This window comes from Hypanus sabinus, chromosome 2 (assembly GCF_030144855.1).
Source record: "Hypanus sabinus isolate sHypSab1 chromosome 2, sHypSab1.hap1, whole genome shotgun sequence".
NCBI classification, from domain to species: Eukaryota; Metazoa; Chordata; class Chondrichthyes; order Myliobatiformes; family Dasyatidae; genus Hypanus; species Hypanus sabinus.
In genome coordinates, this window is record NC_082707.1 from 143,750,193 (window position 1) to 144,025,219 (window position 275,027).

The following is a 275,027-nucleotide window of genomic DNA, read 5'->3' on the forward strand; positions in this document are numbered from 1 at the left end:
CACTCCCCAGCCTTCTCCCCATAACCTTTGATGCCATGTTCAATCAAGAACCTATCAAGCTCTGCCTTAAATGCACTCAATGACCTGGTCTCCACAACTGCCAGTGGTAATAAATTCCACAAATTCACCACCCTCTGGTTAAGAAATTTCTCTGCATCTGTTTTAAATAGACATCCCTCTATCCTGAAGCTGTGCTCTCATGACCGAGACACCCCCCACCATAGAAAACATCCTTTCCACATCTATTCTGTATAGGCCTTCCAACATTAGAAAGGTTTCAATCAGATTTCCCCCTCATTCTTCTAAATTCTAGTGAGTACAGACCCAGAGTTGATAAACGTTCCTTGTATGATAACCCTTTCCATTTCTGGAATCATCCTTAAGAACCTCCTCTGGACCCTCTCCAATGCTAGCACACCTTTTCTTAGATGAGGAGCCTAAAACTGTTCACAATACTCAAGGTGAGGCCTCACCAGTGCATTATAAAGCTTCAAAATCATATCCATGCTCTTTTGTTCTAGATCTCTTAAAATGAATACTAACATTACATTTGCCTTCCTCACTACTGGCTCGACCTGCAAGTTATTCTTTAGGGTGTTCTGCACAAGGACTCCCAAGTCCCTTAGCAACTGACTTTTGGATTTTCTCTCTGTTTAGAAAATAGTCTGTACATTTATTTCTATGACTAAAGTGCATGACCATGGATGTTTCAACATTGTATTTCATTTGCCACCATCTTGCCCATTCTCCTAATCTGTCTAAATCCTTCTGCATCCTACATGTTTCCTCAACACTACCTGCCCCTCCACCAATCTTCATATCATCTGCAAACTAGGCAACAAAGCCACCTATTCCATCATATAAATCATTGATATATAACATAAAAAGAAGTGGTTCCAACACCGACCCAGCGGACCACTAGTCACTGACAGCAAACCAGAAAAGGACTCTTTTATTCCCACTCGCTGCCTCTTACCAGTCAGCCAATGCTCTAACCATGCCAGTAACTTTCCTGTAATACCATGGACTCAATTTGGTAAGCAGCCTCATGTGTGGCACCTTGTCAAAGGCCTTCTGAAAGTCCAAATACACAACATCCATTGCATCCCCTTTATCTATCATACATGTAATCTCCTCAAAGAATTCCAACAGATTCATCAGCCAAGATTTTCCCTTAAGGAAACCATGCTGATTTTATTCTATCTTGTCCTGTGACACCAAGTGCTTCAACACCTCATCCTTAACAATTGACTCCAACATCTTCCCAACCACTGAGGTCAGGCTAACTGGTCTATAATTTCCTTTCTGCTACCTTCCTCCTTTCTTAAAGAGTGGAGTGACATTTACAATTTTCCAGTCCACCATGCCAGAGTCCAATAGTATTTTGAAAGATCATTGCTAATGCCTCTACAATCTCTACCACTACCTCTTTCAGAACCCGAGGGTGCAGTTCATCTGGTCTAGGTGACTTATATACACTTAGGTCTTTCAGCTTTTTGAGCACCTTCTCCCTTGTAATAGTAACTGCAGTCACTTCTCTTCCCTCACACCCTTCAACATCTGGTATACTGCTAGTATCTTCCACAGTGAAGACTGACGCAAAACACTCATTTAGTTCATTGTCATCTCCAAGGTCCTTGTTATTCTTTCTCCGGCCTCATTTTCTAGTGGTCCTGTACCCACTCTCATCCTTATTTTAAACATACTTTAAAAAGCTTTTACTATCCACTTTGATATTGTTTGCTAGCTTGCTTTTACATTTCATCTTTTCGCTCCTAATAATTCTTTTAATGGCTCTCTGTAGGGTTTTAAAAGGTTCTCTGTCTTCCCACGAATTTTTGCTTTGTTGTTTGCGCTCTCTTTTGCTTTTACATTAGCTTTGACTTCCCTTGTCAGCCGCAATTGTACTATTTTGTCATTTGAGTACTTCTTCATTTTTGGAATACATCTTCCTCATTTTCCCCAGAAACTCACGCCTTTGCTGCTCTACTATCATCCCTACCAGCATCTCCTTCCAGTTTACTTTGGCCAACTCCTCTCTCATAACACTGTAATTTTATTTACTCCACTGAAATACTGTTACATCAGACTTTACTTTCTCCCTATCAAATTTCAAGTTGAACATAATCATATTGTGATCTCTGCTACCTAAACCTAAGGATTCCTTTACCTTAAGCTCCCTAGTCACCTTCAGTTCATTACATAACACCTAATCTCGCATAGCTGATTCCTTAGTAGGCTCAATGACAACCTGCCCTAAAAAGCTATCTCTTAGGCATTCAACAAACTCATTCTCTTGAGGTCCATTTCCAACCTGAATTTACCAATCAACCTGCATGCTGAAATTTCCCATGACTAAGATAACACTGCCCTTTTGACATGCCTTTTCTATTTCCTGTTGTAATCTGTGATCCACATCCCTGATGTTGGGAGGCCTGTATATAACTGCCATCAGGGTCGTTTTACCTTTGCAGTTTCTTAACTCAATCCACAAGGATTTAACATCTTCTGATCCTATGTCACATCTTTCTGCTGATTTGATGCCACTTTTTACCAGCAGAGCAATGCCACCCCCTCTACCTACCTTTCTATCCCTCCGATACAATATGTAACCTTGGATATTTAGCTCCCAACTACAACCATCCTTTAGCTACGATTCAATGATGGCCACAACATCATACCTGACAATCTGTAACAATGCAACAAGATCATCCATCTTACTTCTTATACTCCATGCATTGAGATATAACACTGAGTACAGATGTCCCCCCTCCCTTTACAAAGGTAGAGTGTTACTATGAAACCTTTCTTAAGCAGAAATGTTGTAAAGCAAAGAACCATTAATTTATATGGGAAAAATTTTCTTAAAAGCGAAAATCCTCTTTGTCATGTAAAAAAAAAGTTACCAATGTAGGTCTTTTGTGACAGCAAAGTGGTGTAAAGCGAACATTCGTTAAGTGCGGGACAACTGTACTGCATTTGCTACTCTCTTTGATTCTGCATCCTTAATGCACTGATACTCACCCTGCTGGCTACAATTTTGTCCTATCATCTGCCTGCCCTTCCTGACAGTCTGACTGCACACTATCTTTACTTTTTTTACCATCCATCCTATCTTGAGTCTTTTCACTCTGGTTTCCAGCCCCCTATGAAATTAGCTTAAACCCTCTCTAACAGCTTTAACAAACCTGCCCACAAGAATACCGTATTGGTTCCCCTTGGGTTCAGGTGCAACCCGTCACTTTTAAACAGGTCATACCTCCCACAGAAGAGATCCCAATTATCCAAGAACCTGAAGGCCTGCGCCCTGCACCAGCTTCTCAGCCACACATTAATCTGCCAAATAATCCTGTTTCTACCCTCACTGACACGTGGCACAAAAAGCAATCCAGAAATTACTACCTGGGAGATCCTGCTTCTCAGCTTTCTACCTAGCTCCCTAAATTCTCTTTCTAGGACTTCTTTGCTTTTCCTTCCTATGCCATTGAAACCAATATGTACCAAGACATTGAGCTGCTTTCCCTCCCTCTCCAAAATGTTGTGGACATGATCCGAGGCATCCCTGACCCTGGCATCTGGGAGGTAACATACCACCCGGGTGTCCTGTTCACAGAATTTCCTGTCTGTTCCCCTGACTATTGAGTCCCCTCTCACTACTACTCTCTTTCCCTCCTGCACCAGAACTCATCTTCTTTGAGGAGCCTTCTTGGAAATCCTCTTTCTAGACTTAAGTAATGCATCCCCTGTACTAACAGTTCAATGCTGCCTCCTCCCTTACATCCATCTTACCTGACAACTCTGTACCCTGGGATATTCAGTTGACAGTCCTGCTCAGCTTTCAACTAGGTCTCAGTAATGGCAACAATACTGTGGTTGCATATTAATGAAAGCTTTGAGATCATTTGCCACACCAGTTAAAATTATTAAAACAGATGCAATTCAGTTCTATATTCTACTCATGTATGTTACCCTCTTGCTCAAACTGGACTTACTTCTTCTCTTCTAGGTGACTGTACCTCTCCTCCTGAACAAATATTGAGCCTCACTCCTCTGCCAACTCAGTCTAGGCCTTCCCCAACCGTACTGTCAAACCTCCCCGCCACGATGCAAGTAATATTACAAGCTCTGTCAAATAAAACAATCTCAGATCAGATCAGATTTACTTAGTTATCATATCTGCATCAAACCTTACAGCAGAAATCAACACAACCTAAGGATGTGCTGGGGTTAGCTCACAAGTGATGCCACACATTCTGAAGCCAACAAACATGTCCCACAATGTTCCGCAGAACAATACAAGCAACAATAACACTAGTACAACAAAATAACAAAAGCAGAACAACAAAAGAGAAGCACTCTTTCCCACCCACCCACCCACTCACACATACAGACTGCCCAGGATAGACCAGCTATGGGCCCTCCGACCAACAGTACTTGGCTCCGTACTCTCTGACTCATTAGCATTGAACTGCTAAACATCCAGTCCCTGGACCAGACACACGGACCCGGGGCTTCGACATTTGATCTCTGGACTTGACCTCTGAGTATTGACTTCAGGACTTGCCAACCACGGGACCTTGACAATAGACAGTAGGTGCAGGAGTACTCCATTCGGCCCTTCGAGCCAGCACCGCCATTCACTGTGATCATGGCTGATCATACACAATCAGTACCCCATTCCTGCCCTCTCCCCATATCCCTTGACCCCACTATCTATAAGAACTCTATCTCTCTCTTGAATGCATCCAGAGACTTGGCCTCCACTGCCTTCTGGGGCAGAGCATTCCACATATCCACCACTCTCTGGGTGAAAATGTTTTTCCGCATCTCTGTTCTAAATAGCCTACCCCTTATTCTTAAACTGTGGCCTCTAGTTCTGGACTCACCCATCAGCGGGAACATGCTTCCTGCCTCCAGCGTGTCCAATCCCTTAATAATCTTATATGTTTCAATCAGATCCCCTCTCATCCTTCTAAATTCCAGTGTATACAAGCCCAGTCGCTCCAATCTTTCAACATATGACAGTCCCGCCATTCCAGGAATTAACCTTGTGAACCTATGCTGCACTCCCTCAATAGCAAGAATGCCCTTCCTCAAATTTGGAGACCAAAACTGCACACAATACTCCAGGTGGGGTCTCACCAGGGCCCTGTATAGCTGCAGAAGGACCCCTTTACTCCTATACTCAATTCCTCTTGTTATAAAGGCCAGCATGCCATTAGCTTTCTTCACTGCCTGCCGTACCTGCATGCTTGCTTTCATTGACTGATGTACAAGCACACCTAGATCTCGTTGTACTTCTCTTTTTCCTAACGACTCCATTTAGATAGTAATCTGCCTTCCTGTTCTTGCCACCAAAGTGGATAACCTCACATTTATCCATATTAAACTGCATCTGCCATACATTTGCCCACTCACACAACCTGTCCAAGTCACCCTGCATTCTCATAACATCCTCCTGACATTTCACACTGCCACCCAGCTTTGTGTCATCAGCAAATTTGCTAATGTTACTTTTAATCCCTTCATCTAAATCATGAATGTATATTGTAAAAAGCTGCAGTCCCAGCACCGAACCTTGCGGTACCCCACTGGTCACAGCCTGTCATTCCAAAAGTGACCCGTTAATCACTACTCTTTGTTTCCTGTCGGCCAACCAATTTTCAATCCATGTCAGTACTCTGCCCCCAATACCATGTGCCCTAATTTTGCCCACTAATCTCCCATGTGAGACTTTATCAAAAGCTTTCCGGAAGTCCAGGTACACTACATTCCATTTTCCTTAATAGAATGTCCATTTCTTGTCAAGGAATTCCATTCCTTGTCCATTTTCATAGTTACATCCTCAAAAAAACTCCAGAAGATTAGTCAAGCATGATTTTCCCTTCATAAATCCATGCTGACTTGGACTGATCCTTCTACTGCTATCCAAATGTGTCGTAATTTCCTCTTTTATAATTGACTCCAGCATCTTTCCCACCACTGATGTCAGGCTAACCGGTCTATAATTCCCTATTTTCTCTCTCCCTCCTTTCTTGAAAAGTGGGACAACATTAGCCACCCTCTAATCAGCAGGAACTGTTCCTGAATCTATAGAAGATTCGAAAATGATTACCAATGCTTCTACGATTTCTAGAGCCACCTCTTTAAGTACCCTGGGATGCAGACCATCAAATCCCGGGGACTTATCAGCCTTCAGACTCAACAGTCTATACAACACCGTTTCTTGCCTAATATAAATTTCCTTCAGTTCATCCTTTACCCTAGTTCCTTTGACCACTATTACATCTGGGAGATTGTCTGTGTCTTCCCTAGTGAAGACGGATCCAAAGTACCTGTTCAACTCATCTGCCATTTCCTTGTTCCCTATAATAAATTCACCCATTTCTGTCTTCAATGGCCCAATTTTGGTCTTAACTATTTTTTTGCTATTCACATACCTAAAGAAGCTTTTACTATTCTCCTTTATATTCCTGGATAGTTTACCTTCGTACCTCAGTTTTTCTTGGTGTATTGACTTTTTTGTTATTTTCTGTTGCTCTTTAGAAGCTTCCCAGTCCTCCGGTTTGCTATGTCCTCATCTTTGTTATGTTATACTTCTTCTCTTTTATTTTTGTACTGCCCTTTACTTCCCTCGTCAGCCACGGCCACCCCTTACTCCCCTTAGGATCTTTCTTCCTCTTTGGAATGAACCGTTCCTGCACCTTCTGCATTATTCCCAGAAATACCTGCCATTTTTGTTCCACTGTCTTTCCTGCTGGGGTATTGTTCCATTGAACTTTGGCCAGCTCCTCCCTCATAGCTCCATAGTTCCTTTTGTTCAACTGTAATACTGACACATCCAATTTTCCGTTCTCCTTCTCAAATTGTAGGTTAAAACATATCATATTATGGTCACTATCTCCTAATGGTTCCTTTACCTCGTGGTCCCTGATCAAATCCAGTTCATTGCACAACACTAAATCTAGAATTGCCTTCTCCCTGGTAGGCTCCAGTACAAGCTGTTCTAAGAATCCATCTTGGAGGCACTCCACAAACTCCCTTTCTTGGGGACCAGTACCATCCTGATTCTCCCAGTCTACCTGCATGTTGAAGTCCCCCATGACAACTATATCATTACCTTTGCGACATGCCAATTTTAACTCTTCATTCAACTTACACCCTACATCCAGACTGCTGTTTGAGGGCCTGTAGATAACTCCCATTAGGGTCTTTCTACCCTTAGAATTTCTCAGTTCTATCCATACTGACTCTACATCCCCTGATTCTATGTCCCCCCCTCGCAAGGGACTGAATATCATTCCTCACCAACACAGCCACCCCACCCCCTCTGCCAGTCAGTCTGTCCTTTCAATAAGATGTATATCCTTGAATATTCATTTCCCAGGCCCTGTCCGCTTGAAGCCATGTCTCAGTTATTCCCTCAACATCGTACTTGCCAATTTCCAACTGAGCCTCAAGCTCATCTACTTTATTCCTTATACTTTGTGCATTCATATATAATACTTTTAATTCAGTACTCCCCTCTCCTTTCATATCAATTCCTATTTCACTTGGCCATACTGCATGATCTCTTCTCGAGCTTTCTACTCCATTGATTCTGTTGTCCTTTTTAACTTTTCTTATTTTCACTTTCCCTTTAACTCCATCTTTACATTTCCAGTTCATCCCCTCCCCCCCCCCCCACTACTTAGTTTAAACACATTCGTGTTGCAGTGGCAAACCTGTCTGCCAGAATGCTGGTCCCCCGCCTATTAAGGTGCAACCCGTCCCTTTTGTACAATTCATCCCTACCCCAAAACAGATCCCAGTGGTCCAAGAATGTAAATCATTGATTCCTGCACCAGTTCCTCAGCCACACATTCAGATCCGTTATCTCCCTGTTCCTGCCCTCTCTAGCATGAGGAAGCAAACCGGAGATAACCACCCTGGAAGTCCTGCTTTTCAGCCTTCTTCCGAGTTCTCTGAAGTCCCACTGCAGAATGTCCTTCCTCTTCTTCCCAATGTCATTTGTGCCAACATGCACTACCACTTCCACCCTTGAGGATTCCCTGCAATCGGTCCGTGATGTCCTGGATCCCAGCACCAGGGAGGCAACACACCATCCTTAAATCTCACCTGTTGCCACAGAAACCCCTTTCTGTACCTCTCACTATGGAGTCCCCTACTACCACAGTTCTTCCTGATGTTTGACTCCTCGGCTCGCATACCTGTCCGCCTCTCAGACTGGCAGTATCTTCTGTCCTGACAGCTTCCAAAAAGTTGAACCTGTTTACGAGAGGTACATCCCCTGGGGTCTCCTGTACTTCAAGCATCCTTTCCTTCCTCATCATCACCCCCTTTCTCTCTTCCGGTATCCTCGGTGTAACGTTACTGTAGGTCCTGTCCAGAAAACCCTCGTTTTCGCAGATAAACCTGAGGTCATCCAGTTCTTTCTTCAGTGCTGCAACATGCTCCTTCAGAAGCTGAATCTGGACACACTTTCCACAGCTGTAGCAGCCAGGGGCACCATCAGTGTCCTTGACCTCCCACATCATGCAAGTAGCACACTGAATCAGTTTAGCGGTCATGTCTTCACTCTCTTCAATTGTGCCTGGTGTAGTCTCCTCGCCAAAGACTCTCTCGAAGACCACTGGACACTCTGACCAACAACTCCTGTCCCTGACCTTTAAGTACTCTTCATCCCCATCCCTAGATCCTAACCTGTCCCACAACTCCCTGATTTGCCCCAAAAACCATCCCTACAATCCTAAAAACAATCCTACAATCCTGAGCCACGACTCAATGGGCATGACAGCTTAGCGCCATCTTGATAGTAAGTCACGAGCACCTGGAAAACCCCAATGCAGAACATTATTGGCTGATATTCAAAAAAAAGTGAGTGAGTACTGCCAAAAGTATCAGCATACACCTCTTGGGATCAAAGTACTTTCAAGGTTATTTGAGATGTTGTAATATGACTTTTCCAATCACTTTCATGTGTATGCTCCTTCTCGTCCTGTTCAGCCTTTTATATTTATGAAAAATACAGGAAAAAAGGTTCTTACTGTGCAGAAGTAATTACGCTTAAAATCCCTGTTTTTTTCCAGGTCTGTCATTCAGCATTATTCTGATGTACATCTTGTGCATAAATACAAAATTAAAAATTAAAATTAAAATATGGGGCTTTCATAATGGATTAATAATAGTAATTGACTTGGCACGATTGCAGTGCCTGAGAAACTAATTTTAAAAATACAAGAAAACAGGAGCAGGAATAGGTCGCTCAGCTCCTCACATTTTCCTACCACCCGATTGGATCATGCTGAACCTACGCTGAACACCACTCCTCTTCGGTGCCAGGTCTCCATAATCCCAATTTCTCAATCTTTCAAATACTTCTCCATCTCCACCCTAAGTGTATTGAATGATCTATTCTCCACCACTATTGGGGTGGGGGTGGGGTCAGAGAATTTGGGAGGCTCACCACCTAGGAGAAGAAATTTATATGCATCTCAGTTTTTAAAGAAGAGACCCCTTATTTTGCAGATTTTAACTCTTGTTTGTGGCTCTTCCCCTATCATAACATGCACACTGCAAAAAACCTGAATGATCTCTGTTTCAATAGGGTCTTTCCTCATTCTTCTAAACTGTAAGGCATACTGACCGAATATATCATGCAGCTTCAGACAGTTGGCCATTCGATGCATGTATTAAATTTGGGAAAAAACAGACACTGATTCCCACTTTATCATTATTTACCAACCCTTTCAGGGAATTACTTGCATGGAGTTCAGCAAGGTTACAAACTGATTTGTTAAATGAAATGTAATAGCCTACTATTCATGGCTGGTTTCAGTCATGAAGGACACAATCGAGCAGCCTACCAGCCATGGAACTGCTAGGAGGTGTAGCTCAAAGGGCTGGAAAGGCCTCTTCCACGCTGTAACAATCAATAATCTACACAATTCAAATACTGATCATTAATAAACTGATGCCCATTTGGACAATTCAGAGCTTTCTTCAGTTCTTCTCTTCCATTTAGAACAAGGTTAAGCACCACCTTAACACACTCAAAACTCATTTGGGGAGTTTTCTTAAATTCAGTATTTTCTAATTGGACTACTCACAAGCCTAAAAAACATTTCAAATATTTGGAAGACTCGCAGCAAAAATCTTTTTCTTTTAAACTTTGAAAGAAAAAGGGATTTTTCTTTTAAAGTGTTGAGCAGAAAAATCAATATTGCTTCTAAGGTCAGGAAACAAAAAAAAAGAGAGCTTAATTATCATCCTGCAAAGAATTCCCACGGACTACATTTAGCCCACGAAGTGGTTTATGACAAAGTAAAATAATAATGCAAAGGTTAAGAGTCATAGACTTGATCTCTGGACTGTACTGTCTACTGATAAACCTAGGACAACACTGGGTATATAATTTGAATGTTCTCCTGGGACAGAAGGTGAAAAAATACACATTAGTCTTATGTTTAATTATTAGCTGGTAACATCTGCTGTAATTTCATGAAAACACCTGGTACAAGTGTTAAACTCACTTCCATGGATCCTGTGGGAAAACTGTCTGCTAAAATTTAGCTTCAGACAGAATGAGAGGCTACCAACACTCACAGAATTGCATATTATATTTTTAAATCTTCAAGCAGGAGGATGCAAACACAGAAACTGTCAGAGGAAATGAACAGACATGGAAGTCATTGACCATTTTCACTTGGGAATGCAGAGAGGGTCAGGAACTTTAAATTCCTTGGTGTTATCATTTAAGAGCACTCGTTCTAGGCCTAGCATGCAAGTGCAATTACAAAAAAAGCACAGCTGCGCCTCTACGTTCTTCAAAGTTTGAGAAGATTTGGCATGACATCTAATACATCTAAACGTGTAGTGGAGTGTATATTGACTAGTTGCATCACAGCCTGGTACACAAACACCAATGCCCTTGAATGGAAAATCCTACAAAAAAATAGGGGAATATGGCCCTATCCATCATGGGTAAAGATCCCACCACTGGTCAGGTCATGCTTTCTTCTTGCTGATGCTACCAGGAAGGAGGTACAGGAGCCTCAAATCTCACACTACCAGGTTCAGGAAGAGTTATTACCCCTCAACCATCAGGCTCTTGAACCAATGAAGTTAACTTCATTCAGCTTCACTTACCCATCACTGAACTGTTCCCACAACCTATGAACTCGCTTGCAAGGACTCTTCATCTCACGTTCTTGATGTTTAATGCTTGCTTATTTCCTTTGTAGTTGAAATTTGTCTCGGTTGCTTGTCTGTTATGGTTCTTGGATTTACTGAGTACGCCCGCAGGAAAAGTGAATCTCAGAGCTGTATATGGTGGCATATATGTACTTTAATAATAAACTTACTTTGAACTTTTGAACTTTGATTAAAAGGAAAACTAACCTCGTGGGAAGAAAAAGTTATGAAAGATAACAGACAATGTGAAGAAATTAGATTTATTTAAGTAAAAATACAAAAGTAGTAATAACGCATATGTTGCAATTCTATATAATTTACAGTTGTGTTATATACATAACCTGCAAGTCATCTATTAATACAGTACATTAGAACTTCAGAAAGCCCAAGCAAAATAAAAATAGCTATTAAACAGATTGGTTTCTGCAAGAATAGCCTGTGAAATTAGTCCATTGGTAGAAAGATTGTGACATTAGAAATACCACACACTTTACAGTGCAATATCATTTTTACTGGCAAAAATGAAAGCAATTGAGTGCCATCAACAGCCACACTCGTGGTTAGAGATTTATTAAAGCTGAGTTTTTTTAAATATAGTTGAGATTCTTCTTAGACAAAGCACTGGACAACTTAATAATCTTGTTTGTTTAAAATAATACCATTGTAGTGCAATTGTAGTTCATATAAGTTAGCTGGTTATAAATTTACATGTTATAAATTGCACTAATAACAGTGCCTATATAAGGTTATTCTATAAATTTCTGGCAATAGGAGAGCAGCCTTTTAATGACAAATGTGGTTGCATAAAATTCCTTTCAACATCACTTCTCTATCAAGTTGGAGATCAAGTCTAAGTTAACAGGTTATACCAAGTTGTTCGTCCATTTTCACAAATGTGTGCACAACAGCAGTGTTAAGACTTCATTTGGGTGAATTAAGAATTAATGTGACAGCAGTAAATGTTAGAAATGTATAGATGCTTTCTAAAAAAATTAAATGCTTGTTTTTAAAAATGGGATGTTCAAGTTTTAAAACGTTAAGCTATACACACACTGTTCTAGAATATTTGTCCTCATTCAATATAAAACAGTTGTTAAATTATGCCATTAGACTTCTTCAATATTAACATTAAGTTACCTTCACTTGGTCTACTTTGGTTGCTACTATCATGAGTAGTCTTCAAACTATTTCACAGCTCTTAGAAATTAGAAAAATCAGTCTTGAGTTGAATGCTGAGAGATTTTTTCCCAGAACATTTTGACTGTCCAGCTGCTTTCTTTGCTTTGATACTCTCTTGATTACCTTTAACAGCTCCTTCAAGTCTAGCTTTCATCGCTGGAGACATACCCACCAATTTTTGAAAAACAGCTGGATACTGCGGACCTAGTCGCATCAAGTTCTGGAGGGCAAACTCATGTAAACTCTTTGCTGGGTTTCGTGCAGATGTTAAAGCATTTTCATCCAAAAGAAAGGATATCAGAATTGGTAGAAGCAATGCCACCAAATAAATGCCTAGAACACAAGGAACAACGGAAACAAACTAACATTAAAACAAGTCTGTACAAATAAAAGTAATCAAACTGTATCATAAGAGAATGGAATAGCTATTAAAAATAAGAAAGATAATTTGGTGCAGTAAGGCAGTTATTTAAACAACTCATTATAGATCTGAAAGAGTTAACGTATGAGCACCACAGTAGCAGACAGTTAGTGCAACACCGCTACAGCTCAGGATGTCGGAGCTCGGAATTCCATTCTAATGTCATCTGTACGAAGTTTATTCACCCTCCCCGTGAATGCGTGCTTTCTCCAGGTGCTCTCTCCAATCTAAGCAACATCATTGTAAATCTCCTCTGCACTCTCTCTATAGTATCCACATCCTTCCTCTAATGAGGTGACCAGAACTGAATACAGTACTCCAAGTGGGGTCTAACCTAGGTCTTATATAGCTGTAGCATTATCTCACAGCTCTTGAATTCAATCCCATGGTTGATGAAGGCCAACACATCATACGCCTTCAACCTAAGCAACAGCTTTGTGTGTCCTATGGACTTGGACCCCAAGATCTTGCTGATCCTCCACACTGTCAAGAGCCTTAACATTAATATTATATTCTGTCTTCAAATTTGACCTACTGAAATGAACCACTTCACACTTATCTGGGCTGAACTCCATCTACCAATTCTCAGCCCAGTTCTGCATCCTTTTGGTGTCGTGCTGTAACCTGACACCCCTCCAGACTATCCACAACACCCCCAACTTTTGTGTCATCAGCAAACTTACTAACCCGCCCTTCTACTTCTTTATTGAGATCATTTATAAAAATACCACAGAGGAGGGTTCCCAGAACGGATCCCTGTGGAACACCACTGGTCACTGGCCTCCATGCAAAACACGAATCATCTACAACCACCCTTTGCCTTCTGTGGGCAAGCCAATTCTGGATCCACAAAGCAAGGTCTCCTTGGATCCCATGCCTCATTATTTTCTGAATGAGCCTCACATGGGGAAACTTAACAAATGCTTTACTGAAATCCATATACACTACATCCACTGCTCTGCCTTCATCAATGTGTTTTGTTACATCCTCAAATAATTCAGTCAGGCTCATAAAGCACGACCTGCCCTTGACGAAGCCATGCTAACTATCCCTAATCAGATTATGTCTCTCCAAATGCTCATAAATCCTGCCTCTCAGGATCTTCTCCAACAACTTGCCCACCAGTGAAGTAAGACTCAAATGTCATGTCAAGCTGACGTTCTAGGTTTCCTCAAAGACAGGTTAAGAAAGTGCAACAGAGGACTCAAACATTCCCCACTTCAAAAGAATAATAATTAGCCACAGAAATTGTTTCTGTAACAAAATTTTTTGACCAGTCAGTGTTATTAGCACTGAGCAGGACCCCTGAACCTGGAGGACCAGTGGACCACTCCTAGTCTGTTCTCTACCCTTTGACCTGTTCAGCATGGGTGACCCTACACCTTGACTCTAGCTAACATAGCTCTAGGGGTCATTGAGGTACACAAGCCCCCAAGCCCTACAACAGGATTGTGGTCCTCTTGGAGGATCCACAGAAATAACGTCATCATAAAAGCAAGTTTCAGGTTTCTCATAAAAAACCAAAGATTTTCATGTGTTTATCAAAATCCAAAGATAAATACATTGGAAACTCACGGTTTTGTTCATCAGCTAAATTGACCAAAACCTCCAGCGTCTTTACCCCTTCTAGCACGGCCTGCAATTCGGCACCTGTGCTTGGTTTCTCTTTTTCCACCTTGCGCAACCCATCCACAACCAAAATGGTCAGAGAGTGGATGTAAGGTGTAGACACAGCTTTATTAGGATGCTGAAATACTGACTGCAGCAATCTGTAGCCATGTGTCCGTATCTGAATAGAAATAGAATACTTTCTTAGAAAGGAAGCAAACATATGATAATGGAAAGTTTATTCAGATGTTCAAATTTTAAAATATTGCTAACAGGTATAATCATTAAAAGTTAACTGATAATAGAATCTCTGAGTGTCCTTGATCAATTTATGACATTCCTGGATTATGGGTTATATTTTAAAAAAGGTTGATAATAAAGATCACGGTGACAGTGAGCTGAAACAAAAATCAGATTCCCGCCTTCTAAAAGCTATCCACTGACCCCTGCTGTTTGAACTTGTAAACATCAATTAAGTAAAGGTCAAAAAAGCAAATAACTGCAAAGGCTAGAAACTTGAAATACTTGGAGGCCATAAACATCTAAACAGATGCTCCCTCAATTCTTGCTCTCTGGTTTTAGCTTTTGGCTTCCTACCAGATATTTCTTTGATCATTTTCCACCTTCCCTACCCTCTCTGCAACTTGCAACCACTTGTTTTTTCAGCTTCCTGATCCCGAGGAAGGGTCCTTGATCCAAAAAAGTATCTGTATGTTTTCCTTTCCACAGATGCTGCCTAAGCCATTGTGTGTTTCCTTTGTACATTTCTAGCATATGCAGCTTCTTGATTTTTTGTGTTTGACTTATTTTATGTTTGGCTCAACACAAAGCAGTCAGTTAACTCAGTCCTGAGCAGAAATGAATCTTTATTCTTCTTTATATGCATTAATAAATCTGGTAATGCATAGATAAATTAACCATTACGTGTTTGATTAATTCAACTTGACAAATAATGATATTTGACAGAAAACATGAGAAGTCTAAAACAGGTTTAATTCAGGTTTTACTCACACAGGCCTGTGACCTGCTCTACATTATCTCTTAAGTTGCCCAGGTGAATGTGGAAGACTGATCTCTCTGGCTCGAAACAATTCCAGAGCCAAGCAACAAGACCATGAATGACAACGGAGAAACGTGGGCAGATCAAAATAAGCCCTTTTCACAAAACTTTGCCTAAAATCCACTTGTTCACATTAACATTAAAAGTTAAAAATATTGAAATGATATCGTAACAAAATAAAGTTTTAATTAAGAAAGTCACAAAAATCAGACAGAACAAATACTTCTGCAAAGAAAAATAATTATAAAAATGTTATCTTACCTTTCCGTGCAGTTCTACAATCCCAATCAAATGAATGGGTATGTAGAACTAGCACAGAGTAAGCCTGGACTTGAGGGGCATAACCAGCAGATCTGAGGAGATGCTGGTATCTTTCAGCACACATGTGATAACAAACTCGGTCTCCCAAATCATCTTTTTGCACTATTCTGACGTATTCCAACCGCCTCCCCCAGACAAATGCTGGACCAAGAGAAGTAATGTAGCAGTCTTACAAACTCCTAAGCTCTAGATCCAGCCTTACCAAGTGTCAATGAACTACAATGCTCTGAAAAGCTGACTTGCCAATTTGCTCAGTAGCAGAGTGCAGTCAGTAAGTAGCTGATGGTACTTATCCACCCAGCTTGTGACTTACATATTTTAAATGATTCACAAAATCTACAGATACTTGTGATCAGAAATTTCATCAGTATCAAGCTAAAATGCTGACAAGGCTTAGCATAATTCAGGATTAGATAGATTTGATGCAATACTAGCTCAGAGCCATACCCTCTCAACTCTAGTGAACTGAAGTAAATGTGCTGCAATACTTACCACAGGATTTTTAGAACCAAGAATTATCTTAAACCGGTTAAAACATTCTTTTTCAAGACATTCCACACATGTGACCTCTTGATTTGCTGACATCAAGAAAATACTGATGGCAGTTAGCATGCTCACTTCATCCAAATCTGAGTGATTCAGCTCTACAAAAAACAAGCACACACACAAAACTTAAATAAGAAACCAAGCAGGTTAAATCCTTTTTGTTTATGTAAATTGTGGTTAAGGAGGCATGGAGCAGGGAATAGTGTGTACAGATATGGAAAGGTACTTTCAATCATCAGAACAACCAAGGCCTTTCACCGATGCATATACAGACTGATTATTCATGCTCACGAGAAAAGTACCAATCAAGTTCAGCAAATATATCCTGCCTCACATTGCGAATCAAAATAAATATTGTACATTGAAGTATATTGTCTAAACATAGTTCAAAAACTACCATCTGTGCATAAAACCCACACTATACTTCAATCAATACAGACAAATAGATCACAGTGTTCTCCAGGCCATTTTCTTTTTCTTCAACACAAAGATAACAACCAATTTTGCTGACTATATTCCCTACCCCTCATTTTGCATTATGCTGATAATCTTAAAGTTCTTGATTTATTTCTTAATTCCTTTTTGATCTTATGCTTTCCTATATTCATATATTTTCAGCAAACTAAGATGGTCTCTGAAAATCAATAGAATTATACATGCTGGAAATCTAACATCAAACAGAAAATGATGGAAATATGAAATTCAAACCTGATCTATGGGAAGAGAAAGAGTTAGCGTTTCAGGTTGGAGACACATTTAATGAGAACTGAGAAGGAGACAAAAACAACACATTATGTTGCAGATTGAGTGGGGGAAGGAGAAAAGGGTAAAACAAGACTGAGCATGGGGATAAGCTGGAAACAAAGTTACCTACTGAATGAGTGAATGGAAACAGTTAGAGGATGAGAATACAGATGCAAGGACACAGGAGCTGTGAAATGAGGAACAAGAAAACATGCTATGACTAGACATTTCTCTACTCCCAGAGATGAACAAGGGAGAAAAAGAAAAACTAAAAAATACAAACTTGTTGAGCCAATATTAAAAACTTTTACTTAAATTGCTCAATTCAATATAAAGTTCAAAAGGCTGCAATATGCCCGGACAGATTAGGTGTTACTCAAGCTTGCATTGGACCTCGTTATAACAACGCAGGAGATCACAGACCAGTAGTAAAGGAGCAAGTAATAGAGAGCCTAGGGTCGCCCCTGCAGACAGAATGCAAATTAGTCACCTAATCTGCATTATATTTCTCCAAGATACAGGATACTACATTACAAGCCACAAATGTGATATGCCAGACTGGAAGTAGCACAAGTGAACCACTGTGATTGTTTAGCACTCTGGACAGTAGAAAAGAAAACACTGAAAGGACAAGTGCTGCATTACCTGCAGGTGCAAGGAAAAGTGCTGTAAGAAGAGATGTGGTCGGTGAGAACAGAATGGTGGACCAGGGAGACACGAAGGGAATTGACCCTGCAAAATGCTGAGATATGCCTTAGATCAACTATGGCATATTAATTGATGGGACAGTCTAGAGGGCCAAATGGCTACTTCCCACTTCAATTTTCTGATGTTCTTGCTCTAGCAGAGTTGATCACAAGATCTACCAGATTTCTAGCCTGCAACTAGATAATTTCTCCTAACTCTGTGACTTCTACAGATTAAACAGCCATTTTCTTAAATAATCCAAGCCAGCCTCCCTTCTTTCAACTATTAAGCTGTAAGTCATCTCACATTCTATTGCCATATTCTAAGTCTTAGCGAGACTTAAATGCTGTGCTCACTAACCTACTAACCTAATCTGTCCAGGCATATTGCAGCCCTCTGAACTTTATATTGAATTAAGCAACTTAAGTAACTATTTTTAACCTTGGGTAACCAAGGGATCAGTTTTTTAATTCTCACACTTGTTTTCAAAAACTGGTCCCCTCCCCTCACTCTAGTAACTTTACAAAATCTTTCTCTGAGCACCTTTGCTTTTCCAGTATTGGGCATGCCTTACTTTTCTCCATCCTTTGGATATTCTTAACTTTGAATACAGTCTCAACTCTAGAGGAGAACTGGAATCTCTATTACCTGGATTCCAAAATTCCAGAATTGTTGCAAGAGCACTGCGGAGAAGCATGGTCCAAGCAGTATGGCTCTTCTCTGCCCTAGCCATGGGAGAGGAGACAATGGCCTTCAGTGCCTGCAGTGCTGCATTGACTGTTGAAGATATACAACCATCAAACCTCCTTACTGCAGTTTCCTTCAGGACTCCAGTGATTAGGTAAAGGACAGTAGGAAGAATAGAAACACTCCCTGGAAAACAAAGGAAGAATCAAATATTTCTAAGGAACTGAAAAGTTAGCATAAATAAACAAACAAGCAAAATGATAATGCTACTCTGCGCTTTTGTTAACAATACTTCCTTAGTAATGTTTCCTTTTCTCTTCATTTAGGTTTGGCTCCAAGATTCAAACAATGATTACATACTGAATATCATGTCCATTATAACTCTTAATGGACAGAATAGACAGGTAACAAAAACTTGGTGTATAGTTAACACTATTTAACAATTTACATGCAGTATCACGAGAGGAATGTCAGTATACAGCCAATTTACATCAGCCTACTTCACATTATTAAGTAGCTAAGAGCACTGGATACAGAAAAGACTTTGGGTTTGATAAAATTCAAAATAATTTTTTCACTAACATCAATTACCTCACGTTAAGCTACTTTGGTGCAACCATTATATGGGCATCTAATCAACAAAAATTAGACCATAAGACATATAGGCAGAGTTAGGTCATTCAACCCATCGAGTCTGCTCCTCCATTTGATAATGACCTTCAAACCTCATTCGCCTGCATCTTCCCTGTAATCTTTGATGCCCTTACTAATCAAGAACCTATCAGTCTCCACTTTTAATATAGCCAATGACTTGGCCTCCACAGCCATCTGTGGAAATCATTTCAACAGATTTGCTATACTCTATCTAAAGAAATTCCTTATCTCTATTCTGAAGGAACTTCCTTTTATTCTGAGGCTGTGCCCTCAAGTCTTGCATCTTCCCAAGATCACAGACATCCTCTCCATGTCCACTCTATCCAGGCTGTTCAATACTCAGTAGGTTTCTATGAGACTCCTTCCCCACACCCATCACAGCACAATTCTTCTAAAATCCAACAAGTAGAATCTCAGACCCATCAAGTCCTTCTCATTTGCTAACCCTTTCATTCCTGAGATGATTCTTCTCCTCTAGGCCCTCTCCAATTCCAGTACATCCTTCCATAGAGATGAGGATCAAAACCACTCACAATACTTCAAACGTCCTATGAACAAAACCTTACATTACATCCTTACTTTTACGTTCTAATCCTCTCAAAATGAATGCTAATATTGCATTTGCCTTCCTTACTACCGACTCAATCTGCAAGTTAAACTTTAAGGAATTCTACAATAGGATTCGCAAATCCCTTGGTAGCGCTGATTTCTGAATTCACTCATGGTTTAGAAAATCATCTACTCCTTTATTCCTTCTACCAAAGTGCATGACTACACTGTATTCCATCTGCCATTCCTTTCTGCAGGCTCCCTGCTTCCTCAACTCTACCTGCTCCTCCACATACCTTTGCAGCACCCACAAACCTGGCCACAAAGCTATCAATTCCATCATCCAGATCATTAACATATGACATGAAAAGTAGTGGACCCAACATTGACCCCTGCAGAACACCACCGGTCACCATCATCCATCCAGAAAAGGTCCACCTTATTCCCACTCTTTGACTTCTGTCTGCCAGTCAATCTTCCACCCAGATTAATCAGAAATAAAAACAATTTTAAAAAAAGACTTTTTTTGGAACCACTATCCTTGGACAACAACGTCCCCTACCAGTTGCACACTGCAGTTTTGTAATAAGAGTAATTAACCACAAAGATGATACATAATGCAGCTGCAGTGCAGCAAGTAAATATAAAAGCTCCTCTAATTTCTTAGATGATAAACATTGTGGGATTGAGCAGCTAAGCCATGGAATATTAGTTTTGCACTACCAATAACTTTGATTTAACAATAATTACCATGCAATAAAATATTATAAATATGGGATTCCCTGAAAAACTTTTTCCAACTGTAGTGAAACAATATATTACAATGAAAGCTTTTCTAGCACTGTTTGATGTTGCTTAGAATCAGTTCAAATAACAAACACAAGAAGATCAAGATCAGAAACACCACTAGACGTTTGAACTTGTGGCCAGGGATTTGCAGCCATTTACAAAATCAAAAGGACTTCTATGATTCCAAAAACTCAAGAGCTGAATTTACTTCTCTTAAACTGTGGAATGATTCATGTTTTAACCTCTTTTGCACCATCTCCAATTTCTTCTTCTAATGGGTGACCAGAACTGCACATAATATTTTTAGTACACAATACTAGTCCTGTCTGACTGAAGTTTTATATATTAGTATAAGACACAGTCAAAGTTCTGCAGCACAAAGACATTCACCTCTCCACTAAACTCAAGGTTTACAATGCTGTTGTGGTCTCATCACTTCTATATGGCTGTGAAACCTGGACATTGCATCGTAGACATGTCAAACTGCGAGAACAATTCCACAATCGCGCACTGCAATCAATTATGCAAATCCGCTGGCAAGACCGTATCTCCAACCTGACAGTCCTGGACCGAGCCAATTCTACAAGCATTGAAGCCAAGGTTTTGAAGGCTCAGCTCAGATGGACCGGCCATGTGATCCGCATGGATGAGTCCAAAATGCCGCGTCAGTTGTTCTACAGAGAACTGGAGCAGGGCAACTGTGCCCAAGGTCGCCCAAGGAAGAGGTACAAGGACCTCAAGTCAAACCTTAAGTGGGCCAAACTCCAGCCCCGCGATCTCGAACACACTGCTGCTGATGGGTCCAAGTGGCACAATTTATGCTCCAAGGCAGCAAGCAACTTCCAAGCCAACTGGCGCATGCAGCGCCTCAAGGTGAGTCAAGAAAGACACAGGAAGGGGTCCGCTCCTGCCCCAACGGGCAGTGCTCCTTGCCCCATCTGCGACCGTATCTGCGCTTTGGACCGGCCTCAGAAGTCATATGCGTGCCCACAGACGTTGACTGCGCAACACATTCGTCTTCCTCGGACTTCGAGAGACTACTACTATAAGACACTGTATAATTCAGAAGAAATGAAAACAAAAAGAAACTCTTAGCTTTTGTTCCGATATAATTATTTGCTTTAGTATTTCTGCCTGGTTAGTTAGTTATGAAGCTGGCCTTCCTTTCTCAGAAATTGCCTAACTGGGTTTTGGATACTGGCAAATGGAGATACGTACTGCAACATCTTTCATCTTTGTTGAAATTCATGTTATCTGATAACAAACTTCACTTTTCATGCATCTGTACAGGAAGTTAATGTGAAGTGAATAATTATGGAGATGGAAGGAACTGGAACGTGCTGAAAACAACAGTCTCCTATGAGAACATGGCAGAAATTTTGCCTCAAGGCCATTTTCCAATACTAAGCCCACACTACTTGATTCCAAAAGTCTAATGTATTCATTTTGAATACACTAAGCAAAGAAGCTTCCATACCCTCCTGGTAGAGAGTGCTAAAGAATGGCTTATCTCAACCATGAATGGCCGACTCCTTATTTTTAAATCATGATCCTTGCTTCTAAACCTCAAGAACACAACACTAGTGTGTTGACTTCACTAGTCCTCCTTCAAGCATGTCAGATATCCTTCAATCATAAGCAAACATGGTATTATTTAAAACAAACAGAGCAGCTAGGTTTGGGGGTATACCCCAGTGTGGAATGAGAACTGGCAAGCAGACAGCAAACAGTAGGAATGAACTAGTCATTTTTGGGTTGGGAGGCTGTGACTTGTAAGCTGCCACAGGAATGAGTGTTGACTCCCAGCTGTTCAGTATGTACTTGAAATATTTAGATGGGTGTATTAAGTTTAACACATTCTTATCTGCAAATGATACAAAATTGGATGTCAATGTGGTCTGTGAGAGGGATACTGAGGTTCTTCAGGAAGAAAAAAGATATGTAAAATGAATGGCAAAGGTATGACAGATGAAAGATAATGTAGAAAAATTTAAAATTGTTAAATAAAAAGCATTTTAAACAGTGATAAATTGAAGGGTACTGATGTGCAAAGGGTCTGGTTTGCCTATGTCAGTGAAATACAAACATGTAGACACAGCCAGTCACGAGAAAGGCATCTTCACTATCTTCACTACAAGTTGATAAAGAGGATAAGAATAGAGGCATTTTGCTTCCATTGTATAGAAACATGGTAAGACCACATCTGGAATCCAAGTAGAGGCACTAGGCCTGTACACAAGGAAGGATATACTTGGGATTCAGTGAGTGTAGAGAAAGTTATCCAGATTGATTCCTAGATGGCAGGTATGTCAATGCCAAACAGATAAGCATGTCATTCAAATGGATAAGCAAATTAGGCCTAAACTTTCAATAAGGTGATCTTGTTGAAACATACCAAATTCTTACAGGACTCGTCAGGTGAAATTTCCCTTTGAGTGTATGGAACTGGAATGATCATCACAAATTCAGTGTTTAATTCTGTGCTATTCAGAACAGAACTAAGAAGAATCACCTTAATCCAAAGTGTTTAGCAAGGTGGCTGTGGAGGTGCATTTGTTGGGTACATTCAGGAAAGGGATTGATAGAATTCGAGATATTAAGTAAATCAGGGATATGGTGTTAAACCAGGGAAGTGATATCAAAATAAAACATTAGTCTCAATCTTATTCAATGACAAACCAGACTCAAGAGGTCAAACTGCCTAATTCTGCTTCTATTAATGATTTTACCTTCAGTGCAAGTCCAGACCAATTAATCTCTCCTCATTTACAATCCATCCCATCCCAGAAATCAACCCGGTGAACATCTGTAGCACTCCTTCAATCACAAGCATATTGCCAGTTAGAGAGGGAATCCAGGTCTATACATAAAGTTCCAGGGACAGTTTTAACAGGGCCCAGAACATGCTGCAAAATATCTTCACTCATGTACCTAAAACAATGGGCTTATCAAGAGCATCCTCTTTTGGATTGCAGGGAGGGAGTAGAAATAGGCTATAAATGGTTGGGGGACCATGAGGATGGAGCTATATAATGACTACTTCTTTTACCAAATGTATTTATCCTTAGACCATTCTGTCACACAGATCTTCCACACAATCAAAGACCATGCTGCTATTCTCTCCTCTCCTCCCTGCACATCACATCAGTTATCAGCTTCTCTATAAACTTCTAACTTTTTTCATATCTGATGCAAGGTGTGTGACCTGATATTTTAACTGTTCCTTTTCATACAAGTGCTGATTAACAGAACTTTGTTTTCATTTGTTGGAGGTGTTCATGGCATAAAATATACATTATAAAATATGCTTACAACACTCTAATAATACAGACATTTAAAAAAAAGCTTCAAAGAAACAAAATTACTGTAATTCAATGGCAGATTAAATTAATTTCCTGAAATATGCCTAACTTACCTGTAGGAGAGCAAACTGAAATGAGTTCAGAGAGAATTCGCAGGGCAGCGATTACTAATTTACTTCCGTCCTCAGACAACAACTGAGGATTCCCGGAACTGCTTTTTGGAGAATCCACTAGCTTAGGGTTTAATTGGGGAAGTTGACGAACCAGGATGGAGAGTGTCAACTCCAGTGTTGCGAAGACTAGGGACTTTCCTGGTACCAGTCCACCTGTATCACTGCCCTCTCCAAATTCCGGAAGAGTCTCTTTCTCAGCAGCACCATCATCAACTGTAAAGAAAATTAGACAAGGTAAATCCTCCCCAAAAATTGACACAGTCCTTCAGAAATTATAACAAACAAGAAAAAGCAAAGCTTCTCCTGATTGCTGAATTGGCAGGTGGCAGTAATTGTTTATATTTATAATACCTTAGTTCTGTGGTCAGTGCCCAGCAAGGTCAAGAATAAGGATGAATTTGAGCTTCCATAGCAAAAACAGAAGCTGCTGGAGATCAGGTAGCATCAGAGGAGAGCTATAGCAAGTTAATGCATGGGTTGATGATTCCTTCAGAATTTCAGGAATTCCGATGAGAAGTCATCAACTTTCAGTGTTAAAACTTTTTCTCGATCCAGATATGCTATGTGATCGGTTGTTTACTATATATTTTTTAAAAATCTTATTTCATGCTTCTAGAAGTTCCAATATTTCACTTTATTGTTTTCATAAGCAACATTTATATGTGCAATCTGGGGAACAATGTGGGGAAAAGAAAACAATCTAGCTTGAAATGTCAGACTCCAGACAGAAGGATTGAGTTGTCCATTCTTCTTTCTCCGTCTGCTACAAGATCTACAATCACAATGGGAATAACAAGTTACTAGTCCGTACTTGACTCACTACTTTCAGAAAGCAGAAGCAATCTGAGTGAATGTGGAAAAGAGGACCAACTTCTTCTGTCTGAACCACACCATTAAGAGGAGATTTGTACTTTGACCAATTTGGTACTCTCCAAACACAATAAAATTAAGTGCTTAAATAAAGTACATGCATAAGTAACTTTCCTCTTTTTTCTCACCTAAATAGTTTTAAATCAATGATAAGTAATCAAACAAGAATCATTTATCACTTAATGACATCAATGTAAGAATCACACAACAATGCAGCTTCTTGTTGAAGAAATTTCAATTTAAAGATAAATGAAGTTGTAATTTTCATAAAATATCACACAATATTTGTGTGTGTGATAGTTTATGAAAGTTACAATTATTTATTCAAGAACTATTTATTATGATCTAATTCAAATACCATAGAAATGGGCAGATAAGATGCCCCTATTCTTGTATCCTTGAACCTACTATGCAACATATCACTAGAAAGTGTGCATCACTACCCTGTCATGACAATCCACAGGTATTTTCTGTTTTTGGAAACATAAAAGAATGCAGAAGCAGGAATCTGAAGCAAATAATAAACTAAGGGATGAACTCAGCAGGTCAAGCAGCACCTGTAGAGACAAAGGGATGGTCAACATTTCAGGTTGGAGCCCTGTATCTGGACTAAGAGTGTAGAGAAACGCCTAGTATATAAGGGAGGGATGTGATTGAGGCTGGTAACATATAATGGGCAAAGAGAACCAGATGGGGGAGAGTGAAGAGTCCAGGTGAAGCAGGGGGAGGAAGGGAGAGAGAAATAGAGAAGTTGAACAAAGAGAGAGAGAGACCTTGGGAGGGCTGGTGAAAGTGGGAAAGGAACTCGGGGAGTGGGTTACATCTGCTCATCATCACTCCATCTATCAGCCTCTGACTCAGTGCTCCCATCTCCCCCTCCCCACAGCTCCATCATCCTTCCTCCCCAATCTGGGTTCACTCAATATCTACCAGTCTCCGTCTCAACCCTCCCACTCACTGGCTATCTTCCCTCCAACCTCTCAGTCTTGACACAGGGTCAAAACCTGAAATATTGATCATCCATTTGCCTCAGAAGATGCTGCTTGACCTGGCGACTTCTTCCAGAGTTTTTTTTATTTTCTTCTTTTGGTTTGTAGCAAATGACTTCTTTAATCATTTTTATGAATTCTAAGAAGTTATGCTTGAAGTTCAACACCTACAGTACTCTAATAACTATCAATAATTACACAATTTTTCCACCAGTTCCATGAATACCCACCTTCTGCACTTCTCCTCTTCTCCTTTACATGCTCTTGGGCGGCTCTTATAATTTGTTCCACAACATCAACTGCAGCCAGCTGGATTAATGGGGACTCACGTGTTACAATCAAACGATGCAAAACATTCAATAATTCTACTCCAAGTTCCTACAACAAAGCATAAAAAAGAATCTCAAATTAAGAAATAGATGGCAACAGAAAAGTGCCATCTTCATTCTATTGGAAGGATGATTTAAATCAAAGCTTTCACATGTATTCAAACTGTAAACATATTGATGTGAAACAGTGAAATCTTTTGCTTCAGAATATCCTAAAAACATTACCAGGATCACGATACTTTTTCACACCAAGGCTTATTTTATACAATTAACAAGATAAGTAAAGTGAGCCAAGAATCGAATTTTCATTTCAAACAAACCCAATCACTCATCCCAAGATAAGTATAAGTGCTGAAGTCTTTATTAGGAAATGTAAAATGATGACATTTTTAATCAATTTCAACTTTTCTAATCTCACAGGAATTCGAAAAAATAAGTTCAGAATGCTTAAATCTACTAAGGTGAACCTTAACAAATGAGATTCTCCTCTGCAGTTAAATTTTACTAAATAACACAGGCTTGTGCAAAATTCCACCCAGCTATCCCAGATGTATTTACATGAGCTGAAGAAAGATCCAAGCTTAGTTTGGTGATGAGAGGTAGAAATTTATAGTGGGCCAATAGTACTAACAACAGTAAACATATGCAATAGTTTGTCTTTCACTGCAGACCTTTTGTGACTCTTCTATCAGTTTTGAGAAATCAGATACAAATTAGATTATCTAAATGAATTGGAGCAATATCATATCAAATGGAAAAATAAAGTCAGTAATTCCCTATATAGTCAAGCTAAAAAAAATCGATTACAATGTTACAATGTGGTAACTGAAAACTTAGTAAAACGTTATAATGCATTACCTGATCACTTCCTATTTTACAACGTGGCCAAAGTACATCCAGTAAGGAATGTAATGCACGTAAGCAGGCTACGATGCTTTCCATTGGTGCATCTGGTCGCAGAGAACACAGAAACTCTACACTGATTCCTGTAATGATAACAGAACAGTTTATTTTCTTTCATTCTGATCACATCTCAGCCTCCTTCCACCAACAGACATACCCAAATGAAGTTAATAAATGGCTCAACTTTGGTCACAAAACAATTCCATGAAACCCTCCATTTTTTGGGATCAACCATGGAAGTTGTGTCCCAGTTGTCTATGATACGTAAGCAGTACATATTAGAGAGCCAGCTGTTGCCCATGTAGCAGACTCCCCCTTTCCGTTCAGCTGATGAATCCAAAGGAACAGCTGAGGCGAATATAGTTTGGCACAAGTGGCATCGCAGAAGTTGCCAGTCTGCGTTGAACTCAAAGTAGGACTGCCTTAGGGTCTCTAGCTCCGGATTTTTCCCCAGGTCTTCCCCATTAGTGGGTACAGCTGCAAGGCAGCGGATACTTGAGATCAGAGTTTTCCTTCTCCTAGATGAGCTGCCAACCATTGCTGACGAGCCCCAAATGCTTAAAGCTACTGATTTGCAAGGCACCAGTAACCTGCTTTGCCCCTTTTGTCAGTAGAAATGGTTCCACCAGGCTTAGTGCTAAGCCATCTCTTACTATCATTTTAGCAAATACAAATGTGGCTCTTACTCTCAACTAAAATCTGTAGCTCTTGTTGGAGGATAGGTTCATTATCGCCTACCATAATAACAAAAATTTATTTGAAGAACCTGAACAACATTGGCAAGGGAAACACCTAACACCCTTCCCTTTTGAAGTAGTGAGGGTGAGCTGATTTCTTGGAATCTTCATGAATAGGGTATCTCCACCTATTTGCGAGGTTGGCAAATCCAGGTTTTGACCAACAATGAGCAATCAACCACGAACTTAACAGATCATCCATTTGGTAGCATTTCCACGCAGATCACACACTGAGCCTCTAAATGGTAGAGATGTAAAGCAATTTATTCCACAGATTCAACAGCTGATATTTTTGAAAACAAGTAGATTTTGAAATTGGTGATTATTTATAATAATAAGTATTATTTTGTTGATGTCAGATTCAGGACCAACGTTTTACTAAGTTTTCAGTTACCACATTGTAACATTGTGATTGGTTTTTTTTAGCTTGACTATATAGGGAATTACTTACTTTATTTTTCCATTTGATATGGTATTGCTCCAAATCATTTAGATAATTTAATTTGTATCTGATTTTTCAAAACTGATAGAGGAGTCACAAAAGGTCTTCTTTTCAAAGGGACTAATAACATTCTTTCAAAATAATATTTTTTATTACTATATGTTTGCCGCTGTACCTTTATTCAACCTATATTTTTGAGTCAGTTCTCATCCCCAGTATTCACAATTACAAAAGCACAACTACAGTGCTTTTGCTGACAAGGCAAAAGATCTGCATTCTTAGACCAGAGCCACCCAAACTGTAACCTAACACAGAACAAGCCAATTCGAAACTGACCATGTCAATTTTCACTGGGCATCCCTTTACTTTGTCAACGCAACTGGATTCCTTTCATACCTCCCCCCCCTTCAGCCTCAACACATATAGCAGCTTTGAGTTATAGACTTCATCCCCCCAGGATAAAAACAAAACTCATGTTTCTCCTGCCTCAGCAAGGACCTGGATCCACTTCAATCTGCCTATCGCCACAATAGGTCTTTGGCAGAACCAATCTAAATGGCTCTTCACATGGCCTTAGATCAGCTGGACAATGCAAACACCCATGTCAGGATGCTGTTCGTTGATTATAGCTCAGCGTTTAACAACATCATTCCCACAGTCCTGCTTGGTAAGCTACATAACCTCGGCCTCTGTACCTCCCTCTGCAATTGGATCCTCGACTTCCTAACCAGATTGGTGATAACTTTTCCTGGCTGATTGGTGCACCTCAGGGGGTGTGTGCTTAGCCCACTACTCTAGTCCCTCTATACCCATGACTGTGTGGCAAAGTACCATCTATAAATTTATTGATGATACAACCATTGTTGGTAGAATCTCAGATGGTGATGAGACGGCATACAGGAGCGAGATATACCAGCTAGTTGAGTGGTGTTGCAGCAACACCCTGGCACTCAACATCAGTAAGACGAAAGAGTTGATTGTGGTCTTCAGGAAGGGCAAGATGAAGGAACACATACCAATCCTCATAGAGGAATCAGAAGTGGAGAGAGTGAGCAGCTTTAAGATCCTGGATCTCTGAGGATTTAACCTGATCCCAAGATATCAATGTTGCTATAAAGAGGCAAGACAGTGGCTTTATTTCATTAGAAGTTTGAAGAGATCTGGTTCGTCACCGAAAACTTCTATAGATGTACCATGGGGAGCATTCTAGAAGGCTGCATCACTATCTGGTATGGGGGCATGGCAGTAGGGGTGGTACAGGGGAAGCTACTGCACAGGACAGAAAGAAGCTACAGAAAGTGGTAAAATTAGTCAGCTCCATCTTGAGTATAAGCCGCCATAGTATCCAAGACATCTTCAAGGAATGGTGTCTCAGAAAGCCGAAGTCCATTATTAAGGAACCCTATCTGCCATGTCCTCTTCTCATCACTACCATCATGAAAGAGGTACAGAAGCCTGAAGGCACACACTCAGAGCTATTTTTGCATTATTTATTTTAATTTAACTATTTAATATACATAAACATACTTTCTATATTATCATGAACTGCATTGTACTGCTGCTGCTAAGTTAACAGATTTCACACACATGTTGGTGATAATAAACCTGATACTGATTATTTTCCTCGATCCTCAGATGTTACACTTCCCTTGCTAGTTTTCTCCCCCTCAAGCTTGGATCTACACATCTCTTATCTCTTTTCTAAAAGATCCCTCTGCTGCTTGCAATACTCCATTCTTAACATATTCCCTAAGTGTATATCCCTATGAAGACTCATCCACTCAGTGCACATTTTGCCGACCTTATATCCTCCATTCTGAAAATCATCCATGCCCCATCTTCCTCAATGATCAATGTTGGTTTATGATTTCCAATATTCCCAACTGAAATCTGTGCTTTATGGCTGGGTTGAGTTGTTCTCCGATTTTGGCAACTTACTTGCAAACATTTCGTCACCAATCAAGCTTTAGACAAGACCAATGTGTTCTACAAAATCCAGTGCAGGGACTTCAGCAAATATTACGTTGGCAAAATTGGGAAAAAGCTACCAACAAGGATCCATGAACATCAACTGAACGTAAAGCATCATGACCAATTCTCCCTAGTCTCCACCCATGAAGATTGAGGGGGGCACAAATTTTACCGATCATCAGTGAAAGCCATAGCTTGGCATACAAAAGAATTCCCATAAGCATGCTCTGTGAACAATTCTGTAAACTAACACACAGACCTCCATCCTATTTATGAGCTGTTGTGGGCAAAACTACAAATTACAATGCATAAAGTTCACCACACAGCCAATCAGCAACAAGATTTCCTCCCCACTCCACAATTGAGTTTCCAAAAATGATGTCCAATCAGTTGATTGAAAAGTATATAAAGGTCAAGCATCCAGAGCACACACCACATTCAAGGGCACACTGACGATGCTTCCTCACATGGTGACAAAATGTTTGCAAGTAAATTGCCAATACTGGAGAGCAACTGAACCCAACAATACTGGAGAGCAACTGAACCCAACCATCAACCACCTGAGTAAAACATCTTCTGAAAATTTTCCATCTGTGTTTTATTTGTGAATTACTCTGTGGCCTCCTCCTTGTAGTTTTTGATTCCCACCTTTTTACTTCTATCCTCCTCTAAAAGAGTATTTATTCTTCCCTGAACCCATCTCATAGACACCATCCCAATTTCTCCTTGATTCCCTTTGACCAATTTTCTTATACCTCTGGTATAACAATTTTAAAGCAAGAAAGCATACTATGTCATAGATATCTAAATACACAAACCCCTAAACAACCATTAAATGTTGCATTTTTACTGGATTTTTTCCATATTGTTTTGTAGAAATTTTGCCCAAAAGCTTCTCAAACATCAAGAACATAGAACATAGAATAGTACAGCACATTACAGGCCCTTCGGCCCACAATGTTGTGCCGACCCTCAAACCCTGCCTCCCATATAACACACCTCCCCCAACTTAAATTCCTCCATATACCCGTCTAGTAAGGATGGACTGTATCAATGGACTGGAAATGGCAACTTATCTGCTCTAATATAATCCAGTATTTAAGTAACATACTTACCAAAACTCTATGCGCTGGAGTTCCCTGAATGAAATTTATTTGCAATGGAGCCTTTTCCCCCTCAAAATATGTACATGCATATTTTATACGTAGAAGTCTATTAAGAAAGAGAAGTATCTCTAGTAAGAAAAGTAGCTGCTTTACTCACCTAAAATTAGATGGAATCTATCAGTGTTTACATCTTCTGGAGACTTCACTGCACTTGTCAAGTTGGATTCATTACCCAACATTGTTGGAGTTACAGGTCTAGACAGAGAAGCAGAGCCTTCATCTGGGTCAATCAGTACGAAGTCTGTGCTATTCAGCCACAATGCTGTGGCATGAAGGATAGGAGCCCATGAATTACAGTAATGAGGCCTTGCACTCTCAATTGTTTCTGAGGTATAGAAGGCACCACCTAGTCATAGAAGATGGAATAAATTAATGTTTGGTTAATATTTTGATGAGAGATTCTCAGCATTAGTAGGTTAAGTGGAAAATGAATAGAAGCGATATCTGATTAGATAAATTCCAATTCATTATTCAGACAAGAATTTCATAACTTACCAGAATTAGTGCTCCTAAATATAAAATTTAACTTTTGTGATGATTCAATCATTCTGTTCAACACAAAGCACCACTATCAGACTAGACAGATTAGTGTATTGAGTGAACACATAGTGAGACAAAAGTTCATTGAGCTTCAGCTTCAGTAACACTACACAAGCCAGACAGAAAATTAAATAATTAAACACTGATGCAACCAGTAAATGAACAAAATAAATTCCCAGAGCTAGTTCTGAATTTCACTTTTCAGTTTAGAGGATCTTAGTTGCTATCATATCTGTCTTTGTTTTTTTCTCTTTATTCCCAACTTCTTTATCAAACTACTTTCAAGTAAGCCAATCATAAGCTTAAATGACAGAGAACACTTACATAGCAGTTAAATACAACTAATACTCATCATTCCAGAAAAATGTGACTTGTGTTCTGATACAAATGGTTAATTTTCTTTACATTGGATTGACCAAAATGTTCAAAGTCAATTTATTATCGAAGTACATACACATCATCATTAACCACCATGATTCAGGCACACTCAGTAAATCCAAGAACCACAATAGAATCAATGAGAAACCGCACCCAACAGGGTGGACAAATAACCAAAGTGCAAAAAAAACCCAACAAACTGCGCAAATACAAAGGAAAATAAATAAATAAACAAGCAAGCAATACACACAGAATGTTGGAGGAACTCAGCAGGTCAGGTGGCATCTATAGAAATGAATAAACAGCTATTGTTTCAGGCCAAATCCCCTCTTCAGGACTGGAAATGTAGGGGGAAGATGCCTCAGTAAAAAGTTGGGGGGGAGGGGGAAGGGGAAAGGGGCTAGCTTAACGGTGATAGATGAAGCCAGGTGGGTGGGAAAGGTCAAAAGCAGAAGAAGAATCCAACAGGAGAGGAGAGTGGACAATAGGAGAAAGGGAAGAAGTAATAGGCAGGTGAGAAGAAGTGAAAGGTCTGAGTGGGGAGCAAAGTGGGGGGGGGGGGGGAATATCCCTGCACCATCCACCACAAGTGCAACTTCCTGGTGGCCAAAAATTTTAATTCTGATGTGTCCATTCACAGCTTCCTCTTGTGCCAAGATGAGGGCACCCTCAGGGTGCAGAAGCAACAATATATATTCCGTCTGGGTACTCTCCAGTCCGATGGCATGAATATCGATTTCTCCTTCTGGTGAACATACCTCCCCTCACCCTCCCCATCCCTTCCTGTTTTTCCCACTCTGACCTTTTACTTCTTCTCACCTGCCTAATACTACCCCCAGGTTCCCTTTTCCTTCCCTTTCTCCTATTGTCCACTCTCCTATTGGATTCTTTCTTCTCCTGCCCTTGACGTTTCCCACTCACCTGGCATCACCTATTGCCATCCAGCTAGCCTCTTTCCACTCCCCTCCCCCACCTTTATATTCAGGCATCTTCCCCCTTCCTTTCCAGTCCTCATGAAGGGACTCAGTCTGAAACATCGGCATCTACTCATTTCCACAGACGCTGCCTGACCTCCTGAGTTCCTCCAGCATTCTGTGTGTGCTGCTTTGGATTTCCAGCATCTGTAGACTCTCTCGTGCTCGTAACAAATAAACAATAAATATCGACGACATGAGATGAAAAGCTCTTGAAAGTGAATCTGTAGGTTGCGGGAACAGTTCAATGATGGAGCAAATGGAGTTATCCCCACTGGTTCATGAACATTGGTATTTCCATATCAGATGCAACCAGTCAATAAGCTCTCCACCACACATCTACAGAAGTTGGTCAAACTTTTAGATGTCATGCCGAATCTTCCCAAACGTCCAAGGAAATTGAGCCAGTGCCGTGCACTCACAGTAAGCTTCATCACGTATCTATTGGAAAACTCCATGTGCTTCTGTTTATCTCCTCTTCAAGATAGGGGGTAAATAACAATGGACTCTTAAAATTTCTATAAGCATATTGAATGCCCTCCCTTCTTTTGGAAACTTTCTGAAACCTCCACTACTCTTGTTCCGGCAAACCATAACAGTGTTGGCTTCTATTTAATGTCAATCATGATTCCTACTCTTAACAGAGTAGGATTTTCCAAAAGTCTTCTGTATAGGAATAAGTAAATAGAATTAAGGCAGACAAACCCAATTCAGGGTGCTCGAGTCAACTCTGATTAACAAACCTAGAAAATAAAGGAATCAGAAGAAGTTCTTTGGATTTTATATCTTAGTACAGAACATTTGTCCACTGGGGTAAAATTTAAGAATACTAAAGTTCCCTGCTGCAATAAGAGGGAACATGTCTGTGATATTGAGAGCTCGAGGAAGGTTCTGAGATATGATTTCAGCAACTGTAAGCAGATCTTATGACTTGATAAAAATAGAAATATTAGATTGCCTGAATGCTTCTGAAGCAATCACAGCAAAGTGAGTTGTAGTTCATGTCTCAGGAAGACATTGGGAATCTTTGGATCAGGATTGGATTTCACCAGCTTGCACTTACAGTCAGGTAGAATGCATCTTTCAAAAGACTGATACCTACACCAAAGATTAACTGACAGTACTTTTAGGTGACAAGAAGATTTGATAAGGTAATCAACTGCAAGGGCAAGTCAAAGTAAGTTTAAATTGTGGCTAAAGGACATAGCAAAGAACTGAATAATTCTTAAATAACATAATTGTAAATATTTAAAATAAGATTAGTACAGATAAAGTAAAAATAAAGAGGTGTTACAGAAGTATTTCACCAACGCATCAGTTTCTGGCATTTTACAATAGCAAGACAAGGCATTTCAGCTGCACCTGGCTCACTTTACTCTTCATAATTAAATTGCCAGGTGGTTCAACAAAGCACTGAGAAAAGGACATGCACTTCTGTCAAGTGCTTTCTCGCAATTTTTTTTGCAGTCAGTATCAAAATAACATTAGCATATCTCAAAAAACCCTTATTAATTTTAGCTTGGTATGGTGAAGAAAAACAACACAACTCTCACAAGAACAGCTTTGTATTAAAGACACTGAATTGTTCATAATATTCCATCTTAAAAACAGCAAAACCTCAAATAAAAAAAATAAAGTGAAAAATCTGTTTTAAAGTTTTTCAACATTTTGTTAGAATACTTATGACAATTCCACTAATAAATTGCATGGCTGAAACCCTAACTACTAAAACAGTAACTCCATGTTACACAAACAGTTAATAGTTTAAAAACCAAATCAGGACAGTCTCGATTAAAATTGTGATTTGAATCGTTAAATTCTAATTCATAGCGGTTTTTCTTCAGGGACATTATCAACTGAATTTATACAATAAGCAAAAATTATGAATATCAACATTTTTACCTCCAGCTGGAAGCTGAATTGTGTATTCTGGAGACAAGGTGAGAAGGGCATAATCATGCAGTACAGCCAGCCAAAGTTTACTCAGTGTTCCCAATTCTGCCTGCACCAAACCGAGAAGACCATCCCCAGTAGAAACTGCATCCCGGGAGTCATCAGCTGCAGAGCTTTCAATCTTTAGGAATTGCTTTTGTCTTGATGTACACATTTTTTGCCTTTCAACTGTGACAATGTAAACCTGGGAAGAAATATATGAATATTAAGTCGGCCAACAGAAATAGGTTTGATGGGAAATAAATCTTCTTGAAAATGTAGTTAAAATGCTCTAAGTCTCAGATGTTCCATTACAGAATAAACTACTTTTAGAATGCTCAGTTCAAAGATATTCAAGGCTAAATTGTTTGCTTTTCAATCTTTAACAGAACAAAATTTCAAAAATAATGCCACTGTTTCTGACCATAACAAATGACATGAATCACTGCCTTAAAAAGAGATCCTGGTATGGAACTACAGCCAAACATAATAAATAGGTCTGATATATTATCACTCACTACTCTTTCCACACTATAGGTTAATTAATATAACTTGAAACAATTCAGTCTTTGGTTTAGATCTCTATAGATCTGTCCAATTGAAGTCAATTCCTTTCCCACTGAGATTCTTCCCCATCAATATTTGCTTCTATTGAATTCATCATTCTCCCTTTGGATACCAATTTCCATTCAAGTCTATTCCTTGGCATATATATTTAGCACAAAATCTTTTCCACTAATCTTATGTGTAGTCGATTCACCCCATATCACACCAATACACTAATCAAAAATGTGATTTCAACAATATTTACATTGTTCTGAAGATAATTACTTTCAGATGCAAAATGGCCTCAAAGTATATTTGCCTATTATAACTTCATTCTCAACAGTACTATGATAGGGTTCATCATCCATCTTTATGATTGTTCATAATGTCCAAACAAAATTATATCCAACTCCTGAACATCTCCAAAAGTAATCAATACAAAGTTATGATTCCAGTGTCATTTTACTATGACTTACATTACTTTATAATCTACCTTTATTATTTATAGCAACTCATTATGCAAAACTGATGATTCATTCCCAACTAAATAATGGTTCACTGAAAATATCTGCCCAATTCCCAAGCGATTTCTACACCACTAACCAAATCAGTATAACACCATGACACTGAAATGATGTCTTTTCACTTCTTTGTCAATTCCATCATTTTATCTATCTTCCAAAGCTTATGGGTAACAAAATTAAAGATCCCTTATTTGATCTCCATCTTTAAAAACACGTTAACAACTGAAGCACCACTTGTGGAAATCAAATTGCACAAATTTCATTAGTTTAAACCACTGCTTAAGTATTAGCTTTCTTTTAATACATTTAAACGAAGTTCATCTGTCTTTGTAATGAAAATTTACATCAAGTAGGCAGTATTAACCACATGCAACAATAACCAACCACAGCAGGACACCCCTCCTCCAGTTAGTTAGGTAAGCCTATCACCCCTATTGGACAGCAGCTCACCAGAGCCCTGTCCTGGGCCAGTCTTTCAAGTTGTCCCCAAGTGTACTCCATCTTCTTGGTGTCAGTTTCAAGGTTGCAACCAGAACAGAGCACATTTGGTAATATCTCTTTTTTTTTGGGCCAGGGTCTAAAAATGTATTGTATTGCACAAGGATTTCCACACCATGGAAAATAATATCATAATTGGGGTAGCTAAGTGTTTTAAAAAATTGATCACCAACTTGAGACCAACATCAAACACAAATTAATCAATTTTAATAACATTTAAAGACAGGACACTACAGAGTTGCAGATTTAGAATTTAATGAAACATTAATTATGTTTTAAATGTTAAAGAATTTCAGATTCATTACTTTTTGAAATAGATTTTTAAAATGTTCTTCAATGCTTCTAATCTTAGAGACATTCAAACACATTGCTTTGGATGATACAGATCAACTAAACAAAGTGTAACTTCCACAAGATAGCAAAGTGATTTTCCACTAATTTTATGAGTGGATTTGTTTTGCAGCCTGCCCACACACCCCACTCAACTTCATTCCCTTTCCACTCCTTTATTTTCCTTATGTGATGGAACTGACACCAGAAGAACCTCAATCAGGAAGGTTTAAAATGGGTTTTAGAAGTTGGTTCCCACTAGGGCATTCAGAGTTTTGGTGGCTCATCCTGACCAGTAAATGGGGGCTATTATCTACAATTTTTGGTAACAAACATAATTAATAGATTCTCAGGCTAAACTCAAGAAATTGTAACAAGTGCCACATACTTCTGCCCATGCTTTCAGAACAGCTACATTCTCCATAGTTGAGGTACTTTCATTGTACAGCTGATTCTGTGTTTCTTTCCCAGCTTGCACTTTGGTCAAGGATGTTGCCAGTAGCTGATGAACTCTTCGAAGATCATTTAAATCACTCACAACTCCACTTCCAATCCAGGCACTGCAAACCTAATGGAGAATTGATGAGAAGTCTTCAGTTCAAACAAACCGCCTGATTCCTTCAAATGCACTTAGAATATACATTGAATGCTGAGTTGTCAGTCAATCATGGGTTTAGAAGTTTACTTAACAGAAAAGAAGATCAGACCACAACTTAATTCAAAACATCTTACATTTACAGGTACAACAGAAAAGAATTCCTATAAAGTACTGAAGAACTGAGGCTCTGCATGTCAGTTAGATAAAGTTGTAGTCAAAAACCATTATGATGATCAAAAACAAGAGATTATCACACAGCTTTTATTCAGTTCTCAGCACCATATTTTCTACTAACCAAGTCATCAAATAAAGCATGTTAATGTGCTCAGTCCAACATTATTATTTTTTTTCCTCTTTGCATGTGAATAAATATGCTTTGGATGGATTTCGATAAGGGTCTAGTTGGCATGGCTAATAAGTTTGCACAACAGCAAACTTTGTGGTATAGTGGACACTGAAGAGGGTTAAGCAAGATTACAACAGAAACCATATCAACTGGGAAAATGGGCCAAGGACAGACTATAATATGAAGTGTTGCATTCTGGGAAATTAAGCCAGGCCAGAACCTGTACAGCAAATGCAGGGCCCTGGAGCTTGCTGTAGAACATAGAGACCTGGTATACAAGTGCAAAGTTCCCTGAAAGTGACAACACAGTGTGGTCCTATCAATATCCAGCACAGTTGTAACATGATGTCCCAACTCTTCTACTCAGTGCACTAAATGATGAAGGCAAGTATGCCAAATGCCATCTTTACAGACAAGAGGGTTTAAGTCATATAAAGAGAGACTAGATGGGCTGGGCCATTTTCCCTTGGAGTGTAGTAGTCTGAAGAGCGACATTTTACAAAGGTGTATAAAATCAAGAGGGGCATAGAAAAAGTGAATAGTTACACTTTTCCAGAGTAAAAAACTGGAGGACACTGATTTGATAGGAAGGAGAAGGATTTAAAGGGGACCTAAAGGGGAATTTTTTTGCCCCACACAGGCTTTGGTGGGTATACAGAATCAGCTGCTAGAGGAAGTGTTTGAGGCAGGTACAATTACAGCATTTAAAGAACATCTGGGTATATACTGTAAAGGATTAGATGGATATTGGTCAAATGCAATAAACAGGACTAATTCAGGTGCCTATTTGTTCAGTGTGGATGTTTAGTTGATAGGCCTATTTGCATGCTGTCAACTCTATGACTAGGTTCCTTGAGGTTGCTATATCTAGGGTTGTTAATGGGGACAAGCTCCCACTATCTATTAAATGCACCCAATGATGTGTGCCTCAGATAGCCTCTGATAACTAAGTCCTGCTCCTGGCCTTCACATGTGCCTTTGCAACTAAGCCCGGCAGAAACATTCTGTTATACAATCAATTGCTTCAGGCAGATGGGGCTCATCAGCTGTGGCTGATGGATCATCTAGGAAAGGAAAACTCTGATCTCAAACCTCCACTACCTTGCAGTTATACCCACTCATGGGGAAGGTACCAGGAGTAAATCCCAAGAGAAAAATCTGGAGCTGGAGTCCCTAAGGCAGTCTTATGTTGAGTTCATGCTGAGTGACAACTCCTGCAACACTGCTGGTGCCAAACTATAATGCTCTCTGACGTTCCTCTGGGTTGATCAGATGCATGGAGAGGGGGTGCTTGCTATATGGGCAACAACTCACTCTCCATTTTGTACTGCTCAAGCTTGCGTATCTAGTCAACTAAGACCCAACATCCATGGTCGACTCTGACTGATGGAGGCCTCCCAGAACTCTGACTAGATAATAATTAGTTCTCTAGGTAATAGAGCATGTGTTTTGTTGGGACTATGCTCAATTTATCTGCATTGAGGCATTAAACAGTAAGGTTCTAAGGTCAGCAATTGAGCAGTGCTCTGGAGCTACTTCTTGATGACCTACAGCCTAAGAGGGAAAGTGAGCAAGAGATAGATAGGAGCTACAAGGAGTTAGTCACCCTGAGGCTGCAGGAGTCAGATAAGTGTGTGACTGTCAGGGAAAGGATGGGAAGAGCTGAGATAGTAGACAGCAGCCCTGTAGACATCCCCCCTCAGTAATTGTTATCTCATTTTGGATGCTGTTGAGTGGGGTGATCTGGCAGAGAACGACCACAGCAGTCTGGTCTCTGGCACTGAGCCTGGTTCTGTGGTGCAGAAGGGAGAGAAGAGGATGAGGAATGCAGTAGACATAGGGGATTCCATAGGGAGGGGAAAAGGCAGGAGGTTCTGTCAGCCTGATAGAGATACCTGCATGGTGTGTTGCCTCCCAGGTGCCAGTGTACAGGATGTCTCGGATCAGGTGTAGCGTATTCTGAAGGGAGAGGGTGAACAACCAGAAGTCTTGGTACACGTTGGTACCAAGAACATAGGTAGAAAAAGGGAGGAGGTCCTGAAGGGAGAATTCAGGGAGTTGGGTAGGAAGCTGAAAAGCAGGACCTCCAGGGTAGCAATCTCAGGATTGCTGCCTGTGCCACATGCTAACGAGCGCAAGAAGAGCATGATCAGGCATATTAATACATGGCTGAGAGACTGGTGTAGGGAGCAGGGCTTCGGGTTCCTGGATCAATGGCGCCTCTTCTGGGGCGGGGGGGAGTACAACCTGTACAGAAAGGACGGGTTACACAAGAACCCAAAGGAGTCCAATATCTTAGAAGGCAGGTTTAATAGAGCTGTTCAGGAGGGTTTAAATTAATTTGCAGGGGGTGGGTGGTGGGAACCAGCTGAGGAAGGGGAAAACAGAAATAAAGATAGCGTGCAGAAGAGATGATAGAAAGAACAGGCAAAAGATGAGGCATAATCACAGCCAGTGGGATGAGTTACAGGGCAATAGAAGCATGGTGCAATTAAAACAGAAAGCAACAAATACTGGACTGAAAATGGTATATTCGAATGTACACAGCATAAAAAATAAAATGGATGATCTTGAAATTCAGCTACAGATTGTCAAGCATGATATTCTGAAACTTTGCTAAAGGATGGCTGCCACTGGAATATACGGTGTATTGGAAAGATAGGTTAGTAGGCAGAGGGGGTGGTGTGGCCCTGCGTATAAAAAATAATATTAAATCATTAGAAAGGGATGACATAGGATTGGAAGGTGTAGAGCTTCTGTGGGTTGAGTTAAGAAATGACAAGGGTAAAAGGACCTTAATGGCAGTTGCATACAGGCCTCCAAACAGCAGCCGGGATGTGGATTACAAATTACAGCAGGAGATAGAAAAGGCCTGCCAGAAGGGCAATGTCACGATAATTGTTAGGGATTTTAACATGACAGTGGATTGGGAAAACTAGGCCAGTACTGGACTTCAAGAGAGAGAATTTGTAGAATGCTTAGGGGATGGCATTTTAGAACAGCTTTTTGTTGAGCCCACTAGGGGATTGGCTGTGCTGGATTGGGTGTTGTGCAATGATCCAGAGGTCATAAGAGATAAGGTTAAAGAACTCTTAGGGAACAGTGTTCACAATATGATGGAGTTCACTTTGAAATTTGAGAAGGAGAAACTAAATTCCAAAGTGTCAGAATTTTAGTGGAATAAAGGAAATTACAATGACACGAGAGGGGAACTGGGCAAGTTGACTGGAAAGAGACATAGCAGGAAGGACAGCAGAGTAGCAGTGGCTGGAGTTTCTGCGAAAAATGAAGGAAATGCAAGACAGATACATTCCAAGTAAGAAGACATTTTTGAATGGAAGGAGGACGCTACCATGGCTGAAAAGTGAACTCAGAGCCAAAGTAAAAGCAAAAGAGAGAGCATACAAGGAAGCCAAAGCTAGTGGGAAAACAGAGGATTCAGAAGCTTTTAAAAACTTGCAGAAGGAAACTAAGAAGGTCATTAAAAGGAAAAGATGAAATGTGGAAGGAAGCTGGTGACTCATATTAAAGAAGATACTAAAAGCTTTTTAAAGTATATAAAAGGTAAAATACAGTCAAGGGTAGATATAGGACCAATACAAAATGATGCTGGAGATATTGTAATGAGAGATGCAAAGATGGCAGAGGAACTGAATGCGTATTTTGCATCAGTCTTCACAGTGGAAGACATCTGCAGTATACCAGACATTCAAGAGTGTCAGGGAAGTGAACTATGTGCAGTGAAAATTACAACCTAGAGGATGCTCAGGAAGCTTAACGTTCTGAGGGTGGATACATTTCCTGGACCTGACAGAATGCACCCTTGGGTTCAGAATGATGCAGCTGGGGAGATCACAGAGGCTTTAACAATGATCTTTCAAGAATCCATAGATTCTGGCATTGTACCGGATGACTGGAAAATTGCAAATGTTACTCTACTATTTAAGAAGGGTGGGAGGCAGCAGAAAGGAAATTATAGATCCGTTAGCCTGACATCGGTGGTTGGGAAGTTGCTGGAATCGATTGTTAGGAACGAATGCCAACATTGCATTTGCCTTCTTCACCACCAACTCAACCTGGACTCACCAACTTGTAGGGTATCCTGCACAAGGACTCCCTGACACATGACGAGATAGGCCAAAGCCAGCATGGTTTCCTGAAAGAAAAATCCTGCCTGATTAACCTACTGAAAATTTTTGAGGAAATTACAAGGGTAGACAAAGGAGATGCAGCAGATGTGTGTGTACTTGGATTTTTTGAAAGCCTTTGACAAGGTGCTGCACATGAGACACCTTAGCAAGATAAGAGCCCATGGAATTACAGGGGAGTTACTAGCTTGACTGGAGCATTGGCTAATCGGCAGAAAACTGAAAGTGGGAATAAAGGGATCCTATTCTGGCTGGCTGCCGGTTATCAGTGGAGTTCCAGAAGGGTCGGTGTTGGGACTGCATGTAAGTCAATGATTTGGACTATGGGATTAATGGATTTGCGGCGAAATTTGCCAATGATACAAAGATAAGTGGAGGAGCGGGTTGTGTTGAGGGAACAGAGAGACTTAGATAGTTTAGGGGAATGGGCAAAGAAGTGGCAAATGAAATACACTGCTGGGAAGTGTATGGTCATGATTTCTGGTGGAAGAAATAAACGGGCAGATGGGGGGAGAATTCAAAATGCAGAGATGCAAAGGGACTAGGGAGTCCTTGTGCAGGACACCCTAAAAGTTGGTGAGTCCAGGTTGAGTTGATGGTAAAGGCGGCAATGCAAATTCACTTCTAGAGATACAGAATATAAGAGCAGGGATGTGATGTTGAGGCTCTATAAAGTAGTCAGGAGACCACATTTGGAGAATTGTGTGCAGTTTTGGGCTTTAGAAAGGATATACTGACATTGGAGAGGGTTCAGAGAAGATTCATAAGAATGATTCCAGGAATCACAAGGTTACCATATGAGGAACGTCTAGCAGCTCTTGGAGTGTATTCCCTGGAGTTCAGGAGAATGAGGTGGAGATCTCATAGAAACATTCTGAATGTTAAAAGGCCTGAACAGATTAGATATGGCAAAGTTATTTCCAATGGTAGGGGAGTCCAGGACAAGAGGGCATGAGTTCAAGATTGAAGGGCATCTATTTAGAACAGAGATGCAGAGTAATTACTTTAGTCAGAGGGTGATAAAACTGTTGAATTTGTTGCCTGTGGAGGCCAAATCATTAGGTGCATCTAAGGCAGAGATAGATAGGTTCTTGATTAGCTAGGGCATCAAAGGGTATGGGGAGAAGGCAGGGGAGTGGGGATGACTGGAAGAATTGGATCAGTCAATGATTGATTGGCTGAGCAGACTCAATGGGCCGAATAGCCTACTTCTGCTCCTATATCTTATGGTCTTGTAATGTTCTAATCCAAAGTGCAATGCAGCCAAATGAAAATTCTGCTTAGTATCAGAAAGCACAGAACAAATCTGGAAGAAATTTAAATATATGCAGGTTTTAAAATTGAACTTTTGCAAGACACATCTCAAATTAAATTTGGATGCAATCCTTTTAAAAACAAATGAATAATTCATAGAAACAACAATTCATGCCCTGTTGAAATGCTTATCACAGCAAAAAGAAAATTATGCAGTACATAACGGTGGTTAAGATTACATGATGCACTAAGATCAGGTTTTCTCCAGCACTATATTAAGATTGTTGAAAGATCATTTGATACCACCATTACAAATCTCAACTGATGAAAACAGTCAAGCCATAGCACAGAGAATGAGAAGTAGTTTAAGAGTACTTAGAACAAATTAATGAGGCACATACTTGACATGCCTTGGCAGTAACATCAGGTGGGGTGTCAATGGAGAAAGCTGGTCTCAGTGCTGCTCCAACCTGAAAACCAAATCAGAATGGTTTAATAATGTTTCCTTCTCATAAGCAGTGATACAGTTCAGTAACATACAAATGATATTGCTTCACTATTCAAAAAAGGGTAAAAAAAATCACTACTACAGAGCTATGACATTCAAAGGATGAGTGCCACATGATGTTATTATGGTCTCATCTCCAGACTACCACAAAAACCTTTGATATGGTGCAAACATGGGGGTAGAATCATGCTTTCTTTCTAAGTTTGTAAAAATTGTCTTTTTTGTATAAAAATGAGTACAAATATCCTATCATGGTGTCTGATATGCCTCTGCTCCAAAATAAAACATTTTTCTACACAGGAAATAATTTGATATTTCCCTCTGTGATGGAGAGCACTTGGTGAAGGCACTCCTTTTATATAAATATACATACATATACACACACACAGCCTTGTCATTCTGCTGTCATTGTATTGAGCGTAGGCACTTCAATGTCTTCCCCCATATGATACGCTCAGGTTGGCTTTATGGTAGCTCTCCCGCCATACAAGCAAAGAGTTCCATTTCTTTAGTAAAGTGGACGTATAAATGTGTATATTGTTTGTATACTGTACTTAAGGCAGATACTTCTGTACATTTTGTAATATGATTGTAACTATACTGTGGGGTACATATTCTAATTCATAAGCAGTCTTAAGTTAATTTTGATGGTAATTAAAAGATGGTGTGTCCTAGTGCTGAATAAGAAGGAGCTCTTCACCCTCAGCTGAGGAGAGACAGGGGTTGGCAGGAGTTCACACTAGACAAGAATAGTACAGAGCTATTACGGATATATTTTTGTAATTATTAGCAATTTTCTTTTCACTATTTTTGCTGTTTTTTGTAAGTTTGATTTTTGATGCACCAAATAAACACCATTGGACTAAATTTCTAAGCAACACCAAGCATTTTTTTGTTTGGTCATAACCCAAGTATCTAAAAACCTCCACATCGTTATTATTGTTATTGAGTGAACACTGTGTCATCACAACACAGTATTTTTATCTTCAAGTTTGCTTTCACCCTATATGCCCCCCATTCCTCATCAGCTTTGCTCCCATGTGTGTCAGATGCCAGTGACTACATTGTACTACAAGAAGAAGCCAATCTTTAACATTGAGAACCTGCAAGATCTTACGTGCACTTGTGGTGGTAGAAGTTGCTGTTGATCAGCTGTGGTGTCTACTTTTGTCCCAATAATAACCTAAGGACTTTGTATTGTCGCAAACATGCTTTTTTATTCCAGGATATTAAAAAAAATCTCAAAATCACATTTGAATCAGGTGGAGATTGAAAGGGAGATCAAGGAGCTTCGCTTAAATTGAGCAGAAAAGGAACAAAGCAGACATGAGTTGGAAGAATATACTAAAATGTGAGATTGAATGGCTGGCTGATTATAAACTTTTACAAGATGGTATAATTTTCAAGGACTTAAATACTTTCAAGCGGTACTGAAATGATGAAGAATCAGTTCTCAAACTGGAGCATAAGAATATTTAACCCATATTCCTCATTCTCCATTGCTTTTTGCAAGATGCTGCTGCAGGCAAATTCATCGGTGATTACATTTAGAATAAATGTTGTTATCTATTAAATAATACAGGGACACAAAAGTAGCAACTTAAACTGAAATCTTTGTCACTTACATTTGCTTGGTATTGTTCAAGGATTACATGACCAGGAAACTCTGGTTCAGGGATATTTGCAAACATCCTGATGATGACGAGTAACATCTCAAGACCAGATAAACGCAGTGCGTTACTGTGATCTGTGGCAGCCATGAAAGCCATGCGAATTAAATCTGCGAGATGCATCACCAAGAAATCACCTGGAAAATATAAAAACTGTGTATACCTTATAAGATAATTTCCAGATGAAAGCCATCCAGTTCATACTAAAATCTGGTAAAACATCTCAGAGTAAACTTTTGCAACCACCACAAACACTTAATCTTTCAGGTCCCTCAAAGCCACTTACTTTGAGGGTGCTTCAATTTTTTCTCCTGAGCCAAAGTCATATCAAAATGAGCAGCATCTATCTTCTCACACTGGGTAATAATTTGGCACACACATTCTGCTGCAAATACCCTGGTTGACCAGCGTGGTGCAATCATTGGTCGTAACTGGTCATCTTTATTGGAGGTGAATATTGTTTCATCATCAGCCCTTTCATCCTCATCTTCCTGAGTAGTGTCTACTGGAGCAGTGGAGGTGAAATCTGGGGTGGAGGTGATTAGAATTTAGAAAGTTTGTAAGAGAGGTAATAACATGAATTAACAAATGAAAATAAACATTTCAGCAAATAAAATACAAAATTCACAATTTTTACATGTTGTCATTTGTAATGTTGTGCATAAACCTGGCTTACACATGGAGTTCTCAAATTTAAGACATGCCAGAGTTAGAAGTCTTGATTAAATTTTTACCCTCAGGAGAGCAAACTTTGGAAGATTGCTCATGCTTTATCTACATCATCTTAATAATTTGGCAGCAAATCTGCATGGGAAAGGCATTGAGAGGTCCTCTCAAGTGTACAATCAAACAGCTGGATAGGCCCAATACAAACTTGATGCAAGCCCAAATATTTAGTTACATTTCTCCAGACTTGTTAAGACTATCACTGAAAATATAACAAATTTAAACACAGAACAAATATTGGAAATATTAAGTAAATCATCCTGATGTGGATAAAGTAACGAGTTTGTCTGGCCTGAAACCAGGTGTTTGGTAATACATGCATCCTAACCAATTCCTACAGGCACAGCTCTGCCCTGCCAAGCTCGGGTTGGGCATTCTGGCTTTAATGCACAGTGACATCAACTGAGCACAAGGGAAAACAAAATACTCCTTTGAAGTCAAAGTAAAATTAACCAAACGTTCCATTTTTGATAGTAAACAGAAGTTTCACATACTTAAAAGCTGAACTTACCAGCTGAGGCAGATAAAACATCTTTGCATAACTTTAACCAATGACTAAGCTTTTCAACTGCCATGGATGATAGGATGCAACTCAAAGTTTCACGAATATCTTGACAAAGTTGTTGGTCCGATTCTCTGTCCAGTAAACTAAAGAGGGCTCCTTCCAGGCCAGTTTGACTGATATTAACATCTGAAAATAAATTTAGATTTTAGTTTTACAAGGTTAAAATGTGGACCTTGCTAGCACCTTATTTTTGTACCTGTCTTGCTAAAATATCAAAACATTTACAAGGCATACCAGGTTCTTACGATTAATGTAACAATAAAATGGAATTTCATTTTCATGATAACCGAACAAAATACTAGAATCAATCCTGATGACTAGTCCTTGCCAAATTTTATAAACAACTGTGGCTGTCTAATAAACAATTTTCGACACAACCAGGACAGCATGTGCTACGACTGAAGTACCACAGCACAGAAGAAATTTAGATAGTAAGTAAAATGGAAGAAAAGACTGATATATTATAATGACCTCAATGATACTTTACATTTCAAATTCTTGGCCTTATTATCAATTTCTTATGTTAACTACTCAAAACAATCATCTTGCTTTTTCAACAGAATGCAAACTTTACCAATTTCAACATTCAATGTTGTTATCTCTGACTCTCCAAGGTAAGTACATTACACAAAAGATTTTGATTGATACAATTTTCTTAAAATGATAAAACATTAATTGAAAGTTAGTCTAAGTGTGTAACATGTACTGATCCCCAATCAGATATCTTACCAAGTTTACAGCTTCCTTTATTGGATTCCTTGGCAAGAGTCATGGCATAGTCAAGCACTTCAGCAGCTTCCTTCTGTGTAAGCTGGTGCAGGCATGCAATCACAGCCCGTCTCAACAACAGGTGTGAACTACAAAGGTTTACCTAAAAAACGAAAAGATCCTTTGTGATATGAACTGTTCGACTTGGGCACAGATAAATGCATTTTCTCTCCTCTCACTCAAAAATAAAATGCAGCACAAAACTTAAACAATTTTTCCAGATTCATCATGATTAATGTCACAAATATAACCACCTTTAATCTGCTATTCACACAAGTAATAACTAAGTCTATGATAATGGATCTATTACACTTAAAAATAATAAGCTGAGTTTATTCATTATTCAAACACACAAAAAACATTTTTCCTGTGTTAAACTTAACACACAAGTTTTACCACTATGATAACATTTTCAGTAAGACGGTGGTGTGCTGGGATGCAGCAGCTTCATATGAATTGTCTTTCTTAAATTATTGTCTTTCTTAAACAAATTGTTTATGATCACAAAACCAGGCTAGACATTTACTTAAAGTACTGCATGTCTATTCCATCAGCAAGTTGCTCTTTGGTGGAGAAATTGAAAGATCTGGGCTAGGTGTGGACCGTTACACTGACCGAGGCATTGGTGCATGAAGGAGGGTGCAGTCCCCCTCCCCTGCAGTAATCACTCAGCAGAAGACAAGCTGCACTGTGTTCTGCTGCTGCAACATTCATGGACCATCTTTCTTTTGGGTGACTGTACTTTACTGCTCTCTTGTATGTGCTATATGTGCCTTGTGCTGTATATGACTGCTGGCACTGTATTTTGCACCATGGCCCTGGAGTAACACTGTTTCAATTGACTGTATTTATGCATGGATGAATGACAATTAAATTTGGACTTTGATTAAAATTCACAAAAAAAAATCCTAGGTAAGGCAGGGCTCTTTCATAGCTTAAACTTGAAATTATTCAACTTGAAAATTTACTAATTTCAAAGCAGTTCTAAAAGTAGTTTTCTTCAGCTATCAGAAGAGATTCTGAGATAAATTAAAACAGAGAATTTATTTATTGGGCGAGTCCTTTGTACACATTCAATAAAGGAGTTAGATGGAGTTGTGCATGTTTAAAATTAGGCACTATAAGCACATGTAAAACTTAACGCATTTTCACTCAGCCTATCTTGTTACATGGTTTCTACCCTTCCCTATGAGATTCCCCCTTCTCCAGCCCTCATCTCTTTCACCTAGCAACTTCCCTGTTCTTTACTTCACCACTCTCCCACTCCCTCTCCCAGTTTCACCGATCATCAACCATCTTGCACTTCTTCCTGTCTCCCCCACCTTCTTGCTCTGACTTCAATTTTTGTTTCCAGTCCTGATGAAGGGTCTCAGCCCGAAACATCGACCATTTACTCTTTTCCATAGATGCTGCCTGGCCTGCTGAGCTCCTCCAGCATTCTGTGTGTTTTGCTATCTCGTTAATGCTACCTAACCATAAGCATCAATTCACACAGCAAGCTTCTTTAATCATTCACTTTTATGTTGCTGCAGAGCTTTATAAACTCTACCACTTGCTCAAAACATGGACCAATGTATCATGCTTCTATTTTTTTGAGGATATTCATCCCAAACATACAAATGTCTGTACATGTACTGTATGAATGAATTTGGAAAAAAAAGTAGGATTTTTTTAAAAAAATGCCAGACAATTGTGGAACTGCATCCCGGAAACAACTGAGAGTCTATCCTAAATGTGAAGTTATCCACTTTGGAAGCTGGAACAAGAGGGCAGAGTATTGTCTGAACGGTGTCGAGTTAGGTAAGGGAGAAATGCAAAGAGACCTAGGAGTCCTAGTTCACCAGTCAATGAAGGTGAATGAGCAAGTGCAACAGGCAGTGAAGAGGGCAAATGGAATGTTGGCCTTTGTTACAAGGGGAATTGAATACAAGAGCAAGGATGTTCTTTTGCATTTGTACAGGGCCCTGGTGAGACCACACCTGGAATATTGTGTACAGTTTTGGTCTCCAGGTTTAAGGAAGGACATTCTGGCAATTGAGGAAGTGCAGCGTAGATTCACTAGGTTGATTCCTGGGATGGCAGGGCTGTCTTACGCAGAGAGATTGGAGAGATTGGGCTTGTACACGCTGGAATTGAGGAGATTGAGAGGGGATCTGATTGAAACGTTTAAGATAATTAAAGGATTTGATAGGATTGAGGCAGGAAATATGTTCCAGATGTTGGGAGAGTCCAGTACCAGAGGGCATGGATTGAGAATAAGAAGTCAGTTATTTAAAACAGAGTTGAGGAAGAGCTTCTTCTCCCAGAGAGTTGTGGAGGTGTGGAATGCACTGCCTCGGAAGAAGGTGGAGGCCAATTCTCTGGATGCTTTCAAGAAGGAGCTGGATAGATATCTGATGGATAGGGGAATCATGGGATATGGGGACAAGGCAGGGACTGGGTATTGATAGTGAATGATCAGCCATGATCTCAGAATGGCGGTGCAGACTCGAGGGGCCGAATGGTCTACTTCTGCACCTATTGTCTATTGTCTATAATAACTGACAGTGGCTAACTGCTTCTCTCTGATTCTGCAGCCCTGGATCAGTTGGTGAGATGTTCCAAAGTACAACTCCATTTCTAGTGAATCGAATTGCTCTATAACACTGTTGAATTCTGTAGCATTGTTAAAGAGTGGCTAAGGACAGAAAATGAAAGCACCCCAAGATATCCTCTAACCTAAATAAACAAAATGAATAACATTTAATCTTTCCCAATCACTTCCTCATCAAATAGGTATGAGAATGAGCTGGAAGAACACCTCTCATTTTTGACTTCTGTAACTATATTATGGGATTTAGAGTTTAAATTTGGCAGAAGTTGATTTGCAAAATTAAGCTGAAGGATTAACAGCTGGATGAAAAAGAGCAAAAATTGGTCAAGAGAAAAGGCATAAGTTTCTCAGGATTTTTCACCTAACAAGGACAAAGATGAAGAATCTCAAATATAAATAGATACCTGGTGGAGATGAACACCACCACTTCACCATGCTCAGTGCTCAATTGCTCACATCTATAGTTGCCAACTTCACTTTCCCGCTTTCACGTTCACTAAAATTAGGCTAAAACACACTGAAACCCGGCAGAAACAAAATTAACAGGAAATGTAAATAGTTAGCATGTCAGGCAGCATAGGTGAACTGAGAAACAATTATGTTTCAGGCCAATGGACAGTCATCAGAACTGGTAAGAGAAAACAAGTGTCAAGGTGGAGAGCCTGTTTGCATTGGGAGATGGCATGGTGCTGGAAGGTTTTACAAGGTTTGAATCAATTACTGTACTTACCATTGTTAAAGATTACTCTCATTTATCTGAGAATGCACAAAATGCCACCATCTGAGTGATCCACAAGTAATTCAGTCCTGCAACTAATTGTGAATGAGCATTGCCATGAAAGTACAAACCCCATTTCCAGAAAAGTTGGGATATTTTCCAAAATGTAATAAAAACAAAAATATCTGATATGTTAATTCACGTGAACCCTTATTTAACCGACAGAAGTACAAAGAAAAGATTTTCAATAGTTTTACTGACCAACTTAATTGTATTTTGCAAATATACACAAATTTAGAATTTGATGGCTACAACACACTCAACAAAAGTTGGGACAGAGTTAAAATAAGATTGAAAAGTGCACAGAATATTCAAGTAACACCGGTTTGGAAGACTCCACATTAAGCAGACTAATTGGTAGCAGGTGAGGTATCATGACTGGGTATAAAAGTATCATCCATCAAAGGCTCAGTCGTTGCAAGCAAGGATGGGTTGTGGCTCACCCCTTTGTGCCAAAGTTCATGAGAGAATTTAGTCAGTTCAAAAGGAACATTTCCCAACACAATATTGCAGAGAATTTAGGTCTTTCAACATCTACAGTACATAATATTGTGAAAAGATTCAGAGAATTCAGAGACATCTCAGTGCGTAAAGGGCAAGGTCGGAAACCACTGTTGAATGTGCGTGATCTTCAAGCCCTCAGGCGGCACTGCCTAAGAAACTGTCATGCTACTGTGACAATTATAGCCACCTGGGCTCGGGAGTACTTCGGTAAACCATTGTCACTTAACACAGTCCGTCGCTGCATCCAGAAATGCAACTTGAAACTGTATTACGCAAGGAGGAAGCCATACATCAACTCTATGCAGAAACCCCAGCGAGTTCTCTGGGCCTGAGCTCATCTCAGATGGACCGAAAGACTGTGGAACCGTGTGCTGTGGTCAGATGAGTCCACATTTCAGCTAGTTTTCGGAAAAAACAGGCGTCAAGTTCTCCGTGCCAAAGATGAAAACAACAATCCTGATTGTTATCAGCGAAAGGTGCAAAAGCCAGCATCTGTGATGGTATGGGGGTGCATCAGTGCCCACGGCATGAGTGAGTTGCATGTATGTGAAGGTACCATTGACTCTGAGGCATATATTAGGATTTTAGAGAGACATATGTTGGCATCAAGGCGATGTCTCTTCCCGGGACGTCCATGCTTATTTCAGCAGGACAATGCCAGACCACATTCTGCAAGCCACATTCAGCGTGGCTTTGTAGACACAGAGTGCGTGTGCTTGACTGGCCTGCTGCCAGTCCAGATCTATCTCCTATTGAAAATGTATGGTGCATCATGAAGAGGAGAATTAGACAACGGAGACCGCGGACTGTGGAGCAGCTGAAGTCTTATATCAAGCAAGAATGGACAAAATTTCCAATTGCAAATCTACTACAATTAGTATCCTCAATTCCAAAACGATTAAAAAATGTTATTAAAAGGAAAGGTGATGTAACACAATGGTAAATGTGCCTCTGTCCCAACTTTTGTTGAGTGTGTTGCAGCCATCAAATTCTAAATTTATGTATATTTACAAAATACAATTAAGTTGGTCAGTAAAACTATTGAAAATCTTTTCTTTGTACTTTTGTCAGTTAAATAAAGGTTCACGTGAATTAACATATCACAGATTTTTGTTTTTATTGCACTTTGGAAAATATCCCAACTTTTCTGGAAATGGGGTTTGTAGTTCAAATGATATGCTAGAAATTAAAACTTTCATTTAAAACAACATTCAAGGTAATTTTGAGATTGTTTGTGATAATGTTGTAAAGTCTTACAACAGCCAGATTAAAATCAGACTTTGACAACTAATTATACATCCAAGTTTAACTCTGTACTTACCTACATTTACAAAGAAATGCTGTTAACGACCAAGCACAAACAAAGAGGCAAATGCTAACAGAGGTAATTGAAGGTACATTATCATCCATTACTTCTGGCCTGCCTAACTACTGTATTACCCACTGCAAGCCCGGCTATGAAAAGCAACAGTCTAAGTTTCATAGGAGCGTATCTAAACCAATGATAACAGTGTCTTGAGGAAAACTTGCAAAAAGCTATCAAAACGTATTCTCTTTGTCATCACAAATATAAGCTCTTGAGGAACTTTTTGCACAATCAAGCAAATAATATAAAAAAGCCAAACCATTTGCAGTATTAACCTGCAGTGGTTATTGCCACCATTCTGCAGTCTGCAGGTGCAAATAACTAGTCAAAAGGAAGTACATTAGAGAAGTCAAATATAGCAAGAGCCAAGGGTTTCAAATAGTAAGGAGGTTATGTCACACAGTGCAGTTGTATTGGGTTCGCATGCCAGCCAAGTTATTGTTAGATTAATTAATAAAGGCAGAGCTTACAAAAAAATAAACATTATTAACAAATATTCAAACACATCAAATCAACTTGTGGGATTGGTGAAGGGACATGGCGAGTGGGTGGAATGAGGGAGGCAACCTACCCAAACAGAATTATCCAATAAGATTTCCTGCACAAAAGAAATGACATACCAGTCACAATGACACTCCGGTTGTGTGACATTTGTTAAAAAAAAATAGAAACAGTGATACCAATCATTGTAACTCTAGCAATATATTAACACTGCACGAAGCATTCTCAACTCCAATTCACAAATTATGTCATGAACTGGAGCAGACACTGCATATTATCATGATGAAGAACATCTATGCAGAGGTAAACGAAGTTATGCTCAGAATTATTTGTAATTCTTGAAACTCAATCCATTTAAACTCAAACTAGTGTTTTCTTTAAATTCATTTTACAGAACATTAAATAAACACCCATCTCAAGAGAAACTGGTGATGAACCTCCTTCTTGAACTGCTGGTAATGTTAATTCCACAATGCTATTGGAACACAGTACCAATGAAAGAAGGGCAATACGCCTCCAAGTTAGGTTAATGTGCAAGGTCAAGGTGAATCTACATGTCTTGGTGTTCCAACATACAAGAGATCATGGGTTTGTGAGGTTGGAGTGGTCTCAGCAAGCAACTGACGCAAGCTACTTTATTGCTACGTTATCGCTCACTTTGCTAATTGTCAAGGTAGTGAATGCTTTGAGGGGTGCAACAAATTCCAATGAAATAGGGACTGCACTTATGCTCATTCAGTTGTTATGGAATCATTATGTACACCTAGTGTACTTTTAAAATAAAAAAAATTAAGGGCCAATCATGCAGCTGTTATGTTAAAACAAATAGTCTATGTATACTTGTCTCCCTTGGCCTGACAGCAGTGGTCGAGCAAGAAATATACTTTGCCATGGGAATTTAGATTACAATTTAAACAAAATTTCTGCAGCTGCTGGTAATGGTGGATATTCAGTTTTGTTCTGAATATAATCATCATGGTGATGCAACCAGCATTATAGACTATTCTTGTCGTAAAGATGAGACTTCCTACTTGGATTGCCCATGTGCACAATGGTAAAATGCACAACTAACTATTAATATGCTTACAAAGTATTAACACATTAAGGTTGAAATAAATATCAATGCTTATGACAGAATTTTATCAGGGGCCCTATATATTAAACTTGTCACACCAATTTTGTGCATTTTTTTTTATAACAAGGTATTTAAACATAAATCATGAAAGCTCCGATCATGAAAGTAAGTTGATTTAGAGTTTGCACTAGAGTTTGCACATTTTCAAAAACTGTAACTTGTAATCACCTAAATTCACATGCAAGTGCACATCAACATGGCTTACTTACACACAGACTGGGGACAAGACTGGAAAGATTGACGTAACGGGGTGCAAACATGTGCAACTGCTGGAGGCAGGAGATGGCTTGAGTCTGTACAAGACAATCAGGATTATCCTGCATCGCTGCACAGCCAACTAGACAGGAAGTTCTTAACAAGGGGACAGACTTGCTGTTTCCTGCGAATTAAATACACATTCATTTTAAATTCAATCTACCCTTTTCTTCAGTAGTTAATGCAATAAAGAGCACTAAATATGGTAGCTTACAATGTAATTATTTTCAGTATTGACACAAGAAAAAGGAAACTAGTTCCAGCAAGTTACCAATGGGATGCATACAAGAAAATTGCTAATGCTTTGGAAAAAGTAAAATAGCATACTTATATAAAAATGACATTAATTCTTTTGTTAAAATAAACACATTATATGAACTCAAGACTTAAAAGAAGTTATTTTACTGATTTCAGAATATAAAACATAAGTTGTACCTTGAAATAATTTCTTGTAGCAGTCTCTAATGCTAAAAATCATCTTCCAACAACAATGGCCCAGAAATGAACATAAAATTAATAAAAAGCAGCAAAAGTTAAAGTGCAAAGAGGCAGAAGTATTGGGAGGGACTCCAATGCTCTTTCAACAGACAGCTGGCTCCACACCGAAAGAATTCTTCCCATATCGCACAGCTATCCCTGGTTTCACCACAGGTTCTCTTGTCTGCAAGTACTGCTTGATTCCTATGCCACCAAAAACTGTTCTTCTAACATCCAGATGAGGATAAGCAGCAACCCTCTTCAGTTAAAAATTGACTTATTGTACATATCCATCAGAAGCTTCACCACTGACTTGAGACCTTACTTGGATACTGGCATAACCTTGGCACTTATTTTCCAAAGCCTCATGCTACTTATATCCATTTCCTCTTTACAAATGAACCTTTTTGGCTAAACCTTGGACAATCTCTAAGCTTTGGAGAATCTTGGACTCTCTTTGTGACTTGGTGTCAGATTCTTTCAAATTCTGTGTTTGATAACCAACTTTGGAAGCTTCAATTAGAGTAGTTAGTAAAAGTATGTTATCGTTAATTAGCCAACAGATCAATATATTTGTGTTTCTTTTTTACAGGACTTGAGGCAAAAGGCCTTTAAGGTTAAGTAGAACTTATCAACACTTTTGAAAATGCCAACTTGTGGCTGTATACTATACATCACACTCATTTCAGCACCTCACACACCTTTGCTAAATGCTAATAAAAATCCATCATGACTATTTTTTTGTCAAATCAACTTACCCTTGGCCTCTTTCTATGCAGTCTTCAAACCTGATCTCCAGTAGACACTACAATCTCAATCAATAGTCTAAATTAAACTAATACGTTCTAATTGTCTACCAACATTATACTTCAACTAAAATACACCTCTTCATAGGCAAGAATACAAAAGAAAACATTTAATAAAAACACAAAACTAATATTCTAAATCATGCAAATCTTAAACATTTAACATCCAATGAGTTGTAATTTTCCAATATACTATAAGCAAGCTGATTACAATAGAAACACATTACCTTGCAATTCTGGCCCCAATGTGGTAATCAGTGCATTCAAACAGCGACCCAAACTTTGATGAACCTCAACATGTGCTGGAGGTACACTCAGCAACAACAATGAGACAAGAGACAGACTTGATTGCACATGGGCATTATACATTGGGCCACTGGAATCGATTAACAATGATAAGGAGTGCAACGCCCAGGTCTACAAAAGAAGAGACAAGCATTTATAACTCTCTACATTGTTTCTTTGAATATTACTTTTTAACAAAACAGCTGCATGATCAGTAATACTAATTTTGCTGATAAGCTTCCTTTATAAACCTATAGTTACGTGGCCCAAGAAAGCAAAGCAATGAATGGATGAATTTCTTGCATTTGACTGAGAAACCAATTTATCTTCTCTAAAATATGTACCATCTTACCCTCCTATCTACTTCCCAGTCCATTTCAGCTAATTCTTGTCCTCATGCTATTGTAACGGTCTTAATTTAAGTTTCCCGATTCAGAAACAATTTCTCACCCTCAAACTTGAAATTCTATCATGCTATGATCACTTTCCAAATCTATGGCTTTTGAACTTCATCATTGATAAATATGTCTTGTGCCACAATATCAAATTGATTGATTTTTCAATACAATGGTCCAAGAAACAGTGAAAGGCACTGCTAGAAAATAGCTGAAGAGGCCACTTGTCCTCTCAACCTTCTCACCATTCAACATGATCAAGGCTGTTCTGGCCCTAGGCCTCACCTTCTTTTTTGTGCCAGGTTCCCATAGCTTTCAGCACCTTGATCTTCTGAAAGCTTATCTACTTCATCCTTATATACCCACAATGATCCAGCCTCCACAAAACTCTGGGGAAGAGACTACCAAACATTTTGCACCTTCTCCAAGAAGATCCTCCTATGCACCTCAGTTTTAAAAGACTTTTCCTTATAACTATGTCTCTTGATTCAAGATTCCTCCATATGTGGAAATACAGGAAGTGCCAGTTAATTGGATCATTGGTTAATTGGGGCAGCCACTTATTGGGAACAACTCTTAAAGAACAAAACCTCATCGAGAAAATTGCTGGGATTCCCTTCATTTATTTGAGACACTATGCTGCTTAATTGGGGCAGAACACGGTTGTCTAACAATTTCTAACAAGCGTCAGACACGCGTAATTGTGTGGCTGTTAGACACTACGCGATGTTTAGAGAGAATAATTTTTAAATAGTGTCAGTTGTGCTTTTGTTCAAAAATTGCAAAGAAATAGGCAGTAAGACAATTCAGAACTGTTTTGCTCACTGCAGTTTCAAGCAATCAGTCTTGGAGATGCCAGAAACAGCTGGGAGTGAAAATGAAAGAATATCACTACTTCAGCAAGTTAGGAACTACGAAGAATCTGAAGGCATTGACAATCATCTTGAAGGTTATAATGAAAATGATGATTTGGAGGATGCAATCAATAGATTTGCATGAAGTCAGTCCATTATCTACATGAGGTGTCTATGCTGGCTTACTTTACTCATTTACAGTCAATCAAAAGAATGTGGCATCATACGCTGAATTCCTCCATTGATAACTATTAGGAACCAATACACAGTTTTACAGTACTGTAGTAGCATTGACAGTGTTCTAATTTGTTCTGTATTTCATTTAAATACATAAATTGTACTTAGTTCCTCTTTTTTTTATACCTCTATACCTTTTTAAATGTTTCCATGAAAATTTGACCAATTGGGCCAAAATGTACTTGTCCTGATGGGTTATAATGAGCTGGAATCCACTGAATTTCAGTATCTACAATGTCATGTCCCCTTATAATCTTACATGTTTCACTAAGGCACCTTTTATTCCTTTTAACACCAAGTATACATCAAATTTAACTTACGACAGGACAACCCACACCTTGGAATTAAGCGTAAGAATCTCTTCTGATTACATCCAATACCAGTACATCTTTCCATTAACAAGGAAATCAGGTATGGCCTTGACGGCATCCTCTGCAATTGTAAACTGCAACTCCCCTTGTAATAAAGGCCAATACTGCACTTTGCTTCCTAACCACTTGATGCACCTGACTGCTTAACTTGCTTTGTGATTAATAGAGGATCACTGAGATATCCATGTCCTTTCCACAGTTTTCAAAGTTACATTCTATACTCTCTTGCAAGCAATTAATGGAATTTAGAAATAACTGGTTCTTCTAGCACACGACTAGTAACATCCTTCTAGCCTGAAAAAAGGCCTTCAGTAAAGCAGCTGCTGGAGAAAGGCCTTTTAAGTATTTTCAGCAGTGACTTCTTACACATACTATTTCTCATCTCCATTAAAAAACGATCCAGCATCTGCGATTTCTGAGCCAATGTTATTCCTCTCCACTGCTGTGATTTCACCCTTGATTAGCAGAGCTACCTCATTTCAAATTTTCTTTTGGCCATCCTTTCAAAATATCAAGCACTCCTAAATATTAAGTTCCCAGTATGGGTCACCTCACAAGCTTCCCCAATGACCATATGCAGTGTCATTAGCTCATCAATCTCCTGTGAATGCAGCATATTTTCAGATAAAAGGTCTTGAATCCTATCCCTTTTATTACTGCAAGTTTTAGTTTGTGTACTACTATGCTTGTGCACTCTCCTTCCACCACACCGGTTATCCTCACTGCCGTCATCAGCCTGCGATATAAGCATTTCTTCTTGCTTTAACTTCTGAGATACCCCTTCACCTAAAACTTCTAATCCTGCTTGCTTTCTCCCCTTCTGTTTCTGCCCTCTAGTTCCCTTACCAAGCTGGTTTCAATCCTCCTCATCAGCACGAACTAACTCTCCCTGCAAAGATACAGATCCTGTGCTATTGAGCTGCAATCTAGCCGGTATGTAGAGTTCCCATCTCACCCAGAAAGTGGCCCAGTTCCTCAGGTATCTTGCTCTTTCTCCTTTTCTGTTAAAAGTAGCTTAAATAAAATACACTATTTTTTTCATCTTGTTTATGGAGGGTGAGTGGCATAACCAGGTTTACTGGGATTAGACTAATACCTAATAGCATAATGGATTGCAATTACATCTCACTTAAATCATGCTAACTTTAACATTTAAGACCTTTTACTTTCAAAACTGCAATACCATGTACTGTGAAAGACTATTCACCGCCTCAAACATGGTAGTGCTACATCCCAACTAAATTTGCCAGTTTGGGATAAAACTTGGTAAGCATCTGAATAAAGCATCAATAAAGAAAGTTGTGTTTCTGGCAAGCACATATCAAGGAAAAATCTGTCCAGCGTTCATGTGCAAGTAGAATCTAGCATCCTCCTTGCTGGATGTTATTTTGAATCCAATGTTATTCAATTGAATGAATCATTCAATTTCAAGCAGTTCAAAGTAAAAGTTAAAAATAAAGAAATAAATTTAAATTGGTTCATTGTGTGCTCCACACAACATGAAGAGGTAAAATCGATGTATTAGGACTTAAGTCAAATTGCCTAATGCAGGTATATTTGATGTGCATTATATTTGACACGATAGACAAATATGGTCACTTACTTCATGACTTGAAATCAACCAAACAAAAATATTTAACATTATTGGACACAATTTCACAAGATTGTGAAACAGTTTGGAATAATATTCCAATGTGTTTGCAACATTAATTAAATACACAGTAAACTTCCAACAATCTGAGCAACTTTTAACAACTTTACTGCTGAATGTTTATGGCAAATATTTACATATTGTTACTCTTTCAAATTCTCAACTACAACAGTTCAGAAGAGACAATTTATAGCAACTTGAAACATGTAAAATGCTGAATTGGCAAAATGATCTTCTACATTATAGAAGAACCTGTATATAAATAACTTGCAAATCTCTCAAGACATAGCAGGCAGTTCAGAATAGATTCACCTAATTAGATGAATCACTGGTAAGACTTTAAATAAAGCACCAGTCAAATATTGGAGTCATAAAGAGGATTTATAAACATAATGTTCATGCTTCTGATTCCATATGCAAAAAAAAAATTACCTGAACTTCAGGGGAGGTATTATCTTGAGACAAAGTATGAAGGATGCTGACACAGGCATTTAAATGCTGGTGTGAACCAATTCCTCCCAGGTACCTGTAAAGGGAACCAAGGGCCATGGAATGCCCCGTGCGAGAAATCACATCCCTTGCAGATTTCAACCTGAAGTTAAAAGAAAAATAAAGATTTTTTTTGTCCACAGGACCCCCCAAAAAATTACATTTGCTTTAACCTGCAAGTTAACTGCCAACTAAAACAAGTACACAAAAAGCAGATCACATCCTGGTTATTAAGTCAGTAACTGGACTGAACAACAAACTGATAGTGTATAGGCCATCCATGTATTTTCATTAAGCAATTGCCTTCAAGATTCAAGATGGTTTAATGCCATTTCCTGTACAAAAGTGTATAATTGTTACTCCAGATCCATTGCAGTAGAAGAACAAAACACTGAGATAAAGAACACAATAATAAAAAAAAACAATGAAACTAAATACATAAGATAGCTTATTTCATCAAGATAAATTGATTGATTTATGAATGATAGATTCTTAGCTTAAGCAGGTGTTTCAACTGAAGAGAAGATGGTTTAGTTAACTTTGTACTGTTAGACCTTTTATTGAAAATGTTTTTTAAAATCCTGATTTCTTAAGCATGTGGCCACATGGTGATTGAAGGAAATCATGCCAAACATTTATTGAGGATGTAACAAGCAGGATAAGTTAAGAGTTAGTGAACATAAAACAATTGCATTTTCACAGAAATCACAGAATAGTTACAGAAAGTAATTCTCGTAATTACAGTCCAATGAGGAGCAATCCAGTTCATCCCACTCCCCCATCCTTTCCTGGAAATCCCACAGCTCATTTTCCTGGAACCACTTCTATCAATTTTGAGTCCAGCCAGAATCTCAGTTTAAATTGCCATTGTTGAGTCCCATCATAAGTAACATCTCTATTTTAAAGTATTTTATTGTTCAATAACATTCTTTCTTGTCAAACTTTAAATTCACATTTACACATTTCAAGTCAATGTTCATTCCATTGAAATTGGGGTCTTATGCTCAATGTCTAAATTATTGATATAATTTTCTATTACAGGACAAAACCTTATTTTACTATTATCACTGTTCCATGCATGTTTCCAGAATCACACAAAGAAATCCCATTTTCCTGATGAGCCAAAATCGTATTACTCAAGAAATTTTTCCCTATGTTAGTTAAACATGATTTGTGTTTAACTAATCCAGGTTGGCTTTCTTTAATCAACCAAGAGTTGTCTAAGTGACTGCCAATTCTGACTGACAAATGTCATCCACCCAACCTCCAACCAAAGATAAACTGACTGTCTGAAAATCTTCTAGCCAGGAATATATTTGCCAAATTAATGAACTAGTTGAACAGAAGACAACATGGATAGAAGGATAAGTTTTATATTGGCAAATTAAAGGATCAATTCCAAAACCTCAGTTATTTTAAATCTATCCAGATCACTTAGAAGAGGCTATGAGTATAGCATCCAAGTTTGCTGGAATACAAATTATAAATATGCAATAGGTTGAGAGGACAAAAGACATGCAAAGTGATAAGGACAAGAGAATGGTAAAAGAAGGAGGGCAGAAGGAATATACGAGGGAAATTTGCAATGTTATATACTTTGCTATTGAAAAAAGAAAAACAGTCAATTAAACATCAAGAAATTATGTGACAATATGGACATTTGCATTTATATTCATTCATAGAGTTATGGTGTCACAGATAAGGCCAACATTGATTATCTACCTCAAAAAGCCCTTACATCAATATTGAGAAAGGAGAGAGTGATTTTGAGTAACCACTTCATTGAGAATGATGAGAGAAATTTCTTCACTGATGGGGATAGTTCTGTTTAACAAGTGCCAATTATTTCAGCTTCAGGTATTGGTGCAGGAGTCCCTCAGTGGTATCCTAGTCCCTCTATCTTTAGCTTCCACCCTCTATGATTCAGTTAGGAGTTGGAATGTTTATTGATGACTGCATAATGTTCAATTATATTCACAACTTTTCAGTGAAGAGGACTCTCTTTCTCCCAAAAGGCCAATACAAAGATGAGCTAAAAATCAACAGCTAATATTTATGCCACACAAGTACCAGGAAAAGACCATCAGCAACACAAGTCTAGGACCTCAGCAATGCTATTACTTGGTAGCACTATTCCTGCCCAGTGGACCTCCATGAGGCAATGAGGTGGTTGCATGTCATCACCACCACTGAGCTGATACTCAAATGGACAACCAACCTAAATATCGCAAAAACTGGCAACTTAAAGAAAGTTGATTTCCTTCCTGATTCAGGGTTATTCAGTAACGCACAGATAGTATTCAAATTCACATACATCTGTCACTAGAGAAATGACTGGGGTGGCAAGTTACATACAACTTTCAATTGTCTTGGCAATGCAACCAACACAGAACAATTTACCCATGCTTTTGATGAACTTTTTTTTAGCTGAGTTAACTCTCACTTTTTAAATTTTCAGTACAAAGATAAAACTAAAAAAACTAATATTGAGATGGAAATGGTAAAATAATAGCATCAAATTACCTGACTGAAGTTTGATCACAAATTATAGAAAATTTGTCATGCCCAACACATTTACTTTATAAATCCTCCACTGTTATCATTATTATCATTATGACTACCTTGGGGGGCGGGGGTGTCATCAATCATCCCAAATATAACTGAACAAGCACACAAAACATGATGATCAAAAGATCAGGCCAGAAGCCAAATATCTTGCAACAAACCAGAAGATTAATTGACTTCAATTTACTCACTTTTCAAAGCTCATCTGCGACAATCTAGCAGTGAAGGCACTGTCGGCAACCACTTGTGCCAGTCTGGCCAGAGTCTCTGCTGCAGCACATCTTAAAAGAATATTTGAACTTTCCAAGGAATGCATTACCAGAGTCAGAGCAGGTCTCCTCACCTCTTCTGGGCCCAAGATTCCTTTCATATGTGCTAACCTCTGGAAAATAAAATCAGAAAATAACATATGGCATTTAAGCACATTTACAATTTTTTTTTTGTTGTCAACATTTGATTTGAACAATAAACAAGGATTTTACAACCAATGAATGTACCAACCACTTTAAAGTCAAAGAAGTTCTCATGAACAGTTACTTTTGCAAGAATAGAAATAGCACAGCCTAATTGTGCACAAGTTCATATAGGTAGCCATGCAATTATGGCCACTTCTATTAAATTTGATGACTCATGTGTAATAGAGACATGCAGTGATAGAGGAATACAGCAACGATACAGACCCTTTGGCACAGTGAGTCCAGAATGCCTACCAACTAGTCCCAATTTCCAGCATTCGGCCCATATCCCTCAGCCTTGTCCCTCCACGTACCTACCTAAGTGCTTCTTAAATGATACCACTGTACCTGACTCAACCACTTCATCTGGCAGCTTGTTCAACATACTTCCCTCTCACTGTGCAGAAACATTTTCCTCAAGGTCCCTTTTAAATCATTCCCCTCTCACCCCAAATGTATGTTGCTGTTGTTCCTTTCCACACCTTGTGGCGTATCAGGTGGCAACCTTGCAGTTTCTTTTGCATTTTTGTCTGTTTTTTTTACAAGGTGAAGTTGCTAGCTCGATGCTCAACTCAGCACCGATGGAAAGTGTGCCAGAGTTGAACCTGGGACCACTTGCCTTGAAGTCGGTGCGGATGCCACTACACCACTGGCTGTACCCCAAATATATGCCCCTTGTTTCAACTCCTATAAACTGGGGAAAAGACAACATCAGCTATATCTATTCCTCCCAATATTATAAAACACATGTAATGTCATCTCTCATTCTCCTATATTCCAAGGTATAAAGGCCTTGGCCTGGCCAACTTTACCCTTTAAATTAGGACTTCTGGTTCTAGTAACATACTTGTAAATCTTTTCTGCACTCTTCGCAGTTTAACCACATCTTCCCTGTAATAGGAAGATAAAAACTACACACGGTACTGCAAGTTTAGCCTCAGCAATGAGTTATGCATCTATGATTCCTAAACCCAATGCCCTGATTAATGAAGGTCAGCAAGCTAAATGCCCTTTTCTCCATCCTGCCCACTTAGGATGTCAACTTTCAACAAATTATGCACTTGTACTCTTAAATCCTTCTGTTCTGTTAAATTTCCTAGTTGTCAATTATTCATTGTACAAGTCCCATGCTGATTCATCTTTCCAAAAATGAATCACCTCCTTCTTATCTGTATTGAAATCTATCTGCCATTCCTTGAGCACTTTCCTAACTAATCAAGATCCCCTTGTAATCCATGATAACCTTATTCACCATCAATAACTCTTCCTGAGTTGTATCATCTGCAAATTTACTGATCAAACATTGTGCATTCATATCTGAATCATTTATATAAATTGCAAATAAAGGTCCCAACAACAAACCAAGTGGCACACCTCAAGTCACCAGCCTCCATTCTGAGAAATAATCTTCAATTACCTCCATCTGCTTCCTACCTTAGAGCAATTTTGAATCCACAGAACTAGATCTCCTTTACAAAATCCTTAGTAAAGTCCAAACAGATAATATCCATTGTCCTACCCTCATCAAGCCTTTTGATTATCTCTTCAAACAATTCAATGGTTTGTCAAGCATGACTACCCCTCCTGATTAGACCTTGTCCCTCAGGATTTCCTCCTGTAACTGCCCCACTACGAATGTCAAGCTGACTGACCTGCATTCCCTGGCTTGTTCTTATTGCTCTTCTTAAAGAAAAGAGTATTAGTCATTTTCCAGTTTTCAGGAACTTTGGTGTCTAACATTGATGCAAATATCTCTGCAGAGGCATCCACAATCTCCCATCTAGCCACCCATAACGCCTGAGGGTGCACATGGTCAGGCCTGAAGGATTAATCCACCTTAATGCACTGTAAGGCTGTAAATGCCTTCTCACAAAACACTGGGGAGAAATATTTATTAAAATACCACCTATCTGCTGTAGCTCAAGACATAGAATGCTCTGCTGATCTCTGAGTGGACCTACTCGTTCTCTATCCACATTTTCATTCTCAATATAGCTATAGAACCTCTTGGGACTTTCCTTCTCCCTAACTGTTATATCTAAATCATACACTGTTTTTATTCTCCTGATTTCCCTCTTTAGAATATTCTAGATCTTTTCTATAGTCATCAAGGGATTCACTTAATCCTGACCTGCTAAAACCAAAGTACACCTCCTTCTTGAACTGATCCTCAACTAAGGTCCCCTAATGTCAGGTTTACCCTTTACCTTGCTGCTCCTGAACACTTGTGATCACATTCTGAAAAGCCTCCCAAATACTATCCATTCCTGTTCTTTTAAACAAGCCCACCTAATCAACTTCAGTGAGATCCTGACTAACTCCCTTAAAATAAGTCCTTTGCCAGTTTATGGTCCTAACCTGTGGACCTGACCTGTCTCTTTCGATCTTCATCTTAAAATTAATAGCATTATGGCCACTAAGGCAAAAATGCTTTCTGATGCAATTTCAGCTACTTGTGCCACCTTATTTCTTAAGAGAAGGTCCGGTAACGTACCCTCCCTCTACATTTTGACTCATGAAACTTCCCTGGACACTTTTTACAGATTCTGCCCCTGGATTCCAGATGACCCAGTCAACAGTGGGGAAACTAAAATCTTCTATTAATGCAATCCTATCAGCCCTACAACCATGAGAAATTTCTCTACACACCTGGTCCTCAAGTACCCAATGACTGTTGATTGGGGGGTGGCTATAATGTAGCTAATCTAGAGTGACCCTGATCCTTCCCTTGCTGATATGACCCCACTGGACAAATCCCTCAAGAATGCAATCTCTAAGTATGCTGTTGTGTTCTCCCTTATCAAAAAACCACACCTACTCCTTGCTTATCTGTACCTCTTGCTGACATGGACTGTTTACTTGTAGCATTTGTATTCTGGAATATTGAGTTGCCAGTTGTGTTTCTTACAGCCATGTTTCCATTATAGCTATGGCATCTCAGTCCTCAGAGCCAACCTATGCTCTGAGTTTGTTTGTCTTGACTGTTACATCTTCAGCATTAAATCAAATGCAGTTTAACTGAATATTGTTTTCCCTGTCGTTACTATGCTCTGAGCTATCCTGATTAGTACACTTGCTTTTGCTGACTACTGCTTTATTCTACAACTTCTAAGTTCAAAGTAAATTTATTATCAAAGTACATATATGTCACAATATAAAACCCTGAGATATGTTTTCTTGTGGGCATACACACTAAATCCAAGAAACACAATAGAATCAATGAAAGGCCACACCCAACAGGATGGACAAATATCCATGTCACTCATCCATCTGAAGCCTGTACTTTAGGTATTCTTAAATATGAATTCTTAAATATTTTATAAGCATAGATCTGATAGAAAGGCCAGTACAATAGAGTATATAACTGAAAAACAATTGTAAATTGTAATCTTGGGAGAGTACCATTACTTGAAAGAAAAGTGAATGCTTTATCTTAAAGAGTTGTTTTCTGAAAGCAGTGACAATTGAGCTGACAGAGAAACCATAGACAAGAAATGAGAGGCTCATTTTGCAAACTCTAAAGCACAACATTCCTTCTAAATCAGTATCAACTGCACACTTTTGTTCTGTCTCACTACGACAGAGCTATGGAACAAACACTTTTTCAACATCTCAGGTGAGTGCCAACATGTGTAACAGAGATTTAATACCTCGTTTTACACAAATTCAAATAGAAATGCATGTAACATCTAACAGCTTAATACTCTTTCTTAATTACATACCAAGAATAATAATCCTTTCTGAAGATAGAGCTTAGAGCTTGTTGCACATTGGTAGTTATATATTGGCAATGACCATAAAACAGAAGGAACATTTTTTCCCCATAGCTAGAATTTGATTCAGCCCAAATGGCCATCATTACACATTAGTCAACAATTCCAGCTGTTCTTTACCTTAAGCAATTATTATTGAAACTGTCAATCTACCTTCAATCCACAGCAGAATGCAGCAAAAACATTTATCTGCACTGTTTGTTGCTTTGCTCCTTTAGCGTGCTTTACGGACTCTATAAATTGCTCGAGTATCTGTGCCCTTAAGGGAAAAGAAGTTGTCAAAGTTTTAATGCAATTACACACTGTTACCTGTGGATTATAGAAAAGATAAAACAAACCAAAACGCAAGTTTTAAAACAAATGCACAAATGAGAACACTGTGTTTACAATCTGCTTTTCTATTCTCTCAAAATCTGTACACTATTGACAAACACAATCCTGCAATACTGCAAAAGGCTATAATATTCACTACAATGCATTTGCCATTAAATGCCAACAGATTCAAAGTTAAAAGAACAATGACTGACAACTCATTTGCAAACAGGTGTTCAGCAGTGTAATTAAAGAAATACTAATACAAGTTAATGGCTTACCAGGACTATTGAGATTTGATTTGAGCCCAAGCATGCAACACACAGAGCCAAGAAATAAAAGCTAGAAATCATCACCTGTGATTAATATCCAGATAAGGGAATATCACTCCAAAAAGTTCTACTGCAGCTCTGACCACTGACAATACTGGAGGAAGAGGAGCTGGTATAAGTTCTCCATCTGCTAGTCTTTCATAGATCATAAAAGGATCATGTTCAAGGCTTCCACCTCCCAAAACACCGCCCAGCTTTAACTGTTAAGGCAATAATAGACAATTTTAGTCAAATCTGAAGAACACAACATACATAACTAAATACATATGTAACTTAAGCATTTGTTTTTACTATTGACAGGATATTGAAAATTCACATCAATTTAAAATACAGCTTATATAGGACTACGGTGCACCAAAGTTGTTACTGTTACAGTTGTTGGATGATGAGTGATGATGAGTTAACGTATTGGAGCAAGATAGATCACTTTGAGTGGTGCTGCAAAAATAAACTCTCACTCAACTTAGAGCCGATTGTAGATTTCAGGAAGGAGGAGGGTGAATACGCTTCAATATATAGTGGAGGAATCAACAGTGGTAAATGTCAACACCTTTAAGTTCATATGCATCAACATAGCAGATTATGCAGCCTGGATGCAATCATAAAGAAAGTGCAACACCATTTTTACTTTCTAAGACGATTAAGAAGGCTCGGCTATCAGCGAACACTAACAAGCTTTTGGAGATGTACAATGGAAAGTATTCTGAGTGACTGCATCATGGCCTGGTATAGCAATTCGAATGCTTAGAAATGCACAAAACTGCAGAAAGTACTGGACCACTACCTAGTGACACATCACTACCCACCAATGGTAGTATTTACAGAAGGTGCTACCTCTAAAAGCCAATTTCTATCAAAGATCCCCCTATTTTAAGAATAAGGGGTAGGCCATTTAGAATAGAGATGCGGAAAAACTTTTTCACCCAGAGAGTGGTGGATATGTGGAATGATCTGCCCCAGAAGGCAGTGGAGGCCAAGTCTCTGGATGCATTCAAGAGAGAGAGAGATAGTGCTCTTATAGATAGCGGGGTCAAGGGATATGGGGAGAGGGCAGGAACGGGGTACTGATTGTGTATGATCAGCCATGATCACAGTGAATGGTGGTGCTGGCTAGAAGGGCTGAATGGCCTACTCCCACACCTACTGTCTATTGTTTATTATTGTCCATCCTATCCATGCCATCTTTTCACAGCTAACACTGGGCAGAAGGTACAGAAGCCTGAAGCCCCGCAACATAAGGTTCAAGAACAGCAACTTCCCTTCAACCATTTGGTTCTTATAACCACATAAACATATAACAATTACAGCACAGAAACAGGCCATCTCAGCAACTTCTAGTCCATGCCGAACGCTTACTCTCACCTAGTCCCACCGACCTGCACTCAGCCCATAACCCTCCATTCCTTTCCTGTCCAAATACATATCCAATTTTACATTAAATTACAATATCGAACCTGCCTCTACCACTTCTACTGGAAGCTCGTTCCACACAGCTACCACTCTCTGAGTAGAGAAATTCCCCCTCGTGTTACCCCTAAACTTTTGCCCCTTAACTCTCAACTCATGTCCTCTTGTTTGAATCTCCCCTACTCTCAATGGAAAAAGCCTATCCACGTCAACTCTATCAATCAACCTCATAATTTTAAATACCTCTATCAAGCCCCCCTCAACCTTCTACGCTCCAAAGAATAAAGACCCAACTTGTTCAACCTTTCTCGGTAACTTAGGTGCTGAAACCCAGGTAACATTTTAGTAAATCTCCTCTGTACTCTGTTTTGTTAACATCTTTACTATAATTTGGTGACCAGAACTGTACACAATGCCTTGTACAATTTTAACATTACATCCCAACTCCTATACACAATGCTCTAATTTATAAAGCCCAGCATACCAAAAGTTTTCTTCACCACCCTATCCGCATGAGATTCCACCTTTCAGGAAACTATGCACCATTATTCCTAGATCACTCTGTTCTACTGTATTCTTCAATGCCCTACCATTTACCATTTATGTCCTATTTTGATTATTCCTACCAAAATGTAGCACCTCACACTTATCAGCATTAAACACCATCTGCCATCTTTTAGCCCACTCTTCGAACTGGCTAAAATCTCTCTGCAAGCTTTGAAAACCTACTTCATTATCCACAACGCCACCTATCTTAGTATCATCTACATACCTACTAATCCAATTTACCACCCCAACATCCAGATCATTAATGTATATGACAAACAACATTGGACCCAGTACAGATCCCTGAGGCACACCACTAATCACCGGCCTCCAACCTGACAAACAGTTATCCACCACTACTCTCTGGCATCTCCCATCCAGCCACTGTTGAATCCATTTTACTACTTCAACATTAACACCGAAAGATTGAATCTTCCTAACTAACCTTCCGTGCGGAACCTTCTCAAAGGCCTTACTGAAATCCATTTAGACAACATCCACTGCTTTATCCTCGTTAACTTTCCTCATAACCTCTTCAAAAAATTCAGTAAGATTTGTCAAACATGACCTTCCACGCACAAATCCATATTGACTGTTCCTAATCAGACCCTGTCTATCCAGATAATTATACATACCATCTCTAAGAATACTTCCCATTAATTCACCCACTACTGATGTCAAACTTACAGGCCTATAATTGCTAGGTTTACTTTTAGAACCCTTTTTAAACAATGGAACAACATGAGCAATACGCCAACCCTCCGGCACCATCCCTGTTCCTAATGACATTTGAAATATTTCTGTCAGAGCCCCTGCTATTTCTACACTAACCTCCCTCAAGGTCCCAGGGAATATCCTGTCAGAACCCACAGATTTATCCACTTTTATATTCCTTAAAAGCGCCAGTACTTCTTCCTCTTTAATCTTCATAGTTTCCATAACTTCCCTACTTATTTCCCTTACCTTGCACAATACAATATCCTTCTCCTTAGTGAATATCAAAGAAAAGAAATTGCTCAAAATCTCCCCCATCTCTTTTGGCTCCACACATAGCTGTCCACTCTGATTCTCTAAGGGACCAATTTTATCCCTCACTACCCTTTTGCTATTAATAGAGCTGTAGAAGCCCTTTGGATTTACTTTCACCTTATTGCCAAAGCAACCTCGTATCTTCTTTTAGCTTTTTTAATTTCTTTCTTAAGATTCTTTTTACATTCTCTATATTCCCCAAGCACCCCATTTACTCCATGCTGCCTATATTTATTGTAGATCTCTCTCTTTTTCCAAACCAAGTTTCCACTATCCCTTGAAAACCTTTTTAAAATCTCTCAAACTTTTAACCTTTCCTTTCAACCTAACAGGAATATAAAGATTCTGTACCCTCAAAATTTCTCCTTTAGATGACCACCATTTCTCTATCACATCCTTCCCATAAAACAAATTGTCCCAATCCACTCCTTCTAAATCCTTTTGCATCTCCTCAAAGTTAGCCTTTCTCCAATCAAAAATCTCAACTCTGGGTCCAGTCCTATCCTTCCCCATAATCATATTGAAACTAATAGCATTGTGATCACTGGACCCGAAGTGCTCCACAACACATGCCTCCGTCACCTGACCTATCTCATTCCCTATCAGGAGATCCAACACTGCCCCTTCTCTAGTTGGTAGGTCTATGTATTGCTGCAAACAACTATCCTGCACACATTTTACAAACTCCAAACCATCCAGCCCTTTTACAGTATGGGCTTCCCAGTCTATGTGTGGAAAATTAAAATCTCCCACAATTATAACCCTGTGCTTACTACAAATATCTGCTATCTCCTTACAAATTTGCTCCTCCAATTCTCGCTCCCCATTAGGTGGTCTACAATACACCCCTATAAGTGTTACTATACCTTCCCCATTCCTTAATTCCACCCAAATAGCCTCCCTAGACGAGCCTTCTAATCTATCCTGCTTGAAAACTGCTGTAATATTTTCTCTGACAAGCAATGCAACACCTCCCCCCTTGACCCTCCAATTCTATCACACCTGAAGCAATGAAATCAAGGAATATTTAGTTGCCAATCACACCCCTCCTGCAACCATGTTTCACTAATAGCTACAACATCATATTTCCAGGTATCAATCCATGCTCTAAGCTTATCCACCTTCCTTACAATGCTCCCAGCATTAAAATAAATGCAGTTAAGAAATTCTCCACCTCTTCCTCTCTGTTTATCTCTTAACGGTGCAAACAACTTTACTATATTCATTTTCTTTCTTCTCCCATACATCTGTTCCTACACTCTAGTTCCTCTCCCCCCTTGTATCTAGTTTAAATCCACTGGAGCCTCTCTAGCAAACCTACCTGCAAGTATATTTATCCCCCTCCAGTTCAGAAGTAAACAGTCCCACTGGAACAGGTCCCACCTTCCCTGGAAAACAGCCCAATTATCTATAAACCTGAAGCCTGCACCATGTCTTCAGCCACGCGTTGATCTGTGTTATCTTACTATTTCTAAACCCACCTGCACGTGGCACTGGTAGCAATCCTGAGATTGCTATCCTGGAGGTCCTGTCCTTTAACTTGACACCTTGCTCCCTAAACTCATTTTTCAGGACGTCCTCACTCTTCCTACCCATGTCATCGGTCCATACATGGACCACGACATCCGGCTGCTCACCCTCCTTCTTGAGAATACTGAGAACTCGATCTGAGATATCGCGGACCCTAACACCAGGGAGGCAACAGACCATCCGGGACTTTTGATCTCTTCCACAGAACCTCCTATCTGTTCCCCTAACTATCGAATCCCCTATCACTACTGCTCTCCTCTTTTCCCTCCTTTCCTTCTGAGCTGAGGGTCCAGTCTCGGTGCCAGAGATGCAACCACTGCAACTTGTCCCTGGTAGTTCGTCCCCACCAACAGTATCCAAAATGGTATACTTATTATTGGTGGGAACGGCCACAGGGATGCTCTACTCAATCTGTCTAATCCCCTTCCCTCTCCTGACAGTCACCCAGCTACCTGTCTCCTGACTCTTAAGGGTGACTGTCTCCCTGTAACTCCTGTTTATTTCTGACTTCTGCCTCCCGAATGATCCATAGTTCATCCAGCTCCAGTTCCCTGACACGGTTTGTCATGAACTGCAGCTGGATGGACCTTTTGCAGGTATAGTCATCAGGGACAATGGTGCTCACCCTGACTTCCCATGTACTGCAAACGGAGCACTCAACTGCCCTAACTGCTGCCTCCATTACCTACTCCTAAATTACATTAATTAAAGGAGCTTACCCGGCCTTACCTCACTTGGAGTGAAGCTAGTCCTCAGCCTTTGCTTGCTTTTTAAATTCTCCCGCTGATCTCAGAGGCCAACTTTCACGCCCTTGCGCAGTAGTGCCCCATTCAAACCTCGCCTCTGCCAGTTCTCGCCAAAGCCTGATTGAGCCAAAGCCGTCCCACTCTGCCTCAGTCCACTCCGACAATGGCCGCTGTATATGGCAGTCTTTTTTTTAAACCTTTGGCATGCTACGTCATGTGTCTGCACAGTCTAGTTTCTTTTCCCCGATCAGTTAAAAAAAGCTTCTCTCCAAGATGCCTTTACCTCTTCCCTCTCCGCCTCTTGCTTCGATTTAAAATACCATTGAAAACTTCCTCTCCTTTTTAAAACTTTGACATGCCACGTCACGTGCCTGCGCAGTCAACCCTCTTTCCCCCGATCAGTTAAAAAAAACGGCTTCTCTCTGAGATGCCTTTACTTCTTCCTTCTCTGCCTCTTGTTTCGAATTCAAACCTTGAACCAACTAGCAAAGCCGTAATCACTACAGTTTACCAACACTTTGACCACTTTGCACTAAAATGGCATTTTTTGTTCTAATTGGGTTTCCTTATTTTTAAAAAAAGTGTATACAATTTATAATTAGATCATAACTTACTTATGAATGCTGCTTATATGATGCTATGTCTGGAATGCTGCTGCAAGCAAACTTCTCATTGTACCTGTGTATACATGTATTTATATACATGAAAATAAACTCAACTTATTTTTCAAAGGACATTTCCATTCTACAGAATACTAAATGATTTCTGAATGAGTTTGAAACAAGATGAATGCCAAAAAAATGGAAATTAACATACTAGTGAAAAGTAGAAAGTAATATTCCAAAGTGATCATTGCTGGGAGGATTTTTGCTCTCAAATTTCAGTGGAAATTTCAAATCACAGGTACAATTACAAATTTCACAGACAAGTAGGGGAATAAGCCAAATGTTCAGATAATACAAGGATGGTACCAAAAAGCAGGGGAAAATGGATGGCTTAATTGATAATATCCTCAAAATTGAAGAGAGAAACTGGGCACTTCAATAATTGTCAAAATGAGGAGTGCTGGTATACAAATCATTAAAGCAATATAGGTACATACGGTCATAAAATAAGAGATAACATGGAAGAAATAGCAAATGAGGTAAAGCGAGCCATCAGGAAAGATTCAAGAAATCCTTTCAGCATGTACAGAATTGTTACCTTTCAACAAAAAGAAAATTCCACTGGAGATCCCACTATTCTTAACTACACAACTTTAAAACAATCCTTAACATCATGAAAACCTAACTATCTTTGTAAAGACAGATGGTAAGTCAGAAAATTAGATACAGGCCTATGGAATATAGGAAAAAAGCAGAGAATAGGGAAATTAATAAGGAAAGATAAATCAAACTCTGAGGTCCAACCAACTCAAATTAAATCAATAGATAGAAAGATTTTCAACTGATATTTAAAAAGGAAAGGGAATTAAAGTTCTGGCTTGTCTGGTTGAAAATGAATGTGCAGAATTAATGACAGAAAACAGTTTAATTAAACAGGCATTTCAGGATCAGAATCAGGCTTATTATCACCGGCATGTGACGTGAAATTTGTTAACTTAGCAACAGTAGTTCAATGCAATACATAATCTAACAGAGAGAGAAAAAAATAATAAATAAAGCATAATAATAAATAAACAAGTAAATCAATTATGTATATTGTTTAGATTTTTAAAAGTGCAAAAACAGAAATACTATATATTAAAAAAAGTTAGTGTCCAAAGCTTCAATGTCCATTTAGGGATCAGATGGCAGAGGGGAAGAAGCTGTTCCTGAATCGCTGAGTGTGTGCCTTCAGGCTTCTGTACCTCCTACCTAATGGTAACAGTGAGAAAAGGGCAAGCCCTGGGTACTGGAGGTCCTTAATAATAGACACTGCCTTTCTGAGACACCACTCCCTAAAGATTCCTGGGTTCTTTGTTGGCTAGTACCCAAGATGGAACTGACCAGATTTACAACCTTCTGCAGCTCTTTTTGGTCCTGTGCAGTAGCCCCTCCAAACCAGACAGTGATGCAGCCTTTCAGAATGCTCTCCACAGTACAACTATATAAGTTTTTGGGTGAATTTATTGACATGCCAAATCTCTTCGAAATCCTCAAAGTATAGCTGCTGTCTTGCCTTCTTTATGACTACATCGATATGTTGGGACCAGGTTAGATCCTCTGACACTGAGGAACTTGAAGCTGCTCACACCCTCCACTTCTGATCCCTCTATGAAGATTAATATGTGCTCCTTCGTCTTACCCTTCCTGAAGTCCACAATCAGCTCTTTCGTTTAACTGACATTGAGTGCCAGGTTGTTGCTGCAGTTGGCATATCTCACTCCTATACACCCTCTCATCACCACCTGAGATTCTACCAACATTAGGTGTATTGTCAGCAAATTTGTAGTTGGTATTTGAGCTACCTCTAGCCACACAGTCACGTGTATACAGAGAGTAGGGCCCTGAGCTAAGCACACATCCGAGGTGCACCAGTGTTGATCATCAAGGAGGAGTATATGTTATCACCAATCCACACAGACTGCGGTCTTCTGGTGAGGAAGTCGAAGAACCAATTGCAGAGGGAGGTACAGATTTTAAAAGGGTGTTCATTCTGGAGATACAAATAACAGCCCAGAAATAATTCTAAATCAGGAAATGGAAGGAAGGACAGAACTTCAGAAATTTACTAACATAAGAGAAGTGTTTACTCAGCAAAATCTTTGCAGCTGCAGGCTGACAAGCTACTGCCGGACTTCGTTCAAGGATTTTAAAATTGGTGGTCAAGAAAATTATCAATGCATTGGTTTCAACATCCCAAAATGTTCTTGATTCGTGAAAGAAAATAACAATCATATTCATACAAGAGGGAAAGAGAACACCTTGTTTAATGCCTTGTTATGTTACAGCAGATCACTCCGTAAGAAATCTTATCAGCATGGCTTGGTGAAAGGGTAATCATGGTTGACCAGTCAGTTGAATTCTTTGTAGGAGTAATGTGTAATGTTGATGAAAGGGAACACATAGATATACTATGCTTAAATTTCCAAAAGGCATTTAATAAGATGCCATAAAAGTTACTGCAGAAAATAGAAGCTCATCATGACAGACTTAACATGTTGACATGATTAGAAAACTGGACGGCAAAATGTGATGAGAAGTATGTGAAAGGATCAGCAGTGGGACCTCAACTTTCAGCAATTCATTTACATGTCCTGAATGAAGCTACTGAAGGTATGATTCCCAAATATAACTTTACAAAAGATTGGTAGAAATACTAATTGTAAAGTGTTTGTAAGGGGACTACAAAGGGTTACAGATAGTTTGAGAAGGCAAATATCTGACAAGTTATTAAAGTACGGAAAGATACAGAATTATCCATTTTAGCAGGAGATAAGACAGTACATTATCTAAACAGTGATATTGCAGAGCACTGACATGCATAATTCAAAAGGGGCAGTATGATACAAGTAATAAGAGAAACTCTTAGAATGCTATTATTTATTACAAAGAAAATGGAATAAAGAGATTATGTTTCAGTTATACCTGTTATGCAGAAGACGTTTGTTGTACAATGTTGCCATTATTATGCAAAGAAAAGATGTACATATAAGCACTGAAAGTAGTTGAAAGAAGATTTACTATATGTTACAAATGTGCCACAACTCTGAGGGTACAAAGTCGCCCCCTCCTTTTTGAGAATCGCAAGATCGCTATTAATTCAGGTCTGGGACCCAGGAAGTGAGAGAGAATCCACAAGGTTTGGAATGTGTCCTGGCCTCAGCGAAACAAAAACCCCTGATAACGGCCATTGTCTCTTGGAGACAGAATTGTGTATTGAGTACTGTACTATTCATTGAAGCCCTCTGGGGACGACCAGAGTGGGCTGGTTGAGGGATTGCATCATCCCAACCTGATTGACATCTGAGACCCCGTGCGTAAGGATAAAAGAGGGTTTGGGGAACAACCCCTTTTGACGCACCAGGAGAAACGCTAGAAATCCCGTGACAGCGTTTAATAGCGTCAGCCGGTGGGGGCTCGAGTGCGTCCTTCCCTTGCCTGGGATTGGCGGCCTCGCCACAGAAGAACGGCTTTAGCTAAAGGAGAGGCCACAAGTGAACGGCCACACCAACGGGACTCCCAACGGATCGAAACCATAGAAGGAAAAGCTGGCAAGTTTTCTTCCAAAAATCTCTCTCTCTCTCTCTCTAAGCAAAGGCTGCAGCCTGCATGAACTGAGTGACTTTTATATTTCCATCGGACAATACATTTATCCCCTAGACAACGATAGAGCTTATTTCTTATTGATTATTATTATACCGCACTTTTAGATTTAGTATTGACAATGTATATTATCTGTATGTTTGCATTGATATTATTTTTGTGTAATTTTACTAATAAATACTGTTAAAAATCGTATCATCAGGCTTCAACGGACCTCTCTATCTTTGCTGGTAAGTGACCCGGTTATGGGGTTTGTAACATAAATTAGTAGCTGAAATAGGTAGGTCACCGTAAGAAGAAAGAGAGAACAAATGGGTTCTGTGCTGAATGGAGTTTATAAGGCGAGCAGGGGTTTCAATAAAACAAAGAATCCTAAGGAGGTTTTTAAAAAGTGAACATAGACTCTCCAAAACATAGGAAGCCACTGTTTAAAAAAAACCGGTCATCTATCTCAGACAGTTGGGCTAAATTCATTTTCTTTAAGGGTCAGAGACCTTTGCAGCTCTGCTTCCATACTCTTTATGGAAGGGAGTCTTTAAATATTTTTCAAGGTGAAATTGATGTCTATTTGTTAAGGGGGTGGAAAGTTACTGAAAATAGATGGCATCAGGATCTTGAGGCTACAATCAGATCAGCAACGATGTTATCAAGTGGTGGTGCAGGTTTGAGTGGTTCATTCCTGGACCTAATGACTATATATTCCATTAGTGCATGATTAGTAGCTATGGGGTATAATGAGGCATTCACCAATAAATCAGATACAATTCAGATGAAACTTCATTCGACCAACAGTGCTAAGAATGTGGAATACAGACCTCAATCAAGAGCTGAAGTAAGCAACTGATAAAATAGATAGATCAGCATGAAAGAGGAAAGTCTGAAGGCCATGTCAAAGTTTGGATATATAGGAATGGGAAAAGGCTAAGCTGGAAGCAAAAAAGCTGATTTCTGTGATCAAACTTAATTTGTCAGTTTTAAATAACATGTGGTTCTCATTATTATGACAATCACATGGTATGAATTAGACTGCAGTCAATTAATCTGAGGAATATCATAACTTTATTAAGCAACCTACAATCTCACCTCTATTCAGCACTGTTTTTCCTCCTCACTTACCTGAACGCTATCAGGATAATTAAAATATTTGAGCTAACTTTTCCAAATACTCAATGAATATTAATAATGAAAGTATTCAAAACATAACTAATACTTTTCAATGTTTACATGTTCACAGATACCTGGTCCTCGATGAATCGATGATCAGTTTCCTGTAACCAGGCCCCAAGTAATAGTGCATCATCCTGGTGACAGAGGGATGGAAGCAAGAAAGTAGCAGCAAACATTTGATTATCAGCCAGAGTCAATTCAGCAATCAGCTCTTTCAGAATAGAATTAAAACTTCCTGTAAAAAGAAAGAAATCCTCTTAAGTCAGTTAATTCATACAATTAGACCAGAAGACATAGGAGGAGAATTAGGCCATTCAGCCCATGGGGGTTTGGTCCCCCATTCCATCATGGCTGATTTATTATCCTTCTCAACTCCATTCTCCTGTCTTCCCCCATAACCTTTGACATCCTAACCACCCAAGAATCCATCAATCTTCACTTTAAGTATACTCATTGACTTGGCCTGCACAGCCATTCATGGTAATGAATTCCATAGATTCACCATCCTCTTGAGAAATGCCTCCTCATATCTGTTATAAGTGGACACCCCCTATAGACTCAAGTCCTCGACTCTCCCACCATCAGAAGCATCTTCTCCACATCCACTGTATCTAGGCCCTACAATATTTGATAGGTTTCAATGATACTTCCCCCCCCCCCCACCTTTCTTCTACACTGCAGGTAGTACAGGCCCAGAGCCATCAAACTCTCCTCAAACATTAAGCAAACACGAGGAAATCTGCAGATGCTGGAAATTCAAGCAATACACACAACATGCTGGTGGAACACAGCAGGCCAGGCAGCATCTATAGGGAGAAGCACTGTCGACATTTCGGGCCGAGACCCTTCGTCAGGACTAACTGAAAGGAAAGATAGTAAGAGATTTGAAAGTAGGAGGGGGAGGGGGAAATGTGAAATGATAGGAGAAGACCGGAGGGGGTGGGGTGAAGCTGAGAGCTGGAAAGGTGATTGGCAAAAAGGATACAGAGCTAGAGAAGGGAAAAGATCATGGGATGGGAGGCCTAGGGAGAAAGAAAGGGGGAGGGAGCACCAGAGAGAGATGGAGAACAGGCAGAGTGATGGGCAGAGAGAGAAAGAAAAACTAAATATATCAGGGATGGGGTAAGAAGGGGAGGACGGGCATTAACAGAAGTTAGAGAAGTCAATGTTCATGCCATCAGGTTGGAGGCTACCCAGCCGGTCTATAAGGTGTTGTTCCTCCAGCCTGAGTGTGGCTTCATCTGAACAGTAGAGGAGGCCATGGATAGACATATCAGAATGGGAATGGGACGTGGAATTAAAATGTGTGGCCACTGGGAGATCCTGCTTTCTCTGGCGGACCGAGCGTAAGCATTCAGCCAAATTGTCTCCCAGTCTGTCGGGTCTCACAAATATATAAAAGGCTACATCAGGACACCGGACACAGTATACCACCCCAGCCGACTCACAGGTGAAGTGTTGCCTCACCTGGAAGGACTGTCTGGGGCCCTGAATGGTGGTGAGGGAGAAAGTGTAAGGGCAGGTGTAGCACTGTTCCACTTGCAAGGATAAGTGAGTCACGTAGGGAGCGATCCCTGTGGAAAGCAGAAGGGGGGGAGGGGAAGATGTGCTTGGTAGTGGGATCCCATTGGAGGTGGCGGAAGTTACAGAGAATTATACGTTGGATCCGGAGGCTGGTGGGGTGATAGATGAGGACAAGGGGGACCCTATCTTGAGTGGGGTGGCGGGCAGATGGAGAGAGGGCAGATGTGTGGGAAATGGGAGAGATGCGTTTGAGAGCAGAGTTGATGGTGGAAGAATGGACGCCCCTTTGTTTAAAAAAGGAAGACATTACCTTCATCCTGGAATGAAAAGCCTCATCCTGAGAGCAGATGCGGCGGAGACGGAGGAATTGTGAGAAGGGGATAGCCTTTTTGCAAGAGACAGGATGGGTAGCTGTGAGAGTCTGTAGGCTTATAGTAGGTATCAGTAGGTAGGCTGTCTCCAGAGATGGAGACAGAAAGATCAAGAAAGGGGAGGGAGGTGTCAGAAATAGACCAGGTAAATTTGAGAGCAGGGTGAAAGTTGGAGGCAAAGTTAATGAAGTACATACATACATCTCCTCATACATTAACCCTTTTATTCATGGAATCATTCTCATGAACCTTCTCTGGACCCTCTCCAATGCCAGCACATCTTCCCTTAGATAATCTTCATCATCATCGTTAAGTGCCATGTTGGGTGATGTAGGCGATCATAGTCTTTTGGCCATGATTGTTCTTGGCAAATTTCTCTATTAAGTGGTTTACCATCGTCTTCTTCCATCAGTGTCTTTACCAGATGGATGATCCCAGCCATTATCAATACTCTTCAGAGATTGTCTGCCTAACGCCAGTAGTCACATAACCAGGCCTTATGATAAGCACCAGCTGCTCATACGACCATCCATCACCTGCTCACTCCAGACACACCAAATTCCGTGACTAGACCCTAGGGCTTCGATACACAGGATGGACAAACTGCTGATTCGGAGAATGCTAAAGGGTCTGTGTTTCATGACTAACTTTTTGTAGTGCTCAGACACAGCAGCCTTGGTCTTGATGCACTCTCGTTCCCCAACCTGGAACACCTAATGATAAGGTGCTGACCTGCTTTGAATATGGTGTTACTTTTATGGAGGAAGTTTAGTGCCAGCAGACAAATAAGATTCAAAGGCTATGACAAGGTAGATTGTGAAGTTAAGTGTCTGTCTTTACTGGTGAAGAGGTCCTTGTAATAACCTTGTCAAAGTGAGATAGAAGCTGTCCTTGAACCTGGTGGTGAATGCTCTCAGCGTATATATCTTCTGTCTGATGGAAGGAGTATGGAGCGGGGAGAAGAGGATGACTGGAATCAGAAGGGTTTTTGATTATGTTGGCTGTTTTACTGGGGCAGCAGAAAGTGTACATGGAGTCAATGGAAGGGAGGCTCATTTTCATAACAGACTGGGCTGTGTTCAGAAATCTCAGCAATATGTTATGGACTTGGGCATTTCCAATAAGATGCCTTCCAAGTTGCACTTATAAACACTGGTGAGGACCACTAGGGACATGCTAAATTTCCATAGCCTTCTGAAAAAATTGATGTACTCATGTGCTTTCTTGGCCGTGGCGTCTTATGTGATTCAACCAAGTTAAGCTTTTGGTGATAGTTAAAATACTGCTTCTTTAAGCTTTCTCAGATAACGATATTAGTCTGGATGCAGATTTTTTTGTTTGCACAAAAATATTTTGAAAATAACCAATTGAGAGTTGCCATTATTACTAAAAGGTATTAAAATCATGAATTAAAAACTTGAAATAATATTGTACTTATTGTATCCTTGGACCATTCTAAAATGTTTTTGAAGTGTTCACCCTAATTGTAATGGAGAAAACCAGAAAGTTTGCACTGAAAGCAGTAAGATAATCTATTTTGAGGGTCAACAAATACTCGTACCACTGAGGAAGCCTACTCCTATGAGAACAAAATAGCAGGTGTGAGAAATATAAAGTAAAAGTAGAAAATACTGTAAACACAAACCAGATCAGACAGTGAACACTTCAGATTGAAGACTCTCCATAACTGGTAAAGATAGAAAACAAACTAGGTATAAGCTGTAAAGGTGGTGAGTGGAGGTATGAAGAGGACAAAAAGGAATATCCATGGTAGGGAGAGGCCATGGTTACCATGGAGATAAATTGTTTAGGTCCTCCCAACTAAATGGATTTATGGGCAATTAAAAAGACCAATGAATTCAGATAACTTGACTCAAAAACATGCCCAGCTAGGGTAATGGAAAGAGAAAAAAAATTTCATCATTATCACACATAGAAGAAATGGTCAATGGTGACTCAACACAGATGCTCCATAAAGCAGTCGCTCAATCTGCATTTGGTTTCTTCACTTGTAGGGGAGACCACACTGCAAATGCAGTACACTTGTTTTTTTCTGTCTACTGTACTACTGCCTGAGGTAGAAAAGAATGTTTATGTCACTAGATGGTGGGAAGGAAAGAGGTAAAAAAAAATGCTATTTCTCCTCTTACTCACATGTCACTTTGACAAAACTGTCTATGGCCTCCAGCACCGTTATAATGAAGCACTAAGCAACCTTGACAAATAACAAACAAGAGAAAATCCGCAGAAGCTGGAAATCCAAAGCACACACAAAATGCTGGAGGAACTCAGCATGTCAAGAATACTTATGGAAAAGAGTAAACAGTCGACATTTTGGGCCAACACCCTTGTTCAGGACTGATGAATAACACCCAGTCATCTCTCTGGTTATTTTACAACCTTCTGTGATGATGGCTGAGCTTTTAACTCTCTATTAGACAGCCTACTGGACCTCTATTTGCAGCATCTTACATTTTTTGGTCTTGGTCTTCATCTACGAATTGCCCCAGAATCTCATTTGACTGTTTATCATACAGAAGACCTAAATACTAAATATCAGTATTCACACAGTTTGTCTAGATTCAAGATTAGGACTCCAAATGTGGCCATAAGGTGATAAATTGATAATTATGAGAAGGAATCAGAATATGTCTAACTCTTCAGTTCTGAAATCAGGGCAAGAATAATTTGTGTTATTAAGATGTTTCTGGATTGAATTTATGACAGTTTTCTTCAGCAGGCTGAAGTGGAAAAACTGACAGGAAATGAATCTTGACATAAATAAAACAGCTTGAAGAACTGCAAAATATTTAGCTGGAAAGCAACTGAGAGAATTTTCTGCTATCAGTACAAATTTATCAGTAGATTTTGTAAGAAAATTACAATTGAATCCATGATCAAAAAGGGTAGCAATGGCAAATAAGTTACACCTGTGTCTAATTACTTAATTATTGAAACACAGGCAATATCTGAACATGTCAACAGACCTTGAAGATAGCAACAAAATCACAACAAATGCTCTCATTAGCAACCCATTAGTCTACAGATAGCATTGGTTTTGTTAACCTGCCATTCTATCGTGTGTTTCTTGTCATAATTAGCTAATAATATTTCCTATCCAACAGTCATTTGCAAATTTGGTGATTAAAATATTAAGCATGCAATTGACAAGATAACAGACACATTCAATAAATGTGCACCTTAAATTTATAAGTATTGTTCCAGTGTTTCTGGCACAATATGTTTAGAGAAACATAATTTCTTCGAGTCCAACACAATGTTTAGTGCGTCAGCAGTTAGATTAAAAAAAAACACTAAAGCAAATTATAAATACCCATTGCTGTTTCTGGATCACAAAAGGTACATGTAAATGTATTTAGGGGTTTGCAAAATGCACAAAACAAATCAGACCCTGTAATGATCAACAGAGTGACACTACACGAAAGTAGTCTCACATTTATAAATCTAATTATTCTCCAAAATAAGTGATCACCTTCTAACACAAAACATGATGTCCTGATTTCCACATCAACAATACTCCTGATAAGCTTTAGTTTTCCCAAAGCTGAGCTATGGGATGGCAGCAAAGAGGAAATTCATTATTTTAGCCAAAAAGTCACTGAAATAATTTCTTGTGCAGGTTTGAAAAATAATTAGCGACTACTGATTTCCTCTTTTACTGATATTCCATTTTGATGATTTAGTATTTGGCCTATCATCTCAAAAAATAATAAAATTTAGTAGCACTTTTCTAAATTCAGACTCGACTGTGCCTCGTCCCAATAGTCATCAAGTAAATCTATGAGAATAATAATAAATCTGTTCAAATCTAGTAAGAAATGGAGTGCCAAACTACACTGATAGTCTCTTTTTGCAGAGAAAATTATTTTCAAACAATCAACAAGACACAGCTTAAATTCCTGCATTTAGTTTTGAGCTCCAGATGAACACATTTTTCTGGTGTCAGTAGTATGGAGAAATGTTGCAGATTCCTCTGATTACTGTCCATTTCTTAGCATTGGTTGATTAATCATTCAACTTTGTCACTAAAACATAAAACCCAAGAGCATGCATAAGTCTGTTATCACCTGGAAATTCCTCCACCTTTCAATGAGATCCTAAATGATGGAATTTTGAACTCAACACCATTTCATGCTCTTTCTGCATGCATCTGTGTACTTAAAAAGTCCATTATTCTTCGGTTTCAACAGATTCTCTGCAGCTTTCTCAGTGAGAGGATTCCAACTAAAAGAAATTTCTCCTTACCACCATCACTACAGCCACCTCCATTGAGACTCTGAGCTCCAAGGACTTCTGTCCATTTAGTATGTTCATACTTCTTTCTTCTTGTGATAGTAATGTTTCGCCCCTTCTAATGTCCCTTGAATATACAGTCCCTATAAAAAGTATTCAGCCTCTTGAAAGTTTTCATGTTTTATTGTTTTACAACATTGCATCTCAGTGAATTTAATTTTGCTTTTTTGATGCTGATCAACAGAAAAATACTAGCTTGTGTCAAAGTGAAAACAGATCTCTACAAAGTGATGTAAATTAACTACAAATATGAAACTCAGAATAATCGATTGTGTAAGTATTCACCCCCTTCAAGTCAGTATTTAGTAGATGCATCTTATCAACAATTACAGCCTTGAATTTATGTGGACAGGTCTTTATCAGCCTTGAGTCTGTGTGGATAGATCTCTATCAGCTTTGTACATCTGGGAACTGCAATATTTTCCCATTTTTTCAAAACTGCTCAAGCTCTGTCAGATTGCACAGGGATTGTGAGTGTACAGCCTTTTTCAAACCCAGCCATAAATTCTCAATTGGATTGAGGTCTGGTCTCTGACTTAGTCACTCTAGGACATTTTTAAACCATTCCTGTGTAACTTTGGCTTTATGCTTGGGGCCATTGTCTTGCTAGAAAAAAATCTTCTCCCAAGTCGCAGTTCTCTTGCAGATTGCATCAGGTTTTCCTCCAGGATTTCCCTATATTTTGCAGCATTCATTTTAGCGTCTATCTTCACAAGCCTTCCACGGCCTGCTGCAGGGAAGCATACCCACAGCATGATGCAGCCACCACAATTCACGATAAGGATGGTGTGTTTTTGATGATGTGTGGAGTTTGGCTTACGCTAAACATAGCCTTTCGTCTGATGGCCAAAAAGCTCAATTTTGATTTCATCAACCATAGAAGCTTCTTCCAGCTGACTTCAGAGTCTCCCACATGAGTTCCAGCAAAATCTAGCTGAGATTTCATGTGAGTTTTTTCCCCCAACTGTGGCTTTCTCTTTGCCACTCTCCCATAAAGCTGCGACTGGTGAAGCACCTGGGCCACAGTTGTTGTATGTACAGTCTCTGCCATCTCAACCACTGAAGCTTCTAAATCCTCCAGAGTTGTCATTGGTCTCTTGGTGGTCTCCCTCACTTGCACAGTCACTCAGTTTTTGAGGACCGCCTGCTCGAGGCAGATTTACAACAGTGCCATATTCTTTTCATTTTTTCATAATTGACTCTACTGTACTCCAAGGGATATTCAGTGACTTGGATATTTTTTCTTTTATCCATTTCCTGACAGGCTTTTCATTAACCTTTTTGCAGGGGGTGTTTGGAATGTTCTTTTGTCTTCATGGTGCAGTTTTTGCCAGGATACTGACTCACCAGCAGTTGGACCTTCCAGGTACAGTTGTATTTTTACTACAATCAATTGAAACACCTTGACTGCACAGAGGTTTTTATACAGCAAGGATACCTAACTAATTATGTGACTTCTAAAACCAGTTGGCTGCACCAGCGATTATTTGGTGTCATATTAAAGGGGGCGAATAGTTGTGCAATCAATAGTCTTGTAATTAATTTAGACCACTTTGTAGAGATCTGTTTTCACTTTGACACGAAAAAATCTTATTTCTGTTGATTAAATCCATTGTGATTCAATGTTGTAAGACAATAAAACATGCAAACTACCAAGGGGGGTGAATACTTCTTATAGGCACAGTACCTTCCTGCACTTTCTTATTATTAGGACATTATATTCACAGTGAAAAGAAATGAAGTAAAATTTCACAAAAAAAACTTTAAATAAAATTATTTTACTACAACTTTATCCCGTTAAAAAGCAGAAATGCACATCATCCACGACAGTATTTCTGTTGCACGTACCTTCATAGGTTTTAGGTGGCAACAAAGCCAAAATCTCATACAACCGTTGTCTAAATACCAATGATGCTGTTTTCAGTGGAGTTCCATAAGACTTGTTAAGTGAAGGCAACCTAAGAAAGAAAACGGTTTTAACAAGGAAGCAATGCACTGAGACCTCTTGGGGCACTAGATGGAGTAAGCTGCATTTTGGCTTTGCTCTGTTCATTTTTCAATTTTTTTACCACCCTTTCACTATCTATATTAAAGTGTTCATAACACTTTTATATGCCTGAACTTTGATTTTTTAATCGCTGAAAATGAACACCAGAGGGCAAAAGGCAAGGAAGCCGGTAATGGAAGTGGAAGGAACAGAAGGAAAGAAGGTGATTCTAAACAACCTAAACAGTCTCCACTCACTTTGGAAGCTATGTCGAAGCTGGATGATAAGTTGAATAAAAAATTTTCTACTTTGGAAGTATTGTTAAAGGAGATCGAAAGTAGACTGGGAGCTCTTAAGCGGGAGAGTGAAAAACAAAAGCAGCAAATTTCTGAACTCGATGAAGCTGGAAGACAGAGAGATCGCAGATTGGACGTGTTGGAAAAGAAATTAACTTTGACTATTCAAACACTGGAACAGTATAAACTCAAGATTATTGACCTGGAAAGTCACAATCGTAGACAGAACCTGCAAGTAATAGGACTCTGTGAAAATGTTGAGAGTGGTGACCTTACTAAATTCTTTTCTCAATTTTTAATGGACGTGTTCGGCTATGAAGCTCTCTCTACTACCCCTATACTTGATTGTGCCCACCGGGCTTTAAGAGCAAAACCTCCAAAAGAGTTGAAGCCCCAAACTATTATACTCCAATTCCACTATGTGCAATCCAAGGAGCATTTAATTTGAATTGCCCGTCGGAACACGGAGACCTCAAGTTTCATCTGGTTGAAAACTACTGTCTGAGGTAATGCGAGAAAGATCGTTCTTTAAACCGGTGATATCTGAGATTTATCAAAGAAAGTTTCAACCAGCTCTGCTATATCCAGCTCGTTTAAGGGTTGTTCTGCCTGATATATCACATAAATGGTTTAAATCCATGGAAGAAGCTCAGCAATTCCTTGAGGATCAACATTCGATCCCAGCTGTCTAATAAGTTTACTGTTTTTTGGCCAGTCTTTGGGCTTTTGTGGGGGGGGGGCTATTTTTAGTTTAGTTTTTTTTCATCTGGGCTGATCTGAAACTACAAATATATCTGAATTGTTGTAACTTCCGGTTCCCCTTTAAACCGTTTTCCCTCTTCCTGTTTCATGAGTTTCCTATGCAGTAAGGTTAACCCTTTACATACCATATGGTTTATTCAAATAAAATGGATAATATCATTAACTTTGTCTCATGGAATACCAATGGTTTGAACCATCTGATCAAATGGAAGAAGATTTTTAATGCTTTTCATAGATTGAATGCTCATATCTTTGCCCAGGAAACTCATGTGAGGAAGGAGGATAATCAGTATTTTTTTTTAAGGTTTTGGAAAGGTCAACAATTTCACTCTAATTCAAAGGCTAAGGTGAAAGGTGTATCTATTTTTAATAGATTCCTCAATTTCATTTGTTCAGTATGAAACAATCTCAGACCAGAATGGTAGATTTCTATTAATTACTGGTTTACTTTATAACCAAAAAAGTTATTGTTAATATCTATGCACCAACTGCCGACTATCCTGAATTCTTTAAACATCTATTTGCATCTTTTCTAAATTTAGCTGAATATATGTTGATAATGGGCAGAGATTTTAACTGTTGCCTGAATCCCTCGATGGACAGATCTGTGTCCAATCAGGAACTTCCAAACAAATCTGCTATTCTTATTAATTATTTTTTATGTGGCCCTGGAATTTTAGAAATTTGGAGGTTTTTCAATCCTACTGATAGAGTTCTCATTCTTTTCTCATGTATATCATAATTACTCTCGAATTGACTACTTTTTTTAAAATCAACTCTCGATTAGCTCCGTCTGTTACTACCTGTGAGTACGACACAATCGCTGTTTCCAATCATGCGCCCTTGAAACTATCAAGTTAACTGATGTAACTTTTAGTGCTAGACAATGGCGGTTCGATTATACTCTACTTCAGGACTTAAACTTTGTTAACTTTATTAAAGAACAGATTGCCTTTTTCTTTTCAACTAAGTTTACGGAAGAAATTTCTAGTGGGATATTATGGGATACTTTTAAAGTATACATCCATGGGCAAATTAATTCATATTCCGTGGGATTGAAAAAATGAATTAATAATGAAATATGTACATTGGTTGATAAGATTAAAGAGATTGATAAAAAATATTCTGCTGCTCCTAATCTGAAGCTTTATAAAAAGAGTTGACCTTCAGATGCAACACAGTCTGTTATTAACATCCCCGAATGAAAATCAATTACTTAAAACTAAGAGTCAATTTTAAATACATGGTGATAAATTGGGTAAATTACTGGCCAACCAATTAAAAGTTGCTTTCGCTAAACGTCAGATTATTAAAGTTCGTAAACGGGATGGTATTTTGACAGCTGACCATGATGAAATTAATAAATCTTTTCAAGAACTGTATACCTCTTTATACCAATCAGAATCTCCTGATGATTCTACCATACTGCCATCTACCATCCATTTCTTTAATTTCTAAAAAAGATAAAGACCCCACTGAATGTGAATCATATAGACCTATATCCTTGTTGAATGTGGATTCCAAAATCTTTTCCAAAATATTGGCAATTAGATTGGAAAATGTATTGCCACAAATTGTCTCTGATGACTAGACAGGATTTATTAAAAATCATTATTTGTATTTTAATATTGAGGAGGGTTAATGAATATTGTACATACTTCATCTGAAACTCCAGAATGTGTTATTTCGCTTAACGCCGAGAAAGCGTTTGATAGAGTTGAATGGGAATATTTACTTAACACACTTGAGAAATTTAATTTTAGCCCAAAATTCATATCTTGGATTAAATTGATATATCATGCACCTTTGGCTTCTGTACTCTCCAATAATCAGAGATCCCCCTTTTTCAGGCTTTATCGAGGTACTAGACAGGACTGTCCTTAAAGTCCCTTAATATTTGATGTTGCCATGGAGCCCTTGGCAATCGCTCTTCGTGATTCACCCAATATATTTGGCATTATTTGTGGGAATGGGACGCATAAGGTATCACTATATGCAGATGACCTGTTACTATATATCTCTAACCCAGAGAAATCCATCCCTGCAATAATACCACTACTTGCTCAGCTTAGTAGTTTTTTTGGTTATAAATTGAATTTTAATAAGAGTGAGCTTTTCCCTTTAAATATACAAGTTCCAATCTATAGACAATCACCATTCAGCCTGGTTACTGATTACTTCACTTATTTGGGTGTTAAAATTACTAAGAAGTGTAAGGATCTATTTGAAGTTAACTTTTTTGCCCTTAATTGATCATGTTAAACAACTGCTTACTAAATGGTCCCCATTGTCCTGATCATTGATTGGTAGAATTAACGTTATGAAGATGATTATTTTACCTAAATTTCTGTATCTATTTCAGCTGATACCAATTTTCATTTCTAAATCCTTTTTTGACATTATTGATTCTAAAATTTCTTCATATATATGGCAGAATAAAAATCCTATGTTCAGTAAGAAATATTTACAGAAATCAAAAAAGGATGGCAGTTTTGCAATGCCGAACTTAAGATTCTATTATCAGGCAATTAATATTCGATATTTAACATTCTGGACACAAGATCTGGATGAAATTCAATGTCCACAATGGGTGAACCTCTAGCGCGAGTCTGTACAGGGGTTCTCATTGGCTTCTATCTTAGGGGCCTTGCTTCCCTTTACACTTACTAAACTGAATAAACAAATGACTAATCCAATAACTAAACATACAATACAAATATGGTTTCAATTTCATAATTTTTTGGATTGAATAAATTTGTCTGATGAAGTCCTATTATATCTAATTTTTTCTTCCAACCATCCAGAATTGATCAAGCTTTTCTTTTATGGAAAATGAAGGGAATAACATGTTTTTGTGACTTATTTATGGATAACTGTCTCATGTCTTTTGAACAGTTGTCAATAAATATAATTTGTCTAGATCACATTTTTTCAGATATTTACAGATTAGAAACTTTTTGAATATTATTTTACCTACTTTTCTGATATCACATCAAACTGAAATTACAGAAAAAAATGTTAGGTTTAAACCCCTATCAAAAGAGTTCAATAACAATTATTTATGATCTGATTATGAAGGTATGTTCAGGTACATCTGATAAAATTATGAATGAATGGGAAAAGAGAACATCAGGTATCTTTACCTATAGAGAAATGGGAGAAAATTCTCCAAATAGTTCTTCAATGCATGCTAGACACGCTTTGATACAGTTTAAGGTGGTTCATAGGGCCCATACATCTAAGGATAAGTTAGCTCATCTTTATTGCCATATAAATCCTGTCAGTGACAGATGTAATTCTGAGGTAGCTTCCTTGATACATATGTTCTGGTCTTGCCCTTTTTTGGATAGACATCTTTTATATTATTTCAGTAGTTTTGCATATTGATTTACAACCTCATCCTATTACTGCAATTTTTGGATTACCAGTGGACTCTAGTCAATTATCCCCTTCAGCTTGCCGTTTGATTGCATTTGTTATATTAATAGCCAGAAGATTCATTTTATTTAAATGGAAAGATTCCAATTCCCCTACTACATTTCAATTGTTTTCCCAAACTATAACATGTTTAAACTCAGAAAAAATTAGCAGTGGCACTATTGACCTTTCAGTTAAATTTGAAGAAACTTAGAGGCCATTTATTCAACATTTTCATATGATGTAAGCTGACCTTTTCCGAATCCTTCTCAATAACTTTTTGTTTGTGTATAGAGGAGCAGAGTTAATGACAAATAATGATTTTAACTGATGAAACATAGCAGTCCACCTTTTGTTTTGTTTTGTTTTTTTTTTAAGTTTAGGGGGAACGTTTTTCCTCTGTAAAAAAATTTTTGAATCTTTTTCATGTTCAGTTACTAAGAGATTGGGAGGCTTAGATTACATATGTTACTCGGTGTCTGTTTCTGTATACGTTAGCCGTTATTAATGTAATCCCCATCTCTGTATCATTATAATTGTTACATTTATCTACTCGAAACTTAATAAAAAAAAGATTGAGAAAGGAAGCAATTCGCTTGTATTTCTTCCAAAGTTAAGGTACATCAAGCACATTAAAGACTCATGTTACAGTTGTCTTTTTTTTTAACCTGTGTTGAAGCATGACGTTTTTTGAAGACCCACTATTAGTACTAAGCATCTCTTCTTCTAAAAAAAATGTCACAGGAAATTATAGTATGGAATAGGGAGGGGATTTTACTGCAGAAACTATTAATATTAAATTTATAATAGACCATGATTCATAAAGAAGCATAACCTGTTTCAAAAGTTATCTCATTAAAAGTTACCTCATTAAATGCAACTGAATATTAAAACAATGAAAATATCTTAATAAATGGCTGCTTAGCAGCTAATATAACTTACTCTGTTGATAAAGCCACAGCGGACTTAAGTGGTGGTAGAAGTCTTTCAATTACATCATCAGAAAATAGATCTCCACAATGTAATGCAAAGCTTTTCATTGCTTAAAGAGACAACAAAAAAAATCAGTACAAATCTAACTGTGAAATCTTGAAACAGCTATTTTTTAATTGCATTGCCACCCCCAAATACTTTTCCTATATTTAGTGTCTTTAATACTTCTGCTTTTCACCCCAGGAAGCTTTATGGCTTGTTACTAAGACTCAGTAGGCCATACAGCTTATTTTTTCCAAAATCATAAATCTGCTTTTCTACCGTGACACTTATCACTGTCCTGCTTAAACACACACTTTCCTGTATTCTTCTTACATATCAAATATTTCCCTGCTCACATTTTATGAATTTCTACTTTCTGATTATCCAAAATTAACTTAATCTATTTTGCCAGTCAGGATTTATTAATTAATCTACATCATGTGTTTACTGGTTGCTGCAAGAAAAACCTAGAAACCATCTAGTTGCACAATTATGAGACAAATAAAAGGTTTGCAGGAAGACTGATGTAGCACATACCAGAATCAAGATGTGTAAAAACATGGTAAATAATTTTCTTAGCATCTGCATCTAAAACTTAACTAAAAACTATTAAACACTTCTGAGAAACATCGACTCTATTGGTAGTAAAAATGAGCCGCTACATCACAACCAAGCAATGTGATCAACTTATGTCAATTGGAATATTTGTTAACTCATACAGCAAAATAATTACTGTATTCAGGACTTACTGACTATATCTCAGAATTTGTTATGCACTCTGCATAACATGGTAAGTGCCAAAACAAAAGGATTTTTAAAAATGGAAGTTAAATCAGTATATGGATTGCTGGGTCCTGATGAAGGGTCTCGACTCGAAATGTTGACTCTGTTCCTCTCCATGGAAGCTGTCCGACCTACTGAGTTCCTCCAGCATTAGGTGGCCGTTGTTCTGAATTTCTGCATCTGCTGAATCACTTGTGGTTATGGATTGCAGGATATGTTTTGTTTTGTTTCAATGGCTTGGTTTCTCTACTTCAACTATAAACAATATCCTAGCATCTTTGTTCTGTACAATTTGAAAATGAAATGAGTTTGAGTTTTTAATTTTGTATTTTATTACACCTTAATTGGTATTCTCTCCCGAACCAAATGCAGTTTTCTCTTCTTCTGACAAAATGAGATTGAAAGAACATGGAAATTAACTTGGATCAATAAGTTGCACGTCTTACCATTCAAAGCTCCTGCCCGTTCTTCCAATGTCACCTGCCATGTGAAGCAGTCCCCTCGATTTATCTCTGTTTCCAAGTCCTTTGGAGACTGTGGGAATACACTTTTCCAAAGCAAAAGAATTCTTGGGAGATGATGGTGAATGACTGGTGGCCCTGAAATTAGAGATTGGTTTGAAATTCTCTATTATATGCTTGCAAATTTCAAAGTAATATTGAGAAAATAATTAACAAATAATACTTCTGACTCCATTTTAAAAACAAACTGATGCTAATATTTATTGCAGTGTTTTATATAAGATGACAGCAAGTTGAAATATATTAATTTTATACTTGCTTCATAACTCCAGTTAAAAGAAACATTTAAAAACTACCTCACAACTTCAGTGTTAAATAAATATATGTTGCTTCGGTTTTGTAGTAGACTGGCACAATCACAAATGTTTAACGGGCATTTTTTCTCAAATGAGTGTAAAAACCCACAGTTCACAGTAGTTTAATCTCCTGAAAAACTTTGAGGTAGTGTTATACACAAGAGTGTAATTTATAAAACAGTTCTTACAAATGGTCCCTTCAAATGGAGTTGAAATAAATGACACAAAACATTTTATTCATTTCAATTTATTGTCTTATTAGTATTGGTAGATTCATTTTTAATTTAAAGTACACTTCACAATATTATTCTTCATTTTTATATTCCAAGGTGCTATAAACTTCCATGCGATACCAGAAAAGCAGTTTAGAAATTGAGTAGATGACTGAGAGTACAAAAGGTTAATGCTATTATAACTGATGAGGGAGAATGCTGATCTTTCAAATAACAGCTTTCGTCTTACACACCTTGATATCTTGAAAATAATTACATTGTTTTCTCAATATTAAAATATCAATCACAAGTAAATAAAGAACTAAACTGCATTACCGTGGTGGCATAGTGTTAGCTAGCTTCTTTGAAAAGTAAACTTGAAACATCCAGTACCTTAGCCTTCCCCTTCAATTTTGCAAATTATTTTCAACGAAGACTGATCCAATTCTTTTGGAAAGCTGATCATCAATAACCCCTGTTCACCCTATATTTAACAATTCCTATTGATTTGATGGACAATCTTACCTAATGTCATGAGTGCAGAAATGAGAAGCCAACCAGCCTGCGTTCGTTGCACTGAGAGGCGACTATTTTGGATTGCTGTACGTAAAATCTCCTCTGCTTGAGTCATAATCAACTTGAACAAAAATTTAAATATGCATAAGCAGGAATAAAACAAATTGTCAAAACAATGTGGCAATAGCAATAACACAAGACAAATGTAGGGAAAATGACTTTAATGGTTAAGGACTTGGTAATAAATAACAAGACTATCCTCTGGAAAACAAAGGAAAAGAAAAAGAGAGAGCTCCAGTGTGTTAAAAGTGACAACAGATCAACCTCGTATCAGTTGCAAAGCTGAGGTTGCAGCATCCATTATTACAGACCACACAAGTATTATCAACCCACAGAAAAATAAGTAGTGTTGGTTGTTGTGACTGAACAAGTAAACCTCGTTTTTTTTCCAAAGGCTGAACTCCAGCTCTGATGTCTCTTCATTTGCTCTAGAGATCAGAGATCCTCACTCCCAGAGCCTCTAATCATGTGCTATCTAATCTTGAAAGCCCAAAGAGCTCGAAGAAACCCATCGTTTCAGTCTGCTCGCATCCCTTGGAATTTCTATCTTGCCCCCAGGATTCTATTTAGTCTGTGACCACTTACATCCATGACAACACTGATAGTATCTACCACTTCACCAAGTTTTCAAGTTTCTTCAATGCAACCAGTTAATTTTCACTATGGGCCTCTACACCTCCGACTCACATCATTTCCTTGAATGGATACCTAACCAGAAACTTACTGTAAACACTATCTGTTCTCAGCAGTCATCATTGCCATTATTTCAGTCAGAGACAACAGGTCTCAATAATATCACAAACTACAATTGCTCTGATTATCCATACCCCTTCTCTGCAACTTAAAACCATGTTAAATTTCCAGGTTATTATTAATTTTAATGAAAGGTCAATACACTAACAATTTCCAACATTCTTAATTCTTATTTTGAATTCAGTAAAAAGTGTTAAAATGCATATCTGAGTTTAAAAGGCAGCAACAATTAATCTTACTTAACAGCTCTATACTTGAGTTATTTAGCATTCTTCTGAACATTCTTTTTTTTTTGAAGAATATAATGGTAAAGTCATTACCTTTCCTTTGCCATGAGGAATACCCAATGGACAATGTTGCACAGCTCCTAGCAGGGCTGCTATTGCAAAACTGTAGCCAGTTACTGCCTCTGGGGATGATCGGAGAGCATTCAGACGTTCAATGCAACGATCCAGCAAAGGAGAAACCTTGAATGGCAGTGCTACTGCAAAACAGCGCAAGCACCAAGCTGCAGCTAGTCTTGCAGAAAGACTTGGATGAAGCAACACTGAAATGACTTTGTCTAACAGACCTGATAAAAGGAGAGATAACAAATCACAAATGCACCTGCATTGACAAATATTACATTTTTTTCAACGTCAACTTCAGATTTCTATTGAAGCATTCAATAAGTATTTAAGCTGAGCTCCAGATGATTTGTTAAACAGCTGAACATACCACTACAGCATGGCCATAAATGATGAAAATATAATTGAACATATCCTTTCACCAGAACTTAGACACAATTCTTTTCCCCGCCAACATCCTCATTCTATCTCAGTCCCATTCTCATTTCCAATTGGTCCTTGGATAACTCCAGAGTTTTTACCTCAAGCATTTACTGGAAAATCACTGCTGAATGCACCCTGAATTCTGGGTGAAGAAAGAACTTCCTAATAAGAGCCATTTACCATTTTCTATCCTCATCTATATGTCCTGTGGTAAGCAACAACTTAAGTTTTGTAATCCATGAGAGGATCAATCCTGTCATATACATCCTGAATAACTGATTAAACTGAGGAGGAGAAGCTGGAGAGGAGAGGGTATGATGCATTTGCTCGACCTTTAGTTTTCTCCATTCTCTGCACCTCAGCAACTTATATTACCTCAAATTTTTCTCACTTCTGATGAAAAGAATGTGGAATCAAAATACTAACAATCCCTGATCTTGAATTTACTCAGCATTTTGATTTATTTTATAAATGCTGGATTGGTGATGTGAATCACAGGAGCAAATACAGTCTAGACATAATTATATTTAAAATCATTTTCCAAACAATATTTGCCAACTTCAAGGCACTAATTATTCATGTTAATAACTTGTTTCATCAGCAGACTATCATTTGCATTTAATCCAAATTGGCAATTGATCTTTGTCTTAGGAATGTACACAAAAGCTTTGCTATTCATATAATGAGTGCTTTATATTTTTAGTTTTTAATGCAGGACAGAGTTTCAAAGAATCCATCATATCTAAAATTACAAATTCATAGGTCTTTTTGGTCAGAAGTATTGTACTGTAAATAAAGACATTTCACAAACATCAACATTCAAGTGAAAATGTTGGAGTAAAATACAAGTTTTGTTGGAAAATAAGTATGCACATTATTTCTGATTCTCATAAGAACAGCTGGAATGGCAACATTTTAGAAAAAGAAACAACTGAAACAATTACTAAAAATTTAAAAACTTATGTTAGTACTATAATTAGCACAAAAGTAAACAGCTGGCAATAAAGCAAAGTTGACTAATTTAAGATGAAATCCATAAAAATCTGTTGAAGCTTTGCAGACAAATATACCCACAGCAAAACAATGTCTGTTATGGCAGATTTTCTAAATTACTGTACATTAATGGTATTAATATTACCATCTACTTTTCATTTTCTTGTTTATTTTTACATGTTGTGCAGAGGTATAATAATTTTTCAATTAATCCAGTGAATTTGAAAGCTTGACAACATGCTGGGAGTCCTGGAAACAGCCACGTGAACCAAATGCCAAACCACTGGATTGTAACGGAATCTTGCTGTAATTCAGCTAATTTGCCAGTCGGCAAGAGCAGGAAGAAAAATAAATTTCTAGAGAGCATCAATGGCAATTGAATCTAACATCCGGATTACCTCAGGAAAAACAATTTAGTTAGCCAATTCAAAGAACAATAGAGTAGAAAGAGAATCAACCGTTCCAACTGCCTGTCGGATGTACTTTATAAATGGTGTGATTGTTCCACAACGTTTATGTCACTAACAGTATTTCCACAGTTTTTCACCACATACAATTTGACTGTTGTATCCATATACACTGTACAAAAAAATCTGTTCATGAAAATGAATGGAATCTGAACTTTTTAATCTGTCAATGAGATCTGTTAACAAACAGTAACAGCCATTGAGGTTCCTACCAGACTTTACCTGTGGTAGAATCCTGAAGCAGTGGAGCACCAGTAGAACCAAGGGCTTGTACTAGACTTCCCAACTCTTGAAGGGCACACACAAGCACATGCTGACTGGCAGATATATCCATTGTACCCACTTTCATCTCCACGTTACTGTCACTCATTACAGCATCTAGTAATTAAAATGAGCCTCAATTGAATTATTGCAGATATAACATCAAACAAAAAAGTCAGTGGTGCATTCAGGATTTTATAAATGACAATATTCCTGCAATTAAATAAACCCAAGAGCTCAAGCAAACCAGAGCACCTAAGCTTTAAATCCCTGTAATGGGCAATGGAATTAATTGATGCCAAATCTGAGACAGTGTCTCATCTTTCAGTCCTCCCAGAGGCATAATGGAACAGCATATGCCATCAAAATTATATTCTCATCTATAACTCCTCACTGAGCAACAAACTAAAGCAAGGGACTCAAAGAGAATAAATCACTCAAATCTCAAGAGATAAAGAAAAACACGGATATTGAAATGCCTGAACTCAAGAATATTGTGAGATAAATTTGGCATACCAACATGAAGTGGCAGATGGAGTTCAACCCAGATACATGTGAGGTGGTTCATTTTGTGATGACAGAATATAGTATTAATGATAAGACTCTTGGCAGTGTGGAGGATCAGAGGGATCTTGGGGTCTGAGTCCATAGGACTCTCAAAGCTGCTACGCAGGTTGACTCTGTGGTTAAAAAAGCATACGGTGCATTCGCCTTCATCAATCCTGGGATTGAGTTTAGGAGCTGAGAGGTAATGTTGCAGCTGTATAGGACTCTGGTCAGACCTCACTTGGAGTACTGTGCTCAGTTCTGGTCGCCTCACTACAGGAAGGATGTGGAAACCATAGAAAGGGTGCAGAGGAGATTTACAAGGATGCTGCCTGGATTGGGGAGCATGCCTTATGAGAATAGGTTGAGTGAACTCCACCTTTTTTTCTTGGAGCGACGGAAGATAAGAGGTGACCTGATAGAGGTGTATAAGATGATGAGAGGCATTGAACAGGTGGATAGTCAGAGGCTTTTTTCCCCAGGGCTAAAATGGCTAGCATGAGAGGACACAGTTTTAAGATGCTTGGAAGTAGGTACAGAGGAGATGTCAGGGGTAAGTTGTTGTTTTTTTTTTATTAACACAGAGAGTGGTGAGTGAGTGGAATGTGCTGCTGGTGGAGGCCAATACGATAGGGTCTTTTAAGAGACTCCTGGACATGTACATGGAGCTCAGAAAAAACGGAAGGATATTGGTAACCACAGGTAATTTCTCAATACCATAGGTATTGTTCTGTAGGTTTCTCTGTGTTTTATAAAGATCAGAACCTAATCCAAACCATTTCTGCACTGCATTGTGACAAGATATATTCAAAATGGAAAGGCTCAGGATGTCAATAGTTTATGCACAATCTACTGCTTTCTTTCAAGGTCTTATTTATTTATTTATTCATTTTCCAAAATGGAAGCATAACTGGCCATCCCTCTATTTATTACCTATCCCTAGGTGCCATTGAGAAGTGATGGAGAGCCAATATCTTGAGCCACTACAGTCCTTTTAGTGAAGGTCTCAATTCAGCAGAAATAAGTTAGGGAGCTCCAGTGTTTAGACCCAGTGAGCAATATGGTGGCATACTTTCTCTTCCTGGTGTTAGAAGTCATGGACTTTGGAGTGACATCAGAGGGGACCAAGAAAAAAAGTCTATTTTGCAGAGACACCTACTTTAAATATGGTTCAATGATGGTGGAAGCAACGAATGTTTAAAGTAATGGTTAGCACATCATTCAAGCAAGCTTTGCCCTCAGTAGTGACAATTTGGATGTTGTTGGAAATGCATTCATCCAGGAAAGTGCAGTGCATCCCTTTACATTCCTGACTTAATATGGCATAAAGGAGCAGAGTCACCATTTGCAGGGCAAATTTGCGTGTGTGTTCCCCAACCTCTCATCAGCTCTTGGTTTATGGTTCATGATTCATCGGAATGGTTTATGATTCAACACAATCTCAAGAACAACTGTGGCATGTGGCACAATTGGAATGAGCTTGGTCCCATAGGCTTTGCTGTATCCCATACTCTCAACAGTTTCTTAATATCATAGGTGTCATTTAGAATTGACCAAAGACTGGTTTCTATGATGGAGAACATGAGGAGCAGAAGCTGTAATTTACCATCCACTCTGTGGTTCAGTTTTGTCTTCAGCACCTCCAAGCTGGATCCTGCCTCGTTAAGGTGCTCGAGGCTCCTCTACGACATTGCAGTTTAATTGGTCAAAGCCATTCTTACTTATGTGTGTCAGGACAACAGAGTTTTGACATCTGACATCTGTATGGTAGCAAAGCTCCGTGCATTGCATGCCATTTTGCTGCTTAGCACAGACACAGTCACGTTCTGTAGTTCCTCCAGGCAGGATAGGATCTAAGTTTTCGGAGTGCCTAGCGACATAGCCTTCTGCATTTTCACTGAACCCAAATCTAACCCGACTTGATTGTAACAGTCAAGTGAAAGCATACTAAGTCATGAGGTCAAAGATTACGGTGAGAGGCATTTGAACTCCTGCTGATACTTTACTGCACCTTGTGATGCCAGCAAAGCTGACAGTAATAAAACCCTGTCTCAGAAAGTTTTCTGTACCCTAGATATTTCAAAGTGACAAACGTGCACTTTGATTATTTATTTACTTTGAACTTTGAGCATTGATACTTCAGCTAAGGTAAACTAACTGATATCATCAAGTGGTGGTTTAATTTGCCACATTTAATCTGACATCATAAAACTCATGAAGTCTGGGGCCAGTGTTGAGACCTAGTCTGGCAACTGGTTGGCATCCTTCTGTTTTAAGGAACAATGGGTGAAGATGATGATCACAAGCCTGTGGAAGATATGGAGATCCTGAGATGCCCACTTGTCAAGCTCCACCTCTTGGTCTCACCAGTGTAGTCCAAAGGAAAGCTTATGAAGCAATATATTTGGCACCTGCTTGGCTGCAGGAGTTGCCAAAAGGATGTTCAATGACATCCAGCCGCCTCAGGGGCTCTACTCTGGATTTGTTGTCTGGGTTTACTCCCATAAACTTTGTCTCTCCCAAGGCTGCCCAAAAGGCAGTGGGGCTATTTACCTATAGCTGGGGATCTGTTTCATGAGCACAAGGACGTGTCCACACACCAGTAGGCCTGCATACCACATGCACAGGGGCCAGACCTCCTCTCCATCCTCTGTAGTTCAGCCTGAGTCTGAAATGAGTTCAGCTTCCATGTGTCTGGCAACTATAGACATGCAATTTACTATTAAATATACCACATATAAACAAAGAAACAACACTAACGGGGTTCAAGCATCATTCATTGCTCATGTAACAGCCAAAGTCACTCTAAATGTACATGAAAAAGACATACTTCATACCTACAACTTTCTTCTGTTTACCCACAGCATAACAGATCTCCTTTGCTGCGGCAATCTGAGCTTTCTCTCCAAGTAGACTTCCCACTGTGGCCCGAAGGATGAATGAAACACAACGACGACAGCAAATGGCATCAATTTGAGTCTGGTTAGCTTTTGGATGGGAGACTAACTCCAAAATATGACCAAGTAGGGAAGCAAAGTTAGCTTCCAACCACTGACTACCGAGTGTTGAAACAAATGTAACGTAAGCCTATAAAAGAGGGATTTGTGAATTTTCTATAGACTTATTTCAATACCAAACAAAATTTTAAAGTAACATTATTTAATCACTTTATTCTATCACTACCATATCTGTGATCTTCAAATCATTCAGAACACTAAAATGTGTAAATTACAGCTCAGATTACAATCAACTCATTAATACAGTGCAGCATTTCATTCTAATGCAATTAATAGGAGTAATCCATTTTAGATAGTTGGTGCTCAGGTTAGAGTTTGATTGTTATCCAGCAGCAAAAGGGAACAAAAATAGCACAGGCTTAAGACATTGAAAGAAGAGAAACAAATATTCACAAGTATTCTTAGATTTTTCATGTATCCTTTACCACTTTGTTTGTTTATTTGGTAAATAAAACTGTACTTAAACATGCAACTAATGATTTCTCAAAAAAAGGCAAAAATCAAATCTAACCTGAGTTACTCCAACCCTAACATCCCGGTTCAAGGAGTTGCATCCTTTCAGCATTTCTCCACTGACACGCAAGAACCCACTGCCACCTCGCAGGAAGCCAGAAGCTAACAAGTCCATTGCTTCTTCCAATGAGGTTTTACGAATCACTTGTCTAGCACCTGGAAAGAAACATGGACATTTATTAAAAAGCTTTTCTTTCCTTGATACATTTTCCAGATTATCAACTAACTTTAACAAGCAAAACTGAAATGAGAGCTCAATGACTTGATTTCCTCCACAAATATGGTCTATGTTGTGATACCAGAATTAAACTTCAATTTATGTAAAGCCAGTAAAACTGGGATTACTAAATTGTTTTGAATATCAGGGTTGAGCCCAGAGAGTCTTGACTTTAATTCTCAAAGTCTTGTTATCAGCAGTGAATGAAATTAAGTGGCATTGTGAAAATCATGTCCCTGATGGATAGCTAGGCAATAGAAAGTAGCAGCAGAGAGCTCACCAGATTAAAAAAAAAGACTTGAATTTCATTTTACAAGGTACACAATTTAAAAAAATCTCTGAAACTTCAAGCTACTGAAACAAAGTAAGAAGCACCAATTTGCAAAGACCAGTGCTTAACCTTAAAGGTGACTTGGACACAAACTATAAAGGAAAAGGGAGTTTTATCAAGGGGAAAGAGATGTAATGGTCTTTTTGAGGAGTAATTTCAGTGTGGTACACTTTTTCGAAAACACTGTAGCCAGAAGGTGAGATGAACAAGTGGGAATAATAATCACTAGACCTGATGTTTATCAAAGTTCAAAAAGAATGGGAGAATTGGACAAGGTTTCAGAAATGGAGATCACCAGCCAAACAAAGGACGGTATTGATAATTTTAAACTTGAGGCTTAGGGGGCTAGAAGGCAATGTAAAACCCAAGGACAAAAGCAATAGTGAGTGGGACTTCGCAGTGGGCAGAAAAGAAACAAGATCTAGATGCACTGAAGATTATCAGCCAGGACAATTTTGAAATAGTTAAATTTAGCACAGGTGAAAAATGGAAAGCTACAATTACCCTGACAAACAGTCTTTAGGTGGCTCAAAACAGATTTTCTTATTTCCTTGCAATATAAGATGCAAGTCAGCCCACCAAATCTATGCCAACTCACAAAACAACCACATATCTCCATTAATTGCTCCCCACATTCCTACCAAACCTACCATCCACATATAGGCTTGGGTAATTTATAGCTAACAACTAACCAATTATTTTTGAAGTCTTTGGGATGCAGGAGGACTTCCAAGAGGAAACCGACTACAATCACAGGAAGAAGGCGTAAACACCAAGCAGACTGTACTCAAGGTCAGTCCTGAACCAGAGCTGCTGAAATATGTCACTGTGCCATCCAGTACATTACAACAGAGTCCAGACTGCATCACGTAAAAAATAGCCACACAGAGGTTACCAACTACAATTACCAACTACAAAACTTCATGCATTACTGTGTTAAATGTCTAATTTTTAAAAAAAATCACATCTTGTATGGAAGAGATGCACAATATGTGGCAAGCTGAACAGATTGATTCACTAACATTGTAAAGTTCTTTAGCTGTTCTTTTCAAAGTTTAGAAAAACACGCTCCCATTTTTACCAAAATCACTGTTAGTACAAGTTCAAGAATTTTATCAGATATATCAAATTAGAAATGAAGCAGATTTTAGTTGTTAGTTTGGTGTTAAGAATAGTAATTCAGAATCAAAACAGATTTAAATAAATTAGTAAAATAAAATTCATATGCCTAAAGGGGTAGAACCTACCTGGACGCTCTTTAGGCACTACAGCTGCTGCCAGAATTGTTCCCAGCAATTTTGATACAGAGACACGGACATCATAATTAGAACCTTCAAAGGCTTTGAAACAAAGTGTAGCAACATTCTCTAATTCTGAGGTCCACATAAATAGAGCTTCTTTCTGAAGTTCCAAAAGGCACTGAAATACAAAAATACTGTCAGTATCTATTGGAACAATTATGGTAAAACGTCAATGAGAACATGTAAAAAAATATATCTGGAATAAACATATTCTATCAGCAAATCCTTTTGATAAAGAGCTTGTTTACACTTCAAACCAAATAATTAGCATTCTGTACAAATTTAGAAATGAATTGCTGATCAAGAACTACCGTTTAGAAATGAAGCAAACATCATACAAGTTCAGTTGAAATGGTGTTGCTCAGAAAATCATCAACTCAAGCAAAAATGTTCATGAAGAGTAGGAACAAAGCAATAAAGAGACAGAATTCAATACATTTAAGTGTGAAGTGATGGATTTTGGAAAGCCAATCAAGCGTGGGACTTGTACAATGAACGGTAGGGCAGTAAGGGGTAAAGAAAAATAATCAAATACACTAGTTTGTGAGAAGCATGGACTGACAGTGGAAACCACAAAACTGCCAAATCAACAAAAATCATCCAGCTCACTAAAATATCCACAGTATAACTATAGAAATTTGCTAGTCTTTGGTAACACACGAAATCTCCTGATGAAACACAGCTCTCTTCATAATTGCATTAATTATGTGGGGCCTAGGATAAATGGAGAGACAAGGTAGAGCACAACTGTAAGTGTCAGCTCTAGACATTGCCTGACTCCAAATACAGTTGGGTTGACTAATTTCAAAGTAAATTTATTACCGAAGTACCTATATGCCACCATATAAAACCATGAGATTCATTTTCTTGTTTACATACTCAGAAAATCCAGTAACTATAATAGAACTGCACCAACATGGCAGACAATGAGTGTGCAACAGGCAACAAAATGTGCAAATACAGAAGAAAAAATTGAAATAAATAAACAGATAAACAGACAAGCAAGCAATAAATAACAAGAACAATGAGATGAAGATTCCCTGAAAGCGAGTCCATAGGTTGTGGGAACAGATTAGTGATGAGAAAAGTGAGGTTGAGTGAAGCTATCCCCTTCAGTTCAAGAACCTGATGGTTTAGTGGAAATAACTGTTCTTGAACCTAGTGGTGAGTCCTGAGGCTTTCTTGCTGATGGCAGCAGCAAAAAGAGAGCATATCCTGGGTGGTAGGGGTTTCTGACAATGAACACTGTTTGCCTGCAATAATGCTCCCTGTACATGAGTTTAATGGTGGGGAGAGCTTTACCCATAACGGACTGGGCTGTATCCACTACTTTTTGTAGGATTTTCCATTTAAGGGCATTGGTGTTTCCATACCAGGCTATGATGCAGCCAATCAATATACTCTCCACCATACATCATGCCAAGCCTTTTCAAACTTCTGAGGAAGTAGAGACACTTCCGTGCTTTCTTCATAATTGCATTTAAGTGATGGGCCCAAAACAGGTCCTCTGAAATGATAACACCAAAGAATTCCAGGCAAAGTCAGGGCAAGAGGAAGAGAGGCAGATTTGAGGCCTGTCCGCTTAAAGTGAGAGCAAGGTTTGATCAATCCAAGTGCCAGGCTGATTTGGAAAGGTTGAGTACAGGCTGAAGCATAGCCACGAAGTCCAAGCCCAGAGTATATTGATGTGACAGGGCTTGGGTCCTAGTGCAAGGAATGACCCGATGTTTGGATAATTGAAACATTGGACCAGATTGATTGAAAAGGCATGATGTCAGGACAAGAGTGTTGGGCCAATTGTGCACGTTACTCCACAACATTTACTCGGCTCTATGCTGAACTGTGGCCAGGCTGTGGTCTGCTCCAGCTGCTCTGGGCTCCCATGTTTATGGACTCACTTTTGTTCCGAATGCTATTTGCTTGCTTATATTGTTTGCATGATTTGTTTTTTCCTTCTTTGCACACTGGTGGGTTATCTTGGGTTTTCTTGTTTTGTGGCTGCCTGTATGGAGACAAACCTCAAAGCTGTTTTATGTATACATACTTTGATAATAAATGTACTCTGCATTTCCTCAGGCTTCCCTTACAGTGTAGTTTAATTCCTGGATTTCATGCATCTTGGATAAAACACAGAAATATACAACCAACGTTCTAAATAGAGAAATAGATAGTGTGAAGAAATCTCTTGAACAAACTTTCAGAGTTTTAACCAACTGTGCAGAGCACTTCATTTAATAGTATACTGTATGTCTGAAAGTGAATGAGCACAGAACACATACATACCTTTGCTGCAGCACAACGGACAGCCATTGATCGATCTGTCAAACATGAGCGAGCAGCTTTATAGATATCTCTGTGACATGGCACAGCAGCAACTCCTTGTCCCAGCAGCACCTTCTGTAAACTCAGCATTATCTCATAGCGCCCTTGAGACTAGATCACAAACCATGCCAGATGTTAAAGATCATACAGTGTCAAAGCTAACAAAAACAGTACACTTCCTCAACTTAATGGAGGCTCAGCATTCTTGGAACTCTGAACAAATTAGTCAATATTAGAAAGTCAAAATTATACATCAAGAATTGTCAATTCATCAAAAGAAATAAAATTTCCCAAATGCAAAATTATATTGACTGTGAACATGACTATCAGCTGTTTTATAAGAGATTTTGATATGAAGTATCCTACCTCAGCACTTTTCATAGCTTTCAACAAGTTTCCCACAGTGTTTGTGTGTGTATTCCCCAGCATTCGTCCCAGCTGTTCATACAGGGCTCCCAAACAAGCAACAGCAGCTCTGCAAAACAAGAACAAACCATTGGAACAAATGCATCAACTGAAACAGGAATACTATATTAAAAATTACAGTATTTGAGAGAAAATTGTTAGTCTGTCACATCTGCTGAAAATTATTCCTTTAACAAATATTATTTCTACAAAATAAGAAGATTCAAAAGGTAAATTACTTGGACAATCTGAATCAGCAGAACACCTTAGGAGAAGGGAAAGTTGATGAGTAACTTACATTATTAGATGCAAAGCCACAATAAATCATTGAATATTATGCAGAAGATCAAGTACTGTAGGCCTGTGTGCACCACCAGTTTCAGTGCTGGGGCTTCTGCTGTTCAGCATTTATATATGTAAAGGATTTGGATGAGAATGTATGAAGTATGGTTCGTGAGTTTGCTGATAATAATAAATTTAGCATTGTTGATAAAGAAGCTTATCAAAAATTACCAGATGATCTTCATCAGCAAGTTAAATGGACTGAGGAATGTGAGATAACATTCAATTCAGTTAATTGTAAGGTGTTGCATTTTGTAAAGTCAAACCACGATTTTCACTGTGAATAGTCAGGCCCCGCAGAATGTTGTAGTACAGAGGGACCTTGAAATATAAGAAGATAGTATCCTTGACCTCACAATCTACTTCATCTGTGACCTTGCACCTTATTGTCTACCTGTACTACAATCTCTCTACTTCAGCATTTAATTTTGTACTCTGTTATTGTTTTACCTTGTACTAACTCAATACACTGTTGTATGTAGATACAGATCACTTCAGTACAAGTTTTTCACTGTTCCTCAGTACATGTGACAACAATAAACCAATTTACTAATTTAGATCACCAGAAGTGGCATCACAGGTAGACAGTGTGATGAAAAAGGCATTTAGCTTGCTGTCCTTTATCAGCCAGGGCAATGACTGTAGGAGCTGTAACATTATGTTGCATTTGTACAAGATGTTGGTGAGGCTGTACCTGTAGTATTGTGTACAATTTTGGTTACGGTAGGAAAGATATCATGAAATGGGAATGAGTGTAAGGAAGCTCAACAAGAATGCTGCTAAGACTCGAGGGCCTGAGTTATAGATGTTCGGCTAGCAAAGAGTGTATTCTCTAACACTTAATTCTCCAATGTTTTTCCTTTTGACTTGTAATACCTTGATAGATAGATAAGATTTACTTTATCGATCCCAAAAAGGAAATCACAGAGTCACAATTGCATTACAAGTGCACAGATGTACAAATATTATAGGTAAGAATAAAAAATGTTACCGTGAAAATAAGATGACAAGATTTACAAGATTTCCAAGTTCACATTGATAAGATGGTAGTGCAAGAGTTACCGTAATATTATACAGTAATGGTGCACATTCACACAGGTCCAGATAAGAAGCAATAATAGTATTGCACAGGGTGTCTGTAATAGCAATAGCAGGGTGTGGTAAACAGAGATTAATAAAAGTCTACCAGGGGGTGGGGGTCATCACTTCGCAGGCTGTTGACTCATTATACAGCCTAACGGCTAAGAGTAAGGATGACTTCATACAGTGCTCTTTGGAGCAGCGCAGTTGTCTTAGCCTATTACTGAAAAAGCTCTTCTGTTCAGCCAAGGTGGCATGCAGAGGGTGAGAAACATTGTCCAGAATTGTCAGGATTTTCCGAAGAGTCCTTTGTTCTACCACAGCTTCCAGTATGTCCAGTTTGACTCCTATAAACAGAGCCAGCCTTTCTAATTAGTTTATTGAGCCACCTGTGTTGATGCCATTGCCCCAGCACACCACCACACAGAAGACCGTACTGGCGACAACAGGCTGGTAGAATATATCAAGGAGAGGCCTGCATACTACAAAGGACCTCAGTATCTTTAGGAAGTAGAGACAACTCTGGCTCTTGTTGTACACAGTCTCTGTGTCAGTGTTCCACTCAAGCCTGTCATCCAGTTGCACACCCCAGGTAGTTGTAGGCTCTCACCACATCCATGTCTTCACCACCAATAGTAACAGGGAGTAATGCAGGCTTGGTGTTCCTAAAGTCCATCACCATCTCCTTTGTCTTACTGATATTGAGCTGCAGCAGATGATTCAGCTTGCACCATTTGACAAAGACCTCCTCTCGGGCCCAGGATTCATCCTCCCATTCTCCTTTTATACACCCAACTATTGCTGACTCATCAGCGAATTGCTGCAGATGACATGACTCAGTGTTGTAAAGTATGAGGTATACAGGTTAAACAATAAGGAAGCCCAATACAGCCCACTGTGGGGCCCCAGTGCTGCTTACAGCCATGCTCGACACACAGCTCTGAAGCTGCACAAACTGGTGTCTGCCCGTCAGGCAGTCCATTATCCAGGATGCAACTGAAGTGCCATCCTCTATTGAACAGAGCTTTTCCTCCAGCAATGAGGGCTGTGTGGTATTGAAAACACATGATCCTCACTGTGCTATCCTGCTTATCCAAATGGGAGAAGGCTCTGTTCAGCAGGTAGATGACAGTATCATCAACTCCAATGTGCTCCTGGTTAGCAAACTGCAGGGGATCGAGGGCTGATCTGACCAGGGGTCAGAGGTGAGCCAGGACCAACCCCTCTAGGGTCTTCATGTATGAGCTAGGGCCATTGGACTTTTGGTCAGGCCTTCTTGAGTACTGGGACGACACATGATGTTTTCCACACAATTTGGGGCCCTTTCCAGGCTAAGACTGAGATTGAAAATGCAGTGGATAACTCCACACAACCACTCAGCACATTCCTAATGTATTAATGTGATGAAAATCTGCAGCTGCTGGAAATCAACACACTCAAAATGCTGGAGGCATTCAGTAGGCCAGGCAGCATCTAGAAAAAGAGTACAGTTGACATTTCAGGCTGAAACCCTTCGGCAGGGCAGTTGACTGTATTCTTTTCCATCGATGCTGCCTGGCCTGCCAAGTTCCTCCATCATTTTGTCTGTGTTGATGAAATAATCAGTATGGATAGCATGCAAAACAAAATTATTCACTATACCTCAGTACACATGATGATAATAAATTAATTTCCTTTTTTCCTTGGAGTGCAGGAGACCGTTGGTGACATTATAGAGGCAAAGATAGGGTGAATGCATGCAGTCTTCTGCCCAAGAGTAGGGAAGTCCAAACCTAGGGCACAGGTTTAAGGTGAAAGGAGAAGGATTTCAAAAGGATCCAAGGTGCAATTTCTTCACATGGAGAATGGTGCCAATATGGAACAAACTGACTGAACAAATAGTTGAGATGAATACAATAACAACATTTAAATAATACTTTGAAAAGCAAGTTTAGAGGGATAGAGGCAAACGAGTAGATGAGCTTCTTCATCAGCATGGACAACTGGGCTGACTACTCAATGAAATTGTTCAACTGACCTACCAAATAGAACTGTGCATGAAAATGTCATGATACAACCCATAATATAGGGTCTGAAATACAAATACTAGCAAGAACCATTTTTTCATATTCAGCATATATGCAGAGTACCCCTATTTCAATAAAAGAGTAATAAGCTAGTAACCTACCCTCTTTCTAGGCTACTTTTTACTTTTTTGCTTTGATTATGCACTACACAAAAATACTGCTGTGTCACGATGTTTAAAGTTTTATATACCAAAGTCTTCACTGCAGAATCAGATTTATCACTTACATAATACATGGAATTTGTTTTGCAGCAGTACAGTGCAAGGACAAAATTACTACAAATAATAAAATAAATAGTGCAAAAATAGTAAGGTAGTGTTTATGGATCAATCAGAAATCTGATGGCAGAGGTGTGTCCATGATGGAGTTTATAACCCTCCATAACTTCTTGAGATCCTGTGTACTGGAGGCTCCATACCAGGCCATGTTGCAACTAGTGAGGATGCTCTCCACTGAACATCTATAGAAATTTGCAAGGGTCTTTAGTGACACCCCAAATCTCCACATGTACATAATGAAATACAGGCACATGTGTCTTCTTTGTGATTCCACTTGTTCTTTCCTGTCAAGTTTAGTCAGTGCTACAAAATTCCCCGCCCAACTCCTCACTGCTCCAACTCTTCCTTACTGCCTTCTCTTAACAACCTCAACATCACAAATGAAACTGAAAGTTCTGGAAAAATACAGCATGTCAGCCAGCCATAGTGAATTTAAAAATGGATCTACCACTTCAACTTCTCCATCTTGCATCCAAACTGCTGAGTGATCATTGATCTACAATGTTAACTCTGTTGGTATTTGTGCAGACATTGTCCAAACTACTTCATATTTTCAGCGATTTTAGATTTTTCAGGATCTGCAGTTCATTTCATCATCTCCAATTATAATTTTTAAGCAAGCCTCCCTCTGAATGGCAGGTAGACTTTTTTTTAAAACTAAATTTTATAGAAATTTATAAAAACTCATGAGAAGTTTTGATAAGGTGAATGGTCACCATCTTTTCCCAGTACAGGCCTGTCTAAAATGAGAGGCACAGGTTTAAAGTGAGAGGAGAAAATTTTAAGGAGACCTGAGGGACAAGTTTTTCCAACAGAGGGTGATATGTATAAGGAGCTAGCTGCGAGATGAAGCTGGAGAGGTGGATACATTAACAACATTCAAAAGAGATTTGGACAAGTTCATGGATAGGACTGGTTTACAGGGATATGGACCAAATGCAGGAAATCAGGACAAACTCAGGTAAGTACAATGTCTGGAATGGACAATTTTGCCCAAAGCGCTGCCTTCTGTGCTATGTAACTCAATGAAAAGGCAGCAAGCATGACTATAGTCCTTAAGGCTGAGGAAATGGAAAATTATATGGGCAACACTCCAAGCCATTCACAGAAAATCCACAAGTGTTTGTTTTACAAATGCATGCAAAGCTTACAACACCCAAATATTTAAAATGTTTCATTTCTTTTTCAGCAGGTCAGATATCTAACTGGAGATTTTGACCTAATCTCTGAGGTGGTATGTCAGATGTCAATTTAATATATGCAAACCACAAGTAAAATTTAAATTTAAGTCCAGGAGAGAAGTATTTGCATCTCATATGTGCTGGGAATGGTTATCTAGCACTTTTCAATAACATGCAGCTCGGAATGCTTCTGTTCAGATCTAAACATTGGTGAATTGAGACCTGAGGTCAAAAACTTCCCTGTGCAATACAATGTCATCTCCATAACCACTGAAGTCCACTTTCCGGTTTTCACAATGGCCAATGATGGTTGCTTTCAGGCCAACTTAATGGCCTCTTATATCTGCCTCTTATAGATCACCAAGTTTGCTACTGGAAATGTGCTTTACTTAGAATTGGGAGGTTTGCATTAGACAGGAAAGAGTGCATGGTACAGTAAACTTCGTCAATCCACCATTCTGGGACTTTGATGGTGCCAGATGGCAGAGATTGCAACCACCAATATCCAGTAAGCCAAAACATCTAACCATCAGAACTGCTGAAAATTCCAACAGTAGAACTAGATTTTACTGTATTGGGTAAAGTCGAGCTGACAGATAGAACAGACCAGGAAACTTATAAAAAATCTACTTTTGTGCTGTGCACAACTGCTGTGCAATCAATATGTAGGAAGTTTATCTGTAACCAAGACCTTCCACCATCACAGAAACATATGCTTACACCAGAGAGAATGCCTGAGCAAAGGATCTCCTCAATGGATTCTATCTATATCATATGCATTAAAACATCTAGATAAAGGATGTGAAATTTCAGGGGGAAATATATAGAAAACAGTCTCAGATTCGGTATCCTGTCACCAGAATATAGTACATTCACCAATTCACTTAACACAAAATTAGTGGTTTTTCCATTTCAGTCACTGTCATTTAAATTATGTTATTACAATGTTACTAACAAATGTGAAATCACCATAATCTTCATGCCATCTACACAAAAAAAATTACTTACAGTCTAGTAGGCAAGTAGCTTGGCGAGTCATCCTTACTCCTGATTATCTCATTGCATTTGTCAATAGTTTGGTACACAGAAAAGGTATCACCAATACTATATAACAAGGCCAGGTTCTTTGCAATCAGTTTGCGGGCAGGTGGTCCTGGTGAGCTCTCCAACAAGGCTGTCAGTTGTTCCACCAATGTCTTTTGCTTCTCTTTGATATCAGTCTGAAAAGAAAGGGTTCCCGGAAAAAACTGCTACATGAAAACAACTATTTATATTTTCCCTCAGCGGGCCTCTTAAAATTTTAGCATGTTTCTCCAAATTAATTTATGCAACATTTATGAATGCAACATTGTTGCACAACCATACCAAACTGAAATTCTGCATTTACAAAAAAATTGGCAAATAGCAATGGCCATCGAGCCACGGAGCCAGAATCCAATCAGAATCCAGAGTTTTCAGTGCCCACAAAATATCTAGAATATCATTTCCCAACTACTTGGATAGAGACTCAAATATAATTTTGTTTCTTTTTGCAAAACACAACAGATCTAATGTGCTCAAATTCTGACTTTAGACCATCTCAATTAAGTGTTCGATTCTGAGAAAGATAATGCAATTCTTCAACTGCAACACAATCAGAAACACTGTGGTGTCTTGGTGCTTGAGAGTAAACAAAAATAGCAACTAATCTTAAAATAGCCAACTGAAGCCAAAAGCTTCAATTGCAGGCTTTTCGCCAAAGAGAGCACATTGCCTTCCACAAAACAGACAAGCTATCTAATAATCCAGAAGCCTGGAAGATCATCTTGAAGTATGTCACCAGGGAATTTGAAATCAGTTTTAAAAAAAACTCTTCAATAAAGTGATGTTACCCCCCCCCTTATGTCAACCAGAAAACTACTAGATTATCATCAATTCTCATTTGATTCACTGATCTTTGGTCTGCCTGGAAACCTGCTGATCTTGCGGATGCTGGTCTGTCTGTCCTTCCAGTCCCACTGCAATGAAATTTATGTTTAATTGTCCTCCAGTGACTGAACAACAAGGATGAAGAATAAATACTAATACGCCCAATACCACCAGCATCACATGAAAGAATGCAGAAAACTTTTAGAAGATCTCTGCCAATCCTTTAAACACTTCCTGATTAAAAACACTCCTATGGGAGATCGAATTACAATATCATATCAGTGGAGAGGTATTCAAAACATCATATGTGAACTATTGTTTCTTATGTTGAGAAAGGGAAGCTCTGTGAAATCATTGATGGCACAGCATGTAATTTCATTACCTTTTCATTTCAGCTTCAATTTAAATCATACATTGAAATAGTAGGAAAACGTAATTGAATGTAACATTTCTAAACCCCTTCGCATCTCCACTTCAGCTTTTTACCACCATTTTGAATATATTCTTTAATTAGAATTCTCATAGGTACAGGCACTGCATGGAATCAAACTTCCACCAATGTTGTAAGGCTCACTGGCTTGTCAGTCCCTGACTTGTCCATGCAATCATTCTTAAATAAAGGACCAACATCAATCATCTTCTAGTACATTACTAGACATTAATGAAGAAACAGAAATCTCTGCCAGGGCCCCAGGAATCTCCTTTTCTTCCCACAATATACTAGAATACCTCTGGTAAGACCCAGGAATCGATCTATTTTGATTCAGTTCAAGAATGCCAACACCTCATTTGTCAAGTTGATATGCTTCAAGATACCGTTGTTCTCTTTCCTGAACTCACCAACTTACATGTTCTTTTCCTTAATGATTACCACACTGATCTTTAAAGGTAAAGTGTGATCCTAAGTTAGTATTCACCGGGAAGAAGGGTAGCGAAGCTGTAGTGTTATGGGAGGGGTGTGATGATATTCCAGAGCATATGTACATCACTGTGCCCAAGACTTAAACAATATACTGGTTGAAATAGGAAGGTGGTTGGGAAACAGAACTAAGAGTATTTAGCTTTGAGTTATCTCAGCAGGATTAAGCATTATTTGGTAACTGGAAAGACATAATATATAGAACTGTGCAAATGTCTTAGCTAGCCTAGATATATACAGAATATGTGCCCAAGGCTTTTGTAAGGCACTGTAGATCAGGAACGTGTAAGTGCTAGTGCTATTGGCATTGGAGCTCATTAGAGATTATTATGCCTTCACTAGTGAGGTCCCAGAAGCTGAGAGGTTGTGTCTTTGTTCAAAAAGGGCAGTCACCATAATCCTGGAGATGACAGGTTGGTGAGCCTTAAATCAGTAACTGTTCAAGAAAATTCTCATGGGTGGGATTTATGTTCACTTGCAAAGGACTAATTAGAAGTCAGCATGATTTTGTGCAGATCATCTCTCACAAATCTAACCGCATATTTTGAAAAGGTAAACAAGAAAATTAATGACTGCAGGACCGCAGCCTTTGTCTATATGGATGTTGACAAGACTACAATTGGTAGGCTAGTCCAGAAGGTTAAGGCACAAGGGATCTGAAGTGTGTTAATGAACTGGATCTAAAGTTGGTTGCTTGAAAGGAGGCAAAGGGCTGTGGCGGATGGATGCTTCTCAAAATGGCAATCTATAACAAATGGTGTACTACAGGGATCAATGCTGGAAACTTTGTTGTTTGTAATGGAGTAAGTTTGCAGACAACCCAATAATTGATAAGGATTGTACATGACAGCAAAAAAGTAGATTGTTTGGGAAGTTAAATTCTGAAAGGATATACAATAATAGAAGGATATATAAATAGATCTTCATTGGGTCCAAGTCTATAGCTTTCTGAAAGCGAAGGCACAGGTGGACAGGGGAGTGAGAAAAGGCATTTGATATGTTTGCCTTTATCGGTAAATGCATACAGAGCTGACTGGTGTATAGAACACACTGCCAGATGAGGTAGGTCAATCAAGGTGTTGAAAAAGAACCTTTGTTCCACAAAAGATGGGCTTTCCTATCGGCCGCCCATTTTAATGCCATGTCCCATTCTAGCATGTCAGTCCATGGCCTCTTCTACTATCGTGATGAGCTGCACTGAAGTTGGAGGAGCAGCATCTCAAATTCCATCTAGTAGCTTCCAAACTGATGGCATAAACATCAATTACTCTAACTTCTGATAATTTGTCCTCTTCTTTTCTTCTATTCCCCATTTTGGCCCCCTTCTTACCCATTCTCTTTTCCTCACTTGCTTATCATCTCCCTCTGGTGTCCTACCTCCTTCCCTTTCTCCCATAATCCAATCTCCTCTCTGAACAGATTCCTTCTTTTTCAGCCTATTACCTTTTCCACCTATCACATCATCTCCCCTCATCTAGCTTTCCCTATCACTTTCCATCTTTTACTCTTCCCAGCCCCCCACCACCAACATCTTATTTTGGCTTCCTTCCAGTGCAGATGAAGGTGTTGGCCCAAAACATTGACAATTCATTCCTCTTCATAAATGCTGCCTAACCTGCCAAGTTCCTCCAGCATGTTGTGCTTGTTCCTCTGGATTTCCAGCAACTACAGAATCTCTTGTTGATGAAGGGAGAGGTAAAATTAGGTAAACGGATAGGTAAATAGGGGGATGGATTGGGGGAACAATGATTAGCTTATAATCAATTGTATTATAGGTACCACATGTTGCTGGACAGCCAAAAAGGGAACCTTGCCCAGCAACAGGTGACATACCAGACATTGTTCCCTAATAGTGTTAGACATAGGTCCAAATAAGAAATTATCTGGTCACACAAAGATTTTTGAGGTATAACATAACTAAATGGGGGAAGGATGGCGTAGGGGGAGATATCAACATGAGGAACTGAGGTTGTATCCATGCTAGCCTTGGCAGAAATAATTATAACTAACCAATAATGATTTTACATCTATTTGCATCTTAGCATCTGATCGAAACTATTCTAAAACTGTATTAACTCATGTAATTATAATATTTCCTGTAATGATCAATGTTATACATTGTGCAGAATTGTAAGTCAGGGTGGAATGCTCAGAATATCTCTTTGATCAGTCTGTAATTTCCGCATAGCATGCTATGAATAAGAAGTGAAGCTTGACTAAGTATCGCTGGTTTTATTGAATTCATGATACCTTGCATTATTGCATCGGGTCGATCCGGCTTTGACAATTTGGCGAGCCAGCCAGGAGTCCGAGGTGAGGTATTCCTGAGAGATGGCGTTAGTTTATGAGGTATTGGGGTAACAGAGAGCCCAACAAGGTATTGTGAGTATTAAAGTTTATGAGGTATCGGGGTAACAGAGGGCCCGACGAGATATTGTCAGTATTTAAGGTTGTGAGGTATTGTGAGAATTAAAGTCTGTGCGTGCTGAAGAATTGGGCAGCGGATCATTAACGGTGATCTATTACATTTTTCTTTGGGTGTGTCGCAGAGAATTGGGCAGTGGGTTAGTGGCAGTTACTTATTACATTTGAAGCTGGTAAGCACCTTAATTGGCGGGGGGGGGGGGGGGCAGGGTGCGTAGCACAGTAAATTGACTAGCATGGGACAGAACGGAAGTTTGGCCAAACGCAGGAGAAGTGGCTCTCTCCTGCAGTCTATCCGGATGTTGTAAATACGCTTTGGGGTATGCTTATGATAATTTGCCTGTCTCAAGTCTGCTTTAGACCGGTTGTTAAGGGAGGGAAATCCCCCACGTGAAGGTCAGGACCCTGAAGTGGATGCAGAGAGACATGGCACAAGATTACCGGGGAATGGGGGTTGTAGGTTATATAATGGTAAAGCCACACTCTGAATTATCAGAATCCAGCCTTAGACCGGTTGTTAAGGGGAGGAAATCCCCCACATGAAGGTCAGGACCCTGAAGTGGATGTGAGAAAAGGAGGTGGCTGACCCACTCGATTAAGAAGCATGGGGCAAGCATTTGATAAGTCCTGGAATAACATGCCAATATTTTAAAAATGCAGAGATGACCCTGAAAGAGAAAATGATTACTGAAGATTATTGGCATGCCTAAATAAGAAATGGGAAGTGAAATTTAGCCTTTGGGTGGAACCTGGGACTTAGATAAATGTCTGAAGGCAGAGGAAGTAATTTGGAAACGTAGTGCTGGACAAAAATGGAAGGTTTTAATGTCCAATTGGAGAAAAACAGCCAAAGAATTAAATAATAGTTCTAAGCAAAGCAGTTGGGAGCATAATGCACGTTGAAGAGGGATTAGTGTATGTGATAATGAAGGAAATTTGAAATCGTGGGAGACACTAAAAGGACTGTGCGAGGATTATGATACGAATAAGGGAAAACAGAATAGGGAGAAGAAAGATAGGCCGGTTAAGGATAAGCAACAAAGTAAAGGTGAAGCCGGCAAAGGTAAAACTGAGGTACCTCTTGACCTGTCTGGACTGCCCATGCTTTTTGATGATAATGAGACAGAGGGGGAGGAAGCCTGGCGACCCCAGCCCACTACATCGCCACCCCCGTATGCTCCACCTAAGCGGTCACCCCAGGGTAATCCCAATTCACCCCCACCAAGCCCAGTGCCACCCACACGAGGGGACAGTTGAGGCAGCGGAAGGGTAATAACTAGCCAAGGACCAGGAAACCACGACATAGGCGGAATTTTCTGGTAGGAGGTGGTTGACGGCATCACCCATCTCATAGAATCCTTCTGTAAGCAGGGCATTCTAGTCCCATGCCAGTCTCCTTGCAATACTCCTATCTTGCCAGTTACAAAACCAGAAAGGCCAGAGAGGCAGTTAGTACAGGACCTCCGTAAGATTAATGAAATTGTGCAGCCGATACATCTGGTAGTCCCTAATCCTGCTACAATTTTAAGTAATATTCCATTGAACTCTCAGGTCTTTACCATAGTAGATCTGCAGCATGCAGTTTTTGCGATCCCCTGACTCCTGAGTCGCAATACCTTTTTGCATGTACCTTTCAAGATCAGCAGTACACTTGGACTAGGTTACCCCAAGGGTTCGTGCACTCTCTCACCATTTTCTTGCAGAATTTGCATTGGCGGCTTAGAGATTTACAATTTTGTGGGGGCTCTACAGTAATTCAGTATGTAGACGACCTCCTACTGGCAAGCCCGTCAGAAACAGCAAATAAGCAGGACACCAATACACTCCTGAATGCCCTGCACTCATGGGGTTATGTACTCCTGCCCCAAAAGGTACAGAGAGTCCAATGGCAAATGACATTTCTGGGAACTCTTTAAGTGCAACCGAAAGCAACTCACTCCTGAAAGGGTAACCCTGATTCTTGCGGCCCCCTCCCCCCCCCCCCCCATCCACTACGCTGAAAGCCATGTGTGCTTTCCTTGGTCTGATATTGGGATTGGGAGCGTCCCAAACTTGGACCCTGGTGGAAAGGACCATTCCAGATACTACTGCAGATGCCGATGGCAGTTAAAATACAAGGCCAGGAACGTTGGATACAACCTCAGTTCCTCATGTCGACACCTCCCCCTATGCCATCCTTCCCCTACTTAGTTATGTTATACCTCAAAATGCTTTGTGTGACCAAATAATTCCTTATTTGGACCTATAACTAACACTATTAGCAAACAATGTCTGGTATGTCACCTGTTGCTGGGTAAGGTTCCTTTTTTGGCTGTCCAGCAACATAATACAATTGATCATAAGCCAATCATTGTACCCCAATCCATCCCCCTATTTACTTATCCCTTAACCTAATTTTACCTCTCCCTTCATCATTGCGTTGTTGAAACAGCTATGGGGATAGTAGAGATTTGTTCGGCACATTGCTGGGCTTAAATTATTTTAACACAGACTCTTCCAGATTCACTCACTCTTTAATAGCCCCATTTTCCCCAAGACACCTTATTTGTACCTATCCAGAATTCCTAGTGCAATAATCAACATTCCACTCTTAACCAACTTCTATAAAAACAGATTACAGCAAAATCTTAGCACCCTTCAGATCAGAGGTTGCAAATTGATTCCTATGTTTTGGAATATTCTCATGATCTCAAAGTTTTTAGGTAACCAAAATTTTCTCTTTCGGATAAAACAGTTCTACCCAAATATTCAGAAAGTGACATTACATAAACAAGGACATGTTCACAACTTTAAGAATATTTCATGGTTTACCTTATTGGCAGCCACCAGAAGTTTCTGTAAGAATTGAAGCCATTCAAAAATGAACTCTGGTTTCTTTGATTCGCTGAGTTTACTATAGAACTCCTCATTTAATAGCAGGCCATGCGCTTGCTCCATAGTTCTGCCCAACTATTCTTCAAATGCTCACTGAGATTTTATAAAGTGCAGAAAGAGAATCAAAAACATCAGCATTCTTTCAATTGCTGCAACACAAACACAAGAAAACAATTCATTAACCATCTGAGACTACCATATTTCTGGTTCAACAATGAATCAATAAGACACTTCGACAGATGAAGTTGGTTAATTAATCTTGAAATGAAAAGTAACAAAAGCATGCAACAACAAAGTTATATTGAATAGGGACTACATCTCTGAGATTGAACAAAGCTTTAATGAGTTTGTTGTATAGGAGAAACAAATTCAAATTTCTGCAATTTCCCCAATGTTCAAATGGGAGGAACATTTTTGTACTAGTTTATCATATAACAGCATTTCTCAACGCCAAAGTTGAATTACTGTGCTATTTTAAAAACAAACAGTAAAAGCCAGTCATTAGCATAGAAACAGGCCCACACCGACATGTCAGGTATCAACTATCCATCAGAACTAGCATCATTTTCCAACACTCAGCTGTAGCCTTCCATGCCACTTTTAAAGTATTCATAAATACTTCTTAAATGTTGTTACAGTACTTGCTTCCACCTCAGCCGTGAAGCGCAGAATCAAACATCACTGGATGATTGTATGTTCTAGTATCAATTGTTTGGTGACAATAAAAGTAAAGCCACTGTGTTCCAGGTTTCAACTAGTAGAAAAATATCCTTCCCCAAATCCTACTCCCTAAATCTACTACTGTGCCTCCTTGTTATGGCACATCTGCTCAAAGGTAAAAGTTTTTCACTATGCAAACTATCTTTACCCCTGCAATATTGTATAGTTCTAAAGTTCCTCGCTCAGCCTTCTCCATTCTGGTGTCAACAAAACAAACCCAGCTATGCAGTCTCATTTTATAACTGAAATCTCCCATCCTGGGTAACATCCCAGGTGAATCTCCTCTGTTCTCTTTCTTATGCAATCACATCCTTCCTTTTGTGTAGTGACCAGAACTGAATACAGTATTTCAGCTGAAGCCTAAATCCTGTTGTACATGGTTTAATCATCATCTCCTTGCTCAAAGGCATCCTATGTGTCACCTTAACCACCTGTCCTACTGCAATGAAATACATTGTGGCCTTAAATAAAATTACAACTTCGAATAACACAAAGTATAATCGTTAACAAAATAATTTCATCTCAGAGATTCACAGTTAATTGAGGAACATTTGCAAGTCAGAGTCTGAGATCAATTGTTCAATGGATTACAAGACTGAATCCTGCATTGATTTTTCTCTCTGCTTTCCCTCTGGACTATTATTGTTAATGCTGTTTAAAATACCATTATACAAACATTCATTAAATCTATTAATCCTTTTTTTTTCTTGGTGGGGATGTTTCTCTATCAAATCCAAATGACCCTCTTAAGACTGGGGTAAAAGTACACATTAATAATTAGGCTGCAAAAAATTTCCTTAGCAACACAAGAAGTCAAAATGCCATTAAAAATGGATGTTATTCATTCATTTAACCTCATTTCAGGAATGTAGTTCAAAAATCAACAACCCACAGATCTATAAGTTTCTTTGTTCAAGAGGCCCATGTTAAATTGTTTCTTGAATATAAGAAGAGTACAGCACAGGACTAGGCCATTCTGCCCATAATGTTGTGCCAAATTACTAAAGAGCAAAGTAAAAATGATCCAACACTAATCCCTCTGATGCACCATCAATAACTCACACTGAGACGTAGGCGAGATATCGGCTTTTATTGACTGGAAGAAGGAACCAGGAGTGAGTGTCTATCATACAAGGTCTTGGAGACTGAGGCCGAGCTTCAGGCCGCAGGTCTCCTTTATACAGGGGCCTGTGGGAGGAGCCACAGGAGCAGTCAGCAGGGGCGTGTCCCGACAGGCACATAGTTCACCACATTCACCCCCCTTTCGTTTGAAAAAGTCCTCATGTAGCGAAGGTTCTTACAAGTCAAGCCGATCAGGCGGTCGAATCTGTCGCTGCGATCTACGTAGCACCGGCTGTGATCGCATAGATGCCGGCAACATTGGTGATTGCACAGGGGACGGAGGTTGCGCTTGTTCTTGCCCACTAGGCGCCGGTGATCCCTCATGCATGTGCGAGGCGCCTGGTATAAATGCGTACGAAACGCCCGGTATACAAGTGTCGTGAGGAGTCTGTGTAGGGCCTGGTGAGCACGGTGTCAACTCTGGTGCAGGGTTCACAGTCACCGGAGAGCCTTCAGGGTAGTGGTCTGCTGCACCTGCGGGTGCCAGGTCGCGGATGGAGACCGTGTCCTCCCGCCCATCAGGTAAGACCACGTAAGCATACTGGGGGTTCGCATGTAGAAGGTGAACCCTCTCCACCAGCGGGGAGTATTTATTGCTCCTCACATGTTTCCGGAGCAGCACTGGCCCCGGGGACGTCAGCCAAACTGGTAGGGTGGTCCCAGTGACAGACTTCCTGGGAAAAGAGAATAGGCGTTCGCGAGGGGTGGCATTGGTGGACGTACATAACAGAGAGCGGATAGAGTGCAGTGCCTCAGGGAGGACCTCCTGCCATCGAGAGACCGGCAACCCTTTTGACTTAAGGGCTAAAAGTGTGGCCTTCCACACTGTGGCATTCTCCCGCTCCACCTGGCCATTACCCCGGGGATTATAACTCGTGGTCCGACTGGTAGCAATGCCCCTAGCTAGCAAGTACTGGCGCAGCTCCTCACTCATAAAGGAGGACCCTCTATCACTGTGGATATAGCAGGGATACCCGAACAGAGTGAAGAGCTGGCGCAGGGCTTTTATGACGGACGTGGCAGTGGTGTCGGGGCAGGGGATGGCAAAGGGGAACCGTGAGAACTCGTCAATAACACTGAGAAAATAGACATTGCGGTCAGTGGAGGGAAGGGGGCCCTTAAAGTCAACACTCAGGCGTTCAAAAGGGCGGGTGGCCTTGACAAGTTGTGCCGTGTCAGGACAGTAGAAGTGCGGTTTGCACTCGGCGCAAATTTGGCAGTCCCTGGTCATCGTCCTGATGTCCTCCAGGGAGTACGGCAGGTTCCGAGCTTTCACAAAATGGTAAAATTGGGTGACCCCCGGATGGCAAAGTTGTGCATGAAGGGCGTACAGCTGGTAGAGCTGTGTGCTAGCACATGTTCCCCGGGATAGGGCATCAGGGGGCTCATTGAGTCTGCCAGGCCGGTACAGGATATCATAGGTGTAGGCGGAGAGTTCTATCCTCCACCGCAAAATCTTATCATTTTTGATCTTGCCCCGCTGTTGGTTGCTGAACAGGAACGCAACCGAGCGCTGGTCGGTCAGCATGGTGAATCTTTTGCCAGCAAGATAGTGCCTCCAGTGCCTAACAGCCTCCACTATGGCCTGGGCTTCTTTCTCCACCGCGGAGTGCCGAATTTCAGAGCCTTGGAGGGTGCGAGAAAAGAATGCTACTGGTCTGCCTTCCTGATTAAGGGTAGCAGCCAGAGCGAAATCGGAGGCATCACACTCCACTTGGAAGGGAGCGGTCTCGTCCACTGCATGCATCGTAGCTTTGGCAATGTCCGCTTTAATGCAGTTGAAGGCCGCGCAGGCCTCAGCAGAGAGGGGAAACGAGGTAGACTTGACCAGGGGGCGAGCCTTGTCTGCGTAATGGGGGACCCATTGGGCGTAATAGGAAAAAAAACCCAGGCACCGTCTGAGGGCCTTGAGAGTGGTGGGAAGAGGGAGCTCTAACAGGGGGCGCATACGTTCGGGATCAGGCCCAATAACCCCGTTTTCCACGACATACCCAAGTATAGCAAGGCGGGTGGTACCAAAAACACACTTGTCCCTGTTATAAGTAAGGTTCAGAGCTGCGGCCACTTGGAGAAACCGTTGGAGGTTGGCGTCGTGATCTGGCCTGTCGTGACCACAGATGGTGATGTTATCCAGATAGGGAAATGTGGCCTGCAGTTGGTACTGCTCCACCATCCGGTCCATTTCCCTCTGGAAGACAGAGACACCATTCGTGACACCGAAAGGGACGCGCAGGAAGTGATAGAGCCGGCCGCCCGCCTCGAAGGCGGTGTAGGGGCGGTCCTCTGGGCAGATGGGGAGCTGGTGATAAGCGGATTTCAGATCTATTGTCGAGTACACCTTATACTGAGCAATCTGGTTGACCATATCCGCGATGCGGGGTAGGGGGTATGCGTCAAGCTGCGTAAACCTATTGATGGTTTGACTATAGTCCACCACCATCCTATCTTTCTGCCCAGTCCGAACAACAACTACCTGGGCCCTCCAAGGGCTTGTGCTCGGCTCAATGATCCCCTCCCTGAGCAGCCGCTGCACCTCCGACTGAATGAAGGCCCGGTCCCCCGCGCTGTACCTCCTGCTTTTGGTTGCCACAGGTTTACAGTCGGGGGTCAGGTTGGCGAACAGCGGTGGGGGAGGGATCTTGAGAGTGGAGAGGCTGCAAGTGTCGGTAGCGCAGCTGTCGGCCTGGTTCTGGATGGGATGTGTGTGCCCGTGTGTGTGTGTGGTCAGTAGCGGGGTATGTGAAGAAGTCCCACAAAACTGAGGATTCTTGACAGTGAGTGGTGGGAGGGGCCCGTCATATACCATAGTCACACTTTCGAGATGGCTCTGGAAGTCCAGCCCCAATAGCACAGGTGCGCACAGATTAGGCATGACCAGCAGTTCAAAGTCCCGATATTCTGTGCCTTGCACCACCAAAGTCGCTACACAACCCGCCCGGATGTCTGCGGACTGCGACCCAGAGGCCAAATGGAACCTCCGACTGACCGGCCGCGTTGCAAGTCCGCAGCGTTGCACTGTGTCCGGGTGAATAAAACTCCCAGTGCTGCCCGTGTCAAACAGGCATCCAGTCCAGTGCCCCTCCACCTGGATGTCCATCATGGATCTTGCAAGCTGGTGTGGGGCGCTTTGGTCGAGAGTCACAGTGGCCACAGTTGGATCGCCGTCGGGGTACCCGGTCAGCATCGGAGGGTCGGGGGCGGGGCATGCTGACGTCGACAAAGATGGCCGCCCACATCCCGGCATGCAAGATGGCGGCCCCCACGTTTCACCCGCAGCGCTGCACTCCGCTCGAGGTTGAGACTTACAGACCTTGGCGAAATGGCCCCGCTTTCTGCAGCTGGAGCAGGTCGCTTCTCGCGCTGGACAGCGTTGTCGAGGATGTTTCTTTTGGCCACAGAAATAACAAAGCACGAGTTTCTGACGGGCCACAGCCGTGGTCTGGGTCGGGGAGCGCGTGGAATCGCGACTGGCGGCGGCGTTGGCGAATTCGCTCCCGGGAGCCGGTGGTGGCGGGGTCTGAGGAGTCCACGAAACCGGCGGGGAATCGCGCGACTGGACAGCGTTGGCGTTATGCCGCGCAGCTTCTAGAGCGTTGGCCGTCTCTATCGCCGAGCTTAAGGTAAGATCTGAGTTCTCCAGCAGTCGCTGGCGCATGTACACTGACCTCAGTCCCGTCACAAAGGCGTCTCGCACCAGCAGCTCCGCATGCTGTTCTGCCGTGAGCGTCTTGCAGTCACAAGCTCGGACGAGTGTCTGTAGTGCTCGGAGAAACTCAGCGCACGATTCTCCAGGCCGCTGTTGCCGGGTAGCTAAACGATGTCTTGCGTAGACGGTGTTCACCGGCCGCAGGTACTGTCGTTTGAGGGCGTCCAGTGCCCCTTCGTAGGTCGGCAGGTCCCGGATAAAGGAGTAAACTTTGGAGGAGACCCTCGAGAGTAGGATTCTGTGCATAACGGCGGGTTCAGTCGCACGAAGCTCCGCCAAGTACGATTGGAAGCATGCAAGCCAGTGTTCAAAAGCGAGAGCTGCGTCAGGGTCTTGAGGGTCCAAATCCAACCGGTCCGGACGCAAAACGGGTTCCATGTTTTAAAACTTCCAGTCAATAAAATTGATGCACCATCAATAACTCACACTGAGACGTAGGCGAGATATCGGCTTTTATTGACTGGAAGAAGGAACCGGGAGTGAGTGTCTATCATATAAGGTCTTGGAGACTGAGGCCGATCTTCAGGCCGCAAGTCTCCTTTATACAGGGGCCTGTGGGAGGAGCCACAGGAGCAGTCAGCAGGGGCGTGTCCTGACAGGCACATAGTTCACCACACCCTCCTACCTACACTATGTCTATATCCCTCCATGTGCCTATTCAAGCACCTCTTAAAAGCCTCTGATGTATTTGCCTCTACCACCATACCAGGTAGCGCATTCCAGGCATCCACCACTCGAGTAAAAAAAAACTTAACCCTCACATCCTCCTTGAACTTATTGCCTTTCACCTTCAACACATACCCTCTGGAATTAGATGTTTCAGCCCTGGGAAACAGATACTCTCTGTCACTTTATCTATGCCTCTCATAATCTTGTAAACCTCTATCAGATCTCCCTCAGCCTCTGATGCTCCAGAGAACACAATCCGAGTTTATCCAGTTAATAGAACATGCCTCTAAACCAGGGAGCATCTGATGGACCTCTTCTGCACACTCTTCAAAGCCTCAACACACTCCTCCCATAATGGGACAACTAGAACTGTATGCAATACTCCAGATGTGGCCTAACCATAATTTTATAAAGTTGTAACATAACCTCCTGATCTTCTGATCAAAACTAAAACCTGAACACACCACAAATTTGTTTGGAACCTATTCAAATTGTGCCAAGAAATTTAGTTGTGGCAACAAAAATCTAACAGAGTGTATTCCAGCTAATTGGGACACATTGAGATCAGTATATTTTGGCCCAATTAACCAAAGTTTCACGGACAAGAAAAAGGACCTAGTACCTTCTTGGCGTATATGACATACCTAGGCATCATCCCTGAAGAAGATGACAAGAGTTTGTCATCATAACATTGGTTATAATCAATACCTGTACATAAATACATAACAAATTATGCATTTCCATATGTGCCCTCAAATGGGTTTTGTTTGGCAGAAGACAAGCCATGATGTGGATGACTACAGAAATTTTGATGGCTCTCAATGGACTCAGGCCCCAAGCTGTGGGGTTACTTGCTTTTAAGGCTCTGGGAAGAGGTGTCCAAGCCATACCTGAGGCAGCACAGCACAGTTATGGTCGAATGAAGATTTTAATTACTGAGGGGTCTGGTCTACATATGTCTATATTTGTGTGGTTGTGTTTTTAATTAATATTCTGCATGTGCCTGTATATGCAAAGACTGGGTCTCTAAGCTACAGTATTACCTAGCAGGTGTTGGGGCCAGTTGAGTGATGATACCGGAGGGCTGGGGTCCTGGACTATACATATTCTGCTTCATTGGACCTTACTGATATTCTATTTGGGTTTGTTGACTCATATGTGTGAGGACTGGGCATCGATCCATTGGCTTGCAGGGTGGGGTGAGGGTTGGGTCGGTGGGGGGGGGGGGGGTGGTGTGTCAGGACTATTATTCTGTGAATGTGTTCTTGTGTGTGACTGTTGGTAAAGTGTTTCAGCACCTTAACCCCGTAGTAAAGCTGCCTCATTTGGCTGCATTCATAAGTATTCATGCCTGGTTGGATGACAATTAAAACTTCAATTGAACTGAATTAAATTAAAACAGGACAAATTAGAACACTACCAATAACATGACAGTACTATAAAACCATATTAGTTTTTAATAGTTATCGACAGAAGAATTCATCCACTGTACACAATGAACAAAATCAGCACAGACACCTTGTCCAGATAATGGACTGCCTTCGTACGATGCTAACGACAATTGCATCCTCCAAATATTCATTTTTGTTGTAACATTCAAGATCATTGTTGATACCTTCAAATTCCTTGTAGTTCTTACCTTGTTGAAGTAGTGAAATCATTTTATTTTCACTCCCGGCCATTTCTGGTATCTTCAAGCTTGAATGCTTTGAAATCACAGTGAGCGAAACTGTTCTGAGCTGTCTTGCTGCCTATTTCTTGCCAACTATTAGTGTCAAAAAGCATTGCTTTTTGAACACACACATAACTGACACTATTTAAAAACTGTTCTCTTTATGCTCACTGTAGCATCTGATGGCCACATAAGTGCACGTAACTGATGCTAACTGGAATCTGTTTGACAACAGTCTTGTGCCCCAAATAAGCAGCATGGCATCCCAAATAAACAAAGGGAATCCCAGTTATTTTCTTGATTATAAGCAGCTGCGCTGATTAACCGATGGCCAAATTAACTGAAATCCGCTGCATTTCAGTTATAAGGATAACAATGTCCTATAAAAGCATTGCAATTTCATTAACACTAAATTGTTCTAAATATAAATATGACCCAGGATATTTATATTAATATAAAATTAAAAGAATTTTTGCAAACAACAACTCAGGATTTACCCACAAATTCATTCATCAGCTTAAAACGACAAATTACCTGAAAACTGTTAAGATTCTATTGTTTGAAACCAGGCAACTTCAGAAACATAGAAAAACTACAGTACAATAAAGGCCCTTTGACCCACAATGATGTGCCAAACATGTACTTCCTTTAGAAATTACCTAGGGCTACCCCTAGCCCTCTATTTTTCTAACCTCCATGTACCTATTCAAAAGTCTCTTAAAAGACCCTAGCGTATCCGCCTCCACCACCGTTGCTGGCAGCCCATTCCACGTATTCACCACTCTCTGTACAGAAAACTTACCCCTGACATCTCCTCTGTACCTTCTTCCAAGCACCTTAAAACTGTGCTCTCTCATGTTAGCCATTTCAGCCCTGGGAAAAAGCCTCTGACTGTCCACACGATCAATGCCTCTTACCTTATACACCTTTCTTACAAATATATTGAATCCTCCAGTAAATAACCTAAATATTGCTCTCAATATAGTGAACTACAGGAAGCACAGAGTAAGCATTTCATTGTTTAGATATACCCCAGAATGTATGTTTTCAGTACTGACTGACATGTCTGTTAACTGCATGCAGAAATTTAACTGGTGCTGTCAGAGGATTTACTCCCATGAAACAATGAGTTCATACACAGTCATTTACAATTTACTGCACAATGGCAATTAGCGCTGTTGTTTTACAGCACCAGTGATCACTAATAATTCCCACCACTGCCTGTAAAGAATATGTACACCCACCCTTTGACCATGTGGGCTTCCTCCCTCGTTCCAACAGCATACCGTTGGGCTTCTTGAGTTGCCAGAAGCATGGCATCACTTGTGGGCTGCTCCAACTCAATCTTTGGACTGTGTTGGTTGTTGTGGCAAAACAATGCATTTCACAGCATGCTTCAGTATTTCAATGCACATGTGACTAATAAAGCTCATTTCCAATCTCTCTTTAAAATGACCACAGAAACTGATGTCATGCTTTCAACCTTAACCACATCTCCTTTAAAAGCTCACACTTGTATCATTACTTGCTATAATCAGTCTGCACATTAAAACGTCCATGTTATTCAAATTGTAAACCCTGACTCATGTCACTATACCGTAAGTATTTTCCCTCAATGAAGAATGCGATGATTATATAAAGACAAAAAGAATCAAGAAAATTTTATATTTGCTGAAGGATTGTAGTTCAGTTAAGTTTGTTTGGCTATTTGCAGCAGAGGGGCAGAAGGGAGGAGCCAGCAGCTTTTTTTCAAAAGTTAATTTTCAGTTTGTTCAGCTCTTCTTTTTTCAGGTAGAAGCAGACTCTTGTGGAATGGCCATGGTTGAGAGCAAGAGCTGGAGGCTTCAATCAGTGGGAGGAGGATGAGCAGGTAGGTGCAGATAAAATTTTCCATAGAAGTATTGTTCCTATTATAGCAGTTAAGTCAAGTCAACTTTTATTGTCATTTTGACCATAGCTGCTGGTACAGTGCATAGTAAAAATGAATCAATGTTTTTTCAGGACCATGGTGTTACATGACACAGTACAAAAAACTAGACTGAACTATGTAATAAAAAAAAACACAAGAGAAAGCTACACTAGACTACAGACCTACACTGGACTGCATAAAGTGCACAAAAACAGTGGAGGCATTACAATAAATAATAAACAGGACAGTAGGGCAAGGTGTCAGTCCAGGCTTTGGGTATTGAGGAGTCTGATAGCTTGGGGGAAGAAACTGTTACATAGTCTGGTTGTGAGAGCCCAAATGCTTCGGAGCCTTTTCCCAGACGGCAGGAGGGAGAAGAGATTGTATGAGGGGTGCATGGGGTCCTTCATAATGCTGTTTCCTTTGCGGATGCAGCATGTAGTGTAAATGTCTGTGATGGCAGGAAGAGAGACCCCGACGATCTTCTCAGCTGACCTCACTATCCGCTGCAGGGTCTTGCGATCCAAAATGGTGCAATTTCCGAACCAGGCAGTGATGCAGTTGCTCAGGATGCTCTCAATACAATCCCTGTAGAATATGATGAGGATGGGGGGTGGGAGATGGACTTTCCTCAGCCTTCGCAAAAAGTAGAGACACTGCTGGGCTTTCTTTGCAATGGAGCTGGTGTTGAGGGACCAGGTGAGATTCTCCGTCAGGTGAACACCACGAAATTTGGTGCTGTTTACGATCTCTACTGAGGAGCCGTTGATGTTCAGCAGGGAGTGGTCGCTCTGTGCTCTCCTAAAGTCAACAACCCATCTCTTTTGTTTTGTTCACATTAAGAGACAGGTTGTCGGCTCTGCACCAATCCGTTAGCCGCTGCACCTCCTCTCTGTAAGCGGACTCGTCGTTCTTGCTGATGAGACCCACCACTGTTATGTCATCGGTGAACTTGATGATATGGTTCGAGCTGTGTGTTGCAGCACAGTCGTGGGTCAGCAGAGTGAACAGAAGTGGTTGTCAGTTTGGGCAGTGGTACATTTCCTTACAGGATGTGGGAGATTAGGGAGACTGCTGGTGTTCCTGATGACGTCATCTGTAGGAATTGCACCCACATGCAGCTCCTGACTGATTGTATGAAGGAAATGGAGCTGAATGCACTTAAGATCATCTAGGATGCTGACTGCAAGCATTACAGAGTTTTAGTGAGGTGGTCACAGGCTATAGATAGTTGGGTGGCCACCAGGAGTGACAAGAGGAATAGACAAACAGTGCAGGATCCCTCTGTGACCATTCCTCCGAGCAACAGGTACACCCCTATGGATACCGCTGAGAGTTTGAGGGAGGAGGAAATGAACAGCAACATCAGAAAACAGCAACAAATGAAAGGCACAGCAACATCAGTCACACTGTGGCCAGTTCTGAGGCTCAGCAGAGAACGGAAAGACAGAGAAATAGTCACAGGAGACTCAGTAGTTAGGAGTTCATATAGGAGATTCTCAGGTGCCTCCCAGGTGCCAGATTCAAGGAATCCTCATTGTGGCTGCAGAACATTTTGAAGGTGGATGGTGAGCAGCCAGAGGCCATGGTGCACATTGGCATTAATAATGTAAGTACAGTGACTTATGAAAAGAGACTGTAATGCAGGATCTCAAAGGCAGTCATCTTTGGATTATTCCTAATGGCCTGGCAAGAATAGACAGATAGAACAAATGGACGTGTGGCTGAGGAACTGATACAGTTTCATGTACTTTTATCAATGGAACCTCTTCTGGGGCAGCAGCAACCTTACAAGAATCAATTGCACTTGAACCAGAACTAGGTGAACCAATATCCTGGCTGGGAGATTCGCTGGTGCTACTCAGGGAATTTAAAATAGTTAGGTGAGAGATGGGAACCCGAGCAACTGCTCAGAAAGTGGAGTGAATGAGAAGATAGATGACCTGACCAGCAAAAACAAATAAGGTCAAGGCAAGAGACACAATGGGAAGGATGGATTTAAGTGTGTGTATCAAGGGTAGGGGATAGATCAGCATATGGAACTAGGATGTTGTGAAAGCTTTGTTGAAATTGAAATGTGAATGGGTGCTGAGTGTTCTAGGGTTTTGATGTTTTAGAAAAGACAGAAGAGGCAGTAAAGGAGCATGGGCAGATATTGCACTATTACTCAGTCAGTATCACAGCTGCACTCAGAGAGAACATCAAGGAGTGCTCACCCACTGAGTCCATATGGATAGAACTCAAAAATAAGAAAGGTGCAGTCACATCACTATAAAACCCACCAATACCCATCGAGATTTTGAGGAACAGGTATGCAGGCAGTTGGGAAAGGTCTAAAAACAAAGGGTTGTTGTAGTGGGTGATTTTAACTTCTCTCATACAGATTGGATCTCCTTAGACGGAGCAGAATTTGTTAGATGCATCCAGGAGGGTTTTAAAAAAAAATACAATATGTAGATAGCCCAGCAAGAGGAGTAGCCACACTGGACCTGGTGTTGGGTAATGATTCTGTCCAGGTGACTGGCCTTTCAGAGGGAGAACAGATGAGGAACAGTGATTACAACTCTTTATGTTTTAAGGTAGTTATAGATAAGAATAAGAAAGGACCTTACAGAATAGTTCTAAACTGGAATAGGTTAAATTATGTATTAGGCAGGAAATAGGGAGAGTTAATTAGGAACAGGTGTTTTTGGACAACACATTTGACATGTGGAGACTGTTTGAAGACCAGCTGCACACAGTACAGGGCAGATATGTTACAGTAGCAAAGGACAAGGATGGCAAGAGCAGGAAATCTTGGATGTGTAGCACGATGGTGAATTTCGTCAAGAAGGAAAAGGAAGCATATGTAATGTTTAGGAAGGTAAAGTCTAACAGAGTTCTTGAGGATTATAAAGAACCCAGAAAAGAATCCGGGGGGGGGGGATTAGGAAAGCCAGGAGGGGTCCATGAAAAGTTTGTTGCAAGTAGGATTAAAGAGAATCCCAAGGCATTCCCCATATACACCAGAAGCAAGAGAACTAAGGAGCAGATAGGAACACTTAAGGATAAAAGAGCAAGCATTAGAAGGCAAAGGATGTCAGTGAGATCCTATGAGAGTACTGCCCTCATTTCTGGTCACCCCATTATTGGAAGGACATGGAGGCTTTGGTGAGGGTGCAGAAGAGGTATATCAGAATGCTGCCGTTAAGAGGGCACATAGTACAAGGAGAGGTTGGACAAAGTTGGGCTGTCCTCTGGAGTGACAGAGGCTGACAGCTCTCTAAGAATGTGAGAAGTATAGATAAAGTATATAGCCAGTATCTTTTTCCCCAAGGGTTGAACTATTTAATAGAAGGGGGCACGGCATTTTATTCAGTGAGTAGTGGATGCCTAGAATGCACTGCCATGGTGGTAATGGAGACAAATACATTAGGTATGTTCAACAGCTCTTAGATACACATGAATATTCAGGATATGGAAGGTATGGACATTGTGTAGGCAAAAGGGATTAATTTAGTTGGCCATGTGATTACTAATATAGTTAGAATGGCATAACAATGTAGAATGTACTGTACTGCTCTGTATGCTATGATTAAACATATTCAAAATATTACACCATTAAGAAAATCAGTATAAAGTGAGCTCTCTGTATTCACTCCACAGCATCATTTCCAGAGGTACATGCTCAGTGATGCAGCTGAAGAGAAAAAAAAGGTTAAGAGATGAAAGAACAACCACAGTGAATAATAACTGTCCTAACATATTGGACCATTCACTTGATTCTGATTCATTTATTATCACATGTACATTGAAATCTACAGTAAAATACATTAACAACCAACAATGTCGGCAGACATGAGGAAATCTGCAGATGCTGGAAATTCAAGCAACACACACACACAGAATGCTGGTGGAACACAGCAGGCCAGGCAGCATCTATAGGGAGAAGCACTGTTTATGTTTTGGGCCGCAACCCTTCGTCAGGACTTTGTTGGCAGACTTTGCAGCACCAACAAAGCATACCCACAATGTTCAGCAGAACAACAGAAGCAACAGCAAGACTAACCCCTTTCCTCACTCCCATCCATTCACACAGATATTCCCCCACCGCAGGACAGGCCCCCTCTGAGCTTCCTGCAGAATCACAGACTAAAGGCCTCCAATTTCCTCAGTGAATTCGTAAACTCACAAACCTAGGGCTTCAGACACTGGGCCTCAAATTCCAGATTTTGGATCGACCTTTGGGCTTCGCTCTACCAACCCCAGGACTTGCCAATGATGGGACCCCAAACTCCAGGCCTTAAACTCCACACTTGTTCCATAAATCCCACTATGACTCCAGCTCAAAATTGTTTCCATAATTTAAATATGATTGATATGAAGATTAATTCTTTCAAATTTCACATTTTTCCATTATTTACTATATGCTAATAAATGACATGTTTTATCATTCTCATGTAAAGGCTTTAATTTGTATTTATGCCACTGATGAAAATCTGCTGAAACATTCTTGAATATATTGCTATGTAATGCTCCTTTGTATTTTAACTAAGATACTTAAATTGTAGCGTCACAATGAGAATGCAGAAAAAGTGCTTATTGAATAATGATACAAGTATTGGTTTCATTGAAATAGATAGTTTAACTGTCAGGATGGTGTTTACACGTATACTCGTATGCTATAGGTGCTTATTTCAATAGGATTAAGGACAAGTCAAATTCTGTGGAAAGCAGTTCTTTTTCTTCAACCATAATAAGAATGTTTTTTCCAAACTAATTAATCTTCCTGGTGGGACAATCACATATTGTAATTGTAACAGCTTGCCTCTAGATTGCAGGTCAATTTATTTTTCAAAACATGGCTCAATAAGTTTGTATTTTGCAGTTGCAGCACTACACAACTGGAATGATTAATTATTTATGAAAAACCAAGGTATAATGCTGTATCAAAAACAGTCTGTGTCAGGATCTGCCAACTCTATTGGTAATACACAAAAGAAACACATCTCCTCAAATGAGATTTCTACCACTTACAGCTTGTACAAATACACTGCTGACATCTGGTGGTCAAAATCATTTTTACATATTCACTGAACGTGGAAGGAATATTTGCAATTGACCAGTCCCATAAGTAATTAATACCTTGCACAAAGATATGTGAATGCTGACCGAAGGTGTTTTGGAAAAGGCTTTGCACAAAGGTTATTCATGTTCTTGGCAAAAATTAACTTACAGGCTTTACATAAATTTCACGCAACATTTTATACTATTGCTTTAAACTTCAAATCTGAACAAACATCCTCACCAAATGTAATGACAGTGTATGACACATGACAAAATAAAATTACAATGAAGTATCTGAAAACATTATCAGAAAAAAATCATGCAAAGCACATTGTTTGTAATGAACTTGAGATAAATCTCAAAATGGTGCACTGGAGGCTATGGTTCAGTTTGCTGCAGGATAGTTTTTTAAAAATTAAAAACCAATAAGTGTCAATTGGAAAGGAAACTCTCACCTACAAAAAAAATCAAAATGATAATGAATTGCATTTCTCACAAATAAGTATTTCATTGAAAGTAGAAATTATAAAAATTGAAAGTAAAACAGTTAAAGTTGAATTCTAAAGGGATTGTTCTCATGGCTCCTTATGTTTTGAATAGATCAGAATATGACTGGATTATTTCTGCTCAAAGAAACCTACTGTTATTGAAGTTTTAGTCTTTACTTGTAAAACCAAGTTGAATATATTAACATTGAAAGGCCGTTCCAAATAAATTAAACTAAGCAAATCCCGTGGAAATTTTGGATGTCACAAATCAAGTCCAAAAGCAAATCCCACCGAAATTCATATAGCTCTTTATTGATACAGAAATATCAAAACCGACTAATATTTTTTTACTTAAATTGGCGACTGTTTCAATTCATACTTAAAAGGGCCTCGACTATGGATCGCCATGTATGTTGAAATATAAGTTACAAATATTCAGAACCTGAAAATATCCAGCTGTTTATCTCACCTTCTCCTTTCTCCTTGTCAATAAATACTCCCCCGCTCAAACTACCACACCCAAAATGTAACATTCAGCTCCAAATCCGCAAAGTATCACAAATTGTACATGAAAAGTCAAGTTCTTGAATTTAAAATCTAACTGAATCCACACATATCACTTCCACCATAAATATGCAATACTTTCTATCTCCTTGTGGGGAAAAAGTATTGGATGGAACACTTCTTGCTGCATTGCTGTAAAATATCCAAGTTACAATGTTTCTCAGACTAACCTTTAGCTGAAGGCAACACCCTGCAACCCCCATGGTAACAATTGATGGAGACATTCACCACATCTCCGGGCTTGCCGATCAGATCCACTTCAGAGCCTCATGCGAAGCAGCCCCATCGAAAGCGAAGGGAAAGCCTTCGCCTCCTCGTTCGGACCCTCCCTCCCGAACGACTTAATCAGCGAGTTCCCAGAAACAGAAGTTGAGCATCCTTGCCTTTGGGCACAACTTTAGGCGTTGGCTGGGTGATGACCCCGTGTGAGGGGTCACCCCGAAAACCGAGGAGGGAGGTTGTTGGGAGTAAGGAGCCGAGTGCTCCTTCCCGTCGAAGTGCAAACATCAGGCCCCGGGCCCGCCTCCGGTTCGGCACTCACTCACCGTCATAGGGACTCCTTCCTCCCCGTCCTCTGATCTGCACGACTGAAGGCTCACACAGCACGGAGCGGCCGCCTCTCCCCCCGGCTACAGGTGCCGTGACCAAGCGCCGAGGAACAGGCCGAGCCAGCGAGTCCGAGTCCGAGTGCGAGTGATCGACGGAGGGGCCAGGCCAGCGAGCTAACTCCGAGCAACCGAGCAGCTCCAGAGCTCACGACTGCGCGTCAGTCAGTACACCCTGAGCTTCGATCGGAGAACCTCGTCCTGCCTTTCCACGGAGGTCTCACAGTGGTGAATATTACACGGGTTGAAATGCAAGGGAGGTGTCGATGGTGCCAATCATTTGCAATGTTGAACTTCTACTGCTCTGAAGAATATGAGATAACATTGGATACCTTATATTCTGTCCCTCTTCCAAGTCGTTTATATAACAGAGCGCCAAATCCTGAACTCCAGGACACTCCACTAGGTGCAATCCAAGCCTAAAGAAGAACAATGTGCTCCGATTTTGATTTCTATGTGAAAATCAGCTTTCAATCCATGCCACCACACAATTATGAGTTCTAGCACCTTGTCAAAAATGCCTTGCACGAGAAACTTCCCTCGATAAAATATGTTGGAACATTGAACAACTCCAACAACACTAAACAACTCCAGCAAATTTATCAACATTATTTACCTTTCATACAACAATATTGACCTTTCATACAACAATATTGACATGGTTTGATTATATTTAAAATTATCAGCAAAGTGGTCTTCCTAGACTCTAGCATTTTACCAAAAAGAACTTAAACCAACTGTTTCCTACTTTTTGACCCCCCCCCCCAATAAATTCCCTTTTATTACATCTTTCCAGTCTCATTTTCCGGGGATCCCAAAATTACATTTGCTACCCCCCCCCTCCCACCTTTTTAAAAAAATGCATAGAAATGCTTGCTGTTTGGTTTGAAACTAGAAAGCTTTTGCTCATCATCTATTAACTTTTTAAAAAATCTTTCACTGCTGGTTCTTGAAACATTCCCAGCTCTTGCCTTTTCTGTTCAAGTAATCTGTCCCTGAAACAAACTATACAACTCTTAATCACTAACTCAGTATAACAACATTGTGATCACGTTGTTCTACACTTTCTTCTGATTGTATTCTTTCTTAGAAAGTTTTGTATGGTTTATGTCATTAATTTATGTCTTTCCTATTGATGCCAAACTTGTGGTGTGCCTATGATGCTGCTACTACAGGTTTCTCATTGCACCCATGCATATGACAAATTTGTCTTGAAGTTTGTGTGTTTTAATTTTAAACTTAACATTATTTTGATCTCATTTGTTAACAGCAGATAGGTCATCATTCTTATAGAATCCCTCAAGGTAGGTTCAGTAACGTATTGCTCTGAGAGACTGTACCTGACACAATTGCACACATACTCTTCTGTGGTACCCTTTACACTTTACTTAGTTCTAACAATATGCAGAGTAAAATCACCCATTCTAATTGCATTTCTCTTCGTTTTGCCTTTAATATCTCCCCACTTAGGCTTTGACTTTTGAGAAGCAACACTCTGTGGGACCACAGACGATTCCCCCTCATATTTCCATTCAATTGTATTCCACAATATTATCCATATTACTATTCACCACTACAATGATGTCTTCCTTAATCAGCAATGCCAACCCTCCTCCTTTCCATATTTGCTTACTCATTTTGGACACTTGAATCATCTGAAATACAGAATTCCCAGTCCTTGTCATTCTGTAATCAAATCTCTGTACAAGATCATACTCATGTCAGTATCAATTTGTGCTATCAACTTATCTTCCTTACAAATGCTACATCAACAGAAGAGAAGCCCTTGAAATATTCTTCAGTTGGAAGTGGTGGAGCTTCAGCAAAGGATTTAACCTGTCAGCTTCACTTACTTTTACTCATTAAAGGATTCTGCTATGGGAACTGAATGCATCCTCAGAGTAACACTGAATCGAGGACTAGTGGACTTAATTCTGTTTGTCAAATGCCCTTTACCCAAATCCCAGAGTCTCCCTCCCCCACTTATTATTTCTACTTTTTAAAAATGTTACTCAATACAGGCTGGCACTAAAACCTGTTGTGGTCTGATAAAGCCATCAAGGAGCCTTTAATAAAATGTGCACATTGATACTGTAAATTATGAGCATAAATCTTGCTTTTTAAAAAGTCCATATCCACATGCATATGACAAACTTAACTTTAATTTTGTATGTTCTAATTTTATATAAATATAAAATGCTGACATTTCCTGAAAAATCAAAGCCTGGTGAAGGAAAAGGATTTTTTATATATATATAAAGAATTTTGCCATAATATCCCTGGCCAGACAGAAGATTTCCTCTGTTTACTTAATTCTATTCATTTCTAAATTGGATAGCATTACACTGGAGGCATTTTCTCCACTCTGCACACCAACAGAAGTGCATTTGTAGTAAAACTGGGAAACATATACAAGGGCAACCTGCCTCCTGGACAGAAATGATTATTACATCTAAATGCACAAGAAATATCACTAGTCTAGAATCAATGTACTGTAGTGAAAAACCTGCATCAATGTCACATTTCAGAACTGCTCTGTCATTCTGAATAGTGTCATTCATCTTCAGTTCCACAAATGACCATTAAGTATTCTGTGTTGCGAGACACACATGAAGCTGGAGTCAATTCATTTTGGTTTATTTTTGTCAGCTCTTCCACTCATACCAGCTAGTGAGGTATGATTTACCCAAGCAAAGTCCTCATATATTTTAGCTAAACAGAAACTTTTATGAATAAATTAACAATTTGTCAAAAAGAAAATTATTTCTCTTCCCATGTTATATCAACAGAGGAGTACATTCTCTCATGTCACCAGACAACAGTTTGAAGCTAGAACCTATGTTGATTTATTCCCTTCTAAGTGAGAATACCAAGACCATTGTAAGCAACCAAACAGCAGGAAAAGCTCTTTCCAAATCCATTTTGATAGAAGAGTACAGCACAGGAACGGGCCATTCAGCCCCAATGTTGTGCTGAACCAGCTAAAAGGCAAGTCAAAAATGCCCAAACCCGAATCCCTCCTGTAAACCACGTCCATATCCTTCTATCTTTCTTACATCCATGTGCCCATCCTAATATCTCTTAAAAGCCTCTAATGTATTTGCCTTCACCACCATACTAGGTAGCGCATTCCAGGCATCCATTACTCTTCACATCTCCCTTGAACCTACACCCTCTCACCTTCAAAGCATGCCCTCTGGTATTAGACATTTCAATCCTTGAAAACAGATACTATCTGTCCACTCCATCTATGCTTCGCATAATCTTATAAATTTCTATCAGATCTCTCCACAGCCTCCAGTGTTCCAGAAAAAACAACTCAAGTTTATCCAGCCTCTCATGATAGCACAAGCCCTCTAAACCAGGCTGTATCCTGGTAAACCTCTTCTGAACCCTCTCCAAAGCCTCAACATCCGTCCTAAAGGGACGACTAGAACTGTACACAGTACTCCAGATGTGGGCTAATGAGAGTTATATAAAGTTGCAGCATAATCTCTTGACCTTTGAACTCAATGCCTTAACTAATAAAAGCAAGTATTCCATAAGCCTTCTTAACCACTTTATTGACCTGTGTAGCCATGTTCAAGGAGCTATGAACTTGGATCCCAAGATCTCTCTGCTCAGCACGACTGTTCTCTGCTCAGCAAGGATCTTGCCCTTAACAGTGTACTGTCTCCTTGCATTTTCCCTACTAAAGTGCAACATTTCACATTTATCTGAGTTAAACTCCATCTGCCATTTCTCTGCCCATATCTGCAATGTATCTATATTGTGCTGTATTCTTCGCCAGTCTTTTACACTAGCCGCAACTCCACCAATCTTGGGATCATGTGCAAACTTACTAAACTACCCATCTACAATTTCAACTAAGTCATTTATATACATTACAAACAGCAGAGGTCCCAACAGATCCCTGCGGTACACCACAAAGTACAGACCTCCAGCTCAAATGTTGTTTCAACCACTACCCTTTGACTTCTCTGCGCAAGCCAATCTGAATCCAAACAGCCAATTTGCTGTGGACCCCATACATCTTTATCTTCTGGATCAGCCTCCCATGAGAGACTTTATCAAACACCTTACTAAAATCTATGTAGACAACATTCATTGCCCTACCCTCATCAATCTATCGCCTTGTCAAAAAGGTTGGTAAGACACGACCTGCCCCACACAAAGCCATGCTGGCTGTCTCTAACTAGGTTAACTAAAAATGCTTAAATCTTATCCCTAAAGACATGTCGATACTGATCAAGGGCCCAGTAGTCTCTTGCTTCCTTCAATAACCTGGGGCAAATCCCATCAGGCTCTGGGGACTTATCCACCTTAATTCTCTTCAGGAGGCCCAACACTTGCTCCTCCTTTTTTAAAAACATTTTTTTTAATTGAGTTTTCAAATGATTACAGAAAGAAGAAAAAAAAAATTATCAACCCTTCCCCCCTCCCCTTAACCCTTCCCCCATAACATATCCCTATAGAAGGAAAGAAAAAGAAAGAGAAGAAGAAAGAAAGAAAGAGTGCCTGGATATCGGAAGATCCCCACATGCTCCATGGAGTTCATAATAACTTTAGTATATATATTTCTTTCTTTCCCCAAATAACCAATTATTTAATCTTCGGAGCACCTGTATATTTAATCCTGTCTTTTGTAAATAAGGGTGCCAAATTTTCAGAAATGTTTCATATTTATCTCTTAAATTATAAGTATTTTTTTCAAGTGGAATACAGCTGGAAATTTCGTTCTTCCAATGATCTATACTTAAGTATGAATCTGATCACTTCCTCCTCCTTGACCTCTAAATGCCCTAACATATTTATACACAGCACTGATCACCTGGTCCTCCATATGCTTTTCCATGGTAAATACTGAAGCAAAGTACTCAGTAAATGCCTCATTCACATTCTCCGTATCCAAGCAAATGTTCCCCCCTTTATCCTTGAGTGATCCTACCCTCTCCCTAGTTATCTTCCTGCTCTTGATGAATGTATATAGTAGAATGCCTTGCAATTCACCTTAATCCCAAGAACTTTTCATGGCCGATCCAGGCTTTCCCAATTCCCTCTTTAATTCTTTTCTGGATTCCTCATGTGCTTCATTTGATCCTGACTTCCAAAGCTTTAGATATCTTTCCTTTTTCTTCTTGACTAAATTCATCTCCTCTCTAGACATCCGAGGTTCTCTTATCATTCCATCCCCATCCTTCCTTCTAACGAGAACCTACCTTTCCTGTACTCTGTGCAATTGATCTTTAAACACTCTCCACATGTACAATGTAGACTTACAAGAGAAAAGGAGTTGCTAATTAACACTTAATAGTTTCTGCCAAATGCCTTTGTAATTTGTCCTAATCTGATTTAAGTCTCTCCCACAAGGACCATACCTATCCACATATATAGCTAACCTGAAAGATAAGCAGTTGTATTTACTGTTCCCTATCTGTTCACCCACTGAAAGGTCAGTCACCTGGCCAGGCTCATTACCCAACACCAGGTCCAGTACAGCCCCTCCTCTCATTGGACCGTCCACATATTGATTTAAGAAACCTTCCTGGATACACTTAACAATTTCAGCCCCATCTAAACTCGTTGCACTAAGGTGGTCCCAGTTTATATTAGGGAAGTTGAAATTCCCCATGACAACAACCCTATTATTTTTACATATTTCCTTATCTGCTTACATATCGGTTCCACAATGTCCCGGTGACTGTTTGGGGGTTTGTAGTACAATCCCATCTGTGTGATTGCACCCTTCCTATTCCTGAGTTCTACCCAAATGGACTCAGTGTCTGACCCCTCTGTTTTCTCTCCCTGGAGCACAGCTGTGATATTGTTCCTGGTTAGTAGTGCAACTGCTATCCCCACTATCTTTTTTACAACTTCCTCCTCCTCTCTCAACCAGGTTTTAGTAATGGCTACATCATAGTTCCATCACCCTTATCCATAATACTCCTGGCATTAAAATATACACACTTCAAACCATCTGACCCAACATACCTGCTATTTCTATTTTGCCTTTCAATACTTACCTATCTTCTGGTTCGATCCTTCCCTTACTGACCTGGGGCTCTAGTTTTCAGCCTCCTGCAAAACTAGTTTAAACTCTCCTGATAGCATCAGCAAACTTCCCACCCAGGAAATTGGTTCCCCGCCAGTTCAGGTGCAACCTGTCCCTCTTGTACAGGTCACCCCTTCCCCAGAAGAGGTTCCAATGATCTAAGAACTTGAAACCCTGTCCCCTGCCCATCTCATCAGACCCTCATTCATCTGTGTTATCGCCCCATTCCTACTTGCATTAGCTCATGGCACAGGGAGTAATCCAGATAAAGACTTGTATTTATAGAATGTATTACAAAGAAATGGGATCTTATGAGCTATGTTACAACCTATATTGCATCTACAAAATAGTCTTCAGTAACTATGACAGCTAATTTGGATGCACTGTATGATCCCATGAACAGTAATATGATAACTGTTGCAAAGGTGATTGAGGTATAAATATTGGCAAGCACCTGCAGAATCTGTCCTTGCCCAGCAGAGGCATTATCCAATACACTCACTGTTGATAAGTGTGTAGATAGGTATTCACAAAAATTCCAGAATAGGTTGAAAAGTGGAAATCAAGAGAAAGGGCTCCTGTAATCATTGAATGAGACTTATAAAAATGCTGCAGAGAATTGTGACCTGGATGACTGAGAAGGTGAAGGAGAATCCCAATGGCTTCTCCAGATATATTAAGAGCAAAAGCATAGTGAGGGACAAAATTGGTCCACTTGAGAACAGCACAGTCATCTATGTACAGACACGAAACAAATGGAGAACTTAAATGGACTTTTTGCATCTGTATTTACTCAGGAGATGGACATAGAGTCCATAGAACTGAGGCAAAAAAGCAGTGAGGTCATGACTGGTGGGCCTGATGTCAGTAGTGGGTATATTATTGTACGTATTCTAAAGGACTAAATATGTAAGTATTTGGATAGTAGGGCCTTATTAAGGATAGTCAACATGGTTTTGTGTGTGGTAGATTATGTCTAACTGATCTTGGTTTTTTTGGGGAGGTTATCAGGAAAGCTGATGAAGGAAAGGCAGTGGATGTGCAGTAAAGTTTAGCAAGGCTGTTGACAAAGTACCACATAGGAGGCTGGTCAAGAAGTTGCAGTTGCTTGGCATTCAGCATAGAAAATTGGATTCGACATTGGCTTTATAGGAGAAGCCAGAGACAGACTGCACATGGTTGCCTTTCTGATTGAAGGCCTGTGACTAGTGGCGTGCCACTGCAATCAATGCTCGGCCTGTTGTTGATTATCACCTACATCAACAATCTGGACAACAATGTGGTAAACTGGATCAGCAACTTTGCAGATAACACCAAGATCGGGGGGCATAATCAGCAGCAAGAAAGGCTAACAAAGCTTGCAGCAATATCTGAAACAGCTGGTAAAATGGCAGATGGAACTTCATGCAGAGATAAGTGTGAGGTATTGCACTTTGGGAAGACAAACCAGAGCAGGACTTGCAAAGGGAATGGCAGGGCACTGAGGAATGTGGTAGAACAGAGGGATTTCAGAACACAGATCCATAATTTGATGGAAGTGGTGTCATCGGTAGAAAGCATTGAAAAGAAAACTTTTGGCACATTGGCCTTTATAATATATTGATTACAGGAGTTTGAATGTTATTTTTAAGTTGAAGACATTTGTGAGGCCAGATCTGATGTTTGTGCAGTTCTGGTCACCTACCTACTGGAAGGATATTAGTAAGATTAAAAAGTAAAGATAACTTTTCAGGGGTGTTGCCAGTCCATGAGTTATAGGAAAAGTTGAATAGGTTAAGACTTTATTCTCTTGAGCATAAGGGAATAAGAGATTTTATAGTGGTACATAAAATTCTGAGAGGTATAGATGGGGTTAATGCAAGCAGGCTTTTTCCAGTGAGGGTGGGTGAGACTAAAACTAGGCCATATGTTAAGAGTGCAAGGTGAAATATTAAAGGAAACTTCTTCATTCTGATGATGAAGCATGCATGGCAAGAGTCGCCACCAGAAGTGGTGGATGTAAGTTCAGTTTCAACACTTTGTATAAGTATATGTGTAAGTAAGAAAAATTTGTATAAGTACATGGATGGGAGGGTTAAGGAGGACTACGGTCCAGGCACAGGTCAATGAAACTAGGCAAAATAAGTTTGGCATGCACTGGCTGCAATGAATTGTCTGTTTCTGTCATAGTGCTCTACGATTCCAGGTTGTTTCAGATTCCTTTGTGTATCACTTAAGTATAGACAGAACATATCAATCTGATAATCTCTGTCAGCATAAAAATCACTTGGACTGCATAAAGGACTAATTGTACACAAAAAATCTCATGTTACTTTATTTCAAATAGGGGTTTTAAGTACTGCTCCCAAAACCCTATTAAATACAGTACATTTTTCATTATATTCACATCAAAACTGAATCATTTATTTATACTGTAGATATCAATTCTATATACATTTTTCATTATTAGTTTACAATTTTTAATTTCATACAAACTTTTACTGACCATAGTATCCACTGAGTTCATCTAAATGATTTCAAATTGTAAAGGCAACCGAACAGTTAGGTCATCAGTCTGAAATTTTAACCATTTCTCTCAACAGATATTGCTTAGCAAGCTGGGTATTTCCAGCAATTTCTGTAAAAACACAAAGCAAATTAGAGCTGTACTTCTATGCAAGACAGTCTTTGTGTAGCTAAGCTAGCAAGTGTCACATGTAAAGAACAGCCCATTGGAATGTTAGAAGTTGCTTGAATTCAAGCATATTTGAACACAAAATGATGCAGGCTTTGAAGTAATGCTCACATCCTTCAAGGACCAGAAGTCAGCACTAGGTCTTAGACAGTAATAAAGATATGGGTAAAAATTTAATTGCCTTTTTTCTCAGAACACATAGGCTTTGGGACATCTATGGGAGCAGAACAAGAAATATTGGCACAGATGTCATCAAAAAGAAAATAGAAATTACTAGCTTCTCCTTGAAAAAAATGGCTCTTGTGGGAAGATGAAAGGAATCACAGCCTTTCTTTCAAGACACGTCTTTAATGGTTAGCTTTATTTGTCACATGTACATCAAAACATACAGGGAAATGTATTGTTTTTCATCAATGACCAACGCAGCTCGAGAATGAGCTGAGGGCAGGCAGCAAGTGTCGCCATTCTTGCAGTGCCAATATAGCATTCCCGCAAGCTACTAACTAAGCTATATGTCTTCAGAATGTGGGAGGAAGCCGGAACACCCACAGGAAACCCATATGGTCACAGGGAGAAACATAAAACTTTAGCTGGGGTTTAAAATCTCACCTGAATGGTGGATTCTTGAACTGTGGGGCAGAAAAGATGCCAGACTATGTACAATTTCCAATAAATGCTCCAGATGAATCTGAGGCAAAGGCACCTCAATCTAAAGCTAAATATGAGTATGAAAAAGTCTTCAGTTGATACCATGCTGTAAATTTGTGGGTATTATAAAGGGTATTGTCTTTCCACAGCTTCCATAAATGGAATTTTTTCTTTTTAGTTAATCCCACTCTGTCACCTTGACTTGCTGATTATTTTCTACTTCATAATACAATCTTACTTGCAACTGAATGTTCAAGTTCTGTGATCTAGTAAACAATTTGACTAACATGTAAGTTGCACATTCACAAATCTGAGATGATCAGGATTATATTTAAACCAGAAAAATGGTTGTTCCAAACAGACTAAGTGCCAGGGCTGATAATCATAAATAGGAGTTTCCAGAAAAACAGAGCAAAATATGCTTCCAGGAGTCTCTGCTACAATGAAGAAACAAATATTTTATCGTATTTACCACTTGAAATTGTGTAGAAAATAATGTATTTATCATCTTTCCCATGCCCATCATCATCGATCAAAGGAAACTCGTCATGTGTGAGTGCAATTGGATCTTCCAGTTAGCACTTCAATCATCTTTCACAAATTGCCAAAGGAAACTCCAACATAACAAGTCTAAACATCAACCAAGACTGTCATTAACAACATCCTGTTTACCAGTCCACATTTCTAATGGTAATCAAAAGTCTCATTGCATAGCTGCTCTTGAAAAGAAAATGTGCTGTTGAGATAAAATTGGACATCAAAAATGGAGCATTTTAAATAATGATATTTAGTTGGCACTGAATATATTTAAAATTCAATCAGGTGTGTATATGGGCCATTGGTGTCTATTTGCAATACTTGTCTATTTCCATATGTTCCATGCTTGACCACAACTCCAGATTCAGCACATTTACTGTTTGAGGCCAACTCTTTTTCACAGAGAGCTACAAAGTGTGCATAAAGCTCTTTGCCTTCCTCTTTTCCAATATTGTCATGATATTGCATGGCCCGTCCCTTCACTTTACCACCCAAGGTAGCCTGGGGTATGATAAGAACATTTGCAGGTAGATCCAACACGGACAAATGGTTGCCTTCATTATCCTCACAGAGTTTCACATTCAACAGTGTTTTAACTGCAATAGGAAAAAAAATGGATGTCAAATCTAAGAACATTCGGTCATGTTTCATATTCCAAATAAACTGCCTAACAGTAATACATGTTATGAAAACCACATGAACAAAATCAAAACCCAATTAATGCCTACTCTTATTAAAAAAAAGGATTTAGTGCTTTCCTGGCATACATGATGAATAAACTCTTGGGCTTTCAGCTGGGTACAGGTATGAATTATAATTGATGTTTCAATGACAAAGTGTCATCTTCATAAAGATAGCAGAGTTTGTCTTCGTAACATTGGTTATAATTAACTCCTGTACCTGGCTGGAATCCCAAGAAGAGTTTAACCCTATTGTTTTTTTGTTCCAATGAAATTGATTTGGGAAAAAATGTTTACTTTTTGCTATTGAAGCCCTGTCCCAACAATAACAACTTACAGAATTTTACACTTCCAGTCATTTGACTTACGTATACTGCATTCATGTTGCGTGCAATGACTTAACTATTTACACTTACCTATGGGATATGCTGGTTAGTTGTTTGGTGACAATGACCTGGTAGATAGTGGGGTACATGGCCTGATGTCACTTCTAATTTAAAAGTAGCTACACTTTTGATGTTGGTATTTTGAGATTGACATTGATATCACTCAAACTAAATTAATTCCCCTCACCCCCTACATAATCAGGAGTATCACATCAGAGGAATAATAATAGGTAACACAAAAGTGCACCAAACTGAAAGATAAAAAAACATTCAAGCACTCCATGCATTAAAATGAATTAAGCGATCTGATTCGTATTAAATCACTTTGTATTTTTTTTACAATTTAATTTCCTTGCAAGCTAGAGATATATGGATTAACGTGTAAATTTACTTGCACGTTTCCCATTCCTTGCACCTAACCATAAGTGATGTCTGCAACTATCTATACAAACTATGCAACTTCATTTTCAATCCTGAGATCTTGTTCTCCAGTTTTACTTCTGCTTTAGAAATCTCATCCTTCCTGACCCTTTTAGCTTAATGTCATTCAAGTAACTGAATATAGCCTTGGGGTGCTTTCCTACAGATGTCTGAAATTGTGAAAAATGGCTGTATTCGAGTTCCAATGACTTCACGGAGTGATAACAACTGCAATATGTAAACATATACTTACTCATTTTGGGAATCAGCTCTAAACTAGCACCTTTAAAAAAGCAAATGTAGATCAATGTCCCTCTTTGTATCTATAAAATATAGAAATAACTATAAGAATATAATAAACATCCTTCTTCGCAAATTATATTCATTGTATGCGACAACATCCGAGATAGAGAGGAGGGAGGCTAATTGGAAACAGCGCCTCAGTTCCCACCCTTCCCCACTCTATGAGAAACTCTGCAGTGCTTGCCGAACGGAACCAGGATCGCCGCTCAGGACCTGAACGTATTCAGCGGCTGCATCGTTCCCCGCCGGCTTCACCAGCAGCCGAGCCGACAGACACTGCTGCAACACCACACGAGCCGCCATGGCACTCGAAGGAACCGGGCACAACTTCCGCCGGAAACCAGTGATCAGAAACGAGCTCTGACGAGATGTTGGGTTCTTTACAGGGTTTGGCAGCGCATTTTAAAAATTAAATTACGTGCCAAGTACCGTGGGAGGTTTACACAGGAAGCAAAATTAAGAAATCTCCCGGCTAAAACGGGGAATCTGAGCAGTAAAGCTATCCATATGGTTGGTGAAAATGATAGTTCCGCTTCTTCAAAGACCGTTGGTTCATCATTAGAGTTTTGCAAACTCTTTTTGGAACTTAAAGGGTATATTAATTTACCTACGATGGGAAAATTCAGTTGGGAATATTAGGAAAGAATTCTCATTTACAAATCCACGATGGTTCTTTCTGGGTGGAGGCAGTGTCCGGTGCCATTGTCCTTAACGCACTTGCACTTCAGCGTCAGATATTAAGTCAGTCATTTCTCAGTTTCCCTACTTTCTTGGAAAACAAGTGCGCAATTTTACAATCTAGTCTGGAAGTTTAGCATTTAAAGTAACTGTGTTGTTCAGAATTCAAGATTGTTTAATGTAATTTCCGGTACGCAAGTGTAAAACAGAACAAAATAATTGTTACTCCTGATCAAATGCAGCACAAAAATAATAAGATAAAGAACACACAATAATGTAAACACAATAAATATAAGACAACTTATATTCATAGGTTGTTTTATGAACATAAGGTGACTGACAGGAAATGATAGAGGTGTTGGGGTTTGGTGGGGTGGGTTAGTGGGTGGAGGTGTTAAATAGCCTTGGAGAAAGTCTGGCGGACTGGTGTGGATGCTACACACCCTCCTCCCTAATGGGAGTAGGACAGTCGAAGAGTACAGTGGGTAGGATCCTTTGTGCTATTGCTGGCCTTTTTCCTGCATGATTCTGTACACAGTGCCTATAACATGTATTCACTCCACTTGGAAGTTTTCATGTTTTTTTTTGTTTTACAACATTGAATCACAGTGGATTTAATTTGGCTTTTTTTGGCACTGAATAACAGTAAAAGACTCTTCCGTGTCAAAGTGCAAAAAAATCTCTAGAAAGTGATCTCAATTAATTACAAATATAAAACACAAAATAATTGATTGAATAAGTATTCACCCCCCTTCAAGACAGTAGATGCACCTTTGGCAGCAATTACAGCCTTCAGTCTGTGTGGATAGGTCTCTGCAGCTTTGCACATCTGTACACTGCAATTTTTTCCCATTCTTCTTTATAAAACTGCTCAAGATCTGCCAGATTGCATGGGAATTGTGAGTGAACAGCCCTTTAAGTCCAGCCACAAATTCTCAATTGACTTGGTTACTCTGAAACATTAAATGTGTTGTTTTTAAATCATTCCTGTCTGGCTTTGCCTTGGCATCATTGTCTTGCTGGCAACCACATTTTCTCCCAAGTTGCAGTTCTTTTGCAGACTGCATCAGGTTTTCCTCCAGGATTTCCCTGTATTTTGCTGCATACATTTTACCCTCTATCTTCACAAGCCTTCCTGGGCCTGCTGCAGTGGAGCATCCACAGAGCATGATGTGCGGTGATTTACTGACTGCAATTTTGCTCATTCATCTGCCTGTCCTTCCTCAGTCTCACTACACACTGCTTCTAGTTCTCTACCAACTACCCCATCCTCAGCCCTATCACTCTGGTTGCCACCCCCTGCCAAATTAGTTTAACTCTCCCCCACAACTGTAGCAAACCTGCCCGCAATGATAATGGCCCTCCTTGAGTTCAGGTGTAACCCATCCTTTTTGTACAGGTGATAATTTCCTCAGAAGAGATCCCAATGATCCAGAAATCTGAAACCCTGCCCCCTGCACCAATTCTTCAGTCAAATTTGCCAAATTACCTTATTCTTACCCTCACTAGCAGCAATCCAGAGATTACTACCCTGGAGATTTCGCTTTCCAGCCTCACTGCCTATATTCTCTCTTCTGGACCTCCATTTTTCACCTTCTGCCTTTAGAATACTGTGTACCCAATCAGAGGCATCCCTGACGTGGCACCTGGGAGGCACATACCATCCAGGTGTCTCTTTCATGTCCACAGAATCAGCTTAATGCTCCTTTAATTATGGAATGCCCTATCAGTACTGCACACCTCTTCTCCCCCAACCCCCGAGCCAAACAGAGACATGATTGCTGTGGCTTCTACCTGGTAGGCCCTCCCCACAGTATCCAAAGTGGTATACTTAATGAGTGGAACAGCCACAATGGTACTCTGGACTAACTGCCTATTCATTTCTCCTCTCTTGTCAGTCACCTTGGTATCTGCCTCCTGCAGCTCCTATCACCTCCCCATTTTCCTGTACAAGGCAAAGAACATCCACCTGCTGCTCCAGTTCTTTAACACTGTCTCTTCAGGAGCTGCAACTCAGATATAGCTATCAGGAGGACTGGAGGTCTCCCAGAGTTCCCATATCTCAACACAAGGAACATTCCGCATACTCAGCACACTAGCTAACCAAGAGAAAATATACTAGAAATTTACTTACTTAGAACCTCCACTTGTGCTTGCCCAAGCCTGCTCTTGCCTAAGCCCATTGAGCCAGAGCCTGGACACTCTGACATTGACCACTCACAAAGGGGCTACTCCACTTACACCTCCCTTCTTTTTATTGGCCCTGTGCTCATTGCAGCCTGTTGAAAAGAGCTAAAAGTATCAGAGCTCTTTTTTAACCTCTTACATATAATGATCTGGATGACAGAATTGTTGGCTTTGTGGCTAAATTTGCAAATGATACAATAATAAGTGGTGGGCAGGCAGTGCTGAGGAAGTAGAAATACTAGGACAGATTAGAAGAATGGGTAAAGAAGTGGCTGATGGAATACAGTATAAGGTAGGATAATGTATAGTAATGCACTTTGGTACAAGGAGTAAAGTTGTAGACTTTTTTTAAAAATGGAGAGTAAATTCATCTCTTTAGAACAGAAATAAGGATGAATTTGTCTTAGCTAGAGGGTGGTGAATCTGTGGAATTCATTGCCACAGACAACAGAGGCCAAGTCATTGAGTATATTTAAAGTGTAAGTTGATACCATCTTGATTAGTAAGGGTGTCAAAGGTTACAGGTAGAATGCACGAGAATGGGGTCGAGTGGGATAATAAATCAGCCATGATCAAATGGCCTAATTCTGCTCCTATGCCTTATGACCTAAAAGGGAAAGGAATCAGGTGATAATTATACAAAATGCTTGCTTAAAAAGTTACGGCCACTTAGCAGATATACAATATGGAAAAAGTCAATGTGTATTTATCAGAACATAATTTAAGAGAATAAATTAATCATTAGTTTTGTATTTAAGTTTGTGATTGAAGTTGAAGAATCAAGAATTGATCAAGGTACAGTATTTCTACTATATTGAAGAACTGTGGGACTTATTATTTTAATTAAAAGTGGGGGCTTGAGGAATTAAAATAAGATTGAAGTATTCCTTCCATTGGAAAATTGGCATTATGAAGCTTTTTTTAAAACTTTAAAATAGATGCAAGTGGTTTGGTGGGATATCACCACCCACAGAAATTATTTGGCACTGAATTCTACAAAGCCAATTCATGCAATTACATTCAAAGGAAAAAAATAATAAATAAGGTTGCGGGACAATCGAGAGTAGTGCCTTGTGATTAACTGCAGCATTCAGATTATGTAGTATGTAAAATTTTATGGTTATGGAATACCTTGCCATAATATATGGAAAAAATATGGCAAGCAGACTGTATATTAGCTTTCAAACAGATAAATATCTGCAAAATAAAGGAAGATTAAATTAAGTAGTGAGTCAGCACAGTAGCAGTGGCTGAAATGATTTTTTTGTGGTGTATCACTTAATGTTTCTCTCTTTACCCTCCATCCCGTTATTTGTTTCAAATACTTATCTGTTTCACTTAACCTTTGCCCAAAATGAAGTTGACCTGCTTAGAGCCTTTTGGGAATGGCTGATGCTCTCCTCTCAGAAGTGTTGTCATCAGCACTGGTTTGTGCCTGAATAGACTACAGAATCATTTTACTTCTTGAAGAGACAATTTTCACTCTGAGCAAGAATCACCTGTAAAGAATGGTCTCAGTAGCCTTTGAACCAATTTTGACCTGAAGAATATAGTTGTTAGGTTAGATGATTTTGTTAGGTGATTTTTTTCTTGTTGTCTTCTTATTAAATCACTTGGGAGTTAAGATAACATCTTTTTCTCTGGTGTTCTGGGTTCTACAATGATTAATGAGGCCAAAATTGACTTGTTATGGCCAAGGGAGTGCAGTAGTTTGATAGTAGGCTAATTATCTGTCATTTACACAGGCAGAGGTTCTGAATACCACCCCAAATGTTCCCTTTTCGCTTTGAAGGATCCTGCTTCAGAGATTCTGAGTCATTGGGGTTGAAGCATGTCTTCATGGAAACTTTAAGTGCAGCCTAGAGCTGTTTTCTCCATCTACTTCAAGATTCAAGTTCATTCAAGATTGAAGTTTATTTGCATTGAAACACATCTTGAAATGTGTTATTTGCATGAATAACCAACACACTCAAAGGTGTGCTGGGGCATCCCGTAAGTGTTGCCAGCATTCCAGTGCTAACACAGAATGCCACGATGATCAGCAAGAGCAACACAAAGGGACAACAAAACCAGAACATAACAAGCAGCAAAACAAGCTATTTCCTCCCTCCCATCCAAGTACATACACAATCCTCTAACCCCGAGTTGGTCTGTATTCTTCAGCCTCCAATGGTCCTGGATTCTGAAGCGGACAAGCAAATATTTGTACTTTCGACGACCCCAGAGCAATCGCAGAGATTGGTAGATCTGGGGCTCTGGCCAACTTGGTAGTCTCTTCCCATTGACAGAATTCAGAATAGAATATCTGTTCCAGGAGTCTGCTGATGAATGTAAACAAAAAATGTGGTCTGCCCAAAACTGCAAACTTTGTGCAACCAGCTCCTCAAAGTTGGGGATGGTGGCCTAGGAGATGGCAGTGATTTTGGTTCAATAACTAACTGGCACTGACCGCATTGGTGGTATTTTTAATTTGGCCCATGATGCTTGCTTAAGAGGCTTCATCAGTTAAATTCTAAAAAAGGAAGGATAATCAACAATGTCTTCAGCTACAGAACCAGCAATTTTTGACTTTTTTCATTTCTTCATCAGGTAGAAGTAGAGTGTAGAATTCTGTACTCAAGGGGATGTGAAGGTTTAGTTATTTTTTTTACTTATTCAGCAATAACAGGGTGAAATAGACCCTTCCAGCCCTTCGAGCCATGCTGCCCCAGTGACCCCGCTTAACCATCACCTGATCACAGGACAATTTACAATGACCAATTAGCCTATTCAGTAAGTATATTCTAGACAGAAATATTTAGTGAAGGGATATGGGGAGATTAGTGTGATTAAGTAGTACTGAAGTAAAAGATTTTAAAAATCTTACTAAATGGATGAGGGACTAAAGGCTTATGTCTCTTATGATCTTACATCCTCCAGTCCAAACAGGAAGAGGTCATTGCTTTACCACTTAGTATTTGTGCCAATGGTAATTAGTTTGCTATTGCAACATGTACCAATACAGTGAAAAGCTTTAATTTGCACCCCTTCCAGACAGATCATTCCATTCTCATTTGTTAAGATAAGAACTGCTACGTTCCTGAATTTGTAAATTTGGATGCATTGGTAAGGTGCCAAATTTTAAAATGTATTTTGCAAAAAAAAACAGCTAGAGAAATACAGCAGGTCAAGCAGCATATGTGGAGGCAGAGGGATGGCTGATGTTTCAGTATGAGATCATTCAAAAGGAGCACAAAGGGAAATAACCAATATAAAAGTCTGAGAGGGAGGAGTGAAGCAGGGGCTAGCAGGCAAAATGTAGAACAAAGGAGGGAGATGATGGGCAGATGGAGCACATTTGGAAAGGAGGTAATTATGGATAGTAAACTCATGCAGGTGAATGGAAGGATTATTTATTTTACAAATCATGGAAGCAATGCTTTCCATTAAAATACCTGACAAAACAATTTTCACTCTCAGAGCTATGGTTGAAAGTTCCCACCTGCTTCAAAAGGGCAACAATTATATCATGCCCAAGAGCAGTGTAGTAGTGTGAGCTGCCTTAACAACTATTGTCCAGTAGCACTCACATCAATGGTGATGAAATGTTTTGGGGAGTTGTTCATGGCTAGAATCAATTCCTGCCTCACCAAGGACCTGGACCCACTACAATTTGCCTATCAAATGCCATCTATAAATTTGATGATGGTACAGCCATTGTTGGTAGAATCTCAGATGGAAATGAAGTGACAGGAACAAGATGTACCAGTAAGTGGTGCCACAGCAAGAACCTTGCACTCAGTATCAGTAAGACCAAAGAGCTGATTGTGGACTTCAGGAAAGGTAAAACGAGGGAACACAAACCTATCCTCACAGGAATCAGAAGTGGAGACGTGAGCAATTTCAAGTTCCTAAGTGAATATATCGTGGAGGATATAATCTAGTCCCAACCAGGCAAAACAGTGGCTATATTTCATTAGGAGCTTGAGACTTGGTTAGACACATAAAGCACTTTTAAGATTTATACAGATGTTCTATGGAGAGCATTCGGACAGGCTTCATCACAGTCTGGCATGGTGGGGGGTGGGGCTACCGCACAGGATTGAAAGCTACAGAAAGTTGTAAACTTTAATCAGCTCCATTGTGGGTAGAGGCCTCCATCATATCTAAGACACCTTCAAGGAGCAGTGCCTCAGAAAGATGCCATCTATTATTAAGGACACTCCCCCCCCCCCCCCAATTACTCAGGACATGCCCTTTTCTCATTGTTACCACCAGGAAGGAGGTACTGAAGCCTGAAGGCACACACAATATTCTGATTGAATGAACAGGCAATTCAAAAAGAATCATTTGTTTAGAATATTTTTGTATTATTGTACACAGTCAATTGAGGATACAGAAACTGAAAATCCTCCATAAAATATCCTAACCCAGAGAGAAAATCTTTCTGTTGCATGAATTAAGTTTGGTGTTGAAGGCATTGAGCAACACAGAAATGAACTGGTTCTAAGGTAATTTTAGAAATGTAAAAATCAACTTGAATAGATGAATGTTATTAACCAACACAAGGGGTCAATTTTATGAGTAAAATGTTGCATTATATTTAATCTCCATTGCATTTCTTGTATTTGAATTATATTCTCCCTTACATTCTGGTCAGCATTATGTTCAACATTGATCAGACTTTTCCATCAAATGACTATTTACAGTGACATAGAAACCGATGCACATTACATCTCTAGCTCAGCATAAATTTTCGATCATACTCTCGCCTGTGGGCAACTTGCTTTTTATTAGGCACACAAGATAATTTTTTTTGAAGCTATTGATCCAAAGTATTGATGTCAGATAATTTAAATGAAGCAATTGAACAAAACTTGAAGAAAAAATAAAGCAAGTATAAATGAAAGATGGAACAAGTACTGTTTAGTGGATCACTTCAGTTGGACACATTATGTCCTGTGTTTTATCAATGACTGAGACTAACCCACTTTGCCAGGTAATTAAGCAGGTTTTGTAAACCTGTGCCAATTTTCTACAAATCTTTCAATCTTGTAGATGTAGGATATTGGAATCAGGCCACCTCCCAATCCCAGTACAAGGTTTAAAAAGAGCTTGGGCCCCTTTCAGAACCTTTTGGTGCACTTCAATCATCTTAAGCAATTGTTTGTTGGTGAGGCAGCACGAATTTTGAAAACTCAGGGCCTTTCAGACCTTTTTGGCAGGCTTCGATCATAACAAGTGAGGTGTAAGCACAACAGCCATTGTGCGAGTGAGCCAGTGTCAAGCTAGAACTTAAGCTTGAGAAGTTAGAGGTATAACAGTGTAGGCAGGATGGTAGTTAAGGCAGTGGAATGCTCCTCCTGTGAGATGTGGGATTGCAGGGGTACCCAGTCTGTCTCCTTGCTGACTGCATCTGCAGAATGTGCATTCAACTTCAGCTCTTGACTGATAAAGTCAAGGAATTGGAGCTAGATCTGGCTATACTCAGTATCATGCAGGAGGCCAAAAACCTCAGATGAGATTTTACTGAAGTGCTCACACAGAGTGCAGCCTTCAGATAGCAGATGGGTAACCACCACAAGTAATGATAGTATACAGTCAGTGCAAGGCTCCCTTGTGGCTATTCCCCTCAGCAACATGTAATCCCCTTTGGATACTGTGGGGGTGGGGGGGGGGGATTGATCCATCAGGACAAAATAGCAGCAGCCAGGCCGGTGACACTGTGGCCAGCTCTGAGGCTCAGCAGAAAAGGGATAGTGATAGGAGACTCAATTTCTGTGGCTGCAAAAGAGACACCAGGATCGTGTGTTGCCTCTCAGCTGCTGGGGTCCTAGATATCTCAGAGCCTGTAGAAGATTCTCAACAGGGAGGGTGAATAGTCAGATGTTGCGGTGCACATCGGCACTATTGACTTAGGTAGAAATGGGGAAAAGAGGTCCTACATGGTGAGCATAGGGAGTCAGGGAAGAAACTGAGGAGCAGGACCTCCAAGTTAGTCATCTCTGGTTTATTCCCAGTACTATGTGCTAATCAGGGGATGAATAGGATGATAGTACAGATGACCAAGTGGCTGAGAAAATGGTGCAGGGGGCAGGGATCTATTTGGAAGATATGACAGGTACAAAAAGGACAGGTTACACCTGAACCCAAGGGGACCAATATTCTCACAGGCAAGTTTGCTATAACTGTTGGAGAAGGTTCGGCCGGGGTTGGGAACCGGACTGATAGGCTGAAGATGAGGCAGATGCTATACAAGCCACAGCAGTGTGTAGAGATAATAGGGCAAAATTGCAAGCAGTGGGATGAACTGAAATGAAATATGGTTTCAAAAATCAAAAAGGGTGATGGGTGACTGAAGTTGTTATATTTGAATGCATGCAGTATATGGAATAAGGTAGATGATCTTGTAGGATAGTTTGTGCCAGGTATGGCATTGTAGGCATCAATGAGTTGTGGCTGAAAGAATATCATGGTTGGGAGCGAAACATCCAAGTATACACAATATATTAAAAGTACAGGCAGGTAGGCGGGGTGGTGGGGGGGGGGGGGGTTAGGTGGCTCTATTGCTAAAAAATTAAATCAAATCATTCGAATGAGGTGCCATAGAACGGAAAGATGTAGAATCCTTGTGGATAGAGTTAAGAAACTGCAAGGGTAAAAAGCCTCTATGAAAGTTATACACAGACCTCTGATCCAAATTACAAGAGGATATACAAACCCCATTTCCAGAAAAGTTGGGATATTTTCCAAAATGCAATAAAAACAAAAATCTGTGATATGTTAATTCACGTGAACCTTTATTTAACTGACAAAAGTACAAAGAAAAGATTTTCAATAGTTTTACTGACCAACTTAATTGTATTTTGTAAATATACACAAATTTAGAATTTGATGGCTGCAACACACTCAACAAAAGTTGGGACAGAGGCACGTCTACCATTGTGTTACATCACCTTTCCTTTTAATAACACTTTTTAATCATTTTGGAATTGAGGATACTAATTGTAGTAGATTTGCAATTGGAAATTTTGCCCATTCTTGCTTGATATAAGACTTCAGCTACTCAACAGTCCATGGTCTCCATTGTCTGATTCTCCTCTTCATGATGCGCCATACATTTTCAATAGGAGATAGATCTGGACTGGCAGCAGGCCAGTCAAGCACATGCACTGTGTCTACAAAGCCACGCTGTTGTAGCCTGTGCAGTATGTGGTCTGGCATTGTCCTGCTGAAATAAGCATGGACGTTCTGGGAAGAGACGTCGCCTTGATGGCAACATATGTCTCTCTAAAATCCTAATATACACCTCACAGTCAATGGTACCTTCACATACATGCAACTCACCCATGCTGTGGGCACTGATGCACCCCCATACCATCACAGATACTGGCTTTTGCACCTTTCGCTGATAACAATCAGGATGGTCGTTTTCATCTTTGGCACGGAGAACTCAATGCCCATTTTTTCCGAAAACGAGCTGAAATGTGGACTCATCCGACCACAGCACACGGTTCCACAGTCTTTCGGTCCATCTGAGATGAGCTCGGGCCCAGAGAACCCAGCGTCACTGCATAGAGTTGATGTATGGCTTCCTCCTTGCGTAATACAGTTTCAAGTTGCATTTCTAGATGCAGCGACGGACTGTGTTAAGTGACTGATGCACCATCTGAGACATAAAGGCGAGATATCGGCTTTTATTGACTGGAAGAAGGAACAAGCAGTGAGTGACCACCATACTACATCCTGGAGATTGAGAGGCCGGGCTCAGGCCTTGATTGCCTTTATACAGGGGTCTGTGGGAGGAGCCACAGGAGCAGTCAGCAGGGGGCGTGTCCAGACAGGTATATGTAGTTCACCACAGTGACAATGGTTTTCCAAAGTACTCCCGAGCCCAGGAGGCTATAATTGTCACAGTAGCATGACAGTTTCTTAGGCAGTGCCGTCTGAGGGCTCGAAGATCACACACATTCAACAGTGGTTTCCGACCTTGCCCTTTACGCACTGAGATGTCTCTGGATTCTCTGAATCTTTTCACAACATTATGTACTGTAGATGTTGAAAGACCTAAATTCTCTGGGAAATATTCCTTTTGAACTGACTAACAATTCTCTCACGAATTTTGGGACAAAGGGGTGAGCCACAACCCATCCTTGCTTGCAAAGACTGAGCCTTTGATGGACGATACTTTTATACCCAGTCATGATACCTCACCTGCTACCAATTAGCCTGCTTAATGTGGAGTCTTCCAAACCGGTGTTACTTGAATATTCTGTGTACTTCTCAATCTTATTTTAACTCTATCCCAAACTTTTGTGAGTGTGTTGCAGCCATCAAATTCTAAATTTGTGCATATTTACAAAATACAATTAAGTTGGTCAGTAAAACTATTGAAAATCTTTTTTTTGTACTTTTGTCAGTTAAATAAAAGTTCACGTGAATTAACATATCACAGATTTTTGTTTTTATTGCATTTTGGAAAATATCCCAGCTTTTCTGGAAATGGGGTTTGTAGAAAAGGCATGCAAAAAGGGCACCGTTACAATAGTCATAGGGATTTCAATATGTGGGTAGATTGGTGCTGGAACTTGAGAGGAAATTTGTAGAATGCCTACAAGATAGCTTTTCAGAGCAGCTTATGGTTGAGCCTACTAGGGGAAAGGCCATTCTGGATTAGGTTATGTATAATGAACTGGATTTGGGATCTTAAGGTAAAGGAAACCTTAGGAGGAAGCGATCATAATATGATCAAATTCACCCCGCAATTTGAGAGGAAGAAGATAAAGTCAGAGGTAACAGTATAAGAGGAGTAGAGGGAATTGTAGAGGCATGAGAGAGGAGGACCGTAAGTAGACAACAACAGGGATGACAGCAGAACAGGAAAGGCTGGAGTTTCTGGGAGCAATTCCTAAGGCATGGGATAGATGATTCTCAAAGATGTAGTAAAGACACGATGAGGCAAACATGGCTGACAAGACAAGTCAAAGACAGCATAAAAGCAAAAGAGGGTATATAATATAGCAAAAATTGGTGGGAAGTTAGAGGAATGGGAAGGTTTTAAAAACCAACAGAAGGCAACAAATAAGGTCAGAGAGAAATAATGAAATATGAAGGTAAGCTAGCTGATATCAAAGATAGATAAAGTTTTTTCAGATATACTGTATAAAGAATAAAGAGAGGCAAGAGTGTATATTCAACAGCTGGAAAATGATGTAGTGGTAGTATTGGAGGACAAAGAAACGGCAGACAAACTTAGTAAGTATTTTGCATCATTTTTCACTGTGGAAGACAAAAGCAGCATGTCAGAAATCTGAGTGTGCCAGGGTTAGAAGTTGCTATTATTAAGGAGAAGGTGCTTGGTAAGCTGAAAGGTCTATAGTTACCCTGAGATTTGAAAGCAGCAGCTAAATTGATTGTGGAGGCATTAGTAATAATCTTTCACTAATCACTAGATTCTCAAATGGTTCCTGAGGACTGGAAAATTACAAATATCACTTCACACATTAAGAAGGGAGGGAAGCAGAAGAAAGGAAATTGTAGGCCAGTTAACCCAACTTAAATGGTTGAGAAGATATTGGAGTCCATTATTAAAGATGAGGTTTCAGGATACTTGGAGGCACATGATAAAATAAGCTGAAGTCAGCATTGTTTCCTTTAGGGGAAACCTTGCCAGACAAATCTGTTGGAATTCTTTGATGAAATTACAGGCAAGATAGACAAAGGAGAGTTAATGGTTGTAGTTTAATGGGATTTTCAGAAGGCCTTTAACAAGGTGCCACACACAAGGCTGCTTAACAGGATAAGAACCCATGGTATTATAATAGATACTAGCATGGATAGAAGTTTGGCTGACTGGCAAGAGGCAAAGAGTGGGAATAAAGGGGGCCTTTTATAATTGGCTGCCAGTGATAAGTGGAGTTCTGCAAGGGACCGCTCCTTTTCACATTCTATGCCAATGATTTGGGTGACAGAATTGATGGCTTTGTGCCCAAGTTTGCAGATGATATGAAGATAGGTGGAGGTGCTGATAATATTGAGGAAACAGGGAGTCTGCAGAAGGAATTAGATTAGGAGAATGTGCAAAGAATAGTGTTGGGGAGTGTATGGTCGTGTGCTTCAGTCAAAGGAATAAAGGTGTAAACCATTTTCCAAATAGGGGAAAAAAAAAATTCAAAAATCAGAGATGCAAAGGGACTTGAGAGTCCTCGTGCAGAATTCCCAAAAAGCACGTTGACTTGGTGGTAAGTTAAGGCAAATGCAATTTGAGAGGACTAGAATATTAAAAAAGGATGTGATGCTGAAGCTTTATAAGGTATTGATCAGTCAGCACGTAGAATATTTTGAGGAGCTTTGGGCCTTTTCTCCAAAAGATGTGCTGGTATTGCAGAAGAGGTTCTTAAGAATGATTCCAGGAATGAAAGGAATCACATATGAGGTCAACTTGATGGCCTTGGGCCTGTACTTAATGGAGTTTAGAACAATGAGGGGAAGTTCTCATTGAAACCAATTGAATATTTAACGGCTGAGATAGAGTGGATGTGGAGAGGAGTTTTCCTATGCTGGGGGAAGTCTAGGACCAGAGGGCACAGCTTCAGAACAGAGGATGTCTATTTAGAACAGAAATGAGTAAGAATTTTTTGCCAGAGGGTGGTGAATCTGTGGAATTCATTGCCACAGATGGCTGTAAATGGCAAGTCATCGAGTATAGTTAAAGCCGAGCCTGATAAGTTCTTAGTTAGTCAGGGTGTCAAAGATTCCGGGGAGAAAGCAGGAGAATGGGGTTGAGGAATATTAAATCAGCCATAATGGAATGGCAGAGCAGACACGATGGACCAAAGTGGCCTAATTCTGTTCCTATATTTTATGGCCTCACAATGTGGCAAGTATGTTCTGTTCTCCACAGTGAAAATAAACAAGTCAGAATAAATTATGCACAAGGAAGAAAGATAGAAGTAAAGAAACACCATCACAAAGGAACATTACTAGTCATAATTAACAGAAAATTTTGACATTTGCAGTTTGAGTCTGATTTTTTTTCTGGAATAAAAATACTTTACAAGGCATTCTTTGTCTCTAAAAAATCTTTTTCTTCCATTTTTTTAAACCAGCAAGTGAACCTTTGACTTTTTTTTCATGGTGTCTACTTTCTGAATACTGACAGAGTTCACACTGTGAAACCAAATCTCCATATTAATATTTTATTTTACTTAAGTAACAGTTAATTCTACAATATAAAATTATAAAAATACTTGAAGGTGAAAGAGAATGGATTCTTTTCCCATTGGAAATAGATCTATTTACAATTCATGGATAAATCATCCAATTCAGTTGTTTAAAACACAAATGCACTTTATACCCCAACCTATTCAAAAAAGACGCCCCCCCCTCCCAAATTATAACTGGCTAGCAGTGAAAATTCATACTCCAGATCCCCTCCATTAATCTTCATCTTAAGTGGACACAACAGTAGCTGCAAGTTTCCACTAAAAATTAAAATTCTTCAGTGGCAGTTAATCCTCCATTTCTATGGCTAAACAGATCTCTCTTCAGTTTACATTTTCTGTAATTTAACAGTTCTTCCAGGTTAAAAAAGGAGACCAACTGAAAGTACCAAATATGAAATTCAGTAACTAAAAAGTGATGTCACACAACTTTAAATTGAACTTCTATTAACATATGCTTTTTAGTACCTACCAGTATTAAATATTAATATGTGTCTGCCAAGATAAAGCACACAATGACAACTAAGGATCAGTACGCAAGCAGAAACACTGTCATTTCAACCAACACCAATAACCAATTAACTTACCATTTTTCAGCATCCTTATCTAGTTACATTCATTGCAAGTTAAAAAATAATTAACTAACTCACCTTTGTTGACAACCAAAGATTAACTGAGCCATTTTACAATGATAACTGTATGCAAAGTCATCATTTGCCAATCACATTTAAAGGCTCATAGGATTCCAATTATGAATAAATTAATTTGGAAAGAACAGCTTAGCTGCAAAACTCAAAACAAAAGCAACAAACAAAGTTGTTGAAAGGAAATGCATGTATGTCCAGTGTGCATTCCAAGCAATTGTATTCACTTACTTGGGTAAATGGTTTAAAGATTTTACCCAAAATTCTTGGGAGTTATTGACTCCTTGCCAAGAGCAACATTAGCTTGATTTAATTTCATCATGGTCAATGTGGAAATAAATACATCACAAATCAAATACACATCGAAAGCAAATACCGCAATGTTAGTAGTACTCAGTTTCCTACATCACCTAAAAAAATTTACTTCAATGCTTAAAAATTTAAAAAGCATTTAAAAAAAAATAGAAACAAATACTTATTGTCCTGTTGGGAACAGAAGATTGACTTTTTCATTGAGATAACAATAGTAAACACCGTAGTTGAGCACTTGCCACAGCACAGAAAAGGGGAAAGGTCCCCTTAAAGCCATATAAGCCTTACTGGAATGTCAACAAATCAGACAATATTTGAATAAATGAGAAAAAAAAAACACGCACTCAATTGCAGTTCATGCTATTAGGACTAAGTTCTAACAAGGAACAATATATCTCTCAATATGGAGTACTGCCCTTAATAGAGCATTGTAAGATTTCCATTTACTGAAGCATTGCTAACTGCACATGTGGTGAAATAATCATTACTCAAAACCAACTGAATGAAAGATCTGTAATGTGACAGCAAATCTAGTAGTGCTTTGGAATAAAAGGGAACAAAATGAAAGCAGGAGAGTGGATGATGCAAAATATTTTTCTACATACAATTTGAAAGAGCACATTGCGTCGATTTGATGTTCATTGTATTGCCATCACTTAGAACAATAGTTAAAAAATACTTAAATAGTGTACCTATTTAAGTCCTATGCAAACCTTAACATGAAAAGTGATGACTTTGCCTGCTACAATTATTTTCTCTTGACTTTATATTGGTTGAAATGTGAATTCAATCCTTGCACTGAATTTAAACCCCTTAAAAGAATGGTTCAAAGTTGAGCTATCACTCTCAATAACTTTTCCAAAGAAATTGATTTGTTATTTAACATGCTAACTCTGAAGAATTAAAAAATATTGTTGTTTTGAACCTGTATTCAGTCAGATTGGAAAACATACTGTATACAAAATAAAAATATGCAATAAAGACACAACTTTGTTTAAAAAAAAGTTGAAGGGTAGCCTAAAATACTTTCCTTTCAGTTATTTCACTTTCAGTAGCTGTAGATGTGGAAGGAAAGTCAGCCATATTATGGCCCATCATCTGTCCTAGCATGAATAGAACACGAGCTTCATGCTCTCTATCACTTTGCCTCATTCTCTCCTCCATTTCCATGCGGAGCTGTTCAAGACGAGCAAACCGTTCCTCTGATGCCTCCATGTAACGGAGAAATTTTTCATCTGCAGCTTCACTGTAGCGAATAAACTTCTCCATCATCCCATCCATTATGTCCTCCAGTGAATGCTTCTTGGCTTTCTTCGGCTGAGGTGCAAAGGGTAGAGATGAATGCATACGCCGAACACGGGGAGCTGAAAACAAAAGTACAACATATTTGAAACATGCCTCACCTAAGCAAAAGAATGATGGTAAACTGAAAAATAATTAGATCAAAGGAAACCACAAATTTCCAGTCATAATAGTAGTGGTGGACACATTCACCAAATATTATGTGGTTCTTATCCATAGCTCCATTGGGGTGAACTATCAAAACAATATTTTAATAATGCAGTCAAAATTAAGTCTTGTCAGTTTATTCATATTTTTGATTTTACATTACTAAGCAGTTCTCACAAGCTTTGATTATCAGATAAACAAAAGTAATTCAATGTCTCTGATATCAAGAAGCAGGTCCTTAAAGGTATGCTATTCAAAGGCTATTCACTGCTCCACCTCACCACATGGCTGTAGAGACCTAACCTTCAGGTTAATCTTCCCTGAAGGCAAGTGGGCTTGTGCAAACAATACACAGGAAAATGCCCAATTAAACAGGAGCTAGCCTATTAGCAAGAAGACATATTCATTCTCTAATTACTGTCATGAACCAGCAAGTTTCAATCTTTCTCTTCATTAACCAACTCAACTCGATCATTACTTAAAAGTCAGCTTAGAACGAAGATGAGTGCGGCACAGGAATGGGCCCTTCTCACTTTCAGAACAAATATCCAGGAAATCACACAGTTGTATCCAGCCTCAGTCCACCTGCCATGGAATCATTCATCCATAACCCCTAGTCTTGAAAATTCTAATGCAGTGACTCCCACAGTATACCCTTTCACTCATTTTCAAACTCTGCCGTGTTTTACCACTTTTCAACTCTGATATCATTCACTAAATAATTTCAAGATGTCTTTTTTCTGGACTTTTCATTGTACCTGAATTTAACTGCTCCAACATTCATGCAATGCTTATATCCTTCAAAATGCTCAACAAATCCTACTCCTTTAACCAATATTTTTACCCTAAATTCCATTGTAGCTAGTGACAATAAGATCAACATGTAAGCATTTACTCTGGAAGTAGATCCCACTTCAAATAAGCTTCTCTACTCCTTCCTTACTTAACACTCCACACTTAATTTTCTCTCCATCATGACACTTAGTTTGTTTCTGTCTGGGATTTGTGTCGGGTGAATGCAGGTATCTCCTTTGTCGCACCAAACACCCAAGTTTGCAGGTTGGTGGAATAAAATCTGATCACTGTCACATGCTGTTTCCACTGGGAACACAGGTTGGAGGATCAAGAGACATTCAGTTCTTAATTCAGTTGTTAGTTCAGCAAAGAAGCTCTTTATTGATGGTGAAGCCTACTTCATGAATGTAGCAATTCGTTCTGGCTTACTCCTAATTCCACTCCTCACTGAATTCTCAGAGCTAATTATTTATTGTCTAACAGAGCAGCCAAACCCCTTAAATTTAGAAAATAACACTGCCAACTAGAAATGCCTGACAAGAAATAAATGAATGAGATGATTTATTAACTAAAGGACAAAGCCTCAGAAACAAAAGATGTTCTAACAAAAGTTATAAAACTTACTGTACAGTCACTACAACATCATCTACATCTGGGAAGAGGTGAACATTCCAGGGGAACACAGATGTTACAATGACAACCGTTCTCAAGAGAGGAGTCTAACTGTGATGACCAATGGCAGGAGAGCTGTTTAATAATCTATTGGATTCTGTGCTTCCAGAGGTACACCAAAACATGACTTTTGCTGCACAACAACTTCGAGAAATATAGGAAACAGTGCCAATGACTGTGACCTTTCTGAACCTCACTAAAACCTTCCAATACAGTAAATAGAGGTCTTTGAAGCACCCTTAAATTTGGCTCCCCACCGAAAGTTATCTCCAACTTTTCTTCATGGTGGTATAAATGTCTTGATCTCAACCAATAATGCTAAAACAGGTCCAATCTCAGCATCACCACTCTTACAAGATCACCTCACTATTCTGTCACTCCCCCCCAAACAAATGTTTTTCCTCTGTAATGTTATATGTTATCATCAACATGCTATCAGCTGGAATGTAACTATTATTTAAACTGCGTCACTCCCCAGTCACCCCAACATCAGTCCTGTAGTTGCAGCTTGGGTCTATGCATACTGGAAGATTAATCCCCAAGACATTATTGACTAGTTCAATGAAGCCAAGAGGTTGACCATACATCAATATTCATGATACAAACATACTCTACCACACTGCCGACACTATACAACAGCACCACCTTCCAGAACAATAAAAGCCAATGACAAACAATGAAAACTGTGGTAGCATCTCTCAATGAAGTCAAACATCAATGATGAAACTCACCATGACTTCCATTGTCCACAATAATTTCAGCTAACAAAAATCAATTCTGAAGATGAAGACCTCAAAATGAACACAAAACTATGGTCTACCAACCGCAATCTCTATCCTCCTATGCTTGACATTCAGCACCTCAAAGCATTGAAAGGCTTAACCAACACTACCTTCACTAAATCCTCCAAATGAGCAAGCATGATCAGTATTCTTCCTCAGAGCAACATCTACAACACTGAGAACAGTCTGTTCTGTTGGGTAGGGCACATTGTCAGCACGGCCAATACCAAATTCCAAAAACAAATATTCTACTATGGGCTGTCAAAGAGATTATTAGACACACAAAGTAAAAGATTTAAAAATATTCCCAACGCTCTTAGTCAAATGCAAAATCTGAACAAATTCCTGAGAATCCTGACACACAACTGAGAGAGGCGGAGTATTCAGGATATCAGTTAGAACCTCAGCCAACACAATAGGAACCTGTCAAAAACAGCAGGAGCAGCACTCTGGCTCACCAATGACCACCCTGTCCATTCGTGGCAGAATCTCAAGGTCTTAAATGGCCATAAATAACTGGAATGGAAGTAAATCATTTTTAATCCTCAGGGACCACCTAAGAATAAAAGTATTAATCATGCTCAAACTTTTGAATGGAATATCAGAAAAGGAGGCAGCAAGCTCACTGCAGTTATACCAGTGCTGAAAATACTTTTACATGATTTATAGGAGCTGCACTCAATAGGTAAACAAAGAGTTACCCCCATTGCATTCTTGACTTGTGGCTTGCAGATGTTGGAAAGGCTTACCTGTCTTTATTTTTGTGATGAATTGCTAGTGGTACACTGAGTAATCATCAGTGAACATCCTTACTTTTTATTAGATTATTTCTTAAGAAGCTCTTAACATCTTTGTAGATTATTTCTACAAAGATGTTAAGAGCAGTCACTTAGCTCAATGTATTTTTTTTCTTATGTTATAATAGCAATAACAACTTATTATGCAAATTGGTCACTTTATTGCAATTTTACACATTTACTATATACCCCATGAAGACAATAACTGCAGACATCATCAGGGATGCCCACCACACTGGACATGCTCTCTTCTTACTGCTGCCATCAGAAAGCTGGTACAGGATCCTCAAGATTTACACCACCAGTTCAGGAACAGTTACTGCCCCTCAATCATCAGATCTTGAACCAAAGGGGATAGCTTCACTTGCCCCATCATTGAAATGTAATCACAACTTATGGACTCACTTTCAAGGACTCTTCATCTCATTTTGTCTTTTCTCCCTCCCTCCTTTTTTTTGTATTTGCAGTTTGTTGTATTTTGCACACTGGTTGAACGCCCACGTTGGTGCAATCTTCCATTGATTTTATTATGGTTATCATTTTATTATAGATTTATTGAGTATGCTGATAAGAAAATGAATCTCAGGTTGTATATGGTGACATATGTACTTGGATAATAAATTTATTTGAACTTTATATTCACTTACCTCCAGCAGATATAGGTGTGATACATCAGAAATAAAATTTATCAGAATTACATCACTAACATCAGTTCACGAGTTGATCCAGGACTGTAAAATTACAGTGGTAATCTTCACAAAATATACTATGGTAGTATGATGAAAAGACTAAAATGTTCTGAGTTATGTAATCTAGTTGTCCTTGCTGAACAAATTAACTTGGAATAATTTTTTTTGATTCTTGTGTTGTTGGCAGCTTTATGCAGTGGAATGATCAAGAACAGGAGTTACCAGCCAAGATTAAACAATTAAAATTGCACAGGCCCCTCAGTTGCTTCAAATAGTTGAGGGGAAGAAAATAAAACAGGTTTCTTAAAAAAAAGGTACCCAGTTATGTAACATGGGTATATAATGCCTGCAAATTTGCACAAGATATCTGCATGTACATAATATATAGACTGGTATTGGAATCATTGGATAATGGGAAAAGAACTTTTTGACGTTCTACCAGCTTTTTGTTTAGAAGCAGGTGTTAGAAATCTGATATATAAAAAAGAAAATGCTGGAAACACTCAACCACTTCTGAGATGAGATTCTGGCAGAGTTTCAGACCATTCTCCTTTCCACAGATGCTGCCTGGCTTGATGAGTGTTTTAGTTTTTTTCTGTTTTCATACCTTACAGTCATATATCATTAGAAAATTCAAACCATTAATACAAACACAGAAGGTTCACAAAGCAAACTGCTTTCATACAGGGATGAGCATTCAGCAAACTGAGTGTATCAATCCCACAGCTCCAATAGTGACCCCAATGCAGCATCATAATACTTTTTTCTAATGACTGCAAGGAGTTTTGCCAACACTAGTCAGAATTCTATTCTGCACTTCTATAACGGAATAACTTTACTAAAAATTCTGTTTACGTTTCAACAAACTGGTTAAACAATGATTTCAAGGAAGATTCCAACTTATTTACCTCAGATTATCCTTTCAGCTACCTTCTTAACGGGCTCAAACTCAGAATGTAATTATTTCTCATACCTCAGATCCCTGATCCACTAGGAACAGGCTTTTCTCTACTCTGGAGTGCTTGAACGCCTCCACTGGCAAGTCATTGGCTGGGATGTGTTTTGATGGCTGCAGCAAATGTTTCACACAGAACTCTTCAAATAATGAAGCATATCTGTATGCAATGAAATATGTTCAATATTCAGTTTGGGTTGATAAGTAGCAGGAACACTTAAACTACCAAGATACCACGCAAGGGCTATTCCTAACAAAAGAATAAAGCCAACCACAGACCTTGTTATTCAGCAACATCACTAACATTACAACTTCATCATTATTACGTACAGAGCATTGATGAGAAACTTGGACTACCGCTTAAATAATACTGTACACCCACAAAAACACAGCCTGGCTCACCAAAATCTTTCCAACATGAACAAAATCCAAGACAAAAGCTTGTATCATAATACTCTTCATTACGAGTTAAAACTCCAGAAAATGTAAAATATCATCCAAGTAAAAAATAAAATCCCAGTAAATGGCACCCGTTCCAAAAATATCCGTGCACTCCGGCGCCAATACGTACAATCAATCCAAAAGGTGCAAGGTAATTATTCTGGATTATGTTTGTAAACACTGCCCAACCACGTTATCTCTGACCAAAAAAAAAACGCACGTAAAATAAGCACCAGAGTTCTCCAACAAATCATAAATATTTAGTTAAGGAAGTTATTTTTTCATAGCCAATAATTCAGGAATGGAAAATTCTCTGACTAACAAGTTTGTGGAAGAGGCTGCAGAGGTTCCCTGCCCCATCAAGAACAAGAGGAAAACAAATCTTGCCTGCACACGTGAATAACATACCAGAATTCAACACACTAAACGGGAACTCCTTTACTAAAAGAGACCTTTATTTAAAAAAAAACGTGGAAAATAGCCCATAATTTGAAATTTTATCTTGATTGGAGCGGTTTCTGAGAAGTGCTTAACATTTGGTGATTACTTAAACTAACCGTTATTTACTCCTGAAAAACAATTCATAGTTAAATATGCCGCACAATCATGTTGTTGTCACGGCTTGGCCTGCACACGAGAAAGTCTATGAAGAATGAAAACGAACGTGTAACCAATGAATTAGAATACACACAGACAAAAGAACCCGTCAAAAGTATTGGGGCCAAGAATTACGGGCAATCAAGTTGTATTTGTAAACTTTACTTTATGAGTCGAGAGTTCATAAATTTTAAAAATTGAGAAATTGGGGATTGCATCGTAGTTACGTACAAAAAAACATAAGCTCAAGTAAATTTAGTGATCTAGATAAAAACATGCGTTGGGGGGATCAACTTTATTACATCCTCTATTATCGTTAGAACAGTTTTCCTCCGCTTTCTAAATTACTGAACTGTAACTTATTCGACAGGTAACGATTAGGACATTTCTACTTCCACACACTGCACCAGTTTTAAACTAATATTTGTTCTTTCTAAAAGGAAGAGGAAATTAGACTTACTACAGAAAGCGCTGGTAGAGGGCTGAGGCTCAAATTGCCGGTTGCTGGTCTCTCCCATCGAATGATCGGGCTCCTCCGAGGAACAATGGCCATTGTGGCATTCCACTCTTTGACTTATATCAGAATGCGGACTATTTTGCTCCTCTTTAATATCTTGCGACTCGCCGGGTGTCGCGATCGCGTCAATGACCACGGGCCGTTCATTGGCAACCCGGGTGCCAAGCACCGCGTCCAGCTGTTCGTAGAAACGGCAAATCTTCCTGCCACTGGCGCTGCAGCCCCGCCTGATGCTGTCCTTGGCCAGTGTGTATTTCCTCTTCAGCCCCTTGATGCGGATGCGACATTGCTCCGGGGTGCGGATGTAACCCTGGTCCAGCAACTGCGACGAGATGAACTTAAAAACATGGCTGTTCCTGAGCTGCTCGTCCAGCGCCGTCTGTACATTCTCCTCACTCCAGACGGCGATCAGCGCCAGGGTCTCAGCGTCCGACCACAGGGCACCGCGCTCCGACCGCACTTCTGACATCATTGGAAACCAACCGCCCGGCGCCCGGACACCTCCTGCACCGCGGCACAAGCACGGCAGCCAACCGAGCGCTCCGGCGCGGCCGCGGGCCCGGTCCCCATTAACAAAAGAGCCAAGAGGAGCACAACCAACTTTCTCCCATCCCTCCCCCGGATAAAGGTTCAGAGCAACGGTTCACACCAAAGGCCCCTTCAAATTTGCCCCCTCTGAGAACCATGGGTAGATGCTGGCGTCATCCCGACTTCCGGCCGTTGTCAAGCACCTGAGCGAACGGTGGGGTTAGATGGTTTACCGGCCGCGCTCCTAACGTTGTGGGGACGAATAGGTGACTGGTCCGTGCGGTTACACTACTCTTCCGTTATCCACAGCGAGATACTGAGGCGGCCGGGGCAGCCTCTGTTGTCCGGACGGTCGCCCGGCGGTGACGCAGGGGGGAGCGGCGGATGTGCGCGAGGGACAGGCGGTTGGATGGCGCAGCTGTGCGGAGCCGGGTGGCGTCACCTCGGGCCAAGCGTGGCCATGGCAGCCTGGGCGGCGCGCTTCTGGGTGGGTGTCTCCGTCTCGCCGATCCGCTGCATGTCAGTGGAAAACCCGAGCAACTTTGCTTTGAGTCGCCTGTGTTCCGTGACGGCCCCGACTCCGTTTACAATATTAATTGATTGGGTGGGCCTCCCTCAATGGGTGCTTGTGTTGTGGATTTTAATTGGTGTGGTTCTGTGTAGTCGGTTTCAGATCGTAAGAGCCTGTCAGATCATTAGCTTGCTCGATAAACTCCAGTAACTTCTATTACCTCGTCCAGCCACTTCCTCTTTGCCTTCATTTTTGACGATGCTCACACCATTGCATCACGAATCCTAATTCCATTACACCTTGCCAGAGCCCGAGTGGCTTCAACATTCACTGCCAGCCTGCATCACGTCTTCAAAATGTTGCAGTTTTTATTGGCACGCCATGATCTCGGGATCTAGTTGGCTCAATGTTGGTTCCCGTCATTGTCCGTGTCATGCTAAGCCTTGAACTTCATTGAATGCCGGCTGTCTGAGGCTCTGTTCAGATTATTGCATGAATTTCGACGAATGAGTTGGTCCAAAACAATTTGGTCGTCAGATGCGCATCTTTGGGCATACAGCTTATTCCACTGGAGTCACCAGTGAGCTCTGTAGAGTAGCATTGATGAAGTTATCGACTACAAACAGCAACCCCAATGCATTAAATGGAAATGCTGATCCTGTGGGAAAAGTTTTCCTTATTCTGCCCTGGTTTCAGTATTTCTATGTGTTTTGTTTTAACATATGAAATCCAAGCACTCAGCCTTTAAACCCATTCTGCAGTTCAAGAAGAACAAATATGATCAGATTTTATCTTCAACTGTACCTTCCAACCTACCCATAGTACTGTTTCACCTACACACAAAGTACAGTGCAGATGCTGGGGTCAAAGTGGGTGGCAACCAGGAGATCCTGTCTGTTGTGGCGGACAGAGTGGGGGTGCTCGATGAGGTGGTCCCCCAATCTGTGTCGGGTCTCGCCGATGTGGAGGAGGCCCGAAACGTTGACTGCTCATTTCCACGGACCTGATGAAGGGTCTCGGCCCGAAATGTTGGCTGCTCATTTCCATGGATGTTGCCCGACCTGCTGAGTTCCTCCAGCTTGTTGTACGCATTGTTTCACCTCCTCTCCCACCACACACATTTATCAGTAATTTATCAATCTCTGTGTTACAGATATTCAAGTTTACTTTTCCATTCTTTGACGAAGAAAGTTCAGAAGAGTCATAGCCCTCCGAAGGAAAAATTGTTACCTTATCTTTGTCATGATTGAGTGACCAATTGTAGTTCTAAATTCTACCAAAAGCAAAATCATCCTCCCTGTATCCAATCTGTTAAGACCTCCTCATGGTCTTATCTGCTTTAATACAGTCACATCTACTAAATAGCCCAAGCCCAGATGTCTAACCTTTTCTCATGAGACAACTGAACCATTCTATTTTATAACTATTAAAACTAGGTTTAAATATTGACTATAGAACCATTTTAACTAAATGTTCAAAAGTCCAAGACTGTCCATGCATTCTAGGGACAGAGCTTTAGGATATGGCTGCTAAGACCTGTCTGTGGGACTAGACTCAATCTTTATAATATGATGTTACACACACAAAATGCTGGAAGAACTCAGCAGGCCAGGCAGCATCTGTGGAAAAAACTACAGCTGCTATTTCAGGCCAAAAACCTTCAGCAGGACTGTGTGTGTTGCTCAGATTTCCAGCATCTACAGATTTTCTCTTGTTTATAATGCGATGTTGGTCAGGTATATGGACAAAAAACTGATTAAGCAAAAGTCTTGCCATCTTCAGCATCGTATTTCAAATTACTTGCATTTCTTTAGCTTTCTTTTTCATTCATGATTTATTATTATAAATTGTGCACAGTTAATTCACTTTATGTATCATTACTTGAGGATTACGATGCAGTGAGATATTTTAAGTACGCTAAGGTCATGGTCATAGTTGATCACAGTGCCTCTTAAATTGTGATAGATTATTCTGAATGTCCTGTAAAAAGAGATTGTAGAACGTAGGTGCCTGCCAGAATTTTGACTAATAATCCTTCATCATGAGAAATCATAATTTACATTTATGGTCTAGTTAGTCTTATTGAATTCCATTAACTGTATTTTGTAATTCTCCTAATTAAAGTATATCTGATATGTTAATATGTTTTTAAAAAAAGTAATAGACTAGATAAAGCTAATTTGAATTTGAGTCCTGACGAAGGGTCTCGACCCGAAATGTTGATTGCTTCTTTCAACAGATGCTGCCTGACCTGCTGAGTTCATCCAGCTTTTTTGTAAGTCTTGAATTTCTTACGGTCTTGCACAGGAAAAGTTACATTATGGAAACTGTGGAGAAGTCAGACAAATATTTGTGTCTTCTTGAAAGAAATCACAGCAACTTCTTTATTGGGCAAATCTGCAGTGAACAAGAAACTGGAAGATATCAGCATTTCTTTTTAAATGGGCATTGAAAGGAATTATTTGGACTAGAAGCTGATAATTCCTCAGGACATGTATGCAAGTGTTTCAATAGAGTATATTGTCATCGTTTTCCAAAATTTCATGCATCATAAAACTTGCCTCTGATTAGAAGAGAAAAAAATAGTAACTTAAGAAATGGGAGAAGAGAGAATAGAACTGCAAATCAGTTAACCGGATGGTCCTCTTACAATTAAGCAGTGTCTTAATTGTGGAGCATCAGTATAAATATTTGTTCTTTCCATTCAGTTGAATGGTTGAATGTATTGAAAGCTCACAGTATATGACTCTGGCCAATCTGACCAATTGAGTCACTGAAGACAGTAACTTATCAGGTTTGTGGACAAATAAGCTGATGCAGGCTAGGAGATGTGGGGGAGAGCGTGAGGCCATATGACCTTCTCTTGCTCCTTATATTGTAGAATGAACAAAGAACTGATTGTGGACTTCAGGAAGGGTAATACGAGGGAAAACAAATCAAGCCTCAAAGGGATCAGAAGTGGAGGGAGTGAACAATTTCAAGTTTCTTTCTCTGAGGACCTAACCTAGTGGCAAAATATTGATACATCTATAAAGAAGGCAAGACGGTGGCTATATTTCATTAGGAGTTCAAAAAGATTTGGTTTGTCAAAACTTCTACAAAGCATTCTGAATAACTACTTCACTGTCTGGTATGGGGGTGGGGTGGGTGCTGTGGCTCCGTCATTTAGAAAATTTATGAAGTCGACTGAAATATTGAAAAGTTCAGTCAGTCGAGAATGGAGAGATGAAAATTATGAGGAGCAAAGAAGAAATTGACATAAATTGTATTAAATTATTAGATTTCAACAAAACAGGGGCACAGCTATAGTCAGCATTACTGGACTGTACCTTGAACCAGACTTTCCAACATGATTTGAATCAGCAATTTGCATCTGGTGCTTTGTGAGGTTTGCTGGGTGGGGCTTGTACATGAACTTGCCATGCAAATCTTTTAGCTGAAGCTGTACGAAATACCTTGCATGAAGTAAAGCAATCATGCAGTACCACCGAGCATCTGGTTGCTGAACAGATGGCTGAACTACAGCATCAAATAGTGCATTGCAATGATTAGAAAATAAAGCTGTAGAATCAAGTCTTAATTGCTCACTGGTCAATGGATTAGTGTTGGACACTTAGGCATTTGCAATATGATGAACCTTGATAAATGAGCCACACAGTGAAAAGTGACATTTCTGATCTGGGCATACAGTTAAGTACAATGTGTAGGGTGCTGGCAGGGAACTATCTTTTACTAATTCAAGTAGTGTATAAAAAGAGTGAATATGCAAATGTAAGGAATGTGTGGGTGCAACTTGTTTGTGCTTTGAACAATGCTTTTTTTGAGGAATTTGATTTTGCTCAGATTAAACAATTAGCTGCAAACTTATGAACAAACTGCAGATACATTTTTTAATACTTGGTAATGTTTAAAGTTTTAGTCATTCCCCTTTAAACAAGAATTTCCTGTAATACTATTAATTATTTTGGAAGGCATAATAGCAATTACACAACAATCAGAATTGGGTTTAATATCACTGGCATATGTCGTGAAATTTTTTGTATTGCGGTAGCAATACATAATAAAGGAAACTATAAATTAAAATAAATATATATTTTTAAAAGTTAACTTAAATAAGTAGTACAAAAAGAGAGAAAAATGTGGAGATAATGTACATGGGTTTGTTGTCCATTCAGAAATCTGATGGCGGTAGGGAAGAAGCTATTTCTAAAGCGTTGCGTGTGTCTTCAGTCTCCTGTACCACCACCTCGCAATGAGAAGAAGACACATCTTGAATGATGGGGAACCATAATGATGGTGGCCAGTGCCCATAATGGAGCTGGCTGAGTTTGTAATTTTCTGCAGCTTTTTCCGATCCTGTGCTGTGACCTCTCTGTGCCAGATGGTGATGCAACCGGAGAGAATACTCTCCATTCGACATCTGTAGAAATCTGTGTGTTTTTGGTGTTAGACCAAGTTCCCTCAACCTCCTGATGAAATATAGCCACGGTCATGCCTTCTTTGTAAGATGGTGCTACTTACTGGTTTGGATGACAACTTGCTGGTGGCTGATGAAACAAAAAAAGCAACTAAATACCTTGTTGTTCACACTTTTTCTGGTAAATGATCACTGCAGACATTGACCTGTGGCTTTCCTGTCAGAGTTGAGTTGAATTGCCTGTACGATCTAGTATTTTTGTGGTGTGACTGGTGTCTTGCTGGGGCAGAAAAGATGCAGTATGTCTGGGCTGGAGTGGAATTGGAGGCAATTCAATGCAGCAGATCTGAGGCATGGAAAGGGCCAAGGTTTGTTCGATAGGACCTGAGCCAATTTAGGAAGTTTGGGTACTGGCCTTATCAAGGCAACTGAGCCCAAGCCTGAGGACGAGGAATGACCTGAGTTTTGAACGATTTAAGCACCTGGGCAGACTGAAACATTTGAGGTCAGAGGCAAGAGATGGGCTGGTTTGACTCACTGCTTTGTGGGATTCACTTGACGCTGCTGGACCAAGGCTGAATCTGCATCTGTGGACTTCTGAATTGGCTTCAGTGATGCCTGGCATTGTGAACTTCAGTTCTGAATGCTTTTTGCTTACTTTATTGTTTGCACGATTTGTTTTTTTTTCTCTCTCTGCACATTGGGTATTTAAAGGTCTTCCTTTGTTTTTAATGAGTTCTATAGGGGTTCTTTGTTTCATGGCTGCCTGTAAGAGTATAAATCTCAAAGTTCTATAAAGTATACATATTTTCATATTAATGTACTTTGAACTAAATTGCATCAATATGCTAGATTCAGGATAGATCTTCAGAGATGTTGACACCCAGGAACTTGAAACTGATCACTCTTTCTACTGCTGATCAATGAGGGACTGGTGTACATTCCCTCAACTTCCCCTTCCTGAAGTCTACAATCAATTTCTTGCTGTTACTGATGTTGAGTGCAAGGTTTGTTGCTGTGACACCACCCAACTGACTGGTCTATCTCACTCTGTACCTCCTTGTCATCATCTGAAATTCTGCCAACAATAGTTGTGTCACTGCCAAATTTATAGATGGTATTTGAGCTGTGCCTAGCCACACAATTGAGTGTAATGAGAGTATAGCAGTAGGCTAAGCACAAATCCTTGAGTTGGTCGTCAGCGAGGAGGAGATGTTATTTCTGATCTGCTCTGACTGATCTCTTAATGCGGAAGTCGGATCCATTTGCAAAGGGAGATACAGAGGCCTAGGTTTTGGAGCTTGTTGAGTTGTACTAAAGGCATGATGGTTTTAAGGGTTAAGCTGTAAGTAAAGAACAGCAGCCTGGTGTAGCTATTGTTTGAGTGATCGAAGTCTGAGTGGAGAGCCAGTGAGATTGCATTTGCTGTATACCTACTGTCGCGATAGGCAAATTGCAGCAGATCCAAATTCTTACTGAGGCAGGAGTTGATTCCGGCCATGACCAACCTCTCAAAGCACTTTATCACAGTAGATGTGAGTGTAACAGGGTGATAGTTGTTGAGGCAACTCACCCTGCTCTTCTTTGGCACTGTTATGATTGTTGCCCTTTTAAAGCATGTGGTTACTGCTGACTGCGGCAGTGAGAGATTGAAGATGTCCTTAAACAGTCCTCTCAGATGGTTGGCACAGGGTTTCAGTGCCTTATCAGGTACACCACTGAGGACTGATGCCTTGCATCAAGGTTCACCCTCTCGAAAGATGTTCTGATGTTGGCCCCTGAGGCGGACATCACAGGGTCACCAGTTGCTGCAAGCATTAGCGCAATTGTAGTGTTATTGGCCCTTTCAAATACTGTACTCAGGATTGCTATGCATTCCAGATTATTGTAGTTTCTGCATGAAGTCTAGGTAAAGGAGGTCAGGAAAATTTGGAACAATCTGCCATTTCAGTTAAGTAACAACCTCTCCCACAATGAAGCCACTCTCACGTTGGAGGAGCAAGACCTTATATTCTGTCTGGGTAGGCTCCAAGCTGATGGCATGAACATCAATTTCTCTAACTTGTAATTTTTCCTTCTCTGCTTTCCTCTTCTTCCATCCCCCATTCTGGCTCCCTCCTTACTTCTCCTCACTTGCTTATCATCTTTCCCTGGTGCCCTCCTCCTTCCCATTGTCCACTCTCCCCTCCTATCAGATTCTTCATCTTTGTCTGATCACCTTTTCCGCCTATCACCTCCCACCAGTTCTCACATCATCTTCCTTCCCCCAACTACCTGACTTAACCTGTCACCTTCTTCCCTTTCCCCACCATCTTATTCGAGCTTCTCTCTTCCTTTCCAGTCCTGGTGAAGGGTCTTGCCCTGAAATGTCAACTGTTGATTCATTTTCATCACTGCTACCTGACCTGATGAGTTCCTCCAGCATTTTGTGTTTTTTACCCTGGGCTTTCATCTGCAAAATCTCTTGTATTTGATATTTCATCAGAGCTTGCAAAGTTCTAATCATGAATGTATATTTCTCCACAAATCCTGACCAATGTTTCCTCTAATTTGTAGTGACCAATGTGAGCAAAAATCTTGTGGTGTGCAATTTTTTTGCTTGGTGACATTTGTGCACTGAATTTTCTATATAGAGGTATTCATTTTAACAGTAAGCAAAATACTGTCGGGAAGAACTGTCACTCCACTACTTCCCACTTGCAAATTCTCCAGTAACTTTTACATCACAGCAATACATGCAGGTTACTCCAGTTTCTGTATTGTACGTTCGTGACCTCACGAGTTTTCGGTGTAGAAGTTTCTACTGTTTCATTAAGCCATTCCGCTTTAAATGAACTAGCAATTCTTTTGTACTTCATGTCCCTTTGCTTCTTTGGAATTTGACATAATGAATCAATAATTTCTTCAATAAAAACAGTATAAATAAGCCAGTTCTAAAGTCTGCAGACAGATCATCACAAACTCCACGTTGTAAACACCATCCACATCAGAAGCAGAAAAGGAAATGTGATTGTATACAATCGTGAAACATACTTAACATGCTAACGAGATAGAGAGTGACAACCTTTGGTGTGCAGATTAAATTCCTTTGTGCGCTAGTAGCAAAAGATGTGTGCGCGTGCACACGATCACACCTTAAAGGGAACAAGATGCTGAGTAACCTATTGAGTATTCCCAGCATTGTTTTTGCTGTTATTTTTCCAAGTTCACTGGTAGTGTGCTTTTGTTTTTACTTTCATTTACTTGTGTGCATTATTGTTTTAAGTCTTCAGGATCCAGTACAGAATCAGTACAGGAGAGGCAAAAACGACTGATGGCTCGGGGACTCCCAAAGCAAAAAGCAATTCCTGGAGTGAAACATGTTATTGTTGTAGCTTCTGGTAAAGGAGGTGTTGGAAAATCAACCACTGCAGGTATATAGTTTTCTAAATGTTAACTGCTTCATTTTACAATATAAGGCTTCCAAAATTTTTTGGGGAATGGCATTCTTTTTGCTGTGGATCTAGTCTTGAAAAATTTGGGAATGATAGTAAACAATTCTGTATTTGAATCATAAAATAAAAATGAATTATTGCCTTGTGTTTATTCTTAAAGCTATGCCAATGTAACATCCCATGGAGTTAGAAATAAAACAACAAAACTCAAAAATTCATATCAGTTAATTTTACAAAAATTTTTACAAAAGTACCTGAAGCACCTCAGTAAATGTCAACAGTTTAAAGCTGGTAGTATAAATGAAGTCAGTGTTTCCATTGGTTTGATGAACAGATCTTTTAATACAGCTCAAAATCTGCCACCATTCCAAAGGTCAGCAAATTGAAGGCTAGCAGAACTATGATTTCATTATTCCAGATATAAAGGGTTTTGTTGTATTATAATAGAAATACATTGAATTGTGGCACAGTCCTTGTAAGACTACTTCTTTACAAACACATCCACGTGGATGCTCCGTTCATCACTTGCAAAAGGGGAAAATAATATAGTGAGACTTCTGAGATCTATCGCCTTGAAATTTTTCTTTTCCTCTTAAATGGAAATGATTTGTGGAGATACGGAGAATACTTATTGTTTATTTGCCAACTGGAAATTCTCAAGCTGCTCAGTTGGTTTTGAAATTCTGATATACAAGTATGGTATAAAATACTAATAAAAATTTATCTAAATTTCAGTGAATTTGGCTTTGGGATTAGCAACCTTCGAATCGGTAGGTATATTTTCTTTTGGAATCTATAATTTATTTTGAGGCATTGTGTAAGATGAAGTATTTGTGTAAAATTGCTCGTATTGTAAATAAATTTTAAAGCAATTTCTATTTGTGCAGTCCTTAATGGAAAAACGAGGTTAGCAATAACACTAATGTATTCAGTATTAATAATTTGTCACAGCAAAAAATTATTTGCAGGACTGATAACACCTGTCATTTTCAAATATTACGCAGAACTTGAGAAGATGGTGAACCATGATTAGTCTGTTTACAGAGAACAGTAAAGATTGACTTTTAACAAAGGATAGCTTTTCCCTGATGTAGTTATAGACATCTCCCTGAAACACTAAGAAATATTGACCACAGTGAAGTTAAATATGAGGTCATGTCCACTCTTCCATTCTCAAAAAGTATCAAGATCTTTCATCATGTATCAGTTTTAGAGTTCAGCATATTCCTCTCTCCTTTCTCACCAGATTATTTGTAAATCAGGTGTTTTTTTCCCTTTATACATCTGGTCAAGGGCTGATGACCATATTTATGAATAATTTAAATTTGAGGCATAAAACAAATGTACATTGCCTATTTAAAAAGTATTCAACCCCTGCCCCCAGACATTTTCACTTCATGTTTTATTGTTTTACAACATTGAATCACAGTGGATTTAATTTGGGTTTTTTGACACTGATCAACAGAAAAGTACTCTTTCGTGTCAAAGTGAAAACAGATCTCTACGAAATTAATTGGAAATATAAAACGCAAAATAATTGATTGCATAAGTATTCACTCCCTTCAAGTCAGTATTTAGTAGATGCAATTACAGCTTTGAGTCTGCGTGGATAGGTCTCTATTCGCTTTGCACATCTGGATACTGCTATTTTTCCCCATTCTTTACAAAACTGCTCAAGTTCTATCAGATTGCATGGGGACCATGAGTGAACAGCTCTTTTTAAGTCCAGCCACAGATTCTCAATTGGATAGAGGTCTGGACTCTGACTTCGTCACCACAGGACATTGACTTTGTAGTTTTTAAGCCATTCCTTTGTAGGTTTGGCTTTATGCTTGGGGCCATTGTCTTGCTGGAAAACAGTGGCTTTCTCTTTGCCACTTTTCCATAAAGCTGTGACTGGTGGAGCATCCAGGCAACAGTTATTGTACGTGCAGTTTCTCCCACCTCGGCCACTGAATCTTGTAACTCTTCCAGAGCTGTCATGGGTCACTAGTGCCCTTGTTGCATGGTCACTTAGTTTTTGAGGACTGCCTGCTCTAGACAGATTTACAGCTGTGTCATATTTTTTCTGTTTCTTGTTGATTGACTTAACTGTACTCTAATGGATATTCAGTGACTTGGGAATTTTCTTGTATCCATCTTCTGACTTATGTTTTTCAATAACCTTTTCATGGAGTTACTTGAAGTATTCTGGGTTTTTTTTTGCCAGGATACTGACTCATCAGCAGTTGGAGTATTTTCTCCACAATCAATTGAAATATCTTGACTGCACACAGGCCTCCAAAAACAGATTTTTATTTAACTACTTATGTGACTTCTAAAATCAATTGTCTGGACCGGTGATGATTTGGTCTATCTTATTTGGGGGGGGAATACTTATGCAATCAGTTATTTTGTGTTTTATGTTTGCAATTGATTTAGATCACTCTGAGATCTGTTTTTGCTTTGACATGAAAGAGCCTTGTTCTGTTGATCAGTGTCAAGAAAGCCAAATTAAATCCATTGTGATTCAATGTTATAAAACAATAAAACATGAAAACTTCCAAGGGGGTGAATACTTTTTAGAAGCACTGTATATTGATATATAAGAGCACATCCTTGAAGTATCTGGTAATTGTGGTTGATTACTGTGGGAGGGAGATTGAAACTGTGAACATGCAGTGATTTTTATTTTTGGTGCATATTGTGCACACTGTGTTCCCCATCACACAACCTCCTTTTAACCCTCCAACTCAACCCCCTGCTCTCCACAATTATAATCTTCCCCAGGATGAGGTTATTTCCCACCCAATGGTCACTCTCCCCTGTTGCAGCAATAATGTCACCAGAATAATCTAACTTGCAAAGAAAATTGCCAGCTACAAGCAGGTGATGGAAGTGCCAAGGTGGCAACAGTTCAGTGACATTGAGTATGAATGTTTTAGAGCAGAATTAACCCATCTCCATTCTCCGGTAAACACTGTGACCCACCATACCCTAAGCCTGTAGTTTAAAGAACCATTATTTTAAAGAATGATTATACGTTTATTTGCTTAATTAGTCTTAATTATTACAAATCTGTTACACAAATTTAATTCTATGCGTGGTCTCTCATTTCTTTATATTGACAGATTTTTATTTTGATATGACTTAGATTTTTTAACTTGTCTCTTTTGGTCTGCCAGTCCCAGTTTTCTTCCTCTTTTTTTTGTCTTCATGATTTTTCTGTTAAATAGCATATCTAATATGTACCTTCTGCTTTACATTGTTTTGCCACATTAAGAATTCTTCAAAAGTAGTTGTGGAGTGGTCATTTGTCCTATTCACGAGGCTCCTAGATTCCTGCAGAAGGGATTATATTATTTTGACTGATTACCTCACATCATGATGTAAACATCTGCTTGTGTCACCACTTTACTATTGACAGCAGAATCCAAACCAGTATTGGCTAATTATGAAAGCAGAATTTTTGCATCTGAAAAGAATGAAAAATATTTTGTGCTGTAATATTTAATGGAGATGATACTTAAGCTGATAAATACATAAATGCTTTTGTAATAATTCTGCAGGGCTCTAGTTTTCTAGAAGATTATTTAATCAGATTTTGTGATTCTGAACACTCACTGCATGAAAAGCTGCAGTTTAATTAACATTTGGCCCAATTAATCTGCGAGGAAATGTTGATAATAATTTTTGAAATGTTTCACAGCAAAGCCATCTTGCTCTATGTTTAATGGTTTATGTTAAAACATAGAATTTTTTTTTTGCTTTTTACAACATTTTTCTGACATGCTGGACAAGCTTTGGACATTCTGACATGCTTTGCACAAGATGCAAGTGGTACTACAGTGTATTTGAACAGAGGTTTTTTTATATCAGTAGATTTTGCTAAAAATTTGAAGATATTATGTTTGCATTACTATTGCGCATTTAGCCAAAATAGTCCATTTACTATTCTTCCTTTTATTTATGGCATTGCATGCTACATCCTGTGCTCTTTTGGATTTTCATAAGGTCTTCTACAGTATAATGCTTCATTGAAATTAATGCTTAATAAAGTCAATGTTGAGCTTTGTTATTGTATGCACCAGGTTTATACAGGTGCAATGAAAAACATTTGCAGTAGCATCACAGGCACATTTACAATGAAACAAAAATTAAACATAAATTATACATAATTTTTACAAAAAAAGAAAACAATTAGAAGATTTTGGCGCTAAGTGGTCATAATGTTGCTAAACTGTAGTGATTAGTATCTGTTTTCACTGCTACAGCCTTATCAATTTCTCTTTGGAAAGGACAAGAATAATAAGTGATCTAAGTATGGGAATTTGTGATGCAGACTTTCATAAAATGTTAATTTGCATGAGATGAGGAAAAACAAAAAAAAAAACAAATTGGAAATCCTACAAAGAGAAGCATTCAGAAATAATAAATACTGATAAAAAATACAAAGGTTACAATATGAACATGATGCCATGAGAATCAAGCGTACTGTTGATAGAACTGTTTTATTGCATGATGTGTTGTACAGACCTGGGTAGGTCTGTAGGCTAGTGTAGTTTTTGTGTTGGTTTACGTAGTTCAGTGTAGTTTTTGTATTGTTCATGTAGCACCATGGTCCTGAAAAACGTTGTCTCATTTTTACTGTGCACTGTACCAGCAGTTATGGTCGAAATGACAATAAAATGTGACTTGACTTGACTATTGAGGAATCAACCATTTTGTTGTAAAACTGCTCTTGGTTGCATTGGCAATAACACTGAATATATTAAAGAATGTAAACCTGAATTATTACAGCAATTTAGTATTTTTTTTATCTTTAAGCATGTGGGACTGCTAGATGCAGATGTGCATGGTCCATCTATTCCACGTATGATGAATCTGAAAGGAAATCCAGCTTTAACAGACAGTAAGTTTCATAAATGTTCATTTAAAAATTCTACACGTAATGTGAAATTCTGTATTGTACCATAAGATCAGTAAACAATATTGTTAAAATGTATTATGATCATTTAGTATATCCAAATGCTATGCTTATATTTGAATTCCCTTTTGTGTCTGTTTAAATTTCGTATTTAATCTTTGAAAGGATTTGTGTTAAGAAAACTTAAGTAATGAAGGAAAAGAAGAATTAATTTGGTTTATTATGTTGTCTAAATAAGGGTATTCCTAAGGGTAATATAACCCTGAAAAGACATAATTTTTAATACTTTTTGGAATGCACAATGCTGAATTTGTTTGGACATGACTGAAATATTTAAGTAAGTGGTAATATTTGGCTAGGAACAGAGGCATGTATCATGGCAGTTCTTCAAAACTGGAATAGCTAGCTAATAGGAGTTTGGCAAGGAGAGGGGTAAAATTGTTCAGTTTTATCTGCATACGGAGACATTAAAGAGACATTCTTAATGCTTTGGAATTGCTTTATTTTCCTTTAAATTTTGTAACAATTTTCTGGTTGGTTAGATGCTTTGAGAAACAGATTTCTGTTACTAAGATAGCATTGTGTTGACTTTCACTCTAATTAGTTTCACAATCAAAATATCATTGAGGAAATGTCAATTTTGAAGAGAATATGTTGCTAAATATGTTTAAGGAAGAGGAATATATTTCTGGGCACAAGATGTCAAAAGCATTGTGTTTATAGGATTAGCCTTGATTGTATTGAAAGGGATAAATTGCATGTTTCTGCTTAGTTTCTTTGCTCCTGTGTAATAGTCAACATGGCTTTGTGAAGGGAAGATCGTGCCTCACGAGCCTGATTGGGTTTTTTGAAGAGGTAACAAAAGAAGTTGATGAGGGTAGAGACAGTAGATGTGGTCTACATGGACTTCAGCAAGGCATTTGACAAGGTCCCTCACGAGAGACTCATCCAGAAAATCATGAGGCATGGGATAAGTAGAACTTCGGTTATTTGGATAAAAAATTGGCTTAAAGGAAGAAAGCAGAGGGTAATTGTGGAAGGAAAGTATTCTGCCTGGAGGTTGGTGACTAGTGGAGCGCTGCAGGGATCTGTCCTGGGACCCCTGCTACTTGTGATTTTTATAAATGAGCTGGATGTAGAGGCGGAAGGATGGGTGAGTAAGTTTGCGGATGACACGGAGATTGGAGGAGTTATGGATGGAGCTGTAGGTGGTCGAAGGTTACAAGAGGATATTGACAGGCTGCAGAGTTGGGCAGAAAAATGGCAGATGGAGTTCAATCAGGACAAGTGTGAGGTGATGCATTTTGAAAGGACAAACCAGAAGACTGAATACAGGATTAATGGTCAGTTACTTAAGAGTGTGGATGAACAAAGGGATCTTGGGGTTCAAATCCATACGTCCCTCAAGGTCGCAGCTGCACAGGTTGATGGGGTAGTTAAGAAGGCCTATGGGTTGCTAGGTTTCATTAACGGGAGATTGAGTTCAAGAGTAGAGAGGTCATGTTGCAACTCTACAAATCTCTGGTGAGACTGCACTTAGAGTATTGTGTTCAATTCTGGTCACCTCATTATAGGAAGGATGTGGAAGCAATGGAGAGGGTGCAGAGGAGATTTACCAGGATGTTGCCTGGATTGGAAAACAAGTCTTATGAGGCAAGGTTAGCCTAGCTGGGACTTTTCTCTTTGGAGCGTAGAAGAATGAGGGGACTTGATAGAGGTCTAAAAGATTATGAGAGGCATAGATAGGGTGGATAGTCAGTACCTGTTTCCCAGGGCACCAATAGCAAACACCAGAGGGCACATGTATAAAATTAAGGGAGGGAAGTTTAGGAGAGACATCGGGGTAAGTTGTTTTTTTTTTAAAAAACACGGAGGGTTGTGAGTACCTGGAATGACTTGCCAAGGATGGTGATGGAAGCTAAAACATTAGGGGTATTTAAGAGCCTGTTGGACAGGCACATGGATGAAAGAAAAATGGAGGGTTATGGGGTAGTGTGGGTTTAGTACTTTAAGGATTATATGGGTCGGCACAACATGGAGGGCTGAAGGGCCTGTACTGTGCCATAGTGTTCTATGGTTCTAGGGATTATGCCAAAGTAAGGATGCAGTCCCTCAAACTAGAGAAGCACTAGTCTGATACACCTATGATCAATGAACCAGACCTATCAATCAACTCCCCATATTCTCATACTGCTGTTGTTTATTGCATCCTACCCCATCAATGTTCAAGAAGTTCAAACTACATTTATCATCAAAGAATGTGTACCATATTCTGAGTTTGAATCTGGCCTTGCACACTTTCCATTTGTGCTGGGTTGAGCGTTGAACTGGCAACTGGACCTCATTTAAAAAAAAACAGTAAAATGCCACAGAAACAGCACAAATGCTACCTGATGTGCCATAAAGCACGAAAAGGAAAAGGAACATTGTATACCATATACAACCTTGGAATTTGTCTCCTTGCTGACAGCCACTAACAAAGAAATGTAATAGAGTCCATTTTAAAAAAACGTAAAGACTGTCAAACATCTAATGTGTGCAGAAAAAAAGAACAAATCGTGCAAACAATTAAAAAGTAAACAAATAATACACTGAATGTAAACTGCAGAGTCCTTGAGAGTGAGACCACAGGCACTGAGCCAGTTCAGTGCTGAAGCTGGTTCAGGAGCCTGATGGATGTAGGCCACAGTGATTAGGTGAATACTGATGGTTGCAGGCCATACCTGCAGAGCCAGTTCCAAGGCAAGTAAAGCCTTATCGAGTAGTGACCATTTTGTCCCACTGCCTCAATGCTTGATCTTTATAATTTGGCTTGGCACTTAAAACAGCTAAACCTAGGTTCATTTTACGCTGTCTGGCTTAGGCCCCGCTGCTTCAATCTGGCTTGGTCCACTCCAGCAATGGCTGTTGCAGTCATGCCTACATTTTTGAGAGTTCAGTTCGCTGAATCCTTCAGGATACCACAAAAACACCAGGTCGTACAGACGGTTCAAAAGTAGAACTTCCAAAGGGAAATTAAAGGCTGCATATTGCAGTGATAGTAGTCCAGAAAAAGTGTAATTAATAGAATAATTAGTTTTGCTTGTTGCCTGCAAAGCATCACCGTGTCTTGCCAGCACTGTCTTCTTTGATTTGTGTCCAGTGACAGACATGGCACCACAGTGGTAAGGTGGAAGAGCTCTGGACATTTTAAACAATGAAGTTAATACTAGGCTATCCTAAGAGATTCAGTCAATTGCATACAAAGGCAGCTTTGGAATGTCTCTTTCATTGATGATAGCCTGCCATTATGCTAATGACAAGAATGAAAAGTTCAAACCGCTTTTAGCTTCAAGTGTCACATGATAGACCATAATTTTTGATTGAGGACCCTGGTGCAAGTATGAAAGCCTTCAACCAATTTAACCTACATGCAATCCTATAAAGCACTGAGCACATTTGATGTTGCTACATCTTTGGGCTCAACTGAATTCCCAAAACCTCAAGAAGCTGTGACTCTGGCACATTATTCCAACAGAGCTGCAGTGGCATCTGTTCAGCCATGCAGTAAACTATCAAGCTCACTGTTGCTCAAAAAAAAACACAGCTGCAATGGCATTTGTTCAACCTTGCAGTAAACTATCAAGCTTATTGCTGCCCAAAACAATGAGGGCAATTCCAATTTGCCAGTTTACTAATAGACTGTCAACCATCACCAAAAAAATTGAAGATAACAATTTATTTTAGCCATTCCACGACCATTCTGTTTCTGACCTCAAAAGGCTGGTTGTAGTGTCAGAAAAGTAAAGGACAGAATCAGACCATTCAGCCTGCCTAGTCCTTGCTGAGCCATTTAAACTACCTATTCCCATCAATCTGCACCAGGACCATAACCATCCATACCCCTACCATCCATGTACCTACCTACCCTATTGGAAAATTTATGGTCATGCGCTTTGGTAGAAGAAATAAATGTGCAGACTATTTTCTGACAGAGAGAAAATCCAAAAATCTGAGAAGCAAAGGGACTTAGGAGTCTTTGTGCAGAATGCCCTAAAGGTTAACTTGCAGGTGGAGTCAGTGGTGAGGAAGGCAAATGCAATGTTAGCATTCATTTCAATAGGTCTTGAATATAAGAGCAGGGATGTGATGCTGAGGCTTTATAAGGCACTGGTGAGGCCTCACCTTGAGTATTGCGAACAGGTCTGGGCTCCTCATCTAAGAAAAGATGTGTTGGCATTGGAGAGGTTTCAGAGGAGGTTCACAAGGATGATTCCGGGAATGAAGAGATGAGTATACGAGGAGCATATGATAACTTTAGGTCTGTACTCACTGGAATTTAAAAGGATGGCAGGGGTGGTGGGAATCTCATTGAAACCTTTCTAATGTTGAAAGGCCTAGACCAGGGGTCGGCAACGTTTACCACTGAAAGAGCCAATATGGACCCATTTCCCACAGAAAAGAAAACACTGGGAGCCACAAAACCCGTTTGACATTTAAAATGAAATAACACTGCATACAACGTTTTTTTTTGCCTTTATGCTATGTATAAACAAACTATAATGTGTTGCATTTATGAAATTGATGAACTCCTGCCGAGAAAACGAAATTACATTTCTGCATGCAACAAAAACATTTTGAACTCCAAAAAAAAGACGTTGGGTTGAAGGTTACTCCATAGGTAGCCTACCTTGGATCGAAGAGTTAAAAGAAAGCGCGCACTGGCGGGTGTCAGGCATTGGCAGTGGTGATGTATATTAATAGCGATTAAAAAACACGTTGTAGCGGTGTAGCACTACACGCAGCGCTAAAATAAAGACACTGCAGTCAAAGGTAACTTTATACGAACCAAACAGCCTTGATTTAAAGCCTCCCTCAACCCGTCCCCATGGGCGCGGATGCTCCAAAAGACACGAACTCACAAACCCCCGTAGGCTATCTCCCTTAGCCGGAACGGTGGCTAATTGTGAGCCGGTTCGGATGTGCCAGGAAATGGGGTCTCCACAACATTTTATTTAGATTGTACAAGATCACCATAATCTTCAAATTTCGAATTACATTTCAAAAACTAACAAACCACGGGGAGCCGCAGCACAGAGATGAAAGAATCGCATGCAGCTCCGGAGCTGCGGGTTGCCGACCCCTGGCCTAGACAAAGTAAATGTGGAAAGGATGTTTCCCATGGTGGAGGTGTCTAGGACAAGCGGGCACAGCCTCAGGATAGAGGATATTCATTTAAAATAAAGATGTGGAGAAATTTATTTAGCTGGAGGATGATGAATTTGTGGAATTTATTACCACAGGCTGTGGTGGAGGCCAGGTCATTGGGTGTATTTAAGGCAGAGCTTGATAGGATTGTGATTGGACATGGCATCAAAGGTTACGGGGAGAAGGCCAGGGAGTGAGGCTGAGGAAGGGAACGAAAGGATCAGCCATGACTGAATGGCGGAGCAGATTCAATGGGCCAAATGGCCAAATTTTACTCCTCTGTGTTATGGTCTTATCCAGACTTCTCTTATACGTTGCAGTTTCATGACCCTCTGAGTGAAGAAGTTTCTTCTCATCTTCCCTTTAAACTTTTCACCTTTCACCCTTAATTCATGACCTCCAATTGTAGTACCACCCAACCCCAGTTGAAAAAACCTGCTTGCATTTACTCTATCTATACCACTCAAAATTTTGTATACCTCTACCAAATCGCCTCCTGATCTTCTATGTTCCAAGTGATAAAGTCTTAACCTATCCAATCTTTCCAATCATCTCGGGTCCCCCAGACCCAGCAACATCCTGGTAAATTTTCTCAGTACTCTTTCAACCTTTTTTTACATCTTTTCTGTACAAGTACTCCAAATTAGATCTCACCAATGTATTACACAACCTTTTAGAAATGATCAATGATCTGAATTCCAGAGATAACTGGTGGAAGAATTGGCCATTGACATCAAGTTTGTAGGTAACTGAATGAAATCCAGGAGTCCTTGTGTCATAAATCTGAAGTACATGGTATTATGAATGTACCACAGCTCTGAGGGGCTGAAGGAGCGGGAGCAGCCCCCTCCTTCCGGAGAATCGCAAGATCGCTATTAATTCGGGACTCGGAAGTGAGAGACAATGCAACGGTTTTGACCATTTGCTCTTAGAGGCACCTTTGTCATGTGCAAGTCCCGGCTACGTGACAACTACAATGAACCTGAACACCCTCGGGCCCTGTGGGGGTGGAGATTGCATCCCCCTACTTTGATGGACAGCTACAACTCTGCAAGTAAAGATAAAAGCGGACTGCAGGAGGCAGTACCCTAGCGATGCACCAGAGGAACTTGCTCGCTCAACGCTCCCGGGAGAGCTGGAAGCCACTCAACGCCATGTGCGCTCCTAACTCCTTTGCCTGGGGAGTGGGTGGCTGATACTACTGAGAAGGACTTCGAACTAACAACGGGGAAACCAACACTCCCCTGATTTTTAACGGAGTGGTCAAAAAGATACGGGCAAGTCTTTTCGTTCTCACCGATTCCTCTAAGACACGTGACACCCAGCAATTCCTCGAAAGACTTTTGAATGACTCTTTAGATTTCCAATGGACAGAAAAATATTATCCCCTAGACAACAGCCGAGATTAATGATGATTATGACTATATCCGGGCTTTAGATTGCGTATTGGTGATGTGCATTATCCGAATGTTTGCATTAACCTTACTTTTGTGCCCCTTTATAAATAAAAACGTTTGAAAATAGTGACATCAGACTTCAACAGACCTCTCTATCTTTGCTGGTAAGTTATCCAGTTACGGGATACGTAACAATGGAAAGCAATGGGCAGGGAGGGAGCAGTGGGAGGAGAACTACATGTGTGCTTCATCACTGACCAGAATTTTAATTTGTTTATGTATAACACAAGAATAGGTCAAAACATGAATTACCTGTGGTAAAGTACTTACCTACTGATGTCATTAACCCTTTACTTTACCTGCAAGTAATCCCAGGAGTGTGATGGGCACATTTCACTTGAAGTCACACATCTCCCCAAATTAAACACGAGAACATTCTTTCCTTGGCCAAAATCTTTCATCTATTACTATCTTTGTATTTTCACAACACGAAAGTGGCTTTTTATTATCTTTTGAGGATAGGCAAGGCCATACAGTGGCATGCAAAAGTTTGGGCACCCCTGGTCAAAATTTCTGTTACAGTGAATAACTGAGTGAGTAAAAGATGACCTGATTTCCAAAAGGCATAAAGTTAAAGATGACACATTTCTTTAATATTTTAAGCAAGATGAATTTTTTATTTCCATCTTTTACAGTTTCAAAATAACAAAAAAGGGCCCAAAGCAAAAGTTTGGGCACCCTGCATGGTCAGTACTTAGTAGCACCCGCTTTGGGTGCTACTAGAACTAGAAGCCTTTTGCAAGGAAGAATGGGTGAAAATCCCCCAAACAAGAATTGTAAAGACTCAGCTGGCTACAGAAAGCATTTACAAGCTGTGATACTTACCAAAGAGGGTGCTACTAAGTACTGACCATGCAGGGTGCCAAAACTTTTGCTTCAGGCCCTTTTCCTTTATTGTTATTTTGAAACTGTAAAAGATGGAAATAAACAAATCATTGCTTAAAATATTAAAGAAATGTGTCATCTTTAACTTTATGCCTTTTGGAAAGCAGGTCATCTTTTACTCAGCTATTCACAGTAACAGAAGTTTTGACTGGGGTGCCCAAATTTTTGCATGCCACTGTATGTAATTGATTTACTTGTTTATTTATTATTAATTATTTTAATTTTATTTCTTTTTCTTATTATTTTTTCTCTGCTAGATTATGTATTGCATTGAACTGCTGCTGCTAAGTTAACAAATTTCATGTCAAATGCCGGTGATAATAAACCTGATTCAGTTCAGAGATTACCACTACTACCAGTTATAGTTGTGAACTTGGACTGCCTCATGAAGATTATCTGTTTATTGAGTCAGAGGTAATTGGTGCTTGTTACCTGCCTTTATAAATCTACTTCTATCTTAGAAGATAATAACCTTCATTGCTGGTCATTGTAATTGCACTATGACAAGACATTTGAAAAGAAAAGAAGCATTCAGAAGAACATCTTGATGAGAGCCCTTTTTAAATCAACAATGATATCTCTGTGACTTTCCTAATGTATTGTAAAAGCTTTTAAAAATGCCTGTCCCCACCCTTTTTGTGCTGACGAATAAGTTGTCTCTTTGTAGCACAAGACTTGAATATGTTGTTTGCATTCAGTAGATAGGATTATGTGGTCATAGACATAGTTTAGAATAAACAATCTATTTATCATATCTTTTCCCTTTTAAAAGGCAACTTGATGATACCCTTGGTGAACTATGGAATTAACTGGTAAGCAATTTTCATTCAAAGATATTCCATCTTCTTTGTATTAATGAATTAATTAGTATTTAATAAAATGTGCTTTTTGTCAGTGCTTTTAAGTACATGCTGAATTTGTGCTTATTTTTGCCTCTTGGTAGCATGTCAATGGGTTTTCTGGTGGAGGAAACAGCACCAATTGTTTGGCGAGGTCTAATGGTGATGTCAGCAATAGAAAAGCTGTTGAGACAAGTGAGGAACAATCTTTTCTGATGTATTTTGATAATACCTAAAATAATCTCTGCAGAAATCATATGAATCACCAAGCGTCTTTTAAATTGCTGCCACATAAACGTAATTCCTATTCAGGCATCAATCTTCCATGATAGCTGTTCTTTTATGTTTATTGAAATGTCTGTTTATCTTGGATTTTTCTAAGCATCAGCGTTAGTCAAAATCCAAAATCAGGAGTTCGTGATGTGCAAAAGCTGAGTTCTTACTAATTGGTAAAGTGGCTTGGTGTTATGTCAACAGTGCAAGACCTTTCATTTGATGATATGTTTTCAAATGTACTCATAAGTTGTTAATGTTGGTATACAGGTTTCCCCTGCTATCTGAAAGTAGAGTGTTCCTATGAAACCTTTCGTAAGCAGAAATGGTGTAAAGTGAAGAAGCAATTGCCATTAATTTGTATGGGAAAAAATTTTGGGTGTTCCCAGACCCAAAATATAACCTACCAAATCATACCAAATAACACATAAAACCTAAAAGAACGCTAACATATAGTAAAAGCAGGGATGATATGATAAATACACAGCCTATATAAAGTAGAAATAATGTATGTACAGTGTAGTTTCAGTTACCAGAATTGGGAAGACAGTGAGCCCACTGGAAGGTTCGCGCATTTTTCTATCATATGGTTCTTTGTAAGCACTCAAAACATCCTGCAAATCTGCCCTAAACCTATGTGCCCATTTAAAATTAAAGTCATACTTTTCTGCAATCATTGCAACACTGTCAATTGTAGTGAAAATCTCATGCAGTTCAAAGCCATGGCGGCTTGATGCTGAGTGTAGTTCCCAGAGAAGGGGTGTGCACTGCCTCTATAACGGCTCGCTGCAAAACAAGCGCTGAATGCTATTTTCACTTTTCGCCTTTTTTCATAAAAGCGAAAATCCTCTTCAGATTTCTTTCGGTTAGCAAAAACAGGTACTAATGTAGGTCTTTCGTAAAAGCGAAGTGGTGTAAAGCGAACTTTTGAAAAGCGGGGGATACCTGTATGTATGATTTATCTCTTAAGTTACTGATTTCTTCTTGCTATCAATGTCTTTAAACAAAAATAATTTTGTGAATTTCTCCTTATTTTCAATTTGTGTTTTTTAGTTTGGCTTGGAGAATGAACTTTCTAATTTGGCGTCAAGTACTTTTGCAGATAGGCTATTAATTTAATTTACAATTTGTAGATCATTTATTTGTTGGGTGATTAAAAATTTTCAAAGTTCCTTGTTATAGATATCTTCTGTTCTGTAGGTTGACTGGGGTCAATTGGATTACCTTGTTATAGATATGCCACCTGGCACAGGAGATGTGCAGCTTTCCATCTCTCAAAACATACCTATTTCAGGTAGGTGTAAGTAATTTCTTTATAGTGCAAAACTATCATTGTTATATCATGGAGTAAGTTGTACTTGTGACTGGGATTTGGTTGTTCTGCAAAACATTACAAGCCACACAATGGAACACTGACAAAATATTTAAAATACCAATTCCAGAAAACTCTTTTGGCTTGGCTGTCTGATATTGTATGATCAGATTTCTTTTACTTGGTTTCTATATTGCAGAGTAATTTTATATGTAAATTAAAATGTTCATGAGGTAAATTATTTCGATGTAACAGAAACAAGGCCGCACATGTTTTTACCTCAATAATTTGGGTCTCAGTAATTTTATATTTTTTCCAATTGTAAATCAAAGTAATTATTCCTTTCAACACACACAAAATGCTGGATTTCGGATCTCCCCCTCCCCCTCCCACTTCAAAATCTTTTACTATCTCTTCTTTCAGTTAGTCCTGACAAAGGGTCTCGGCCCAAAACGTCGACTGTACTTCTTCCTATGGAGGCTGCCTGGCCTGCTGCGCTCCACCAGCATTTTGTGTGTCTTGTTTGAATTTCCAGCATCTGCAGATTTCCTTGTATTTGCGTTAATGATTCCTTTCTCAATGCCACTTTCTAAAATTTGTATTAAAATTAAATCCAGTTAAATGTGGAACTTTCCTGTATTTTGTCCCATACATCTGGTTTGGAGGCACTGCAACAAGGAAGAGGAAAAGTAGGAGACTTAACAATCTGGTCTCCACACACCACCATGTCTTTATTGGCTTGCAACATTCATCTGTTACCAATTAGATATAGGGCACTATAAAACATATTACAGAATGTCTTTGCTAGCAGGTATACTTTATTATACCTATGATTTATATTTACCTATATTTATTATACTTATGATTAGTTCAGTCAACTTGAAAATTCATAAATATTTTAAAACAATTACTTAACTCTTTAGTTCTGCAACTCTTTACTTTCACAACTTTCAAATTCATTGCTTATATTAAAATATTACCCACTCTTGATCAACTTGACATTGTTTTGATCTTGGTGAGTTCTTTTCTAGTAATTTCAGTAGTTGGCCTTAAGTAACTGCTGCTGGTCATCTCTTAAGGCACCTTTTTATTTCCTATTTCTTTACATACTCTACCTTCCAAACGTGCCAAGTTTTTTTCATTGCTATTTACACAAATCCTTCGTTCAAATCCTTATTCATCTGTAAATTTTTTATTTAAATTCAAATTCCTTGTAGCTCCATTTGATAATTCCTTCAACCATTTGGTTTCTCTAATTTCAGAATGTTTCTTTGAGCTTTTGTAACTTAACAAACCATCCTTTCCATCAGATATCAGTTCCCAAAACATTCAAATTTACTTGTTTCATCCCCTAAGTTTTAGTGAGATGGTTTATATTAGGATAGTTCCCATGGCTGTAAGACTTTTTTAGTTATGTTCTCAATTGTCTGAACTACTGGAGTCCTGTCACACTCACCTCAATAATAAGTAAATGCTTTGAGAGGCCAGTCAAGGACTACATCTGCAGCATGCTACCACCCACACTGGACCCTCTACAATTCGCTACCGACACAACCGATCAATAGGTGACACAATAGTCACAGCTCTACGCACCGTCCTTACAGACCTGGAGAAGAAGGCTGCCTATGTGAGAATGCTGTCCTTGGACTACAGTTCAGCATTCAACATCAGAATTCCCTCCAGGCTCGACAAGAAGCTCAGAGACCTTGGCTTTCACTCTACCTTGTATAGCTGGATCCTGGACTTTCAGTCAGATCACTGGCAGATGATAAGAGTGGGCTCCCTCACCTCTGGCCCTCTGACCCTCAACACAGGTGCCCCTCAGGGCCTTTACTCTCTGTATACCCATGTCTGTGTTGCCACCCACAGCTCCAATCTGCTAATTAAATTTGCTGACAATACTCCATCGATTGGCCTAATCTCAAATAATAATGAGGCAATTTACAGCGAAGAAGTCATCACCCTGGCACAGTGGTGTCAAGAAAGCAACCTCCCCCTCAATGTTCCAAAAACAAAGGAGCTGGTTGTGGATTACAGGAGGAATGGAGACAAGCTAACCTCTATTGACATAAATGGATTTCGGGTTGAGAGGGTGAACAGCTTTTAAGTTCCTCAGGATACAAATCACCGAGGATTTCACGTGGTCTATGCATATCGGCTTTGTGGTGAAAAAAGCACAGCAGCACCTCTTTACTTCAGATGGTTGAAGAGGTTTGGCATGGGCCCCCAAATCCTAAGAACTTTCTACAGGGACACAATTGAGAGCATCCTGACTGGCTGCATCACTGCCTGGTATGGGAACTATACCTCCCTTAATTGCAGGACTCTGCAGAGAGTGGTGTGGACAGCCCAGCACATCTGTAGTTGTGAACTTCCAACTATTCAGGACATTTACAAAGACAAGTGTGTAAAAAAGGCCAGAAGGAATATTGGGAGCCCGAGACACCCCAACCACAAACTGTTCCAGCTGCTACCATCCAGGAAACTGTACCACAGCATGAAAGCCAGGACCAACGGGGTCTGGGACAGCTTCTTCCACCAGGCCATCAGACTGATTAATTCTTGCTGATAGAATTGTATTTCTCTGTTATATTGACTGTCCTGTTGTACATGCTATTTATTACAAATGACTTAAAAAATGCACATTGTTCTTTTAGATGGGGACGTAATGTAAAGGATGAAAGTAATAAAGTCAATTCAATTGGTACTGACAATGTGTTATTGCATCACCCTCCTTCACTGTGCTGCTTTGTTCTGTGATTTCCAACGCTTCAGCCTGACCTGGCATCGATCTGGCTACTATACAAAGATCTGCTTTGTCATCACATCTCTTTTTCGGTCAATTGATAAGCAAATTTAAAACAAGAAAGAAGCTACTGGAAATTTTTAATGTTCAACCAACATTTCTGGACTGCGAAACAATTGATGTTTTGGGTCGATACTCTTAAATCTTTCATCTTATCTAGGAAAAGTTAGAAATCAATATTGCAGGAAAATGGACCAGTGCATAAAATAAAGGAAATTGACACCAAGATCGATTGTCCTAAATTATGATGATATTGACCCAAAATTCAGGAGGAAAAAGTACTTCCCCTTCCATCTGGACAGGTTGTAATCCTCAGGCTTCAAAAGCAAATTCCAAATTTTCAGAGAACCAGTCTTTTTGGTTTCATCAGTATTGGGCAGTCCTGATGAAGGCTTATCAACCTATAATTTTAAGACATCTTTTTACCCTCCACAGTGCTGCTTGTACTTTCAGCATTCACTTTATTTCCAGTTTTTTGCAGCTGCAAGGTGTTGTACTTCACAGTTTCAGCATTATTGTTTTAGAACATAAGATATAAGAAACAGGAGAAGGAGTAGGCCATCAAGCCTGCTCTGCCATTCAATAAGATGGCTGATCTGGCTGTTGGCTCAGCTCTACCGACCTAAATTCTCCTGCTATGCAAAAATCTATCTGTGTCTTAAATGTATTTAATAAGGTAGTCTCCACTGCTTCCCTGGGCAGAGAATTCCACAGATTCACTATTCCCGAAGAAAAGCAGTTTCTCCTCAGCTCTGTGCTATATCTATTCCTCTGTATCTTGAGGCTATGTTCCCTAATTCTAGTTTTACTTATCAGCAGAAAGAACTTTCCTGACTCATCCCTATCTGTCCCTTTCATAATTTCATATGGTCCTTTAAGATCCCCTCTCATTCTTCTGAATTCCAGTAGATATAGTCCCAAGTGACTCGGTCTCTCTTCATAAGCTAAACCCCACATCTCAGGAATCAACCTGGTGAACCTCTTCTGCCCGGTCTTCAAAGCCAGTATATTTTCCCTTGGGGTAAGGAGATCAGAAGTGCAGACAGTACTCCATGTGTGGCCCCACCAGTACCCTGTACAGTTGCCACGTGAGCTTCCTGCTCTTAAATTGAATCCCTCTAGTAATGAAGGCCAATGTTCCTTTTGCCTTTAATAACTGAGAAGAACATGGTAACCTTCCTCAGTGACTATTGTCCAGTAGCACTTGTATCCACTGTGATAAAGTGCTTGAGAGGTTGGTCATGAGGCATAGCAACCCCGCCTGAGTGACCTGGATTCACTCCAGTTTTTGTTTATTTTCACAAGTTAATAGCAGATGCCTTTTCATTGGTTCTGGAATTCCTGGTCAATGAAGATGCATACATCAGGATGCAATTCATTGGCTACAGCTCAGTGTACAGTACTATCATTCCCTCAAAACTCATCACAAAGCTCCAAGACCTGGATATTGATACCTCTTTGTGTAAGCAGATCCTTGATTTCCTCACTTGCAGACCCCAGTCAGTACAGATTGGCAATAACATGTCCTCCACAATCGCCATCAGTACAGGTGCACAAAAAGGCTGTGTGCTCAGCCTCCTGCTCTACTTGTGTAATACTTAAGACTGTGAGGTTAATTACAACTCCAACACCATAATAAAGATCGCTGATGACACCACTGTTGGCCAAGTCAAAGGTGATGACAGATTGGTATTTGGATGAATATTGAAAATCTGGTTGAGTGGTGCCACAACAACTTCTCTCTCAACATCAGCAAAATCAAAGAGATAATTATTGGCTAGTAGGAACCAGTCTTTATTAGGGGATTGGAGGTGAAGAGGGTCAGTTGCTTTAAATTCCTTGGCATTAATGTATCAGAGGATCTGTCCAGGGACCATCATGTAAGTTCTATCATTAAAGAAAGCACAACAGTTCCTCTACTGAGAAGTTTGCTTAGATTCTGCATGTTATCAAAAGCTCTGACAAACTTTTCTAGGTGCACAGTGGAGAGTCTCCTAACTGGTTACATGGCCTTGTATGGAAACACCAATGACCAGGAATGGAAATGACTACAGAAAGCAGTGGACACCCCAGTCCATCACAGGCAAAGGCCTCTCCATAACTGAGTATATTTATATGAGCACTGCCACAAGAAACCAGCATCCATCATCCAAGGCCCCCACTATCCAAGCCATAATCTCTTCTCGCTACTACCATTGGGCAGGAGATACAGAAGTCTGAAGTTCCATACTACCAGGTTCAGGAATGGTTATTACCCTTTTACCACAAGGCTCCTGAACCACTGGATATTTTCACTCACCACTACTCTGAACTGATTTTATGACCTCATACTCATCTTCATGTTCTCCTTATTCTTATGTTCTCAGTATTTTTTAAATTTTTATAGTTTGGAATGTTTTGCACGTTGTTTGTTTGTAAGTCTTTGTTTATGGTTTTTCATAGTTTCTGTTTTATCTTTTTATTTTTCATGTAAATGCCTGCAAAAAATTAAATCTCAAGGTCGTATATGGTAACGTGTATATGTACTTTGATAATGTTGTTGAGTGGCTTGCCGAACTGGCTACAGAAGTTTCGTTACCCAGCTAGGCAATATCATCAGTGCGACTTTGAATGAAATGTTGGTAATTTACGTTGTTCATCTTTTACGTGTCCCGTTATTAGTCCGCGTGCGTGTGTGTGTGTGTATGCCATTTCTATTGATTATGTAATCAATTTCTATTTCGATTATGTAATCTGCGATTGGTTCATTAATATCTGGTTAGGTGATAATTGTTACCTGGGCTATGTTAGTCGACCGTTATGTCGTTGTGTGTATATGTGTATGTATACACACACGCACGTGCTAATCGCAGGACACATAAAAGACGAACAATGTCGATCACCAACATTTCATTCGAAGTTGCATTGACGATGTTGTCTAGCTAGGTAACAAAACATCTGCAAGTTAACAAGCCAACTCGCTGAGCTACTCGACAACAACAGCCCCAAGCTGAGCTACAAATCTTTTCCAACATCTTAAATGTACTTTGATAATAAATTTATTTGAACTTTGAACCTAATGCACCTGTGAATCAATCTTTTGCGATTCACGTACAATCACTTCCAAGTTCCTCTGCACAACAGTGTGGTACAATCTTTCACAATTTAAAAAACAATCTGATCTTCTATTTTTCCTTCCAAAATGGCTGCTCTCACGTTTACCAGTGTTGTGCTCCATATGCCAGACCCTTGACCACTTACTTAACCTGTCTATATCTCTCTGCATCCTCTGCACAGTTTGCTTTTCCACTCAGTTCACAGTTATCAGCAAATTGAGAACACCTCACTTGGTCCTGACTTCCAAAGCATGAACGTAGATCATGAGTATTTTCAGGCCCTGCTCTGACCCCTGTGGCACTCCAGTCACAGCTGTTTAATTTCTAACATTTCCATATTCCAGTGGAAGCTTATCAACATAAAACATCAGTTCCTTTTCTTTTTCCATACATGCTAGCCTGGTCTCTTTAGCTTTTTCTTATTTTTACTATTCAATAAATACTGCTTGAAATATGAATTATCATTATCATTACCTTGACAAAAAAATAAAGTAAAATATTTAGAACCGCAAACAACCTGCTAGAAAAACTCAGTGAGTCAAATGGCATCAGGGAGTAGGAATGGTGGGGAGGAGAGGGAGGAATTGTTGATGCTTTAGGTCAAAACCTTACCTTAGGAAACCACTGGCTTCCTCCAGCAGATTTTATTGCTACGGGTTCAAAAATCTTCAGGCAATTTCAAAGTACTCAGCTGTAGCTTTACGTAGCTGGAGTAGGTAGAAAAGAAGCATTTTTTAAACCATGACATTGCTAAAAATGCCCATACTCGAGACTTCATAATTGAGAATTCATTTTATGCAGTTTCTGAAATGCTTCATTTATAATGCCTTGCATAAGAATTAGCCCTCAACCCTTTGTTCACATAAATGGGTATTACAACTAGGGATTTTTAACTGAAATTTTAATTTGTGAATCACATGCTCCTTGGATAAATTGTAAAGCATGAAAAAATAAAAATTCAAAACCTGCGTTGTCTGCAGTTCAAAAGTATTCACTATCCTTTGCTGAGAACTTCAGTTGAACCACATCTTGTAGCTATTACAACCAATTGTCTTTTTAGTTAAGTCTGCATTAGCTTTGCGAAATGTGATGGAGCAAAATTTGCCCATTCCACCTTGCACAGTTGCTCAAAATTGCTTAGATTTATGTCTCATGCACAGTTTAGTGTTGAGACCAAAAAGTTCCACTTTAGTCTCATCTGGCCACAGGACTTTCTTCCACATCTTTACAATATCTTTTAAGTGACACTGGAAAATCTTGATGGGCAAGGATATGTTTCTTTTAGCAGTATGTGTGGTGTAAATCTTACACTGCACATCAGCCGGGAAAACCATCCCAACTATAAAGTATGGTGCTGGAAATCTGGTCAGGATTGATGAGAAAATGAATGCTGCTAAATGCGGAGAAATCCGGGATAAAAGCCTGCCAGCTAATCTGGAGAGATAGTTTGTCTTTCAGCAGGACAATGACACACTGCCAGAGCAACCATGGTGCAGTTTCAAATGAATAAAATTTGATGTCCATGAGTGGCCAGTAAGAGCCCTGACCTCAGCACGTTCGAACATCTCTGGCAAGACCTCAAGATTGCTGTCCGCTGCCGCTACCCAACTAAACTGGCACAGCTTGAGCAATTTTAGGAGGAATGGGCAAATTTTGCTCCTTCACATTGCGCAAAGCTAATAGTCTTTTCCAAAAAGACTACTGGCTGTAATAGTTACAAGAGGTGGTTCAACTAAGTACTGAGCAAAGGGGGATGAATACTTTTGAACTGCAGACATTTCAGGTTTTGAATTCTGAATTTTTCATGCTTCACTATTTTACCCTTTTTTTGGACCCTGCTGTGAAAAAGGGAGCATGTGATCTACAAGTAAAATTTCAGTTAAATTGATCAAAATCCCTGGTTGTAATGCTGATTTATGTGAATACATGGTTGGGGGCAGAATTCTTCTACAAGGCACTGTAGCTTCTGAAAGATGGCACTTTAATGGAATTTACTGTATTTGCCTTTAGGAGCTGTTATTGTTTCTACTCCCCAGGACATTGCTTTGTTGGATGCACAGCGAGCAGCAAAGATGTTTCAAAAAGTTAGTGTTCCTGTAAGTACAATTTATGGAAATTATGTCTTAAGTTCATGATTAAAACTGTATTGGGAATAAATTATTTTATTCATATTGTTGCATGATAATTAATTTCTGTAGCAGCAAAAATTGAATTTTTGAAGTGGGATTATGAAGTACTTTCTACCTTCTAATTGCAAAAAATTTTGTTTGCAGAGAAAGTATTTAGAAATGGGATTCTCTGATATGAATAATTTTTCAGATGAAACCCATGGATTTTTTTCATTTTGCTATCAAGTTAATTGTAAGAAAGGAGTAGTAAGATAAAGGAAAAACCAGCATATGTGTAGAGAAAATGGCTGCAGAGACTTGATCTTTCACTGGATAAGGCAATTGGTATGAAATTGAATAAGACAAATTCTGTTATAGTTTCTCTTTCTACCGATTTTCTATATTTCCTCTCTTAGCAGAAACACTAACTACTGAATGTTGCACAATTCCATAGCAGCTTAGAAACTGTAAAGGACTTTTTCTAAGCAACCAATCCTGATATACAGTATACTGTAAGCTAAGACACAAAGAATGAGGACACAGCTAGTTGGAACATTGTAACCCATCTTAATCTTGTCACTGCAGATGTAGTAATTATTTGATAATGATCTGCAGTTACAACTTAATGTCTGACTTTATGCAACTGATGTCTGAGAGAAACTTAATTTACATGACCTTGAATTGTTACTCCTGTAAACTTTTTGTACTGGAACTAATTCTGGATTGGCAATGTAATGCCATGAGTAATCTGCTACTGTAAATGTTATGACATTTTAGTCATTATTGGAGATTGCAACATACAGCTCAAGTGTATTTTTCTGTGCTATTGTGTCGCTAGTAGTAGAAAGACGAAAAGCAGGTTTAAAATTTTATCCAAGGTTGTAATTTGAAACTAACAGTGGATTATGTGGAAAGCACCTGCTGCGTTCTTCAAATTTGTATAGGGGTTCCAACCGTTTTGAGGCATACAGCAAGGTAACTGGCCCTTCAGTCTACCTAGTTAGTACTAACTTCTTACAGTTCCCTCCAGATTCTGCCATTCACATACATGTTTACAGCGACCAATTAACCTATCATCTGTACTTTTTTGGATGTGGCCGAAAACTCACATGGTCACTGGGAGAAAGTGCCAAGTACAGACGGGCAGCATCTGAGGTTGGGTCTGAAACTCTGTTCAGTAATGCTGTGCTACCCCGCTGTACTGCCCATATGACTATAAACCTATTCAACAAAACTACAGTTGTATCTATTTAAATAAGATAGTTACATTAATAGATACAAAATTGAGAAATCCAACTAAAATGAAATGAATCAAACTATGTAGGATGACAATATCTTTAACTGTTTAAACTATAGAATTGATAGAATTGGATCAGTTCATGAATGGTATTCCTGTTTATTATTCCAGGTAGAGCTGCATTGTGGTAAGCTTGCTTTGGGCTCTGAATCACACCAGTAAGATGTAATATAGAAGCTGCATATGATTCAACATGCACAGAATGCTGGAGGAACTCAGCAGGCCAGGCAGCATCTATAGAAAAGAGTACAGTACACATTTCAGGCTGAGACCCTTCAGCAGGACTGGAAAAAAAAAGACGAGGAGTAGAGTTAAAAGTTGGGGGGAGGGGAGGGGCAGACACAAGGTGATAGGAAAAACTGGGAGGTTAAGGGGTAAAGTAAAGAGCTGCGAAGTTGATAGGTGACAGAGATACAGGGCTGGAGAAGGGGGAATGTAATAGCAGAGGACAGAAGGTTATGGAAGAAAGAAAAGTGGGGAGGAGTACCAGAGGGAGGTGATGGGCAGGCAAGGAGATGAGGTGAGAGAGGAAAAAGAGGATGGAGAATGGTGAAGGAGAGGGGTGTGGAGGGGGGGGGGCGTCATTACTGGAAGTTTGAGAAATCGATGTTCATGCCATCAGGTTGAAGGCTACCCAGACGGAATATGAAGTGTCGTTCCACCAACCAGAGTATGCCATATCAGGACAGTAAAGGAAGCCATGGATAGACATATGGGAATGGGAAGTGGAATTAAAATGGTAGCCACTGGGAGATCCTTCTTTTTCTGGCGGTTGGCACATAGGTGCTCAGCGAAGCGGTCTCCCAATCTACATCTGGTCTCACTAATGTACAGGAGGCCACACCTGGAACACCGGACACGGTATATGACGCCAACAGATTCACAGGTGAAGTGTCGCCTCACCTGGAAGGACTGTTTGGGGCCCTGAATGGTGGTGAGGGAGGAGGGGTATCATTCCCTCATTAGCATTCAGACCCACACCTGCCCTCCCCTCCCTTCCCCTTACCTTTTAACTCTACTCCTCATCTTTTTTTGTCCAGTCCTGCTGAAGGGTCTCAGCCCGAAATGTTGATTGTACTCTTTTCCATGGATGCTGCCTGGCCTGCTGAGTTCCATATAAACATATAACAATTACAGCACGGAAACAGGCCATCTTGGCCCTTCTAGTCCGTGCCGAACACTTACTCTCACCTAGTCCCACCTACCTGCACTCAGCCCATAATCCTCCATTCCTTTCCTGTCCAAATACCTACCCAATTTTTTTTTTAATGACAAAATCAAACCTGCCTCTACCACTTCTACTGGAAGCTTGTTCCACACAGCTACCACTCTCTGAGTAAAGAAGTTCCCCCTCGTGTTACCCCTAAACTTTTCCCCCTTAACTCTCAACTCATGTCCTCTTGTTTGAATCTCCCCTACCCTTAATGGAAAAAGCCTATCCACGTCAACTCTATCAATCCCTCTCATAATTTTAAATACTTATATCAAGTCCCCCCTTAACCTTCTATGCTCCAAAGAATAAAGACCTAACTTGTTGAACCTTCCTCTGTAACTGAAGTGCTGAAACCCAGGTAACATTTTAGTAAATCTCCTCTGTACTCTCTAGTTTGTTGACATATTTCCTATAATTCGGTGACCAGAACTGTAAACCAGGAATTGGAGTTCCTCCAGCATTTTGTGTGTGTTGCTTGGATGTCCAGCATCTGCAGATTTTCTCTTGTTTATAATTCAACATGAATTTGATTGGATGAGTATGTGATCTTCCTGCCTTCAAAACTTTGCACTAAATATTATTTTTATTTCATTTGCTTTCAGAATATTGGTGCTGTAGGATGTGGATTTGTTACCTCTTTTGGGCATAGATGCTCATGCAAATTTCACATTTTATAAAATGCCCTTTATTCAACAAAATAATGTATGTCTTAGTGTGAGAAAAGTGCAATAGTATGATATTTTCACTTATCCACTTCTTGCGTATTTCTGAATAGGGGAGTTGAATAGATTTTCAGATTCAGTTTCCAGATACCATTGAGGTGTATGCTCATGCCTGCATTATATTAACTTTATTGTATTAACTTTGTAAATTAAAGTAAGTTTTTGAAGTTTCCTTCAAAGAAAAAAAAATAATACAGTACTGTGGCGACCCACTTCCTAGTGCACTCGAACCGGCTCACAAATAGCCAGCGCGCTGGCACAAAGGCCAGTCCCAAAAGGGCGCCAGGTCTGCTTCACCAACAAAGGGAAAAGCCTGCGCGGGATTGTGAGTACGTGCCCCCTACAGCATCCGTGCCCGGGGAGGGCGGGATCAGGGAGGGTTTAAAGCAAAGCTGTGAAGTTCGAATAAAATCTTCTTTAACTGCAGTTTACCGACTCCGTGTCATTATTTTAGCGCTGCGTGTAGCACACCGCTACAATTGGTGACCCCAGCGGTCCAAACGATTTTTGGACCTGAGATGACCGACGCCGCATCTGTTCATGCGGTTTTGTTGAAACTGCCAAGCTTCTGTACGCTGCGACCTCACCTATGGTTCAGCAAGCAGAAGCCCAATTCCACGTTCGGCAGATAACCTCAGAGGACACACGTTACTACTACGTGGTGAGCTCCCTCGACCAGGACACAGCGGCCCAGGTTGAGGAGTTCATACAGTCTCCCCCAGCGGACGGCAAGTACACGAAATTCAAAGCCCTGCACATAAGGACTTTCGGACTATCATGGCGCGAGCGAGCTGCCCGTTTACTGCACCTGGATGGCTTGGGAGACAGACCTCCATCGGCTTTAATGAATGAAATGTTGTCTCTGGCCGGCGGACACAAACCCTGCCTCATGTTTGAGCAGGCATTCCTGGAGCAGCTGCCCGAGGGCATACGCCTGCTGCTGTCCGATGTGGATTTCAGCAACCCCCGGAAGGTGGCAGCCCAGGTGGACTTGCTGTGGAACGCCAAGAAGGTGAGTGGTGCGTCCGTCGCACAGATCACCAGGCCACACTCCCAGCAGCAAACCAGACCAGGCCCGGCCACAGAACCCGCTAACCCCAGAGACAGGGGTGAGGAGCCCAACGAACAATGGTGTTTCTACCACCAGCGGTGGGGCGCAGAAGCCCGCCGCTGTAGCCCGCCCTGCAAGTTCCCGGGAAACGCCAGGGCCAGCCGCCGCTGATGGCTACAGCGGCTGGCCATCGGGATAGCCTCCTGTATGTGTGGGACAAGAGGTCGAGATGATGTTTTTTGGTCGACACCGGTGCCAAGATCAGCGTCTTACCTCCGACGAATTACGACACCCGCAACAGGGCACCGGGTCCCCCCCGAGGGCCGTGAACGGCAGCACGGTAAGGACCTACGGCACCTGTACGGTGCAGCTACAGTTCGGCTCCAGCCGGTTCACGTGGGACTTCACACTGGCCGCCGTAGCCCAACCGCTTCTGGGTGCGGATTTTTTGCGGGCTCTCAGCCTACTGGCCGACCTGCCAAGGCAGAGACTGGTCCACGCCGAGACCTTTCAGACGTTCTCCCTGGGAGAAGCCCAGTTGCCAGCCCCACACCTCAACTCCCATCACGCTGTCCGACAACGACTTCACCAGAGTCCTGATGGATTTCCCATCGGTTCTGGCACCGCAGTTCACGGCAGCCATGCCCCGACACGGCGTACAGCACCACATCCCGACCCAGGGACCACCCCTCCACACCCGTGCTCGGCGGCTTCCCCCGGACAAGCTCCGACTGGCGAAGGAGGAGTTCAAGAGGATGGAGGAATTGGGGATCATCCGGCGGTCCGACAGCCCATGGGCCTCCCCCTGCACATGGTGCCCAAAGTGACGGGGCTGGAGACCATGCGGCGACTACTGCAGGCTGAATGAGGCTACCACACCGGACGGCTACCCTGTGGCGCACAGTCAGGACTTTGTAGCAAACCTGCACGGCGCACGGATCTTCTCCAAGGTAGACCTCGTCCGGGGATACCATCAAATCCCGATGCATCCGGACGACGTCCCCAAAATGGCTCTCATCACCCCATTCAGCCTTTTCGAGTTCCTCCGCATGCCGTTCGGCCTGAAGAATGCCGCACAGACGTTCCAGCCGTGGGACGCGACCTGGACTTCGCATTCATCTATTTGGACGACATCCTCATAGCCAGCAGCAGTCATCAGGAGCATCTGTCCCACCTCTGTCAACTCTACACCCGACTGAGTGAGTACGGTCTAACAATCAGCCTGGCCAAATGCCAGTTTGGGCTCGACACCATCGACTTCCTGGGCCACAGGATTACTAAAGACGGGACAACCCCTCTGCCCGCTAAGGTAAAGGTCCGCCATTTCCCCTGACCCACCACAATCAAAGGCCTTCAGGAATTCGTAGGTATGGTCAATTTCTACCACCGCTTCCTCCCTTCAGCTGCCCGAATCATTTGCCCTCTGTTTGCCCTGATGTTGGGTCCGGGCAAGGACATTACCTGGGAGTCCGCCGCCACTTTCATTAAAACGAAAGAAGCCTTGGCAAACGCCGCGATGCTAGTGCACCCCAGAATGGACGTCCCTACCACCCTCACAGTGGTCGCATCTAACACGGCAGTCGGTGGGTACTGGAGCAACTCATCACGGGTCGTTGGCAACCCCTGGCGTTTTTCAGCAAACACCTGCGGCCACCCGAGCTCAAATACAGTGCTTTCAACCGGGAACTGTTGGCGCTATACCTGGCAATCGGGCATTTCAGGTACTTCTTAGAAGGTAGGCCTGTCACCACGTTCACGGACCATAAGCCGCTTACCTTTATGTTCATGAAGGTGTCCGATCCCTGGTCGTCCTGCCAGCAGCGCCATCTGTCCTACATCTCTGAATACACGACGGATGTCCGGCACGTCTCGGGTAAGGACAATGTCGTGGCGGACGCGCTCTCTCGCCCTAACATTCATGCCCTTTCCCAAGGGGTAGACTTTGAGGTGCTGGCAGAGGCGCAGCAGGCAGACGAGGAGATCCCGAGTTACAGAACCGCAGTCTCCGGTTTGCAGCTCCAGGACCTCCCCGTAGGCCAGGGTGAGAGGACTCTACTCTGTGATGTTGCCGCCGGCCAGCCCCGTCCTGTCGTCCCGGCACCTTTGCGGCGCCGTGTTTTCGACTCCATTCATAACTTAGCGCATCCCTCCATCAGGACAACCATCCAGATGGTCTCCAGCAGGTTCGTTTGGCATGGACTCCACAAGCAGGTCAGTGAATGGGCCAAAACGTGCATGCACTGCCAGACGGCCAAGGTGCAGCGGCACACCAAAGCTCTGCTGCAGCAGTTCCACCCCGCCCACCGGCGTTTGGACCACATTCATGTGGACATTGTGCGCCCCTTACCAGTGTCGCGTGGAGCGCGGCACCTCCTGACTATCTTGGACCAGTTCACAAGATGGCCAGAGGCGATCCTGCTCACCAACACCACCTCCGAATCTTGTGCCCGGGCACTGATCGCCACCTGGGTGTCCTGCTTTGGTGTACCGGCCCACATTACCTCCAATAGAGGCACCCAGTTCACCTCCAGCTTGTGGTCAGCTATGGCCAGCCTTTTGGGGACACAGCTGCACCACACCACTGCCTACCACCCACAGTTGAACGGCCTGGTGGAGCGTTTCCACCATCACCTAAAGTCGGCTCTCATGGCCCGGCTGAGAGGAGCTAACTGGGTGGACGAGCTTCCCTGGGTCCTACTCGGCATCCACACGGCGCCCAAAGATGATCTGCACGCCTCATCGGCCGAGTTGATGTACGGCGCACCCCTGTTTGTCCCCAGGGAGTTCATACCAGCCCCAAGAGGGCAAGAGGAAGAACCCACAGCAGTTCTGGGCAGACAGCACAAGAGGCTCGGTGACCTGTCCCCCATACCCACTTTGCAGCATGGGCAGAACCCGACCTGCATACCCCAAGACCTGCAGAACTGTAAGTTTGTGTTTGTACAAAGGGGTGGGCATCGAACACAGCTGTAATGGCCCTACGAGGGGCCATTTATGGTGCTCAGGTACAACGGGTCCACGTTCGTGCTGGACGTTGGGGGGAGAGAGGAGGTTTTCACGGTGGACCGACTCAAACCGGCCCATGTGGACTTGGCGCAACCGGTCGAGTTTCCAGCACCGCGGCGCAGAGGCTGACCTCCCAAACAGGGTCCGGCCCAGACTGTGGACATTGGGGGGGTGTATCGCCGGTTCTGGGGGGGGGGGGGTTATGTGGCGACCCACGCCTAGCGCACTCGAACTAGCTCATAAATAGCCAGCGCGCCGGCACAAAGGCCAGTCCCAAAAGGGCGCCAGGTCTGCTTCACCAACAAAGGGAAAAGCCTGCGCGGGATTGTGAGTACGTGCCCCCTACAGCATCCGCGCCCGTGGAGGGCGGGATCAGGGAGGCTTTAAAGCAAGGCTGTGAAGTTCGAATAAAATCATCTTTAACTGCAGTTTACCGACTCCGTGTCGTTATTTTAGCACTGCGTGTAGCACACCGCTACAGTACTATTATTTTCTAGTGATTAGTAGAGTGCCACAGGGACTCAGTGCAGTGTTGAGTCCATTGTTGTTTGTCATTTACATCAATGATCTGGGTGATAATGTGTTTAACTGGATCAGCAAATTTGTAGATGATCGATGTATAAGAAGTTGTATAAGACATGGTGAGGCCTAATTTGGAATATTCATATTGGTGCAGTTTTGGTGAGTTATCTTCAGGAAAGAAAAAAAAAGGTTCAAAGAGCACAGAGAAAATGTACAAGTAATTTTCTGGGTCTGGAGATCCTGAGTTACAAGGAAAGAGTGAATAGGATTTTATTCTTTGGAATGTAGAAGCAGCCCCAACACTGATCCCTGTGGAACACCACTGGTAACTGGCAGCCAACCAGAATGGAATCCCTGACTAATCAGCCAGTGCTCTATCCACATATGTAAATTTCCTGTAATTCAATGGGCTCTTATCATTTGATAGAGATGTATAAAATTATGAAAGGTATAGATAGGGTAAATGCCAGCAGGCCTTTTCCACTGAGGTTGGGTGGGACTAAAACCAGTGTTCATGTGTTAAGGGTGAAAGGTTAAAAGTTTAAGGGGAACTTGAGGGGAAGCTTCTTCATTCAGAAGATCATGAGAGTGTGGAATGAACTGCCAGCGCACGTGCATGGAAGCTTGATTTCAACTTTTAAGAGAAGTTTGGATAGGTCTGTGGATGGTAGCAGTATGGAGGGCTATGTTCCCAGTGCAGATCCATGGGAGTAGGCAGTTTAAATTGTTTGGCAGATGAGCCAAAGAGCCTGTTTCTGTGCTGTTTCTATGACTCTATACTAAGAATGCTACATTGTGACAGTGAAGTTAAAAGGCCTTATTTTAAATATGGTCAAAATTTGTTTAGAAGTTGAGAAAATATTAAGAAAAAAAATCCAAACTTTGATTTACTTTGAGACTTTCACAACCAAAGGATTTGGAGCCAATAAGTCTTCAACAGAAGTAGGGACAAGAGTTCTAACCAAGAATTTTAACCAAATAGGGACAAGAAAAGCACGTAAGCATTTAGAGCTCACAAAATTAAGTGCTCCTTGTACAATGTAGAGCAAGGTTCAGATTACTGAATATTTTGAAGGAGAGATGTTATGAAGTTTGTGATGTTGACAGGAAGGGCTTACAGCATTGTTGTCTCAAGTCTAGTGATGTAATATTGTAGAATTGGTAGTATGCCTTCAGCAGGATATTGGATCCAAAACTATTCAGTTTAAGAGAATGCAAACATTTTGCATTCTGGGTCCCAAGGTAACTGGTTGACAAGGATGTCTGGATCATAGATAGTTGACTTCTTCTGGGTTAGAGTTGAAACATAGTTGAGTTTAGTTCTCCTGATGTTCAGAGTAAATTGCAGGAACATTACCTTCGTGTAAAAGAATGGCCAGTATTAGGAACGATTATGAAGAGACCAAATTGGGATACTGGCTATCTATGACTAAAGAGTTTCTGTTGATCCTTGTATCTCTGGATGATCAGGAAACAGCATATAATTGATAAATCTTTATAGAACAAACTTGAAGGGAATTGGAATTACCAGTGAAATATGAAAATAAAATTGCTGGTGATGCTTTAACCATAGTTGGATGGGGGAGGGGTGCGGTAGAGTTATAATTCAAGGTTATTCTCAGAAGTTTAATAAGAACTTGATGGAGAAGGATAGCATTTTGTCTCTTCAAAGTCTCAGTGGATTTAAAAAATAGATCAAAAATAGGCAACGTACCTTAGTTATGAAAGACATCTCCAGGAATGAAGTTTGCAATTTTGACTAGGGTATTGACGAGGACAGAAGCAAGATTGCACATGAGTAAGGAATTTTAACCAAGTGAATGAAAGAACTGCGAAACAGCAATACTTCACAAGTTATGAAAAGATTGGGCAACAGCTGGTGAATCTGGATGGATTGATGTTGAGTTTTGTGATGATGTAGGTTGGGGTGAAAAGAGAATGCCAATCCCTAAAGAAGAAAGCATTAATTAATTCTGTTAGAATAGAGGTGAAAAGAGGCACTGTACGGCTAAGAAATTAAAATGTTAAGCAGTGAATTTGGAGGACATTTGACCTTTGAGCAGATGCTTCAAAATTGGATGATTAAAGTATGAGTGGGAAGGTCTCTGGGAGAAACTAACAAAGTAATGGCAGCTGTTGCATGTGGAGTCTCAACCTAGAGACCAAAACATATATGAATTCATAGCAATTGAGGTCAAAAGAGTGGGTGGATTTGGCAAACAGAATATTAAGAAAGTAGGGTTGGTATTGAAGTGACACAAATTTATTTCAACATGGAATCCTAACCACAGACACAGAGGCCCTTCATCCCATGAATCCATAATGAATTTGAACCCTAAATAATTGTCTTTGTTTATCAAAGAGAATTCTTGTTCCAGAATTAAGTAAATCCACTTTTAGAGCCAGGATTATTTTTTGGACAATTGTGTCCAATTAATTTTATTTTTTAAATGTTTTTGATGTTCCCTTGTGCAAAGTCGGAGGAAATATTTTTCTAGAGAAAGATAGTAAATTGGCTTGTAATTAAAGTTATACAATATATTATGGTCACAAATCCACATAAAGCAACAAGCATGTGCTAAATATAAATGGAAAGTTACTGCAGTCTTGAATCATCAATTATGTATCAGTAGTGAACCTGCTGATGTATAAACAAATTCTCCACTATCAGAACAATAATCACTGAAGTGTACTGTGGCTGCAAATGATCAATTGATCAAGTTTAGCTTTGTGTGTATCCAATACCATACCCTTTTCATAAATAAATATATGTATATTAGAACTTCAACATCTCTAAAACTTAGCACCTCTTTCTTTTAACAGGTTCTTGGTATTGTTCAAAACATGAGTGTTTTCCAGTGTCCGAAGTGCAAACATGAGACTCACATATTTGGGGCTGAAGGAGCAAAAGAGCTGGCAGCAAAGCTTCAATTAGATGTTTTAGGTACAAAATTAACATACCTTTCATATTAAGTTGATTGAGGTGCAATGTGAATCTAAAAGCAGTTATGATCTTGCAACAGGTTTCTAACCATACAAGATAACATTATTTTGTCTTAAGAATTATGTTACATCATGTCTAGAAAATAAAACTGATTTATCTCTTTTTAGGTGATATTCCACTACATATAAATATAAGAGAAATGTCAGATAAAGGCCAACCTATTGTTGTATCTCATCCAGACAGTCCAGAGGTATGGTGCATTTTAATTAGAACTTTTTAATATTTTATTTCCTCCAATTAATCAGTGCCAACAAAATCTCAATACTTAATATAGTACTATAGTGTTTTTAGTATTGCATATCTCATTTAAACTTCAGAGAAAATTAGCAAATTATTTTGTATTTTGTGCTGAGAAGTTTAATGCTGAGAAATGCAGTGATACACTGTGACAGGAAGAATGAGAAAACAAAATATAAACTAGAAGACAATTCTAAAAACATTTCTGGAACAAAGACCTGGGGTCAGTTTGCACAGTTAATTTGAAAGGGATTGAGAATTTTGAAAAGGGGTTAAAAATCATATGGCATACTGGTATTTAACAAATAGAGGCTCAGATCTCAAGAATGAGGAAGTCTTGATGAACCTATATAAGACACGAGTTCAAGTAAAACTGGAGTATTGCATCCAGTTCTGGGTTCCACAGTTTATGGAAGATGGTAAAGGCAGATAGGATTTACTAAAATGATTCTGGAGATGATGGGCTTTATTTATGAATAGAGACTGGAAAATCTGAGATTGAACTGAAGCAGTTATAAGGGGTTCTGAAAAGTAAAAACTAGTTGGAGATAAACTCTTTCTGTTAGTGGAATGATTGAGAACCAGAGGTTGGGGAATGAACATGGTTGACTGTGGTGGTGGGGGTGGGGGGGGGTGTCTAAGGAACATGTTGCTGAAAGAAATAGGCTGGATTGCTCTTATATGGAGCCAAATGGCCTTCTGGACTGTGATCAAATCAAGAAACATGGAATGTTAAAAGCTTCTATAGCCATAATTTCTGTGCCAAGTTCATCTCTATCAGTGAGACTACATAAAGTGATCTCTATCTAGCTCTGGAGTGCACAAGGTGCTGGGTCTGTCAGGTTTGACTATAAAGTAATAGCATGCTTGAAATAGAAATGTCAAATATCGATTGTCATCATCAGGATACATTCATCTCTAGACTTCCATAACAAAACAATGAATAATACTCGAAGCCTAAGGAACACCATTGATATAATGTACAGAGGTTTGTGACTCCTGACTAAAGGCATATGCTGCTTTGATGATGACAAATAATACATTGATTAACAATGCAGGACTCTTACAAAGACAGGTGTGAAAAAAGGGCCAGAAGGATCATTGGGGATCCGAGTCACACCAACCACAATCTATTCTAGCTGCTTCCATCTGGGAAACAGTACCGCGGCATAAAAGCCAGGACATACAGACTCCGGGGACAGTTTCTTCCACTAGGCCAGGGGTCAGCAACCTTTACCACTGAAAGAACCACTTGGACCCGTTTCCCACAGAAAAGAAAACACTGGGAGCCGCAAAACCCGTTTGACATTTAAAATGAAATAACACTGCATACAACGTTTTTTTTGCCTTTATGCTATGTATAAACAAACTATAATGTGTTGCATTTATGAAATTGATGAACTCCTGCAGAGAAAACGAAATTACATTTCTGCATGCAACAAAAACATTTTGAACTCCGAAAAAAAGACGTTGGGTTGAAAGTTACTTTTAAGTAAAATATTCAATGTCTATTTGAGTCCTTCTTGTATTTATGAAAAACGCCGAACTTAAATTTTCCGCCAGCAGCAAACCAAAAATAACGTCAGCCAGCTGTCATCCTGAAAAATGAAAGGACTATTTCACTGAACAATGAAAAAATATGAATATAAGTAAAATAATAGGCAATTAAAATATTTATCATACTTGGTTAATGGGATTTCTGCTCCTGGACCTCAGCGCACAGCGTCTGCACATCAGGGCTGTATGATGTCACCTTCATCTTTACACAGGATCGCAAGCTGTCATCTGTGAGGTTTTCAATATCACTCCATTTGTGTTTCTGAGCAAGAACGGCCTTCTGACGGGCAACATCTTCAAGGTCTGCTGTCAAGCGTCTAAACTTGGACACCCATATGTCTTTGTCGGCTATGTCGGCCAGTTCCATCTCAAGATCAGGTTGACTCACACCTGCCAATGCAGTCGTATTCAGTAGGGAAGGATCGATGCTTAAGGGAGTGACCGGGAAGGATAATGTGTTTTTTTCCTCTCTGAACTCACAGAAGCGTTTCCCAAACGATGTTTGCATTGCGATGATTGCAGAATGTAAATACTCCGAAATTATCATGTCGTGACCTTGTTTGAACTCTCTCAAATTGGGGAAGTGAGACAAAGTGCCTTTCTGTAAATCTCTGGCAAGCACTGTCAACTTGCGCTCGAATGCCAAAACATCCTCCAACATGTGCAGGGCTGTACGTCCTTTCCCCTGAAGAGCTGTGTTCAGCGTGTTCAGGTGCACTGTCATGTCTACCATGAAGTGTAGCTTTTCCAGCCACTCTGGCTGTTCCAGCTCAGGAAAGGTGAGCCCTTTGCTGCCCAGGAAAGTTTTCACTTCTTCCAGACACGCGACAAAGCGTTTCAGCACCTTCCGTCTGGACAGCCAGCGATAAAAACACGTTGTAGCGGTGTCAGTAAACTGCAGTCAAAGATAGCTTTATTCGAACTAAACAGCCTTGCTTTTAAGCCTCCCTCAACCCAGCCCCCATGGACGCAGATGCTGCAAAAGACGCGTACTCACAAACCCCCGTAGGCTATCTCCCTTAGCCGGAATGCTGGCTAATTGTGAGCCGTTTCGGATGTGGCAGGAAATGTGTCGCTACACTTAGGTTGTACAAGATCACCATAATTACATTTCAAAAGCTAACAAACTAACATAAAATACATTTTAATTAAATACTGACCAATTATTTCCCAAAGCCACAGGGAGCCGCAGCACAGAGGTGAAAGAGCCACAAATGGCTCAGGAGCCGCAGGTTGCCGACCCCCGCACTAGGCTATCAGACTGATTAACTCACGCTGATTTGAGTCTAAACAAGGTTAATTTTCTTAGATTAAGACATTTGAAAGATTGTAGGTTTAGTTTGATGACCTGTTCATTATTTCACAAACCATTTGCTTTTTTATTTATTCACTTATGGAATGTGGGCATCGCCAACTAAGCCAGCATTTATTGCCCATCCCTAATTGCCCTTGAGAAGGTGGTGATGAGCTGCCGCCTTGAACCGCTGCAGTCCAAGGTGTAGGTACACCCACTTTCCAGAGCTGGGTAAATAGTCATGACTCTGGAAAGTGGTCACGCTGTGCAGCAACGTTTTATTTCTGAACTACAATAATGTGCAAAAGTTGTCTCTGTGTGTGTGTGCGTGCGTGCGCGTATGTATACATAGTACTGTATTACTGTATTTGTCAATGTGAAGCAGAGAGCAAGTTTGTAAATCTAGCGGGAACAAACACTGTTGGGAATGATGAGGGTGGAATGCCACTAAGGGTGGTGGCACAGATGCAGATAAAGGGTGCCGGGGTGGGGTGGTGGCACAGATGCAGATAAAGAGTGCCAGGTTGGGGTGGTGACACAGATGGCAGATAAAGAGTGCCAGGGTTGGGGTGGTGGCACAGATGGCAGATAAAGAGTGCCAGGGGTGGGGTGGTGGCACAGATGGCAGATAAAGAGTGCCAGGGGTGGGGGGGTGGCACAGATGCAGATAAAAGGTGCCAGGGTTGGGGTGGTGACACAGATGGCAGATAAAGGGTGCCAGGGGTGGGGTGGTGGCACAGATGGCAGGTAAAGAGTGCCAGGGGTGGGGTGGTGGCACAGATGGCAGATAAAGAGTGCCAGGGTTGGGGTGGTGACACAGATGGCAGATAAAGGGTGCCAGGGGTGGGGTGGTGGCACAGATGGCAGGTAAAGAGTGCCAGGGGTGGGGTGGTGGCACAGATGGCAGATAAAGAGTGCCAGGGTTGGGGTGGTGGCACAGATGCAGATAAAGAGTGCCGGGGTGGGGTGGTGGCACAGATGGCAGATAAAGAGTACCAGGAGTGGGGGTGGTGGCACAGATGCAGATAAAGAGTCCCGGGGTGGGGGTGGCACAGGTGGCAGATAGAGTGCCAGGGGTGGTGGGAGTGGTGGCACAGATGCAGATAAAGAGTGCCAGGGGTGGGGGTGGTGGCACAGATGGCAGATAGAGTGCCAGGGGTGGTGGGAGTGGTGGCACAGATGCAGATAGGTCCAGCCCTGAGGCACCAGGCAAGGTCATTTGAGTCCAAACAATTGGTTGATCATTACAAAATGTTTCTCAGGTTCTTCCCTTCTCCCTTCCCCTTTTTCCAACCATGATTCCCCTCTCCCTGTCCCTTTCCCACTCTCAGTCCGCAAAAAAAACCCACATTAGAATCAGGATTATCATCACTCATGTATGCCATGTTTTCTTTTGTGGCAGCAATACATACATTACTATTAAAATATCCTAGCTATATAAATGTGTCTAAGACTTTTGCATTGTACTGTTTGCTATCCTAGGGGTGTGTGAGCATTGATTGCTGAAGCACTCTGGTGATTGTCTTTCACAGTTCAGTCAAAATTCACCAATCTTTAATTCACACCTGCCCCTCCCAGTTTCACCTATCGTCTTTTGTTTCTTCCTCCCCTTCCCCCATCTTTTGCATCTACTCCTCATTTTTTTCTCCCCCAGTCCTGCTGAAGGGTCTCAACCCAAAATATCGACTGTACTCTACATAGTTGCTGCCTGGCCCGCTGATTTCTTCCAGCATTTTGTATGTGTTCATTGAATTGACTTTATTTCTTACATCCTTCACATACATGAGTAAAAATCTTTACATTACGTCTCCGTCTAAATGTGCAATCATAGTAATTTATAAGAAGTAGAACAGTCAATGTAGCATAGAAATACACTGAAATCAGTCTGATTTAATCAGTGTGATGGCCTGGTGGAAGAAGCTGTCCTGGAGTCTGTTGGTCCTGGCTTTTATGCTGCTATACCATTTCCTGGGTGGTAGAAACTGGAATAGATTGTGGATGGGATGACTTGGGTCCCAATGATTTTTCAGGCCCTTTATTCACATATTTCTTTGTAAATGGCCTGAATAATGGGAAGTTCACAACTGCAGATATGCTGGGCTGTCTGCACCACTCTCTGCAGAATCGTGCAATTAAGGGAGGTACAGTTCCCATACCAGGCAATGATGCAGTCAGCCAGGATGCTTTCAATTGTGCTCCTGTGGAAAGTTCTTAAGATTTGGGGGCCCATACCAAACTTTATCAACCGTTTAAGGTGAAAGAGGCGCTGTTGTGCCTTTTTCACCACACAGCTGGTGTGTACAGACCATGTGAGGTTGTCGGTGATGTAGATGCCGAGGAACCTAAAGCTGTTCACCCTCTCAACCCCCGATCCATTGATGTCAATAGGGGTTAGCCTGTCTGCATTCCTCCTGTAATCCACAACCAGCTCCTTTGTTTTTGTGACATTGAGGAAGAGGTTGTTTTCTTGACACCACTGTGTCAGAGAGACAACTTCTTCCCTGTAGGCCACATCATTATTGTTTGAGAGTTAGTGTCTTTGGCAAATTTAATTAGCATATTGGAGCTGTGGATGGCGACAGAGTCATGGGTATACAGGGTGTAAAGGACAGGATTTATTACACAGCCCTGAGGGGCTCCTGTGTTGAGAGACAGAGGGATGGAGGTGAGAAAGCCCACCCTTAACACCTGCCTGCGATCTGACTGGAAGTCCAGGATCCAACTACACAAGGCAGAGTCAAGGCTGAGGTCTCTGAGTTTGTGTTTAGTCTGGAGGGAATTATGGTGTTGAATGCTGAACTCTAGTCCAAGAACAGCATTCTCACATAAGCATCCTTCTTCTCCAGATATATATGGATGGTACATAGAGCAGTCACTGTTGTGTCGTCTTGTCGATCAGTTGTGTCAGTAGGCAAATTGTAGGGGGTCCAGTTTGGGTGGCAGCATGCTGCAGATGTAGTCCTTGATCAGCCTCTCAAAACGTTTAAGAATGCAAACACGAGAAAATCTGCAGATGCTGCAAATTCAAGCAACGCACACAAAATGCTGGTTGAACACAGCAGGCCAGGCAGCGTCTATAGGGAGAAGTACAGTTGACGTTTCGGGCTGAGACCCTTCATCAGGGCTAAGAGAAAAAAGAGATAGTAAGAGATTTGAAAGGGGGAGGGGGAGAACCGAAATGATGGGAGAAGACAGGAGGTGGAGGGATGAAGCTAAGAGAGCTGGAAAGCTGATTTACAAAAGGGATACAAGGCTAAAGAAGGGGGAAGTATCATAGGGGGAAGGCCTTGGAAGAAAGAAAGGAGGAGGGGAGCACCAGAGGAAAATGGAGAACAGGCAAGAAGTTACTGTGAGAGGGAAAGAGAGGGAAAAAAATTATTAAAAATTAAAAATTAGGGATGGGGTAAGAAAGGGAGGAGGGGCATTAATGGAAGTTAGAGAAATTAATGTTCATGCCATCAGGTTGGAGGCTACCCAGACGGAATATAAGGTATTGTTCCTCCAACCTGAGTGTGGCTTCATCTTGACAGTAGAGGAGGCCATGGATAGACATATCAGAATGGGAATGAGATGTGGAACTAAAAAGGTCCTACCCAAGATCCACAAACCTGTCTAGGTAGACCCATTGTCTCAGCTTGCTCCTGCCCCATTGAACTCATTTCTGCATACCTTGACACTGTTTTATCCCCCCTTGTTCAATCCCTTCCCACCTATGTTCAGGACACTTCTCACGCTTTGAATTTTTTCAATGATATTAAGTTCCCTGGCCCCCACTGCCTTATTTTCACCATGGACGTTCAGTCCATATATACCTCCATCCCCCACCAGGAAGGTCTCAAAGCTCTCTGCTTTTTTTGGATTCCAGACCTAACCAATTCCCCTCTACCACCATTCTCCTCCGTCTAGCAGAATTTGTTCTTACACTCAGTAATTTCTCCTTTGGCTCCTCCCACTTCCTCCAAACTAAGGGTGCAGCCATGGGCACCCAAATGGGTCCCAATTATGCCTGCCTTTTTGTTGGCTTTGTGGAACAGTCCATGTTCCAAGCCTATACTGGTATCCGTTCCCCTCTTTTCCTTCACTACATCGATGGCTGCATTGGCGCTGCCGCCTGCACACATGCTGAGCTCATTGACTTCATTAACTTTGTCTCCAACTTTCACCCTGCCCTCAAATTTACCTGGTCTATTTCTGACACCTCCCTCCCCTTTCTTGATCTTTCTGTCTCCATCTCTGGAGACGGCTTATCTACTGATATCTACTATAAGCCTACCTACTCTGACAGCTACCTGGACTATTCCTCCTCCCACCCTGTCTGTTGCAAAAATGCTATCCCCTTCTCACAATTCCTCCGTCTCTGCTGCATCTGCTCCCAGGATGAGGCTTTTCATTCCAGAATGAAGGAGATGTCTTCCTTTTTTAAACAAAGGGGCTTCCCTTCTTCCACCATCAACTCTGCTCTCAAACACATCTCTCCCATTTCTCACACATCTGCCCTCACCCCATCCGCCCGCCACCCCACTCGGGATAGAGTCCCCCTTGTCCTCACCTATCAGCCCACCAGCTCCGGATCCAACGTATAATTCTCCGTAACTTCTGCCACCTCCAACTGGATCCCACTACCAAGCACATCTTTCCCTCCCCCCTCTTTCTGCTTTCCGCAGGGATTGCTCCCTACATGACTCCCCTATCCATTCATTCTCCCCATCCCTTCCCACCGATCTCCCTTCTGGCACCTATCCTTGCAAGTGGAACAAGTGCTACACCTGCCCTTACACTTCCTCACCACCGTTCAGGGCCCCATACAGTCCTTCCAGGTGAGGCAACACTTCACCTGTGAGTCGGATGGTGTGATATACTGTGTCCAGTGCTCCCGGTGTGGCCTTTTATATATTGGTGAGACCCAGCGCAGACTGGGAGACCGTTTCGCTGAATACCTACGCTCTGTCCGCCAGAGAAAGCAGGATCTCCCAGTGGCCACACATTTTAATTCCACGTCCCATTCTCATTCTGATATGTCTTTCCATGGCCTCCACTACTGTCAAGATGAAGCCACACTCAGGTTGGAGGAACAACACCTTATATACCGGCTGGGTAGCCTCCAACCTGATGGCATGAACATTGACTTCTCTAACTTCTGTTAATGCCCCTCCTCCCCTTCTAACCTCATCCCTGATGTTTTTAGTTTTTTTTCCCCCTCCCTTTTTTCTCTCTCTGCCCATCACTTTGCCTGTTCTCCGTCTCCCTTTGGTGCTCCCCTCTCCCTTTCTTTCTCCCTAGGCCTCCCGTCCCATGATCCTTTCCCTTCTCTAGCTCTGTATCCCTTTTGCCAGTCACCTTTCTGGCTCTCAGCTTCAACCCACCCACTCCTGTCTTCTATCATTTTGCATTTTCCCCTCCCCTTCCAAATCTCTTACTATCTTTCCTTTCAGTTAGTCCTGACGAAGGGTCTCAGCCCAAAACGTCAACAATGCTTCTCCCTATAGATACTGCCTGGCCTGCTGTGCTCCACCAGCATTTTGTGTGTGTTGTGTGGAATTAAAATATGTGGCCACTGGGGGATCCTGCTTTCTCTGGCGGACAGAGCGTAGGTGTTCAGCAAAATGGTCTCCCAGTCTGCATCGGGTCTCACCAATATATAGAAGGCCACACCGGGAGCACTGGACACAGTATACCACACCAACCGACTCACAGGTGAAGTGTCGCCTCACCTAGAAGGACTGTCTGGGGCCCTGAATGGTGGTGAGGGAGGAAGTGTAAGGGCAGGTGTAGCACTTGTTCCGTTTACAAGAATAAGTGCCAGGAGGGAGATCGGTGGGAAGGGATGGGGGGCGGGTTTACAAAACATTTGCTTATTATTGAGGTGAGTGTGACAGGATATCAGTTGTTCGGGCATATTTTACCTTGGTCTTTTTTGGTACAGGGACAGTCGTGGATAATTTGAAGCAGTAGGGCACTCTACATTGGGAGAGAGAGAGATTAAAAATGTTGTGCTGCACACGTCCTGAGTACTCGCCCTGAGATGCTATCCGGTCCCACAGCCTCGTGACTCATCGGAAACATCTGCGTACCTCAGCCTCAGAGATGACTAGGTTGCAGGTTATAATGGTGGTTTTCCTTGGAGGCTCAAAGTTAATGACATTGAACTAAACATAAAAGCGATTGAGCTCATTTGGGAGAGAGGCCGCAATGTTGGCAGCACCACTGCGTTTGGCTTTGAAGTCTTCAGTGGTATGCGATCCTCACCACAAGTCAGATGTGCTATTGGTTGTGAATCTTGACTCATTCTTGTCCCTGCATTCATTAAAAGAATGTGCTGTTCACATGAGACTCTGACTCGTTAATAGCTGATTGTCGTCTGAGCTTGTCCACACTAAAGACTGGAGTATCATTGATAATCAGTGTGTTTTTTCACTTCTTTTGTGGTAAATATGCATTTTTTACACTGACTTCTAAATGAACCAATCTAATCTGGACCCATTAAGGCTGTTTAGCTGGTTAATGCACTGCATTTGCTAGCTGAAGAACAGTATGTTCTTGACTGGAAGATGTTTGGAAGTTATGATTGGCCTCTGCAGTTGAATTGGTCATGGTTGTGAGAAGCCATTCAATGAGGCATAACTTCTTGGTGGAGTACAATCTGAGCAACAGAGTACTGTCACTTTGGTTCCTTGGCCATTGAACCACATGGTTTGTGTTCTTCTCATGGCACGGTTATGGAGAATGCAACAAATAAAGAATTCAGCCTTCTCCTGGGTGTAGACACTGTAATCTTATCTTAATTACCCTAGTTCATGACATAATTACAACAGTGCTCAGAGAAATTGGGAGCAAAGGAAGGAGGAAATGTTGTAAACAACCTTGTGAGCTTTATAAATTGTGTAAACTGATAATTTCTGTGATTGCATGAAAACATATATGTTTGCCCATTCAGCATACAATGTTGAACAGTGCAAAATGATTTCAGGGGCTTATTGTTTGCATTTTGAATTAAGTTTTTCTTAGTGTAGATGTTCTGAAGTTCTTTTGTCCAACCATGAACAAAGTTGAACTTAGAACTGTTTATCTGCTGAGCTTGCAATTGTAATTCTTGAGTTACAAAAAGGATAAATGTTCTAAAAGCTGGATGAACTCAGCAAGTCGGGCAGCATCCATTGAAAGAAGCAGTCAATGTTTCAGGTCGAGACCTTTCATCAGCTTTTTTGTACGTCTTGATTTAACCACAGCATCTGCAGTGTACTTTGTGTGGATAAACGTTTTCCTTCCACACATTTTGGGAAAATTCTCTTTATTTCCATTTCAAAAAGTTACATAAGTAGTGGATAGTTATAATAGAGAAACAGTATTAATCAAAGATGTTACCTTGGAGAGGATTAAAAGTTAAATTCAGAAAATGCTAAATCTTTGACTGCCAGGGCAAATGTTAAAAACAGTATTTATCTAATGGCCAAACAGTTATGAAAGAACTGTTTAAACTTGTGATTTTAAGAATAATTTGAACAAAAATCAAAAAAACATGCTGCCTGAAATTAGAATTATCAGTACTTTAAGGCGAGAGTATATAGGGTTAATTTTTTTGTTGTTGGAGATGTCTCAAGGACCCAATCCTAAGACCATTGAATCTCTGTTTAAAGTTTATGGTGACTGATGACCAGTGATTTGACTATAACATTTTCATTATTCTTTGCCCTCCTATTAATAACTAATAAAATATAGCTTGTCAATTGGTGAATCAATGGTGCTGAATTTTCTATGGGGAATTGCATTTTGAGATGTGTCCAGAATTGCATTCTTTTTAATTGATGAGCTTGACAAATGATTGCCAGGAGTTACTTTTCAGAATATTTTCTTTGTGGCAGAAATGCATATCTGCAGTTTACCTCGCACCATGGTAGACTTAGCAGCTACTCTGCCCAATCTGCTGATAATAGTTTATTCACTTAACCATAGGCAAATTTTGAAGAATGTGCAGCTGTATGTACCTTTCAATTTTGCACTTAAGAAATAACCATCAATACTGAATACCTAAATAAATCAAATAATTTTGTCTGATTTTTCTGTTACAGGCCAGTGCCTATCTGAAGCTTAGCGCTGAGGTGGTGAAAAGACTGCCAACACCTCTTACATGATCAGTGAGATGTTGCAGGCTGCAACACAATGTGTTTGAAATTGCTTTTTGTCTCAATTAGGCAAGTTAAATTCCTGCTGTGAAGACAGCTGCTGGACCAGATTTTAGCAGGTTAATGAAAACTGGAACACATGATGCCAACAGAAAATCTTGTGACGTTATAATGAATGTACTTGGAGCTATTAGGTTTCTTATCAAAATCGAGATTTAATTGTTGGTTCTAATGTGAAGTCACACCTTTTACTGACTACAGTCAAATGTGTATATTTTGTTATCTTAATAAATATAACATGTATTGAGAGTGCTATTTTTCAAAGAAACTCTGCAAGGAATTAATTAAATATTGCAATTTGTTTTCTCTTTTACCGATAGTTAACAAGAGTTAGATGACTTAAGTTCACTTCACTTGCTTAACTAAATCGTGTCCTTTTGTTGGTCTATACAACTTAATATGTTCATATCGTTGACTGCACAAACATTATCTAATAGTTATGTCCTAATAATTATCTCTGAAGACTTTTGATAAGAAGTTTTAAATTCACATTTCAGAATTAAGGGTGCATTTTCTGACTTGGAATACAAATCATTGAATAATGGGTATTATTTTAAATTTCCCCCTTTATATTTCTATCTTTGTTACTTTGTCTCTTTATAATTGATACCATTTTTGTTTTTTGTTAATAAAGCATGTAATCTGTGGTTTTGTGAATTGCTGCAGAATGCACAATAAACTGGATGCAAAGCCAATTTAAATAACTTTTGAATTCTAGGCACCATATTTTTTTAGCAAAACTTAACAATTTGACAAAATAAAATGTATGATGAAATTGTATGTTACAGTATACTACCTTGAGATTCACTTGCTTATGACATTTACAGGAAAATAAATTCAATAAAACTTTATCAAAATTTATACATAAATGAAATTGTGCAAATAAAAAAAGCTGTAAAGTGAGTCTGCAGCTTGTGAAATCAGTTCAGTCTTGTGGGGAGTAAAGTTGTGAAGACTGGTTCAGGAATGTGATGGTTCTAGGGTAAGAATTGTTCCTGAAACTGGTGGTATAGGATCTAAGGCTCTTGTACCTCCTGCTTGACTGTAGTAGTGAGAAAAGAACACGGCTTGGATGATGGGGTCCTTGATGATAGATGCTGCTTTCTTGTGGCAGAGCTCTGGAAGTTTGCTCATTGTTAGGAATGTTTTCCTTATAATAGATTGGGCCATATCTTCCACTTTCTGTTGTTCTTTTTGTTCCTGGTCATTGGTGTTTCTAATCCAGGCCACGATGCAACCTGTTAGAATACTCTCCACTGTGCATCTATAGAGGTTTGTCAAAGTTTTCCTAAGTGGGAATATCATTTTCTTTCTCTGTACACTAATATGTTAAAGAAAAGAACAGAATCAGAGTCATGTGTTTTTGTTAGATGAGTTTTTGCACATTGAGTATGATAATTCACAATACAATCTTCACGGATCATCCTAATTTGAATTAAACCTGCTAGATAAAGATAGTTATCCATCTCCGAGCTTACTTCTTTGACAAAGACTCTCCTACCCCCACCGATGACCCCTTCTCCTATCTTCAACCCTCCTCCTCTTCATGGACACCCTGCTCTGGTCTTCTGCCTGCTCTGGATCTCTTTATTGCTAATTGCCGACGGGACATCAACCGTCTTGACTTCACCACAGCCTGTTGCAATTCCAACCTCACTCCTTCCGAACGCTCTGCTCTCCACTCCCTCTAAACCAATCCCAATCTCACTATAAAATCTGCTGATAAGGGGGGAGCTGTTGTTGTCTGGCGTACTGACCTCTACCTGGCCGAGGCACAGCGACAACTCTTTGATACCTCCTCTTATTTACCCCTTGATCATGACCCCACTAAGGAGCATCAGACCATTGTCTCCTATACCATCACCAACCTTATCAGCTCTGGGGATCTCCCATCCACTGCCACCAACCTCATAGTTCCCACACCCCGCACATCCTGTTTCTACCTCCTACCCAAGATCCACAAACCTGCTTGTCCAGGTAGACCTATTGTCTCAGCTTGCTCCTGCCCCACTGAACTCATTTCTGCATACCTTGACACTGTCTTATCCCCCCTTGTTCAATCTCTTCCCACCTATGTTTGTGACACTTCTCATGCTTTGAATTTTTTCAATGATTTTAAGTTCCCTGGCCCCCACCGTCTTATTTTCACCATGGACGTCCAGTCCCTATATAACTCCATCCCCCACCGAGATGGTCTCGATTCTCTTCGCCTTTTTTTGGATTCCAGACCTAACCAAATCCCCTCTACCACCACTCTCCTCCATCTAGCAGAATTAGTTCTTACTCTCAATAATTTCTCCTTTGGCTCCTCCCACTTCCTCCAAACCAAGGGTGTAGCCATGGACACCCGTATGGGTTCCAGTTATGCCTGCCTTTTTGTTGTCCATGTTCCAAGTCTACACTAGTATCCATCCCCCTCTTTTCCTTCGCTACATCGACGACTGCATTGGCGCTGCCTCTTGCACGCATGCTGAGCTCGTCGACTTCATTAACTTTGCCTCCAACTTTCACCCTGCCCTCAAATTTACCTGGTACATTTCCAACACCTCCCTCCCCTTTCTTGATCTTTCTGTCTCCATCTCTGGAGACGGCCTATCTACTGATATCTACTATAAGCCTACTGACTCTCACAGCTACCTGGACTATTCCTCTTCCCACCCTGTCTTTTGCAAAAAGGCTAACCCCTTCTCACAATTCCTCTGTCTCGCCGCATCTGCTCTCAGGATGAGGCTTTTCATTCCAGGAGGAAGGAGATGTCTTCCTTTTTTAAACAAAGGGACTTCCCTTTGTCCACCATCAACTCTGCTCTCAAACGCATCTCTCTCATTTCCTGCACATCTGCCCTCACCCCATCCACCCGCCACCCCACTCGGGATAGGATTCCCCTTGTCCTCACCTACCACCCCACCAGCCTCCAGGTCCAACGTATAATTTTCCGTAACTTCCACCACCTCCAACAGGATCCCACTACCAAACACATTTTTCCCTCCCCCCCCCCTTCTGCTTTTCGCAGGGATCGCTCCCTACGAGACTCCCTTGTCCACTCGTCCCCCCCCATCCCTTCCCACCGATCTCCCTCCTGGCACTTATTCTTGTAAACGGAACAAGTGCTACACCTGCCCTTACACTTCCTCCCTCACCACCATTCAGGGCCCCAGACAGTCCTTCCAGGTGAGGCGACACTTCACCTGTGAGTCGGCTGGTGTGGTATACTGCTCTCGGTGTTGCCTTTTATATATTGGTGAGACCCGACACAGACTGGGAGACCGTTTCACTGAACACCTACGCTCGGTCCGCCAGAGAAAGCAGGATCTCCCAGTGGCCGCACATTTTAATTCCATGTCCCATTCCCATTCTGATATGTCTATCCATGGCCTCCTCTATTGTCAAAATGAATCCAAACTCAGGTTGGAGGAACAACACCTTATAGACCGGCTGGGTAGCCTCCAACCTGATGGCGTGAACATTGACTTCTCTAACTTCCGTTAATGCCCCTCCTCCCCTTCTTACCCCATCCCTGACATATTTAGTTGTTTGCCTGTTCTCCATCTCCCTCTGGTGCTACCCCCCTCCTTTCTTTCTCCTGAGGCCTCCCGTCCCATGATCCTTTCCCTTCTCCAGCTCTGTATCACTTTCGCCAATCACCTTTCCAGCTCTTAGCTTCATTCCACCACCTCTGGTCTTCTCCTGTCATTTCACATTTCCCCCTCCCCCCACTGCTTTCAAATCTCTTACTATCTTTCCTTTTGGTTAGTCCTGACGAAGGGTCTCAGCCCGAAGCGTCAACAGTGCTTCTCCCTGCAGATGTTGCCTGGCCTGCTGTGTTCCACCAGCATTTTGTGTGTGTTGTTTGAATTTCCAGCATCTGCAGATTTCCTCGTGCTTGCAGATAAAGATAGTTGCTTAGTTTTATTTTTGAAACTCTGTCAGTTCTATATTTCTTTTGGCATCCTTTTGTCTTCTGGTTATTTTGGCACATGATCTGTTCTTTTAAAAACCTTCTGCTGTTAATGTAGAAGTGTCTGACTCTGTGACATTTGTGAAAGGTCACAAGGTTTTCCAAAACTCTCAATAGGTTGTCTTTCTGTATTCATTAAATTGGTTTATTTCCTTTGTTTTTCTGTTCAAAAGGCAATCCGTTCAATGGAAACAACCAGTGAAATATACTGTATCCTTTCAAAATAAGGTTTGGTTCCTCTTCAAGGCTGCCTTGGAGCAGATCGATACCCAAATAAAATTAAATAACCAGTTTATTTTAAGAATACTTGTCTATCTTTTGTTCATAGTTTAATGAAGTGTAATATAAAAACTATACAGGAAGTATTTTCAGCACTCAGATAATAGATACTGGCTGGCAATTTAAAAAATAACTTATTCATTATTCCTTGTGGTAAATTAAGGCAAACTATTGTTAGTAAGCATGAAATTATAAACATTTCTTAATCAGCTCCCATTACTGGCTGGCTGTTTTTAGGAACAAAACCAGAAAGTACTGGTAGCACTTAACAGTCCAAGTGAGATCGGTGGAAGGAGAAACAGAGTTAATGTTTAAGATTCATTGGAACAGGAGAAGTGATAAAATGACTTGTGGTGCAGGGAGAGGGGAGAAAGAATGAGAAGAACAGAGGGAATGTATGTGATGGATGAGATAAGGATAACCCAAGATATAAATGACAATTCTTCTATGGAACAGTCTGCGTGAGTGCTTTGGAATTAACTTCAGCCCTTCTCTATTAGTATGTTCTAAGGATATCATATTCATTAAGTATAATTTCTGTTCCAAATTATATATTTTTTAAATGATACATGTCCAATTGTATGTTTAACTAGAGCAGTGTACCAACTAGTCTGTGATATCCTTCAGCTGGGGGATAATTATTATTGAAGCAGAAAATGCTGGAAATGTTCAATGAAGTTAGACTCACATTTTGGACTCTGTTTTCCTTCCAATTAATTTTATGTTTTGGAGTTACATAACAGTGGTGATGATTTTTTAAAATGAACCCAAGATGATGACCTGCCTGCTGAAGCACAGTGAGATGTTTAAGTTATTGTTTTTTTTAAAAAAAACAGCGCATCAATTTGGCTTTGAAAAAGGAGATGGTTGAACTATTTTTTTAAAAAAGGTAGAAAACAGACAAATTTGTGGGTCCATACTGTGAGTACCAGGTGATAATAATCATGAATAAAAATAAAGCAGAAATGGCCAGCTACATCAGAAAGAGATGCGCTTGATTGCTCATTGATTACTGGGTCATGTATACTAATTCTGCTTCTATGTCTTATGGTCTAATTGAGCAGTATTTTGAAGCAAATGAAATAACCAAAGAGAAGTGAGTGCCAGCTTGGCTGAGTGCATTGTGTTTAAAGGCATACAGTTTGGCTGAGTGCATTGTGTTTAAAGGCATACAGTTTGCTTGGAAGTTCTACTGCTCCAACAAATCCAGCTGAAATGAGCTTTTCTAATATTAAAAGTAATGCAGGAACATTTAGATCTAAAGTGATTGTTGATTGCAGAATGCTTTAGGTTTCATAAGTGGAAACACAAGGAAGAGGAGTCCATTTCAGTGTACATGGCTGAATTGAAGAAGTTGTCTGAGCATTGTTGGTTCAGTGATGAGCTTAATGATCCATTGAGAGATCATTTAGTTTGTGGAATCTTACAAGAAAGCATTCAACCATATTCATGCAGCTACAAAGAAGGCACAACAGTGGCTATATTTCATTTTGAGTTTGATGAGTTTTGGTTTGTCACCAAAAGATCCTCACAAGCTTCCACAGATGTACTGTGGAGACTATTCTAACTGGCTGTATCACTGTCTGGTTTTGGGGGGCAGGGGGTGGAGAGGTTGGCATCCACCATAAGGGACCACTATCACCCTGGATGTACACTGTTCTCATTGCTACCATCAGGAAGGAGGCACAGGAGAATAAAGACACACACTTGATAATTCAGGAACAACTGCTTCCCCTCTGTCATTGATATCTGAATGGACATTGAACCCATAAACACTACCTCACTTTTTTTTGCACTACTTATTTCATTTCTACATATTTACTGTAATTCAGTTTTTTCTCTCTTATGTATTGTACTGCTGCCAAAAAGACAACAAATTTCACAACATATGCTGGTGATATTAAACCTGATTCTGTTTCTGATTTAAAAAATAGCTCCTAACTGAAGCATAACTGACATTTAAAACAGCAGTTGAAATAACTGTTTCAATGGAAACAACAGACAGAGACACAATTGAGTTTCAGTCAGAAATGAAAGTGAGCATAAACAAAATTGCAGGGTCTGAACAGAAACCAACCTGGCCAAAGAAATTGTGTTACTACTGTGGCAGGGGCTGGCATACACCAGAACAACACAGGTTTAAAGGTGACACTGGCAGAAAATGTAACAAAGTAGGACACATACAAAGAGCATGTTGGGCAGAAAAGAATAAATTACACAGGGAAGAGAAGATGAAAAGCCAAGTTGCAATTTCAAAAAGAGTGCTAATCTGCATGAAGTTGATTTTAAAAAAATCTGATACTGATAAATGTGACTCAGGACTGGTTAGCTTTAAGATTTACAATGTGAAAATAAACAATAGATAAACAATATGGCTTACAGCAGAAGTGAATGGCAAATTAAAATGAAATTAGACACTGGCTCAGTTATTTCAGTCATTCCACAAAATAAGTTTGAACAGCATTTTAAAGATGCTGAACTGAAATCTGTAGATATCCAACTAAGAATTTATACTGGAGAAAAGATAATTCTTGTGGAAATAACATAACAGTGAAATACAGCAACCAACATACCTCATTAAGCTTGTATGTGGTAAAAGCAAGAGGGCCAGCATTGTTAGGACATGATCAGCTGAGACAACTACAAATTGATTGGAGATTGATTCAGAATTTGCATGCCATATCCCCTGCAATAGAGTCAACTGAAAACAAATTAAGAAAGGTAATGGATGCTGCCACAACTGTCTCCTTGCTGTACACCATTAACTATTGCCCAATTGAGGGCAAATAGGTGTTACTGCCTCTGTGCCTCTGGTTGGAAAACAGAGGATTCATGAAAATGATGAAAGCAATGGTCCAACTACAACAGATCTTATAGACAAGGTATCTGAGAAAGCTTCTGATATGTTAATTAGGCAGTTACTTGTGAAATGTGGCTTGGTTTTAAGCTGGAAGAGAGTTCAAGGAGCTTCAGGAAAGTTGCATCCATTATAGTTATTGCACAAATTTCAAGTGGAAATCAAAAAACTGTTCATAAAAGAAGATACAAAGACCAAAACCCAGCTGGATGAATGAAAAGCCAAAAAGAAAGGAATCAATGGATATACAAAAACAGGATTCATCAGATGATGCTGAGGATGTGGAAACCAAGAGGAGACATCAAGGGACTAATAAAAGGGTTAATAGAGTACTCCAGGGAACTAAATGGACCTTCACAAAATCAAGATGAACATCCTAGAAAGAAAAAAAAGGTAAAAGAAAGAGAAAGCAATGAAAGAGAGAAGGAAAATAAGAAAGAAAAACAATAGGAACAAGAGCAAAATCATGATACGGATCATAAGTGAAACAAGGATTGAAATAGATCATGAGAGAAAAGCTGAGAAAAGGAGAAGAAAGGTGACCAGAGCTGTCAGAACCATTTCCTGCAGTCACAGGAGTCAACTCCTACAATGACCACAGAGAAGGTCCCAAAGGATGAAATTGTTTTCACAGCCACAAATCGTCAGACATCATAAATGGCAAACATCATTACACCACCCACGTGATACACGTGAGCTTCACTTAAAGTAAAAGCAAAGTTAGACTCTCATCCTTCCAATTAGTTTTATGTTTTAGGGTTATAAAATGTAACTATTTGAATGTCCTAATGCGGGAATGTGGAATTCTTTGCCGGGGACAGCTCTGAAGGCCAAGTCTTTATGTATATTTAACGCAGAGGTTGATAGATTCTTGATTGGTTAGGGCATGAAGGGTTACGGGAAGAAGGCAGGAGACTGGGGCTGAGAGGAAAATTGGATCAGCCATGATGAAATACTGGAGCACACTCAATGGGCCAAATAGCCTAATTCTGTTCTATATCTTATGGTCTTATTCTCATAGCCGTGTCACAACTCAGTAGGAAACATTGCAGGAAAGACTTCTTCTCTTAAAATGGCACTTACCATGAATATTCTATCTCTTTTACCTCCTTGAACAATAAGATCTCTTGTCCAAGGAACAAGTTATTGTGAAATTATAGGGTGTCTAAAATGAAGACTTTTTAAAAAATCTTTCCATATAAAAATAAAATAAAGAAAAACTTCTCAGGTGGTGAGATGTTGTCCCACCTACTCATGCTCAATGGCTTAGAGATATTATGTCCGGTTTAGACCTTGAAAAGATTCATTATTCACTTCTCAATTCGGACATAAAGTTTCATAAGGTGTGGGGACCTTTTCTTGAATACTTCCATGAGTCCTCTTTAGATTAAGTTTATTCTTTTTCTCTGTACCATAACCCTTACCTTCAGCTTTCTCTTTCTGTAAGTTTTACAGTTTTTTTGATGGGAATTACATTACAGTTTTGGTAGTAGTCATTATATTTTATATATATATACAGCTCTGTGGGGATTAACGCTCTGATTAACTTTTCTTTTACATATTGAAATGGTTGGCCTGGAGTTTTGTAGTGGGAGGGTGGGGAGGATACTAACTTTATATGATTTTATTTTGGGTGCGTTTTCCTTTTTGTTACGAATTATATATTAGATACATTTGTTTTGCACTGTATTAATCTCCATTTTGTTGATTTTTTTGTAGTTGTACTGTAGAAACACATTAAAAATTAATTAAAAAAATAAAGAAAAACTATTCTAAGAAATGTAAGCTTAACTTTAAATTCTGGGGAAAAGTGGATAATTTGTACTGGTAATTGCATCAGCTTTTTCTTAGGCAATCTCATGGGTTTAAGGAGAATATGTTTCCATTCCAGTAAATTTTTATTATGGTTCCAAGAACTCTTCCACAACTGAGTCAGAAGTCATCTCACAGGACGGGCAGTTGGGTAATTTGTGAAGTGATGAATTTTTAAGCAGAGGCGTGGACTGTTGATTCTCAAAACCATTCCAAAAATTCCTCCTTCATTTCTGTGGTCATGACCCAGGGATCACCAGGATAAAGTGATTGCTTGGAAGAGTGGGGTCAGATGTTCAAGCAAAATGGCCTGCCTAATGAAGTTGATATGTACTTAAATCCTCTTTGTTGGGGATGTTGGCTTGTGAAGAATACTAATGTTGGTTCACTTATCCTCCTGGTTATCCTGGTGTAATTGTTTTTCCATTTGAATGGTTTTGGTGAATTGATTCTCCAGCAGGAGAAATGCCAACTGTGATTCTTGGTCTCAATAACACAAAGTCAGTGGAGCCATGGCAAAACTTTGAATAAAATAGAGGTTGACTTAAATCCTTTTAAACATTTAAGTATGTTTCAACCACCTACCATCCTTCTTCGCCAAGATTATGTTTGCACCTCTATTTGCTCAGATGATAAAGTGGTTTTCAATGTTCCCTTCAAATTCTCATACCTTAGAGTGGAACGATAGATGCTACTCCATTAAAGTTATTCATGGAATTAAATTGTACAAAGGAGAAGTTTTTCAACCTCCTCAACCAATTCCACATATGCTCTTCTTCAACATTTTCACCTGATGGTCCAATTGGACTTTCAATGAGAAAGTTGAAGTACATTTTATTAGCACTGGAATAAACTAATTAAATTTACAGTTAGAAGTTCAAAAACAACTATGCTTTAAACATACATCACAGTTTTTAAAATTGCAGAAATCTTTTGTTTTTACCATCTAAGTTTTTAGAGTTTTATTTCCATTTTTATGAAATCTAATTCTGTTTATTTGCCATTGTCATAGCCATTTAAGGATTGATTAGTGTTCTTGACAAAAACCTATTTGTTAGCCTGTTTCTTTGTAGCCTTGAGTAATAAATCTAAAATAGGGACTAAAGCTAATAAATTAAATATTTGCAAGCAGAGGAAAATCTGCAGATGCTGGAACTCCAAGCAACACCCCAAATGCTGGAGGAACTCAGCAGGCCAGTCAGCATCAATGGAAAAAAATAAACAGTCAACATTTTGGGCTGAGACTCTTCATCAGGACTAGACAAAAAAGATGGGAAGTTCAAGCAAGAAGATGGAGGGGAATGGAGAAGGAAGTGCGAGGTGGTAGATGACAGGTGAAACTGGGAGGGGGAGGGGTGAAGTAAAGGACTGGAAGGCTGATGTGAAAGAGATAATAGGCTGGAGAAGAGGGAATCTAATAGGAAAAGGTAGAAGACCATGGAAGAATGGGAATGGAAAAGAGCACCAGAGGCAGCTGAGGGCAGGTAAGGAGATGAGGTGAGAGAGGGAAATGGTGAAGGGGGAGTAAATTACCGAAATGTTCAAGAAATAGTTGCTCGTGCCATCAGTCTGGAGGTTACCCAGACGGAATATATGGTGTTGCTCCTCCAACCTGAGCATGGCCTTAAACTGAATGTGAACTGCCTGGCCCACTGAGTTCTTCCAACATTTTGTGTGTGTTACATGGATTTCCAGCATCTGCAGATTTTCTCATCTTTTTTTGCTGAAGATATCTGTGACTTTTTTAAATGTTAGTACAGAACGCAGAAATTTCCTTCAGAATAATAAAGGAGAGAAGTGGATGAAAAGTTACCTTCATTCCACCATTTCACATTTCAATTTACTAACCTAAATTTCTTCTCTCATAAGATGAAATTGTATATTTTCCTGGGTAGTGTGAATTGCAGACTTTTCTGCATCAGGATCCAGTGATCAGTTAAGAGATTGAAATTCAGCTGATGTGTAGCCATCACGATTTAGCAATGTGCTCTTTAATAGCAATCTTTTTCACAGTAATTGTATGGAAAATGGTGCTGGTTCTCATCCTTCACATTTATTCGCAATTCCGCACCATGTGTGGGCTAATCCTCTCCCAATGAATGCTCTCATTTATTTCATATGAGCCACAATGGCAAAGTTAATTCCCCATTACAAGACTATATATGTGACTCGCTTCTTTCTTTGCACAGAAGCATTGAGAAGAGAATTCACGGATTTTGATCCAGTAAGAGGAAAGGAGCATTTCCGATGTGTTCAGGTATGAATGGTGTGTCACCTAATTAAAGATTTGTAAGTACAGCTATTCTTGTATTGTAACTGTTCTTCCCATTCTTGGTAGCAGGATTGATGGAGTTAGTATTAATAAAAACAATTGTAATTACTATTTACTCCTTCCACGATGCACTGATCTTTGGCTGAGTCAAAGGTTCCAGGGTTGAAGAGTTGTCTGAGCAGCTGCAGAGCTTCCTCAAGTGGGAGAGCGAGAGGATGAACAGCAGCACTAATAACACAGAACAAGGAAAGAGGACTGGCGCAGTGAGTTGGGAAAGAGGCTCAAAAGTGGAACATCAAAGGTAGTAATCTCTGGACTACGCCGGTCGCCATGTGCTAGTCAGGGTAAGAATAGAAAGCCAGAAATGCTGAACATGCTGTGGAACTGGTTTAGTTTCAGGGTTTCAGGTTTATGGATCATTAGGACCTCTTTTGGGGCAGGAGTGACCTGTTCAAGAGAGATTGGCTGCTCCTTAACTGGAGGGAAACCAATATTCTACCCAGGAGGTTTGCTAGTGCTAATTGAAAGGATTTAAACTAGTTTGGCAGGGGAATGGGAACCAGAGCAGCATGTCTGAAAGTGGAGGGAATGAGAGGAAAGTTGACCAGTAGGTGTGTAAGAAAGAACAGGCAAGAGCAACGGAATAGGCACGATGGAACAGATGGATTGAAGTGTTTTATTTTTATGGTGGGAATATTAAGGGTAAGGGTAATGAACTTAGAGCATGAATCAGTACATGGAAATATGTTGCGGCTATTACAGAGACATGGATGAGAAGGGGACAGGATTGGATACTTAATGTTCCAGGGTTTTGATGTTTTAGAAAAGAGAAGGAGGTAAAAGCAGGAGGGGGTAGTTGTGCTTTTAATCTAGGGCAATATCACAGCTGCATTCAGAGGAGATGTAATGGAGGACTCATCTATAAAGGTACAGCTCAAAAATAAGAAAAATACAATTACTCTGATGGGATTATACAAACACGTTTGTACTACAGATGCACTAAATAGCCACACAGACATTGAGGAACAGAATTGCAGGCAGAATAAGATTGTCATGAGTGACTTTGACTTCCTTAGTATAGACTGGGATGTCTTTACTGCAACAGCTTTAAACAGGGCAGAATTTTATTGGATGTGTCCAGGAGGGTTTCGTAAATCATTATGTAGATAGCCCAATTAAAAGAGGGGTTATATGAATTCAAATTTAATTGTCATTCAACATATACATGCATACAGCTAAACAAAACAATGATCATCTGGGTCCAAGGTGCAAAGCACAGGACATGCAGTCACACACAGCACATAGCACATACAGTTACAAAATGATATTAGCACAAGTCCTTAAGTGGCATAGACTGAAGATTAATGGTGCATGGAATATTGTCCAATAGCCATGTTCCTGCAAGAACAAGCACACAGCAGTTCCTCATCTCACTTTGAGTCAGCTGCAAATGAAGGCAATCCAGCTTGTCTTCCAGGGAGTGAACACTGGAGAGCAGCAGCTACGGGAGAGCTGACCACCGGGGACAGCTCCCAACCCTACACAGATTCTAGCATGCCAGCCACACTTCTGTTCTCTCCCACACCGTCTGCATACCTCCTCCCCTGGGTGGCTGTAATAGGCGATGCTGCGGCATGACGTCCTGGTCTGCTCATCAACTGAGGCCACGCAGCTCTCCCATCATTGGTCTTGAAATGACCCTGTAATATTTAGTATTACCTATGTCCAACAGAATCTTGCTACAAAAGAAAAATGTTTAAGACAAACACTTGCACCATTTGTGAATCTGCAGATGCTGGAAATAAATAAAAACACAAAATGCTGGCAGAACTCAGCAGGCCAGACAGCATCTATGGGAGGAGGTAGTGACGACGTTTCAGGCCGAAACCCTTCATCAGGAGTAAAGGAACGTGGGATGGTCGAGGGGGGATAAGAAGTGGGGGGAGGGATGAAGTAGAGAGCTGGGAAGTGATAGGCTGGGGGGAAATGGGGGAGGGGAAGGTGGAGAATTATGGGAAATAAAAGAGAAAGAAAGGTAGGGCTGGGGGGAGATTATAGTGAGGGGGGAAAAGAGAGAGAAAGAGAACCAGACTAAAATAATAGATAGGGATGGGGTAAGGGGGGGGGGAGGGTAGGGGTATCAACGGAGGTCTGTGAGTTGAATGTTCATGCCGGCAGGTAGGAGGCTACCTAGGCGAGAGATAAGGTATTGCTCCATCGACCTGCATGTGGTCTCATCTTGACGGTAGAGGCCATGGACAGACATGTTGGAGTGGGAGTGGTCTGTGGAATTGAAGTGTGTGGCCACAGGGAGATCCTGCCACTGCTGGAGGACTGAGCGCCGGTGTTGGGCGAAATGGTCTCCCAGTCTGTGGTGGGTCTCCCCAATGTATAAATGGCCACATCGGGAGCACCGGATACAGTATATCACCCCAGTTGACTCGCAGGTGAAGTGGTGCCTCACCTGAAAGGACTGTCTGGGGCCTAGGATGGTGGTGAGGGAAAAAGTGTGGGGGCAGGTGTAGCACTTCTTCCGTTTGCAGGGATAAGTTCCTGGAGGGAGGTCGGTGGGGAGGGATTGGGGGGGATGAATGGACAAGGGAGTCGCGTAGGGAGCGATCCCTGCGGAAAGCCGAGAGTGGGGGGGAGGGGAAGATGTGTCTGGTGGTGGGATCCTGTAGGAGGTGGCAGAAGTTACAGAGGATTATACGTTGGATCTGTGGGCTGGTAGGGTGATAGGTGAGGACCAGGGGGACTCTATCCCTGGTGGGCTGGCGGGGGGATGGGGTGAGGGCAGAGGTGCGTGAAATACGGGAGACGCGAAGGAGGGCAGAGTTGATAGTGGACGAAGGGAAGCCCCTTTCTTTAAAAAAGGAAGACATCTCCTTTGTCCTAGAATGAAAGGCCTCATCCTCAGAATCAGAATCAGACTTTAATTGCCAAGTACCTGTACACATACAAGGAATTTACTTCCAGCAGATGTTGTCTCTCTGCTCATAACAATAATAATGATAAATATAAATGAAAATATAGATTATACATATAAGTAGTGCAATCCAAGTAATAGTTAGCCGACAGTTAACCGGCAGTTAACTGTTCAGCAAAGTGACCGCAGTAAGGAAAAAACTTCTCCAGTGCCTATTAGTCTTAGTCTGGAGGGATCTGAAGCGCCTACCAGACGGAAGCAGTTCAAACAGTCCGTGTGCAGGATGGAAGGAGTCCTTTATGATGTTCCCCACCCTCTTCTTCAACCTGGAAGAATACAGGTCCACAATAGAGGGCAGGGAGGCTCCAATGAGCAGATACGGTGGAGGCGGAGGAATTGAGAGAAAGGGATAGCATTTTTGCAAGAGACAGAGTGGAAGGAGGAGTAGGGTGATAAGTGAGGCTCTCACAGCTACCTAGACTATTTTGATGCCCAGGAAATTGAAGCTGCTCACCCTTTCTACCACTGACCCCTCAATGAGGACTGGTGTGTTCTCCTGACTTGCTCTTTCCTAAAGTTCACTGTCATTTTCTTGGTCTTGATAACATTGAAACTGCTGTTATTGTTGTGACACCACTCAAACAGCCAATCTGCCTAAATCCTGTATGCTTTTTGTTGCATCTAAGATTCTACCTACAATAGCGGTATCACTGACAAATTCATAAATGGTGTTTGAGCTGTGCTTAGCTACACAGACATGAGTGTTGATTCGCAAATTGGACGGTGATGACGGACTCAAGGTCAACTAGTTGTTGCCCAATTGCACATTCCCTATTTGTTATTGAAGGCCAAGATGGTGAAACAATGAAGATAATGCTCTTTGGACCTCCAGCTGGAATATCCCTGAGTGATGATTACTGATATCCAATAGCCTGGTTTATTGAAATATTCTTTAATATATGCCGTAACCCCTGGTTTTCTAAATTATTTTAGTTTTGTTAGAATGTCATCATGACATACTACTTGATTCTTTTAATGCCAAAGATAAAATTCTTGTCTGTAAAATTGTACTTTTATTATTATTTTATGTTTATATCCAATAATTAGTCACCAAACCGCACCTTAGATTTGAAAATGAAATTAGATCATTTTTTAAGTGTGGCTGCCAATATACTACAAATGTTATTACATACATCAGCTGTTTTTCTGTCCCTGTTTCTTTCTTCACTTTGATGATTTGTATGAATGGCAATACTAAAAATACTTAATGTTTACAAATTCTGCTGAGAAAAGGTCAATGAACACGTTGCAGGCTTGAGTCCAAAACAACTTGGAAACTCATCAGAAATTTAATAAGATTGTGTTTTACTTTATTTTTGCCAATTACTGTATCCAAACTAGTTTCTAATCTCCACCAGGAGGCATAATTTGCAGTTTAATTGCATAGGTTTTCACACAAGATGGTGATTGCCTCCATAAAGTACAACATATCAGGGTATAAAGGAGGACTCTGAAGACTACAGTGAGGGATACAAACTTGGAACTGTTTCTATATGGGCGAGGAATGGTTGAATTAAATGATAGAATTTAATACTTGATACTCAGAAAAAAGTTTTAAAAGAAGAAAATAGATTTATTTAATCAAGCTTTAATACGTTACTATATTATATTGAGATTTTAAACAAATTTCCATTCAATCAAAGGAGACGATATAGGAGAAAATTCAATTTCTAAGAGCTTATTTCATTATGTCATCACAGTTATATCACATAATGTTATTCTATCAATTTTCACATCAGGCCACCCTAAACCCTCTGTGTGTTTGAAAAATTTACCTTTGTTAATAGAGTCAATTGATACCAAATTGCTAAGTTTTAGATTTTAGAGAAAAGATCCCTAAATTCCAAACAGGAAGATTGTTGGCTGGATGATCAGTTCAAAACAAATAAAACATAAAGGTTTTTCTCTCTGTTTGGATACAAACAAGGGAAATTGGATTTCCTGTTGAATGTTTTGCTAAACAAATTGGCATTACTGTACAAACATTTGCTTATGGGTTGCTTCCTTAAAAATAAGAAGCCTGAAATCCCTAATTTGCCTACTGCCCAGATGTACGATTTGGCTAAGGCCAATACAATTTTTTAATAACTGCAGATGCTGCAAATCTGAAATAAAAACAGAGAATGCTGGGAATACTCAGTGGTCAAGCAGCATCAGTAGAAAGAGACAAATTTAACATTTCCGGTTGAAGACCTTTAATTAGAACTGGGGGGTGGGGAATGAGAAAACCAGCTTTCAGTGAAGTCAGGGTGTGGGAACTGCAGGAGATATTGGTGACAAGGTGAAGCTAGGGTCGCCATAGAGAGAAGATGTAGATGTTCTACAGCCCTGCGTTTTTTTGTTTCTATTATTAACCTCCATGTTAAAATATTGACTCAAAGACTCTATCTGACAAATCTTTTGATGCTATTATAGCTCAGGGCATCAGAGTTCAGAGTTTAATTCCGATGTTATCTGTATGTCCTCCCTGTGGAATGCATGAGTTTTCTCCAGATGCACTGGTTTCCTCTCACAGTCCAAAGACATACCAGTTAGTAGGCTAATAGTCCCGTGATTAAGCTAGGGGTAAATTGGGGCTTGAAGTGCCTGAATGCTCCATTCCATGCTGTACATCTAAACAAATAAATAAATTAATATTCTCTTTTATCCAAAAGTTTTCCTTCACTCAAACTCATTTCTTCTAATCTTGGCATCCTTGTTATACTTCTTAATCCTGACTGGCTGCATCACTGCCTGGTATGGGAACTGTACCTCCCTCAATCACAGGACTCTGCAGAGAGTGGTGCGGACAGCCCAGCGCATCTGTAGTTGTGAACTTCCCATGATTCAGGACATTTACAAGGACAGGTGTGTAAAAAGGGCCTGAAGGATCATTGGGGATCCAAGCCATCCCAACCACAATCTATTCCAGCTGCTGCCATCTGGGAAGCCAGGACCAACAGTCTCTGGGACAGCTTCTTCCACCAGCCCATCAGACTGATGAACTCACGTTGATTTGAGTGTACTGTATATTACATTGACTGTTATATTTATTATAAATTATTATAAATTACTGTGATTGCACATGGCACATTTAGATGGAGACGTAACATAAAGATTTTTACTCCTCATGTATAAGAAGGATGTAAGAAATAAAGTCAATTCAATTCAATAATTGTGGCCTGTGAATTTAAATCTACATCATTCAAATACAAGGGGCTAATCTTGACTTCTCCCTGTGCAGTGTCTCTGCCTGCATGCAGTCCTTCAGTGTCTGATTATTACACTGAATTTTTTGTCAATGAGGCAATTGTTAATACAATTTTCCACTTCCCCTTAGATCCTAACAGCTTTTACTTTCTTTGAACTTTGAACTTTCCAAAATCTACGTACACTAATCAAGGCTCTACCCTCATTGACCCTCTTTGTTATCACTACTAGCCAATCAATGTCAGCAAAACCAAGCTGATTATTGACCATAGGAGGAAGAAACTAGGGTCCATGAGCCAGTCCTCATTAGAGGGTTGGAGGTGGAGCAGGCCAGTGACTTTAAATCACTTGGTATTATCATTTCAGAGGATCTGTCCTGGAATCAGCTCATAAGTACCGTTTTAAAGAAGGCATGGCAGGGCCTCAACGTTCTTAGAAGTTTGGGCAGAATTGGCATGTCATCTCATACTTGGACAGACTTCTACAGATGAACAGTGGAGAGTATCCTGACTGGTTGTGTCATGGCTTGGAACTGAAACACCGATGCCTAAGAACAGAAAATGCCTGCAAAAGGTGGTGAATACTTCCCAGTCCATCACAGGAAAACTCTTCTCCGCCATCAACAAGGAGATCTACGACAAGAAAGCAGCATCCATCATCAAGGGCCCCAAGATCCAGGCCATGCTCTCTTTATGCTGCTCCCATCAGGAAGGAGGTACTGAAGCCTCAAGTCCTACACCACCAGGTTCAGGAACGGTTATTATCCTTCAAGCATCTGGCTCCTAAGCCAGCACGTATAACTTCACGTATCTCAACACTGAACTGATTCCACAAACTATTGACTCAATTTCAAGGACTCTTCAACTCATGTTTTCAGTATTATTTATTGTCGTGTTTATTATTGTTATTATTTGGATTTTTGTATTTGCAAAGTTTGTCTTTTTTTTGCACATTGGTTGTCAGACTTCCTTTGTAGTTTTTAATTGATTCCGCTGTATTTTTTTGTTCTACTGTGAATGCCCACAAGAAAACAAACCTCAGGGTAGTATATTGTATAAAATGAATCTTGGGGTAGTATATTGTATCTGCATTTTGATAATAATTTTTCTTTGTACTTTTAAACTTTGAAATTAACTGTTTGTAATTAACCAATCCTTCTCTAAATGCTGATTTATGCTGTAACTCGCAAAATTTTTCAGCAATTTGAACCTTTCAATGGCAAATTGACTGACTTGTTATTCAATCTAATTCTTCCCATTTTTAAAAATAATTGTATCACCTTTACAGTCCCCAAGTTACATAAGGGTTCTGCTTTGAGTAATGTCAGCAAGCCTATTTCTCTAAGTCAGAAACATTCATCTTCGATATCTATAGCTACCTTTATTGTCTTGCTGTACATGCTGTAGTTCTTTAATTTCATCAAATCTTCACCCTAATACTATCCAGACTAAAACTAATGGAATATATGCTTTTCAAATCATCAATGAATAATTTTTGTTATTACTTTCTTGAAAAGTGCCTTAAAATGCAGTGGAGAATTTGTACAAGGTCGAATTTCCATAGTCAGGTCATCTGTAACCAAGGGAACCATTCACTCATTTGCACATCATGTCCAGAATGATGTGAAGAGACAAATTAATTCAACAATCTAATTCGTAATGCAGAATACACAATCTATTACTTAATCAAATAACTGCATGATTAATTTGAAAAATAATCATTATTTATAGGTAAAGCAGAATTAACAGTTATACAAATAGTAGATGTAGGTAGAAGCCATTTGAGGGGTTTGTTACCACTGAAGTGTACAAATAAAACAGGAATCTTCTTAGAGTCATAAAGCACTACACAAAGAAATAGGCCCTTTGGCCCATCTTGTCAATGCTGATCTTTTATTCTGCCTAGTCCCATTGATGTGCATCTGGACCATTGCATTCTATGTCAGTTCCTTTCATATACAATACTTCTACAAACTTCTTTTATATGTTGCTGTCAAACCCAAATTCACCAATTCCATTAGCAGATTGTTCCACTATTGCACCACCCCACTGTGTGAAGATGTTCCTCCTCAGAGACCCACCAGTCACTCTTAACCTATGACCTTTAGTTCTAGTCTCACCCAACTTTGGTAGAAAAAGCTTCTTTCATTTACCTTATCTATACCCCTCATCATTTTGTATCAAATCTCTCCTCATTCTCCAATACTCCAAAGAATAAAGTTGTAACTATTCACCCTTTCCCTCTAATTCAGGTCCTCAAGTTCCAGCAACATCCTTGTTAATTTTCTCTATATTTTAAAAATCTCATTGATAGACAATATTTCGCGCACATAGGTGACCAATACTACACAAAAAACTCCAAAGTTGGCCTCATCAAAATCTTATACAACCTCAACAAAACATCCCAATTCCTGTACTTGATACTTTGTTTTATGAAGGTCAATGTGCCAATAGTTCTCTTTACAACACTCTCTTTCTGTCATGCTGCTTTCAAGGAATTATGAATCTGTACTCCCAGATCCCTCTGTTCTACCACACTCCTCAATGCCCTACCATTCATTGTGTTAAGTCCTACCCTGGTTTGTCCTCACACTTGTCTGCATTAAATTCCATCTGCCATTTGTCAGCATATGGTTTAGATACTGCTGCAAGTTTGATAGCTTTCCTCGATGTCCAATATGCCCCCAGTACAGGTGCAATTCGCAGATTTCCTGATCCTGTTTACGATATTCATCATCCAAATCAGTAATATAGGTGATAAACAACAATGTACCCAGTACCAATCCCTGCATCCCACCACTGGTCACACGCCTCCTGTCAGAGAGGCGACCATCTACTACCACTTTTCTGGCTTCCCCCACTTAGCCAAAATTGAATCCAATTTACTACTTCATTCTAAATGTCAAACAACTGAACCTTTGAGATCAGCCTCCCATGTGAGGCTTTGTCAAAGTCTTTTCTAAAGTCCCTGCAGACTAAGTCCACTGCCTTTCCTCCAGCAACTTTCCTGATAACCTCCTTGAAAACCTCTAAGACTGGTTACACGTGACCTACCAGGCCCTGTTTATATATCCTGTCCCTTAGAATACCTTCCAATAATTTACCGACTCCTGATGTCAGGCTCACTGGCCTATGATAGTCTGGCCTATTCTTAGAGCCTTTCCTGAACAACAGAACAACATTAGCTATTCTCCTGTCCTCTGGCGCCTCACCTATAGCTAAGGATGTTTCAAAGTATCTCTACCAGGCCGCTGCAATTTCCGCAGTAGCCTCACACTGGGTTTAAGGGGTCATCTTGTCAGTCCTAAAGAGCTGGCCATCCTAATATCCCTCTTCCGTAACCTGGAAATTTATCTATTTGTTTGATTTTGGGAAACATCGCTGAGTAGGCTATTCCGACCCCTCAAGCCAGGCTGTGCAACCTCCGACAAACCCAACCAACCCTAACCTAATCACAGGACAAATTAACCTACCCAGTGTGTCTGGACTGTGGGAAGAAACTGGAACGCCCAGGGAAAACCCACACAAGACACAGGGAGGATGTACAGACTCCTTGCAGAATGGCGTGGGAATTGAACTCTGAACTCTGGGAACACCCTGAGCTGTAGTAGCCTCGCACTAATTGCTAACTACCATGGCGCCTGGTCCATGACCTCACTGCTTTTTTCTCTCAGTTCCACAGACTCTATCACCATCTCCCAAGTAAATACAGAGGCAAAAATACCATTTAAGGTCTGCCATCTTTTTCAGCTCCACGTGTAGACTACCACTCGGATCTCCCAGAGGACTAATTTTGTCCCTTCCTATCCTTCTGCCCTTAATTTATCATCCAAGATGATATGCATCTAATTTTTCTACCTCTGAAGAAAATGCCACCAAGCGCACCCCCACCTCCACCCACTTTGTGTGGGAATTTGCAGTTTGAAGCCAATTCTCATTGCTTTAAGGATAAAAATGTTAGTTTGAACTTGGGTTCTGCACCAGATGACCAGGGAATTTGTGGGATAGTCCTTGCCTTATACAAATAATTCCTTAACACTCAATTTCACTTTGTATTTTGTTTTATCTATTGCCACCCTGACAGTCGTTATTTTTAAAGTAGAATTTTTTCTTTCCTCTGTACAATTATCTTTGTGACTGTCCATTTTCTCTGTTTCCTGTTTAGAGCTGATCCCAGTAACAACCTTCCTACTCACCATGATAAATTCCTCTGTGGTCGAGCGTTTGCTTACTCTTTTCCTCTTCTTGTATTACAATTAGCCAGTATAAAACTCTGACATGATAGCCATGTCCTATCCCAGACCCTTTCAAAGTGGCATGCCTTCCTTTTTATTCCATATTAAATGTGATAGTGAGCATTAAGAAAATTATCCTCTTTGACCAGACAAATTGTAGTACCATATGGATGGATATGTTACATTAGTTTATCGCCTTTGTCTTTAATCACTAAGATTGTATAAAGATGCAATAATTATTTTACCCAATTATTCCATTTCTTGCTCATCTCTCAATTATGTTAAAAATAGAGTTAAGATTGAAAATAAAAAAAATGTAAAATTCAGTAAGATGTTGCCTTCTATGTAAAGCTTACCCTACACTTACCTTCCATAAGATGAGCAATGCAACAATGCCAACAAGTTATTAAAACAAAACCATTCCGTATCTCAGGGACTTAGCTTGTCCTCAAAAAAACAGAAGCAGGAGAAGATTCCTGCAATAAATCCATATCCATTGATTGCATTGCAGATGGCATGCTTGCTACTCACTTCAATGACTTCTGTGTCCAGTCAACTCAAACCAGACACCCATTGACAAAGGCTGAGAATCTCATCAGCTCAATATTGGAGAAGTCCAGAACGAGGGGTCACAGTTTAAGGATAAAGGAGAAGCCTTTTAGGACCGAGATCAGGAAAAACTTCTTCACACAGAGAATGGTGAATCTGTGGAATTCTCTGCCACAGGAAACAGTTGAGGCCGGTTCATTGGCTGTATTTAAGAAGAAGTTAGATATGGCCCTTGTGGCTAAAGGGATCAGGGGGTATGGAGAGAAAGCAGGTACAGGGTTCTGAGTTGGATGATCAGCCATGATCATACTGAATGGTGGTGCAGGCTTGAAGGGCCAAATGGCCTGCTCCTGCACCTATTTTCTATGTTTCTACGTTTAATACCAGTTAAAGCTGTCCGGCAGTGTTTGCAAAGCTATGCGAATGCAAAAAGTAGCTCCCTTTTTGAGGGAAAGACTGGACTCCTCAAGAAGTTATACACTTCAAAATTAAAAAAAATGAATTCTGGAAAGCTGAAATAAAACAGAAGCTGCAAGTCAGGCTGATTTTGTGGAAAGAGAAGCAGATAACTTTTTATTGAAAGCTGTGTACTTCACCTGTTGCTCTCTAGCAAAAGGGATGGATGTGCTAAGCTCTGGTGGAATTAAGTGTCTCAGTGTCCTAACTCGCAGTGGAAGGTGAATTACGGTATTCTGCAGGCAGGATCGTGAAGCATAAATATTCATTGCAAAGATCACCTTGACAAACACTGCTAAAGCAATCCCCATGCTGCTCTGAGTTGGAATATTTCGATGACAACTTGCTGCCAGAAGCAAAGTTGTTTCATGCAGTATACCTTGCTGATTTTCAAATATGAACATTATGCCTTCCAGATCCTGGACAATATGTCCTCCTACTCAGAGCCATTCTTGTTATGTGTTTTAATCCAGAACATAAAACCTGATTGAAAGGAAAAAGATGGGAGCCCAGGAGAATGGGTCTTAGTTTTTTGTTTACAGGTCTTTTACTCTAAGTGAGGTGCATACATACGACGGGGCAGCATAATGAGGTATGTCTTTCATGTACCATTACGTATAAACCGTAATGAAGTATTTAAACAAACAATGCCCAATCAAACAATATACTTACAATATTACTGAAATATTAAATACACAAAAATTCTCCTCCAAGATTTCCACATTTTCTCATTCTTCCATCTGCTTGGCTTGTGCCAAGGGCCCTCTGCTCAACCTTCCAGTCATGTGCACTTCAAGGAAAATGTCAACTGATATGCACAATCCGCAGATTCGTGATATAATTTTGTGGTCAGTAAGATCTTTCTATGCCTTCCAAACCTGTAGATTGTGGCAGCATGTAACTACAGAAACGATTAAATGCTTGTAGAAATTCCTGAACAAATGCAACTGTTTCTATTAATCTGTAAACCTCAAATTAATGTTCCATAATGAGTAGAACAGTGCATCACAAGCTCACGGACCCATGATGTTTGCGTCAATCATGATATGAATTAATGTATACCTTTTCTACCTGTTATTTACCTATGTTTTCTACCTATATTTCTGCTGTATCCTTTGACTGCCCTTTACACTGTCCACAAAATCCACTGGTATTTGTGTCATCTGCTAACTTACTAACCCAACCATCTACATTATCATCTAAGTCATTCATATGCATCACAAACAGGAGAAACCTCAGCACTGATCCCTCCAGAATATCACGGGTCACTGGCCTCCCAGTAGAAAAAGAACCTTCCACCACTAACCCCTATCTCCTTTGGACAAGGCAATTGGAAATCCAAACTACCAAGCTACCTAGGATCTCATGCATCTTAACCTTTTGGATCAGCCAACCATGAGGGACCTTATCAAACGACTTTCTGAAATTCATGTGGATACCATTCAATGCCCTACTCTCATTAATCACCTTCAACACCTCCTCAAAAATACTCAGTCTAAGCCATGCCGTCTGCCCATGTATTTTCCAACTGTGTATGTACAATGGTCTGCAATTTTTAGCGTTTATGCAAATCATAAATAGAATCAAAATTTATTTTTGATGGTTTTGTGAAAGGGAATTCATATCTGACTGATCTATTTTTGTTCCTTGGAGAGTTAAGTGCGGTGAAAAAAAAAGGAAAATGGGAATGTTTTGTACTTAGATTTACAGAAGAAAGATAAATGTCACATCAAGGATTATCGAGGAGTTCTGTGTACATTATTTGCCTCTGGATCAAAGGAAATATGTGCATATGTGTGGTGAACTACATATACCTGTCTGGACCCCCCCCCCCCCCCCCCCCCCCCCGCTGACTGCTCCTGTGGCTCCTCCCACAGACCCGGGTATAAAGGCGATTGGAGCCACAGACCCTTCCTCAGTCTCCAGGATGTTGTGTGATGGTCACTTGCTGCTTGTGTTTTCTTCCAGCCAATAAAAGCCTATCTTAACCCACGTCTCAGAGTTATTGATGGTGCATCAATATGCTGAAAGCATTTCAAACTAGATTTACCAAACCAATTCCTGGCAACTTGCCTTATGAGGAATGGGTGGACAGAGTAGGCTTGTATCCATTGGAGTTTCGAAGGGTAAGAGGGAACTTCATTGAAATGTATGAAGAGTCTTGACAGTAGATGTGAAGAGAATATTTCCTCCTGGGAAAGAACCTCTGTCCCCTTCCTTTCCAGTCTTGATGAAGGGTCTCAGCCAGAAATGTCAACTGTTCCCCTCCATAGATGCTGCCTGACTTGCTGAGTTCAGCATTTTGTGAACTGGAGCTCACTATTTCAAAATAAAGAAATGCAAGTTTTAAGACAGGAATAAAAATTTACTGTTGGTAAGTAGGAATGCAGACTTTGATTACATTCAGATCAGTTGAATCTTATCAAATGAGAGAACATGCCCTTAATAAAATAATACGTACATACTGTATGTAAATTATTTGGATAAACTGAACAGACATCTCTCACTGTAACAGAGATTTAACAGACATGTTCAAAATCATTGTGTGATTTTAGATATAGAGTGGTAAAAGAGAAAAGGTTTCCAATGGCAACCGGTCATTGCCCAGAGGGTAGAGTTAAGGTGCCTGGTGAACAAATACAACTGAGAAATGACCTGGAGAAGATACACAATTTGGATGTGTAATGCACTGCTTAATTTAGTGGGGAACTCTGGTTCAATAGCAGGTTTCCAAAAAGATCTTTTAATGTGTAGTTCTTTTCTTCACAGAGGACAAACAATCTATGAATCATCATTCTGGCAGTGGAACAGGACAACCATTACTTCAGTCCTTCATGACAGTACAGATTTAGTTTTGCAAAACAACAGGATCATGGTGGAGATAAGATGTAATTTGGGTGATGTCCCATGACCTGGGACCTTATTTCTTAACTTTCGTTTAGATTTGGAGTTTAAAAATTGGCTAGGTACTTGTTGGATTACTAATATTCAAGGTGAAAGCCTGTAAAAGTCAGCAAAGTAAATTGTGGTGTCCTTTGGCCAGGCTAATGGCAGAATATCAAATTTTAAGTTTATATTGCATTGGGAAAATGGGTTTCAGCTGAACTTTGAACCTAATGTGATTCATTACTTAGGGTGTTAAAGCCAAAGTGCATTTGTTCAATTTCAATTCACACATGTCATTAATAGAAATCCGATGATTATAAGTATGATTACAGATAAGTATTTAGTAGATTTCCTGCTGCAACTTTAAAAGTCCTTCAGCTTTTAAGCACATTTTATTTTCATGGTTCACTGCCTTATGTGAGAAAAACCCCGTTTTGTGCTATATTCACTGTGTACTTCGTAGGAGTAGAATGGTTCATCATTTTGTAATTTCACTTTCCAACATAAGTCAAAAGCCAGGGTGTCTCCTCAGGGTGAGGCATGGAAATCTGAAGGAACAGCATACTGTCTGTCTGAGTACAAACAATTAATTAGCATATCCACAGCTGCTTTAAATCTCTTTTAGGTCGAATGTAGCAGGGAAATATGGGGGGGGGGGGGGGGAGAGGGCAAAATAAATGGTTGTAGGAAAACAAATTAATCGCTTGGCAAAATTGTTTAATAACTTAGCAGATAGGGAGACCGATTCTGGAAAGGTGTAATAATAACAGGGTTGTCGTGGTGGTAGATTTTAATTTCCCAAATATCGATTAACGTGTCCCTAGAGCAAGGGGTTTAGATGGGGTGGAGTTTGTCAGGTGTGTTCAAGAAGGTTTCTTGACATAATATGTAGATTAGCCTACAAGAGGAGAGGCTGTACCTGATCTGATATTGGGAAATGAACCTGGTCAGATGTCAGGTGTCAGTGGGAGAGCATTTTGGAGATAGTGATCACAATTCTATCTCCTTTACCACAGCATTGGAGGGGGATAGGAACAGACAAGTTAGGAAAGTGTTTAATTGAAGTAAAGGGAAATATGAGGCTATCAGGCAGAAACTTGGAAGCATAAATTGGGAACAGATGTTCTTAGGGAAATGAACGGAAGAAATGTGGCAAATGTTCAGGGGATACTTGCGTGGAGTTTTGCATAGGTACATTCCAATGTGTCAGGGAAAGGATGGTCCAGGTACAGGAACTGTGGTGTACCAAGGTTGTTGAAAAACTAGTCAAGAAGAAAAGAAAAACTTACAAAAGGTTCAAAAAACTAGGAAATGATAGAGATCTAGCAGATTATAAGGCTAGCAGGAAGGAGCTTATGAAAGAAATTAGGAGAGCCAGAAGTGGCCTTGGTGGACAGGATTCAGGAAAACTCCAAGGCAATCTACAAGAATGTGAAGAGCAAGAGGATAAGATGTGAGAGAATAGGACCAATCAAGGGTAACAGTGGAAAAGTGTGTATGGAACCGGAGGAGATAGCAGAGATACTTAATGAGTAATTTGCTTCAGTATTCACTATGGTGAAGGATCTTGGTGATTGTAGGGATAACTTACAGTGGACTGAAAAGCTTTATCATGTAGATATTAAGAAAGAGGATGCTCTGGAGCTTTTGGAAAGCATCAAGCTGGATAAGTCACCGGGACCGGATGAGATATACCCCAGGCTACTGTGGGAGGCGAGGGAGCAGATTGCTGAGCCTCTGGTGATGATCTTTGCATCATCAATGGGGATGGGAAAGGTTCTGGAGGATTGGAGGGTTGCAGATGTTGTTCCATTATTCAAGAAAGGGAGTAAAGATAGCCCAGGTTATTGTGGACCAGTGAGTCTTACTTCAGTGGTTGGTAAGATGATGGAGAAGATCCTGAGAGGCAGAATTTATGAACATTTGGAGAGGCATCATATGATTAGGAATAGTCAGCATGGCTTTGTCAAAGGCAGGTCATACCTTACGAGCCCAATTAAATTTTTTGAGGATGTGACTAAACAGATTGATGAAGGAAGAGCAGTAGATGTAGTGTATATGGATTTCAGCAAGGCATTTGACAAGGTACCCCATGCAAGGCTTATTGAGAAAGTAAGGAGGAGTGGGATCCATGGGGACCTTGCTTTGTGGATCCAAAACTGGCTTGCCCACAGAAAGGCAAAGAGTGTTTGTAGACGGGTCATATGCTGCATGGAGGTCGGTCACCAGTGAAGTGAGGTGCCTCAGGGATCTGTGCTGGGACCCCTACTCTTTGTGATTTTTATAAATGACCTGGATGAGGAAGTGGAAGGATGGGTTAGTAAATTTGCTGATGGCACAAAGGTTGGGGGTGTTGTGGATAGTGTGGAGGGTTGTCAAAAGTTACAGCGGGACACTGATAGGATGCAAAACTGGACTGAGAAGTGGCAGATGGAGTTCAACCCAGATAAGTGTGAGGTGGTTTATTTTGGTAGGTCAAATATGATGACAGTATATAGTATTAATTTGTAAGACTCTTGGCAGTGTGGAGGATCAGAGGGATCTTGGGGTCTGTGTCCATAGGACACTCAAAGCTGCTGTGCAGGTTGACTCTGTGGTTAAGAAAGCATACAGTGCATTGGACTTCATCAATCATGGGACTGAGTTTAGGAGCCGAGAGGTAATGTTGCAGCTATATAGGACCCTGGTCAGACCCCACTTGGAGTTCTATGCTCAGTTCTTGTCACCTCAATATAGGAAGGATGTGGAAACCATAGAAAGAGTGCAAAGGAGATTTACAAGGACATTGCCTGGATTGGGGAGCATGCCTTATGACAATAAGTTGAGTGAACTCGGCCTTTTCTCTTTGGAGCGACGGAGGATGAGAGGTGACCTGATAGAGGTGTATAAGATGATGAGAGGCATTGATCGTGTGGATAGTCAGAGGCTTTTTCCCCAGGGCTGAAATGGTTGCCTCAAGAGGACACAGGTTTAAGGTGCTGGGAAGTAGGTACAGAGGAGATGTCAGGGGTAAGTTTTTTACTCAGAGTGGTGAGTGCATGGAATGGGCTGCCGGCAATGGTGGTGGAGGCGGATACGATAGGGTCTTTTAAGAGAATTTTTGATAGGTACATGGAGCTTAGAAAAGTAGAGGGCTATGGTTAAGCCTAGTAATTTCTAAGGTAGGGACATGTTCGACACCACGCTGTGGGCCAAAGGGCCTGTATTGTGCTGTAGGTTTTCTATGTCTCTGTGTTTCAAAACATTGCCATTAATTGTTCCTGCCTCTTCAGTTTATGAAAGTTTAAACCTTAGTTTGTGACTTTCCTTGTACTCCCCAATGTATGTTGCATGCTTGGGACTCATATTGAATTGCCAGGTAACTAATCATTCCTGTTTGCATCAGAAATGACCAGTTCTGTGACAGGGTTATTAACTCAGATTTTTTTTCTCTCCACTGATACTGCCTCATCTAATGGGTATTTCCAACATTATCTTTTGTTTCAGATTTCCAATGCTGCTACATTCTACACCTCTCAGTTCCCAATATATTCTTTATTTTTCTTCTTCCTACCTGCCCTCGTTGACTAGACATGACTAAGGAAAAACAAATGATCTGCTGAAGGAATTTGATGAGTTGAGCAGGACATGGGTGAGGAAAAGAATTTGTAAATGTTTCAGGTCAAAACACTCACGCAGGAAAATTATCTCATGGATTAGCTTAGTCTCCACCTTATCACAAATATTTCTTTTGTTCCCTCCACCCCTTCTACTTTCTGCGAACACACACTTCTTTTGTCATTTCTCCACTTCTGATGAAGGATGATTGATCCGAAACAATGACTCACTTTCAGTCTTCACAGATGCTGCCTAACTTGCTGCACTCATTCAGGCAGCTGCCCCTATATGCCTCAAATCAGGCACCATCATCCCTTTACCGAAGAACCCTACATCTTCAGAACTAAATGACTACCACCTGGTGGCACTGACGCCAGTCATCAGAAAGTGCTTAAAATGGCTGACGTCAAAAACTCCACTCCTGCCACAGTGGAGACTCATTAATTTGCTTACTGACCAAACCACTCTACAACAGGTGCTGAGGCATCTGTCGTGCACACCAAGAAAACAAGGACACTTACTTCAGAAAGCTGTTTCTAGAACTCAGTTTGACATTCAACACTATTGTCCCACAGACTTCAGTGAACAAACTCCCACTCCTTGATCTAAATACACCTCTGTGCAATTGTGTGTCGGACTTCCTAACCAACAGACCAACAGGCTGGTCATGAATAGTCTGAACTCCTGCCTCAGCAAGGACCTGGACCCATTGCAATTTGTCTATTGTCACAATAGGTCAATGGCAGATGCAATTTCAGTGGCTCTCCACATGGCTTTAGACCACCTGGACTACACAAGAACCTACTTCAGGATGCTGTTCATTGACTACAGTTCAGCATTTAATTCCACCATTCCCACAATCCTGATTGAGAAGTTGCAGAGCCTGGGCCTCTGTACCTCCCTCTGTAATTGGATCCTTGACTTCCTAACTGCAAGACCACAATCTGTGCAGATTTGTGATAACATATCCTCCTCGCTGACAATCAACACTGCTGCACCTTTTGTTATGGTATTGGGCTAAACAATGTGTGCTTAGCTCAATGCTCTATTCTCTATATACACATGACTGTGTGGCTAGGCATAGCTCAAATACCATCTATAAACTTGCTGACAGGAGCATTCAGGAGTGAAATACGCCAACTAGTGGAGTGGTGCCACAGCAACAACCTGTAAGATGTCAGTAAGACGAAGGAGCTGATTGTGGACTTCAGGAAGGGTAAGAGGAAGGAACACATACCAATCCTCATAGAGGGATCAGAGGTGGAGAGAGTGAGCAGTTCCTGGGTGTTAATATCTCTGAGGATCTAACCTGGTCCCAACATATCAAACACGAGGAAATCTGCAGATGCTGGAAATTCAAACAACAACACACACAAAATGCTGGTAGAACACAGCAGGCTAGGTAGCACCTATAGGGAGAAGCGCTGTTGACGTTTCGGGCCAAGACCCTTCGTCAGGACTAACCGAAAGGAAAGATAGTAAGAGATTTGAAAGCTGTGGGGGGAGGGGGAAATGCGAAATGATAGGAGAAGACCGGAGGGGGTGAGATGAAGCTAAGAGCTGGAAAGGTGATTGGCGAAAGTGACACAGAGCTGGAGAAGGGAAAGGATCATGGGACGGGAGGCCTCAGGAGAAAGAAGGGGGGGGGAGCACCAGAGGGAGATGGAGAACAGGCAAACAACGAAATATGTCAGGGATGGGGTAAGAAGGGGAGGAGGGGCATTAACAGAAGTTAGAGAAGTCAATGTTCATGCCATCAGGTTGGAGGCTACCCAACCGGCATATAAGGTGTTGTTCCTCCAACCTGAATTTGGATTCATTTTGACAATAGAGGCTGCCATGGATAGACATATCAGAATGGGAATGGGACGTGGAATTAAAATGTGTGGCCACTGGGAGTTCCTGTTTTTTCTGGCGGACCGAGCATAGCTGTTCCGCGAAATGGTCTCCCAGTCTGCGTCGGGTCTCACCAATATATAAAAGGCCACACCGGGAGCACCGGACACAGTATACCACACCGGCCGACTCACAGGTGAAGTGTTGCCTCACCTGGAAGGACTGTCTGGGGCCCTGAATGGTGGTGAGGGAGGAAGTGTAAGGGCAGGTGTATCACTTGTTCTGCTTACAAGGATAAGTGCCAGAAGGGAGATCGGTGGGAAGGGATGGGGGGGACAAGTGGTCAAGAGAGTCGCGTAGGGAGCGATCCCTGCGAAAAGCAGAAAGAGGGGGCGAGGGAAAAATGTGTTTGGTAGTGGGATCCCGTTGGAGGTGGCAGAAGTTACGGAGAATTATATGTTGGACCTGGAGGCTGGTGGGGTGGTAGGTAAGGACAAGGGGAACCCTATCCCGAGTGGGGTGGCCGGTGGATGGGGTGAGGGCAGATATGCGGGAAATGGGAGAGATGTGTTTGAGAGCAGAGTTGATGGTGGACGAAGGGAAGCCCCTTTGTTTAAAAAAGGAAGACATCTCCTTCGTCCTGGAAAGAAAAGCCTCATCCTGAGAGCATATCAATGTAGTTATAAAGAAGGCAAGACAGCGGCTATACTTTATTAGGAATTTGAAGAGATTTGGCATGTCAACAAGTACACTCAAAAACTTCTATAGTTGTACCGTGGAGAGCATTCTGACAGGCTGCGTCACTCTCTGGTATGTGGTGGTGGGGGGGGGGGAGGGTGCTACTGCACAGGACCGAAAGAAGCTGCAGAAGGTTGTAAATCTAGTCAATCTCGGATACTAGCCTACAAAGTACCCAGGACATCTTCAGGGAACGGTGTCTCAGAAAGGCAGCGTCTATTATTAAGGACCTCCTGCAACCAGGGCATGCCCTTTTCCCACTGTTGTCATAGGGTAGGAGGTACAGAAGCCTGAAGGCACACACTCAGTGATTCAGGAACAGCTTCTTCCCCTCTGCCATCTGATTTCTAAATGGGCATTAAATCTTTGGACACTACCTCACTTTTTTTTTAATATACAGTATTTCTGCTTTTGCATGTTTTTAAATTTATTCAATATACATAACTGATTTACTTTTTTATTTATTGTTATTATCATTATTTTTTTATTATTATTTTCTCTCTCTCTGCTAGATTATGTATTGCATTGAACTGCTGCTGCTAAGTTAGCAAATTTCACGTCACATTCCAGTGATAATAAACCTAATTTTGATTCCGATTCTTACGCATGGCTAAGCACACTTACCAGATCACCCATCCTGGACCCAGCTTTTAAATGAAATCATAAAGAAAGTGTGCCAGTGTCTTTGCTATCTTAGGAGGTTAAGGAGGTTTAGTGTATCACCGAACACTCAAACCAACTTCTGCAGATGTACTGTCAAAAGAATCCTGACTGGTTGCACACGGCCTGGTATAGCAATTCCAGTGCACAGAAACACAAGCAGCTGCAGAGAGAAGTGGGTTCTGCCTGATCCATCACGGGTTCAGTCTTCACTACCATCCAAAGAATTTACTGAATGCATTACCTCAGGAAGGAAACATCTATTATCATAGCTCCCCACCATCTGGATCATACCATCTTTTCACAACTACCATTCAATAGGAGGCACAGAAGCCTCAAGCCCCACACCATCAAGTTCAAGAACAATTACTTCTCTTCAACCTTTCACTTCTTGATGAAAGTACAGTGCAATATATAATAATAAGAAAGGTACTTTATTGATTCCAAAGGAAATTTGTACCACAGTAGCATTACAAGTGCACAGATACACAAATACTAAAAGAGAAGTAAGAAAGAATAAAAATGAGCTATACAAGATTTACAAGTCAAAGATTGCAAGATCACGTCCCTGGCTCTAGGTTGATTCATTAAAGAACCTAGCAACACACACAAAATGCTGGAGGAACTCAGCAGGCCAGACAGCAGCTATAGAAAAGAATGCTGTACAGTTGATATTTTGGACCAAGACCCTTCAGCAGGACTGGAGAAAACAAGATGAGGAGTAGATTTACAAGATAAGGGGAGAGGAGGGAGAAACACAAAATGATTGGTAAAACCAGGAAGGGAAGGGGTGAAGTAAAGAGCGAGGAAGTTGAATGGTGAAAGAGATACAGGGCTGGAGAAGGGGGAGTCTGATAGAAGAAGACCATGGAAGAAAGAAAAGGGGGGAGAAGCACCAGATGGAGATGATGGGCAGGCAAGGAGATAAGGTGAGAGAGGGAAAAGGCGATGGGGAATAGTGAAGGGAGGAGGTGGAGGGTTTTACTGGAGGTTTGAGAAATCGATGTTCATGCACTCAGGTTGGAGGCTACCAAAATGGAATATAAGGTGTTGTTCCTCCAACCTGAGTGTGGCTTCACCTTGACAGTGGGAAATGACATGGATAGACATATTGGAATGGGAATGGGATGTGGGATTAAAATGGATGGCCACTGGGACTTTTTCCCACTTTTTACATATCGGAATGGGACCTGTCGTGATCAGGCCAACTCAGGTTGGAGGAATAACACTTCATATTCCATTTGGGTAACCTTCAACCTGATAGAATGAACATCAATTTCTCAAACTTCCAGTAATAGCTCACCCTCTCCTCTCCTTCACCATTCCCCATCCCCTTTTCCCTCTCACATCTTATCTCCTTGCCTGCCCATCACCTCCATCTGGTGCTCCTCCCCTTTCTCTTTCTTCCATGGCCTTCTGTCCTCTCCTATCAGACTGCCCCTTCTTCAGCCCTGTATCTCTTTCACCAATCAACTTCCCAGCTCTTTACTTCATCCCTCATCCTCCCAGTTTCACCTACGACCTTGTGCTTCTCCCTCCCTTCCCCCCATCTTTTAACTCTACTCCTCACCTTTTTTTTCTCCAGTCCTTCTGAAGGGTCTCAGCCCAAGACATCAGTTGTACTCTTTTCCATAGATGCTGCCTGACCTGCTGAGTTCCTCCAGCATTTTGTGTGTGTTGCTTGGATTTCCAGCACCTGCAGATTTTCTCTTCACTATAGGTCCCAATGGCTGAAGTTAAGAATTACCTCATGTAGTGCGCTTTGGAGCAGCTCAGTTGCCTCAGTTGCCTCAGTTGAGAGTGCTCCTCTGTTCAGCCAAAGTGGCACGCAAAGGGTGAGAAACATTGTCCAGAGTTTCTAGATATTCCATAGGGTTCTTTGTTCTACCACAGCCTCCTGTGTGTCGAGTTTGATTCCTATAATAAAGCCAGCCTTTCTAATCAGTTTATTGAGCTCGTTGGCATCACTATAAATTACAATAAGTATATTTAAAAAAGAAGAAAAAATAAATTATGTAGTGGAAAAAGAGAAGGAAAAGTAATGAGGAAGTGTATATGGGTTTATTATCCATTCAGAAATCTGACGGTGGAGGGGAAGAGGCTGTTCCTGAAACGTTGAATGTGTGTCTCCTGTACCTCCTTCCTGATGGTAGCAATAAGAAGAGGCATGTTGTGGGTGATGGCGTCCTTCTTTAATTGTGGATAACGCCTTTTTGAGGCATCGCGTCTTGAAAATGTCCTGGATGCTGACGACCGGTGCTCATTATGAAGCCACCTGCGTTTACACTTTTCTGTAGTTGTTTTTGATCCTGTGCAGTGGATTCTCCAAGAACTTTGAAGTTCTTTGAATTGTAGTGATGGTGCCTAACTGCAATGTTCTGTTGTGCCTCAACCTTAGTAGTGTGTTTTTTTGGGTTTGTAGGGCTGGTTTTGGGCATTGCCCTGAGTGTTAGGGTTAAGGGACTTGGAAGAGGGGGAATTCAAGGTTGGGGCAGTAAATGAATAGTCTCATCATGAGCCTGTGTTCAGAGTCCAGGTCGAATGCTCCGTGGTAGAAAGTTAGCAATCCCGGAGGTCGGGTGCCGAGGAGACCAGTGATCCCCAGGTCCTGGAGGTTATCCACTCCCACCCTGGTCACCAGGGGTCGTAGGTCTGTAAGAGTCTGAAAGTCGAAATCCATGATAGGGAAGCCTTGGGTTCAATGCCCAGACGTTGATCTCCGGAGGTCGATGTCCAGAGGTAGAAACCTGAAGGTTGAAGCCCGAACTCTGCAATGTCTGAGGTAGGCACCCTGGAGGCTCGGAGGCGGCCTGTTCTGCTGTTGGAGACCTGTGTGTTAGTGAGTGGGTATGTATGTAAGGAGCTTGTTTTGTTGCCATTGTTGGCTTGTGCTGCCCAGCTGACCATCGTGGGCATGCATCAGAATGTGTGGTGATATTTGTTAAAAAAAGAGTTATTAGGTATGTTAGTTACACACACAAAATGCTGGAGGAACTCAGCAGGCCAGGCAGCATCTGTGGAAAAGAGTAGAGTCAACATTTTGGGCCGAGACAGGACTGGAAAAAAGGATGAGGAGCCAGAGTAAGAAAGTGTATTAGTTGTAAATGCAAATGACGCATTTCACTTTGTTTCCATATACATGCGATAAATAAATTTGAATCTTTAATCTGGAGTTCTGAATTGATGTGTACAATTGGCAAGTCCAACAAAAATGGTCAGTGATTTATGATTGGACAAAAGATGCTGGCGAAGGAGTGCAACTTCAAGATATTTTCATTTCAGTCTGGGATTGGTTGATAGATGAGCTAATTGGCGGAAGAATCTAGACAAGCTCAATGCTCGAGAGGGCAAGTGAGATGGTCTCCTGCATGGGCACCTGAACAATGTGAGGTTTGATTGTAAAGTATGGGGCTTTTCTTTGTGCAAGAGGGAGGCAATGGCAGCAACCTCCACCTGTGCCCATTGTGACATGTTCTACGGTAAGAGAAGGTGTTTTCAGCTGTCGATCTCTGGGTCACAAGGAACTGAAAGACTGCAACAACCAGGCAATTATGGTGGAGGGTAACCATGGAGTATTTGAGATTTGGATGCTGCAAGCACTCAGCTCTCCTTTAGAAATGAATGGTGTCTTCACATTGTAGGGTCAGGAACTGGCGAGCTCTTACGTGGTGCATTAAGGCTGTAGGCCACAGCTGCCCACTGCTCTGGTCCAAACATGGGAATGCCTTAGTTCAGACCTTCTACTTCACTATTTACTTAAATACTTCTACAGCATTAACATCCTTCGGTAAGGTTGTCAATTCAAATCCTATTAATACTCTTTCTCCCCAAGGGATTACCTGATTTGTACAGTACCTTAAGCATTTAGTGTTTCCTGTTAGGCCTGATCTCAGACCAAGAGAGAAAACAAACTAACCTTTTAGCTGAAACCCTTAGAAGCCAAATTATATCATTTTTTCCATCTTCTGTTCCCTTGGAAATACCAAGCTGCTCTGTTATTAGCTCTCATAATTTAACCCTTCAAGGCCTGGTAACATTCTACTTTATTTACCTCTCACAGTCAAAACATTCTGTCAGTTATGAAGGCCAGAGTAGTATGGATATGGCTGAAATTGAACTTTGGTGTTATGTATATATGTGTATGGCACCTTTGAGATTACTCGACACATCGTACTCTGAGGTTGCTGATCAATTGAGAAGGTGTTTATTGTCTTATGCACCTGTACATGTATGCAGAGGTGCAATGAAAAACTTGCTTGCAGCAGCCTCATGGGCACATGTTTGTTTGTTTAGAGAAACAATGTGGAGTGGGGCCTTCGACCCCTGCTGTCCCAGCAACCCCACAAGCCTAGTTAATCCTAACCTTATCACAGGACAATTAACAATGGCCAATTAATCTACGTGGTATGTATTTGGACTGTGGGAGGGGCAGTGGAAGGACAGAGCATCTGGGGAAAACCTACAGGGAGGACGTATGGAGGCGGTCTATAGAATAGAGCTGGAATGGACCTTTGAACTCTGGAATGCCTCACGCTGTAATAATATTGCACTAACTGCTATGCTGGTGTGGTTCCACGTATAATGTCATATCAGCACCATTCACAAGTAAAGCAATTTGCACAATTTTTACCATAAAATTAAATTAAAAAGACCAAATCTATTTTAGTACAGAGTGTTGCTAAACTCGATTGTTTATAGCTTTTCCGGTTGGTTGCAGGCAAGTAGCTGTTCTTGAATCGGGTGGTGTAGGACTTAAGCAAGTATAGATCCAATTGTTGTGGTTCATCTGGCACCAATAACAGGAAAAACAAGGAAAGAAGTTCTGTGGAGAGAATTTGAACAGCTAGGGACTAAATTAAAATACCAAACAAGAAAGGTAATCATCTGACGCCGAATTTGGAGTACTGTGTGCAGTTTTGGTCACCTAATTACAGGAAGGATATTAATAAGGTTGAAAAGAGTGCAGAGAAGGTTTACAAGGATGTTGCTGGGACTTGAGAAACTGAGTTACAGAGAAAGGTTGAATAGGTTAGGACTTTATTCCCTGGAGCGTAGAAGAATGAGGGGAGATTTGATAGAGGTATATAAAATTATGATGGGTATAGATAGAGTGAATGCAAGCAGGCTTTTTCCACTGAGACTAGGGGAGAAAAAAACCAGAGGTCATGGGCTAAGGGTGAAGGGGGAAAAGTTTAAAGGGAACATTAGGGGAGGCTTCTTCACACAGAGAATGGTGGGAGTGTGGAATGAGCTGCCAGATGAAGTGGTAATTGTGGGCTCACTTTTAACATTTAAGAAAAACTTGGACAGGTACATGGATGAGAGGTGTATGGAGGGATATGGTCCAGGTGCAGGTCAGTGGGACTAGGCAGAAAAATGGTTCGGCACAGCCAAGAAGAGCTGAAGAGCCTGTTTCTGTGCTGTAATGTTCTATGGTTCTATCTCTGGATTGTTACCTTAGCCACTTGCAGATTAACACAGGGTTACTGAGATCAGAGTGCTGAATGCATGGCTCAGAGTGTGGTGTGAGAGAAGTGGGTTTAAATTTATGGGATATTGGCAGCAGTTTTGGGGAAGGAGGAGTTATTCTGATGGGACGGGCGCTACCTAAACCATGCTGGGACCAGGGTTCTGGTGAATTGCATACAGTAAGTAGAACTGTGGATGGTGTTTTGAATGAAGTATTACATAGGGTGGGGTTCACGCCTTGGAAAAGTATAGATAAAGTAAAAGGGAAAGGCAGTGCATGAGAGCTTAAGGAAGTCTCCATAATAATAAACAAGGTAAAAGGTTTAGGAAGGGTTAAGAATTTAACTTCAGGTAATGTGCAGCCAAATTGGAAAGGGTGGTGAAAACTTAAGGTGCTGTATTTGGAGTCATGGAGGCTGAAGGTGTTTTGTTTGAATGCACAAAATATACGTAATAAGGTAAATTATCTTCAAGTGCAGTTGGAAATTTGCAAGTATGTTGTGAGAATAACTAGGCTGAAAAGATCACAGCTGGGAGCTTAACATCCAAGGATGCACATCATTTTGAAAGGACAGGCAGGCAGGCAGAGGGGGTGGGGTGGCTCTGTTGGTTTAAGTGACATGAGATCTGATTTAGAATCCTCGTGGATAGAGTTAAGAAACTGCAAGGGTTAAAAGACCTTGATGAAAGTTACGTGCAAGGCTCTGATAATGGTTAGGATGTGGGTTACAAATTACAATGGGAGATTGACAAAAAAGGTGTCATGGGGGATTTCAGCAGATAGATTGGAAAAATCAGGTTGGTATTGGATCCCAAGGGAAGGAATTTGTAGAAGGCCTACAAGAAGGCTTTTTAAAGCAGCTGATAATTGAGCCTACTAGGGAAAAGGCAAAGCTTGATTGGGTCTTGTGTAATGAGCAAGATGTGATTAGGGAGGTTAAGGTAAAGGAACCTTTAGGAGCCATAATACAATATAATTCACCCAGAGTCTGAGAGGGAGAAGCTAAAATCTGTTGTATACAGTGGAGTAAAGTGAATTAGAGAGGCACGAGAGAAGATCTGGCCAAAGTTGATTGAAAGGAGACACTAGCAAGGATGATGGTAGAGTAGCAATGTTTGGAGTATGTGGGAGCAATTGAGATTTGCTCATTCCAAAGAAGAAGCATTCCAAATGGAGAATGAGGCAACCATGGCTGACAAGGGAAATCAAAGACAGCATAAAAGCAAAAGGGAGGGTATACAATATAGCAAAAATTAGTGGGAAGCTTGAAACTTAAAAAAAAACTGACAGAAGGCAACAAAAAGCAATAAAAAGAGAAAAGATAAAATAGGAAGGTAAGATAAATAATAACTTTTTAAAATAATAAGAACAACTGTTTTTCAGATATAAAAAGAGTAAATGACAGGCAAGAGTTGAATATTGGACCACTGGAAAATTATGCTAGGGAGATAGTAATGGGGAACAAAGAAATAAAAGACAAACTGAATAAATATTTTGCATCAGCGCTCATTGTAGAGGCATCAGGGGTGCAGAAGTGAGTGCACCCACAATTGCTAAGGAGAAGATGCTTGTGAAGCTGTGAGGTCTGAAGGTAGATAAGTCACCTGGACCAGATAAAGTCTGCCCTAGAGTTCTGAGAGAGGTAGATGGGAAGATTGTAGAGGCGTTAGTACTGATCTTTCAAGAATTGTTATACTCTGAAATGGTTTCAGAGCTCTGGAAAATTGCAAATGTCACAACGCTCTTTAAGAAGGGAGAGAGACAAAAACAGAAATTATAGGCCATTTAGCCGGACTTCAGTAGTTGTGATGAAGTTGGAGTTGCTTCTTAAGGATGTGGTTTTGGGGGACTTGGAGGCACATGATAAAATAGACCAACGTCAGTATGGTTTCCTTAAGAGGAAATCTTGCCTTGATAAATCTTTGGAATTCTTTGAGTAAATAACAGGCAGGATAGTCAAAGGAGAGTCAGTGGATGTTGTTTACTTGGATTTTCAGAAGGTTTTTGACAAGCTGCTGTACATGAGGCTGCTTAATAAGGTAAGAACTCATAGTATTACATGGACAGAAGATGGGCTGACTGGCAGGAGGCAAAGAGTGGGAATAAAGGGGGCCTTTTCTGGTTGTCTGCTGGTGGCTAGTGGTGTTCCGCAGGGTCTTGTTGGGTCTGCTACTTTTCATTTTATATGTTAATGATCTGAATGATGGAATTGATGGCATTATATGCTGCTGTCCTCTGTGCGCTATTGAGAGGGTTCAATAAAGCAGAAACTTCCTTCCCATGATTCCTGGCAGTAAAGACCGGACAGCTGCTGTCACAAATTATGCAGATCACATTTTAACACAACAAACAGTGAAATCAACCCAAACAATATTTCAAAGCTAATTTTTTCCTCTTTTTTTGCTGTTTTTTGGGATCTGGGGTGTCGGATGGGACACTGGTACAAATTGCAGCAGCTATTCAGAGTGTGGAATCAAGATGAACAAGTTTTAAGCATCCGTCTATTTATTGTATGTATAACATACAGATGGATGTCTAATCAGGCGAATAATCTCCCTTAAATTCCTTAATTATTTCAGCTAACAATTTATTTTGTGGAATCTGTGGCAGGCATAAGTACTCCACATTTTACTGCTTTAGTTAATTTTTCAAAAATTCAAATTTATTTGTTAGATACGGCCAATCTGTTAAAGTCTATGATGACTTTCTAATCAGCTCAAATTTTTCTCAATACACAGCCGCCCTATCCTTGTAGTCAAAAGTTTATTTCTGACGAATGTTGGATTAACAGATCTCATGTTCTTGTTCTCATCCTCCTCACTTTTCTCAAATAACGTAATTGTCTGTATAATGGTAAAATCCAATTCTCAGATAAGTAAGGTTTTGAAACATTTTGGCTAAAGCATCTGCAACTTTCTAGACTATCTTCGGGACTGGTGATATGTCACTTTTGGTGCTTTTATTTAAAAATAAAAACATTAAAATAGTATTATATGTTTAAAATTGATATAATGAAGCAATCTGAATTAAGAAAAACAACGTTTCTTTACTATTCTACCAATAGCTGTTTCTTTCCATTCATTTCAATTGGTTTATTTAGTGTTCTCTTAATTTATTTGGGCCGGTCTTTTACTTGAAGCCAGCAGATTGGCTCAGATTTACCACCATTTAAGCATTTAATTGAGTAGAAACTTGGGACTCCTCAGTGCGATCTATGCTCCAGTTAACCATAAGCCCCAGAACACACCTGTTACTGCCTTGAAATGATTGGAGCGAAACAGCTGTGGAGGGAGGAAATGGTAACTAGACACATTTAGTTTGTTTAATTTTGTTAGTTTAAATATATCTACTTTTTTCTGTGTACTTCAATGTTTCGATTTAAAAAAATCTTACCAATTTATTTTTCCTTTAATTGAAAGAAATTGTAGCAGTCTTTTTAAACTAAGGTTATGAAAGATTCCCATTAACATATGGGAAAAAAATCAGCTTTGACAGGCAGTGAACCTGGAGCAGGCTGTTACAGAATGCTGAAGCCTTTCTGGGAGTAAAGCTGCTGAGAGAGGCCCTGTGCTGTATACATGCTGGGACTCACTAATTGGCTGGGAGTTGACATCCCAATGGAAAACTATGCCGACACCATGCTGGAGTATGCTCTGGAGGGTGGTCAATGGAAGATCTCAGCCATCAATCAGTTTCCTTGGGATTCAGACACATTTTGCTTTTTACTGACTGAAGAATGACATGATGTAATTATTCAGTAAGCCTGCTATTCCCTCTTTTCATTGCACAATAGTATCAATATCCATTTATAAAAAGAGTCTGCACAAGCTGATTTATTCTTCTAGTTAAAAATAACTAAAATATTCATGAATAGATTCCTCCCAAATTTTTTATTCCCTTTTCTAACTATTGTCAATGTTTTTGTCCTCGTTTATAATTTATATAATTCAATTGCATACAAGCAAGCTATTCTGCTCAATATGCACATGCTGGAACTTTGAAATTGGTCTCTAACATAGTCTTACATCCCCACACCCTGTAAATTTGTTATCTTCAAGTAGATGTTCAATTATCTTTGCAAAGTTATTATGCCACTTTATATCATGCTCTCGCTATCTAAAGCCTCTTTGAGAGGATATAAATCCCCATTTCCCTCCTTCTTTGCAGGTTGCTTTGTATTTATGATATTATAGCCACGGAAGTAAGTTGGCTGTACTTGCTCCATCAAAGCTCAATAAAACATAGGAGCAGAATTAAGGCCATCTGGCCCATTGAGTTTAGTTCGCTATTCAATCACAGCTGATCCTTTTTTCTATCTTCTCCTCAACCCCAGTTCCTGGCTTTCTCCCTGTAACCTTTGATGCCATGTCCAATCAAGAACGTATCAATCTCAACCTTAAATACACCCAAGAATCTGGCCTCCACAGCTGCATGTGGCAACAAATTCCACAAATTCACCATCCTTTGGCTAAAGAAATTTCTCCGCATCTCTGTTTTGAAAGGGTGCCCTTCTATCCTGAGGCTGTGCCCCCTTGTCCTAGACTCTCTCACCATGGGAAACATCCTTACCACATCAACTGTGTGTAGGCCTTTAAACATTCGAAAGGTTTAATTGAGATATCCCCTCATCCTTCTGAATTTCAGTGAATACAGACCCAGAGACATCAAGTGTTCTTTATATTATAACCTTTTCATTCCTGGAATCATCTTTGTGAACCTCCTCTAGACCCTCTTCAATGCCAGCTCATCTTTTCTAAGATGAGGGGCCCAAAACTGTTCACAATACTCAAGGTGAGGCCTCACCAGTGCCTCATAAAGCCTCCAGTATCACATTCTTGCTCTTGTACTCTAGACCTCTTGGAATGAATGCTAACATGGCATTTGCCTTCCTCACCACCGACTCAACCTGCAAGTTAACCTTCAGGGTGTTCTGCACAAGGACTCCCAAGTCCCTCTGCATCTCAGATTACTGGATTTTCTCCCCGTTTATAAAATAGTCCACGTTTATTTCTACTACCAAAGTGCATGACCATGCATCTTCCAACATTGTATTTTAATTGCCACTTTCTTGCCCATTCTTCCAATCTGCCTAAGTCCTTTTCCATCCTTCCTGTTTTCTCAGTACTACCTGCCCCTCTACCAGTCTGCGTATCATCTGCAAACTTGCCAACAAAGCCATTGATTCTATCATCTAAATCATTTATATACAGCATAATAAGAAGTGGTCCCAACACCAACCTCTGTGGAACACCACTAGTCACTGGCAGACAACCAGTAAAGGATCTTTTTATTTCCACTTGCTGCCTCCTACCAACCAGCTAATGCTCTAACCATATTAGTAACTTTCCTGTAATACCATGGGCTCTTAACTTGTTAAGCAGCCTCACATGTGGCACATTGTCAAAGGCCTTCTGAAAGTCCAAATATACAACATTGACTGCATCCCCTTTATCTATCCTACTTGTCGTCTCCTCAAAGAATTCCAACATGTTTGTCAGGCAGGATTTTCCCTGAAGGAAGCCATGCTGACTTTGTACTATCTTGTCCTGTGTCACCAGATACTCCATTACCTCATCCTTAACAATTGACTCCAACATCTTCCCAACCAGGTCAGGCTAACTGGTCTATAATTTCCTTTCTGCTACCTTCCTCCTTTCTTAAAGAGTCGAGTAACTTTTCAATTTTCCTGTCCTCTGGCACCATGCCAGAGTCCAATGATCTTTGAAAGATCATTTCTAATGCCACCACAATCTTTAACACTACCTCTTTCAGAACCCTAGGGTGCAGTTCATCTGGTCCGGGTGACTTATGTACCTTTAGGTCTTTCAGCTTTTTGAGCACCTTCTCTCTTGTAATAGTAACTGCACTCACTTCTCTTCCTTCACACACTACAACATCAGCCATGCTGCTAGTGTCTTTCACAGTGAAGACTGATACAAAATACTCATTTAGTTCAGCACCCATCTCTTTATCCTGTTATTATTTTTCCAGCCTCATTTTCTAGCAGTCCTATATGCAGTCTCAATTCTCTTTTCTTTTTAACATACTTGAAAAAACTTTTACTATCCACTTTGATATTATTTGCTAGTTTGCTTTCATATTTCATCTTTTCCTTTCTAATATATTTTAGTTGCTTTCAGTAGGCATTTAAAAACTTCCCAATCCCCTACCTTCTCACTAATTTTTGTTCTGTTGTATGCCCTTTCTTTTGCTTGTACAATAGCTTTGACTTCCCTTGTCAGCCACAGTTGTACTATTTTACCATTTGAGTATTTCTTCATTTTTGGAATACGTATTTCCTGCACCTTCCTCATTTTCCCCAGAAATGCACACTATTACTGCTCTGCTGACATCCCTGCCAGCAGCTCCTTTCAATTTACTGTGGCCAGCTCCTCTCTCATACCACTGTAATTCCCTTATTCCACTGAAATACTGCTACATCAGACTTTACTTGCTCCCCATCAAATTTCAAGTTGAACACAATCATATTGTGATCACTAGTTCCTAAGTGTTCTTTTACCTTAAGCACCCTAATCACCCCCAGTTCATTATATAACACCCAATCCAGTACAGCTCATCCCCTAGTAGGCTCAACGACAAACTGCTCTAAAAAGCCATCTCTTAGGCATTCAACAAACTCACTCTCTTGAGATCCATTACCAACCTAATTTTCCCAATCAATCTGCATGTTAAAATCTCCCATAACTACCATAACATTGTCCTTTTGGCTCGCCTTTTCTATTTCCTGTTGTAACCTGTTGTCTACCTCCCAGCTCCTGATGGGAGGTATATAATTGCCATCAACAGGAAATATAATTGCCATCAACGTATATAATTGCCATCAACGTCTTTTTACTCTTGCAGTTTCTTAACTCAACCCACAAGGATTCAACATCTTCCTATCCTATGTCACATCTTTCTACTGATTTAATGTCTTCTTTACCTGTAGAGCCACACCACCCCCTCTGCCTACTTTCCTATCCTTCCATTATAACATGTAATCTTGGACATTCAGCTCTCAACTACAACCATCTTTCAGCCACAATTCAGTGATTGCCACAACATCATACTTGGCAATCTGTAATATTGCAACAAGATTATCCACCTTATTTCTTATACGACACACATTTAGACAGAACACCTTGAGTATTGCATTTGCTATCCTTTCTGTCTCTGCATCCCTTATGGTTTGGTACTCAGCCTGTTGGCTGCAACTAAGTCCCATCACCTGCCTGCCCTTCCTGACAATCTGACTGCATGCTATCTTTACTTTTTTACCATCCGTCCTGTCCTGAATCCCTTCACTCCTGTTCCCACCCCCATGCTAAATTAGTTTAAACCCTCCCCATCAGCTCTAACAAACCTGTCCGAGAGAATATTGGTCCCCCTCAGGTTCAGGTGCAACCCATCGCTTTTGAATAGGTCATACCTTCCCCAGAAGAGATCCCAATTATTAAAGAACCTGAAGCCCTGCCCACTACACCAACTTCTCAGCCACACATTTGTCTGCCGAATCACCGTTTCTACCCTCACTGGTGCGTGGCACAGGCAGTAATCCAGAAATTACTACCTGGGAGGTTTTGCTTCTCAGCTTTCCACCTAGCTCTCTAAATTCTCTTTTCAGGACCTCATTGTTTTTCCTTCCTATGTCATTGGTACCAATATGTACCAGGACATCTGAGTGCACGCCTCCCTCTCCAAAATGTTGTTTTCTAAACACTTCCCACTTCTAGTATCTCTACATATTTGATTTCTCTTAATTTTTTTATTCATTCATTTATAGAATGTGGGCATCACCAGCTAAGCCAGCATTTATCACCCATCCCTAGTTGCCCTTGAGAAGATGGTGATGAGCTGCCTTCTTGAACCGCTGCAGTCTCTGAGGTGTAGGTTCACCCATGATGCTGTTAGGGAGGGAGTTCCATGATTTTGACCCAGCGACAATGAAGGTACGGTGATATGTTTCCAAGTCAGGATGTTGAATGACTTGGAGGCGGATTTCCAAGTGGTGGTGTTCTCATGTACCTGCTGTTCTTGTCCTAGATGGTAGTGGTCACTGGTCTGGAAGGTGCTGCCTTAGGGGCTCTGGTGTGTTGCTGCAGTGGATCTTGTAGATGGTACACACTGCTGCAACTGTTTGTCGATGGTGGAGGGATTCGATGCTTGTGGAAGGGGTGCCTTGTACTGAATTTTTTTTCATTTTGTATATATGTTGATAATATCTGGATAAACCCAACTTGTAACACTTTTGTATGCTCTATTCTTATGTAATCATTCACCTCACTTGTGGATCATGCCTGTTTCAATCGGTAACCAGGGCTCACGTGCAGTATGTAGTTGCAATCCTGTGTTGACTAAAATTCTTTCTTGAACACCTTCCCATAATAAGTGGTAGGTTTTGATTACTTAAGCCTAGCATGATCTGGAGTATTTGTAATTTAGCATCTTAACCAATTTTACATTTAATTTGATCACCCTTTCATCACTAACAGATATTATTTTATTAATTAACTCTGGGTCAAGAAAAAATCTAATGTTGCCCATTTACAAGCTTAGTGACACATTTTCTTAGAAAAACCATTCGAATTGTATTCAAGAAATTTAGGGAAAAAACGGTGTAATAACTTAAGTTTCCCAATAAAACAATGCTGCTTGTGTTCTAAGCTTTTCTAATCAATATATATTGCCATCATGTTGTTAGCTGATGAAAATGTTCTTCAGTTTTGTCCTCTCTTACTCAAACATAACCACGGTTTTCTCTGATTACTTTCCCCTTATCCATATCTGTTTAAAGTGATATTGTAACAGTACTTTAAACAAGATTACTTATCCCTTCTACCCTTCCAGATTCTCAACCCTTTCTAATGACCTTACACTCTGGAAAGTTTAACTCCCAGTCACTGTTAGTTCATCGACACTTAGTGGGGTGACTACTATGTTACAGTCTCCAAAATGTATTTGTTCCCCTAATTTAGTCACTTTATATCCTGTACTCCTACTTGGTACACAAATCTCTTAATTGGAAAGGAAACTCTGACCCATCTTTCTCTCAGTATTGTCAATGGTACTTTAACTACTTCAATTTAAAAAAAAATTGCTACTACTACAGTTCTTCTGAAAATCATTAAAAAGTATGTCATCAATTGATAATATCAGGTTTATGATCAATTTTTAGAAGTTATAAATTATACATTTTTATGTTGCTTCTTTATAACCTTAGCTATCTTTATTAGCTAAATAATTCTTTCTACTAGCTTTCAGTTAGGTTTTTGGTCCCAATTAGGTTCAGGTGGAGCTCATCCCCAACCTGCAACCCCATATTTCCACATCAATTTCTCATGAAAAGGAACCCTCCGCAATACACCACTCCTTTAGGGTTATGCTGTTATCGGTGTCTTTGTTTCCATGTCAATTATTACTTAGTTTAGATAATTCTGACATTAGAACTTGCTTTTCAATTTATTTCCTAATCAAGGCCTCTATTTTTGCCGTATTAGTTGGTCCAAACAAAATTCCACATGATTGGATCTTTCTCCTCTTTCAAAATCCCTTTCCAACCACATTGTGAGGCCCTAATTATACAACTCACCCTTAGTGGATAACTGTTGCAAGAGGACACTTTCTACCTCCTTCAACATTAACTCCACTATAACTTGTGTTTTTATTTAGCCACTGCATACTACTTTCTGTTAATTCATTTTCACAGATCTCGGCATTGTTAGCAAGGCCAGCACGCCGTATGCTCCCATCCCTAAGAAGGTTGTGGGAAGGTAACTTCTTAAACTGCTGCAGTCTTTCTGATGAAAATAATCACACAGTGCTGTTGGGAGGGAATTAAGACCCAGGAACGGTAAATTGCCAAGTCAAGATTAAATGTCATTAGAAGGGGAATCTGTGGATGATGGTTATCCCGAAGCACCTTGTTGGTGTGGAACACAGATTTGGAAGGTAGTCAGAGTAGCCTGAGGGCAAAAGAGCAGTACACTTTCTGTCTGGTTCATACTACAGAGACTGTACGTGATGGTCGAGGGATTGAATGTTTAGAATGGTGTGCCAGTTGAGTGAACTGCCTTGTCCGGATGATGTTGAACTTGAGATCTGGTTGAGCTTCATTCATGCAGAAAAGTGAAGAGCATTTCATTTCAGTTCTGACTTCTGCCTTATCGCTGGTGGAGCAGTTTTACTTTCTCAGGAAGCTGGTCACTCTTTACTGGACGTCAAGCCTCTGAAGTGTTCTCAGAGACAGTGTTGATTTGGCTGGTCTAAATGAGTTTCTGGTTAGTGAAAGAGGTTGTTAGTGAGGGAGGTAATGGCATTGATTGTTGATGGTAAGTAGTTAAGTGACTCTTGTTGGGGACTGCCTGGTTACTTTGTGACTTGAATGTTTACTGCCATTTGTTAGCTCACACCTGAACACTGGCTAGGACTTGCTGGATTTGCTGACTGTCAAATTTCACTGAACACTGTAAAATCATCCAATATCTCCAGTACTGAAAAGAGGTCTTTGATAAAGCAGTTGCAGGTTATTGAACCAAGGACACTGCCCTGAGGAACTCTGACAGCAATATCCTGGGAATATAATGAGACCTCCAACCAGATCCTATCTTTTGTTAAGATCTGATTTCAGTTACTAGTATATTAACATTTTGAGGCCATTGGCTCTAAGTGTGGTCCTGCGTAGACTATTTTCTAAGTGGGGAGAAAATTCAGAAATCAGAGGCGCAAAGGGACTAGGGAGTCCTCGTGGAGGATTCCCTACAGGTTAACATGCAGGTTGAGTTGGTGGTGAGGAAGGCAAATGAAATGCTAGCATTCATTTCAAGAGGACTAGAATATAAAAGCAAGGATGTAATGCTGAAGCTTTGAAGCATTAGACAGATCATACTAAAAGTATTGTGAGTGAGCAGCTTTGGACCCTTTTATCTAAGAAAAGACGTGCTGGCATTGGATGGGGTCCTGTATAGAATTCCATATATTTTTTGTTTGTTCATTTTCACAGATCTTGGTATTGTTAGCAAGGCCAGCATATATTCACCTCCCTAAGGTAGTCTTTAATTGCTGTAGTCCTTTTGATGAAAATAATCACAGAGCTCCTGGGAGAGAGATTTAAGGATTTTAGACTAAGAGTGGATGTGGAGAAGATATGGGGGAATTTGAGACCAGAGGGCACCACCTCAAGATAGAAGGATATCCCTTTAGAACAGATGAGGAGTATTTTTTTTAAGCCAGAGGATGGTGAATCTGTGGAACTCATTGCTACAGATGATGGTGGAGGCCAAGTCAATGGGTAGAGTTAAAGCGGAGCTAATGTGTTCTTGAAATGTCAGGACATCAATGGTTACAGGAAGAAGGAATGAAAATGGGGTTGAGAGAGATAATAAATCAGCCATGAAGGAATGGTGTATCAGACACAATGGGCTGAATGGCCTAATTTTTCTTCTATGTGTGTACCAGTGCTACAACCTTGATAAAACATTGTCAAATGCTAGGTTCATCTCAAGACCAGTAACTCTCATCTCACTGATGAAATCCAGTTCCTTGGTCATGTTTAGGCCAAGTGTGTGATAAGGTCTGGAGTGGAAACTCATGAAGTGTCGAAAAGAATGTGGACACACCCTGTAATGATGGCAGCTTGGAGTGGGATTAAACCCAAGTCCCTGGAGCTGTATGATAGAAGCACTAATTACACTGTCACCATGCCAGATCAAATTTCACTGCTCTGAATAATCAGCTGCCGCCCTTTCATGAGTTGCACTGGTGCAGATGTTTGCCAATATTCAAAGGAACACCATTCCCCTTGCACCCTCATTCCAACTAGAGTTTAATGGTACTGTTTGGTTTGCAGCAGTGCCAGTTAAAAGGAATTTTCCATCGCGGACCTGGACCTGACTAAGATGGATTCCCTTTAAGTTATTTACTACTTACCCTCCTTTAGTTTCTATTCATCTCCTGACAGGAAAGTTTCCCAGGTGAGACTTGCTCAACTATCACTCAGTAATCTCTCCACAACCTAGTCTCCAATCCAATCATCCAAAATGTTAGCCACCATCACCCACTGACCATATCTCCTCAGCACTTCAACTTTCTGACTCCCCCACTGCAGCCAGTCACAGGCCAACATCTGACCTTCATCCTGATCCTGCATACATGAAACAATCCTTGTCCCTTTTTCTCAAACTTCCAGCTTCAGCCTTTGTCCCAGCGGTACTTGTGTGTGTCCTGAACTCTTGCAGTGCATGAACGATAGGCTTTGCCTTCAGAAAAGCCCGATGACTTGGACCTTAAGCAATACTGAAGTTAAAAGATGTGCCCACAACCAAAACTGCTGTGGACTGATGTATTTCTAGGTCCATGTTTAATTAATAACATTCCATATTGAATATATAGAGAGAGAGAGAGAGAGAGAGAGAGCTAGTAAAAAAGAAAATTATTTATTCTGAAGCTTCCTGTAAAACATGCTGGCATGGGTAAATATATCTAAATACAGCCCAGTAAGATTTTTATACATTTTTAAAACAATTTGGTACTCTTAGGTGATGTCAATTCCCTCTGTTGCACTTTAATTTTTTTCAGACAGTGATTCATAGAGTTATAGTTCCAGAGCACAATCTCTGGGCCACATTGTGTGTGCTGACCACCAAGAACCTGTCTATGTTAATCCCATTTTCCACAATGTAGTAGCCTTCTGTGCCATGAGATTTCAAGACCACCTGTAAATACTTCTTAAATTTTATGAGAGCACCTGTATACACTTCCCCCTCAGGTAATGCATTCCAGACTTCAACCACATTTTGGGTGAAGGGCTTTTTCCTCAAAAATCTCCTTCTTTATCCAAATTTTGCCTCTGGATATAGACATCTGCTGAGGAGAAATGTTTCTCACTCTCTACCTTATTTATGCTTATAATTTTGTTTACGTGAATCAGTTCCCCCTTAGCCTTTTTGCTTAAATACTACATGCCAGGCAATGTCCTGGTGAATATCCTCTGCAAACTCCTCTGAGAACTCACATACTTCCTATAGTGTGATGACCAGTATTACACACGTTAGTCCAGCTG

At 40.3% G+C, this 275,027-nt stretch overlaps 4 protein-coding genes across 10 annotated transcripts; 1 reads left to right on the forward strand and 3 right to left on the reverse strand.

The window, feature by feature from the left end:
- Positions 1-11,439: 11,439 nt before the first annotated feature.
- On the reverse strand, positions 11,440-136,550 carry heatr5a (HEAT repeat containing 5a). 4 transcript variants are annotated; one of them, XM_059956248.1, is made up of 37 exons: positions 135,875-136,550; positions 119,371-119,582; positions 112,317-112,528; positions 106,323-106,431; positions 105,918-106,067; positions 103,581-103,752; positions 101,784-101,941; positions 101,093-101,342; positions 97,671-97,826; positions 95,539-95,789; positions 94,415-94,526; positions 93,307-93,459; positions 92,045-92,144; positions 86,489-86,598; positions 78,503-78,666; positions 67,784-67,959; positions 67,269-67,374; positions 63,079-63,269; positions 60,266-60,425; positions 56,268-56,457; positions 54,712-54,881; positions 53,438-53,464; positions 47,587-47,728; positions 46,804-46,983; positions 45,853-46,092; positions 45,522-45,703; positions 43,790-43,858; positions 37,431-37,610; positions 35,115-35,349; positions 31,418-31,666; positions 26,960-27,087; positions 26,003-26,150; positions 23,854-24,126; positions 18,408-18,632; positions 16,275-16,426; positions 14,369-14,582; positions 11,440-12,705 (listed from the first exon to the last, which is right to left on the reverse strand). In XM_059956248.1, the coding sequence occupies exons 2-37, from the start codon at positions 119,494-119,496 to the stop codon at positions 12,392-12,394; spliced, it is 6,174 nt and encodes a 2,057-aa protein (XP_059812231.1). In that variant the 5' UTR covers positions 119,497-119,582; positions 135,875-136,550; the 3' UTR covers positions 11,440-12,391. The 4 variants fall into 4 exon arrangements, with proteins under 4 accessions (XP_059812231.1, XP_059812249.1, XP_059812240.1 ...); XM_059956266.1 differs by having other exon boundaries at positions 119,371-119,526; positions 135,500-136,550; XM_059956257.1 differs by having other exon boundaries at positions 135,500-136,550.
- A 7,731-nt stretch (positions 136,551-144,281) lies between these two features.
- On the reverse strand, positions 144,282-148,400 carry dtd2 (D-aminoacyl-tRNA deacylase 2). Its single transcript, XM_059956290.1, has 3 exons — positions 147,848-148,400; positions 147,585-147,654; positions 144,282-146,441 (listed from the first exon to the last, which is right to left on the reverse strand). Exons 1-3 carry the CDS (start codon positions 147,935-147,937, stop codon positions 146,116-146,118), a joined length of 486 nt encoding a protein of 161 aa, XP_059812273.1. The 5' UTR covers positions 147,938-148,400; the 3' UTR covers positions 144,282-146,115.
- Positions 148,401-161,662: 13,262 nt separating this feature from the next.
- Positions 161,663-170,823, reverse strand: LOC132384808 (myb/SANT-like DNA-binding domain-containing protein 2). Its single transcript, XM_059956342.1, has 2 exons — positions 170,294-170,823; positions 161,663-164,020 (listed from the first exon to the last, which is right to left on the reverse strand). Exons 1-2 carry the CDS (start codon positions 170,820-170,822, stop codon positions 163,674-163,676), a joined length of 876 nt encoding a protein of 291 aa, XP_059812325.1. The 5' UTR covers position 170,823; the 3' UTR covers positions 161,663-163,673.
- A 62-nt stretch (positions 170,824-170,885) lies between these two features.
- Positions 170,886-225,094, forward strand: nubpl (nucleotide binding protein-like). Of its 4 annotated transcripts, none has more exons than XM_059956311.1 (11): positions 170,886-171,365; positions 179,072-179,219; positions 179,976-180,010; positions 184,047-184,131; positions 192,448-192,487; positions 192,619-192,709; positions 193,988-194,081; positions 202,011-202,096; positions 212,743-212,863; positions 213,031-213,113; positions 221,935-224,071. In XM_059956311.1, the coding sequence occupies exons 1-11, from the start codon at positions 171,288-171,290 to the stop codon at positions 221,953-221,955; spliced, it is 882 nt and encodes a 293-aa protein (XP_059812294.1). In that variant the 5' UTR covers positions 170,886-171,287; the 3' UTR covers positions 221,956-224,071. The 4 variants fall into 4 exon arrangements, with proteins under 4 accessions (XP_059812294.1, XP_059812285.1, XP_059812302.1 ...); XM_059956302.1 differs by lacking the exon at positions 221,935-224,071 and adding an exon at positions 224,078-225,094 and having other exon boundaries at positions 170,893-171,365; XM_059956319.1 differs by lacking the exon at positions 221,935-224,071 and adding an exon at positions 224,078-225,094 and having other exon boundaries at positions 170,894-171,144.
- The last annotated feature ends 49,933 nt before the right edge of the window (positions 225,095-275,027 follow it).

What these genes read in the sequence shown, in the direction of transcription:
- heatr5a (XM_059956248.1), bottom strand. Translation starts at nt 119,496, where the DNA reads ATGGAGCAAGCGCATGGCCTGCTATTAAATGAGGAGTTCTATAGTAAA. An exon ending in TAAACAGAAGAAAGTTGTAG is followed by an intron (nt 97,827 to 101,092) that starts GTATGAAGTATG and finishes TTTAATTACTAG; the next exon opens with ATGCTGTAATGAGTGACAGT. An exon ending in TTCCTCATGGCAAAGGAAAG is followed by an intron (nt 94,527 to 95,538) that starts GTAATGACTTTA and finishes TTTTTGTTCAAG; the next exon opens with TTGATTATGACTCAAGCAGA.
- dtd2 (XM_059956290.1), bottom strand. Translation starts at nt 147,937, where the DNA reads ATGGCGGCTCGTGTGGTGTTGCAGCAGTGTCTGTCGGCTCGGCTGCTG. An exon ending in CAGCCGCTGAATACGTTCAG is followed by an intron (nt 147,655 to 147,847) that starts GTCCTGAGCGGC and finishes TATATTTTATAG; the next exon opens with ATACAAAGAGGGACATTGAT. An exon ending in AGAGCTGATTCCCAAAATGA is followed by an intron (nt 146,442 to 147,584) that starts GTAAGTATATGT and finishes TTCCTATTGCAG; the next exon opens with TTAAAACACTGTTGAATGTG.
- LOC132384808 (XM_059956342.1), bottom strand. Translation starts at nt 170,822, where the DNA reads ATGATGTCAGAAGTGCGGTCGGAGCGCGGTGCCCTGTGGTCGGACGCT. An exon ending in CTCTACCAGCGCTTTCTGTA is followed by an intron (nt 164,021 to 170,293) that starts GTAAGTCTAATT and finishes TTTTGTTTTCAG; the next exon opens with CTCCCCGTGTTCGGCGTATG.
- nubpl (XM_059956302.1), top strand. Translation starts at nt 171,288, where the DNA reads ATGGCGCAGCTGTGCGGAGCCGGGTGGCGTCACCTCGGGCCAAGCGTG. An exon ending in GATTAGCAACCTTCGAATCG is followed by an intron (nt 180,011 to 184,046) that starts GTAGGTATATTT and finishes TTTATCTTTAAG; the next exon opens with CATGTGGGACTGCTAGATGC. An exon ending in GTGAACTATGGAATTAACTG is followed by an intron (nt 192,488 to 192,618) that starts GTAAGCAATTTT and finishes GCCTCTTGGTAG; the next exon opens with CATGTCAATGGGTTTTCTGG.